The sequence below is a fragment of the Dendropsophus ebraccatus genome, chromosome 3 (genome assembly GCF_027789765.1).
Source record: "Dendropsophus ebraccatus isolate aDenEbr1 chromosome 3, aDenEbr1.pat, whole genome shotgun sequence".
NCBI lineage: Eukaryota > Metazoa > Chordata > Amphibia > Anura > Hylidae > Dendropsophus > Dendropsophus ebraccatus.
Window position 1 is genome coordinate 68,974,460 of NC_091456.1, and position 288,358 is coordinate 69,262,817.

A 288,358-nucleotide genomic window follows, 5' to 3' on the forward strand; every position below is an offset into this window, starting at 1 on the left:
GTCGCTCTTAAAGGGACCCAGTTCGCTCTTAAATGGACCCAGGTCGCTCTTAAAGGGACCCAGGTCGCTCTTAAATGGACCCAGGTCGCTCTTAAAGGGACCCAGGTCGCACCTTTAAGAGCGACCCGGGTCCCTTTAAGAGTGACCCAGGTCTCTTTAAGAGCGAAATGGGTCCCTTTAAGAGCGACTTAGGTCCCGTGCCTTTAAGAGTGACTTGGGTCCCTTTAAGAGCGTCATGGGTCCCTTTAAGAGCGACTTGGGTCCCTTTAAGAGCGACCTGGGTCCCGTCCCTTTAAGAGCAGCCTGGGTCCCTTTAAGAGCGACATGGGTCATTTTAAGAGCGACTTGGGTACTTAATGGTAAAGATCATTGCTCAGTTACCATGATGATCTTACTCATGTCAGTGAGACAAAATCGTTAAGGACCTTCCATCTTCTACATCTTCTATTGGCCAATAGTGGACATGTGACTGTGAAGATGTTGTGAGACATTGCCTGACAAGACCTTAGAGTTCCTATTGGCTGCTATATTTCAGCTATTTGCATATGTGCTGTGATTGGCTGTTAGCGTTTAGAGTGTGGCCATTATTTCCAATATGCCATTATTTTCTATGGGAAATTAGGTTTTTTTAAACGTAAATTTCTTTAAAACAACAATTCCAATCGAAAAAAAAAATAGATAGCACACCACACACCACCGAGGGCTTTGAAACGCAGTTTGAACAGAGTCTGTGCGCAAAGTGGTTCGGGCTGTATTACGCGCAGAATAATGGCTGGAAGAAGAAGAAGAAACGGAGGAAACGGAAGAAGAATGCGGATTACAATATAGTTCTTTTTCAAGCACTATAAAAACCCCTACACATTTATTTTAATGATTGTGCTGATATGGTTCTCAGCAGCACAGTATAGATCCACTGGGCAGCTTATGGAGCATACCAGCTGTGACTGCAGCAGTAGCTTTAGTAAGGAGAAAGAGTACTTTTTTTCTGCCGTGCGCGGAAGGGAGAAGGGTGGCAATTAGTCATCTGGGCGGGGACTCGACACTATGCAAAAAGGTCTGCAAAACATGGGACTAGCCAGATATGCCTCTAAGGATGGTACCTGTACGGAGACCACAAAAACCGCCATATTAAGTGACCCCTTCAGTCAATGTCCAACCCAGTTATAAGTCTGATGATATGACCAGGGAAATACAAAAGTCTGGTATCCATCCACAGACAGCTGTTTTGGGGTGTTGCCCCTCATTACTGTGGAGCAGGATTCTGGCTAGGTGGGAGCAATGTCTAGTAGACATCAGCAGCCGACAATGTCTTCTTTGCCTGGTCTCTATGAGATCAGTGATCTGTTTGCCGTGACTAGTCATGGGCGGCTCCCCGCCCAGTTGCACCCCATCCCGGTTTCGTGGGGCATAAAAAAACATCTTTTTACCCTTTGTAAAGCTACTGCTGCAGCTGCTGCTGGTATGCGCCACATGCTGCACAGTGGATATGTAACTGTGCTGCTGGGAACCACATCAGCACACTAGTGGTTCCCTTTAAAATAGAACTTTATTTAAGCAATGTATTTATTTATTTATTTTTTGTCTTCAGAGTACCCTTTAATTTCACTTTGGCTTAGCAGTCACATGTACAGGAAGTTTGTTCCAAGCATCTTCTACTCTTTCAGTAAAATAATTTTCTGACGTTGCTCCAGATTTCCCCCCCAACTAACTTGTGCCCCTTAATTCTTGTCTTTAATTTCTAAATTAAAACACTCGTCTCCAAAGCCTTGCTTGAACAGGGCTTAACAGGTCTTGAAAATTCCACAAAAAGTAACAGCAGGTCACGTTATAGGAGTTTCTTCAAATATACATCACTATAAAACCCAATGAGTTCTCTAAATGTTAAAGATAAATAGTTTGCACTCACATCGAAATCTGGAGAGATTCTAATTTTTCGGAGATACCAACTGTAAGGGGGAGTAGCTGGCAGAGTCTGTAAAGTATATGAATGGCAAAGTGGAGCCTTGTGATCATCTGCCAGGATATTAGGTGCACAAATAATAGGAAACTGCAAATTAGGAAACTTTCCCATTGGACTCTCTCCTTGGAAGCAGAAAGTCTCCCACAGTAACCAGAATACAGAGACTTCACTGCTGTACATTAAAGAGCCAACTTCGGTTTAACCTTCTTAAATGGCCTTTTCTTACCACATTATAGAGGAAATGTTTTAAGGTTTTATGTTTTGGTATCCTAGTACTTCATGGGTTGTTCCAGGTGGCAATAGGTCCTTTTTAAACCTTTAACATTTTTAGAGGTTTCACATCCCTTTGTCTTCTGTTGTTTTCGATCTATACAGATGTATTCTTTCCTAACTTTTCTCCAAGCATTCTGTCCTGAGCTATAGATGCTCTGTTTGTCTATGTTTGGACAATGATTGCTATATAAATGAAGCCTTTTGAGTTTTGTTATAGCATGTCTATTGTGTTTAATTAATTCATGAAAAATTACAATGCTTAGAGGAGTTTTCTACCTACAATGATACTCTTTAAAAGTACTAAGACAGGTGAGGAGGAGTGTGTAGAAACCATACCTTCCTTTTTCTCTTCCATGCCGCGTCTCTGTACTCCCCATTGCGCTGCACATCCGGGTTGGTGATTGTCATGAGACATAACCTGTTGTAGTAGTTTGCATTGTTATGACCACTTAACTTAGTAAAGCTAAATTATTTTTTGTCACATACATCTCCAGAATTATCAACACTATTGTTCTTATTTGTGTCACTGGCAAACAGGCAAACCTTACCTACCAAACCTATATCACAAACATGTTAAAAAAAAAAAAAAAAAAGTAGAAGCCAGAACAGACCCCTTTGGCACACTAAGTGTACCTAGTTATACACAATTAACAATGACACGTTAATGTATATCCTGCAGCCAATTGCAAATCCACTGAACTATCCATGGATTAAGTCCAATAACTTATTTATCAGCTCTTTATGTACTTTAATCCCACACCTTTGTGACACTGTAAAAGAGAGCAAGTGAATTATCATGAATTAGCATATTTTTATTGGATAGCCATTGTTTAACGGCAAATAACAGGCATTGTTGTTGTAAAAAAAAAAAAAAAAGGCGTTATTTGCTTTTAAATGACTTCTGCCCAATAAAAACTGTTATATTGAGGCTGAAGCTATGTTCACATACCGTCTTTTTCTGGCCATTTGACAATTGCTTTTTTAGAACGCCCGCCACTTTAAGTCCAAACAATGGCCATCATTGCACAAATCACGGCCATCCTAAAAGACAGGCATCAAACTGCCAAAAAAAGACAGTGTGTGAACATAGCCTAAAGCTGTCTTGTGCATTCAACAACTTGTTTTAAGCTTGTTTTTTCAACTATGCTTTTTCAGGAAATTTTTTATTGTTTTCTCTATTACAGAAGTCACTATAACTGGCCTAGAAGAGACTTCTCTGCTACTTTTCTTATGGATAAATATATTATTGACCATTTCCAATGATCAAAAAAATCACCTGTTATAAGATTTCTTAAAGTATAGTACTGCAGTATGCATTTATGTCATAATAGAGTCACAAGAAGTAAAAGTACTGGACCTATTAAAGGGGTACTCCAGCGTGGGGGCTATTTTTTGATCTGTCCGGGGAGGAGGTGGCTGAGAGAAAAGACGTCCACTCACCTCCCAGGTTCCAGCGGCGGCTCCCATATCGCGGCGCTCCGGTCCCTGGTTCCTGGCCGCTTCCTGGTGTCTGACGCGGGTCCAAGACGTGACGTCTCAAGCCCGCTCAGCCTGTGAGTAACAGAGGCGGGATCCGTTTCTAGTCCGCTCAGATCCCCCCTCTGTCACTGACTGGCTGAGCGGGCTTGAGACGTCTCGAGCCCACGTCAGACACCAGGAAGCGGCCGGGAACCGGGGACCGTAGCTCCACGATACGGGACCCGTCGCTGGAACCGGGGAGGTGAGTGGACGTCTTTTCTCTCAGCCACCTCCTCCCCGGCCAGATCAAAAAATAGCCCTCATGCTGGAGTACCCCTTTAAAATCAATCACTAATAGCAGCATAATTGGGAGGTCTAGGATAGTAATAAGATGTTCTGTGACAGTGTAGAGGTTAACGTCCTATACCTGGAAGTCTAGGGCAATGATGGGCTTAATGTCAAAATCCCTGGTGGTCTAGGCAGTAAAGGGGTTAAATTCAACACACCTGGTGGTCTAAGGCAACAAGGGGGTTAATTACAGTAAGGGCCCTATTAAAGAGAATGATTATTGTGCAAATTATTGTTACACCATTCAAATTTAAACAACGCGGACACCAAAGTCATAGTTAATCATTCACTAATCAGTAGTTCAGAGTAATTCCACATTGTTCCTTCATTTGCTGGGATCAAATGGAGTAAACGATCATAGTAACAATCAAAACTGAGGATTATCATTCTGTGTAATATGGTGAACGATTTCAGGCTAAAGATAAAAGATCTCGTTTGCAATCGTTCATCATAAAAAGGTAAATGAAGGAGCCGAAGCAATGATCTCTGCTGTAAGGCAGTCAAACGATTAATTTTAAGATCCCTGGTGACAAGGGATGGGTTAAAAGGAATCTGTCAGCACCTGGGCCATACCGAGGTACTGACAGTGTGCTATAGTTGGCATTCCCCTAGTGAGCATGTTACCTTTTGCTAATTTGTCTGTGGAGTGGACCCAAGTGCAATCTTGGGTCTTCTACTGTAATGAAGAGTCAAAGATAAGTTGTGGCTCAGCGTTTGTGCCACGCTCTGGCACATCTCACCAGTGCTTTATCCTTCCTCTTTTTCATGAATATTCTCTGCTGCTGAGCTGCAATCAGATATAGATCTCCCAGAATAACAGTGTAGGAGCTGTGGTCTAGGGGTAAATCACCTGTCTAGAGACCAAGAACAGTTTTTTTTGTTGGGTTTCCCCTGATTGAAATGAAATATAGATATTTATTTCTTTTTTTCTCATTATTGTATATTTAAAAAAAAAGGAAAGAATTCCCAATGAAGTCAAAAGTAGTTTTAAAATCCATTTTTTATACAATGATGAGAAAATACATTTTATTAATTTCCATCAGGGAAATTGAATGCAGGAAATCAAACCTGCTCTTGGTCTCTAGACAGGTTATTTACCCTAGACTCCAACACAGGCAAGCTCGATTACAGATCAGGCCACTGTAGGCAGTGTGGGCAGGAGTCCGGGCAGAGATTGTTCATGAAGAAGGGGCAGAAGGAATTACTGGTGAGGCTTGCCAGAGAGTAGCACAAATGCTGAGCCACAACTTCTCTTTGACTCTTTATTACAGTAGGAGACCCGAGATTGTGCATAATCCACTCCACGGACAGATTACCAAAAGGTAACATGCTCACTAGGGGCCTGAAAACTACAGCATACTGTCAGCACCTTGGGTGTAGCCCAGGTGCTGACAGATTATCTTTCATGCTGCATACTAGTGGTTGCTCACCTCTTCCAGCTCCAGTATTTCCCTGTGTTCAATATCCTGGTTCCTCTTTCCCTATGATTCAGAAGGAGTACTCTGGTGATTTTTTTTCTTTCACCTGGTTTCAGGAAGTTACTTAGATTTATAATTTACAAATCCAGTACTTCCAGTACTTATCAGCTATTGTATGTCCTACAGCAGTGTTGTTAAACTTAAATATACAGTGGGCCAAAATAAAAAAAATTGGACAAAATCACAGGCCACCCTGGATATTAATTGAAGCGTGCAAACAGCATTCCTGGCACTGTCAGAGCAGTGTGAGGCATTCCTGTCAGAGTACTATGCGTCTCCCTATGCTGTGAACTATATAATAAATTATATCATAAATTGATATGGCAGCATAGGACAGGAAGGTAGAGGACAGGGTAAAGGAAAGTTTAGGGAGGGAAGTGTCCACATGAATGCTGCATGTACATACTTACCACCGTCCTATGGGGATTGCTGGGCTGCAGCTTAATGTGCTGGTCCCTCAATAGTAGGAAACACCCAGTGTCCATGTACGGCAGTGACATGGAAGACAGTGGGGGATTAACTGTACCATAGATCCCTGGCTTTCTCCCTCCATGACATATCTATAGTTCATCGTAGGCACTGCACTTTTATAGCAACTTCTACCCACCTATATATTCCTCATCCATAGTGCTCAAAATGGTAATAATGTCCCCCTCTGCAGCCCATGTGGTATTAGTTCCCTTAATAGAATCCCCAAATACTGCCCCATAAAATGCTTACCCCGATGCAGAAGTTAGTCCATTGCCCCTTGCAGTAGGTAATCCCATAATGCTGCACCATATAGTAGTTAATTCCCCCAATAGTGCCCTATATAGTAGTTATTTTCCCCATAGTGCCCCCCAAATAGTTAATTCAACCAATAGTGCCCCATAAATAGTTAAATCCCCCAACAGTGCCCCATATAGTAGTTATTTTCCCCATAGTGCCCCACAAATAGTTAATTGCCCCAACAGTGCCCCATATAGTAGTTATTTTCCCCATAGTGCCGCCCAGTTGCACCCCATCCCGGTTTCGTGGGGCATAAAAAAACATCTTTTTACCCTTTGTAAAGCTACTGCTGCAGCTGCTGCTGGTATGCGCCACATGCTGCACAGTGGATATGTAACTGTGCTGCTGGGAACCACATCAGCACACTAGTGGTTCCCTTTAAAATAGAACTTTATTTAAGCAATGTATTTATTTATTTATTTTTTGTCTTCAGAGTACCCTTTAATTTCACTTTGGCTTAGCAGTCACATGTACAGGAAGTTTGTTCCAAGCATCTTCTACTCTTTCAGTAAAATAATTTTCTGACGTTGCTCCAGATTTCCCCCCCAACTAACTTGTGCCCCTTAATTCTTGTCTTTAATTTCTAAATTAAAACACTCGTCTCCAAAGCCTTGCTTGAACAGGGCTTAACAGGTCTTGAAAATTCCACAAAAAGTAACAGCAGGTCACGTTATAGGAGTTTCTTCAAATATACATCACTATAAAACCCAATGAGTTCTCTAAATGTTAAAGATAAATAGTTTGCACTCACATCGAAATCTGGAGAGATTCTAATTTTTCGGAGATACCAACTGTAAGGGGGAGTAGCTGGCAGAGTCTGTAAAGTATATGAATGGCAAAGTGGAGCCTTGTGATCATCTGCCAGGATATTAGGTGCACAAATAATAGGAAACTGCAAATTAGGAAACTTTCCCATTGGACTCTCTCCTTGGAAGCAGAAAGTCTCCCACAGTAACCAGAATACAGAGACTTCACTGCTGTACATTAAAGAGCCAACTTCGGTTTAACCTTCTTAAATGGCCTTTTCTTACCACATTATAGAGGAAATGTTTTAAGGTTTTATGTTTTGGTATCCTAGTACTTCATGGGTTGTTCCAGGTGGCAATAGGTCCTTTTTAAACCTTTAACATTTTTAGAGGTTTCACATCCCTTTGTCTTCTGTTGTTTTCGATCTATACAGATGTATTCTTTCCTAACTTTTCTCCAAGCATTCTGTCCTGAGCTATAGATGCTCTGTTTGTCTATGTTTGGACAATGATTGCTATATAAATGAAGCCTTTTGAGTTTTGTTATAGCATGTCTATTGTGTTTAATTAATTCATGAAAAATTACAATGCTTAGAGGAGTTTTCTACCTACAATGATACTCTTTAAAAGTACTAAGACAGGTGAGGAGGAGTGTGTAGAAACCATACCTTCCTTTTTCTCTTCCATGCCGCGTCTCTGTACTCCCCATTGCGCTGCACATCCGGGTTGGTGATTGTCATGAGACATAACCTGTTGTAGTAGTTTGCATTGTTATGACCACTTAACTTAGTAAAGCTAAATTATTTTTTGTCACATACATCTCCAGAATTATCAACACTATTGTTCTTATTTGTGTCACTGGCAAACAGGCAAACCTTACCTACCAAACCTATATCACAAACATGTTAAAAAAAAAAAAAAAAAAGTAGAAGCCAGAACAGACCCCTTTGGCACACTAAGTGTACCTAGTTATACACAATTAACAATGACACGTTAATGTATATCCTGCAGCCAATTGCAAATCCACTGAACTATCCATGGATTAAGTCCAATAACTTATTTATCAGCTCTTTATGTACTTTAATCCCACACCTTTGTGACACTGTAAAAGAGAGCAAGTGAATTATCATGAATTAGCATATTTTTATTGGATAGCCATTGTTTAACGGCAAATAACAGGCATTGTTGTTGTAAAAAAAAAAAAAAAAGGCGTTATTTGCTTTTAAATGACTTCTGCCCAATAAAAACTGTTATATTGAGGCTGAAGCTATGTTCACATACCGTCTTTTTCTGGCCATTTGACAATTGCTTTTTTAGAACGCCCGCCACTTTAAGTCCAAACAATGGCCATCATTGCACAAATCACGGCCATCCTAAAAGACAGGCATCAAACTGCCAAAAAAAGACAGTGTGTGAACATAGCCTAAAGCTGTCTTGTGCATTCAACAACTTGTTTTAAGCTTGTTTTTTCAACTATGCTTTTTCAGGAAATTTTTTATTGTTTTCTCTATTACAGAAGTCACTATAACTGGCCTAGAAGAGACTTCTCTGCTACTTTTCTTATGGATAAATATATTATTGACCATTTCCAATGATCAAAAAAATCACCTGTTATAAGATTTCTTAAAGTATAGTACTGCAGTATGCATTTATGTCATAATAGAGTCACAAGAAGTAAAAGTACTGGACCTATTAAAGGGGTACTCCAGCGTGGGGGCTATTTTTTGATCTGTCCGGGGAGGAGGTGGCTGAGAGAAAAGACGTCCACTCACCTCCCAGGTTCCAGCGGCGGCTCCCATATCGCGGCGCTCCGGTCCCTGGTTCCTGGCCGCTTCCTGGTGTCTGACGCGGGTCCAAGACGTGACGTCTCAAGCCCGCTCAGCCTGTGAGTAACAGAGGCGGGATCCGTTTCTAGTCCGCTCAGATCCCCCCTCTGTCACTGACTGGCTGAGCGGGCTTGAGACGTCTCGAGCCCACGTCAGACACCAGGAAGCGGCCGGGAACCGGGGACCGTAGCTCCACGATACGGGACCCGTCGCTGGAACCGGGGAGGTGAGTGGACGTCTTTTCTCTCAGCCACCTCCTCCCCGGCCAGATCAAAAAATAGCCCTCATGCTGGAGTACCCCTTTAAAATCAATCACTAATAGCAGCATAATTGGGAGGTCTAGGATAGTAATAAGATGTTCTGTGACAGTGTAGAGGTTAACGTCCTATACCTGGAAGTCTAGGGCAATGATGGGCTTAATGTCAAAATCCCTGGTGGTCTAGGCAGTAAAGGGGTTAAATTCAACACACCTGGTGGTCTAAGGCAACAAGGGGGTTAATTACAGTAAGGGCCCTATTAAAGAGAATGATTATTGTGCAAATTATTGTTACACCATTCAAATTTAAACAACGCGGACACCAAAGTCATAGTTAATCATTCACTAATCAGTAGTTCAGAGTAATTCCACATTGTTCCTTCATTTGCTGGGATCAAATGGAGTAAACGATCATAGTAACAATCAAAACTGAGGATTATCATTCTGTGTAATATGGTGAACGATTTCAGGCTAAAGATAAAAGATCTCGTTTGCAATCGTTCATCATAAAAAGGTAAATGAAGGAGCCGAAGCAATGATCTCTGCTGTAAGGCAGTCAAACGATTAATTTTAAGATCCCTGGTGACAAGGGATGGGTTAAAAGGAATCTGTCAGCACCTGGGCCATACCGAGGTACTGACAGTGTGCTATAGTTGGCATTCCCCTAGTGAGCATGTTACCTTTTGCTAATTTGTCTGTGGAGTGGACCCAAGTGCAATCTTGGGTCTTCTACTGTAATGAAGAGTCAAAGATAAGTTGTGGCTCAGCGTTTGTGCCACGCTCTGGCACATCTCACCAGTGCTTTATCCTTCCTCTTTTTCATGAATATTCTCTGCTGCTGAGCTGCAATCAGATATAGATCTCCCAGAATAACAGTGTAGGAGCTGTGGTCTAGGGGTAAATCACCTGTCTAGAGACCAAGAACAGTTTTTTTTGTTGGGTTTCCCCTGATTGAAATGAAATATAGATATTTATTTCTTTTTTTCTCATTATTGTATATTTAAAAAAAAAGGAAAGAATTCCCAATGAAGTCAAAAGTAGTTTTAAAATCCATTTTTTATACAATGATGAGAAAATACATTTTATTAATTTCCATCAGGGAAATTGAATGCAGGAAATCAAACCTGCTCTTGGTCTCTAGACAGGTTATTTACCCTAGACTCCAACACAGGCAAGCTCGATTACAGATCAGGCCACTGTAGGCAGTGTGGGCAGGAGTCCGGGCAGAGATTGTTCATGAAGAAGGGGCAGAAGGAATTACTGGTGAGGCTTGCCAGAGAGTAGCACAAATGCTGAGCCACAACTTCTCTTTGACTCTTTATTACAGTAGGAGACCCGAGATTGTGCATAATCCACTCCACGGACAGATTACCAAAAGGTAACATGCTCACTAGGGGCCTGAAAACTACAGCATACTGTCAGCACCTTGGGTGTAGCCCAGGTGCTGACAGATTATCTTTCATGCTGCATACTAGTGGTTGCTCACCTCTTCCAGCTCCAGTATTTCCCTGTGTTCAATATCCTGGTTCCTCTTTCCCTATGATTCAGAAGGAGTACTCTGGTGATTTTTTTTCTTTCACCTGGTTTCAGGAAGTTACTTAGATTTATAATTTACAAATCCAGTACTTCCAGTACTTATCAGCTATTGTATGTCCTACAGCAGTGTTGTTAAACTTAAATATACAGTGGGCCAAAATAAAAAAAATTGGACAAAATCACAGGCCACCCTGGATATTAATTGAAGCGTGCAAACAGCATTCCTGGCACTGTCAGAGCAGTGTGAGGCATTCCTGTCAGAGTACTATGCGTCTCCCTATGCTGTGAACTATATAATAAATTATATCATAAATTGATATGGCAGCATAGGACAGGAAGGTAGAGGACAGGGTAAAGGAAAGTTTAGGGAGGGAAGTGTCCACATGAATGCTGCATGTACATACTTACCACCGTCCTATGGGGATTGCTGGGCTGCAGCTTAATGTGCTGGTCCCTCAATAGTAGGAAACACCCAGTGTCCATGTACGGCAGTGACATGGAAGACAGTGGGGGATTAACTGTACCATAGATCCCTGGCTTTCTCCCTCCATGACATATCTATAGTTCATCGTAGGCACTGCACTTTTATAGCAACTTCTACCCACCTATATATTCCTCATCCATAGTGCTCAAAATGGTAATAATGTCCCCCTCTGCAGCCCATGTGGTATTAGTTCCCTTAATAGAATCCCCAAATACTGCCCCATAAAATGCTTACCCCGATGCAGAAGTTAGTCCATTGCCCCTTGCAGTAGGTAATCCCATAATGCTGCACCATATAGTAGTTAATTCCCCAATAGTGCCCTATATAGTAGTTATTTTCCCCATAGTGCCCCCCAAATAGTTAATTCAACCAATAGTGCCCCATAAATAGTTAAATCCCCCAACAGTGCCCCATATAGTAGTTATTTTCCCCATAGTGCCCCACAAATAGTTAATTGCCCCAACAGTGCCCCATATAGTAGTTATTTTCCCCATAGTGCCCCACAAATAGTTAATTCCCCCAATATCCTTTGGGCCAGCTTAAGGAAGTCAAATGATTTCCTCGGTGGGCCAAAAATCTTGGCATTGCAGGTCAGATTTGGCCTATGGACTAGAGTTTGGCATGCGTGTTCTGCAGGAAGTGGGGTATTCTTTTCAGTCTGACACAGTGCTCTCTCCTACCACCTTGTTTACAGGAACTGTCAAAAGCAGTAGCAAATCCTCATAGAAAACCTTTGCCACTTTGCAAAGTTCCTGTCATGGACAGAGATGGCAGCAGAGAGCACTGTGTCAGACTAAAAAGAAAACCACTTCCTGTAGGGTAAAGAGCAGCTGGAAGTCCTGTAAGACTTGAGATTTTTAAATAGAAGTAAATTACAAATCTATATTACTTTCTGACACCATTTAATTGGAAAGAAAAAAAAAATCACCAGAGTACCCTCTTAAGGGAAGAGTCAGAATTAGAGTTGTAGGAGAGACCTAGGGGCCTACTTTAAGAGCCTAGGTCCTACTGTTACTGACTCATACAGCTATGCCACTGCATCAATATATCTACACCTACAGGTGACAGCAGGGTACAAGTAAAGGGCTGCAGTAATTGAAGCCTCTTCCTCTCCTAAAACATTCAATAAATGGAAGTTTTTAGGTAAATGAAGGTAATAAACAGCATACAGGACTTTCAGTTTTAGAATTTAACAGCCACTGGAACCATAGCATAACTAAATACCATGTAAGGCTATGTTCACACAATAAAATAAAGGTAAAATACACCTGCATTTTTCATATAATAGCGCATTCAATTGAAACTGGCTGGCAATGCACAGCGTATAGAATAACAGCTGAAATTGACTACAACCATTCAAATAATGAACATGCCTATTATTCACGACCTGCTTTTGCAAAATATGGCTGTTTTTTCTTTGCTTTATTTTCACTCAAAATTACTCTTTATACAAAATTACTCATTATACAAAATTACTCAAAATCGTATTCAGTTTTTATTTTATTGTATGTGAACCTAGCCTAAGAGTATGTGTGAAAAATCTCAGGCATTATCAATACAAACCTTCAGACAGTTGCGAATTGATCACTAAATACATATTGCCCTCATCAACGTTGTATAGGAAAGAAGCAGAGAAGTTAAATGAAGTAAAAACACAGAAAAGTGCGTCTGTAGCATAGCTCATTTTATTGTTTAAACAGTTTTTTGCATAGGAAATATATCCGCTTCCAGTAATTGACTGCAGTATGAGCAGCTGCTAGCAGTATAGGCTGGATATAACAGTAACAATCACATTAAGTCAAGCTTGATTTACACCAGTTTAAAACTTATGGCAAATTGGAGCTCATTTGTTGCTTGCAATGAAATTACCACCAGAAAAAAAGCTTAATTATTCAAACTCATGACATGTTAAACTCATATTGTTTGCATGCTCAGCCTTGTCCTAGAGACCCGAATGTTCAGTACATCTAACCCAGTGATATTCATCCTTTGTTGGAAACACACAAGGGTCAAATTGTTATTCTCAGGGTAGTACTAACATACTGGTCAAGCTAGAGGCCAACAAAACGTGGGATAGATTTACTAATAACAACTAGTTAAAACTGAATGTAGTAGTATGAATTTAGCAGCTAGGAACTTAAAAACAATGAGGATTGTAAAGTTAGAAAAGAGTCTGTCAACAGAGGAAAATCATGATAATAGACTCTACTGAAATCATGCAAAACACCCTTGATGGTTTTACAGGAAAGATGGCAGCTTCTGTTTTTCGAATGTGCTTTTGCTTGAAGAAATGAACATAAAAAAGTAGTGACTAGGCATTCTATTGATTTGCATGCTGTATATATAAACTGTGGTGTGCTTATATATCAGTAAATCTATCCCAAAGATATGCAATAGTGGTAAAAAAAAACAAAAAAAAAAAAACGATACAACTGTGGAGACAATTTAGAAGATCATGTAAGGTTGGTGGTTAATGTGAACAAAAGTTGAGTACCAATGAAAACGACAAATACATCATGACTATGCCAGTAATTTGAAAATGTAATACAATTTGGAAAACATGCATACATGTTCTATGGAGAGGAGTAAGATGGTACAAGATGTGCCAAAAGTTTTAAAATGGATCAACCCTGGTGTGTAGCTAGCAAGCAATAAACTGACTACTAGTCACCTACAGTTGTACTAAATGTATCTAAAGAAACACACAGTCCTACAAAAAAGGTTGTTCTCAGAGAAATATCGATATGGGGGTAACCTTTTCCCAGGCTTCTAAGAAGTCCTATAAGACGAGCACAAAGAAACAGTTCGATAAAGAACATCTCATAAGATGTCAGTTTTTTCAGAAGCCCAGGCCTGGGACTGAGTTACCCCCTCACATTCTACATGGTGTATTTTTTAATTATTATTATTTATCTGTGAAGAAGAGATTCTGAAACATATTTACAACTAAACTCAACAGTGAGACTGTGAAATTGAACAGGCACTGCTAACTTATTTTGAGTTTTTGGTAAACATTTTGCTGGTTTTTTTCTTTCTCATTTTGCATCAACATTTTATCAGTCCGTGCAACTTCAATGCCCTCAATGAAAAATGCATAATAAGCCATACTTCTTAAAAAAAAAAAAAAAAACACGAAAACATCCTTCTGCATAAAGATACATTTGCCACATCAGTCCCTGTAGCACAGTTTCAAAACCATTCTGTCAAAAATAAAGTACTACAAACACTAGATACAGCATACCCAGGTGACTCTGCTTTCAAAGGTGTCAGCCTTTTAAGAGGATAAGAACCAAGAAAGCATGGCCAGCAGGTAGCACTGAACCTCAATATTTCACAAATTCAACATACATTTGAACTGCAACACACAGATATTTCTAAAGAGTAATAACTATTGAACCCTTTATATCATAGAAAAAAAACTACTTACAACCATTGAAGGAAATCAATTGCAACATAATATGTAAAAATTGACCGGCTCCAGCTAGTTCTTTTGCCCCCCCTTTAAATATCAAACATGTGACTGACAGAGTTGTGGCGGGAAACAATACAGATAATTGTCATGGCAATTTATTTCATGCAAGGGTCTTTGTGAAGGGTGAAAGGGCAAAGACAGTTGTTCATTTTATGTTCCAACTAAACTGTTTACACATGCCTACACAATGAGGTTGTGGAATTTGGAAAAATACAGGGAAACTAGCAGAAAGTGCAATTCTGAAGGACAAAGCTTGAAGATCCTTCAATTAAAATGGAGTATTAATGTGTTCAACCAAACCTGGTGAAATTGCTTAGTCTGCATGTTTAAATATCTTTACTATAAAAAAATAAAATAATGTCCATGAATCATGCAGCTGGTTAATGTCAACAAAAGACCTTGACAGGAACATGTAAACTATGCTTGGGGCCTAACTCCCAACATCACAGAGCTTTCATTAACCAAAAATACTGTACAAAGCACATGGGATCATTTCTACAGTCTTTTTCATTTCAGAAAACTTTAAATGTATGCAAGTTACTCCTGGATTGCTAAACGTGGAAGGCCATATATCTCATCCCATATCCACCAACATAATAGGGGGTCCCATCTGCCTTTTGTCTTCACCAACCATGGTTTCATACAATGTAAAAAAAAATGGATAGTATAACTGATGAATACATCCTATGCAATCTCTTTCCATTAAGTCCTTGTGAAGCTACAAGTTGAAAATCCGAAAATTATGCTCCCTGAGGACATGGTCATGTGTGACTTAAAAGGTACTGCTCTAAATTCTAGTTTTTTTTTTTTTTTTCAGGAGTGCTGTGTGCACCCAGTTCTTAAATACCAACATGTATTCACAATCACATAATGTCTTTTGCTAGAGGACAGTCACAAATGTACTAAAACAGTGATGCTTCCAACATTCTGAAATGCTCCAAAAACCAACTTTTCAAATACTAAATACAACAAAATAACCTTCATAAAATATAACTTTTCTCCATTTACATTTTTTTCTTAAATGATTAGCAACCTACACTTTTTAAGTGTAGGTGACTCTGAAACAAACCCTAACATGGACAGCACTTTTAAACTTTTTTTTAATTATTTTTCAAATACATAAATTAAGGATCCGGAGAGTTTTAACCCAAGTCCAGTTCCTATACAAGCAATATTCTTGTTTACTTTTAAAAAATGGAAACAAAATATATTCCCATTGCAAATGCTAAAAAGGTAGCTTTACAAATGAGGGCACGTGTAATTCAACAAAAATCATAACAAAACTATACAGTGTACAAATAACTGTCGGCAAGGTTCATTACAAAGACCCTCACTTCTCGCTACTTACAGCTTCACAGATTCATTCACATATTTTTTTTTTCAAGCTGCCCATCTGAACATTACCCCATAACTATATTGCTATAATTTAGGATTTCCTTTTTTGCCATGTCTATGTACAGTTTCCTTCACTGTTTTTATTCCCTTTCAGAAACTAAGCCTTAAAATGTTCATGTCACTCTAGGGGAAACACACTTCAGGGGCAACACCAAGAGGCCAAGACTGCAAAGCAATTAAATAAGAAACAGAACAGTGCACAAAGGATGATTAAATGTGTGGTAATGGTAAACGGAATCTTATCAATGGGGAAGGAAGGACCGCTGCCTGACTTTTTAGTTTTTTTTTTGTTTTTTTTTGTTATTTTAATTTTTATTATTATTATAGACCAAATTTAAATCCACTTTTTTTTATATAGAGCAGGATTTCTCAACAAGCATTATATAGTGTACCTCCAGAGACATATTACAGAGTTAGAGAACACTGAGCGTTCTGTTGTAGAGAGACACAAAGTAAATAAGGGCATGATAACAAATGTCTTTCATCTCTTAAATTAAAAGGATTTAATAATACAACAAATATATACAAAACTTGTAATGGTTGTAAATGCAATTGAATGGGAATGACATTAAATGAAATAAAAACACTTGTTGAGAAACACTGCTAAAAAAAAGAGAGACTGGTTACGGAATCCAACAAGAGAGCTGTAAGATCATTTGTAAAGGATATTTTCCTTTTATATTTGTAAAAGGATATTGTCTGCGATTTGCAGGGCCTCATTAGAAGAGAATAATTATACCTAAGACGCCCTTTAAGATTGGTAAAAGTGCAAATATACAAATACAGCCTTTTTCCCTTGTAGTATTGATTGTCCTTGACAACTAGCCCTAATAGAGAGGAGATTAATGAGCATGTTGTTGATATAAGGATAATTATCATTGTAGTGGTTTGCACAAGTTCATGTTTGCATTGGTTTTCCTGCTGTGCTATTGAGCATTTTAGTGATCTGCCTGAGTGGGTGAATCAAATGGAGTTGCCACATAATCCCAGTTATATCTATTCATTAGGTGATTGGCAGTGAGAACAATAATAAATGTAATTGTATGAGGATGTGGTCACCAGGGTTCCACAATTCTGCTGCCATGTTTCACTTATGAGTACTTAACTGATGAGTGCATTCACACTGGGTGGTGGGTAAAATCATATTAAATAGAGAACAATCACTGGGCAGTTGTCCTTTGCCTTGCGAAGTGATCAATGACTGCCATCATTAAAATTAACTGCTGTCTGTGTCGGGTCACTGCTCAAAAAACCCTGATGAATCCTCCAGAAAGGGATAGTCGGGAAATGCTTGACAAAATAATGCGAGAAAGAACTGTGCAGAGTAATGTTCATGGAGGTTACTTTAGTGTGCTGATATCATCAACAGTAAACAGAGCTACCAAAGAAGGCAATGCAGCATCACGTCGTTCTAGTGGTCATGAGAGGAAGGTATACTTCTGAACACTTGTAACCGTATTCATATTATAGCATGTTTTATACAGGTACTGATACTCCTAAGTATTAAGGCTTTGTAGTCAATAGAAAAAAAATAAGTGGAATAAATAACTGCAATTTAAGTGCAATGCCATATTACGTGTTTAAGCGTTTTCTGTATTCATTGAGACTAGTCTCATTGTGAAACCCTGTGGTCCATGCCACTTGAGGCTACAGTGAAATAGTTCAAGTCTAATGACATATTCCAGTATTTTGAGGGCATATAATAATTCAGGTTTAGTTAGGTAAAATTACTTCTTTTTGAGACATCAAATGTATGTAATGTTAAATTTCAGTAGATAAAACGGGTCACTTTGCAGTCATGGCCACTCTATATGGGCATTCTGCTGTTCAGCAGTCTTCTAAAGAGCTCAAAATTTCACTTTTTCTAGTGCCCACCCATAATATAGATTTATATATATATTTATACGCATATATATAAAACAAAATTCCCTCTCCATGTCAGTACACAAAAGGACCTCATCACACTGCAAAAATAGCAGTACCCACTTTGGTCAATTGAAAAAAAAAAGCATACATTAAATTCTTTTTTTTCTTCTTTTTTTATGTTTTTTCTTTATCTGCGAAATTACCTAAAATAACCAAATACTGCTAAAAGCACTACCTACATAGGCAAAACGTGGTATTGCATAATTTGTAAAAATTTTAACCCCTTTCCTGCCCACCCCTCCCTCCTTCCCCACATTAACTGGAAGATGAAAAACATGAAAGGTTAATAGAAAAACACCAAAATACTGAAAATATTGCTGGTTGATTACTATTTTTAAGCGGCAATTATACACAGCCATGATATGCTTTATAAATGTGAGAAGGTATAACTGTTTAAAAAATCCAGGATGTCACATAATTGATCTTTTCCTTGTGGAGTACAAAATATTTTTTGTCATAAAAATGGTAAATATTTAAAATTATAATAAATGCAGCAAAACAAGTTTTGTGATGTCAATTTTTTTTTTTTTAAATTCAAGGCAAGGCACGTAATGTGGACGTTATATCTTCGTGCAAATTAGAATTACTGGAAACTGTACTTTACTATTTTTTACCTTGTGAGAATAGAGGCATAATTCTGTAGGCTATGCAAAATTACATTTAAACTTCAGAATTTGTGGATTGAGAGTGATTTACTGACAGCACCATGCACATTTTAGCTGAATGGCATGGGATCAGCCCTTTCTGTTTAGGATGAAAACCGGCAGCTTGAACTGTGTTTTTATCTATTTGCTCTGCCTTTCTAGTGCTGAAGACTATCCCATTTACCCAATTCAACCGATATTTATAAATAAATAAAATATTCAGCCCCCTAGTGGCAGCCTTACCAATATAAGTGCTATGAAAGGTTTACTCTTAATAGTTCAGAATTATGATTCCTCTGGATTTTCCACGTTTTATGTTATTTATTTTCTTTACAACACCCCTCATACATTGAGGGAATTAAATAATTTTCATCTATTTTTTCCTGCCAGTACCAAAGATGACCACATGGAAAATCATAGGCATTGTCTGGCACTGGGCAGGTTGTAGCTTTACAAGCCCTACAGTTTAGAGTCAGAGGGCAAGAGGACTAACTGTAATTATGCCCCATTAAATAACTATTATATAGCACTTGCCTCTCATTTAATTTTTTGGGCATTACATCCCATTGTTCCATTGATTATTGAGGGATCTCTGTAAATGTACAAAGGCAATTGATTTCAGCAATAATCTGATGGACACAACTCTGCTGACAAAGTTAGGTAGCACGCCAAAAACAAGCATGGAGTATAGCAGGGATTCTTGTAGTTACGTCTCTTCCTGATATTAATGATTGAAGGTCATATAATGTTTGCTTTTCACATGCTGTATGACAACTGTTCTATGTAAGGAGATCCGCGGTAGGGGTGGCCTTGGGGCCCATTTTTTTATGCAGCTCTTTTGCTGCCTCACAGCCTTTCTTTTGTGACAAAAATGGGAGTAGTGTTCCCATGCGTAAACAACAAGAAGACTAAAACCAAACAGGACTAGCTTATCATGCAATTATTAAGGCATCTAGAAAAGTCATATAAAATATATTGTCGTGGAGAAAGAGTGCCTATTTCCCAGCGGACATCAGATAACAAAGGCTAGTTGCATTCTACCATCCGTGAAATATATTAGCCACCCTTTCAGTGTCACGACTGTTTCCGCCTTAACCCCTTATGTGCTCTGAAGTCCTGAAAAGTAATATCTTGCATTGCTTCACAGGTCCTGTAAGTACTAAAAAGGTTAAAGGAATCAGTGATTGTAAGTGCTGCAAATGCTGGTCAGTATATCTTCTCTCTCGTGTTTTTTTTTTCTTTTCCACTTGTCCATTCTTCCTACTTTCCATTTTACTTATTTCAATTGCTTGTCTCTGCTTGAAGAAATGGTTCTCCAATTATGTTTAGTCCATAGTTTTGGACATTGCTTGGCAGGATTGATGTCCTGTTTGATACTTGGAAAGGAACCAAACTAGCCCAGGTACCAGGACTGCAAAAAAAAAAAAAGCCAAACAAAAAAAACATAAATATTGACTTTACTGCTCACCAGGATTATTAGTCACAAAACAGTACAATCAATAAAACAAAGGGTTTTCAAAGACAGGTACATCATAGTTGGAAGCAATATTACAGAAATAACATTGGTCTACTGATGTTCCATTGAACTGATCTTAGAGCTCCCTATTAGAGTTGATCAAACCTCGGGAAATCCTAGATTCGCTCGAACATTCACGAACCTGCCGCATTTGATTGCTGAAGCCTTCCCGGTCCGTGGGGAAGGAGGAGAATGCCCAGGTACCGCCTGGAATTCCGGGATTCAGCCTAAGTAATAGGCTGAATCCCAGAATTCCAGGCGGTATCCGGGCACTTTTCTCCTTCCCCACGGACCAGGCGGGCTTCAGCAATCAAATGCGGCAGGTTCGTGAATGTTCGAGTTTGAACGAACCTAGGATTTCCCTAGGTTCCATCAATTCTACTCTCTATAGTTCTTGAGTAAACTTGTAGAACTGACCTGAAACAGTGAGTTGCACACATGCGATATCTGCTTGATATTGGATATTACTATGCAATCACAATAGTTCTTCTGCATTTTTTCACTCCAGTTTTTAGGATAAAAACAAAGGAAAAAAAAAACATATTTTCTACCTAAACTGTTACATCATTGCCTCGTCTACCAACCTCAGCCTGTAAAGTTTATTTCATTCACTCCAGCGACAACTATTCTACAATCTTGCTCCTGCTACACCTTCCCATTGTACTTTGTGCTTTGTGGACCAGGTTCACATGGTGCAATTTTGTTTTGTTTTTTTTTGCTGACAGATATATAAAAAGAGTAAATGTATAAAAAGAAAATATATAATTATCCTCTTTTTCTAGAAAAATATATAACAATTTTGGTCAGTCGCTTTTTTTATGACCTCTTATTTGCTCAAAACATCACTATATCTATACTATAACTTAATATCAAAGGGGGGAAAAAAGGAAAAGGGATATTGGATAGATATTTTGTTACTTAGATAAACTGCCTGAATCATTAATCCAATTTCATTTGCAATCTAATATTGTGCACAAATTGTCTTCTATATGTCTTGGATGCTTTGTAAATTGTTCAAAAATGATTAAAAGCAACTAGCTGTTAATACATTTATGGAATATTCAGTTGACAGCTTAGCATGAAAAGGATAGGGGAAGTTCAACTAAGTGGTTACACTGGTATAATACAGTGGGTTTAGATTTGGACATTCGACGGTGCAGGTAAATAAGTATAAGGGCAAAGTTTAATTTGGAAATGCTGACATGAATTTTGTGACACAGAGTTAAATGACAATGTAACTGACTGGTTGGCTGCCAATTACTACGTATGTCAGCTTTTTTTTTTTAATATAAAAATACAATATCATCTATTAAGACTTTGCCACGATTTAAAGTAAAAAAATTATTTGACTTTTTAGATCTTTATTTTCATATTTTGCACTAAGCAAACAACTGATGCAATGCACCTTTTGGCCACAACCACACATCTTTTTTATATATAAATATAGTTCAGCAATTTATTGTTTTAAAGTATTTGTCTAATTGTATATTTTGAATGACATTGTCTATGGTATTTGTGTATATAAATAAACTGCATATACTACTAAGAAAAAAAGCCAACTATTCACATTCCAGCATGGGGAAGATATACCTTAACTCCATTTCATTTAAGACAGGGACACACGGATGGCAATGCCCCTTGTCCACTACAAACACATTTTACACATGTGGGAGTTGCTACACAATATTATTTCCTTTCTTTCAGTCCTTCCAAAAATCACTTGACAGGAAACGTAAGATTAACTTTGTTATACCTAATTGAACAAAGAGTGCTTAGTGCAGGCAACTGGTTTACCGCAGAGAGAGGTTTACTTTTTTTATTTTAATCCTGCAGGAATCTGCAGAGGCCGCTCACAGACTAAAAGAGACAGAAGAAAACATTTGCTAGAACAAAAAAGTTGTTTTCTTTTACTTCCAACATCTTGTATCTGGACCATCTCATTCTGGTCACACAGCAGATCCTGCTGTTTCTCTCCCATAAATGTTAACACCGAGTTCCCAACATGGTCGTCTGTTAAATGGACATTATTGATTCCTATGGTCCATTGTTCCCACTGCCCCACATTCTAAGTCCCTGAAGTTCAAGTTCAATCTGGAATTACATCATGTCTCGTTTCTCCTGGTTACCAGACAGCCTGAGACGTGATCACAGCTACACAAAAAAGGGGGGAAAAGAAAACAAACATCTTTCTCTACTTTACAGCTACTCCTATCGATTTGAATACAAACTTATTCCACCCCTTTCTTTTTCCTTCAAGTGTGAGGCCAAGCTAATTTAGAGATCTGTTTCCAAATTAGATAATCTAATGGCATCCTAATGGATTGCTGATCTTTTTCCTGTGGAATGGCATCAGCAAGGTTTGGCCGGAGTACACAAGATCTCTTGACAAAATCTGGAGACCTTTGCTGTGTCCAATATGTACCATTTTTATATGGCCTTGAAAGCTGCGCTGGAAAGAAAGCATAGGTGATTGCGGAGTTCCCCATCTTAACTTGTAACTGCATAATTGCTAATTTAACTGATAAAGTACAAAAAAAGAAACAGCTGGATAACATTGTACATCTCAGCTTAAAAATTTAATAGTAGCTATTTTAATAAAGTTTTTTTTTATCCACAATGGGCAATTTATCACCTATCCACAGGAGAAGTAATAGATAACTCAGTTTTCTTTACTGCACTCATGCAGTCATGAACTCTTATTTTAGTGCTCGGACATCTATCAATCATTCTTTCTTTAGAAAGGTGTTAAACGACCATTGTGTGACTTTATTGTGTGACTGTTAAAAGGAGATAAAGACACATTCTCTTAAAAGGGTATTCTTTAAAAAGCTAAGAAATGAAATGCTCCCAAACATAGATAATCTTACTCAGCAAGTTCTCCTGAGTATTTTGAGCTATATCTCGTCTTTCTAGCTGCCGCCGTTGCTGAGCTGCAAGTTTTTCTAAAAGCTGATCTATATCAAAGATGGTGGCGGCCAAAAAACTACATTTCCCAGCATGCATTGCACCTCAGAGCAAACTGCTAAGTACCTGCCCATCACTGGCTCAATCTGTTTCTGTTGTACTCTGTAAACAAAATATCTATCTATTATCTGCAGTCACTCTTTAGGTATGGAAGTGAGGGATATTGTTAGTTCCTTGAGATTCTGATTCTGTGTGCAACATCTTCAAATGTGTATATAGTGATATTTAATGACTATGTTAATCATATATGTGATCACAGTGTTGTTGGTGGGCTCATCATGCCACCGGCCTTTCAGCGCTGCTCGGCTCCCTGCCGCTAGACCCAGGGTGTCGAGGAAAGGCTGGACCTAATCCTGGGTAACTGGGAGAAGTTTCCCAGGACTAGAAACAGCTTTTACCAGCATCCTGGGAGGAATGGCAGGGAGCAGAGCAGCGTTAAAAGGCCGGAAGTCCGGAGCGCTGATCAAACCAAGTGCTTTGTATCATTTAGATGAGCGATTTGCTCATCTCTAGTGACAGTGATGACATGATTCCTATCACCCACACAGCTTCTGCTTCTTACTGGGGCGATATGTTACAGGTACCTGAGTTTCACCAGTCCTATCCTGTAATCCATCTGATTCCCACTGGGCTGAATTCTCTCCACTTGTGGCCAATTCAGCTCCTGTGCTGTGATCGCTGGCAGCTGTATTCACCTAAATCTGTCACTGTTTCTACCTCACACACACAACTAAAAATTTTACCTCACAACAGTGGCTAGACTCCACACAAGATCCTTCTATGCCCCTTCTCTCACAGCCCAGCTCTAACTGTTAACTCCCTCACTGCTGGACAACTAGCAATGTTGTTTGCTGGCACTACCAGCATTCTCTAACTGCCAGACAAAGGAAATTAATTAACCCTTGACAGTGGCAGTCAAGCTTACCCTGGACCACACATCCATCTACAATAGGTTACAAAGAGAGAGGTGAAAAACTGTTTCATTTTCCCCTATACTGTTCTGGAGGCTGTCACTGTTTTTGGGGTTGGCCAGGTGCTCACTGTGGGTGGGGTTAGAGATGAGGTGTTACAACATGTGGACCAGGAAGTGAGGATTTTCAGCAGCTTCAGGGTGTAAGTAAGGATGTGCTACAGACAAATGGGCCCAATTAATGTAATAGAAACCTATTACAAACAAGCTTAGATTATGGGTGGGGACTGAATAGGGTTAAATTTTATATATATATGTATATATAAATTATATATATATATATCCAGAGTTATTTCAACACTCTAGGGCTATCAAAAAGACATGATACCATCCATTATAACTATTTGCTTTCTTGTGGAAAATTAAACAGAGTTACATTAACTATAAAACAGCCATATTCTAGTATAAACAGGCGGAGAAGGAAACTACTCTTAAAAACATCAATATTTTTCACCCTAAAACCTATACTTTTAAATTAGCTTATAAAGTTTTCACAGCAAAGCTCTGCAACAAACATATTGTAAGTGTCTGTGCGTAGGGTAAGGTGATGTTAATTGAGTGTAGACACTGTTTCATGCTTCTCAGCTGCTTGTATGAAGGAGAACCATAGATTAATGTTCTATTCCCTTATGTGACATCAGGAACTGACATAGATGCGCTTTTACTTCTTTTCCTATCTGGGAACTAGTCCACTTATGAAGAATTGCTATCAAAAAAACTACATCATTACCAAAGACCTATGTGAAACAATGCTTTTCTAAACAATGGTTGTAATCCATACCACAGTAATCAAATCTATACCATACCTTAAAGGGATAGTTCAGCAAAAAATATATATATATATATATTTCAAATCAATTGGTGCCAGAAAGTGCCAGAGATTTGTAATTTACGTCTATCTCAAGTCTTCCAGTACCTATTAGCTGCTGTATGTCCTGCAGGAAGTGGTGTTTTTCCAGTCTGGAGACCAGGAGAGGTTTTCTATAGGGATTTACAACTGCTCTGGACAGTTCCTGTCATGGACAGAGTTGACAGCAGAGAGCACTGTGGAAAACTGAAAAGAAGACACAACTTCCTACAAGACATACAGCAGCTGATAAGTACTAGAAGTACAAATCTCTATCCCTTCCTGGCACCAGCTGATTTGAAACATTTTGCTGAACTACCTGTCACTTTCATACACACACTTACCTTAGTCCATGAATCAGCTAGATCATGGTTGCTCCAGTCTTGCCACAATAAGTGGCACATTTTTACAATGTAATGTCTAAAGACATAGCAGGTAAATAATCCACAATTAACCCCTATAGACAACCCTAGATGCCAATTCAAATTACTTTAATAGTTAAAGAGAACCTTTATAGCCATCACAGGAAATCAACTCAAAAAGTTCAGTAATAAGCAAGAGGAGAATTGCCACCTGGATGCTGGGATTTGTCCAGCCTTGGCAAACGCCAATAGAAAAACATATAGCAAGGTATAATAGGTTTTCTAAAGAAATGACTAAAACATTTATGTTTTGTGCTATATGAAAAACAAACATGAAATTCTTGATCAAATTGTAATACGTGTATGACATTAAGAGGCATGCATATTTATAAATCCCCATCACCCACATTCTAATCAGGTAGTAGGTAGCAGCATTCTACAGAGTGCTTCATTGTACTTCCAACATGCAGGGGACAGATGATTAGCAGTGTATTACGTTAGCCAGCAGTCTAGATTATCTGTGGTTTGGGAAAGGCATGCATATTTTCTTACCTCAGAATATGACAAAATGAAAGATACATGTACCATCAGCAACCAGTTAGTATGTTAGTTGATTACTTATTTAGTTAGTTCTCTGGTTATTTTCCCGATGTGTGTACAAATGTAAACTTAATGTAATGACTTGTATGGAAATACGATTATACTATAAGTGGTTCAGGTGTCGGGAATAATGATTCCGTACATCTATATCTGCCGTGTTGTTGCTGCTTAATGATAGATGTATATTGTAGCTCTAATTTCCTACAGCATCTGAAGCTTGTAGTGCCTTAAAACAATGTTGAAGTATGAAAGCCTGTATTTGACAGCAACCATACGACAATCCAGACATGGATTAACCCACTGTCTGCTGGGCAAGTCATCTGCTGTCAACGAGTCTTGTTTTGCAGATACTCAGAAAACCCACTGGTTTGTCCAAGCTGTTCACCCGTCACAGTGAAAACTACAATGGAACAAATGTTTAGAAAATTCTTCTCACAAATGTTTTGGTTAATTGTGATATGTAAATAAATGTTTCCAGGAGAGAGAGAAGGAGGGAGTAGGGGGAAGCTACAACAGAGCTATGTCTCAATGTCATTTATAGATGGAGTGTAGGGTTGGAAATAATGAAAATTTTACCTTTGCCAAGTTATTCCCAATGTATCCTCACTGGCACTGGGGTATAAATGCCTGCCGTTTTGATTCATGGTCCAGTCACAAATCCTCAGCTGTCAATTGAAACCTAGCAGTCAGATATGGATCCAGCAGAACTGCAGTTTTTAGTATTTAAACATGCATATGTACAAAATGTAGAGTAAACTTGCTCCCTGCGTTTATAGATACATTCTTAGGCCTCAGAGTTTATTAGGGAGCAATATATATATATATATATATATATATATATATTGTTCCTGTGTATATCTGTGCACTTGAGGGTTTTCATTATTTTATAAGTAATACTCGATACAACCTCATGGATAAAAGATATATGCATGAAGTTATTCCTGGAATATAAATTGTCAAAAAAGTCTACAGATATACACGTGACCAGTATACAGCGTGTGTGAAAGTTAATTTCTAGAAAAATATTACCTAGGTACTGGGAGCATACACGATATAAGGTGGTATTTCTGCACATTCCTATTAGTCATTGTTAAACTTAAAAAAATGTTAATGACCAATAAAGAAATAACTTAAAAAAGAATAGGATGGAGGGCATCACATATTTTCTGAAGTTGTTCACCTAGTCTGTGTCTGGCCTGTGGCATGCAGATGGATTAAAACAGAACTATAGAAAACATGCAATTTTTTTAGATGTAAAAACAACATAGGTAAAACAAATCTAGAAAGGAAGGATAACTATATCAAAATAATCAGTAATAAAAAGATGAGCATTTTCATATAATATGTATACATGACTATTGCTAAATAAGAAGGTATATGGTCTGTAAAGATTTGTATGCCCACAGCTAATTATCCCAAAATTTCTTTAACAATCCTTAGGCTAGGTTCACACTGCGTTTTCAGCATCCGTTTAACGCATCCGTTTTTTGCAAAAAACGCATGAAAAACGGATTGCAATAAACGGATTCATTTGTGTGCATCCGTTTTTCCATTGACTTCCATTATAAAAAAAAACGGATCCGTTTTTTTTGACGGACCAAAACGGACAAAAAAACGTTGCTGACTCTATTTTTCTGGACGTTAAAAAAAACGGACCCGTTAAACGGATGCTGAAAACGCAGTGTGAACCTAGCCTTAGTTATCTTTCAAAATTTGAAAAGAGGAACCAAAGACTTTGGAGGGAAGTGTGAGAAAGTATGAAATAATCCCCAGCACAATGCCACGTAAACAGAAATGGGGTTTTCACTATGATTAATGAAATTAGCGCAGGTGACTGCAGGAGGGTGATAAGTGGGACATAGAGGAGCAGAGTATTGGGTAGCTGAAGCCAATTAAAAGCATAGAAGCTTCGAATTGTCCACTTTTCCCTCTTTTTTCTAGACTAATTGAAATCTACATGGCTTTCACTACTTTACATCTGCTGCCTTGTGATAGCAGATTTAATATTATTGAAAACTTCATGTTTTTCTATCTTAATAAACCATATGAAAATATGTTCCTAGTGTGATAATATATTAGTATTACAGCATAACACAATCATTCAGATTTGTGATACCATTGGAATGTCTTTTATTATGTGGAACGTCATTCTGATCATAATAAAAATATGTGCATGATTGTCGTGTTAAAAGAGATTATTATGAAAATGAAAACATTCGATTATTTTCTAAACTGAGGAAGTTCTCTACACCTTGGATTTACTATACATGAAATGATACATCTACTGTTGGTATGCACACGGCCATAATAGTTTTCTAATATGACACCCAGGCAAAGTACACCTCTATATACATCTATATTTCAAGTTATATATCTATTTAAAGATACTGTACTTCTAACAGGTATCTAGAGTATTTAGGCATCCCTAAAACTGTGTGCTGCAGTACAGGCATTATGCAGACAGCTTTGGATAATGTATGAGGCCTTGAAGGAAATGGGGAGCCATTATTTCTGGTATAAATGCATTAACCCCTTCCCTACCAGGGACTTAAAGGGTACCTGCAGTGTTTTTTTCCCCAGAAATGGCATTGTGCATGATTTTTCATTTCTCTAACGCACATCAATTTAGAATTTGACGCTGAATTAGGTCTTCGAGCGATGTTGTCCCAGCTCCCTGTCACATACAGTGGAATCTTATGAGAAGGTGTGTCCCGCTCCATCTCCATAACTCCTTTCTCCAGTCTGAGACACAGCAATATAGACTTACACAGCGCTTGGTCTCTCACTGGAGATGGGTGCTATGGAAATGAATCAAGGGTGCACCATCTCATAAGGTTCCACTGTATACGACGGGGATCCTATTTGGGCATCAAATTTAAGATAGATAGCATTAACCCTTTGACGACCAAGGGTCATTGATTCCTTAATGCCCAGGTTGTTTTGGACTTCAGCTTTCCCCTTGCCGCTGTTAGAAGCTTGTAACAGCAGCAGGGGAGAGAGGGGAGTGGGAAGAGCTTGCAGCGGCACCAACCTTACCTCCCTCCCTTCCCCGCCGGCCTCCTTAGCTAGGACATCGGAAGCCTGAGGCTACCAGTGTTCATGGCTACCATTGGGGCTCTGCGATCACATTGCAGAGCCCCAATGCTTACCAGACAGAGAATTCTCCCTGTGTGGAGGGAGAATTCTCTGTCTGAAGCCCTATAGATGCTGTGGTCGTGCCGATCGCAGTATCTATAGGGTTAATTATCAGCACCGGAGCCCTCAGCTATCACTGACAGCCAAGACCCACCGTGGATGACACAGGCACAAAAGCTTGGCTGCATCATATATTAACCCTTAGGGGACACAGCCAGTTTTCATTTTTGCGTTTTCGTTTTTCCCTCCTCGTGTATATAAGGCCATAGCGCCTGCATTTTTCCACCTAGAGACCCAAATGAGCCCTTATTTTTTGCGCAACTAATTGTACTTTGCTAAGGCAGATGTAATTTTTGCCTAAAATGTGCCGGGAAACCAGAAAAAAATTATATGTGTGGTGAAATTGAAAAAAAAAAACGCATTTCTTTTATTTGGGGGAAATGTGTTTTTACGCCATTCGCCCTGGGGTAAAACTGACTTGTTATGCATGTTCCTCAAGTCGTTACGATTAAAACGATATGTAACATGTATAACTTATATTGTATCTGATGGCCTGTATAAAATTCAAACCGTTGTTAACCAATATACGTTCCTTAAAATCGCTCCATTCCCGGGCTTATAGCGCTTTTATCCTTTGGTCTATGGGTCTGTGTGAGGTGTCATTTTTTGCGCCATGATGTGATCTTTCTATCGGTACCTTGATTGCGCATATATGACTTTTTGATCGCTTTTTATTACAATTATTCTGGATTTGATGCGACCAAAAATGCGCAATTTTGCACTTTGGGATTTTTTTGCGCTGACGCCGTTTACCGTGTGAGATCAGGAATGTGATTAATTAGTAGTTCGGGCGATTACGCACGCGGCGATAGCAAACATGTTTGTTTATTAATTTATTTATTTATTTTTATTTATAAAATGGGGAAAGGGGGGTGATTCAGACTTTTATTAGGGGAGGGGGTTTTGTGTTATTAAAAATACTTTTTTCTTTTACTTTAGACATATACTAGAAGCCCCCCTGGGGGGCTTCTAGTATATGCACTCTGATCTCTCATAGAGATCCATGCAGTATAGTTATACTGCATGAATCCATGAGATCGGTGTTCTATTACTTTTGGCTGCTGCAGCCAAAAGCAATAGAATGCCGAGCCGGGATCAGCGCCATTACGGAGCAGACCCCGGCCCGGTATGGATGCAGGGATCGCCCCCCCGCAATCGCGCCGCAGGGGGGCGATCCCCCCACTAGACCACCAGGCATGTATAACCGCAAGTATTTAGAAGCAGCTGTCAACTTTGACAGCTGCTTCTAAGTACTTAATTAGCGGGCACGGCGATCGGACCGTGCCCGCTAATAGCCGCGAGCCCGGGCTACACGCGGCACCCGGGATCGCGGCAGTTCAGAGGGTGGTCGCCGCGCGACCCCCCTCTGAACTCCCATAGCGGCACGAGGACGTTAAATAACGTCCTGGTGCAGCTATGGGTTAATGTTGCTGCAGCATCGGGCATAAGCTGCAGCAACGTTTATTTGCTGTGCAGTGGTGGGAGGGGGTTAAAGAAATGACTGTCATGCTGCAAATCAGGCATTTCTGAATAAAACAACACTTGTGATACATTTTAACTTAGCACAAAAAAAGGATGTGTAAGATATATCTGTGCTATTAATTTAGCCCAGACTCAATAGCAGTTAGAGTTGCTTCTTAGCTTTAAAACAAGACTGAGACTGTGGTTCCACCCATAAAACAGCCTGAGATAAAGCAGGTTAAGGCTATGTTCCTACACAGTATTTTTGCTCAGTATTTTGCAACCAAAATCAGGAGTGGATTGAAAACACAGAAAGGCTATGTTCCCACACTGTTGTAATTAAGAGGATGCTGTAATAACCGCTGTAATTTCAAATCAACGGCTGTTGTTCTAAAAAAACAGCAATTATTTCCCATTAAATTATTCACTGCTGCAAATCCTTGTTATAGATGTCAATAGCTGCACTTAACAGGTTGTAAGCTTTAAGGAAATATATGGGGGTTAAGTGGTGCAATTCCTCTTTGCTGTATATAACCTCTGTATTTTGTAGGTTGCTATATTCTTAAATCTAGATTTAGATTTCTTCAATTGTGGTGATTTGAAGATATCTATGTAGACATAGACATACAATACATGTATGTATTAACTGTGCACATGTTGAACATTTATGTTTACGAGGTGTGATGTCTACAACTTCCTGCTTGGGTCACACTTCTAGACGCAAATAACAATTTGTATACATTTTCTAATAAAAATAAACTGTATATAAAGTGATAGGCTGCATTTTACTAATGTGTCAGGTATATAGTTTTTGGAATATATATGGTACAGGTGTTTAGTATGACTTTTTTATTTTGCAAGTTAAATCATAATTTCCTGTGTCAAATGTGTGGAAAATTATCCCAGCTACCAGATCTACAAAGTGTTCAGAAAATTCCTTCCAGCAAAAGGGTTAAATAAGGGATACTCAGAATGCCGCACTATTTAAGGTCTTCTAGAAAATTATCTTTTGACTTCAGATAGATCCAGAGATTCCAGCTCACATCTGTATCATAATATGTTTGGACATTCTGCAGTGGAGCATATTTAGCCAGAGCACTTCTTTCATGGTAGGATGCTTACAAGTTCTGACTACCCTGAGATGACCTACAGAGCCAGATGAAGCCAACTGTTCCAGGAGCCAGGAGCTGCATCATATTATTAAAAAGTTGAGGACAACATAATAGTGTAACATTTTTAATATAAACTACACAAAATTTAACTTACAGGACTTAAAAGGGTTTATGAAAAAATAACATGAGACACCCGGTGGTGGGGACCTGTAATTGTAGCTCAAGCCCTGTACAAGTAAACAGGAACTGAGCTGCAATTACAGGTAGAAATTGCTAGACAGTAAAAGGAGGGAACTACTTCCAACACCATTCACTGTGTACTGTGGGTGCCGAAAGACTGATCAGTGTGGGTGTGGGCTGTCGGCACCCTGTCGATCAGTGACTGATGAGATATCCTGTGAAAACCCTTTAAAGAAGCTGTTGCTAATGTCATAGTGAATTCTAAGTCTCAACAGGTCAGAGCTCTTTTGTTGGCATTATGGGAACCTACTAGAGATGAGCGACCCTCGAGCATGCTCGAGTCCATCCGAACCCGATCGTTCGGCATTTGATTAGCGGTGGCTGCTGAAGTTGGATAAAGCCCTAAGGCTATGTGGAAAACATGGATATAGTCATTGGCTGTATCCATGTTTTCCAGACAACCTTATCCAACCTTTTATCCAACTTCAGCAGTCACCGCTAATCAAATATCGAACGATCGGGTTCGGGTGGACTCGAGCATGCTCATCTCTAGAACCTACACAATATTAAGCAGCTAGTCTAAATGTTATGGCTGATGTATGTGTATATCTGTGTATGTCTGTTATATTGCGTGAAATGTAAAAATCCAGGACTACAGACTTAAACTTGGTGTAGCATTTGTCACAACAACATTAATGTTTTGGCTAGCAGTCAAATTCTGCTGGTCTTTAGACACATTCATCCACTGTTACATGGACCTTGAACACATGGCATATATGACTGTGCCAAATTCTTCATAGCATCACCATGAGTAGAACAAAGAATATCATGTGCCTGCCAATCTCCATTTGTACTTCAAGTCTACATATATTGACTGAAATATAATAGAACAATATCATGTATCATTAGAAAGGTAAGGAAAGTCTTGCTTTAATTATAAAATAAATTCTATTTGTCTAAACTATTATTTAGAACAAAAGGATACATAATGTAAGTGATAGTAAGGTTTGTTATTTCAGTAGTCAGCTAATCTCTTCAAAAGAAGCATTTGCATAATGTCATGAGGACTCTGACTTCCTTTAAATGTGTTTCCTCTCCATCTTACATACGTGTACGGTGACCTCTTATCCATTTTCATACCACTCTGGTAGTGATGTGTCATGGTTTTACGTCAAGCTGTCATTAATGATAAGAGACACAATAAGAGTATTCACAGTGTTGATGGGTTGTTTCCTGAGTTTGTTGGGGGCTTTTTTTGCAGGGCCCACTTGGGCTTTAGTCTGCAACATTCAGCTTCCCTTTTAAACAGATAGAAAATTTAACTTTGGTGATCAGTCTATTGAGCGTTCATCATGAAAAAAAAATATAGGTTTACTATGCACTTCATAAGTCTGTTTTTTGGGTTTTTTTTTACTTTATGGAAACTTCCCCTGTCTCTTCACAGCTAAGCCAGTAAAAAAAATACATAATAAGAACCAGAAATTGACAGTCCATCACATGGTCTGTAAGTACTGATGGTACATATGAATATGCACTACCATGTCTTGCATTTAATATAACAACATCTCCACAACAAGAACAGAGATCCTGTATTGTCACCTGTGGGCTATTTTTTATGTTGCTAATCAGCAGACGGAATAGTTTAGGTTTGCTGGTTAGTAGAAAGGACATCTGGATAGCTAGTTATTAGGGAGTATAAAGGAGACTAATGGATGATTACAAATGGAAACTCTGTTTCTCTTACCAGTAGTTCACTGATCGTGACAGGAAAAAACAACAGTCCAAAATGTCTTATGGTGGTTTTAAAAAACAAAACTATTTATGCAAACCTGCTTTCTTTAACAGCGTTTTATTTGTTTAAAACACAACGCAAAAGACGTGCATACCTCAACCAGGAGTGGATAGAAGGCTATGTTCACACAATGTTGAAATTGAGTGGCTGGCAAAAATATAATGGTAAATAACTGCCATTATTTCAATACAACAGCAAATATTTGCCATTATATGGCAGCCATCCACTCAATTTTAGCATTGTGTGAACAGAGCCTTTCTGTGTTTTCAATCCACTCCTGGTTTTGGTTGCAATATGAGGACCACAATACTGACTGAAATATACTGTGTGAACATAGCCTAAGCTGGTATAAAAGCATCTGCAGGAATTTAGGAGACTTAATGAAGGATCTCTAACATACAGGTACCACAGGTATAAATTACATAGTGCACAATCTCCATATTCTTTGGGCAGGAATGCTGTTAAGAAAAGGGCAAGTGTTGCATGTGCCTCAGGTGCTGACTGCCAGCAAGGACAGCGAAACAGGGTATTAAGATAATAGTTTGGAAAATAAACTAAACCTTTGTCCCAGGCAAATGAAAGGCAAATTTTGCCTTAAATTTTAATCCCAACAATGTAAGGGAACTGCTAAATGGCTGACCAAGGCCAACTGGAACCATGAAAGTTGAGGGGCTACTTAATTCTATTGACTGGCAGAGTTCACAGCAAATGGCCTCTACTGATCGAACACTAAGCCTTAAAGGGAGACTATCAGCAGGTCAGAAGAATCTATATGTGGGTGTCACATTTTAACCTAATATGGGTATACTTATGCCACATAGTCATATGTATTGGGAGGTCAGTAGAGATAACCAACAGGTACTGAAGTTGCACTTCCCATAAAACTGGACCTGGATTTCTGGTAAGTATAGTTTTGTTTTACAGCATGATAACAACAACAAAAATCATGAATGTATATTGCAAACTTGCTTTATTTCACATTTACTGTTGATTTAGATTTTGAAAGTTATAACGACAGTGACACTTTAAAGTCATAGGCCAAATAATTTCAAGCATTTGATTAGCGGTGGCTGCTGAAGTTGGATAAAGCCCTAAGGCTATGTGGAAATCATGGATATAGTCATTGGCTGTATCCATGTTTTCCAGACAACCTTAGAGCTTTATCCAACTTCAGCAGCCACCACTAATCAAATGCCGAACGATCGGGTTCGGATGGACTCGAGCATGCTCGAGGTTTGCTCATCTCTACCCTAAACTAAAAAAAATTTGGCTTGTAGGCAAAATATATTTATTATTTATTCAGTGTTATTATACTTGTAGCCAACCCACAAAAACTAGATTTTACTACCATTAAATAGCTTAGGACGGCTGTGTTCCTGATACCAGCTGTGGTCTAGTTTTGCTAGTTTCTGCTGATGTCAGCAAAGCCAGGACCAAAGGATTGCAGAGTGGGAGCAGCAAGGGGAGCAAGAGGGAGTAAGTATGGCTGGTTTATTGTGTTATGCCATGGGGAGGCTATAGGCAAAATTTTTTATTCTGGTTCATAAGAAATTACACATTATATATCGTGTATATATATATATATATATTATATATTTGTCATTCATGCCACTCCTCTGTCCCCTACTGGGCTCTGCAAGAGGGTCTGTACTTCATAATTGTACATTTTCTATGTTACAATATTTCCTACTGACATCACATTGTAGTCAGAATGTATGCAATTCTAACTGTAATGCTAGTATTGTCCTACTCTATTTAGTAGCTCTAGCATTTTGGTCATTTAATTTATGTTTTGGTCATTTAATTTTTATTCTTTCCTAATAAAAAAGGTTGGTTGAATATGCTTGACAATACTTCTCATTTCCCAGGGGCATAAATCTCTTTAATACTCTCCAACCCTCCCATCTGACATAACGTTTAGAATGTACCTGTGACAGTACTTCTTTCAGAAGGGTCAATGTGTATTAAAAGGGGTTGAGGGGTTGTCTAAAAGGCTTTACCACTGCTAAAATCATCCTCTGCTTAATTTAGAATTTCTCTAAGCTAATATAAAATGATTGATTGTGTGCATTTCGTGTACCTCTTGGTTCTCGCTTTCATTCATCATGGGATGTTTTAAATGAAATGCATTTAGAACCTGCCACCATCAGAGAGGAATCTCTTAAATCTTTGGAAAGCAGAACGAGGACACAGTAAATCAATCTCACTTTAGTTGTGCCGCACAGGGCAAGCTTTACACTGACAAAGTAATTAAAGCAGGTTTTGTTTGCTCTCCTTCTAGTCCCCTTTTTTTGGCAAGAAAAAAAATCCTGGAGTAAAATAATGTATATTTAGTTCAGCATGGAGAGCCTAGAGTTTTAGGGAATTGAAACTCATGAGAGGTAAACTCATTTATTTTCATGGGTGTATTTTTTCATACTAACCTAAATGTTCTGTATTCTCTCTAGAAACAGACAAACTGGATGAAACTAATGAGGTAGTGTTAATAAATACATGGGCGATGACTCTTTTACAGTTCTTTGTAACTTTACATTACCTAATAATTTTTGTGATTTAAACAAACGACTATATAATTGTATGCTATGGCATTGGGATGGCTTCATGACCCATCATCAGGGTAATCTGCCCAAAAATTACTGTGAACTACTTTTAATAGGAAACTCTAATAGCTGACTCATAGAAATCTAATGTTTTGGACATACAATATAATTCATTTGTGTATGTGTGTTCAACATCTTCATATGTGTATATAGTGATACTTATTAACTATGTTAATCAGAAGTGTGATTGCAGTGTTGTTGGTGGATGTAGATGATAATGTGCTTGTTCAATCCAAGACATACCATTGCTGTTGCAATGCTTTATTGAAGATACTTTTAGCATAGAGTGCTGAAAAAATCCTCTGTTAAATAATGATCGCCTTAAGTGCAATTGATATTAGTGCAGCAAGATTTATGCTGAGTCCCAATAGCTGTATTGATCCTGTAAAAAAAATCTGACTTCTCGAAGGTCATGGCTGGCTATTTCTCTACATCTCAGTCTAAACCAACGTTTAGCAATACTAAGGATTATCTTAGTGTAATGGTAAAATTCTGTGATTAGATCTAGAAGAGATTATAATAAGTTATAACCAAATCATAAACATTTAGTGTTATGTTAACAAGCTGTAGAACTATGAAAATCATAGTTCACACAGTTAAATCATGTCAGATTAGCAGACATAAGTTTTAGTTAGCTACTCAATAAACCCAGGTAAATGTGGCATTGTCAGCAAGTTCTTCATGATCAAGGTGGATTCATATGTTGCAGACTTTGTTGCAGAAACTTGCCTTTATCCATGTGCTTGCAGCCAAACAAGCCCAATTAGATGAACAGAACTGATTATTCAGTTGCAAGAATGTCTGCAACAAAATTTGCTATGTATAACTATGTTTACATGACGTTTTTTCTGTTTGTCTTTTTTTCTTCTCAAAATGACGCCAGTCATTTTGAGTACTAAATGACATCAGTCATTTTGCGTTTTGGGCGCCTGTCATTACAATGACGGCTGTTCGTACTGTTGGTGTGAACAACTAAAAATAATGCCTGTTGTTTTCAAAAAAACTATGCACAAATAATTGTCATGAGCGTTATTTTAATGTCCTTGCAAACAATGTCCTTTATTTAAAACACTGTGTGTATTGGCGTCCATCATTCCATTGACTTTAATGCATTCCATTGATGTCAATTAAAATGTGACAATACCTGAGGTCATTTTGAGAAGAAAGGCGTCCGCCTTATCTCTTATGTATAAATTAGTGTGAACATAGCCTATGGGTCTATCCTAAAACCAACCTACATTTTGCATGTCTACATTAGAACTTTTGTCTGTTACAAAATGGACCATTATACTTTGGGATGTACATTCATTTTAATTAGAGGGTTTATCTTCTTGGAATCTCTTGACCACTCAAAATAATTTACACCTTCACAAACATTACATAACCCACTGTGTTGGATAATGTTGTATCCTAAGCCGCCACAATAAATTAATCTGTGTGGGTCTGGGGCATTTAGATTCCCCAACTGCTGTGAACTTCAGAACTAATGGACTGCCTATCTGCTCAGATAATCTCCACTTTCCCATTGCTTTTTTGGCACAATATATATGTTTAATGGCAGTGCAGACTTTATAAAGTTAAAGCGGCTATTTAGGGAGCAGAAAAGTTCTTACCTGTTCTGCTCCATGATCCCCCATAACTGTCACCCCTCTTTCTCTATGTGCAGTTCTCCTCACCATCAGTAAACTTAGATGATGCACATTCGATATATACCTATATAAAACTTGTCTGTGTCTTCTTTCTGCTTTGAAATCGCTTAATTTGATTGGTGAGCAGTGTCACCTAGGCGGGGCTTCATGACAGTTGGGCCCCCTATCCACAGCAGGGAGATTGAGCCTAACTGTCGTGAAGCCCCACCTAAGTGACAGTGCCTATCAATGAAATGAAGTGAGAGGGTGACAGTATCACTTTAAGCATTTGGCATTTGGCATTTGGCAAAGGATTTCTTTGTGTACTGAAGTTCACCCAACTGTAACATTTGTTACAAGTGTAAATGTTTGTTTTATATGGGGCCTGCAAAAACCTAAATACCACCTGACAATCTTTGTAAAGCACAACAGAGTATGCTAGAGGTATCAAATCAAAATAGAATAAATAAATAATACATTTCACACACTAGAACTGCCATAAAAAGCAAGGTGTTAACTGCAAAAACTGCACTTAAAGGGGTTGTCCGGCGCAAAAAAATTATTCACAGAATAACACACATTACAAAGTTATACAACTTTGTAATGTATGTTATGTCTGTGAATGGCCCCCTTCCCCGTGTCCCACCACCCCCACCCGTGTACCCGGAAGTGTGGTGCGCTATACTCACATGTCACGTGCCAACCACGGTCTCCGATCCTCAGCAGTGACGTCTTCTTCGGGCGGCCGGCGGATCTTCCCGAGTGCCGGCCGCCCTCTACAGCGTCATCCGAAGCTCACCCGCGATTGGCTGAGCATAACTGTGCTCAGCCAATCGCAGCTGAGCAGCTGATGACGTGACACAGGGAAGGGGGCCATTCACAGACATAACATACATTACAAAGTTGTATAACTTTGTAATGTGTGTTATTCTGTGAATAATTTTTATGCGCCGGACAACCCCTTTAATATCCCAATTCTGGCCATATGGTTAAAAGTATTAGCAGTAAGGGTATACAAATAGATCAGTTCAATAAATTAGGATGAAATGTAGATCGTCTATTCATTTCTCTTTGTCTTAGTACAAACTTTAAAAATTGGCTAGATGTTAACATCCCAGATTATATGGATATTATCCAAGAATTATTAAGCCTAAACTTCACCTGCTTTGCATATCCCTGAAAGAATAGAGAACAGGTTCTGATATTTTTACTTGACTGTGTGATAGTCCCCTATAAAGTGCCTTGTTTGTCACTTTTTGGTTCAGACTCCCCTCCTTCAGGCTGTGCTGTCCTGGTCTATGATGATTCTGTCCAGAAGATGGTCAGCATCGAGGAGCATGTGACCATGCCCCGCCCTCTGTGCCCTCCATAAGCATATACAGCCTCAGTGGTAGACACAGAGGGCCGGGTATGGTCACATGCTCCTCAATGTCAGCCATCTTATGGACAGACTCACCACAGAGCAGGGCAGCACAGCCTGGAGGAGGGGAGTGTGATTTTAGCTCTATGTGGGATAGAGGATGCAACTGTCAGTAAGTGCAGTGAGTACACTTACACTGTACACTTAGCAATTTTACTAGTTTACTAGTTTAAAGTGGACAAATTTAATTAAAAGGCTAGGTAGAGGAAGGGTTGTATGTAGGGGGCTCGGGAGCTGAGCCTACTTTATATACAGTGGGCGTCTGCTGCTTTCTAAGTTTCTAATAATGATGGTGTTCATTTCACCCTCTAAGTGTTGTGGTCAAAGGCGATCGTGGCACTTAGGTGGTTGTCTGAGAGGTGCCCATTCTGTCAGACCTCCGATCGGCACCTCCCATAATGCAATTCTACGCCAATCAGTAAACATTGCAGCTGGTGACCTTCTAAAGGCCCCTTTTTCTCCCAAGTTAACTCTACTAATAGATAAATGCAGAAAAATTGGCCAGTACATCTACCAGAACTATTATAACTATGCAGGTGCCATGGCTAAAATACAGATGCAAACACAAAAAATGTACAAGAGCACTCTGCAAATGCTGACATATACAGCATGCGTAATAGATATATTTTTAAATGGCAATACTGCTATAGAAAAATAGATGTTCTTAGTAAAACATTTAATAAAATAGTGTGTACCATCCCACCATGATAAGGCAGAATCTACTAGTAGAGTGCTGATTTTACAAATCAATAGCAGTGCATTGAGCTGTATAAGCAATCAAACGATTACCTAAAAATGCTCTCCAGGTGGAATAAAAAACAAAAACAGAAAAATTTTACATTTCTGGTTTTGCTTGCTGATAAATGAGTCTCCTACTTCTGGAACCTGCATTTATGTGAAGTCCTGACCTAATTGGTGAGGCATCTGCTGGCCACCACATTCATGTGGAGGGTGAATGAAGAGATGGCCTCTTGTGAGCAGCCACTTTATTAGGTAAGTCAGGGGACCCTGTTTTCCACATGTGTGTATTTATTAGATAGGATTAGTTATTAGACATTTTAAAGTTGAAGTTGGAATAAACCTTTGTGGATATAGGCACAATAGACTGAAGGGGTTCCTATTGACTTCTATGGGAGAGGTTTCTAAGCATGCTCTGTGAAAAGGCCATTTTGCAGGGAGAGGAAATCTAGGCTCTCAGCATCACTTATGAATGGATTAATCTTATCCTATCTATACATAGGTGTCACCTTTCATTAAAACCTTTACAGGTTCTCTACAGTATAGGGAATGTCTGATTATTATTATTATTATTAGGCTTTGTGGCCAGAGTGAAAATTTCATGATTTTAGTATTATTGTATATGATAAATAGTAAGATAACAAATAAAAAAACACTAAACGTTCTTAAAAATATGTTTAGCAAAAAGCTTGATTGAAACAATAGATCATCTTCTGACACATCCCTTATACTAAATGTAGAGAGAAAGCTTTTCCTTAGACTGTGGAAGAGATTTCTATCAGGAGCCCAATGAGTACTTTGCTATTTGTTTATATGTTTAAACAACCCCAAACCTATGCATATGTTGCATTATAGCAAATATAGATTTCTTTTATGTAGTTACAACTAGTAATGTCAGTTGAAAGGGAAGGCTAATAATATATAAGAAATATATTAAAACAAAAAAACGTGTAGATGCTACCTCTTGCATTATGGCAACTAAAACAGGCATATAATTTACTTTTTTAAAAATCAGCAGGTTGAAGCAGTGAGTGATATCTCCATTATGTCAAGAGGAAGAGTGCCTGGTCTGGAATGCAACCTGCCTACATTGTACATGTTATATCTAATTGTATTCTAACATATAAAGATGTATCCTAGTTTGGAATGTAGGGCACCTCAGAAACCTCTCTGAGTAAGTATTGTATTATAAAACAAATGAAATATGCAACTGGGAAAAATAAAAATATTAAAAGACTAAGACTAAGATCACTACATCCCATAATGTACGCTTGCTATGTGTCTTAAGGGACACTTTTTAGTGACACAGACACTTTCAATTAAATGTGTTGATATTTGACGTGCCCGGTCATGATCAGAGAACAGCAGGATTTTGTTTTAATCCAAGCTATTATGAGTGGTAGCATGCATGCTTTCATGACACTATCCCCAAGCATCTCAAAATCATTACACCTGATGTGAAAGTAGCCCACCTGTTGCTGGTGTAGGAAGGCTGGATCTCTAGGGCTTAGTCCCACATATCGGTTGGCTTGTGATGTGCCAGAGGCTGTGTAGGCTGGAAAAAAGAGAGAAGGGATACAGAGCCAAGATCAGAGTCACAATACTCAAAGACTAGCTGGGTGTTCCTATTCTCCTATTCAGCAACTATGAATTAGGTAACAGTGACAGATCTACACAAGTATGACTTATTGAGTCCCTGAAACAAACTGCAATCTAACATTTATGATCATTCAATGGTTAAAAGAATCACATATAGACTTTGCAAATCCTAGTGGAAACTGTGAGGGGAATTTACTAATCCATTTAATTCATCCAAGGTACTTTGACGTAAAGAAGCTCATCTTTGGCACATCTTTTTCTGATAGCAGAATTATAATGGAGTCAGCTGTTTGTACTTTACTTTCTTTGTTCATTAACACAAAATTCGCAAACAAATCATTTATTTGATAAATATGGTTCCCTGGAATGAAAATTTCCATGCAGTCAGTGCATAGTAAAACATTTTTTATAAGTAACAAAGCAGTAAGGATAGTCTCGGCACTACCACCATGGGGAAAACCGCACCATGTGAGCAATCCCTTCGATCCTTAATGTCCGCAGGTGGTGCTCAATCAACAAATAGATTGTAGAGGAATCATAAACTGTAAGAGTTTGGAAAGTTGAGGCACTCACCACCGCGTCTTCATAAAATAAATAGCTTTATTTACATAAGTGCAGGTACATAGATACAGACGAATGAATGGGCGACAGCGTGTTTCGCGTGTCTAATCATCACGCTTCCTCTCGGCCCGAGGGATTTTATGAAGACTCGGTGGTGAGTGCCTCAACTTTCCAAACTCTTACAGTTTATGATTTTTTATAAGTAAGCCTAAGCCTTATGTCAGGATCTAACTGGCAACTATCACCAGGTACTCAAAGAAAGCAACAGTATAGGTGACAGGAATACAATGTAACATTACCTGATAACAAATATTAATGGGTTTAATGATTTTGTACTGAATATATGATACCAGGTGTGTGGTCTGTAAGTTGTGAGTATTTTGGTAGTTGTTAAAGATACACGGATGTACTTGTAATATTTACTGGTATTCTGTGCTTTTGATTATGTGTTATGTACTTTCTATACATTTTCTAGGGGGCTCATTAAAGGGGTTTTCCAGGCAAAACCTATTAATTGTCTATCCACACCTGGAGCCCCTGCTGATCAGCTGTTATGCACAGCTGTGGTGCCAGAAGAAAACACAGAATACATAGCTGGAGAGTCTAGCTCTATACATTGAGTAGTGGTGGCACAAGGGTACTGCAGCACAACTTCCGCTTAAAGGGGTTATCCAGTGCTACAAAAACATGGTCACTTTCTTTCAGAGACAACACGACTCTTGTCTCCAGTTCAGGTGCGGTTTGCAATTAAAGTGACACTGTCACCCCCTTTTTGCATTCTGACATTTCTACACAGGTGTAAAGGGTAAATTTAGCAGTTTTCATACCTTATTTTATATCATACGTCATGGTGCTTGTTAAAGTAAAAAGTCATCTTTTATCAACTGCAGACTGTGTCAAGTGCGCGGGGCCTCGCGGCATTAGCGCCACTTAGCCCCGCCCACAATGCCACAGTTGACCCCGTCCCCTGACCAGCCATTGGAACAGGCTGGCTGAAAGGTCTGGACCCCACCCCCTTTACATCGGCCAACCAATGGCAGTCAAGGGGGCGGGGCCAACGGCGGGGCTAAGTGCCGCTAATGCCGCGAGGCCACGCCCACTTAATACAATCTGCAGTTGATAAAAGGACACTTTTTACTTGAACAAACACCATGACGTATGATATGAAATAAGGTATGAAAAACGCTAAATTTACCCTTTACACCTGTGTAGAGATGTCAGAATGCACAAAGGGGGTGAAGTGTCACTTTAAGCTCCATTCACTTCAATGGAACTGAGTAGAAAAACCCCACCCAAGCTGGAGACAAGAGCGGGGCTGTCTCTGGAAAAAAGTGGCCATGTTTTTGTAGCACTGGATAACCCCTTTAAGTAAATAGGGTCCAGCAATCTGCTGATCCTTTGGAGTTGCCATCAATGGATTTTCTCTGGAAAACCCCTTTAAGGGATACAATAATCTCATCTAAGACATTTATGGCAGATCCACAACATGTGCTATAAATCTCTGATAAATCCCCACCAGAACAAGGCTCTCTTTGATAAATGACCCTATAGAAGGGTTAAAATGTTGCTGTTTTTACATGTTGGACCAATAAACACTATGATGGAGTGCTGCTGTTGGATACACTGGATCTTTAAGTTCAACCTCTCGAGCTTGCCCTACAGATTTTCCCCTACTGCCATAAAAGATAAACCCGCATTGCAGCAAGTCTCTCCAAACTCCCTTTCTGGTTGGATGGCTGCTGCCAGCCTCTGCATCCAGGTCTACAATAAATGGTGAGATGCCCGTGCATGTTCCCAGCTTACTTCTATGCCTTGGGGGGATTGGGGGATACATATTTAGGATAAGTTCACACTATGTAAAAACAATGGCCTTATTTCATAACAACGGCTGTTATTTCACAAATAACTGCCGTTGTTTGCTTATGAAATACGGCCGTTGTTTTTACACAATGTGAACATAGCCTTAGGCTGTTAATAAATACATGGGGGGAAATTTATCAAACATGGTGTAAAGTAAAACTGGCTTAGTTGCCCCTAGCAACCAATCAGATTCCACCTTTCATTTTCTAAAGAGTCTGTGAGGAATAAAAGGTGGAATCTGATTTGTTGCTAGGGGCTACTGAGCCAGTTTCACTTTACACCATGTTTGATAAATCTCCCCATAAGTTTATAGTCTTACATTTTAGTTATGTCATCTATGCCGCTGTTTTTTTATCGAATTAATCTAACAAACTCAAAAGGCTTTTCACAGTCCATATATATGTTTTCCAGATCCAGGTGCTACAAAATAGTATTGTATTTCGTAAAGTAACATTTTTTAATTTAAGAAAACCTATTCCTACAGTGTTTTTTTATGTTGTTGCCTCATAACTATAAATCATATAGCTTTTTTCAAATCAATATATTGTTAATAGTCGTAAATCTGCCAATATGTTACATGTGATTTCAGCTACAATTTATACCAGCTATTTATACCAGCTTTCTGACATGAATCCGTTGAGCTGGGAAGAACATGCCCACTCCCGATCCCTACAAAAATGTAGTGTGTGGTGCAAACTGAAGCTTGTGCAAAAATTTGTGACTTTTTATGCTGAAAAACTGTCACACAGACATAATAAATTCCCCTAATATCCTAAAGAAAGTGCTTACCTTTGTATTCCACAGTTTATAAACAGACAAAACCAACATAAAATGGATTAACTTTACACACATTGCAATTTGTACAAAGGCCCTGAGTTACACACTGTTTTCACAATGCTGTAGGCTTCATTGCTAAAATATACCTGCATTCCTTGATGAACTGATGCCTACAGACACGGGAAATATGCACCCCTGGTGTATGCCACAGGGAAGGAGCAAAATCTTGTCATCTCCCTGACGTACCCCAGCCATAACCCATACTCACCTGATGGGTGGGCACAGGAGGTACGGCAAGGCAGGGAGCAATTGTGGCCTCCTCCTGCACCTAATTTATCAAGGTTTACAGGCATAAACAAGCTGCAGACTGGTGTAGACTTTTGCGCAATGCCTGTGCTCGACGCAGGGCCATCTGGCTTTACTTGGGCGTTTTATCTAATACTGGTGTATGAGTACGCCACTCTTGATAAATGTCCCCCACAGTGTTGATTTGGGGAAGTGTCCTCTTTACACCAGACACTGTATAGTCTGCTCAGCAAAGAAGACCTGGGCTATGGCACAATGTGTATTAGTATCACACTCTAGTTGCCAAGTGAAAAAGCAAAAACAACAAATAATTCAACTGAACTCTGGATAATCTCAGAGATGAAGTCATTCCATACTGAATACCCTTGCTTGAAATAATAAGAATATATAGACATCTAAGCCTGAATGGTCACAAAGCCCAGTATCTTCATTATTCACATGTCTTTTGCAAACTTTATCCCAAATACACATTTCTAGAAGAAACATTCTGGGAGTGCTGTTATCACTTTGTTCCGCACACTCACACAATTACAGGTCCTTATTAAAAAGTAATGATATGGGGATCATATTAAATCCATGTAATCAGGCATTTGTCATACTTTCATTTATTATGCCTTTCACCAAGTTTATATCCCCAAGCAATCTTCAATTAGAAGAGATTAGCTAATCTCTTGGCACTGTTATTACCAATGCATTATTTGGTCAGCCTTATATACATTGCAGAAATCTTTGATTCTACAGCACGGCTTACCCTGCTAAACTGGAGTAATCATTCTGACAATTAAGATTTTCAACCCTGACGCTAACACAAAGTGGATTCTATTGAGCTTCAATATAATGCTGGAAACTGTAATACTAGTATCTGAATCAAGTTAGTTAAACGTAGCTCACCTTCAGTGGATGTAGTGATGGGCTTTGTGTCAGTCATGGTTAGTGTCACAGGTCTCACAGCACCGTGATGAGGTGATGGCGCCAACACAGGAGTGAAGTGGCCGGGCACCTTTCCTACAACTTGCCCGCTGCTGTTAGGCTGTAAAGAAACAACCAAATTACTAATATAGCACAGATCACCATTAACCTTTATTTCAGTGCACAGGACCAAAACCAGAAGTAAATGTTGGAGAGTAAGGCAGCATTTTTACAGTCCGTTTAATGTATCCGTTCTTAAATGGTTACTATTAGAACACACAAAAACGAGGTCGACCACATTTTTGTGTACGCTTAAAAAGAATCCATTTTGATCAGTGTTTTTCATGATGGAAGTCATTGGAAAAATGGATTGCACACAACTGCATCCGTTTTTGCATCCATTTCCCTTCATAAAACATATACATTAAACTGACTTCAAAAATGTAGTATGAACCCACCCAGTATGCAAACATAAGCACATTGGTGATCATAAGTTTCCATCACCCATTGAAAGCAGTGGGAAAAAGGAACTGTTGCAAATACATTTTTTAACAGGAAAAAAAAGTTTAGTAACCTGTTTTCTAGGAGTCTCCCCCCCCCAAAAAAAAAAAACCAAAAACGTTAGACAGCAAAAGCGTGAGTAAATGTTAGTATCATTAAAGCTATTGATCCATTGGGCCATACACTTCTGTTCTTTTTTTTTTTAGCTGGCAAAATAGACACCACTAACAGATACCTTAAATATGGTCTCTTTCTATACCTTATTTTCAAATGATATGTTACACAAGGTCCCTAAATGCAAGCAATCAAAAGACTTCCTTATTCACATGAGAGTTTGAGATATGTTTATCATTGACATCTTATTCTTGACACAGGTTTGGAGAAGCCGACATTGATACGTTTTTCTATCAGGCATTGATATTTAAAGAAAGCATGAAATAAGTTAACACTTAAAAAAGAAAAAAAAAAGAACTTTTTTGTTTCACGGCATTCCCATTAACAAGAACACAGCTGTCTTCTAAAAACAACTAGTTTACAATCTCTAATCTTTTCATGTCTTTGAATTGACAAACATAGGCATAGAAAGTCTAATGAAATATGTTATATAACAAATGAATTGAAGTGGGATTGAAGAGGCAAACAGAGGAGTTAAACCTGAAAGCAACAGAGGGGAAAGTTGTATCCATACATGCTGTCAGGCAGACCTGCAGCAGTTGCTAATGTGTCTATTGAAACTGTCACACAAGACAAAACAATAGCAAAGACTCTATAACGAGCTACATAGAATTTCATCACAATAGAGTCATTGAAACACACAAAAATCACTACAAGCATTTTAAGAAAATTTTGTTTGTGAAACAGGCAAAGAGCAGTCTAAGAGACTCTTTCCTTGTGCCTACAGTCTGTATTTGGATAGCCCTTTTCTCCAATTTACAGCCAGTAACGGCTTTTTGTTGGGAGCAGTGAAGTACGTATCCCAAAGACGTCTACACCTCCAAGTAAAAGGAATTACAGTTAGATCCTTTTGCCACTAATGTGCTGACGCAGGTAACCTGGTCAGAAAAAGGTCTGTACAGATGGATCTGCTGCCTTTAAGTTTATCTTTAGGCTGTATAAATATATCATGTGATGGTAAATATTATTATTACTACTCCTTTAATATTTGAACTGGTTTTTCAATAAAACATGAGTCCAAATGAAAACAAATACATTTTCATTGGGATCAGGCATCGATATATTTGAAACAGAAAGAGGTTTGTGTGTTTTTGCTTTGTGCCCTGTTTGAGGAACTATGGAAGGCTTAGAATATATTTTTACAACTGTAAAACAACAATACGCACAGATTCTTTATCAGTTACTGACGCAGCATTCTCCAGCTATGGACTGCTGTCATGTGGCAATGGCGGTCAGACTTTTGCTCGGACTCAGGTGTTAAAATGCAGCAAAAAGCTTTCCAACAAAGGCATCTGGCAGTTTGGCAAGCTTTGAAGCCAGTTGTGATCACAGCTTTGGGGCTGCCTTGGGGTACGCCATTTGTCTTGGACGCTGATCAAGTCTGTAATCATTGTTTTGGCCATGACAACCTTTTCTTTTTCGATGCTAAAAATAATTCATGTGCTATGTGTCTATAATGTGTCTGCAAATACAGTAAAATTGCCAATGTACAAGTCAAGCAATTCAAACATTTCAAAATTGCCTGGCAAAAGTTATTAGAAACATAGAATTCAATTACTAAAAACACAGTTTTATTAGGTGCCGTGTCCTGGGCAGTGCTTCTATAATATTAAAAGCTCAAATGTAGACAAACCGCATTGATTTTTAAGTTTATTTTCAATTCTGCCCTGTGTTACACATGTCACCATCAAAATGATTTAGCCCGTTTTTCACTATTTGCATTACAAAGAACCTGATCTATGGAAAATGACTACAAAAGGCTGAGATTCCAAAATGCTTTGGTGGCATTGCTGTAAGTCTGCCATTGCATACACCTCACCCCTAACTGTCAGGATATGATGACATTATTGTACTAACTATTTTAAATACAATAAAACTATTATTCTTAAAACCAAAGATTTTCTGATATTGAAACGTGCTGTTATAGGATTTGGCAACTGTTAACTAAAGGACTTAAGTGATTGCTGAGGGTTTATCGATGATAATACAGCAACACAATGTTTAGCAGTACTTTGCATTTCTCAGGAATTACATTAACAACTAAAAAGGAATTCATAAATGAGGAATGAAGATCCTGTTCACGAGAACGTAGAATTTCTATGTACAGTAAGTGGAGAATGCTCCAGTCTGATCATTCGGCATTTGAATTCCAGTGCTGTTACTGATGTAAGATAGAGTCCTTTGCTAGACCTACAGATACGTCTGGTTGCTGCACTCAGGATAGACTGGATAGGGTGAGTTTTTTTGGGTGAGGAAAGGTCAATAAGTAATAAGGAACAGTAATTAAGATGGGAATAAATCAGAGCAACTTACTACAGTAAGCAAAGGACAGATTCCAGAAATATGAGCATGCAAATGATTAAAAATTTGTAGTGAAATTAGTAGGGAGTGTTACAGCTTAGTGACAGATGATCCGTACACAATTGTTATCTGAAATAACAGTCTCATACGATGCTAGGGTCTGTATGTCACCTGTGTAAAGAAGAACTTTTATGGTATCAGCGTATATACTGTTTAATTGTACTGTGTATTTTCATTTACTCTGGAATTTTACCCAAGCTCTTGTCCCTGATCCATAGAGCACAGAACTGGTTTATCAGACAATTTGTTTTACTTAACCTGCAGAAAGAAAATGATCCACTTTGTTTCTCGATTTAAGCCAATATGAGCTCTATAGAGCTAAACTAATTTTTTCCCTACATATTCGATTGAATGGCAAAGCTGTTTCTCTATAATCAGTGCAGCGGTAATGTAATTACACCACAAAATTGCTGTGGGGACTACAAGACAGCTCAGTTGCTTGTCCTAACAATCTAAATGAGAGCATTACGGAGCGTGGCTGGGGAAGAACAGTTCATGTTAGGTAAAAGCTGGCATGGTATCTGTTATTTCCATCTGTACTGCTGTTAAACGAGAACCCTTTCACAGATGCAGATATTTCCGTATGGGAAGGACGCACATTCGGCCCAGATGATATTATATTTCACATATTATTTTCTTTACATTTATCGTAAAAGAAGAGTTGTTAAGGAAAAGACATGGCATATGTTATATACTGATTTATTTATCTTACTGTCTTTCCATAATCATACTATGGATTAACAAAAAAAATGTAAGATAGCAATAAAAGCAAGATACCTGTCGCTGCAGGCAATACAGTAATGCTTTGCGTAATGTCTGTAATGAATTGTTCTTCTTCCATAAAAGCCTTAATTTCTTCCTTTATATAAAGCACTGGTCTGTATACTCTTGGAGTCGTTCAGGTCTGTTACATGCTATGTACACTAATCTGTTCTGCTGACACAAGCCTAGAACATTTTACTTGAAGCCAAATACACCACATTGCACAGCATGTCTCATCAAATCCTGTGAGACTTTTTACAGCTGTTGGTTCACTTTGCAGCAGATGTTTTGCTTTCTGACCTTTTTGCAGCACTGTCCTGTATATCACATTATGTACCATGCCAGGGTTGCCATACTGCCAGCACATATTGCATTCCTGCTGTTGATGCTTGCAGTTCCCCAGACGTATTGATCATTAAACTGATGAAACTATTCCCATTCAGGGAGCTTTCTAAAAATACTTACTCTTTTCTATAGGTGGTGACCTTACTGTATATGGCTGCTAAGTGTTACAAAAACATTATATTAAGCATCAGCATGTCATTGTACATGGTTTGGATAGAGAAAACTGGATTATACACCCAATCTTTTTCTGTTTTGCTGGTGAAGCCCTACTGCAGACAAATATTAGGTCATTCATTGACCACCTTACGGCTAGTTTCATGTCAGTTCACAGTGTTTTAGCAAAATCTGAATTCAACAAACAGGACCCAATGATGCGAAGCCAGACTAAGGTTTATTTTTGAAGACCATAGAATGGTAAAATGGGTTAATTCCACAAAGTGAGACATGAGAAGTAATATCTTAAGGCATACCATTCAGTTTGTTATTGCTGTACAGTTTACTTGTCTAAACATTTCCCATACAATGATGGCAGTGTTTCAGTGTTTACCTATGTATAAATATGGCACATTTAAGGTGACTGTACAGATTCTGAGACAGACACATGAACAATTTTAATGCACAAACTATGTAACCACTGGGCCTGCTGTCTACAATGAAACAAGTCAATGTAATTGGAGAGCAAATAAGGTCCCACCTGTTCTGCTCTTGGGCACTCTACTTTCTCCCTCTGGCTTTCATGGAAGGTACATCTGAGAACAGAGGGGTGCAGGTGCATGTTCGAACCCCACGCCCATAGGGGTACAGGTATTAGACGTAAACCATCTAAAACCATTCTCTATTGAGTAATTTTCTTCTATAATCACCAACTCTTTGGGGGAGATTTATCAAAGGGTGTAAAATTTAGACTGGTGAAAACTGCCCACAGCAACCAATCACAGCTCAGCTTTCCTTTCAGCACTGCCTAAAGCTGAGCTGTGATTGGTTGCTGTGGGCAGTTTGCACCAGTCTAAATTTTACACCCTTTGATAAATCTCCCCCTTTGTGTGGAACTAACTTACTTGATCCTATCAGGTTAAGGCTAGATCTGCACTGAGATTGGGCACTATATACAGTGTATGTTGGTAAATTATCACTGTGTATAATTTCCCATACTTTTACTGTACCCATAGGCCAGTAAACATTTGTATACTTTATTTGTCTTAACTATTGAATAGTATATTTAACTAAATTAAGACTGATACTTTATTGCAACCGTGGAGTGGACTTTGTACTGTGTGATGTGCCACTAAAGGGGTTATCCCATGATTTAAAGTTATTCACAAGAAAGCATCTAAAATGCTCAGATGTCCCATAGAAAAATGATTGGAGCTTCTCCATTAACTTATGGTGAAAGGGACCTCTATTTGTGTGATCGTTAGTGGATCCAGCAGTCAGCTGATTATCCCCTATCAAGGTGTATAGGTAAGGACAGTAAGTCTTAGGGCCCTAATACAAGGAGCGATAACCTGTCAAATCAGGGCAATTCGGCAGATTGTCGATCTGTGTAATAAAGACAATGATCATCCGATTACAACAATCATCTATCTTGTGGTCTTTACCTAAGATCACCGGCCACTGGCTATGTATCGCTACCTGTAATAGCAATGCATGGCTGACGGCTGATAAAAATGTGTTAAGAAATTAATAGAGTATATACACTACCTTTCAAAAGTTTCGGGTCACATTGAAATGTCCTTATTTTTTAAGGAAAAGCACGGTACTTTTCAATGAAGATAACTTTAAACTAGTCCTAACTTTAAACAAATACACTCTATACATTGCTAATGTGGTACATTACTATTTTAGCTGCAAATGTCTGGTTTTTGGTGCAATATCTACATAGGTGTATAGAGGCCCATTTCCAGCAACTATCACTCCAGTGTTCTAATGGTACAATGTGTTTGCTCTTTGGCTCAGAAGGCTAATTGATGATTAGAAAACCCTTGTGCAATCATGTTAACACATCTGAAAACAGTCTAGCTTGTTACAGAAGCTACAAAACTGACCTTCCTTTGAGCAGATTGTGTTTCTGGAGCATCACATTTGTGGGGTCAATTAAATGCTCAAAATGGCCAGAAAAAGAGAACTTTCATCTGAAACTCGACAGTCTATTCTTGTTCTTAGAAATGAAGGCTATTCCAGGCGAGACATTGCTAAGAAATTGAAGATTTCCTACAACGGTGTGTACTACTCCCTTCAGAGGACAGCACAAACAGGCTCTAACCAAAGTAGAAAAAGAAGTGGGAGGCCGCGTTGCACAACTAAGCAAGAAGATAAGCACATTAGAGTCTCTAGTTTGAGAAACAGACGCCTCACAGGTCCCCAACGTGCATCTTCATTAAATAGTACCCGCAAAACACCAGTGTCAACATCTACAGAGAAGAGGCGGCTGCGGGATTTTGGGCTTCAGGGCAGAGTGGCAAAGAAAAAGCCATATCTGAGACTGGCCAATAAAAGAAAAAGATTAAGATGGGCAAAAGAACACAGACATTGGACAGAGGAAGACTGGAAAAAGTGTTGTGGACGGATGAATCCAAGTTTGAGGTGTTTGGATCACAAAAAAGAACGTTTGTGAGACGCAGAACAAATGAAAAGATGCTGGAAGAATGCCTGACGCCATCTGTTAAGCATGGTGGAGGTAATGTGATGGTCTGGGGTTGCTTTGGTGCTGGTAAGGTGGGAGATTTGTACAGGGTAAAAGGGATTCTGAATATGGAAGGCTATCACTCAATTTTGCAACGCCATGCAATACCCAGTGGACAGCGCTTGATTGGAGCCAATATCATCATACAACAGGACAATGACCCTAAACACACCTCCAAATTGTGCAAGAACTATTTACAGCAGAAGCAGGCAGCTGGTATTCTATCGGTAATGGAGTGGCCAGCGCAGTCACCAGATCTGAACCCCACTGAACTGTTGTGGGAGCAGCTTGACCGTATGGTACGCCAGAAGTGCCCATCCAACCAATCCAACTTGTGGGAGCTGCTTCTAGAAGCGTGGGGTGCAATTTCTCCAGCTTACCTCAACAGATTAATAGCTAGAATGCCAAAGGTGTGCAATGCTGTAATTGCTGCAAAAGGTGGATTTTTTGACGAAAGCAAAGTTTGATGTAAAAACAATGTTATTTCAAATACAAATCATTATTTCTAACCTTGTCAATGTCTTGACTTTATTTTCTATTCATTTCACAACTTATGGTGGAGAATAAGTGTGACTTTTCATGGAAAACGCTACATTGTTTGGGTGACCCTAAACTTTTGAACGGTAGTGTATGTTACCTCTCCACACTCTCGGGTGTCTTCTTGAATTTTTCACACTCCCCACAGGCACCGTTGCAACTTCAGGGCCGGTCTCTGCAGTGACAAGCTGCTCAGCCAATCACTGGCTGGGACGGGACCACCACGGCCAGTGATTGGCTGAGCAGCCTGTCACTTCAGAGACCGGCTCTGAAATTGCACCTGGAGAAGCCAGGAAGACAACCAGGTGCATGTGATAGGCTCAGTAAACATTACTATTACATTGTAATATGACCCTTAGGATAAATCCTTTCATGATCCTGTAAGATCCTGTCAATAAACAAAGTTCTACTTTTTTTTTCTATTTCTACAGCACATGTAGAAGAATGCAGAATGGTGGCATGACTCTTAATTTGCATAGGGTCAGTACTCATGCTACCACTCTATTCATTGTATATGGGGCCACTGAAGACAGTCAAGAGCTGTACTCAGCTCTCCTCATCAGATCCACAGGTAGTAGTAGTGCCAAAGCCTTTCTGCAATAAATCCAAGATATTGAAATCAATTTTTTCACAGTAGGCAACTAGTCAGTAGAATAATCTTGTACCATGTTAGCCATAGAAAACAGTAATCCAGCGATACCTTTTAGAGGCTAACTGAGTATATTTGATTGTAAGCTTTCGGGAGTCAAGCCCCCTTCTTCGGACATGATGTTATACACAACTGAATTCACAGACTTATATACACACTAGACAGAGATCATCAAAGGATTTTAGAAACTTTAGAAATAACAAAATGCAATACACACAGAGCAGACTCTTCTCTGTAAGTATGACATTTTGTTATTTTTAATGTTTCTAAAATCCTTTGATGATCTATGTCTAGTGTGTATATAAGTCTGTAAATTCAGTTGTGTATAACATCATGCCGAAGAAGGGGACTTGACTCACAAAAGTTTACAATCAGATATATTCAGTTAGGACCCTGATACACAAAGCAATAATCAGCCAAGTCAGGCCGATTCTGCTGATTATCGCTCCATGTAATAGAGACAACGACCTACTGGTGACAATGATCATGACAACGATCATGTTGGCTGATCATGTCTTTTAGTCCTGACCTAAAATCGTTGGCTGGGTGCACATCGCTACGTCTAAGGGCCCTATTCCACCGGACGGTTATCGTTCAGATTATCGTTAAATCATTCGAATCTAAACGATAATCGTTCGGTTGAAATGCAGTTAACGATTAACGACCGAACGAGAAATCGTTGATCGCTTTATAAGACCCGGACCTATTTTTATCGTTGCTCATTCGTAAAACGTTCGCAAATCGTTTGCATTGAATAAGACATCGTTCGGTCGTTCGCAATAGATACGAACGCAATAGCAAATAAATAGCGAAGAAAAAACTATCGCAATTACGATCATAAGTAACGATTATCGTTCCATGGAAATGAGTGAACGTTTTCAGGTCTTTCGCAATAGCGGTCGTTTGAGATCGTTAATCGTTAACGATTATGCAAATGATAATCGTCTGGTGGAATAGGGCCCTAATAGTGAGCTTGTCTGCTGCTTTTATGTCTGACAGATTATCTGACAGATGTTTTCAGCCAAAGCCAGAAATGGTTTTGAAAAGAGGCGAAAGCTCAGTCTTTCCTTTTCGATCTGTTCTTTGTTTATTGTCCATTCCTGGCTTTGACTGAAAAATCTGTAAGATAATCAGTCAGACATCTGTTGGTGTAATATGGTGCTCTTATGTGGCCTGATATGCGGCCGTGTATGTTTGTTAGGCAATTCAAAAATATTGTTATCTGCCGATCCAGCCGACAATGATAATTTTACAAAAGATCAAATCAGTTGACGTCCACGATCGCTGGCACTGTATCGCAGGGCTGAGCGCTGCAGTGAATGCTCATTGATGATAAAAAGCCCAAATGTAAAAGGCCTTAAAAGAAGTCAAAGTAAAAAAAAATATTAGCGCCTGAATTAGGGTCTTACAAGTCTCAGTGATAAAATAAAGACAGATACCAGAGATGCTTTGGGGTTAAAGAAACTGGAATAGACTATGTTCTAAATACATGATCATACCGGGGAAAGGAATCCGTTTGGTAATATTGATGGACGCAAAAAATTATCTTGATCATAATTTGCGACTGGCAATGTGAACAATACGGATGCCTTTCCCTGCATGATCCCGCAGTGGGAACATAGCCTTAGCCCATGAAGTGAGTATGTATTATTTGCTTTAGGGTAGCTTCACGCATACCAGATCCGCAGTGGATTTCACGCTGCGAGTTTGCAGCAAAATCCGCTGAGGATCCTGTACTGTGAAGCTGAATGGGTCCTATACACGCAGCGGATCCGCGCGTGTATGGGACCCGGCCCCTTTAACTCCCCGCTGCCGCCCACCCGCCTGCAGCCCCGAGCATACATTACCTGCTCGGCACCGCGGTTTTGTGTGATGCTCCCGGCTCCCCTTGCTCCTCATTGGCCAATCAGACAGCACTGATTGGCTGATGAGGAGCGAAGGGAGCTTCACACACAGCCGCGGCGCCGAGCAGGTAGTGTATGCTCGGGGCTGGGGCTGTGGGTTAAAGGGGCCAGGTCCCATACATGCAGCGGATCGGCTGCGTGTATGGGACCCATTCAGCTTCACAGTACAGGATCCGCAGCGGATTTCGCTGCAAACTTGCACCGTAAAATCCGCTGTGGATCCGGTACGTGTGAAGCTACACTTAAGGTGTAGATGGAAATTGAATGTCATAACTCAAATGCTCTGAGTGATTATTAATAGCTGTAGAAACCTGAACAAAGTGGGGGATAGTCCAGTCAGGCCTTTTACAATTTATCAGAGCCAATAAGTTTAAGGCTTACTAAACAAATCATAAATTAAAAAATAATATGTTAACCTAGAGAATGAACATCCCATGTAACATTCTGAGATGTCTGATCCGAGTGAAAAATGTATTCTATCTGGTTTTATCTTTGTAGATCTTCAAAGTAACCTCTTAAGTGTTTTGGCTGGCTTTTTTGTTCAATGGAAATATTCCATGCGTTTTATAATGTCCTTCCTGGGCTGGAAAAAATAGCTTGCATTTTCAAAATGCAGTAATGGCCTTTTATTCATAGCTGTTGTAGGACATTAAGCAGTACTTCTGTGAGGATGGGAAATATAACTCTTATAATGATTGGCCAGATTTATTGTGACTTCTGTTTTTTTTCTTTGTTTTTTTTTTTGACAAAGCAGAACCCAAACCCTGCAATCTTTGAATATGAACTACTAAAACATTAGCAAAACAGTATTTGCATATTTATCAGCATTGTTAGCCTGTTAATCTGTGCAAAAAGTGCAACATATAAACACATAAAACCTGACCTTGGCACACTGAAAATTTGCATGAAATCTCTGTGAATTACACAACTAATGACTAAATTATCATATCCAAAAATGACTGCACATGACAAATAAAACCACATACACATCATGAATTGAATCCTTGCCCAATTACACACTTTGAATAACCAAAACATTAGAAAACAAAAAGTCTTAAGGGAAAAATTTTGCTTTCATAAGTATCTTTGTTCCAAAACAGACATCTTCAGCCATCTGTGTATTCACAGAATAGAGATATCGCGTAAATCGCAGATCAGTCCAGTGGATATAACTGAATGCGTGCAGCATATGGGCAACTGCTAACGTGAACCAAGGGCAGTTTCTTAAAGGTCAAATATTGTTCATGAATTTTACAAATAAACATTTATAAAAATAACACTATATAGTTGAAATATATATATATATATATATATATATATATATATATATATATATATATATATATATATATATATAAAATGTTCAGCAACTCTGCAAATATCTTGGTTAAAGAAACATGACCATTCTTTATCTGTATTACAGCTGGCTCTATAGTTCTACTGAATGAGACCATATTAGACAGCAAGAACCCATCTGTGCAAGGGGTTATACAGCCCTCACAAGGCTCAATGAGTTGTGCGGCTAGGCAACATGAATGATTGTTGAAGCATTTGTGTGACTTTTTCCTGCAATCAGCCATCGGTCACCCTTCCCCAATTACCTGGGGGGGGGGGGGGGGGGCTGATGATCAATGATTTTTTAGCAGGCTAATAAGCATTTGCTGATTGGTCAGCTGATTGCTAGCTCTATTACACAGGACAATATCGGCTTGTTTGGCCAATTATTGTCTTGTGTAATAAATAATAAATATGTAGAGATTAAAAGAAAAAAAAAATCATGATAGATAAGGGAAACTTGTGTTTTCCCCTTGAAGCTTTATTGTCAATATTAACATTGCTGAAAGACCAAACTTTTTACGTACAATTGTGTTGTTATGTTGAAACCACTGCATTAAAAGAACTGACTTTCCTAGTCTATTGCCCACTGACATAATTGATATAATTGGCAATTTCTGTTACCTGGCTTGTCTGCGGGCTGGACGGGTCATAAGAAGGAACATAGTTCTTCAGGGCATCCTGAGGGTTCAGGTGTGGAGGATATCGAATTGTTGGATGAGAAAAGTAGGAACTTGGGGCCGGAGGAAGAATAGCTTGGGTTGCAAACGGTAGAGGGGAAGGTGAAGTCCTGGTTGAGATGACTGTTAACACAGAAAAAGAAAAAAACAAAAGTTGATGGTATGTTAGCAAAAGATTGCCTAAAGAGTGTGAGAGAGTCTGGCCCACCTGAACTTGTGAAAACACTCCCCCAAACACTTGTAATCCATCTTCTAATACATGTACTTGATTATTTTCCCGGCTGTACTAGCAATTCAGATGAAGCCCAAATACCAGACATCCCTTGAGAACTAACAGCCCAAGTTTCCCAGATCAAGCTGCTCAAAGTCTTGTTTAGCTTTCAGGAATTACACCATTCTCTGATTTAGCATTGCTTGAAATAAAAGCATTATTCCCAGAAAGAAAACATTTTTCACTGGTTAAGTATTTTCTCCAGAGCCTTTAAAGATAACAAACCCCACATTTTTGTGTTCCTTAACATCACACTGGGAAATAAGTCATCAGCAACTTATAATGACTTTTGGCTCCAATGAACCACTACATACCTGTAAGACTTATGGGATACTATTTGCTAACAAAGGGAGCCATCACTTTTTATAAATATGCTATATTATATAGCAATAGCTCCAACCCCTAGGGTGTGTTCACACGTACACTACATACAGCAGATTTGATGGCGCAGATTTGCTTTGAACCTAATCAGCGCTGTCAAATCTGCTGCAGATCTGCCGCATATAGTGTACGAGTGAACGCACCCTAAAAGTCCAGGCTTCTCCAGACATTCCAAATCTGCATCAGTCATTCAAAAAAAAAAAAAATTACCAAAAAGAATTGAATTATCAATTTACAAAGAGCAGTCTGTCTATTTTCATCGTACAGATAGGGCAACTGTTTTTTGCGACATCAATATTTATTTATTTAATTAATTTACTTATAACATTTTTTTCAGAGAAATGAACAGGACTCGCTGGCAGATTGTGTTTTATTAAAAGAGAATCAATAGAGAGAAGAATGAAACAAATCGTATTCTAATCAAACCAAACATTTGTCCTGATCCTTTCTAAGCATATAAGTTGATTTGCTTTGCCTGATAACAATGATTTCCATATTTCAGCTTCACTGCCATTTTTAAGACAGCGCTATGTTAATAGCTTCATCTAAGAGCTTGATAACAGTGTCAAGCTGTCACTCAGCAGTAGGCTCAGCATCTGTGATACTCAGCCAAATAGCAGATCACTACAATGAAGCTTTGCCTATGCTCTGAAGTTGGAATCATCATCCTTGCCCTCATTCATGTGAACCCATATGAAGAGTCTCTTCTGCAGCAGCACCAGTACGAGGCTAAGGGGAAACTGATGGCCATCTTTCTTCAAGAACATAATTATTATTTGCAGCTGTCATTATTTTCCCTTTGTGTGAACATAGCCCTATGCAGAAGTAGCATAATGATGGTAAAATATACACTCACCAGCCACTTTATTAGGTACACCTGTCCAACTGCACGTTACCACTTAATTTCTAATCAGCCAATTACATGGCGGCAACTCAGTGCATTTAGGCATGTAGACATGGTCAAGACAATCTCCTGCAGTTCAAACCGAGCATCAGTATGGGGAAGAAAGGTGATTTGAGTGCCTTTGAACGTGGCATGGTTGTTGGTGCCAGAAGGGCTGGTCTGAGTATTTCAGAAACTGCTGATCTACTGGGATTTTCACACACAACCATCTCTAGGGTTTACAGAGAATGGTCCGAAAAAAAAAAAAACATCCAGTGAGCGGCAGTTCTGTGGGCGGAAATGCCTTGTTGATGCCAGAGATCAGAGGAGAATGGGCAGACTGGTTCGAGCTGAAAGAAAGGCAACAGTGACTCAAATAGCCAACCGTTACAACCAAGGTAGGCAGAAGAGCATCTCTGAATGCACAGTACGTCGAACTTTGAGGCAGATGGGCTACAGCAGCAGAAGACCACTCGTTACAAGCATGGTGTACCTAATAAAGTGGCCGGTGAGTGTATGTTGCGTTTTATGGCTATAAACTGCAAAGTATAATACATAATAATGGAGGCTAAAAAACAGGCTAGTAATTAGTCTTCTTAAAGGGGTACTCCGTGCTGGGGTTATTTTTAGTGTATGGCCAGGGAGGGGGTGGATATAGACGCCACCGGTCACTTACCTTCCTGATTCCAACGCCGGATGCCAGATCGCGACGCCCCGTTCTCCAGTCCTGCTGCCGCTTCCTGGTCTGAGCTGCGGCTTGAGACCAGGAAGCGACAGCAGGACATGAGAACGGGGCGGCTCGATCCAGGACCCAGCGCTGGAACTGGGGAGGTAAGTAACCGGCGGCGTCTATATCCACCCCCTCCCCGGCCATACACAAAAAAATACCCCTAGCCCGGAGTACCCCTTTAAAGTTAAGAAGCCCTATACTTTTGCTACATGCAACTGTGAAAATAAAGTAAACCAAGAACTTCTGGATAATACAGAACCCACAGATTATTCATATTTTCATCACACCTGCTCTATGTTAAAATCATCTCACATATATTGTTGGTTTTCAAGGCATACTGTAGTGGTTCTTAAGTGAACTGAGCAATGCCCTTGGCAGGTTCTAGAGATAATCACTGAACACAGGTGAACGCCCCAAGTAACAAGTGAATGTGATATCCACCAGTTAGCCAAAATTTCATTTGGCTCAGAGCCTTAAAAGGAAAATGAAGTTAACTTAATGAAGTAAACTGAGCATAGATATTCCCATACTCATTAAACAGAAACATATGTGTAACTTCACTTTACCCACTGTACCTGAAATAACTCAGTCTAGTATCCTGTTGAAATTTCCTGTTTTGGGGGTTGGGAAAATTTACCAGGATGCAACAGGGCACAAAAATTATGCAGGTGCATTTGTTTCTGTTTTGTTAAGTACAAGATAGAGATGGATACTGTTTTAGGGTGCCTTCACACCTTCCGAATCCGCAGCGGATCTCACTTCTGCGGATTCGCAGCGAGATCAGCTGCGGATCCAGTATCAATTCACCCCTATGATAGCACATACTCGCAGCGGGATTGACATCCCGATGTGAATATGTGCTTTAACCCCCCGCTGTCCGCAGCCCCGCTGCCGCATCCCCCATCCCCGGCCGCATCAGCCATCCCCGGGCCACATCCAGCAGCCCGCATCCCCCATCCCTGGCCGCCGAGAGCATACATTACCTGCTCGGCAGCGCAGGTGCAGTGAGGCTGCCGGCTCCGCTCAGGGGGATGCGCTGGGGATGGGCTGATGGCCGGGGATGGGGGATGCGACGGCGGGGCTGCGGACAGCAGGGGGTTAAAGCACATATTCACAGCGGGATGTCAATCCCGCTGCGAGTATGTGCTATCATTGGGGTGAATGGTACTGGATCCGCAGCGGTTCTCGCTACGAATCTGCAGAAGTGAGACCCGCTGCAGATCCGGTAGGTATGAAGGCACTCTTAAAGGAAACCTGTCATCCCCGTGCCGGGGTGACAGGCTCCCGACCCCCCGCTACAGCCCCCTATACTCACCTGATCCCGCCGAGTCCCGCTTCTGGATCCGGTCGGGTCACGGAGATCTCAGCAGCTGCAACAGGGCACAAAATGACGAGTCCAACGCTCATAGAGAATGACGGAGAGTCCAGCGCTCTGTCATTCTCTATAAGCGTTGGACTCATCTCTCAGCGCGCGCGCTGGGCTGCAGCGGCTGAGATCTCCGTGACCCGACCGGATCCAGAAGCGGGACCCGGCGGGATCAGGTGAGTATAGGGGGCTGTAGCGGGGGGTCGGGAGCCTGTCACCCCCGGCACTGAAGTCGAGGGTAATGGGATAGGCAACCAATTGCATAGTGTTTAAAAAGTAATTTTTTTTCTAACCTCGAAAGAATAAACTGGATGTTTCCTGGAAGTATGCAAAATGATCAGGGCTATGTTCACACAACATTTTTTGAGGCATGTTCTACATTTATGGCCGAATTTGATAAAATATGGACATATTTTCGCCTCAAAAAAATTGTGTGAACATAGCCTAATCTTAAAGGGAATGTGTCGTCAGAAAATACCTATCCTTTAAATCAAATTTTCATGTTAATCATATATTTGTAAGAACTTTTGGTGATGTTTATTCTCATTTTCTATATTACTTCCTATATTTTAAACTAATCCTGGAATCTTGCAGTTTTTATTCTGCCCCCTAAACCTAATATTAAGCTGAAAGATCAATTTCTGTAAAGAATAGAGAAAATTGCTAATAGACAGTCACTTATAGGAGATAATTTTGTGTAAGCAGAATTTAAAGATGATATTTTCATTTGTGAAGAAGAGGATGCCCTGGGAGCATTTACAACGAGTATGAAACAGCTACAGAAGCAATAACTGATGGCAATAACCAGCCTTGCATTGGGTTTTACTACCTGCAAGAAAGGGTCCAACATAATGCCCGCATATATCACTGCTTGAAACATTAGTCTCATGAAGAAAGTGTAAGTCATGAGTATAAGGCTAGGTTCACACTGTGTTTTTGCAATCCGTCTTTTTAATCAGTTTTTTGCAAAAAAAAACGGATGAAAAAAAAAACGGATGCATTTGTGTGCATCAGTTTTGATCCGTTTTTCCATTGGCTTCCATTATAAGGCTATGTTCACACTAGGTAAAAGTATGGGCGTTGCCATCGGCAACAACAGCCGCACTTTGCATGTGTATGCACATTGCCTCTCCTTCTATGGGATCCCGGCCAGAGCGTATAAACATAGTTGACACTACTTTTGTGTCAGTCAAAAAAAAACTGATCTGTTTTGATCCGTTTTTTTTTTATAATGGAAGTCAATGGAAAAACGGATAAAAACGGATGCACACAAATGCATCCATTTTTTTTATCCTTTTTTTGCAAAAAAAAAAGGATTGCAAAAACACAGTATGAACCTAGCCTAACATGGGTAGGGAGAACTAGACTACATGACAGTACTGTTGCCCTTACCACTATGTCCTACTCCTGGAATCCCCGGATGATGATGCTGGGGAAAAGTGCTGAGTCTCGAAGAATCCTGTGGAGATGTTGGACTAAACAATGGCTTTTCAGGCTTCTTCATTGTTGGGGAGGACATATCTGTTTAAAGTAATACAACAAGGTGTTTAGATCCAAGCAGGTAAAGGGAGTGTATTAGTCATCATCAGACTTATTACATTTGTATTGTTATGGCTATTATTATTATTCTTGAACAATTGCCCACATTCACTATCCTCACAATCTCTCAGTATATCAGTTCTAAGTAGTCACAGCCATGTGCCCTTCTTAGTTTAGTTATCAGACTTCAATGTGACAGGCAGACAAACAAGCACGAATGACTGAACTCTAGACTTCAATAACAGTTTGCTTGTCTTCAGCCTATTAAACCCAAATCACATTCCTTTCATACCAGACAGAAATATCACTGGAGTAATTCAAGTATCTGCTATTTCCCCGAATTGTACTACATATTCTGACAATTTTGTTTCAGCAAAAAAAAAAAAAAAAAAAAAATAGAAGTCTTCCTCAACAACTATATGACACTGTTTAAAAAGCTAATCTTTTCCCTATCTTTTCCAATAGCAGACAACAACATAGTGTGATTTTGTAAAGTCAAAATACCATTATAAAAAAATTGCATATTCTATACAAAGGATGACTGACATTTGCATGTTAAAAAAAGAAGGAGATAAAGCAAACATACAAGTCATGTAATGATATGCATAGTGACACAGAGACACAATTGGTCTTGTTGCAAGGCACTTAAATATACAAAGCCCTCATGCAAGGACTGGAGCAGTGGAGAGCCCCAGGATAATGAGGCCATTGTATTAAGCACTGTCTGAATTCCCATCAGGTCCTGAGTTCTGCCAACTGCCCATCCAAAGAGTTGGTTCTCATCAGCTGGCACGCTGCTAAGAAAAGCCTCTAATATCAATGAGAACTCTTTTTAAGCGCACCTTATGGATACTCATTTCAGTAAAAGCAAACAATGTAACTTAGTCACTATGTAATAGTACTTATAAAAGAAAAAAAAAACGAAATAAACCTGTTGATATTTGCTATATGATAATGGAGAATCTGTCAAAGACTGTGCTGTCTGATGTGCGGTTTCAGATTAGTGTGCTATAATGTCCATTCACATCATACTAGAGCATTACATGGGTGTATGTGCCTGAAAAGTTTTTAAAACCTGAATAACGCTAGTAAAATAGAAGCTAAAGGCTATGTTCACACAACATCAAAAATGGAGAAAAGGTGTCCGCTTTTGCAATGCAATGCAGTCAATGGGAAGACAGACGTCCAATGCACACGTTGTACTGAATAATGGACGTTATCGCTGCAGACGGCAAAATAATGATCATGACAATTATTTTCGGACGTCTTTAGCAAACAGCGGACGATTTTTATTAGTTGTTCACACACAGTTTTTCTTTTGTCACCGTTCTTTCTCTGTTTTTACTATTAAATTCAATGGACTTTTCAATTAAGACACACCCAAAGGCCAATCAGTAACCCCAAACTAGAATAATGTGCAAACACCCGTCATTGCACTAAGGGGAGGCCAGGCTGCTAAATGACATCCATTATTTTAGACATAAAATAACAGACATCATTTTAAACAGAGCTGGAAAAACGTTGTGTGAACATAACCAAATACTGCAAAATACCTAAATACTAAAGGCAGGTGGAAAATAATGAGCATAATGGATGGTCATAATCAATTACAGCCATTATTCTATACAGTGTGTACTAAATCTAGCCTAAATTTGAGTAAACAAAAAAAGGCGGGGGCGGTAACACACCAAACACATTAATTACCCTAAAACTGCCCCTCTCAAGAAATGTTGTGCCTTTAAGGCCACATTACCATTTCTTAAACTCCAGTTAAGAGACAAGTGATTATCCTAATCTTGATGTACTTTACAGAGTAAAACATTTAAAGGGAAATATACTCTATTTATAAGTTAGGTTTCCTTTCCTTCCATTGTTGGACATTTTGAGAAGTTTACAATGGCTTATGTTATTCATCTTAGATAACTTTGTTTCTCTATGAATTTGAGAAGGAGATATTGTTCTAGATACCCAGCCAACATAAACTGCCACTGTCATCATCAGACTTCCCCAATGACTAAAATCATTACTGGTATGTAAAAATAATCATTGTGCTTGCTTATTCTGTACCTAACTTTTTATATATATTTTTGTCCAATAGAATTGTTTTAGCTTTATGTAAGTCATATACTAAGCAAGCATACTCTAACTGTTAATAAACTTACAGTTGTATATAGCTTTAGGTGGAAATCCTCTCTTAGGGTGCCTTCACACGTACCGGATCCGCAGCGGATTTCACGATGTGAGTTTGCAGCAAAATCCGCTGTGGATCCATGTAGTGTGAAGGTCTATGGGGATATATAAGCCTGCCCCTTTAACCCCCCGCCGCCCACAGCCCCCGGCCTGGAGCATACATTACCTCCTCGGCGCTGCAGCTGTGTATGAGGCTTCTGGCTCCCGTTGGCCCCCATCAGCCAATTAGTGCTTCTGTGCATTGATTGGCTGATGGGGAGCGAGGGTAGCCGGGAGCCACACACAGCTGCGGCGCCGAGCAGGTAATGTATGCTAAGAGCCGGGAGCTGTGGGATGCGGGGGGTTAAAGGGGTCGGGTCACATCCTGGCCGTGGAATGAAAATTACACTGCGGGTATGTGACCCATTCACTTCACACAACCAAACTTGCAGCGTGAAATCTGCTGCGGATCCGGTATGTGTGAAGCTACCCTAAGATAACATTAGCAACTGCTTTATTTCCATAGTGCACATTGCCAACAATCTGATTGTTAACTGACACAAGAAATTATATCAGCTTTCATCTGTTTTTCAATAACTTTGTTGAGCCCTTTTGCTTAACAGGATACAAAGAAATAAATTTGTCTACGTCCATAATTTGAGGGTTTTTTCACATTTGTGGAAACCTTTCCCAAACAATCAACACAATATACAGGTCACCCATTAGTATTTTAATAAAGCCAATAACCCATGAAGACTTCGGCAACATGCAATAATAGTATCCAAGCTCTATACAATAAACGGCAAATGTTTTAATATAAGCACATAAACACAAAACATCTTTTAGCCTACAGTGAACTGTCTAAAAGCCAACGGGGCAAACTGAAAGTTAAAGCAAATATTTGCTCTAAGTGTTGTCAAACTTCTCTTGGTGTGCTGTCTACTGTTGTTAAAACATCCAGCCATTATTGTATGTAGAAATGGACAAGTGTACTAATGTCCTATATACATTGCTTGTGAATGCCATATTGTACTAGTCTTCGGTAGTCACAAGACTGTCAGTAACAAAATACGTTCACAAGGCACAATTGCTCCATTCTACTGTTCACAGGCTATCACAAAAGGCAAAATTTATAAAAGATTGAATTTCATTCTTAAACAAGAAGAAAGATGTCAGAGTTAACTTGCGGACAATCCAGAAGCACAGTACTAAGTGTGACCTATTTAAAGAAGTCTACCAATAAGTAATTCGGCCCTAGTTGTGTTTTAATGAAATATATTGTATCATCTATGTATTTTACGCTTATTAAAACCAATCACTGATTTATGTTCTTTATTTCTCATATGGTTGTAGAGTGTAGATTGTGTAGATTTTATTCTATTGTTTTTTCCTGATTATGGGAGCAGCCATCTTGTCTGAACCTGTAACAGCATTTACAGATATGTGTCTATTTGCTACTGTGAATAATGAAAACCTGTAATAATGGTCTACAAATGTTACCTTGTAATCCTGCCAAATTAAAAACTGCAAGATTTCTGATTTTTTTTTTATGAGATAACAAGTAAAAAATTACCAAAGATTCATTTAACATATAGCAGTTAACTTACTGTATCAAATTGAATTAAACAGTAATTTTTTGATAACTTATTCCCTTTGGGACCATGGGGGGGGGGGGCATTTATCAAGACTGGGGTACTCGTATACCAGACTTAAGCGAAGCCCTCGCCCCTATTTACCAGACTGAATTTACTAAGAGGCGCAGCATTAATATTACTCATGCACCCCTGGCGGGACGATTATCAAGCCATGTAACAGGCTCTGTACGTGAGTGCCGATCTAGCACCTGCTTCACCGCTGCTCACGATGTGTAAGCAACATTACTCTGTGAACAAAGCTTCAATTGTACATTGCCCTTTTGTGTCATCACTTGAGAAGTATTTTCTTTTTCTGTCTTGGAAAATAGTATATTATCTCTTTGTGATGTTCGGTCTAATAGCCCAGCAGACCTGTTTCTATAACATGCTACTCTTTGTTAGAGTAGATTTACTTATATGTTATGTTTATAGTTAAGTATCAACTAGCTTGGAAAATATTTATTACAGAAAAAATATATGGCTTATTCCGTCTTTCTCCGCTTTCTTATTGCCACAGACAACAGGTTCCACACCTGTATTGACAATTTTGGACATGCAGCTATGTTTCAAGTGAGACATCAGATTAAAGAAATGACATTAGGTGGTCATTAAGGAGCTCAATGGATAAGTCTTCAGCTAGCTTTAAAATAAACTTAACTCTCCAAGTTCTCACCTTCCATTTTCATCTTAAGCCAACAACAGTCAGAAGCCCCGACTTCCTCCATTTTCCACTGCTTGTTTCTGGTTGACTGTCCTGTAAACGCTGTATGTGACGTTACAAAAAATGAATGGGGCTTAATGACTTTTTCATATGACACTCTATTGTAAAAAAAATTGTCACGTCTTCAAAACTGTCCTGCCTGATATTTTGAAATATTGTTAATAATAATAGTAATAAAAGTATTCCAATAACCTTATTACACCAGAGCTCAAATAAAGTGGTCATAAGTTGGTCAGTGTTGTAAGGGTCTATTAAAGGGGTTATCCAGGGTTAGAAAAACATGGGCACTTTCTTTCAGAGACAGCACCACTCTTTTCTCCAGTTCAGGTGTGGTTGGCAATTATTCTCCATTCACTTCGATGGAACTGAGTTGCAAAACCTACACCGAAACTGGAGACAAGAGTGGTGCTGTCTCTGGAGGAAAGTGGCCATGTTTTTCTAACCCTAGACAACCCCTTTAACATGGCATTTGCAGTAAAGGTTTAGCGCATCTGAGAGGGAAACATCTCTCAAGTGTTAATTCAATGTAAATGTCAAACAAATGACTTAAATGCAACATAAATAGAGCCTTACACCATGTTTGTTAAAGTCGGTAAGTGAGTGATTCCAATCTTTTTACATCCCTGTTGAATATGTCAATGCTATAGATATATTTGGAAATCAATCAATAGATTCACAATTTCTCATTTTCTTACATACTTTGTTGTGAGATGTTAGGTCTATATCCTAAAGCACTAAAAATAGAATAGGACTATATACAGCTTCATCTGTCAGAAAGTGTTTACTACTATAATTACACTGGATTTACAGGAAAAAAATATAATGCAAAACAAATCTATACACTGCAATTTTAATATCTTTTGTAGATGACTATGAGCTACTTCCAAAAGACCATATAGTATACAACACAATATATAAAACAGTAGAATCAGAAAAAAATATATTCACAAGAGGTAAAACATTCTGTAAATTCAATAAAGTATAATAACAGAGTATGCACCTGCAACAACTCCCAACTGACTAAATACTACACCCTGTCATAGCGACATACCTTCTAAGCAAAATGTGTAGATATGCCATAGAAACATTATTTGAATTCTACCTGCTTTGCTGGACAAATTCATCTTTTTCTATACTGGTTACCAACCTGTGTGGCATTTACAAACTAACTTTAGTATGCTAAATCATGTCTTGCTATCTAATTTCATGCCATGAAAGATAATAAATCTGTGTTTTATATGGGCTGTAAAATAAATATAGCACATACATTATACCTAGTTTGCCTGCGGTTGAGATGCATTTGAAATTTTCATGAGCTCCCATTCCTAGTTTGCAATAGACATTTGTGGCCATCTTTGGGTCATGCTTATCTTAAGACCACATCAAAGTGAAGATGGCTTATGTAAATTATTTTTTTTTAGATGGATCCCTAGACATGAAGCTGTATCTGTACATGAGGCAAAAGGAAACTGGTGTGAGACCCTGCGTATGTATTGACAGCTTGCACAAATGGAATGCCAGATGCATATCTGTTTGACTCAGCCTGGGGCAACTCTGATGGACTCTGATGTGCTAAAACGCTGCAGGGGGAAAAGTGTGAGGGAACGTGTTTTTACGGGAGCTCTTAATTAAACTGTTGTTCTCTTCCAAGAGGACCTTAGGAAACACTAATGAGACATGAGTTTGGGCAATATCCTCATCAAAGCGATAAAGAAAAGCCCCTCTTCCCCTGCCCGCAGCCATCAGACATCCCCGGTAGCTCCCTCGATAAACATCACATGGTCAGCCAAGTGCCTCTAGCCACCTGTTAGGGGGACGTCATGGCAATCAACTGGTGATCTGGGGGCAAGTTCAAACATCCCCAGCAACACCTGCTCACTGTAGACACCTGCTTTGCTTCCTGCAAGCAGAGAACCATATGTTCACTCTTCTGATGTATACTGTGGATGTCGTTCTTAAAAGAATTCCAACACAACAGTTCTAGGAAAGCTAAGGAAAAAAAAAAAAAAGAAAAAAAGTACACTCCTGGAACTGGAAGTTGAGTGAGAGTGCTTGGCTCTGCCACCGCATCCAGATTAATTGGAATGTTTGTTTTACAGTTCAGACTGTCATTAGTGGCTTATCAGATTTAGACATGATATTCCAGATCCAGAGATCATCGGACCAAATGTTAGAGAATCAATGTGACAATGGTATAAATTGCTAGCATCTGTGGGCGAGAAATGAAATGTAAGGATAATAATAATAATGAAATGTGTACATACTGTAATAAGTAAACTATTGGGATGAGGTAAACACTCATTTTGATGCAAATCAAGCAGATGGTAATTAAACCAGGATTTGTTCCTTTTATTTATTGAAAAAAGTTCAAGCTTTCAGTTCTTTTCAAGGGAAAACATGTACAATATACATAGGAGAAGCATTTTCTCCTCACTTTCCGTCTACTTTCAAGCGCACCAGAGATAATGAGGTTGAATTGCTGTATCTAAAGACATGATTAAAATAGTTATTCGTCCATATGACAAGGCATATGGGTTTGATCCCGTAACAGTTGTTGAATGATGTCATTTCAACCACAAGTAATTAACCGCCAGAATGAAAAATAAGATGTGTTTGCTTAGTTCCCCCTGTCAGACAAATGGCCATTTGAAATGAATGCTACAAGGTGTGGAGTAACAACATGATACAAGTTAACTATTTACTCGAAGGAGAACTAAAACAAAAAAGTTCTATTTTCTAGAACTGGACTATTTTTCTCATTAACTATTTTTTCCTGAATTAGTTTACATGCTATGTATTGTACTCCTGCAAACTATAGAATCAGTTTGTTGCAAATTAAAGAGCAGAATTAAGGAAGACAGGTAGAACACCAACACTACGCACTTTTCCAGTACACTTGGAATTTACCTACATTCTGTATATTCTAATACCGTTACTTAAAGGGAAACTAAGGTTCTTACCTTCATCCTCAGTGCCGTTTCCGTGTAGTTTGTGGTTATTGTCTTAGGCTAGATGGGTGGTTTGGAGCACTGGTGGAGGAACTTACCCCCCAGAGCACCGATCCGCCCTGCCCCCGGCCATCCCATTTCCTTTTCATAGAAACATAGAATACTGTTGGCAGAAAAAGACCACTTGGTTGGTCTAGTCTGCCCTATTGTTATTTCTGTTCTTATTATCTTAGGATAGATATATGTTTATCCCAGGAATGTTTAAATTCAGTTACTGTAGATTTACCAACCACCTCTGCTGAAAGTTTGTTCCAAGCATTTACTATATTACTTTAGTAAAGTAATATTTTCTCACATAGCTTCTGATCTTTCTCCCATCTAACCTCAGACTGTGTCCCCTTGTTATAGAAAATCCCTTCTCCCCAAGTGCATTATTTTACATTTGGAAACATTTAACTTCAATTTCATCGATTGCTGTGTTCATCGATTGCTGTGTTTTGTTGGTCTATTTTTAATTTCCCCTGTTAGCCAGAGTCCTACTCCACACTGACGAGGGGCAACTACCCTGAAACGATCGTCTGTGGATGGATGCCTGCCTTGGTAAACCCTTGTCATGTCGCAATACTCGCCGCAGAGTTAGACTTTGATGTAAAAGGGGCCACCTTGGTATTTCCCTATTTATGTTCCAATACTTATAACAGAGTGGGACTTAATGGGTTACGTATCAGGGTGGTTTGGTGATCTCCCCATTGGGAGTCACCCTCTTGGCAATAGGCTTTCCTCCCATGGAGGGATATCTGGCTATTTCTGTGTTTTGAGACTCATAACTGAGACTCCACAGGCCCCTCTTTTGCATATTTAAATTTATAGGGGCCAATGTTTCAATGGAGACTCTTTAGTGAGTACTCCATTTGATTTTTTTGTCGCTGGTCTCCCTGAGTTCAGCGATTGCTGTGTTTTGTTCACTTATGTAGTAAAGCTAAATAATTTTCCATATTAGTGACACCTCCAGGAATTTCAACCAAACCTTACCTACCAAACCTTCTCCTATGTCACTTACAGAAAGAAAGAATAGGACCCAGAACAGACTCCTTGTATCAACAACCCTCTGATATCTATCCTTCAGCCAACCACAAATCTACTGAACTGTGCAGGAATTAAACCCAATTTTATCCAACTTCTCTATCAGCTCTTTATGGGAAGGGGCAGGCCAGCCAGGGATGGATCAGTACTTTGAAAGCTAGAAACTTATCTCAATGCTAAGTGCCCTTTTCAGAAAAAGGACATATCAGCAGGTTAGATTTGTCTAACCTGCTAAAAGTTTCCCTTTAACGGGAATGTGTAATCAAAAAACAGACAAATAGCACCAATATAAGGCAACAGCAGCACCCTGTGAAAATACCTCTTAAGGCTAGGTTCACACTACGTATATTTCAGTAGTATTGTGGTCCTCATATTGCAACCAAAACCAGGAGTGGATTAAAAACACAGAAAGGCTCTGTCCACACAATGTTGAAATTGAGTGGATGGACGCCATATAACAGTAAATAACTGCCATTATTTTAATACAACAGCTGTTATTTTAAAATAACAGCAAATATTTGCCATTAAATGTCGGCCATCCACTCAATTTCAACATTGTGTGAACAGATCCTTTCTGTGTTTTGAATCCACTCCTGGTTTTGGTTGCAATATGAGGACCACAATACTGACTGAAATATACGTAGTGTGAACCCAGCCCCAGGGTGCGTTCACACCTACAGGATCTGCAGCAGATTTGATGCTGTGTTCACTTATTTAAATGAAATCTGCTGCAGAAAATCAGCTGCAGATCCTGTAGGTGTGAACGCACCATCAAAGGTCACATCTCAATGAGTTGCTCAAATTCATATAAAGGGGACAGGTCCTGTCTATTGTCATCTAGTCCATGGGGCATGATGTAAAACATATCACTAACCACTGTTAATGAAAACAGCTTAGATAAGATGGCAGCCCCCATAAGAATGGAAACATGTATAAAAAATTATAATTAGAAAATAGAAACACATTAGGAAAAAAGAACATGTTTCAGTATGTGGTTCTAATCAGTAGAAGAAAATCTAGGCCATACATTCTCTTTAAGACTTATGTTGAAGTTTCAAAATTTCGTAAATCAGCGGAAAAATGTTGGACACAGGAGACTGATGTATGTAACAATTCAGGGAGATAAAAAAATAGCTACCATATTTTCTAGCAGATAAAACAACTGGGCGTATAAGACCACCCCCAAATTTTCCAGTTAAAAAATAGAGTTTGGGATATACTCGCTGTATAAGACCACCCCTCTTCCAACACACACCAAATAAAAATGTATAAAAAACATCAGACAGCAGCGAGATCTAAGAAGCAGAGAAGAAGGTACAGTAATACCGATAGGATACAAGGGCGGGTCAGACGGGTGAAAGAGATATTTTTTTTGGGCATAGCACCCATCTACTGTATCTTGCTCTTGCTCTGCCCTTCATACGGTTGCTGCATACAGCAGGGATGCGGCCGTTTTTGAGCTCCCCCCACCGAAGCAGCAACTGCAGATTCTCCAGTCCGGTTCTGAATTTTTTGTCCCTATAAGACAACACCCGCCGTATAAAAAGAAGTCTTATACGCAGGAAAATACTGTAATTCTAAAAGAGCAAAGTGTACACAAGAAAAAGGGAAAACTTACGAGTAACATGACAGGAAGGGTTTCCATGAGTTAGTAAAAGTAAATGATACAAAACTATAACATATGAAATGCAGCTATTGTTGTTAATAATTAGATTTCCCCCAATGACTCATGAGTTCATTTTAAGGCCAAAATTTTCTCAACAGTTGCAAAATATATATGTAATAATGATTTCCATTCTGGCAAAGTGTTCCTCTGCTCTGCACTGCAGGTGTACAAAGACCCTGAAGTAGCGAGAGGAAAGATTCTGACCTCTTGCCTCTGCACTGTGTGCCTTGGGGCAGCTTTCATGTATACTTTATTCTTTCAGCTTATTTCCGATATGCTTTAACTATCACTCATACATACCATCTAAAAACCTATATGCATAGTTTTATGCATAGCTAAATTTGTAAAGGTGCTAACTAGAGATGAGCGAACCTCGAGCATTTTCTAGTTTGTCCAAGCCCAAACTTTCGCCATTTGTTTCCCGGTGGCTGAATAAGTTTGATGCAGCCCCTGGGAGTCTTAGAAAACATTGCTGTATCCATGTTTTCCAGGCAGCCCTAGGGCTGCATCCAACTTCTTCGGACACAGGGAATTAAATGAAGAGAGTTCGGGTTCGGACGAACCTGAACATGCCCGAGGTTTGCTTAGCCCTTATACATTGGGACAGATTTGTTATGCCTCAATTCTTAAGTATGGAAAGGAATCAGAGTGGCACTCCGTGATATGCAGGTGGTGCACGAGGAAAGGAGCGTAGTCCCAGCACAAATTAAAAGTAGGAATTCCGGCAACTCACCACTTAATCATCAAGTAGTTTATTTGGTTACATAACCATAATAGTGTGAACAGCAGAACGCGTTTCGACAATGTGCCTTTGTCAACAGGCAGTTGACAAAGGCACATAGCCGAAACGCGTTCTGCTGTTCACACTATTATGGTTATGCAACCGAATAAACTACCTGATGATTAAGTGGTGAGTTGCCGGGATTCCTACTTTTGATTCACTTCTTAAGGAGACATATCGTAGTGGTAAATCTTGCCTCATAATATGCATGTTGAATAGGCTGACCAATAGGTAGTATTACACAGTATCAGTAAATCTGTCCCATTTAGCTTCCCTGTAAATACAGTAAATCTTGGATGGGCACCTTTACTATGGTGCAGAAACAAGGTGCTCAACCTTTCTCTCTGGGCTGATATGAACAGGTTAATATAAATGTGTCACTGTAACAATCCTCAGTAAAGTCCATGGATGATTTCTTTATAAATCTTATTATATACCATCATCCAAATAATGAGAGTTTTTCACACCAAATCTGGGACACGGGCAGACGGGTGGACTCTATGTGCTGAAATTTGTGGTTCAAATACAGTAAAAGGGCTTTTCTCATCTTTTGAGGCATCCACATATTTTCCAGTTGTAGTCGTTTGCCATTTAAGAGGATGTTTTTTCTTTTCTACATGTAACACTTTAACCAACGGATGAGTGGGCTGAGTTATTGAGTGCCACAAGGCCAAAGGCAGGCAATCCCTAGAGATGTACATAGTCTAAAAATGTATTGCACGAGATTAACAAGACATTTTTGGAATATTAAAAACAAACACATTTTAGGAGCTACAAAGTTCAAGTCTCAGAGAAAATGAATACAGTTTGGGATCTAACCTCTGATAATAAATAGCACAGCTTGTTGATATATTTCTTTTCCTACACAACTTTCTTTATACTGTGCTGAACTTACCTCTATTTCTAGCAGACGAGCTCTCAACATTTAACTTTTGGCTTACCCAGCATTCCATTATTTCTAATGACCTAAGTATGATATTTATTTAGTCAAATGTAAAACATAACAGCCCTCCAGCTCATGAATGCACAATTCTTGTCCATGAATGGTAAAATATAGCTGATAGACAGACCCAAGGACTCCTAAGAATAGTTCTTACTCTTCACTCTTCTTTTTTTTTTTTATTTAATGTAAACAATTTTAAAATCTGAACAGATATCAATATTACCAACTCACTGTCCCCATATTACTGGTTAGTGTCTTTATTTTGGTATGTGCATCAATAGTGACCACGCCATCTAGTGGAGAAACGGACGGAAGATGACCCCCCCCACCCCACCCATCCTGGCTGTCACTTACTGACACCCCACTGACTTGACTTGGCATTTAGGAGTCTACCAAAGGTCTCCAGGCACTGTTGGGGGAATTCTAAATGTTTGTGTCTATATTATGCCTTAGTCGTATGATCATGCATCTTTTCTCTGCGCCAAATTTTCCAAAAGGACTTATGGATCATTATAAAAGTTGCAGTTGATAAATATACAGTGACTGGCAAAAACAGAACTTTACTAAATACAGGCAGCCGTTGGAGGCCTTTGGTAGACCCTCAGAAAATGACTTAGCATTACTAAATAAGTGGTCCAAACAAGGGAAACTGCAGTTCAATGTTTCCAAATGTAAAACAGAGCACTTGGGGAGAAGGAATCCTCTCTTCAAGTACCATATTGGCAGTTCTGTGTTGGCAAAGACTATAGAATAGAAAGTATTAGGGGTAGTGATTTCTGACAGCCTTAACACCAGTCACCAGTGCAGTCAGGTGGTAGGGAAAGCTAATCCTATGCTGGGCTGTATAGCTAGAGGTATAACCAGTACCAAGAGGGAGATGTGATCCCGCTGTATAGAGCTCTAGTGCGACCACAGCTGAAATACTGTGTTCCAGTGTCCAGTCCTAGAGACCTCACTTAAAAAGGATATTGACCAAATAGAAGAGGTCCAAAGACGGGCCACAAAAATGGTGGATGGTGTCAGGCATAAAACTTATCAGGAAAGACTTAAGGATTTGAATGTGTAAAGTTTGGAGGAAAGTTCAAGGGGGAGGAGAGTGTTTTTATTTAAAAAACTGAACTCAAGAACAAGAGGACACAGTGAGAGGTTAGTTCGGGGAAACATCAGAAGCAACATGCGAAAATATTACTTTACTAAAAGAGTAGCAGATGCTTTGAACAAACTTCTGGCAGATGTGGTTGGTAAATCTACAATAACTGAATTTAAACATGCCTGGGATAAACATATATCCTAAGATAATAAGAATAGAAATACTAAAAGGGTAGACTAGATAGACCCAGTGGTCTTTGTCAACAATGTTCTATGTTTCTAGTTGAGCAGAGTAAACTTGAGAAAAGTCCATTTTTTTTTTGCACAACAAATCAATTGCACAAAAATCTGGGATTTTTCCACGTTAAAGCCCATACTTAAAATGATTATAAATTCCCCTTGTGTGCCTATAAGGCAGCTTATTACTCACAGGCGAAATCTTTTGGTTTACTGTATATACCAAAGCATTATTTTAGTAATTAGAAGACCGCATTGAGACACCTCTTAGAGGAACAAAATACTTCGTTAAAATATGTGCATGTCATTAGCAAAAACTTTTGACTTGTTGCAGAAACATGTCAAAAGTATTGATACATCTGTGATTTCCAACTTCCATAAATTAAGGTGCTAAAAAAATTATAAAAAAAGAAAGCAAACTCACTTGCCCTGATCCTAGAGTATGTCACATAGATGGCTCCCAGACCACTCACTGTTTCCTGTGACAAGTTAACCCTGCAGGTCCTGCCTTCTTAGCCTGCCAGTAGCCCTGGCAGTAATCGTCTAAGCGGGCAGCTCCTGTGTAGTCAGTGTATCACCTGGAAACAGGATGGGTAGCAGGGAGTACCAGCAGCTATCCCTTTTGTAAATACATTTGCCTTTACTTCGTACACAGTGCTGCCACCTAAATTTAATCTCATGTACCCAATTTCCCTTATTTTTCCAATTTACCTTCATTATTATCCTTTCTTGCAATGCTATTCCTGTTTTTCTTTCTGCTCACATAGCACCTTGCAAATGAATGGCTCAAACCCCCTGACGTCTCCACCTTCCCCCCCCCCATGCCATCTATAGTAGTGTACTGGGTAAATCACCACCTTGCACATCGGCCACCAGTTCAGTCAGGTGCACTTTACCCAGCAATATGTTATGGCATTGCAAAGAGTAGTAGGTGTTGTCCTTTATTGATTATACTGCTGCCAAACAAAACATCTCTGGTCTCAGCCTCCTGAAATGGCCAGAAAGCAAAATCACTGTGCATCATGGAGAGTAAGGGTGGTATTACACGGAACGATTATCGTTCGAAAAATCGTTAAGTCGTTCGGATTTGAACGATAATCATTTCGTGTAATAGCAGGCAACGATTAAACGACCAACGAGAAATCGTTGATTGTTTAATAGGATCCGGATCTATTTTTATTGTTTGATCGTTCGCTTATCGTTCGCACATCGTTCGATGGAATAAGAATTCACAGCTGAAACGTACGCAATAGCGATGACTAAACGACCGCAAGAACGATCATAAATAACGATCATCGTTTCGTGTACTTGGGCGAACGATTTCGGGTCGGGTCGTTAATCATTAGTTGGCGAAAAAATTGCTTGGTGTAATAGTACCCTAAGGGTTCAGCAGTAAGAGCTATAAATCACCTTGTAACCCCTTTTAAGGCTGGGTTCACACTACGTATATTTCAGTCAGTATTGTGGTCCTCATATAGCAACCAAAACCAGGAGTGGATTAAAAACACAGAAAGGCTCTGTTCACACAATGATGAAATTGAGTGGATGGCCGCCATATAATGGCAACTATTTGCTGTTATTTTAGAACAACGGCTGTTATATTGAAATAATGGCCGTTATTTACTGTTATATGGCGGCCATCCACTCAATTTCAACATTGTGTGAACAGATCCTTTCTGTGTTTTTAATCCACTCCTGGTTTTGGTTGCAATATGAGGACCACAATACTGACTGAAATATACGTAGTGTGAACCCAGCTTAAAGGGTAAAGGTAACAAAACTATGCAGGTTTTCTGTACAATGGAGTAAGTTACAGTTCTGTCAAAAAATTTGCACTAAACACTAATTTACTTCAAGACATCTACTTAGGATTCACCTATAATGAGGCATTTTATTGGCCCCTGTCAGAGCTATGTGGTTAAAAAAGGATCCTGTCTTGTACATATCACAAATGAAACACTCGCATTGTTGAGCTGTACTTCGATTGTCACATGGTTCTTTGAGGACTTGTATTGGATTAAAACACCACAACTGCTTTTTCCAAAAATAGGTCACCAGTTGTGTACAGGTTGTGTGGGGTACTGCAACTCAGTCCCATTCACTCCAGCAGTGCCGAACTGTAATTGCAGGCACAAGCAAGGGACAGGTACTGCTCCTGGAAGAAAGCAGGCATGTCTTCCTCACCCTGTATGCCTAGTGTTGGGAATGGCTACCATGGGCAATAACCTTTTTAAAGTTTTCATAACTCTGCCCCAAGATTGTGAGCTTTCTTTTTGTATTGTGAAGTTTACAAATTAAATTTTTCCAAGTCTGGCAGATAACAAAATGACCACCAAAGAGCTAGCTATATCTCATTGTCTATAATTTATTCCATGGGCTCCTTTCTATATTTTGTAAGGCTTTTTTCATCCATAAGCAGGTAGGGTGATCATGGTAATAGCTTAAAAAGTCAATTCCAATTGATTTGTTAATGTAATGGAGTTAAAGTACTTCTAAGCTTTAAAGACTTGGCTGCTTTTATCTAATCATGAAAAATGCAGTAAATGGGAAAATATAAGAAGGCAAAGGCTTGGAAATGCATATAGATGCAATATAACTCTCAATGTGAAACACCTATCAGACTGATATAGCTATGAAATAAAGGTTCAAACCAAGAGATTAGGGCCCAAGGTAAACCACCTCTAAACTCAACTTCCCTGCACTGAGTTTGTTTTCAGTCCAGTTTTCTGTAAATAAAGATCAACAATTGAAAATTATTTCTTACTTCTACTTTCTAGTATTAGTTGAATTTAAAGTCTTTACTATTTTCTAGATCTTTGCTTGAAGGCATTGACTGGAAGCCTCATCCAAAGACTGGAAACATGTCTGTGATACAAACATTTCTACGACCCTGTCAGCTGGCTGCCCCACTCTCCGACCACTACTGTATCTACAGGCTGTCAATCACTCTGGAGAAGACGAGGCAGCAGCCTCAAAAAAGACCGGCTATAGGAGACCGGGGTGGGAGCTGACATAGATCCGCCTCTGTGACACTGTCAGCCAGAAATACAAAACCTTTTTCCCAAAGATGCCGAACGCCACAGCATCGCTAAGGGTATGGATGCAATGCTTGTGTGCAATGCTTGAGTATCTGGAAATTGTAAGCACAGATATATGCATATCTGTTCTGTCAGTTTTTCTACCTCCATGGCCCATATAGTTGCACCTCCGTCAATAACACAAGACGGTCATATATTATGTAAACTACTACAAGGGGTCTTAAGACTTTGCCGATCTAGCAAGATACTTCATGCCACCGGCAAGGTTAAAAAAATGAAATGCTTAAAACATTTGTTATGCAAGTCGTAACCTCTAGGAAGCAGCTATGACAATACTAAATGGATAATACAATTGAATAATGTCTAGAAAAAAGAAGGAACCTATTAAAGCAGAGAGATTACATTAATGGTGTCATTAGTGCCATAAGGAGGGAGCTTCACTGAATGAAGTACAATGGATTTCTTTGCCCTGTCTTCTCTGTAATGTCTAACAAATTAAAATATGTCTATTGGTTTTAGAAAAAAAAATATGTTTGATTAAATATTAATCTGTGAACTCTGAGGAGAGAAGTGTGAAGTGTTAGTAATCCTGAGGCATCCCACAGAGGAGACGGACGGAAACAATTATGACGAGGAATATCTGCCAGCTAAAAGCTCTGATAAGGAAAAAAAACACCATAAAAAAATCATTCATTCCTGCCTCAAAGAAGCTTGAGGTTGGGGGTGGGTAAAGCACTCTCTAATTCTTGCCCAGTGCTGTAGTTTGACTCTACTGTATAAGGTCTTGCTATTGCTGCACTCTGGGGATTTTCGTGGTAACTCTCATTGGTAACCACTGACATAAACTATGATATTAAAATTGTAGAATTATTAATCAATGATAATAATAAAGACTAGAGCAGCACTGGTAGATACTAGGCTATGATTCACACCAGTTTTTCTACTTCTTTTGCAATATGTTTTTTCCCCCAATTTTGCAGCTGATCTAAAAAGGATGATTGTCATCAATCTGCATGCATTCCTTTGGGATTATGGATTGCAAATAAATTAACAATTGTCAAAAAAAAATTAAAAAAAAAAAAAAAAAAAAGAACATAATATACCAGAACAACACAAGTACTTAATTCAAGAAGCCACTGGATTTACAGCATAGATTGATCTCTAGTTATTACGAGTACAGGTGACTCCAAAGTCATGCATAACTTCCTCTAGCTCTGTTGTTGTTCACCTGGACATATTTACCATTTTAAAGAAGCCACACAGAACTTCTTACATTACAGAAATGTGTGGAAAAAAATCCTAAAAGTGTATCTTTTTACCTTGGTCTCTATCGTGCCATGTCCGACTCCCAGCTGCTGGTGAATTTGGAGAAGGGTAGAAGTCTCCAGTTGGACTTGGCTCCATATTTTCATCTATGGAGATGGTCTTGGGTCTTTTACTGTTAAAAAAGGAAAACATTTTGTTCCGTGAACTAGTGGATACCATTGTACTGAAGAAAACATGGCATGCCATAAAATAGTTAGAAATCTGTGCACATAAATCAGGAAGCTAATGTAGCCTTTTCACAGAAAGGAAGCTGAGACATGTACATGAATGTAGCACACAGTGAAAATAAGGTCCAAAGAGAGAAAATAGAAAGGTTACATTTTCTTGTGGAAGCTTTACATTCCATGTTGATAAACTTCCTTTCTATGTTTAATTTAATAGACATAACCTTGTATGCCTTTCCTTTCTGTTATACAGGTCATGACTGTTATTAGGAAAATATTAAAAGGCCTTTCTTTGAAGAGGAACTTCCTTTGTTGAAAATGAACCGTCCAGTGCATGGATGACCTTGTAAAGCCTATAGTTATACTAAAACATACATCTAAAATTACTATTATACTGACTCCGTCATTTGTAACATTTTGTACCATTTCATATGTACAAACCGTCAATTGCCCCAATATTCAGTGAACGTCAGTAAGTCCCACACACTGCCTAAATAACAGGAATACTGAAGCTTTGGTAGACACTAAACACATATTAACCAAGTGAATAATGGCGGACCATATTTTACATCTACTAAATTTCTCCTAAATGTTGCTCATTGGTACAATTCCTTTCCTAGTCTTGAATTGTATCATTTAGATTTCTGTATGTTACCCACAAATTAATCCACAGGTATCTTGACCCAACTGTTGGATTTAAGTCCTGATTAAGAAGACAACTATCTAGATCTGTCTATAGTGGCATTCTTCTCAGTCTGTAATGGTGTCCAACTTTTGCTTTGTCAATAATAGTGATTAATAGTCTATTAAAGCTATCGTTGCTATTAGGAATATGGGAATCCTGATTAAAACCTGACAGACCTCACTGTATGTCCATGAAGAATTCAGGATTTGACATATGGATCTGACAAATTTGTCACAGCTTTGCTATAACGAAAAACCCTAACAATAATGTAAACAGAGACTCAGATACTTGCCATACAGCCTTCATATCAATGTCGTAACTTCACGTGGACAACTTCCCACGTAAGAAAAGATTTTTACCATTAAGTGACCACCAAAACCACTTTTTACAGCTGTCACTAGGGGGCCTTATTCCTTTTGCCTTTAATGGCAGGGTCAGAATAAGGTGGTGCGGGGCTCTCACATTGGGATCATGGGAGCTTGGCTTTCAGTGGCTATTTTAATCTGTAGGTAACCTGATGCAATTGTCGGCTGCCAATGTGTATCTTTCCAAAGGCTCCCAAGTATCCTTCTGATGGCCCCTTAAGCCTACCATGTATATGCCTCTATACAGCTGTGCTGGAGCCACGACTGTATAGACTGCCGGTCAGCATCATGTACAGAAGTAGTAGTCTGTACCATTACTCCCAAATACCCCCAAATAATAAAATGACACTTATATCCCATACAAAATAAAACAAAATATATATACACACACATTTGGTATCGCCAAATTTAAAGCTGTAAAAAAAGGCGATCAAAAATATATGATTAAAAAATGGTATCTATAAAAAGTTAAATTTTTTTGTGCAAAAAAAAAAAAGAAGGTTGAACAAGAGAAAAATTAAAATGCTATGGGCCTTGGAATGTGGTAACAGTTTTTATTTGTATTGTGCCAAAGCAGTAAAATGTAAAAAAAAAAAAAAAAAGTTACAAATTTGATATTACTGTAATCGTAGTGGTCCAGAGAATATATTTATTATTATATTTATTATTTTTGCCGTGCAATGACTATCATAAATTTAATATGCCAGAAAACAGGAGAAACAAATGTATCTTTTTTTTTCTATTATCCCCCAATCACTAAAGCTTTAAAAAGGAAACTATAGGGAGATCCTATTTATGTAGGTACTTCTGCAGAGTTACATTTCAGCCATGCTGCGCAGTTACTATTATCAGTTACCTGCTTGGTGGAGAGGATAGTGACCTCTGTAAGCTGACCGCTGAGTTCATATCATGATAGTATGGCTGGCTTAGTGGCTCTCCCATTGGGAAACTGACGCCAGAGCCCTGTGTAATGGGTGCTAGGAAGAAATAACAGCTGGTTATTTATACACAGAATACATTTAAGTCAAGGTTTTTAAATGCGGGAACAGTTCATCTGGTTTTCTTTTCAAAAGGAGAATGAGCGAGATCGCTATTTACGGGCTGAGAATCGAATGACATTTTATAATCCATTCTCATTTCATTCAGAAGCATTTCATCCATTAGAAAGTTAATGATAAAAAGTAGGGCTTTTAACCAGTGAGTGTCATATCTGTACATAAAGCTTCCATTAAGTATATCTGGTGGTATTTGGTGCCAGCGAGGAGGAGCCTGCATTGTATACAAAGGCTTGGTGTGCTGAGTGTCACTTTGTATGATCAGAGACCTTGGGAACAAGGTCCAAATCAATTCTCCTTTTGTTTTAAGGATGACGGTGTCCCTAATTTATGCGCAGTGCAATTATTTCCTGATGAATGGTTAATTAGATGTGACTGCTGGCTCCCTTTCACTCGGGAACCATATTTCCATGCTACAGTATGTACTGCATGTGGGACATCAATCAGTGCTGCAGGGTCACATCTCTGGGCCCCACTAAACTCACTGCATGCAGATAGTCCTTTCAATTAGCCCTGCTGGAAAGAGAGATGCTGATGACAGAGGTGGATTCTTGGCATATTTGGATGAGCAGCAGAGTGCTTCTCTCTTATATCTTTTCCAGAGATGCCGATTCAAAGCTGCCCTTATACCTGAGAAAGGGAAAAACAGCTGCCAGCTCAAATGGCTTCAAATCTACAAACTATTTTAATCCCCTGTGAACCGGGGACCATGAGTAAACAAGGCCTCTAGAGGAATAAAGTGTGTCAGAGGGGGCTTCGGCTGTGATCGCACCACGTATGGACAGTACAGCTGTAGCATGGTGCAAATAAATTCAACGCAACCTTTTTCCTTTTTAGACATGTTTTTAACAGATCTGACGGAATAAGTCTGAAACATGGTATGTGCTGGGTGTGATGATTTCATTTTTGCAACTGGTAAAGCACACCACAGTCTCTTGTGGTTTGAGGTAAATGAGAGGTTAAACAAATGCCAGATGAAAGAAGCCAGCCACAACCACAATCCGAATGCTATTATTAGATAAATACAGTGTGACAACCAAAGAGCCGATAATAAAGCAGTACCCTCCAACACACCAGACCATTATGTGTGCTTTAGCTCTACAAACCTTACTTAAAGGAGAAGTCCGGCGAAAATTTTTATTAAAGTATTGTATTGCCCCCCCAAAAGTTATACAAATTACCAATATACACTTATTACAGGAAGTTTTTTATTTACTTTTTTTATTAAAGTGTTTTTTCCCCTGCACTAACTAAAGCATCAAGGCTTCACTTCCTGGATAACATGGTGATGTCACGACCCGGCTCCCAGAGCTGTGTGGGCTGTGGCTGCTGGAGAGGATGATGGCAGGGGGATGCTCACTGTCCCTCCAGTGCCCTGTGTCCCTCAGTGTCCCCCTGCCATCATCCTCTCAAGCAGCCACAGCCCGCACAGCTCTGGGAGTTGGGTCGTGACATCATCAACAATGCACTTTATGTGCATTTCTTGTAATAAGTGTATATTGGTGATTTGTATAAGTTTTGGGAGGCAATACAATACTTTAATAAAATTTTTAACCGGACTTCTAAAAGGCACTAAAGCTGCATTAGCTGTAAACATCATGTACTACTGTCATAGAATGGATTTACATTGCTCTCATATCAATTATGATGAAGAATGTCAGATACGTTTCCTTGTCATTAGAACGGGGGAGAATTAGGCTGACAAATGAGGAGGGACAAAAATTGTAAAAAGGTCTAAAGCGACCATTGACTCTCAAAATATTTTTATTTTCCTGTTAAAAAACTTTACCATATGCCACATTAGTGATCATGCATATCATACAGCAAATTGATAAGGTCGGGATATAATAGCCAATGAGACATAGTGGAACCGTGAATTACATGATCACCCATTTAGGTGAATATGTGCTTCTCTAACATCATCTGGCTTTTTGAGAAAGGCTTGCCCTGAGGGGGCAATTTATTTTTACAATTCAAATCTACCAGTGGTCATGAGTGCATGCAACTTTCATATGGCTTCCATGTGACAATTATAGGATAAATATAGAAGGAAAAGGGTTGAATATGTATTTAATATAACTGGAATTGTGGCTTACTTCTTGACACCCGCACTAGCTCTGACACATTGAAAACTCCAGACTTCACAAAACTGTCTTCAAGGTATCCTAGAAAAATAAGACAACTGTGTTAGGAACGCACGCTTTACTATCTCCAAAAGCATTAAAAAAGAAAAACTATTTTTTACACACTGTTACATAGTAACACCAAACACTCCCCTTTCATACTTTTTCTTTATACACCATATGTGTCTATGGAAGTTGCTAAACTGTTCTGTAACCCCTGTAAAGATGGCTATAAACCTGTTGGCCAAACGACTGACAGTTATTTCCCCCTTCCTCCCCATAAACAATTATGTTCGGTACCGCTGGGCACTTTTTGTGTTCTCTATCGGGAGAGGTGGGGTAAAGCGCAGCCAGACTGCTCTAGCGGTGGCTTATCTCTCCAAGGCCTAAGTGATTCAACATCTGATTCTGGAGTTTTAGGAGAGCCTCATATACTTTGTACTGAAGACCAAACCCATAGTAAGCAGCAGACAGTGTATAAAGTGTATGGGAACCTTTACACAGTTTTTTGTACCCCCCACTGGAAGCCCAGTAGAAATCATTATTTCCGACGTCTTATCAGACATATTATCAGACGTCTCATGCCTTTGCAGAAGTTGCCATCTTGAGACTGCACGTCACAGTGCTGTTAATGGATGTGGCCGGAAAGGGGTGGGGCTTCTCTAAGAAAGCCCCACCCATTTCAAACTTTGTCACTGCTGTATGGGGACTTACTCATGCTCTCTATAGTCTATAGCTTCCTCACTTTTCCTTCCTTGCTATAGCTTCCTTGCTTTTAAGCTCCACCTTTTCAAACCTCACGACTGGTTTATGAGGACTCACTCGTGCTCCACACAACTTTCCCTCCTCATGTTCTCAGCCCCCCCGGGCTGGGATATCCATCCACATCCAAAATCAAAAATCAAATAGCTAAAAATCAAATAGCTAACTAGCCAAAGAAAAAAAATCACTCTCTTAAAAAAAAAACCTGGAAACATTTAGTGTTATAATGATAAAAAATTATGGGTACAAATAACATAAAAGAAAATGACCATATAACCACAGAATGTGCATAAAGGTTTACACTGACAAACAAGAGTAATGGAGAAAGGAAAAGGAGCGATGTGGTTTTGAATGTATGTCTGTGTAAATCCTTTCCTCTGCTTCCTCCTCCCTTATTTGAAGTGGTGAGCTCTTTTATTACTAAACACCACATTCTGGCCAGATTAGTAGACAGCCCATGTTCCCAATGTCTCTTTCACTCACACCCGGACTTCTTCATCTGCTATGTAAACATATATCCAGACAGTTTTTAAACAGTGAGCCATTTAGACCTACTGCTTCTGACGGCCTGCTCAAACTTCTTGGTGTTGTTTGGAATAAAGGGGGTAAATAAATAAGGGATGAGATAAGTGATTTTACGTACAATAAACACACTGGGCCTTTTATCTGCAAAATAAACGTGAAAATGTAAAACAAGAGGGTTTCGTTTGTGTGTTCCGAGATGTATTGTTTAGCTCAACTTTTGTTAGGCTTTAAATAAAATATGGAAAGGATTCTCTACGGCTACAATTATTTTACAGTTCTACTGTATTTACATATAACATGTGCACTGTACATGCTGGTGAAATTTCTACATCAGTGATTCTTGTTTCACCAAACAACCCCTTTAAATTACTGTACCTGTACGTGGTTAGCAATGTGGTTCCACTCCAGCCAAGGACAACATCTACATGGAATATATACGCACTTACTATATTTGCGTGGGTTTCCTCAAGGTACTTAGGTTTCCTCCCACACTCCAAAACATACCGATAGGCTAATAAACTTCCAATAAAACTGTCCCCAATGTGTATGTGAATGAGGGGAAGGAAATTAGACTGTGAAACCCACTGGCGACAAAGACCAATGTGAGGGTTTACCAGGCCGGATTAGGAAATATATAACTGTTCTAATACATTTAAACTAATATGCCCCATTGTATTTAGTAACCTAGAAGTATATGGATAGCTATGTTCTCACAACTTTTTTTTTATCATGATCATTAATAACGGCTGCAAAATGGCTGTTTTTCACCTAAAAAGACATTGTGGGAACACAGTGTACTCTAAAATTATGAGCTATCACATAATATATCCGAAAGCCAGGCTACTGATTCCCTGATTAGATCATGATTTTTATTTTTTTTTTGTAGATATGCCATGTCAAATTAAACATAGTAAGGTTATGTTCACACTACGTACAAAAAAACCTGAAAAAAAACACCCACTTTTTTTATTTAAAAGACATCCGATTTTGCCGCAATTTATTTGATTTCAATGCAATGTAATGAAGTCAATGAAATGACGGATGTCCCATGCACACAGCAAACTAAATAACAGACGTTAATGACATTGACAATTATGTTTGGACGTCTGTTGCAAACACCGGACATTATTTTTTTCAGTTGGTCACACAGTTTTCCTTTTTCACTGTCCTTTCACCATTTTTTTTATTAAATTCAAAGGACTTTTCAATTTATGACACACCCAAAGGCCAATTAGTCCACCTAACCTAGAATATGCCAACAGCCATCATTGCACTGACAAGTGGCCAAACTGATGACGGACATCATTTTTTCTTTTCAAAAACGTAGAGAAAAAAAGTAGTGTAAACATAGCCTAAAGGCCCTATTACACGAAACGACTGTCAGCTGTATTCAGCCGATATAGGCCGATAATCATCTTGTAATAGAAGGCAACGATCAGCCGACGTTTGCTTCTCTCAGTCGCCCCGTGTAATAGGGGCTTAAGTGTAATAGGAAAAATCCTTTAAAAGATGCTGTTGATTAGCATGGCATACATCCTTGCAAATGAACAGTTAGAATCTACTTTGTTCAATCTAAGAAAAACTAAATGCTATTTCTTTTTGGTCCTGAAAATAGAACAAAATGACTGGAAAGAAGATCTAATGCTGACTTTTTTTTATCTGTATATTTTTATGTGTATTTGTGGTAGACAAATTTTCCTCAAATAAATGCACATCATGTCCACACTCCAAGAAAAAAAAAGATTGGACCATCAAAACTTTGTTAGTTCTAACAGAGGTTGTCCTGAGTGGAAAATCCCTTCAATTTAGGAGGTTGTGGCATTGTGCTCTCAATGCACAAAGAGTTAAAACTCAAATTCAACTTTGCTACATCTGTATATATGCTGTATCATTTCCCTAAATATCATTGACCTTTATTGATCATCAGATGTGTCAAGAATTGTCAAATATTACCTGTACCCATCATGTTAGAAATGGGGAGGTTTCCCACCCGGTTTTATTGCTTCACATCGGCCATTTACATAGTTCAGGTGAAGTCACAGCATTTTGACACTAATCCTGGTACGAAAACGTGATTTGACTGCTCTGATTCGAGTTTACCTACTTTGCCAGGACAGCTAACAGTTAAAGGGATACATAGTTACATAAAGAGTACTTAAATTTACCTCCATTTAAGACTAATGCCTGGGACCACATGGCCAACAGAAAAAGGATGTGACCTTTCCTATGTTTTGCAAAAAGTGTCTATTAGTCAAGATTCCAAATTTCCCAAGATAAAGTGAATGTTAATGAAGTTGCAGCTAAGCATCGGTAACAATGAAAGCGGTAACATAATCACTGCTTGTCCTGATTCTTCCCATTGCCTATGCAAAGCAGATTGCTGACCAATTATACACTTTTAAGCTATCACAGTACGACTTTTGTTCTCTGACATTGTTAGAATGTAAATTTTCCAGGGGTTATATTTACCTGGTGGATTCTTGGCAGGATCATTGTGGCTTGGGCTTCCTGATTGTCCAGGATCTGTAAAGAAATCACAAGAAAAAGGTGTTTTGTGTTTTTACAAGTATTACGTTTTTCAGAATGTTGAGCAGTTAAAAAAGACAAACAAACGCAATTTACCCTTTTTTATTTTTTGCCAGCCAAACATGCGGAGTAGATTTCTAGGTACAGATGAGTTGATTACATTGTATAAGAAGCTTTGCATAATTACACTTTCACATTAATTACTCTTTCACATGACACAATGCAGACCTTTAATTCAGTCTAAAATCAAGACGAGAGACACAAAGACCACAATGGCAAATGGCTGAAAACTAGAGCGCTCAATGACTCTGTACTTAGCTGTTTATTATAGCAAGACCCCAAAAGATGCTGCTAAAAGCGTATATTGTTTCTGGGCTAAAATAAGAAGAAGATGTAAGCAACCAACAATGGAGATGGCAAGAGCAATCTGCCGAGTTACTCAGGCTGCAGAAAGAGATAATAAATTGTACACACATGTAATGCATAAAGAATATTTGCATGGCAGACATTTCTACCTTCATACACGATCATAAAGACATAGGTAAAACCAACTACTGCATCAAAACTGCACGGTTTTACCTCTCCCATATCAATGGAAGACGTGGGAAACATCACTCTATTTTCCCTGCAGGTAAATAGTGGCATGTCACTTCTTTTGCAGACTAAAATCAATAGTATCTATAAAAAAAGCTGTGCAGGACAAACACGTCAAAACCAGCATGGCAGATTCCACTCAAATTCTAACATCCATAGAGTCAGGCATGGCAAGCTGATTGGTGAGCGTCTGATCCCTGGGATCCCAATAATCCCAAGATCGAGGTTAAAACTGTCCACGAAATAAATGGTGCCACTGCTCCATTCATTCTCTATGGGGCCTCCAGACATTTACAGACCTCCACCAATCAGCCTCCACCAATCAGCCTACAGCCCAATTATACCCTATACAACGGATAGAGGATACCAAATTGAGATGGTAATACATTTGTCGCAGGTCTACTGCAAGCTCTGAAGTGCAAATAAATGACATTTAACCTTCATGCAATACAATCCCAATATTTTCTTTCTTTCCTATCAGGTTTAAAGGATACCAATCTGAGTCAAAGTTAAGAAAAGATACCATTCATCACTACTAATTTCCAGCACAAGGCAACTCTCCCATTTATTTTTAGGTCAATGGATGTTACATATTAAAATATTTAAACATATGAAAAAGAATGTGTACAATCTCCAAGACATGAAATTGGTATTCTAAGTGTTTGGCAGCGAAGTTGTGTGTTTATATCAAACATCTACTTGGAAAATGTATCAAATGGCATTTGCTGATTTGTCTTGTGTAGAGCAGAGGTTGGGCATGGATGGTCCCACTTAATGTGTGGCATGAATACAGTCTAAGCCGCATTGTGGTCTGTGTATCTCCACCTGCCAGTTTATGGAATGACAGAACTGTCAGCTGTGGAAGTGAGCCTGCATGTGTGTCCGTGTACGTGCTGAGGGAAGGGCACAGAGGGAGGAAACCATCTGCCTTTGCAAGGCATCCATTCATTGCTGGATTTAACAGCTGCGAAATAGGAGTGCCCAGAAGGACAGAAATGTGCAGCCTGAGAGAGACAGAGAGACCATGGGTATAAGATTTGGCACTGCCTACCATTTTTCCCAGGGAATAAAGGCTCTCTCCAGATGTCTGGGTGGCACAAAAAGAAAGGAATGCAGTAAGATTTCCTAGAGGTAAATTAGCAGAGGATAAGGGTGCCAGTCCATATTAACCATTTCAGGGAAAAATTACAAGACACAATGCCCTCATAGGATAGTTTGATGACTGTGAAAGAAAAGAAATTTCCCAGAAAAATGCATTTGTTTCTCCGCTCCGTACAGATCTGATTTCATTTCTGGGGAAGCCAATGCAGAAGGGTTACATTGTTTGCCACAATTACAAATATAACACAGTTTGAGCTCTTCCGTGTACATTCTGTTAGAAACTTTGGGCACTTGTTTTGCCCCTTGTTTTTCTGGTAATATGTCTAACACTGATGCCAAGCAGAGAAAACCCAACAGCCTGGAGCACAGTGTAAAGTTGCCCATACACAATGAAAATTGAGGAAAATGGTGGATTTCAACCAAAATATACACAATACATGTGGTTAACTGTGGTTTCTCACCACTTGCTCTGCATTAGTTGTATCTCCGTGTATCTGTAATGTAGAAGAACCAATACTCACACTTATGCGCTTGAATACAAAAGTCCTTTTATTCCTTAGAGTGCAGGTATACAGTAACACTCACAGCTGATGTACAGATTCTTGCTCTCAGACGCCCAGACACGCCACAGCTTCTGCGGATGTTTCAGAGGATTCAGAGTTTCAAAGGAGGAGCTATCCTCTAAAACATCTGCGCATGAAGGAGGAGCTATCCTACGAAATGTCCGTGTATGAAGAAGGAGGAGCTATCCTCCAAAACGTCCCTGCATGAAGGAGGAGCTATCTTCTGAAACGTCCATGCATGAAGAAGGAGGAGCTATTCTTCAAATGTCCATGCATGAAGAAGAAGGAGCTATCCTTCAAAACGTCCATGCATGAAGAAGGAGGAGCTATCCTCCGAAACTGTGGCATGTGAGCTGCGGCGTGTCTGGGTGACCAAAAATGAGAATCTGCACATCAGCTGTGAGTGTTACTGTATTCAAGCACATTAGTGTGACTATTGGTTCTTCTAAGGAAGAGCTACATTACAGATACACAAAGATACAGCTGATGAATGAGGAACAATTGGTGAATAACCACAGCTAACCACATGTATTGTGTATATATTGCACTTGATGTGGACGTATTGGCTTCAATTTGGTGTGGAGATATGTCCTTGTGCTAAGTGTCGACCATTGTTACATTATTAAAAGATTTCAACAGAGATGAGTGAACCGGGTTCGGGTTCGAGTCCATCCGAACCTGAACATTTGGCATTTGATTAGCGGTGGCTGCTGAACTTGGATAAAGCCCTAAGGCTATGTGGAAAACATGGATATAGTCATTGGCTGTATCCATGTTTTCCAGACAACCTTAGAGCTTTATCCAAGGTCAGCAGCCACCGCTAATCAAACGCCGAATGTTCGGGTTCGAATGGACTCGAACCCGAACCCGGTTCGCTCATCTCTAGATTTTAACCAAAACAATTGTTTATTGGGTGAAATTTACCAAATGAATGACTGCTTTAGCTGGCTAATAAAAGACAGTCATCATCTGATGGTGGTTGGCTGCATTTGAAATTTTTGACCAATGGTTGGAAAAAAGATCTTTTGTCTAAAAGCAATCTTTCAGGAAAGAATGTCCTGTGAACATCCTCGTTTATACATTACAGCCAGTGTGAACTGTTCTCAAATATGGAATAAAAGACATTGTGGGAACATAGCCTTGGGCTCTATTATGTAGTATGCTTTCATATTTGTACGAAGCTTTATCTTTTTTACAAAGACATTCAATGGGGCCGATTTACTAATGTGTTCCCAGCATGAAATAGTTTTTGTCCATTTTCCCAGTCGGTTTAGTGTTCCAACATGTATACTAAAGGTGTGCGACACAATTTTTCCAAAAAACAGACAAACCCGCAGAATTCGCTGGGCCCGATGCACACCAGAAAGACAATTCTCCCTCTGTAGAGGGAGAATTGTCTCTCCGGAGCCCTATAGATACTGCGTAGGGATGGTCCGAACCTGGCGAGGTTCGGGTTCGTATGAACCCGGACTCTCGGCAATGATTCCCGCTGTCTTAAACCTCCGTGGAGAGGGTGGATAAAGCGGGAAGACCGCCTGGAAAACTGGGATAAAGCCTATGGCTGTGGCTGTATCCCGGTTTTCCAGGCGGTCCCCCCCCCTTGCTGTATCCACCCTCTGCACGGAGGTTTAAGACAGCGGGAATCATTGCCGAGAGTCCGGGTTCGTATGAACCCGAACCTAGGCAGGTTCAGACCATCCCTAATACTGCGGTCTTGCTGACCGCAGTATCTATAGGATTAATCACTGATAGCCAGTACCCGCCGCAGATGACACAGGCGTAGCTCCTACGCCTGTGTCATCCTCTGCAGTAAATTAACGTTGCGCCAGCACCAGGCATAGGCTGCAGCGACGTTAATTTACTGTGCAGCGGTGGGAGAGGGTTAAGCAAACCATGATTTCTGACAGGTTTTCTATTCTAAAAACCAGCCGATTCTAATGTGGCGAGATGGTCACGTTTTCAGTTTTGTCCTGTGAATAACCTTCCAAATTTCCATAGGGTGTGCGCCAGATTAATGAATTTGGCACGAAAAGGCAGACACAAACAACAGCATAGCGACTTAAAATTGACGCATTGTTAGTAAATGAGGTCCAATGTGTTTTTTTGTGGTTTCATAAGACCAACTATGATTTAGCAGATGTTAGGTTAGCTAGGTTTCACGCACAGCTTTTTGTGGCAGTTTTTCATTCAGTTATTTGAGCCAAAGTCAGGAGTGGCTTCAAAAGGAAGGATAATATTTTTTGTATAATGGTTAGTTATGATCTTCACCACTCTCCTGTGTAAATCCAGTCTTAAGTCCAGTAGACCAACCTAAAGAGTAAACTTCTAGTACTGGTTTAGGATGTATTCCCACATTGCAGTCGCTGCATGCAGCCAAGACCATGCCGCCATGGGGTTACCAATAATTATTGAAAATATTTTCAATAATCCCACCAAAATCATGCGGCTATTGGTGAACATATTGGGGATGCATTTGTGATTGCAAATGTGGCAACACGGTGTAAGTCCTTCCATCTTTTACACAGTTCTACCAATAAAGCAAATTCATTTACAAATGTATCAGGTGAACTAACACATCAGTATTACCAGGCTGTGTTGTGCTATTGGTTTAGGTTATGATGACCTTAAACGGCTTTTCGTTCCCTTATTTAATGACCTATTGTTCGGAACACATGTGCTTGAGACGTCTGCTTATACAAGTTTGACAGCATTTTCTTTAGCATTTATTAATTGTTTGCTAAAATAGCTTTGTAAACACAGCAGCGGGATCTCTGTGTGACTGATATTCATGTCTCTCACAATTGCCCTAATGTGTGGGAAAGGGTTCGGAGAGCTGTGCATGTGTCTTCGCATTGCTGTGTTATGGATTTTAAAAGTGCTTCTCCTACAAAATACTGCCTTTTGATGAGTTTACAATAATGTTTGCAAGACAACAGCCTTAGGGAGAGGGTGTCTGCTCATAGCTTTAACAACTAGTTCTACTCCTCTGCTGGAAATGTATAGTCAGCAGCCCACATACTGCGACTATAACCCACATATCATGTCAGGCCTTAGTCTGTAACAGCACTGAACTTACTGCTTTCTTCTCTACGTGAATTACAAACCTGACGTCTTCCATTCAGTTCAAGGTTGATACCGTATGACATAACAGGACGCATACAGATGAAGCGCCAGTAGAAAACCGCAGCCCTCTTCACTTGCAGTCTCATGCAAAGCCACAGAAAGTCCAATAAACTATGCTACCTGAGTAACACAGCTCTGCTAGAATAAAAGCCTCTAAACATAATAATACTTGAAATGGGAATGTTTAAGTCTCTTGTTGATCTCTTTAGAACAGATCCTAAGATCTGTCAAAAATTTCTTATCTTAGTATTTCTGGGATTAGACCTAGAGTGTGATCTACTGAGTGCCTCCGCTCAAAGAATTGACATGTCAATTCTTTAAGAAAAGAGTGGAGGCGTGCACACCTTTGCATAGAGACGGCATCTGAAACGGAAGCAGGCGGGATTCTGCAGCGCAACTTCACCCCAGCGGAATTCTGATCCAGTGTAACCATACCCAAAGTAGGAAAACATTTCACTTCAAAGAACTTTGCCTGGGTTGGAGTTCCTAAAAAAATCCTTAATCCTACTTTATGTTCAATTATTATTCAATCTATAGCTTAATGGGGGGGAGGGGGAGGTTCTTCTATATAAAGGTATTCATAGTTGTGCTACTGTAATGATGTGAGTGGTATGTATCACCTACACCTGATTAGAGTCAGATTCTGAAACGTTCCTTCTATTTCAAATTTGTTTCTGATTAGTATTTTTTTTTATTTATGTTTAGCATATTATTATTATTGGGAATGTCATTTAGTGTCATACTTTCTTACAAGCTTCATGGACACAATGAACATCTCCAGACCCTATTATTTGCATGGAACAAACTTGTTAGCATGCTCAGTAACCTTAGTGGCACGTGGAAAGGTCATTCCACAGAGACTGTGCTGGTGTCACCTGGTGTCACCTTGCACTGTAATGCTGTACTGATCACTTTACAGCATCTCCTGTGTCTAAAATGCACAATGAATGTGGAGAAAAGTCCCACGCAACAGATTTGTAGCCAAAATTCTGTCAGAGACACATTAGTCCGAGTCAATGTGTTTAATAGTAAGCTTTATGATAAATTCTATAGCTACTTTGTTCTAAAAGGGGGTCTCTGCCACCAAATGTATGTATGGAAGTTGCAGAATTCTTGTAAACAGCTGTGGACTTTGTTATGTACTGTATAACTTTTTACTGAGATGTTTTTTATAGTATATGTAATTGTAGGCTGTACCTTAGTACCCCTTCTTGACATTTTGCCAAAGTACAATTTAACGGAAACCCTGAAATCGTATGTGAATGGGGCCTGACAGACAGCTGTAATGTTTTATTTTTACATCAATGTTGCTGTATGAGTTTTTGTTTCTTGCAAGACATGTCATTTTTAAATTACATAAAAATTTTAATTATTATTATTCTTAAGGGACGGATAAAGGACATAATATTTTACTGATCCCCATAAATGATGTGATAGCTGTACTGTACTGGTTGTTGCGCATACAGAGATACTAAAGATGTTTTTGTTATGTATAGTTTTGTGATGCTTCTGTAATAAAGCGTGTTACCAAATGTATTAGCTGGATTTGTTTGCACTATTATTTGTAGAGATTTTAACACAACTGAAGAATAATTCACATTATTTATTAGTCCTATTAGTCCTTGTAGGTGCGATCGCTTGAGTCTTGTAAAGGCACAGCAACCGAGCTCCAATCTCGCTGTTCGCTGCTTGTTTGCAGCCCTACATGGTCCGATATCGAGCCTTGAAAAAGCGTGCCGCATCCATCTGCCTTCTGCTGTAATCCATTGTACATTTACCTGTGCACATCCATACATTTTAGACACAAAGCTCCAAATAAAATGAGAAAATAGAATTTCTTATCACAAAGACATACTACTGACACCAACTGACATCATGAGATGTCTTATCGTATCTTAAATTTTTTTAATAAAGAATAATTAAAAAAAACAAAACAAATAAAAAAAGAATAAAAAAAATGTCCTAGTACCCAGGATATAAGATGCTGGCCCACTAGAAGGACAGACAGGACCCTGCTGACTGTATTGTCATAACGTTACAGGCGCAGGGCTCAATGTGTCGGACATATCAGAAACATGTGCTATGGTGCATCCATCTCTCTTCAACTGTTAGCATAAAAAATATTTTAATTTCACAGTTCTGCCCAACATGTATACCTAGCCTGTGAACCTCCTTTCTGAGCTGCATGATAATCTTTGCAGTTTTTATTGCATATGCAGGATATATCATCAGTTACATCAGGTACAATAGATCATTTGTTGATAGGAAAGAGACTCTACTGGCACGTGGTTGGCTCCAAAGTCAGCTTCAAATGGATTTTTATCTGCTGGGCTTTTGGCGCTCATTTTTATGCTAAAATCTAAGGATGAAAACACACGATCATGCTTAGAAGCTGACTGTGAGTTTTCACCCTAAGGGCCCTTTTAAATGGGCCAGCAAGCGCTCTAAACAGGCGTCAATCTTGTAGATCAGCAATTATTTTGGGATCCTATTACAAGGCTTGACTATTGTACAGATGGGGATGCACATTCCTTGTTACATAGTGTGTGGCTGACAAACAAGGATTTTTTGACCTGTCAAAATGTCAGCCAACAAACGATCAGCCCCAGACTAAAAACTTCAACTGATCAATTCGATCCTGCTCCAGATCTTTATGGCATTGTTGTGCTTTAAACACACAGACAGCAATATATATGTACAGAAACATTTACTATTAAATTGCCAAGTGCATGCCCCTCTTAGGCTTTTTTTCAGTGTTTTTAAAATTAATGCAATTCAAGCTATTTTTACAAGCTATTTTATTTTTACAAGCTATTTTTCTTTATTTTTGTAACATTTTGAATGCAAAGAACATTTAACCTTAAAAAATCAGCAACAAAATCCAAAGACACCCCAATCCCAGTATAACTTAAACATGGCTGTATGGCAGCGTCACAACTTTCCCCCAAAGGGCATGCTAGATATCTACATGCCCAATCCTTTGGTCCTCAAGAAGCATATACTGCCATTTTCACGTTCTCCCCTTTGAGAAGACATGCAAGCTCTGGTCAGTCAAGCATACATGTATATAGGGGGGGGGGGTAGTTTAAATCCAAGAGCTATCTAAGGCATATGGCCACCTTTAGGAAAGAGAAGTGACAAACACAATTTTGAAAGAATATTATTGTATGTAAATGTTCTTTTGTGTGTGATGAAGAATATATGGAAAATAAGCAATATTTCTGGATATAGAGAGTGAGGCTCGCTATTAGTACTCAGTGTGAAATATGCAATGAGTATAATGTACTAATTGTGCAAATAATATAACTATGTAGCATTACTGTATTTTTGAGCTGGTGCTTTAAAATCCTAAAAGGTCTGAAGGATTGTGACTGTCAGCAGCACAGGTGATGTTGGCCTGCTCTGCGCTGACCAGTGCTGGAATATGTTCTTGGCAATGTGCACTTGGCACACTCCGTCCCATCCTCAGCCAGGACAATGAGGAAGACAGGAAGTGCAGAGCTGGTCCTGTCTCCTTGGCAGCTAGACTGGCAACAGGGTGAAGAGCCAGATCACTGCCAAACCTAAATCAGTGGGGAAGCCCAGCTTGCTGGCAAGCAGCGAATGACTGTTTAACACCCTGATCTCAGGATTCCCAATCACGAGAAATGCCAAGGCCAGAGTGCTCCTCTGTTGTCTGAACAGCCAGCTACTCGTACACATTACCACTCTGGCTTTCACATAACTTCTGTTTGCTAGAAAATGACAAAGAGAATTACAAGATGAGGTTGTCAGGATTTCTTATCTTTAACAGAACAATACAAGTATGCAAGATAGAGTATGCAGATACTGATATTGTTCTGTTACAATGCTTACTTCAAACTAAAAGTATAGTAGTCATACTAAATTCTCTTCAGTATAGTGCAATACAATTCAGAAAACCTTTGACCCTGTCATAGCGATATGTCCAAAGTTTTGTTTTTTGGGAATCTGGATGCCACAATCCTGATCAATCACTAAGATGAAGGGTTAGAAGTGCTCGGCCGGGTGCTGTGCCAACAAATCTGTTCTGACTTGCCTCAGAAAAGTGGGGCTAGCGGGGTAGAGGCTCCTAGAAACTGTATGAGTACATAAAGCACTCTGTCTTTGAGAAAAGTGATACAGAGATGAACACACTGATCATTTATTTGATCAGTATGGGACTCATCTCCAGATTCCCATCAATCAAAACTTCATGGAATTATGATGTGTCAGACGCTTTCTAAAGCTGGAAATAGCGCCATACATATACTGATGCTTAGGGATCCACAGCTTTCTAAACATCAGAAAATAACCACACAACTTCACACTAGCTGATCTTTTAAATGACAACACACAAAATTAGCTTTGGCGGTAAGTAAGAAGTCAGCAGTCTAATATACAGCATTATACTGTGACTATGCAAACAATCTCCCCTAAATGTAAATGAGAGAAGTGCTAGAAGACTCAATCTGCAGGGGTCATGTTCATGAGCGGCTTCTCTTAGAGGCTGCTCTGGAGCAGTAAATCTGAAACACCAAATAATATAGTGTAACTGGATATAATTCAGTCAAATAAGGACACGGCGCGCACTATCCAATGTTTATTACCCAAGAAGGGGGAGTGTGGAGAGGGGAGAGGGTGAAGAGGTTACATAAGGATATCAACTAGTTCATGTGCGTCCCAGTTATCTATCTCCTAAAGAATGTACTGTCCCAATTTGAAAGCAAAGTCTACCATTTCATTGCATGGATTAGCTTCATAGTGTTTTATTTGTAAGTTAATCATTCACATCATTCAGCTGTAAAGGCATACTAAAATACCATAACACTGGCCTCCAAGTGCCATTTTGTTCTCTGCCTTAAAAAAAACAAAACAAAAAAAAAACAACTTGTGTTGCTAGCCTTCCCCCTGGTAAAGCAGCAGGAGAGAAAAAGAAAGAATATGTGCTCTGTCCTCCAGTCTATTTGGCTTCAGGGCTCAAAGATTCTTTATGCCAGAACATTGCTCTAGCGTCTGTATATTCCTTGTGCTAAGCTCAAGGCGCTCTTTCCACAAGAAACCTCTAGTGATACACCTGTTTCTTCTATATACAATACACACACCCACCCAAAGGTCATGCCTTCAATTTGTCACAAATTGGTATGTGGGTTCATGCATCTGCAGCAAATCCGCAATATAATATGCATGATGCGGCTTTAGTATAAGCAGCATACCTCCACATCTGCAGCAGAAATATCCACTACGTGTATTAGGGCTTTGTGGATCGTTATCGGCTATATTATTTGTAAGGCCACTATTCTTTCTCTCAGGTGACAAACCAAATGTAGTCATCATTAAAGGGGTATTTCAGTCAATTATACCTTTTGATAGGTTGCTGCCCATGGTGAGACTAATAATTAATTTCATACTTTATATAATCTGTTTAGTCTCCTTCCCCCTGTTCTCAGCTGCTGCTTTCTGCTGAAAAGACAAAAACTGTATGTGAGCTGTTCTCTCCCCCTCTTCCCCCCTCTCTTCTGAGACAGCTGATGTAAACAAGCTCCTGGCAGGCTTTATCTGCAACATTGTAATTTCTTTGTAATGCTGAGAGAGTTATTCTGAGGTCAAGTTGCTGATGAACACACTGTGATTAACACTCCCAGCATTACTAAGAAGCTATAATGTAGCATATAAAGCCAGTCAGGGACTTGTTTACATCAGCCGTCTCAGAAGGGAGGGGGAAGAGGGGGGGATAGAGAGAAAAGCTTATACACGGCACAGATTTTAGTGTTTTCAGCAGAAAGCAGCAGCTGAAAACTAGGGGAAGGAGGCTGAACACATAATAACAAGTATGGAGTGAATTGTTAGTCTCACCATGGGCAGCAACATATCAAAAGTTATGTTTGTGTGGAATACCCCTTTAAAGGTTTTACAGGGTTTGTCATCAACATTCCCAGTCTTATGAATGCCATATTAGCTTGGTTATGTAACTGTACTTGCCAGGCTTCCATATTACTGAGTAACTAGGTAGATTTGCTATAAAGAAATCAGAAAAGCTGAGTGCCAGTCCCTGCTAGAGCTGGAATACAGTGAAGCTTTCTCAAAGGCATGTGTGCATTAGTGACAGTTGAATAAAAGAATGTAAAGAGTTTTTATTAGGTAACATAACACAATGCAACTGGGATGTCACTGTGTCTGTGACTTGTGTATGAGGGCTCTGTTGCCTTCATGTGTCACAAGAGTTAATGGAAGTTATCTTTATTTATGTTCAGCTACATTAGGCATATCACATTCTCTCAAAGTCATGTGCGGGAATCCACCCAGCCAGGATAATTACTGATTTAAGGCGTGTGGGTCTTGGAATGCCGCTACCCACAGGACAGCCAAGTCCTTGTTTTGAATTCTGACGTAAAAAAGTATATATATTTCACATGTATTTTGTAACACGCGAACCAAGATTTTCTACATCTTCTGAGCCACATGTAAACACTTTATAAACATACCTGACATTAACACTGATATTGCTGCGCTTACGAATATTTACTTTTAAGGTTGCATGTCATAAACATTAAGTGAAACAGATTAACTAAAGACTGCCTTACTCTAGAACCCAACTGGAATAAATATTGTTCCGTACTTCCCAGCATTATTTACAGCTATTGACACGTTGCTTGTAAGCCGGATCCTCTCTATCATGTTGGGCTATTTTTGACAGCTTCCAAATTCCAAGCTTATCAATTACACAGGACGCAGCAGCATGCTATACACTGTTCTCCAAAGGAAGGGGCCCTGAACGCTACTTTATAATGTTTACATTTAAGCAGTCAATGCAAATTTTCATTTTCCTGGCTTCATGCAAGCAAAAATAACTATACTGCAAAGTTTTAGAGTCCACTGACAGTACCTATCATGCAGCTTTCACCCAGCGATGAGTTTGGGTGTACTTACTAAAGAGTGCCTAGAGTAAATACATTTTCTTTAATACCTAATATATAAATTACCATCTCAAGCATGGTATTGCAAATCTGAGTTCCCCACTGCATGCATACACGTATCAGGCTGCAGACAGGTGAGTTTATGAAAGCTTCCTATTCCATAAATAGGTATCTGAATGCAGCATGTCCTATGTGTGATATAAAAGGTAGACCAGGGATTGCTGTAAATAGCCCTAGGACACTACTTGCTCCAACCATCCCCAAGCAGACACGTGGTGCTCGGTCGACGACATTTCAGGATAACTGTTTGGCAGCCATTTTAGATCCAGCCTGCGCTCGAGAGCATGTGTCTGACTGCCAAAATTACAGACGCTCGGTGCCAAAACACTCTTGGCAATAGAGATAAACTTTGTGGAGATCCACAGTGTAGAAATGTGTAGTAATTACAAAGCGCAGGGGGGCAGAATGTTTTTACAATACAGCTGTGCTAATGTAAACATTTAATTTGGCAGCCGTCTCCACCCACTTTTCAATTAAGCGGCTTTTATGCAGATACTTTAGCTCTGCAATAAACTTTATGGGTCCTTCTCTTTGAGTACACTTTATGAAACACAGATTGAAGGTGTTTGGAGAGAATTTCATCCACTGATAGGTTTCTGCAGGACTGCCCTTCTTTCTGCAGCATTAGCATGCAGGGCTTTGTATTCCATCGCTCCTGAGTGTGTGTGCACTGTGGCCACCGTCCAATACAAGCAGCGCTGCATTGCTAGTGTTAACCCATGCTACAAAGTCACAAGTACACACATGTATCCTATACAGTTTTACAAGCAGTGATGTGATATGGATTCAGGCAATACATGTGCTCTGTCCCTAGAGGTAGGTTTTTCTGGAAGGAAAGGGCATTTAGGGCTAACTTTTTTTTATTACAAAGATTTGTGTGACGCATGGTTATAACTACAGACTCAGTGCTACTGCTTAGAAGGTTATTACAGTCCTAGGCAAACAGTAAATCTACAAACCAGAGCTGAAAACAGGAGGAACTATTAGGCAACTTAAAGTGTACCCATCCATTACTGGTAATGTTTAGGATAAATGAGGAGCAGCACTATAGCAGGCCATTATATTGTATATTGTATGTGGCACTTTTTAGCAGATATTTGCTCCGCAGGCTTTAGGTATGATTTCCCTGGCCCCCCTCAGCCTCTATGATATCTTCCATACACTGTACTTACACAGAAGACCTTGCTCCCCATATCACTCTATAGCACAACTTATAGAGCAGCAGCATGGATGACATTATGGAAAAGTTTATGCTGTGATTTAAGCACTGGTGTAACACACAGTAAACTCTCTCTGTCTCCTTCTAACTCTCTCCATTTCCCCTTGTCCCTTCCCTCTCTATAGACTTGTATGAGTAGCAAGTAACCCGACCCCTCAGTTTGCTGCTAGTACATCTTGTAAACACAAATCAAAATTAAACAGTTTTTAGAGAGAAGGAAAGTTTGGAGGGAGGAGAAAGGCCTTAAGATAGATAGATAAATAAATAAATAAATAAATAAAATACATTTTGACATATCATATATTTTATTTAATGATAGGTACACTTACTGTGGATTAACCAACTACATCTGCTTGATGTTTGTTCCAAGCATCTACTACTCTTTCTGTAAAATAATATTTTCTAATGTTAGTCCTGATCACGTTAGACCAATGACTTCCATATCAACACAAAATTTCCTGATTTGGGGATTGAAGGTGGTGGTGGGGGAGTTTGTGGTCCTACTCTCAGGTTCTGTCCATTTCAGAAGATTTACAGTCATGATTCTGATGACCAGCTTCTGATACTACTACATACTGATGTATACCGCACTCTACTTCTAATAAACCTATAGACTTTAATGGACCAGCAATTAATGATTACATTCAGTCCATTTTACAAATACATACTGTATGTTGACTCTGCTGGTCAATTAAAGTCTATGGGCCCACTGGGAGTACCCTGCAGAAAATGCTGGCAATGGTTATGTTGGGCATATATCCTCCTCCACATGACTGTATGCTTCTATTTGTATACTGTTTGCAATTATTGATCAGAAATTACAGACAGTGTAGAACCTACTGATCAATATGGGTCAATGCACACAACAGGTTTTTTTTCATCAGGTTCCGTAGCATCTGGAAAACAAGCGGAGAGACAACCACACTGCTGCACACTCTTCTCTCCGCTCTGTGTTTGTGTGAGCAGGACGGTTCCATACACATAAGGCCCTATTACACGGAACGACTATCGGCCGTATTCGGCCTCTACAGAAGATTGTCGTCCTGTGTAATAGTGATGAAAGATAAAGGCTGATCGTTGCTGACACTATGATAGCAATGATCAGATGCCGTCGCTCCGTGGAATAGGAGTGGCGGCAGCAGACCGCTGCTATCTGCTACGGGCTGCCCAGACAATCTAGCAATGACCCGGGCAGCCCCCACCCCAGCACCTCTCCGTGGCCCCCCTGTACTGACCAGCTCGCTGCCGATCCGTGTGATAGTGACAGTGAGCTGGAAAAGAGGAACAAGCAAGCGTTGAGAGCGCAGCCACCCTGGTTACAAGACACAGAGAGCGTGCTGAGCTCAGACTTCTCCCAGATTGTTCTCCTGATCAGTCTTGGTCTGAACACTCATACCCCAACCGATCAAAACTTTTGACATATCTCTGTCACATGTCAAAAGTTTTTTTCTAATGACAGGTACGCTTTAAGCACATATCCCTTTTTTGCAGATCTACAAATATGGTTACAATATGGATTCATTAAAGATTTTTGACAGTCATGAATGAGAAACTTTTTTCTTTAATTTGCAAAGCACATACTTGGGATGGCTGATAGGATGGATACTAAATCAAAAGATATTCAACACAGAAGAAGCCATGAAGAGCATATTTTGCTGGCTATGACTTAACATAGGAAAACAAATTCTGTGCTGTGGTTACTCTGTGATGATTGTATTTCTAGAGAACTGTGTGGGTTTCTTCTTCTTCCCACTGCAGGGCACTTTCCCCTGGAAGCTTAACTTCAGACTCCCGAGAAGACATGATAATTATATGATTTGTGTGGAGTGCTAATTTGTTTTAAGTGCTCTTTGGTATTACACGTTTAATGGGAGATTTGCTGAAGCAAGATTTTATTGTGTGATGTAAAAGACGGCTTCACTAGCTAAATAACTTTAGCCCCTTTCCACTAAATCTCTTACTGGTAGCGGGGCAGTGCTGGTACACTTTACCCATTTATAGGTGTGACCTTCCAAAAACCCACAAACCTGTTAGTTTAAAAGTCAGACAGAGAAAAATCCAATGGCTGATGTTTTTAATTGTCGCCCACTGCTCCAGTCTCCCAGCACTTGCACTCGTATGATTTTACTAAGAAACACAAGCTCAGTAAAGAGGTGAAGGTATTAGGCGTGGGGCTCCGTAAGGACCCCAAGAAGTCTGGATTATGCACTCAATGCATGTAGCGGACATCACTATATTACCTCACTTATCACGCCTTTTTGCTATTAGGAAAAGTTGAATACATTGTAAGACACGACTTCCCAAAATGCTGGGTCTTTGAATGCATTAAGATGTATCAAATAGGCGCATTATTCCACTGCAATAACAACTCCACTAGGAAGCAAAGAGTCACAAGGAGTCTAGCAGCAAGTGACAGAATCAACTAAGATGTACTACACTGAAGGGTGCTTGATATGTTTACGTTTTTTTGTTAAGGAATTGAAAAAGAAAAAAAGGAAGACAATAGACACCACAGCGGACGCTAGGCATGAGATTGCCAGGGATGGGAAACTGAACACTAGTTAGGAGGCAGTGGCTTGGGGACATGGCTTTAATTGTGTATCCATATTTTTATTCATTAAGCTGAGTAACCCATAAAATCCCCACACCCTATGGTGTCCCAGCCGCATAACCCTATTAATAAAGTTTCTTAAAAGTTTTGGCAGGGGGCCAGCACAGTCCATTAACTCCTTGAAAGTTGTTAAATAAAGAAGGAAGAAAGACACTTCAGTTTGTTTTGTGGTTATGAATGAAACAGCAGGAGACCTGTATAGAAACGTCACATTGGATCCAGCACTGATCATGGATGCCTCTGCGCCAAGCCAGAGACATGAGAGTTGTGTCCTGCTACAAAGCATGTCATATAGACTGCAATCTCAGGAGGAAGAGGAAATCAGCAGCAGAACACTGTGTGCACACTACCGTTCTTGGGCCATTATTTCAGACGGAAAACTGCCAAAAACGGCCAATTTATACCTCAAAGAATTCCCAAAAAGGCAAGAAAAAATGCCCTTAGTTCTCAGTCCCTTAGTTCTTTATTTTGCATCCGTAATTGTTATAAATATAGAATTAGATGCCATGGATTGCTATTGACCCATATATATCAAATACATCTGAAAAGTTGTTAAAAAGAGTTTCAATGAAAGGCTTACAAAAGGCCCTAAAGCTTTTTTTCTCATCCTGAAAAGGATCCCATAAAAAGTTTGTGGGAACACTGCCATAATCAAAGGAATACAGTTCTGTGTGCATCTTCTTGTAGATTTATGAGGAAACTGCTTAAAGAGTCACTGTCATATTTATTTTTTTTTTTTTGCAGAAATCAATAGTCCAGGCGATTTTAAGAAACTTTGTAATTGGATTTAATTGCCAAATATGCCATTATCTGCATTTAAAAAGCCTTTTCAAAAGCCCCCCCCCCTTCCTCTTTTCCATTCACTGCAAAAAATCTGGAAATTCTGATTTGTTGCATCAGACGTACCCAGTCTGTTCTAGGGAGAGGGGAGGGGGGAGGAGGAAGGAGGGAGTTAGCCGACAGCGGAAAGAAGATAACAGAGGATTACAGGCACAGAGCTGGGTGACAGCTGTAATCGGAGCTCAGAGAGGTCAGTGCTGACTGTCAGAGGAGATAACGGGTGAGGTATTTGTAGATTAACTCTTTGTTGTCCTGTTCTGGTCTTCTATTTAGCTCTCTCTATGGGAGAACAATGAAGACAGGGGGGAGGGTTTCAAACTGCTTTTTCATGATAAAAATGCATTTTTCGGCTAATAAACCCAATTACAAAGTTTCTTAAAATCGCCTGGACTATTGATTTCTGCAAAAAAAATTCACGACAGTGACACTTTAACCCCTTAAGGACAGAGCCTGAAATGGCCTTAAGGACAGAGACAATTGTCACTTTTGCGTTTTCGTTTTTTTCTCCTCTCCTTCTAAGACCTATAACGCTTTCATTTTTCCACCTACCGGGCCATGTAAGGTCTTGTTTTTTTCAGGAGCACGTGTACTTTGTAATTGCATCTTTCAATCTGCCATGAAATAAATGACGGAACCCCCAAAATATCATTTATGGGGTGAACTTGGGTAAAAAAAATGTGATTCACCAAATTTTGGGGGGCTTCCACGTTTACGTAATCCACTTTGCGGTACAACTGGCATTTTTCCTTTATTCTATAGGTCGGTCTGAACACGTTGATATGCAGGTTTACTAGGTTTTCTTACATTTTACTATTTCTATTAGCAGTAAACCTTTTTTATTTGCAAATAGGCATATTTAAAATGGCCGTATTGTGACTCCTATAGCGCATTTAGTTTTTCACCTACGAGGTCGTATGGGGTGTCATTTTTTGCGTCATAATCTCTAGTTTTTATTAGTTAAATTTTTTTCTAGATCAAATGTATTGATCGCTTTTTATTAAATTTTTTATACATAAAATGTCATTAAAAAGAAGCAATCTCTGCGTATTTTTACCGCTTTTTTTTCACACCGTTCACCGATCCAAGGACTGCACGGAGGTAAGGAGAAGACCTCCGGCAGTTAGGAAATGCGATCAGGACCCCCGCATGTCTACGGGGGTCCCAATCGTTAAGTGACCGGAGATGCTCCTGTCACTTATACTTAAACGCTGCCGGCCCGCCATTGAGGGTGAGGGCCTGGCTGCAGATAGCAACCGGTCCTCACCCGGTACGGGGTGGGCTCAGCTCGTGAGCCCGTTCCATAGCCCGGGACCACGCCAGGGCGTACATTTACGTCCTCCTGCGTTAAGTCCCAGGCAGTGAGGGTGTAAATGTACGCCCGTTGTGGTTAAGGGGTTAAGGAGTGATTGTCAGATGATACCACTGGAGAATCAATGAAGAAGAAAGCTAGCAATGCTGTAGTGGGGTAACCTTTGTTATAGGGGACACGTCAGCTGGTCCCCTACAAAACCAGGGCTGGATGGTTTGCCTGACATAATCCCTGGAACATACTTCTCACACCTAGTCAAGCAGGAACCCCTGGAAGGAAGGTCTATTCTGTAACTTTTTTAAATTTGCTTGGTTCGTTGCTTTTACACTGTATATCTAGTTTTGGGCAGCTGAATACCTTTGAAGCAGAAAGCATGACTAGGAAAATGCAATATGCTCAAGACATACCGCCCTCTCCCGGGATAACATAGTAAGAAGCACTATATACAAACCTAATTTAATACAGTATATAGTTCTGTTAAAGGTTATGACCGCCAAGCTTGACTACTCCTGTACTCCAGCCATTATAGCAGTATATACATGGGAATACATGGGAATATGCCATTTCTGCCTGCCACAATGATATCAACACTGTAGTACAATATAATAAGCCAACTTTCAATGCATGGTTTCAGGTACAATAAAAAAAAATCCATGAACTTTAGACACCACTAAGCATAAATGTAAATGTCCGCATCATACTGTTATTACAGAAAAGAGCTGCCTGCTATAAACGCAGAATATTATTTTATTATTTCTGCAGTCCTCTATGGAGCAGCGCTTGAAGTATCTAGGGTGTCTAGCTGTGTGGTTGTCCTTTATGTTGCCTTACAAATTTGCATTAATCTGCTATATTTTCCCATTCTCTTTTATATGGCCATCTGTTCACAGGCATTCTTTATTCACAATATTACGCATGTATCTGTGGCTTGGTGTTTTCTTTTTGTCTTCTGAGCTCACACATGAACATTCTCAGCTAAACACATATGCAGACCCTCATAACAATCCCCTGGTGATATCTTCCTCATATCTGCCGGGACTGTTCAGCCAACAATATGAGTGCCGTCACATAAGCTACAAACTTCTTCCTGCAATGTTGGCATTGTGTTAATTGCCTATATGTCCCCTGTCTGGGGCACTCGTGGCCACCACTTTATCTTTAGGCTCCTAGTAGGTGCCTAGACTAAGCAACAACAGCTACTATATGGCCCAGTATAGTAATTATAATGACATGCATTGGGTGGTCATCTTCACGACTCTAAGGGCCCTATTTCATGTGACGATTATCGTTTGGATAATCATTAAATCGTTCGGAACAAAGTGATAATCGTTCGGTTGAGTAGCAGTTAACGATTAAACGTCGAACGAGAAATCGTTGATCGTTTAATGAGACCTGGACCTATTTTTATCGTTGCTCGTTCGCAAATCGTTCACATGGAATATAATGTAATTCGGTCGTTCGCAGGAGCGCCGAACGCAATAGCGACGACAAGACGACTGCAAGAACGATCATAAGTAACGATCATCGTTCGGTGTAATTAAGTGAATGATTTCAGGTTGTTCGCAATAGCTGTCATTTCAGATCGTTTATCATTAACGATTATCCGAACGATAATCGTCCCGTGGAATAGGGACCTAAGACACCATTACAGAAATGTGTTTCCATAAAGCGTATGATGCAAGGAGGAGGGAGGGCATCTTGTAGGTGCTGAGCACCTGCTAGCTAAGTGTTATTACTGCAGTGGGAGGCAAGCTATCACATACCGCCACCCAGCACACTTTTGCTTGAATTTTCCTAGTTGCAGACAATAAGATCAGAGCAGGGAATGTGTAATTGAGTTGCCGTCCTGTAGTGTAATTGATTATCATACTGTTTGGCTTTGTGAAAAGGTTTTAAGGGATATCGATAATTCTAGAAAGGGTTGCAAGCCTCGGACAAACGCCTAATATTTCAGCAAGCTTTACTAAGCACCTCAAACAATATTACTTTTGCTGAAATGAATACATCAAACAATATTTTACTTGTTGAATGTATCAGCAGACATTTTTCCAACTATAAGAGCATTATGCGACAATCCCATTAAATACCAGGAACAAGGAATCTCTTTACCGCTGCCTCGTGATTTAATCCTTATTCTGCCCCTACATCTCATTGTCAGCAATAGTCAAAGCGATATCATGCTCTACAAGATTGTAAAGACACTTCAGGAAAAATAAAAGGTCACAGGAATGAGCCACTAGGTTCTGACTATCCTGCCTCAGAAGATGACCTGGCCACTAGGTGGCACTGTGCTGTATTACTCACTTGCTTACATTGCATTTCACAGACTGGGTTCACACTGAGTTTGCATTCGAAGCATACATTTTATATTATTGAAAAGGATAAAAACATGACACACATTATAAAAAAAAAATTACAACTATAGAGTAGTCTGTTATACTTTTGTGTACTTGATTATGTGTTTTGTGTATGTTAAACATAACATAGTATTGTACATTTTACCAAAATAACTAGAAATTATTGGTTGGCACAAGCTGTGTTCGGTACCCACCACCTAATGGCAGGGGGGTCCCAAAGCCGCTATTATGGTTGCTATGGCTAAAATTAAAGGTGTTATCTAGGCTTAGAAATACATGCCTCCTTTCCTTCAAGATCAGCACTACTCTTGGCCTCAGTTTGGGTGCAGTTTTGAAGTTTAGTATCGTTGACGTGAATGGAGCTAAATTGTAATACCACTCACAACCATAGGACAGGGTGGCACTGTTTATGACGGCTGATCACCTCTTTTAAGCTGATTTTTAAAAGAACACTGCTTGGCCACATATTCCCCCCATGTAAGAGGGTATATAGAGCTAACAATGATGGAAGTAATGGGCTGCACAAACAATCCAGCAATCATTCCCAGTCCCACCCAAAGTCATAAAAATTTGTAAAATACTAATTTCACAAATGGATGATAAAGAAATCTACCTATAATATCCTCTGGTCAGCCCCCCCCCTGTGAATATACTATTCAGCCTGTGCACTTAGCAGAGTATTCAGTGGTGGTGATTGGGGGGGGGGTGTCGTGCTTTCATGAGCTGCATTCAATGTGAACAGAAGTCCTATTATAAGAAGATAATGCTTCACTATTGGTAACATCCCTGAGCTTCACAATTTACACTTCTGGTTACTAAGCAGTGACTGGATAGCTCAGACAAAATAAACCAAATCTTTCAGTCTGGTAACTTTCATTATGGGCTCTTGGAGAAGACCCAGCTTCATTATTAAGGCAGACTTAAGTTCAAAGCCAGCAGCATAAGTGATCTATTGTTAGTGAGGGGCAGGGGAGCAGGATCATGTCTCCCCTGAACTAATGAAGGCAGCCATTAGAACTGCAGCGCAGTCTACCACCACTTAGCCATATGGCATTAGGCTGGTTCCAGTTGGAGAAATAAATGTTCTGTGTCTTAATGTGTAATCTGTGCCGAGAATATGGCACTTCCAGATAGGCCACAACCTCCTCCCATTCTGTCTTTCTTTAACCTAGATGCATGGTCCATTGAGAAGGATTCCATGTACACGTACGAAAAAAAAATCTAATAAATACATTGTGTATAAAATGGGCATTTTTTTCTTCTATTTCACTAGAAAACTGAGTATAAACTGAGCCTAGTGAATAAATGACTGACGTGACAAAGAGAGAACAGAGTGCTTGGGTTTATGGACACAGGAGAAGGAACGAGAACGGTAATACGCTGTGCATTCACATGCCCGGCAGCCTATGTTCACTGCGTCTCTTCTTCTCACTCCAAAAGAAATCCCCACATCTTGCAGGAAATTTTTAATTACACATCATGGACCGCATAGCTTGTGTGTTCCTTACTACAGCCAAATAATAATAATAAAAAAAAAAACCCACAGGCATAAAGGGAAAGCATTCTGTAGAGCATGCGGAGGAATGTCATAGTTGGAGTGACACACACTTTCACTGTCAAGAAACAGGCTTGTGGTTTGGCCGTTGTGGAGTGTGTGAGTGGATGTGTGCTGGAAGAGGCAGCTCGTCTGGCATCGCTCATCATGACTAGGCAGTAAATTATTGAGAGCAGTCTTTTATCGCTACTTTGGCCTTGCTTCTTTAGTATTGCCTGTGGACAAGTTGTGCCTTCTACGTCACAGCAGAAATCAGGCAGAATTCATTATTTCTCTTCATTTGCAACTATACATTTGAAACCAGCAATGGGAGACTTGCTTCATACAGTTATGTTACTGTTATTAATGTTCTTTACTTATATACAGGGACGAATATATTACACTATATAAGAAAATGTGTAAAATCCCAACTTTATCATATCCTCTGGTCAGCCACCCCATCAATATAATGTCTGTCTAGCCTGGGAGGTCTTTTGAACTGCATTCAAACAGAAGTTCTATTATGAAACAATTATGCTTCACTATTATGCCTCAAAAATTACAACAATATTCTTCAGGATCTTCCATATTTAGGTTTAGCATTAAGTTATTCTGTAATCTTACTGGCTAGGTTCACACTATGTAAAAATGATAGCCGTCCTTCATAACAACGGCCATCATTGTGCAAACAACCTCTGTTACTTTAAAGATAAAAGAACGCAATGACCGGCGTTGTTATGAAAGAAAGGCGTCATTTTAACATAGTGTAAACCTAGCGATACACTGTTATTCTTGAACACTTACTAAGCTAAACTCGCACGTCATATATCAGGTGCAATTCACATTTAGGACTACATCGAAAATTCTGCACACTGTAACATGTCTTTAATAACTCTGCTGAAATAATTTAAAGAAAAAACAGTGGCACATTGCCTCCTGGAGCATGTAGTGTTTTCTGCATTGGACTACATTTCACATTACATGGGCAGACACTGAACCAGCAAGAAACTTCTGGAAAAATGAAAGCCCATGCAGCCTGAGAGCTTAGGCTGGGTTCTCACTGCGTTTTTGTGCATATGCTTTACTGTTTCTGTTTGAGTATCTCTAACTTTGTTGTATACAAAAGTGTAGGCTATTGTATACAGCAAACTAAAACCACTATGACACTAAACTAACATGCACTAGTTCTGCAGTATATTGGTTTAATAGCCCTCAACATACAAGGACGCTAAAGTCAACCGTGTAACAAAAGGGGCCTGAATAAAGACAAGTATTACATGCACAGCATAGTCTATTCTTGCTATGTTACAGGAAAACCAAGCATTTGTCTTTGCAGACCATGAAAAAAACCCAAAGGGGAAATTGTAATCTCCACAATATTGAATGAAAGAAGACAGGATTAAGTTGTGATTCTTTTGTTCTTTTTTTGTCCCTGTAGACTTCTCTATGTATTTATTGAGTGAAGTGCAGGGCAAACAGTGCGCGGAAGAGGTTAAACAGGAGATATGCAAGTTTTTAAGAAGGAGGGAGGGTGGGGTTGTAATTTTATATCTCACTAGTAGACACGTGAATGGTTCATGCAAGGGCAACAAATGCATGCCAGAGTAATCCTCTAGCATAAAATAGCACATCCTTCTCTAACTCACATATGTGGAGCTGCTATAACAATGGCTTCATTGTTTCTGCTCTACATACAGACAGCTCATTGAGAAGGAACGTATCTCCGTACTGTACATAGGTACACCAGGCTCAGCTACTATTTGCACTTTACTGACAGATGTATATACATTTTGTACTTGTTTTAGTTAGCTTAGTCATCATTTTTACGCGGGTGGTTTGTGGTCTGGTGTTCATGGATGTTGCTATATGCATAGAGAACAAAAATTATGCATCCTGTCATATACATTTGACATCTAACAGGGCTCCCTTTAAGGCCAAAGCTGTGTAATAGATTTTCTAGTAGCTTTGGGGAATAAACTCTATTACTTCACTGTTGTAGAAGGAGCTGCTAATGCCCCCTATACCGCACAATGAGAAGGGATAATGTCAGTAAGAACAAGAAGAGGGAACTCTTCACGTAGAATCACTTCTATGCCAACATGGAATACATTTTACATGTGTTTTAACCCAAATCGCATAAAACCAACAAAGCTATGTTCATATCACATTTGTGAACACGTTTAAGAAAAATGCTATTATAAACACTCAACCTAGAAAAGTAAACCACAACACAGTAAAAAAAAGGGTATACAACATGGCATACATCCTTACTGCCAACTCACTCTACTGTGCATATATACATATAAATCCTCCCAACATATACCTCCAATGGAGGGCTCTAGCTCAATACTGGCAATAGTGTAATAATACAGAGCTAGGGGGCTGTGGGGGCACCTTCTCTGAATACTGGCTACCAGGGGATACCCACAGTGCCAACAAGTCATTCTGCTTTGGCCAGGGCATTTGCCACGGAAGAAGGAAAGCCTAAGAAAACTAGGAGTATGCTTTAATTTGATGAATATAGCAATTAATGATAGCATAAAAGGTGTACAGAACACATTTTGGGTGTGGTATTAAACTAATAAAGCATCATGTTCAAAGAAAACGAAGTGACAATAGCCAAGTCAATCGTGTTTGTGCCGTTTCTGCATGACTGCATTTTCTCATACAAGAGCCACTTCTGGACAATAATGAGACTCTGGTAAAGCATCTGCTTAGGGATTAGGGACCCTGCAATACTGAATGTTCAATTTAACACAGATCAGTCTCTTAACTCTGTGCTCCCCGATCTGGGAAAAGTCTCGGGAGGAAATTAGCAGAAATGTTTCTTCCAAACAACAATAGCTTTATAAAACTAGACAGGACTGTGTCCTGCCCACAATTGTTAAACTCTAAACTCTTGTATGCTATGCTTGTGGTGAGGAGCCGAGACTGTGGCACAGCTTGGTGCAGCGCTACCCTTAACTAGTTAACTGTTCTGAAGACGGTGGGAGTGTTCCAGTCTCAGATCTTTGGTACTCCAGACGTACAGTATCTGCTGGCATTTTTAGTCTTACAAGAGGGCAACATGTACATGTGAAACATTCTCTCCTTTTCACCAACCCTACTCCCACTGTTCTTTCTTGTCAACAAGTTCCCAATGTGATTTGGTGCAATTAATCCCTTGTTAATAAAAGAAACCTTAGTCAGGAGTTTGTTCCTTTCATCCGATAACCGAGATTAATCAGAAATGGGCAGGTTTGGACTGAGATTGAAAAGCTGTGCACTTTGAGCCAACTCCCTCATCAGCCCTGCACATAGTAGTATAAGACTTGCCAGCCTGCAAACCACAAGTAGAGGGAACGTGAAACAAAGTTACATAAGGCCATGCAGCCCTTACTGTGTAACAATTCACACTTAGACACTCACTGTATGTCCTAGAAAATAAGACACTGAAATACTAACTGAAATACTAATCCCCTTGTATCAGACCAATTATTGGGGGATGTATTACAATATACTATATTATTTATTGCTTGAATCCAACTATATACTGTGTAGGTAAAAATGTGATGTGAACATAGCCTCCTTATCTATACTAGATAACCCTTATAATATAGAAAAAGTCAAATATTTACAGTGCTAGATATCTTTGTGGAGGAAGCCAGGTGGAATATAATCAGGCCCTAAACATTTGCCATATTTGTAGGCCCTTCCAGTTTTATTAGCTGTAAAACACAACTAAAGCCGAGGTGCTGAGAATGGGGTGGCTTCCTGAGTGAGAAAGGTGGGGGACTAATGGCGTAGATCAGGGCACCCTCGGCCACGTGGTGTGCTCTGCAACTATGACTCCAGCCCAAATGTTCACGCTATCATAGCTTCAGAGGAAAAGTGTTCACTATTACATTTCAGTAAAAATTATTAAAATAGAAAAATTATTTTTGCCGTAAAACAGTGTTCTACTGCTGAAAATACAGACAACAATTAGCTGTTTCTTTATTTACTGAGTTCTATTGAGCTTAATAGTAAAACGGCCATTAGTGTACACAGGCATTCATTCATACAGCTGTAATTTTTATGGCTGTAAAATGAACTCACATGCCCCTTGTTGGCCATTGCAAGACAGAAAAAGAGACATTTTTAAAACTGGCAATTCCCGCCACTTAAAAAAAAGTCCATGGAAAACTGCAGGGGAAAAAAAGTTTTTGGTGGGTTTTTTTGTTTTTTGTTTTTTAAATGAAATTTGGCAATTTTTTTTTAATTGCTGAAAATAAGGTTAATAAATTAGTGTGTTACTATAGCCCAGCTGTGTCTTCAGGTACAGAATAAAGCTTTAAATAAATTTACATTGAAAGACCCTGAACATTTGACTGGGCTAGGTCTGACGGCAGTATGGCACTGCTAGATCGGCGCTCGCTTACAAAGCCTATCAGATGGTTCAATAATTATGCGATGTCTCTGCTGCCCTTGTTTTATTCCGGCGTCCCTGTATAGAAAATAATAAGGAATATGCTTACCTCTCCACACTCCCTCAGTTTCCCCCTGCCATGTTTTTGCATCCCCCACTGACCGCAGGTGCAGCATAACATCTTTATAATTTTCTTTATAACGGAGTTCCCCTCTCAACAGCTGTTGGCCGCACATCAGCTATTACAGCTATTAACAATGTGCGGCCAGCACAAACAATTACTCGCTCTTTGGCTGATCCTGGTCTTTATTACATGGGGCAATATCTGCACGGTTAGGTAGATAATCGCTCTGTATAAAAAAGGCCTTGAAGTAACTCTGTACCCACAATCTGACCCCTCAAACCACTTGTACCTTCAGATAGCTGCTTTTAATCCAATATCTGTCCTGGGGTCCGTTCGGCAATTGATACAGTTATTGTCCTAAAAAAACAACTTTTAGGGTATAAACCCACACACCGTATACACAGCGATACGCAGCAAATACGCAGCAAATACGCAGCAGATTAGATCTAAATAACTGAACACAACATCAAATCTAAACCATCAAATCTGCTGCGTATTTGTTGCGTATCTGCTGCGTATACGGTGTGTGGGTTTGTACCCTTAATCTTGCAGCTCTGTGTCAAACTGCTGTGGCCTAGAGTGTCTGTGATCTAACCTTACACCACCCCTCAGTCTCTCCTTCCCACCCTCCTCATCATTAGGAATGCCACTGGCAGGATTTTTCCTATTCCTCTGCAGTGAACACTGCACAGGTGCCTTAAAGCGACTCTGTACCCACAATCTGTCCCCCCCAAAACCACTTGTACCTTCAGATAGCTGCTTTTAATCCAAGATCTGTCCTGGGGTCCGTTCGGCAGGGGATGCAGTTATTATCATAAAAACAACTTTTAATCCTGCAGCGCTGTGTCTAAAGGCCGGGGCTTACATTTGTATATGCATTAGGCTGGCACCACCTCTCCGTCTTTTCTCACCACCCTCCTCATCATTAGGAATGATCCAGGAACATTTACTGCTGTTTAAGCTTTGCACAGGTGTATTAACGATCCAGCCCATGTTCATTATACACACAGGTGGGGAATAGGAGACAATCTGCCTGGAGCATTCCTAATGATGAGGAGGGTGGGGAGGAAGGACAGAGAGGGTGTGCCAGCCTAATGCATATACAAATGTAAGCCCCGGCCGTTAGACACGGCGCTGCAGGATTAAATGTTGTTTTTATGACAATAACTGCATCCCCTGCCGAACGGATCGCAGGACAGATCTTGGATTAAAGGCAGCTATCCGAAGGTACGAGTGGTTTGGGGGGTCAGATGGTGGGTACAGAGTCGCTTTAACAATCCAGCCCATGTGCCGTGTTGACACAGATGATGAATAGGAGAATACCTGCCTGGGGTATTCCTAATGATGAGGAGGGCGGGGAGGAGGGACAGATAGGTTGTGCCAGCCTAATGCACACACACTCTAGGCCACTCTAGGCCTACTGCATCACCCACCAAACGGACCCCAGGAAAGATCTTGGATTAAAAGCAGCTATCTGAAGGTACAAGCAGTTTGGGGTGGGCAGATTGTGGGTACAGAGTCACTTTAACCTCTGGTATTCCCACCAATAACCAGAGCCAGAGGGACATTGCTAGCCCTGTAGCCTCTTCACTAAGACCCAGAACCAGAATCAGCATCAACACACATGATTTCAACTAGTACAGCGGCTCATACAAGAGGTGCTGGAGTGTTAGGCCCAGTAACATTAATGTAAAAGCTGCAGTAAGGTTGCATTCACATGTTCAATAAAGTTGTCTGTGCACACGGACAAATTTATAGCCCATTACTTTGTATTGGACTATTCACATGTACAGTGTTTTCACGGACCTCCAATTTGTTCCGTTTAAAAATAGGACATGTCATAACTGGGAACTAAAGCACTGCATGGATTCCCCATGGAGATCAATGAGATCTGAGTTTTCAAAAACACGGATGTGGGTAAGCAAACAATCTTGTTAAGGAAAATAATCTCTGGCTTCATAGCTTCCAAAAATGTTTCCTTCAGTTTCATTGTATTTTGGAGGGATATTTGGTAATGTCCAAACAAGGGTTAACAAGAATTTGCAGAGGAATTCTTCCATCTGAGTAATTGTGATTAGCGGCCAAGGTCAAGGAGAGCTCCAGTCAGGGATCCCTCCAACACAGGAAGGGCTGTGCAGGCAGCTGCTGTGTCCATCACAGTATAAACAGGACTTCCTCCTACACGTCAGGAAGGATGAGGGACTCTGCCACTGACTTACTGGGATGTTTCCAGACTGACCCAGGATCAGGACCTTCACTGAGTGACAAGCTGCAAGCTGGCAGATTTTTTAGAGGGAGATAATAATGGCACATAACAGCAAGCCTCATCCTATACAGTGTGCATGAGTACAGCAGACATTCTACTACCTGGCACATAACAGCAAGCCTCGTCCTATACAGTGTGCATGAGTACAGCAGACATTCTACTATCTGGCACATAACAGCAAGCCTTGTCCTATACAGTGTGCATGAGTACAGCAGACATTCTACTATCTGGCACGTAACAGCAAGCCTTGTCCTATACAGTGTGCATGAGTACAGCAGACATTCTACTATCTGGCACATAACAGCAAGCCTTGTCCTATACAGTGTGCATGAGTACAGCAGACATTCTACTATCTGGCACATAACAGCAAGCCTTGTCCTATACAGTGTGCATGAGTACAGCAAACATTCTACTATCTGGCACGTAACAGCAAGCCTCGTCCTATACAGTGTGCATGAGTACAGCAGACATTCTACTATCTGGCACATAACAGCAAGCCTTGTCCTATACAGTGTGCATGAGTACAGCAGACATTCTACTAACTGGCACGTAACAGCAAGCCTCGTCCTATACAGTGTGCATGAGTACAGCAGACATTCTACTATCTGGCACGTAACAGCAAGCCTTGTCCTATACAGTGTGCATGAGTACAGCAGACATTCTACTATCTGGCACATAACAGCAAGCCTCGTCCTATACAGTGTGCATGAGTACAGCAGACATTCTACTATCTGGCACATAACAGCAAGCCTTGTCCTATACAGTGGGCATGAGTACAGCAGACATTCTACTATCTGGCACAGGACACCTGAGCTCCCTTCTATTTAGGCTTGTATGCTGCATACATTGGCTGACCATTGCCATATAAACAAACATATATCATAAAAAATATTTTATAAACTCTGTAAAAAATATGCAAATTAGCTGACCTCTATGACAGCAGTTTCAGCGTTCTTGCACCTCTTTAGTAGTGATAAGGATGGGGTGCAGGCAGGGGGAACTAACTTGCATAAAAATGAAAAATCTGACTACACCATAGATCTATTCAATATGAGCCCTACCTGAGCTGCATCTAAAAGCCCTCATTCACATTAGACATGTGTAAGCCGAACATGTCGACTTTCTACGAGTACAGACAAATCTTCCCCAACATATCATGAGAGAAGAATCCGACATAATGGATTTCAACTATCCTGCTCCATTCATTTGGGGACCACCATTGTTATAATCTATGGGGTTCCCAGAAGCTGAACTCCAAAACAGCTGTCTATAGATGGCTAGAATGACAGTTTTCTTCCTTCTGCAGGAGAACTTTTTCCCATGGGGAATTGCCTGTAAAATAGGTCTCCATATACAACTGATCTTAGGAAGAATAGGAATATAAAGTTACAAATGGTAGAAGATTTACCTAGTAACATTGAGTCCTTTGATACTGTTCTAAACAGTACACAGGTTTGTACACTGGCGCACCTGCATGTTCCAGACACAACAGCTTGAGATCCCGGGAGCAATTCTACATTAACATAACAAGATCATCACTGCGTCTTAATTCACCTAACTTGGCACTTTATCACAGCATGAAGTTTATATGTACAAAGTTTTACTAATGCATTCACCTGTATGATAAGTGACCAGGCTTTGCCTAGAGTCTTTGTGTGGTGCTGGTGTGGCCTGGTACTTTACATGTATAATACAGCCCCAGCTGCGTGATACACTGTGACAAAGATATAGAAAAAACAGCACAGAGAAAAAGTGGATCAGTTGCCTATAACAACTGATCAGGTTACAGCTCGGTCAAACAATGTTATATATCACCCATAGCTACATACATTAGTAAACTGTATGCTGCACAGTATGGGGGGGTTTATTATTGTTCTGCATCTTAAGTCATGAGTATATTTGACACAAATTTTTGTCATTTTTACATTTACGAAACACACAACACAGGCAGCTGAAAACTTTAACACTGTTCAAAATTCATGCCTGATGTATGATTGGCAACTTTGATGAAAAAGTTTCCTTTTTTTGGTACTCCTAGACCGCACGTAGATACAGTCAAAACAAATCAAGTTACTAGCATGAAGACTCGCACTTTAGTTATGAAGACACATGAGAATCCTTGATAATTAAGAAAAGGTGCAATGCAAATAAAATAGAACACGTATGAGAAATGTTGCCGATAATAAATCCCCCCACCCCCCATATATGATTTTGTAATTGTATTGAAAAATGCAGTTAAAGCGAATGTACCAACAGTACATTCACTTAAAGTTTTGCCCATGGATGGAACAGCACCAACGCGGGGAAGTCGGTGCCGCAAACCTTTTTTTGAACCTGTGAACAACGCCGTCCCATTACCGGGCACCGGCCAGGGGTTAAGCACTGGAGGCGGGCAAGCCCACCTCCAATGGGAGAACCTCCCCCCCCCATGATACGGCTCAATTGATTCTAATGGAGTTGCGTCATAGAGGAGTGGGGATTTCCTCCCACTGGGGGCAAGCCGGCCCGCTTCCAGTGCTTCACCCTGGCCGGTGCCCGGGAACAGTATGGCGCCGTACAAGGGAATCGGCCCACAGCTCAAAAGAAGGACCACGGCACCAGCTTTCCCACGCTGGTGCAGTTCTATCCATGTGCAAAACTTAAAGCGAATGTACTGATGGTACATTCGCTTTAACCTAGTGCATCTGCTGATTGTAAATGGAAACAACATGTAAACAAAGCTATAATTTCACCCTAAACACCTTATATATAACATAGGGATCCTGTGGATGAATTAAGGTAACAAATAAAAGTGTCACAGATTTCACATCCAATAGGGTCCTATAGGATGTATGATTCAATTCATGGTCTTGAGAGAGGCAGTAAATATAACCGTACCACTATATCTGCCTAGCCTCACAGATGTAGGTTCTGCAGGAATCTTTGGGAAGCCAGTTCGTGAATGAGGATGTACAGTGTAGAGTGGTGTCATTGTTCTATCATTTCCCTTGTTTATTTGGATGGATTCAGAGCACTGACTAGGAAATATGCTGGTTGGCAGCCTTACCCTTAAATACTGGATAAACACACCAGCAAACAACACATCGACAGTACTTCACGGCTCCCAGCATTCACACAACTGTTTCCTGAACTCCTTTAAAGTACCTTTTTTTCCTCCCACCATACAAATCACATCATGATGTAGCATCATTACATGCACTGCTGAATAGTTATACACGAAAATACATGTAGTGTTTTTATGTACAAATACATATACTGTACATAGGGATTTGTAATGGTACTCGCACATTCTTCCATGAACTGCCATTCCTAACTTTACTTAAAGGTTTTGTCTGGAATAAAAAAAAATTTTGGGAACAGATTTGGTTTCGGAAAAAAAAAAAAAAAAAAAAAAAAAAAAGAAAATTATACTCACTTTCCTGATCCCCCTCCAATGGTATACTGATGGTGCCCTGTCCCAGCTGAGCAGCACTCTCTACTTTTAATCTCAACATCCTAGGAACTGCTCTGGCCAGTGATTCGTTGAGCAGGCATATTCTGGCTGTCTAGCCTAAAGCAGGGAACACTGCTGAGATAATGTACTATGGAAGCAGAGTGGGATCAGGTAAGTATAATTTATTTCTATTGGTAAAACAATGCCTGGCTCCATGCTTAGTTATGTAATAGCAAACACCAAAGGCAGAAGGCACACCACAATCTCTATAAGCTAGACACCCACTGCAAAAAAAAACAAAAAACGCAATTACTAATGTCATTATATTGTTCATGTTTACGGTCTAGGCCCCCATAATGTGACTGTAGGTCATCCAGATTAGCTGTTTTGTTGACCGCAAACCACTATGGTCTTCTTCAGGAAGCCTAATAGGGAGCCTTGTAAGGGACACAAACATAGAATTTTATTTTATTTTTTAAATCTCCGCCTTGCAGCCAAGTCATTGTAAGTGAAAGAGCAGTTCAGGTAACAGAGGAGGGCAGCAGCAGCAGTAGCAGGAAATTATTTTTTTTCTAAATAATGTAAAGGGTTTGGGGAGATTAGTCTGGTTAGGGATGCAGTATATCTCCCCTGTCAGAGCGATCCCCTCAACCTTTTACAATAAAAATTGCCCACCACAAAACATAAAACCTGCCCTTGGCTTTAGTTGTTCCAACTATTACGCTGTACATATAAAGAGAGTAGGTATCAGCGGAGTGTGTTAGCAGCAGATTCATACTGGTCCATTCCCATAGCCCATAAAGGAGGCACATGCTTTCCTGGAAGAGCGCAGCTGCAGTCTCACGTCCGGAGACATTCACTCACTTGTTTCCAAACAAAGCTAGGAAACCGCTTAGTGTGCTTCTTTCTGCACAGCATTACATCTACCACTTTTCCAACACGCAGAAATAACACAACCTCTACAGCAACAGTTTCCAGCATTCCCAGTTGTTTATCACACCCAAAAGACTCATATAAGAGGGAAAGTATCATGGATAAGGGCAGTGCTCCTGATGGCGGTAGATGCTCGGATGAATAGACTACTAGTCATCATAATAAACTAAATGGCAAAAAAGGATCTTATGATATATCCATAGTTTACTGCCCATCATGAGTATGAAGGTTCCTGGTGTTTCCCAGCACATAAATAGGTAGTGTTGGCAGGTCTATAGGGGGCTATAGGTGACTGCCTGGATGTGCTACATTTATATATGCAGTGTACCTGTATGAGGGCACGTTTGGTTGAACAAGAGAAGGCAAACGGTAGCCAATGTGCCTAGAAATGTTGTGTTGGCTCTCAGAGTAGAGAGACTGGAGACTGGCCTGGACAGTCTCCAGTAATTTGTCCTTCCCAGTGTTAACATATTATTTTATTAGCCTCTTTATCAATTGCAATGAGTTTACAAATGTGGAATGTAAAAATGTAGATGGAACATATCTTTAATAACCTTAGCTAATGCCCCATTCTCTGACTGCAGGTGATAAGCTGTTACTGTACAATGACTCACATTCTTCCAGGCCTAGCAGCCAACTTCCAGAGAACAAAATGAGTTGCTGAAGTGATGGAATAAACATGTTTGCACTGCGTTCTCTCTCGGTATAACATCTCACACAAGCATTTATCATGCCGACATCCGAGAATTATGCAGATATCCTTCAATAAGTCTTTTGGTCTGCCCATAAACATTATGGCTGGCATCTCTTTAAAAAAGGCCTTCTTTACTGTGGAATATTGGAATATAAGCTTATGATAGTGAGCAAAGCAGACTAAGAAGTAAACATGTGAAAAAGATGAGAAAGATTTGACATTCTCTGGTTACTAACACTTGGCAAGAAGTCCAATAGAAAAGCATGTTCTAGTCTGTCACGTGTGTCTACCAGGAGGATAACTCCCAGGCTGTAAGCACCGTAATACGGCCACCACTCCGGATCTGGGGCAGACATTTATAGTTGTGTAATGGACTACAATGAGCCAGTGCAGATATGCTCCCAGTAATGCTCAATGCATATAAATACACATATATATCTTATTCTTCTCTCTCTGATGCAGCACAAAGGAGTTCAGGACTTACTCCCCTCCTATTTCACATGTGCCAACATGTAAGACTTCTTAGGGCACAAACTAAACTGTTGGCACAAGATTGGGTAAGTAAACGATCAATATAAAGTTACTCACACAACTAACACCAGGGCACCCAAGCGTGTAAAATAAGTTACAGATGACTCAAGAATATCCATGTAAAAAGTGACTGACAGCACTGCCTGATATGGACAAACCAAACCTGGAGAGTCAGGTGACGTGTTTTCTGGTTTTATTTATAATTAATATGATGGATCATGTGAGTAATGGATCCTACTGGATTCTGATAAATCACTTGATCTTGTTTCTGTAACATCTCCTTTTTAAATAAAAAAAAGTAGAATAACTCAGCAGGGAATGTTGGATACCTTAAAGAATGGGCGTCATGCTAGTGTCAGCATAGCCTAAAATCTATCTTTATCTAAGCAGGTTTAAACTATGACAAATGCTGAAGATCCCCATTTTTATTGCAGTTACTGGTAATAGTATTGGTGTGGCCAGGGTTCGATAGCTCCAGATGTTCCAGGCTACTGACACTGTATGAGTTCCCTGGCTGGGAGATTGGAGCTGGGTACCAAAATGAGCCCTGACAGTGTGATGCCGAATCTCCCAACATCTGTGCTCCTTCTTCTCCATCTTACAGGCTCCGTTGTTTATTTACATAGGCAGCAACCGAATCATTAATGCAAAAAGCACACCATGTAGAGCTGGGAAACACCACTGACTTCTGTTAACCTCCGCCCTGCCAGAAGATAATGCCTTGCCAATGTTACCCCTTTGGAATTACAACAGAATGTTAAAACACAATCTGCAGCTGAAGTATAAGAAAATGAAAGCACTTTCTGTTCACGATTGCCGTCAATGTTCCAGTGCCTGAAGGAGTTTGTGTAAATGGCTTTGGAGAGTGTTGCTAAGAGCACAGGGGTTAACACGACTGGCAGACAATAATAAAAGAATTCCAAGTAAAACTGCCTAAATATCCATAGCAGCCTAGTCAGAAGGACGCTGATGGCACACTGCCCATCATTCTTTGAGGCTGCTCTTGTCACATAAACTACGGCAGGCTGTCCAGCTAGGCAGCCGTCTGATTTCTAGGGAAGTCAATGGGGCTCCCGGCCAACCCCTGAGATGGCTGCCAGCCCCCTGGGTATTTCAAGGCCAAGTTGTTCAAATGCAATTCACTTTGCCAGAATTCTGTGATGTCAAAACTAGTCAACCCCCAACCAGAATAACCAGTCATTCAGGTTACACTAAGCGAGAGTGTCCAAGTATTGCTGACCTATGCCCAAAAGCTGCCTGTGTTTCTTTTTACAGCTCTGTACAAATCCATACAGCGTACGCAGTGGTAGCACACACTACACTTCACAGGCAGGGCCATTCGGAAACATTTTGTACTACTTCATACATTGAAAATCCATGCCATACCCAGGGGCATATGCAGGGCTTTGTCAGGGGGGGTGCCCGGACTTGAATATGTGGGAGGAACTTGGATAAGAAACACTGATTAACAATTCACATTGATGGACACATAGACTCAGTGCCTTTACATAAAAGCACATCGAAACAATGGCGCTCTATTGTACAGCTTAACAATTGTGCCCTACTGTATGCATACAGAATGTTTCCATATGGTAACCTGCAAAGTACTAATGTCATGTACTAGAAAAACAACACATATTTCTGAAATAAAAAAGCAGAATAGTAGCAAAAAGATAGATTTTTATTTTTTTAAATGTTTTACCTATTTATAGCTGTATGTATATTAACCCCCAAAAGCACAGCTGCCAGACTCCAGAGAAGACCCCAACCTTAACCAGACACCAGACCAGCCTACTTCAGTCTTTAGAACAGAGAAAAAAATATTCAGGCAAAACACAAGGGAATCTCTCAGCGGCTTCAGCTGCCCAAATAGCTGACAGACCCACAAAGTCAAGTGGAATGACTTGGTACTTCTGGTCTTGGTAATTTTGCCTACATGAAGATAAATGTTGTTCTGTGCCGCGACTGCTGCAAGCATTAAAGGGGTAGTGCGGCGCAAAAAAATTATTTACAGAATAACACACATTACAAAGTTATACAACTTTGTAATGTATGTTATGTCTTTGAATCGCCCCCTTCCCGTGTCCCCCCACCCCCGCCCGTGTACCCGGAAGTGTGTGGTGCATTATACATTAGCCAATCGCGGCTGAGCACAGTTATGACGCGGCTGAGGGGGGACGGCGGCAGCGATTTGGCCGGCCGGCCGAAGATGACGTTTGGCACAAGATGGCGAACGGGCTCGACACGGAGCAGGTAATGTATAATGCACCACACACTTCCGGGTACACGTGCGGGGGTGGGGGGACACGGGAAGGGGGCGATTCACAGACATAACATACATTACAAAGTTGTATAACTTTGTAATGTGTGTTATTCTGTGAATAATGTTTTAGCGCCGCACTACCCCTTTAAAGACATAGGCTTTTCTTCTTCTATGCCCAAGCTCAGTGCATTGGTAGCTTCTCTGGCTCTGCCTTATATGTATGATTGACAGCACAGTGCCCAATCAGGAGACCACTAGAGCTGTCAATCATATGCTAGGGGCAGGGCCAGAAAAGACCATTGTATGCTGGAATAACTGTAAACTGAGGTCATTGTGGTTTGACGGTTCACAGGCATACCTACGGAGAAGCATGTCATTCTGTTTACTCCTCAGCTTTTGAAATGTTATGCCGCAGTTATATCGGGAGGGTACAGAAAATCAGATTGTAGTGTAAAGGGAAAAAATTATCTGAAACTCTATTTAGACCATTAGCAGAGGGGCAGTAAAATGTTACTAACCTCACATCCACACTTCTCATGACATTTGTGGGTAAACAATGGTTGGAAAGCTATGGGGCTATTAATGGGAATACAAAGGATTTCATTTTCTAGGATGCATGTGAATAATATCTTTTTGGGCTGTCCGTGTGACTGATAATAAAACAGTTCCATGAGGACCCAAAGCTACAATAAGGCGGATTCTTCTAGATGCATGTTTGCACTGAACTGTTTATCTAGGCTCAATAAAGCTGGATACTGAGTAGGCGGCATACTGTTGGCAGTTTGGAATGCAGAGAGGATGGTGTGCTGCAATTGTGAGTAAAAACATACATACAAGCAGTAAATTACCATAGTTGACTATTTTTCTGCCATTAAAGCTAATGGGACCCATGCCTGCATGGATATGTTGGCATCCTGATTTGCACATATGAAGATAACCATATGAAAAGCCCTTATATGGGGAAAAGTTGTAAATTAGTGTTGTGGAGAAAGGATCTAACTCCACAGTATGCAATATACGCTACAGCAATGCCATACATTACCCACTATACCCTATGGAAGGTTGCATTCACAACAAATACATAAATGCATTAATGTGAGCACAACCTAACACAACTAGTGCTATCATCCTATACACTGTACTAGTTCCGCCATATGCTCCTTCGGAGAGATACACAGAGTCAATGAATTGTGGCTTCTTTGAGCAGCACCATGTGTAAGCCTGTGGTAGACTTTCCCTAAGGGATCAGCTCGGATTGTTGCAGCTAGACAGAGATACAACAATCACAGCTTTAATAAAAGGTTGACTTGTCATAAAAGGTTGATTTCCTCATCCACAGAACATTCACTTTCTTCCTCCTGGATTGCTCCCAGAGATACCATTGCATTGCAACCTACGCAATTAGTTTTCACAGGTGGCTGTTTCGCCTCCAGTTAAACTGCTTTCTTTCTTCTCCAGCAAGTCATAGCAGAGCAAATGTATATAAAAACATTTCAGATATGAAATAAACAATTTTATAAAAGCAGCTGGGATCCAAAGCGTAGTGTCAGACTGACCGAGAGCTGAGACCCAGACGTTAGATGTAAAACATCTCGGTTCATCTGAGGGGGCAAGGCACAGGGGGAGGGCAGTCTGAGAATATTAATAGGGAGATGAGAACAGTAAACAGTATAGAAATATCTCCAAGCATGCACACTTCCTCATAGTCGGAGCGCCGGAGAAAAACAACACTCGTCATGTATAGGATGAAATGCATATTCAAAGGGGATCAAACCTAAACAGTTTTATGGATAAAGTGCTATGTTTGTTTTGTGATTTAAGACCGAACATCTGGAAAGATTTTCACAGACTCTCTCTCATTCCAGAAACAATAGGTGGTCCATGTAAGCCTTAAATTAGTAATCATAAAAGTTTCTTATAATAGCGTATGAGGGTCCGGAGTTACCCTTATGAATCTGAACATAACAGAAAACAAAGCAACGTTCACCCAAACTGCTTTTCACATATGGTACACTACTATGCACGCTTCCTTTAGGACCATCCACCATGGTACCATGCTATTGCTAACTCAGCAATTTTAACTCATCAATCTTAAAGTGTGATGGGGCCAGTACAGCTGGAATGCCTGCCTTGTCACTTCTCTATTACAACTGGTATGACATGCAGTACAAGCATCTTTCATGGCCTGGTAAAGAGCTGTGACACAAAAACTTTTCTAAATAATACAATAGCACATTCCAAAGAAAAGGGAAATTAGAGAGGTGACTTGCCAAGCTTTCTTGCCAAAAATCAGGCAGAAAATAAGATTTACAATATAACAAACATGAATTCCAGTGTTACCCTTGGAGAGGGAAGAGGAGGCACAGGAAGCAGTCATCAGAGAATCAGCAACATGACAAGCAGGTACAGTTTGCCGTCTAACATGATAGTTCTTTAACCAACATCTACTGGTAAACTAGACACATCTTAGACACTCAGCATCAGCAGCAGCTGTCTAATACTGCATAATATTTATAACTTTTATAGCAATGAACTGAGGCCCAATATTTCCAGGAATGCTACCTGGTAAGGGCCACCAAAGTGCCATATATAGAGACTTTGACACTGTCTAAAAACATACTGGCAGAATTCTCACATCCCGCTCGCGGCAAACATAACCCCATAATGGCTATACACTTAGAATGGTTGTAAGTGTAACAACTTCAGTTTATAAACTATTTAATATAGAAGAAGCGATAGCCATAGGTAGAAGATGTCTGCATGGTCCTGGCATTACTGTAGTAACATGTGCTCGATATGGCAGTACACTTCCTAGCTCTGCATACCTCGGTGAGTGGAATGCACTATTTACACAGGTGGAGGAGAATGACCTCTCGTCAGGTAAAATGGATTGTTTCTTCTCGCTTCTATCTAGTAGGCTACATAGATGCATCAAGTCTACAGCTAATGTACCAGCTGTGACCTGTGGAAAGTAATAAAACAGAACAAAACAAAAAAAATTACTTGTGAAGGAGACCTAACCCATATCCAATTAGGAGAGATAACTATCAGACAGCTACTGAAGGTGTATGATCACCTTAAGGCCATATTCACATGGCTTAAGACACCGGCCGTTCCGTGACCTGGCCCGGTGTCTGAGAAAATCATCCCGGCCTGTCCTGTTTGTCAGATACAGAATTAGACCACATTCACACATCCGCCGACTCACCTATAGTGGTGGACCCACAGCTACGGGCATGGATGTGCATCTGCAACTGTCCAGAGCGTGTCCAAAAGGTCACAGACCATTTAAATTAAGATAGAGGATAACACATACAGAAGAATAGGGCCATAGAAATGAATTGGTCCACAAATGCTAACAGATATGTGAAAGGGGCCTTAGGCTACATTCACACATCCGTAGTGCAGCCCGCGACCGCGGAGCTGCGGTCCGCACTACGAATGTGCATCTGTGGGGCTCCGTGCTTCATGGAGCACTACATTGCCACTACATTAGTATAGTGATCGCGGATCGCGGCCCCATACACACGTACGTACGCGTGAATGGGGCCACTGAATGCGTGACCGCAATTGCAGACAGAACAACAGAAGTGTGAATGTAGCCTTGCTTCGCTTGGGTAATGTGTTGCCCTTTGTTATGACCGCTCTATGGCATCCACTTAGGTGTTCAACTGTAATCTAATGCTCTGTCCTATTAGTTCAGGCAGTTGGTCTCCACTGCACATGCAAGCAAGGGGGATTTGGGGAAAGTAATTGCACAGTTGCATGGTGACAGTATAGTTACCGGGTCTATGCGGAAGAAGAACTGTAGAGAGATGTAAGGTATTTTACCTAAAAACTGCATATTTGTCCTCCTGTAGCCCCTTTAACTGTTAATGTCTATGTGGTAACTGTTGTTGAGCTGCTTGTCACTGAAGTCAATGTGAATACTGTACTGACTGCCTGTACATGTCGGTGCAGTGTCTGCAGGAACGTGTGAGCTCAGCCTGATAAAACATGATAATGCTCTGAAGGCATTACCATACAAAATACGTTTTTGTACTGAGCAATGTTGTAACACAACTGAGCACATTGCCGAGAAACATGAGAACATGCATATGCATTTCCCTATTCATTACTATTGTACTTATTATAATGTCTATTGATCTAAATTAAAAGCATCAGCAACAAATAACTAGGTGTGTACATTGCCTGTAATGTAGGTCTATAGTTTCTCAGAAAAAAAAAAAAAAAAACTAAATAGAATACAGGAAACTAAGTGTATTCTGTGGAAACTTTGCCTAGCCTAGCCTGCAGTTATAAAGCAGATCCAGCAAGTTCTGGTGTATCTCAGAACAGTAACGTTCATTACATAAGTTGATAGGTATGAAGCGGGGTCTCTGAAGGCCTTTGGAAAATTGCACACAGACTATTTAATACAAACCAGAAGCCAGTGACTGCTGGATGAACATCGGATTCGTTCCCACATGGGTAATTTAGCGGGCCGGCCTACCTCTCCCACCCCTCTCTGCTCTCTATTTGCAGATTTGCAATTATAGGGTGGGACTGGGGAAGAAGGCATAAAGACGGAGAACTGAGTGTATTTGGATTATGGGAAGAGTTTCTTCTCGCTGCTCTGATTCCCTCCTCCCTTCTCCTCAGCATGCCTCTACCCCTCCTACGGCATTCTCCAACCACTGCAGGGGAAAGCATGGATGTAAAGCACAGCTTCCCCCCATTCTAGCATCTGCCTTACCCAATCTTGCCTGGGCCAGCTCCAATAACAACATCTGCTTGGCAGCTTTTCAAACCCAGGGATAGTTATCTAACTGGGGCTTTTGTGCTACACTGTTTATTCTATGTGAAGAAATGCCTCCTTAGTTGAAAGCGTACTTCAGAAAAAGGCTATGCACAGCTATTAGCAAGTGAGGCACAAGGCTAATAACCCCCACCTGCTCGTCACATTAATGATGACATCTCAACCATTAGAGGAAACATGGCTGCAGCTTCTCCCCATCATACAGGACTAGCCATGTGTGGATCTAATGCTGGTAAATCCTTCCCACGTACAACACATCCTTTTCGCAACAGGTCAATGTCATCAATTAAGGAGGGCACGTCTTTTAGATCAGTTTATATGGATTGCAAAAGTAACTAAATATTAAAATAGATCTGTGTTGTGTAAGCAGCGGCGGACTAATAATAGAGGCCCTGAAGCCAAGGCTATGGCTCTATTTGCACGTGTGCATATAATGTAAGATCATGTAGACTACACATGTGGGACCAGTCATACAGCGTATACATGGTCATATGTTTCATGGGGTTCTTTAGCATTTTATTTTTATTTGTTGTTTAAAACTTTTAAAAACATTAAGTTGTGCTCATCTACTGCTGTTTGGACAGTGCTCCAGTCTACCCGTTCCTGGTCTTCTGTCATCACACAGGAAATGCCAGTGTGGCCAATCCCAGGTGGCAGTGCTGAGATCACAACCAGGAAGTACAGATCAACAGGCATCTTGACGCCAGCAGAACAGTGGCAGCATGGGCTCAGGCAGGTGAGCACAGCCTTTTCTTCAGCCCAGCCTGTACACCTTTAAAAATCTGCAGAAAAAGACACTGGACAACCGGTAAAATAAGGTATATTGTGCTAAAGTGCTGCTTTTTTCAAATGGTTTCAGCAAGAACAGGTAAAGCAAGAGATCCTTTGAAGAAGGGTAGTCCCATTTGTTTTGGAATTGTTCAATAAATCTCCAAATGGCTAGTGACCATAGTATACAATACACCACAAAATCAACTTTAGTTCAAAAACCTAAATGGAGCTGCTGCCCTGAGAATGAATTATTATCTGATTATGGATGCAGAAGGATTAACATTCCAGCTCTGAGGCAGATGACAGCACCTCTCAGTTAATACCAAATATGTAGTCCTCTATGGAACTCATATGAATCTGCAACTCACTTCATCCTCGTGCTAGAGTTTACCAACAGGCGAAGACTATGACCACACATCTTTTTTGGCCTTTTGATGCCCATTTTTTGGCTATCATTTTGCGCCCAAATCAATCAAAATACCAGCCGTTATTCCACACATAATGGTCGTTGTTTTGAAAAAAATAGCCGTTATTTGAACGCAAAATGGCGGCCATCCCCCCCAAAAGAGCCAAAAATTGGCCCAATACTGTATATTAGTGTGCACATTGTTTTTGTAATGAATCCTCTATTTAGCTAAAAGTTTAAGGCTACATTCACACGATGCAAATCTTCTGCGGATCTTTGGCGATTTTTTGTGATCTGTAACAGCTTTTCAATACATTAATGTTCTTTTTCTTGTTCAGTATTTGAACCTTTTTTCTGCTGCAGAGTTTCTGTAACGGATCTGTAGCAGCTTCACATTGTGTGAACATATAGAAACTACTTCTTACGCCATAGGCCATTTATATTCTATCAACATTCAAACATAACTTGGCTCATTCTTTGTTCATTTTTTGCCCTTCCCTTTATAACGTTGCTGTTTTTCTGTAGGATTATTGGCAGTCCTAGTTTTAGAGAATGGCTATAGCCCTTAAATACTTCTGCTGACTTAGGGTGGGTTCAAACTGCGAAATCGGTGCAGAGAAGTTCCGGCGGATTCCGTTACTTATACCCGCTTGCAGCGGCACACATCTCCGCCCGATAGCAAATAACGGAATCGGACCAGTCATACAATGGTGTTAATGGCAAGGGCTGAGTTGCGCGCCACCGCAAGCGGGTATGAGTAACGGAACGGGTAGTCGGCCGGAACTTCTCCGCGCGGATTCCAACCCTTTAGAGGTTGTGACTATGTTACTAATGCCAAACTAGGGCTCTCCAAGCAGAATGGGTGCAATATGGATTGATCCACCCATTTCACCATAGCTTTGTTGCTACTGATTACTGGCAATGGTTACAGTCTGCAGGCTTTAAATGAAATGTCATAATGTTTTCCAGAATCAATACATCTTCTCATGCACAGCATTATAAATGCATCTATGTGTTTTCTGTAGCCTCCCTGTACCGTACACGAGTCACACTAGTACAAGTTTACCAATTTTGTAGCGCTCTCTTTCTCCCATCTCATTTCTGATATGAGTTGGAACAACAAACACAAGCCTGAACAAATATTAAAAAAAAAAATCTCCATTGCAACACAGATATCCTGTACGTTAGTACGTCTCCTAGAGGTCCTTTAAGGACACGCTGAGGGCATCAAACAATGTGTAGGTTTGTTTTACTCTGAGCCTTGAAAATAAATAAATAAATAATTTAAATGTGGTTACAAAATAAAAAAAGAGGAACCTATCTTATAAACAAACGGTTCACTGTAAGGAAGAGAACATTGTGTTTCCCATTGATAATATTACCTGAGGTCATGCACATACCTCAGTGTAGACGTAGAGATTGCAAACAGAGCACTGAACAAATCTGCTCCATGCGCTTTGGCACTGGAATACCTGACATGGCCCGGCCACATAATATGAACCATATACATAGACTTCTACCATGCAGAAATGTGTGTAAATCACACCACTCAAACAGGTGCAAGATCTTAAAGACAAACTTATATTGGCTCATGTTCTACATTAACGAAAGAATATTAACCGTAATATGGATAGCACAATCTGCAGCAAACATCTCAGCAGCTGCCTGCAAGAATGGCTTACCCCTCTTCTTCCCCATCTAAAACTCTGGGGATTCTGCATGGTGGTCTTTAGGTCATTTGCACTGTGGATAGACGGTACAAGTATATTAAGAGGTGCACCTCTTAATATTTGTGCACCATAAAGTAAAATCTATGACACCCCACATGAGTATTCTTCCTTCTTTAATCAAACAAAAACTACACACAAGCTTTTAATATACCAAAATAAACCTTTAATGTACTTCCCCAATACTATCATGACAAACCTGCTTTTACGCATGGTAGGCTATGGCTACATTTTGGTGGCCCGTGTGTCCAGTCTGTCTCCCAGCTACCCAATTCTCTTTCCTTCTCTTCTTCCTTTCTTATTGTATGCAACAATAAGTATACGAATAAAAAGCCAAACGCCCAAATAAGCCAGAAATTTCTCTTAGAACCAAAACATTTAGGCCATTAGACCAATCTAAATAGTTGTTGAAAGCTCCTCTACACATCTTAAGTCCGTGGTCACCATTTTCTCACACCAATAAATCTCTGTTGAACTTGTTATGTCCCAGTGTGTTTTTCGTCTAACTCCCAGATTAGCTATGTTTGCCTAGGACATACATTTGGATACATTTGCAATTAATAATAAATAAATAATAAGATTTAAGGTTTTTTATTTTTTTAAAAAAGGTATATCGTAAAGTGCCATTAGAGGGCATAACTTCTAATAAGCTCTATGGATACATTTGTAATATTTTCCAAGATCTCTGGTTGCTGTCAATGAATAGAAACACTCAGGCCAACCACATAAGCTGTATTTACTATAATAGAGCCTATTTAAGACTATCACGTCATTGAGTACTTACTTGCAGATATGCATTCTTAATTCAGTTTTTTGGCATCTCATGTAATGATAACTTGAATATGCTATGTAATGAATGCAGCATGACTTCAGTTAGGTAATTTTGTGTAAGTATCAACGCAAGGTGAAAATGCATAGCTGGTCGTCTGAGGTAAAGCAGCCAGAAAAAGGGTGGGACAAAGAATAAGTAAGAAGAATGTGTGCAAGACTTGAAAAGAGTTATGAAATTTACATCATAAATCTCTGCAGTTCATAGCCGTCAGCTAGTACAGTGATTTTCATATTCATTTAATCTAGACATGCATCTCCACCCTAACTTCCTTTCCAATGGTATGCGGTCTTGAGCACACAAATGCTTACGTTTCCTGAAGCCGAGCTACAGAGGAAAAGTCCCAATCCCTGGGGGAAGAGTTGCAGGCTGTTTTGGCTCCCATCTTTACTTTGCTGCATAGTAACATGACATTTTGCCTCAATGAAAAAGATAGCCGTGATAGAAGTTATTCCTTATACTAGACTAAATAACACAGCCTTTTCTGCCCAAAGTGAAACATGCAGGCCGTCTTACCATAAGAACACGCATGCAAAAAAATATACTGAATATTCCAAGCATGAAAAGAAGAGTCTGCCAGTCCACAGCACTCACCATGCATCTGTGTTCTTTATTAAAAGGTCAAGAGACACACAGGTAGGACAGGTATGACTGCATGGTGAGTGCTGTGGACTGTCAGCCTATTCCCTCCATATTCCATAAGAACCATCTGCCAATCCTGATAATTGTGCCACGTATGGTGAATGGTATATACTTAGCAGTACCAGCTGACCTACTTGTGTCAGTTCTGTTCATACTTGTCCTTACATGTTACATCAAGAGTTCTGGTAAGGCATTACTGTCATTTAAAAAACTTTTGCCTTGCCACACAGACATCCAACTTGTTGCAGTACGAGGACTCCATTGTAACTATGTGTCAAGCTTTTTTTGTCAGTAACACTTTAAGCTTTCTGGTATTATTAAAGCCACTAATTGGTCATTATGCAGCATTATTCATGGAGTCAGAAATACTTTAATATTTTAAGACATCTTTATTCCATAAGGGTGGGTTCACACTACGGAATGCGCTCGTATAAGTTTAGGCCGTTTCCATCGCTCATACCCGCTCACGGCAGCGCGCATCTCCGTCCGTCCCATAGACTCAATTCTATGGATTAACAAATTCCGGCGTCCGCCGAAAGAAATGACAGGTCAGAATTGAGTCTATGGGACGGGCGGAGATGCGTGCCACCGTAAGTGGGTACGAGCGACAGAATCCGCAGGAAATACTCCGTGGTTTTCATAGTGTAAACCCACCCTTAAAGTCAACAAGGTCCATCATGTGCATAAGGGGACCGCTGGCTTATCTCTTGGAACACCAAAAGGTTTCAGTCCCGAAATTCAATATGTCTGATCTCTTCTCTCAACATCATCATTGCAGAAGAGTTAGAAGGCCCCCAAACACATGAGCCAGCTGGCTGGTTTCACAGTAACTGTGGGTTCAACAGTTTTTTTTTTTTAGTGTGTCTTGGGACCTAAACTCGGTTAAAAACTCAATTATAACCAAACATACAAACACTGCAAAACATACAAAAACTGCAGTACAATATTCCATGCACCACTTGTGCCTCTGAAGCAAAAGTAAGGTCCAGCTCCTAGGAATGCAGTTAAAGCTTATTTATTGCGATGCCAATAAAAACACGCTCACGGGTGGGTTACAGCCAACCAACCATGGTCCCCAATGGTCTTAATCCCAATGTGAGTTTTTTGTTATATTATTAGTATGCATAAAGCAAAGGCTATACTTCCAACTTATTATTAATACATATTATGTATATCTTTAATGAGCCCTGCATTTCATTATTATAGGTTTGTCCTTTTTGCTTTCTTAGAACACAATATATGATGGTATTTAGCTTGTGAATCCTAATGGAATATGCTGCAGCTTTTTTATGTCCGTATTAGCACTACCTAATGCAAGTATTAGTATACCATTTAATACTAGCCTTATAGTCACACATACTTACTCCATGTAGGATTTGCTGTTTTTACTCTTTTGTATATAACATAATATCTATGTATCTGTGCAGTAGGCTGTAGCCCACCTGACTATGCTTTTACTGACATCATAAAAAAGAACCTTTAACTGCATTCTATGAAGCTGGACCTTTCTCTCACTTCTTCAGTTTGCCTTCAGTTTGGTCTATGTAACAAGTGGAGGCAAGAGGTCAGACAGGGTGAGCTGGATTTCGTTTTATCTATTATGTACCACTTGTTCCTCTCCTTGGTAGCTGCACCATGTCCTCTGAACCATGACTGACCTAGTGCACATTTACCCTCTGTGCACAGCTGCATCATGTTTTCTGTTTATAATACAAACCACTGGTTAATATTGGATCTGTTGCACGGCAGATATCACCTGAGCCTGATGGATCTCACTGATTTATTATTGGTCTGTTGGTTTCCATTCCCACAGAAGAATATCGCATTATACAGTTCGAACCCTCCAGTCAAATATGTCAAAATTTGCAAATGCACATGTGAATACCTTAAAGTGGTAGTGCGAAGGTAAGCAATTATTCACTAAATAACACACATTACAAAGTTATACAACTTTGTAATGTATGTTATGTTAGTGAATGGCCCCCTTCCCCGTGCCATCTTGTGACAATGATGTCATCTTCAGGCAGCCGGCCGAACCGCTCTGACTATCTCTCGTGCCAGCCCCCCTCTGCCGCGTCTGCCGCCCGCCCGAAGATGACATCATTGTCACAAGATGGCGGACGGGGGTCGACACAAATCAGGTGAGTATAGAGCACTACACTTCTGGGTCTAGCGTGGGTGGGGGGGAACACGGGGAAGGGGGCCACTCACCAACATAACATACATTACATAGTTGTATAACTTTGTAATGTGTGTTATTTAGTGAATAATTGTTTAGCTCCGCACTACCCCTTTAAGGTGTCCATAATGCTTCAATAGCTACCTCTCCCGTTCAGACCATACACACGCTTGGCTCGGCTAGAATTATCTGGCAGCTTCCTATCTCTGATAGAACAAAGAGCAGGTAGGAAGGCTCTCAAATGCTACATATACTGGGTTCAGCCAGATTTTCTCTAATGAGTATGTAAACCTTTACTATACTGTTATACAGCAAAAACCTGTATGTAGATATTACTAAATATTGTACAGCATATTAAAGCATATTGTACAGCAGCTGTAACAAAAAAAGGTTTAGATTTCAAGTTGAATAAATCAATCAAGTAAACTTCAATGTCAGTGGGGGATCCAAGGATCCTTTCTAATAAGTACATCCAAGCCAGTGAAACACTGCCCTAAATCTCACAATGTGTACTTAGACTCAAACAGGTGACCTGAATGTCTTTTAGACTGGTATATAGATGCCAACTACAGACTGCAGTCAATGTCGGGTACAAAGTGATAGAGCTGCTATATGACTTGGTTTTGACGGGTGTTTTAAAGGGAATTCCTTTATCTATGCAATAGTGAACATGCATGAAACAACGTTTCTAACAATTTCACATAAAGTTAATGTGCCTCTGCTCTGGCTAATAAAAAGTCTCAATCTGGAGACCTAAGAGGACATATATGAAAAGGTTTTAATGAAAACACCCCATTACCATCAATTACTTACCACGTTCCCCGGTGTCCTCCGGCCTTCCCTGGTCTCTGCAGCTGCAGCTCTGCCTTCTGTTCCGGTGTCTGCACTGACAGGCCGCTCAGCCAATCACTGGCTGAGGTCATGTCTCCGTCAGTGATTGGCTGTGTGGCCTATCAGAGCAGAGCAGAGCAGACTTGACCAGAAGGCAGGGCTGCAACTGCAGAGACCAGGGAAGGCCGGAGGACATCGGGGAGCGTGGACAGGTAAGTAAATACATTATGATTTTATACTACAATCATCAGCCGTTGTCCACTCATGTCTATTACAAGTAGCGATGCGCGCCAGACGATTTTAGGTCCTGAGATAAAGAAACGATCAGCCTTGCAAAACCACATCCCATCATGCCCAGACAGCTAAAGCTTTGGATTTGGCTGTCCAGGCATGATGGGAAATGTAGTATTGCAATAGCTGGAGGGCCGCAGTTTGGAGACCCATGGCCTATGACCACTGACTGATCACTCACTCTCCTGTCTAAGCTTGTCACCACAGTGTAGAAAATTCACAATGAACTCCAGCAAAAGTGTTGAACAAATGGGGCTCTTATCCATTAATGGTTTTTTAGCCTTTCAAAGCAATTAATACAAGTTTATATGGGCAGAGTGAATATTTAATGCACTCTGGAAAACAATTACGGATTAGATTGGATCACAGAGTTTGAAGACTATGCCAAATATAAGAGAACAGCCAACCTCTGGAACCAAAGGATCACATTGCATTGTGCCAGTAAATATCTAATATGGTGCTCCCAAACTGCACAGAGTTTTTATTGTTAGAGGCTCTCGCAGCAAAGAAAAGAAGGGAACATTAGGAATGTTCTTCGGGTGCTTTCTACTAAGGAAACAAGCAGATCATATTTTCAGCAATCATTCAGCCTTTATGAGTGCTCTGTCATTAGACCATTACTGCTCAGCAGCCATATCCTGTTGCAGCCTGCATTGCGCACTCATTAGGAAACTCGCTTTGAAAATCCTTTGTTAAACTTTCATCCAAACTTTTTATTTCCTTAATGTAATCTGTGCAGTTATAAGAATGTGCAAAGGTCTACTAAACACTGAAGCAGATGCAAGTTGAACTCTAGCGAACAAGGAAGTATGGCTAAAGAATATCTTGATTTTTTTTTGTTTTTTTTAACCTAGCATACCCATATTTTCTTAAGCTTGGCACCTAGATAATCTCTATAAATTTCTGTGACTCATGAAACAGCTATTAAAAATATTGGTAGATCGTGTAGCTTTTTATTATGCCTTTCAAGCTTTTCCCAAAAATATACACAACAAATTTCACGCCCCTTGCATACACCTTGGTAATACATGAATAATAATAATTTTTGTATTTGAGCAAAAGCATCAGCAATGGAATAATAATTTAAAAAAAAACACTGGAATTGTATACCTGTTTGCACTCTGCATTGCTGCCATGCTGAGATATGTTTCATTGGCAGTTGTGGAAATTTGTCTCTGTGGAATTCCTGATAAATAGGTTGTTTGGATTAACAGAAAGGGTATACTTTGTTAGTTATAGGAATAGGGGCATTGAGTTTGGTATTGCAGCTCAGCCTTGTTTCATTGAAGAAGAATGAGCTACAAAACCAGACACAGGCAAAAACAGCCAATCAGGGCGGTGTTTGGCCGCAGCCACTGTTTGGCGGGACGTCAGGATGGCGGGAGCCACAGGAGGAGGCCGGAGCGTGGACCAGGTAATGTATGCAGGGGAGGGGCAGCATTTACATACTCGCAGAATAGATTTCTGCAAAATATTTTAAATGACAGTAACACTTTAAATGGAAGAGCTTTACCATATTTTCAGGGGAACACATCACTTTTTGATAACTTATTTTGTACATTTTTTGATGGCTGACTAGTGAACAGACAACAGCAAAAAAAAATGTTTGTCTTTTTTATGGCTTCTCACTGTGTGGGATAAATGAGGTGATAATTTTATAGTTTACAGGCACAGTGATACCAACTACATGTTTTTCTTTTTTCATTTCTTTCCAAAAGTAAAAGACTAAGAGAAACATATGTTTTTGTTTGTCTTGTTTTGGGAAACTGACAGGATCTTATGTCATAGAGACATGTCAAAAGTTTTTATCAGTCATGGTCCGAGTGTTCAGACCTGTACTGATCAGGAGATAGAGCCAGGAGAAGACGCTCTCCTGCCTCTGTGTCACATGATCTGTCAGACTGATCAGTCAGGCTCCATAGAGCTCCATTATAAGGGAAAGGGGGCACTGCAGTGTGTCTTCTCCAGGCTCTATCTCCCAATCGGTACTGGTCTAAAAACTCAGACCCGTACCGATCAAAACTTTTGACATGTCTCTGTGACATGTCAAAAGTTTTGTGAAGTGACAGTGACACTTCAAGTATCCAGATTTGGAGTTATTTCCGATTCCAAACACTGCAGCAGAGTTTGGCTGTAATATACAGGTGTTACCCACTGTGGATGGGGCAGACTCTGCTCCTGAAACCCCTCGATCACTGCATCATAAGTGTATGGCACATAGTGCTAACTACATGGCCTCAGCGATGTAAATGTACTGAAGATCATTTTAAAGAGGTTAAAATCTGTAAAATAGTGGTTGGCTGGTAAAACTGAAAGGAACTCTTGACAAGGATTGCCTGGAGTGATCATGAGCTTCCTGAGCATAGAAGCTGTCCTATTTATGTATGGTGTTTAACACGCTGCAGAGCCACTTGGTAATAGTGGTAAATCTGGAGCCTTACTTCATACAAGTACGCTTAGTGAAAAGTATTTTTCCCTCTCTATTTAAACCAGATCTGCTGTTCCCCCTCCATAATGCATACCATGTGGTGAACAGTAAGATTTGAATGTCTTTAATTTTATATAGAGCCATATTATATGAGAAAAACTGTTGTACCTTTCTGTATTTACACAAAGATATAAAGCAGCGGGCTGCACTAATTGCTATTTCTCTCATCTTTCCTCCTTTACAGCGTACATTCAATTTTCAATATAAGCCAACCGATATAGACATTGCTGTATTTCACCGATAATGTCAAAACTGCTGCGTGATGTAAAACATCTAGACTGAACAAAGCAAACATAAAAGTGTCATTGGAGAGGCCCCACCAGGACACCTGTTACTCTCTTAAAGGGGTATTCCCATCTCAACTAATTAAATACATTTGCTAATTTATTCATTTAACAAACTTGCCTCTTTCTTTTGATATTCTTCATATTCCCTCCCATAGATGACAGCTCGTTGTCTTGGATACTGGCCACCACTCTGCTCTAAAAGCAGTGGTCATACTGATATATATAGATATAGGGGGTTATTTATCAAACTGGTGTAAAGTAAAATTTTCTTAGTTGCCCCTAGCAACCAATCAGATTCCACCATTCATTCCTCACAGAGTCTTTAAAAAATTAAAGGTGGAATCTGATTGGTTGCTAGGGGCAACTGAGCCAGTTATACCTTATACCATATTTGATAAATCTCCCCCATAGTGTATACGTATAGAAACATAGGGGGATATTTATGAAAAGGTGCAAAATATACACTGGTGCAAAATAAACTGCCCAATGCAACCAATCACAGCTCAGCTTTCAGCTCTGGTAAAAGGAAAGCTGAGCTGTGATTGGTTTCTATGGGCAGTTTACACCAGTGTATTTTACACCCTTGGCTATGTTCACACAACGTCCAAAAAAGGAAAAAAGCGTCTGCTTTTCGTGTTTAAAAAGACGTCCATTATTGCATCATTTTAAAAGACAAATAAAATGCATCGAAGTCTATGGGAAAACAGACGTCTTTTTCACACATTGTATTGAATGAGTGACATCTTTTGAGGCGGACGCATTCAATACAATATGTGAAAAAGACATCCGTTATTCAATAGACTTCAATGCATTTTAGTCAACCCACTTAAAATAATGCAATAACAGATGTCTTTTTAAACACAAAAAACAGACTTTTTTTTTCTTTTGGACGTTGTGTGAACATAGCCTTTGGTGAATCTCCCCTACAGTGAATATGTATTATATAATTATATATATATATATATATATATATATATATATATATATATATATGGTGGTTGGTAACCTTGACAATGAGCAGTCAACAAGGGAACGAAAAGAGAAATATCAGAAAAAGGAAAGTCTGCTAAATAAATATATATGCAAAAATATTTCACTTGAGATACAAATACCCTTTGAATATATGTAATGAGCATGGCACTACTTTTAATAAATAGTTGAAACACCTACACACTGGAAACCATAACGCCCTGTAGCCAAGTCCGAAAGCTCTTAGCTACAAATCTCATCCCAAACCTGATAACAAGTGTAAGGAAAGGCTGCACACTAAAAGAGGGGACTGCTGAACCAGGCTAGTGTGATTGCCATTACTGGATACGTAAGAATTCATCAAGACCACCAGCAGAGCAACCAGAGCTCTGTGTTAGATTAAGGATGTGCGAAACGTCTGGCTTCTTTGTGAGGCGGTGATTTGTACTGCGCAGCAATGCTGAGTCAAGAGAAAGTGAAATCAGATCTGGTGAAACACACAAAAAAGGGATGAAAGTCAGAAAATTTCATGTGACTCATAACTCCAGCACTATTCATGTGGGTAGTATCTTTTCACAACAGTAACACCAAAGGAGACCAAACCAGAAACAACCGACAATCTTTGTAAAACCAAAAGAATGTAAAGCAGTGCCACTGTCATATCTGACAGATGAATGACATTATCCCATGCAGATTTTGGCTTCCTACTTCTTCCCCTCAGCTTAGAGCATGGATGTAATTACTGTTGTGATTCTCAAAAACTGTGACGTTTTCTGAAAATTTACACTGAATGCAAGCAATATTCTTCTATTCTGTAAAACACACAGGAAAAAAAATTGATGACAAAAAAATACTTAGTCATAAAAAGCAGCACTGGTTATTAAAATAGCAGTCTTCTGTTTGGAAACTGTCCCAAAATGTCAATAGTAAAATAGTAAAAAAATAAACAAAGTCATAAGCAGCCGGAAAGTGCAATAGGGTATCGGTGGCGATCACCTCCTCACTATGGCATATTGACATATTTAACTCAGAGTGACTTCCTCATCACAAAGGAACATCCCCTCAACAAGAAATCACAAAGATAAAAGATTAAAGGGGCACTCCGGAGAAAAAATGTTTTCAAATCAATTGTTTTCAGAAGGTTATACAGATATGTTAATTACTTTAAAAATCTCAAACATTCCAGTACTTATCAGCTGTTGTATGTCCTGCAGGAAGTGGTGTATTCTTTTCAGTCGGACACAGTGCCCTCTGCTGCCACCTCTTTCCGAGACAGGAACTGTCCAGAGCAGCAGCAGCAAATCCCCATAGAAAACCTTATTACTCTGGACATTACCTGTCACGGACAGAGGTGGCTGCAGAGAGCACTGTGTCAAACTGAAAAGAAAACACCACATCCTGCAGGACATACAGCAGCTGACAAGTATAGAAAGGCTTAAGGTTTGTAAATAGAAGTAATTACAAATCTGTATAACCTTTTGGCACCTGTTGATTTAAAAACTATTTGCTCTTTAAGCAATCTCCCTTCCTATAAAGACATGACCTTTTCATCTAAGCCTTTACCTTACGACCTGTAAAAAAAAAAACTAATACAAATAATAAATTTGTCTAAAATGAGATGTGCTGAATTGTGACAAAAAGTTAAAAAGAATTGATGCATTTTATGCCAAAACGCAGGTTCACATGTGTAACCGTGTCATAAAGATGCACAGGTGCCCTAGCTGATGCGCTGCTGTTGTTATTAGGCTGGCCTACTGGAACACATTGAAAAAATGTTCTCCACACAGAAAGGACTAGATGTGACATTGCACAGTATCACACAGGGGAATCCAGGTCATGTGTGACAGTCACTCAGCTGTGACAGTAGTTGGTGGTGCAACAATCAAGCGCACACTCCTCTGATTGATGCTGAAGCCCTGACATGAGCAATAATAAAGTAATTATTTACTCAGGTCATTCATCAAAGTATACCAAGCAAAAGACCAGCTTGGACTTTGCTATAATGTTACTGATAGGTACAATCAAATCAGCAGATATAAAATTTGTTAGACTGCAAACAAAGTACAAGGTTCAATAGTGAACCTAGGAGGTTTCCAAATAAACAAAGCAGCTTCATGCTTAAGGCGAATGTACCATCAGATCAGCACCAGCGCGGGGAAGCCGGTGCTGCAGTCCATTTTTGGAACCGCCACCCGGTTCCCGTGTACGGTGCCGTTCTATCCACAGGTATCGGGCCGGGCTGAAGCACTGAATGAAGGCCGGCCCGCCCCCAGTGGGAGGAATCCCCCGCCCCTCCATGATCCAGCTCCATTGATTCTAACGGTAAACATGAATACAGTGGCTCCGTACGCGCGAAACGGGCCGCGGTTCAAAAAAAGGACTGCAGCACCGGCTTTCTTGTGCCGGCGCCGTCCGATTCATGTGTCATTTTAAAGAGAGTGTACCTGATGGTACATCCTCTTTAACTTAAAAAAAAATATTGAATGTGAAATACAAACTTGCTTTATATCACATCTAATGTTGGTTTACATTTTGAAAGTTATAACAACAGTGACACTTTAATAAAGGCTGGAGAACGGCTTCAGTGGCTACAACAGGCTTATGCTTGGTAATATCTTTATGATAATACCTGGTATATGCCACTATATGCCACTTAGTACCGCTACACTGTGGCTTTCATGTGTATGTTGTGCTTGTTTTTGGAAACACTGTCACTGTTATGTTTATGTTTGTGCTTTTGTAAAGTTAAAAAAAGTTGAATGATAAAATTCCCACCTGTAGCTGCTTTTAATGCCACAGTATGGCACCTTAATATGGCATCATATTCTTTATCAAAAACAGTGCTACCTTGGGCAAATACCTATCTTACATTTCATACAAGTAGGACACTGCTTTTGTACCCCGTATTCTCACAGACTAGCCCATGTCCAGGATCCATGTGCATGGGGCTAAAATACTTGCAGTGTTTATTGGTTACAACCAATGTAAAAATGTAGACCTATTTCAATTGGCATTAGAGGAGAAAATGTCCTATGGTTCCTGATTGTATTGATGAGGTTTATCGGTATAGTAAACTGCATGTTCTCTATTCACAATAGCTGCTAGAATGTTATTCAGAAGGAAAACAGGAAGTTTCAGGTCAGTGGCACTTCTGGAATACTGACTATGGGTTCTAGGATGTGATTTACAGTATTGTGCTAGTGTCTATTTAATCATGAGCCTTCTCTGCAAAGAATATCAGTCATAACACAAAGGCCACAAGCCCCAGGCAACCAACACCCTTTTCTGGAATTATTACTTGTGTAACGCATAAAGTACATAGATTGAAATTCCACTCAACATTATTTTGTTATTGCCGTTTGCGGATCTCATAATGTAAACATTCGTACATGTCAGGTGCTTCAGTAACTATCTACCATGGGGATCCAATGAACAGGTCCCTACTGGAGATGAGCGCAGGTCAAGCATGCTGCAGTCCCGTCATCTGGCATTTAAATACTGGTGACTGAAGAAGTTGCATGTAGCACTAGGGCTGCAAGGAAAAGATGGATACAGCCATTGGCTGTTCTTACATTGTGTTGGTACTCTGCAATTCCGCCAAGATGACAACTTGGTGAACTGAGACCCTGCACACCTGATATGGGCAATGTGTAGTAATAAGTATAGGTCACATGCACACATGACATGTCTTCTTTTTCATATTGAAGGAGTCGTCTCATAAATATTACCTCTGCTCATATAGATGTCATAGAGTATGGTTCTCCAATGTGGGACTTCCCTCTATAAGCCAGGAAAGACAGACAATCTGACCATGTGGTTCCCATTCTGGCACAGTCCGCTCATCTAGCAATGTCAGTTGTTGCAGGGGGCACAAGGGCTGGCACTGCATATGAAATCTCCCCTTTAATGTCTTTTGTTAGAAATTACAAATTATACAAAGTTCTAAACATTTGTTTCCTTAAGGAGAAAACAGCATGGACAGAAGAAGCCTTCAATGTGCTAATATAGTTTGCCCCTATTTAAACCCTTTCTTTCTTCTGGTGGGTGAGGGTAGCAAGGGCTCAGACTTTAACCAATCACACACCTATCATATGGGTCAGCCATTAATTTGAAAAAAAAACTATTTTAATCCATGTTAAAACTGATGATATACCATATAGTTTAATAATGCTGTCCCAAGCTGTCCCATTGATTTCCATAACAGGGATATTGTGCACCAAACCTACTTCCTAGGATTATACAGTGTACAGAAAGCAGGAGAAGTTACAAAGATGTCATTACAGTGACAGCAAGTGTGTGCCAAAGAGCATGCTCAGCCCATGGGTGTTAGGTTTTCTATATATCATACAGTGACAGTTCAGCTGTTTTTAAAGTCAGATGGATTCAGATTAGTTTATTATTATTATTTATTCAGTTTATTAAACATACATGTTAATTGTATGAACTGTATTATTACTCTAAGACTATGTGCCAATAGTGCACAAGACGTTCCAAGCACAATATCTTGTCAGCTCACTTTGGGTTAACATCCTCATCTTCTTGGGGGAGATTTATCAAAGGGTGTAAAATTTAGACTGGTGCAAACTACCCACAGCAACCAATCACAGCTCAGCTTTAGGCAGTGCTGAAAGGAAAGCTGAGCTGGGATTGGTTGCTGCGGGCAGTTTGCACCAGTCTAAATTTTATACCCTTTGATAAATCTCCCCCCTTATGTACATGTCATGTTGTGTGCAATGTTTGTAATGTTCTTATTATTATCATGTTGTTTGGAGCTGAAGTGTGTGGGGACTTACTATAGTTTTTAAACCTTCACTTTTATACAAAGGCATGCTCATTCTGATGCCACATTACTTAGGCATTCTTTCCTTGAAATTCTTTTTTTTTTTTTTTTTTTTTAACAGATGGCACCTACTTTATGATAGAACTATATGTAGCAAAGAGAGTTCCTATTAGATTTTATGTGCCAACACATAGCCTCCAACCTAATATTCTGCGGTGACTATGATGTCGAAACTAACACTCTGTGGGATATATACGCACACAGCAGATATACTGCATGGTGGATTTGTGTGTAGAAAATCTGCAGCACAGTCTAAGCAAGTGGATGCGGTGTAAAATAAATCAGCAAAACTGTCATGTGTTCTGGATTCCAAATCTGCAGCGTGTCAATGTTGGTGTCCGTAAACCTGCAGATTCTCCAGTTACTTCAATGGGAAAGTCAAAATATGCAATAAAATTACAGTTGACGCAGATCTGCCAAAAAAAAGCTGCAGAAAAATCCTGCAGATTTCAAATACATTGGGTGGAATAAATAATTAACAAACCTGATATACGGCCGGGAAAAGTCTTTTTTGTGCCTTTTCCCCGTCGTACATCCTGCTAGCTTGATGGGCAGGCAGGGGGTGAGAAGGAGGCATGGCCGACTCCCATAAGTGATTTATCAGGATTTACGCCTGCTAGCATCCAGCCACAGATTTGCAGGATTTACTGAGAGGCATGCGCCTCTTAGTAGATCGAATGAAGTACATGGAGGCAAGGCTTTATTTAGGACCAGCATATGGGTATGCCATTCTTGATAACTTTCTTCCATTGTTTTTATTCCTACAACAATAACAATCAAAATCTGCACAATTTGGTGCAGGCTAGGTTCACATACAGTAAAATAAAAGCTTAAAGTGTCACTGTCGTTTAATTTTTTTTTTTTTTCTTCAGAAATCAATAGATTTTAAGAAACTTTGTAATTGGGTTTATTAGGCAAATATACCATTATCTGCATTCAAAAAGACTTTCCCCAGGTCCACCCCTTCCTCCTCTCTCTCATTCACTGCTCATTCTCAGTAAATCTCGATTAGTCGCCAGCAGAGAGCAGAGAACAAAGGATTACACAGTAGGAGCTGTGTGAAAGTCAGTATTCAGAGGTCAGAGAGGTCAGTGCTGACTTCAGAGGAGATAGCCGGTGATGTGGCTGTAAATTAACTCTTTGTTTTCCTGTTTTGGTGCCTCATCTCCCTCCACCCCTCCCCTCTCCATAAGAGAACCATGAAGACAGGGGGAAGAGCTTCAAATGGCTTTTACACGATAAAAATGCATTTTTCAGCTAATAAACCCAATTACAAAGTTTCTTAAAAACCCTGTACTATTGATTTCTGCAAAAAATGAAACAGTGACACTTTAATATGACTGTGGTTTTGAGTGAAAATGAAACAATGTATGGACAGATAAAAAATAATGGCCATATTCTGAAGGAGCAGGTTATGAATAATGAGCATGAGCAGTATGATAACACAGGACAATGTTTTACCTATAACTTGCAATAATGACAAGGTTTCTATTCTAACAAGTAAATTCCTAGCCCAGCTAGTATTTGAATGTTACTAAATGTTGCTATCCCTTGGTACCTGATTTAAGCAAACAGTCACCAGATGTGTTACGACATGCTCTCTGGTGCTCTCTACCATTGGCTGAGCTTCTCTCCTGTTTTTATGATTATTCCTTTGCTTATAATGCCTTGAAATCCAATTGACCATTTTACTTTGCATCTCCCACTGCGATCTTGATCTCGAACCTGTGGTATGATTTTCCCATTGCCACATGTGTTGTATTAGAGACATGTCTGAGGGTAAAAAGTAGATTAATTCTAGGACCTAATGATGTGTTTGTTAGCACTAAGAAGTCATTTCAAATGTACCAAAAAAGGATTAATGCAGCATAACAAGTCTATTTAATCCCTAAAAGACCAGTGATCCTCATATTAATGTAAGCAGCTTTCTCTCCCTATTTGGTCTCTGTAAATAGAACAGAAAATGTTGTGCGATATTCATAAATCATTGAGCAAAATATTTTGGTTGGGCTACAAATACAGCACTTGAAGCAATGTAAGAGCAGCCAAGTTAGACAGTCAGATTTACAGCACTTATACAAATATTGAACACAAACATATGTGTACCGTTTTAAGATTATGCAAATTTTTTTTTTAAGATAACAATTTAGACGCTAGCGTTTCTGCTGAGGTTTGGAGTGCGGAAATCTGCCTTCAAAGCCTGTGTAACAATGTGGCCTCTATACAGATTATTTGCTTTATTCCCCTCCTCATATGGAGGATTTTAGTAACAATTTACCTTCTCCGCAGTAATTACACCAAATTCTTTCTTGCTGCTCTAAACGCTTGCAAATGTGTGGAAGCCAATGAAGCTTGAGGTTTGCTCTTGCATACAGTAAGCGTGTCTTATCCCGACTTACCGAGTATGATGACCTCTGATCAATGAACAGGTTTACTGCTTCCCCGGAGTGATGGACGAGAGCTGGGGCACTGGATGCCATCAAAGCATTTCAAGGGCTCAACAAAAGTTTTTTTTTTTTACGTCAACTAACTTTAGCTTTTGTAAATGTGAACTACAATGTTATTTTCTCCTTTCCTTATCCCAAATACCCCTAGTATTATATGCCTCCATCACACACACTTTTTGTAACATGTTTTTTTCTGGCATTTTTACGTTGTATTGAGAAGCTTACGGGAACTACACCATACCTGAAGCATTGTTTGTAGTACATATCATATTTCCCTACAGACTTTAATAAAACATCTGGTAACAAAAATTTGGAAGAAAAAAAAAAGCTACAACATGTGGAGTTTTCAAAACAGAAAACAAAGAAAGCTATATATGACGCCACCCTAAGAGACAGCTTCAGGAATATGCATGGTGTATCCAATCGTACATGCAACCAAAAACTATATAAAACTATAGCTTGAAAACATTTCACCAAAAAGTCCCAAACACACTATGGTATTTGCTCCTGAATTATATGATTACGATGTTTAAAGGGGTTTTCTGAGCCAAACAGATTGATAACTTATCCACAGGACAGGTCATTCATCACTGATCAGCAGGGGTGCTGGGTGTTCAGCACCCACACTACACAGTGAACAGAACCTTAAAGGGGTTATCCAGCGCTACAAAAACATGGCCACTTTCCCCCTACTGTTGTCTCCAGTTTGGGTGGGGTTTTGAAACTCAGTTCCATTGAAGTAAATGGAGCTTAATTGCAAACTGCACCTGAACTGGAGACAACAGTAGGGGGAAAAGTGGCTATGTTTTTGTAGCGCTGGATAACCCCTTTAAGCAGGTGTCTTTTTTCATTGTTCTGTGGCCAGACCTGAATGCTACAGTTCAGCCACTCCACTATTCGTCTGAACAGGAGCTGAGCTGCAATTACATTGGGGGTGGTACTATACCGGGTACCCCCCTGTGGGCTTTATATTTTAATTGTTTTTAGTTTTGGGATCAGTAATATTTAATATTGTACCTGTTATAATAAAGTACTTTTATTTATTACATTACTTGGTGTGCTATGGTTTATGTGTTTGGCATAGCTGTTTCTTTGATATAGTTATATTGGTTTATATGCTTACCATTTAGCACCCATCATTTACACTGGGTTGTGCATGTCCAAAACTTTTGCTTGCTGCAATTACAAGTCGCCACCGCTACACAGTGAATAGAGACAACTGCCTCATTCACTGGGTAGTTCAGGCGCTGAACAGCTGATCAAAGGGGGTTCCGGGTGTTGGTAGCCCGATAATCACTGACTGATGACTTATCCTGTAGATGAAGTATCAATCCGTTTTTCTGAAAAATCCCCACATACAGGATCTGCAGCAGATTTCATGGCCCAGAATTAATTTGCTTTAAATCTGCAACTTCAAATCTGCTGCAGATCCTGTACGTGTGAACACACCCTTAAGAACTACATTTATCATGCATGTATGTATACCTCATATTTTGACAGCTCCTATTACTTTTTACTAAAATCAGCTTACCTTAGTAACAGCAGCTACACAATTAAATAGACAGTAGAAGCCGGTCTACTTCATGCATCCTATATTCTGGGAATATTCAGCACTTTTCTACTTTAGCAAGTGTCAGCATTGTTCCATACCATTTCACTTGTTGTTACTGTGATATGCATTTCATCCACTAAGAGTAAAACGTCTCAGGTTTGCAGCATAATATTTAAGGCTTTGTGAAGCTGAAGAGATTTATGAATGGGTCACAAAAAAGGCAGAGAGCCAGAGAGGTAAAATGAAGTCTCCTCCTAAAAAGCTGGAAATCCTCTTGACACCTCTTGTGCCAATTTGTCCCTATTACTGTCAGCAAACAAAAGTAACAAGTACAGCCAGACCACATCAAACAGAAGACTGGGCCCCTCCCGAGGGATTGCTTGAGAGCCACTGGTGTGTAAAGCCATGGCTGAGGCCTACTTGTCAGCTGTAACCACAAAAGATTCAGAGGGAAAACAGTGACACCAGCAAACAAAGGGAGAGTTCAAATGGCTGCCAGGCGTCCCCTGACCCAGACGACTCTAGGGGTCAAGGGATTCAGGTAGCAAACTTGGCCTGGGCTGTCCGGTTACTGCCCTCGTAAATGAATTGTTTTAACAAATCAGCTCTGGTCAATTAAACCTAACACTAGTGTTGCATCACTCAGCAGGGGTGCTTGACATTACAGCCAGAAGCCCAGACAAAACACATAAAACAAGTGGTTTCCTTTTTTTTTTTTTAAACAATGGCAGGACAAATTTATAGTAGCCTGCACGGCATCTGCAGAAACGTGGGGATCAAAAATCACACGGTCGTCCTCAAAGTTAAACAATTTGTTTTGCTTTTTCACTTGGAATACTTTTAAAGCTGGCTGATCGGCACCTAAGAACAACAGTAGGTTGAAAATTACTGCTGGAAACAATTAATTTGGGTGTTTTTAAGGCTCAACCACAAACCAAAGTTGAAAATGAATTCAGAATTTCAATAGGCCTAGTTGTTTATTCTGGAGCGCTGCTGCTGTCTTCAAATGACTCGACTGTGCAAACCGAAAAACTTTTAACCCATTCAGCAGCTCGCCACAACACAGAAAACAACCAACATGTTGTAATGTGAGGAAGCAGATCCACAAAATTCACCTTACTAGCTGAAAAAAGTACAAGTGGTCATGAAAACCCAATGCATCCTTCATGTTCCCTCAGATCACCTCTGACAGTCCATGTATAAGCAATGATTTTTATGGGACCCTAATGGAGATCCTTTCATTGGTCGTAACAGGTCTGTTATTTACTGAAATTCTTACTTTATTGCAACTTGGTCAAAAAATTGCGACAAACAACATGTACAAAGGTCGCAATGCAGGGAATGACTGTCTAGATTTCATTTATTGCAAACATCATTGAATAGCTTCCATTTAACTAACCTTATAATTCTAACATCCCTATTGTTGTCAGGTTCACATATGTCTGGCGATCTACGCTTTTTTCCTTCTGGCGGTACTTGATGCTAAGTTGATCCCAATGTTTCGGCATCTTAGTTAAAAAAAATGCATAAATAAATAAATTCTACAACTAACAGGCTGTGTTCTCTATGTTTTTAGTCTGTATTTTCAGATGTAAAATGAAAAAAAAAAAAGCTTTCCCACTAAATGCCATTGAATTCAATTAAAAACAACTTGTACATTCACTTAGATTTATATCTGTGATTGTTATGGATGTAGAAATGAGTGCTGTGAACTTCTTCTGAGCCATTTACATGCCACAATATGACTAGGTTCACACTATGTACAAATGACGTCCGTCTTTCATAAAAATGGCTGTCAATGTGCAAATAATAAAAAGTAAGGGCCCTTTTACACAGAAAGATTATCTGACAGATTAGCTGCCAAAGATTTGAAGCCAAAGCCAGGACTGGATTTGAAAAGAGGAGAAATCTAAGGCTTTCATGTATGACCTGATCTGTTTATAGTCTGTTCCTGGTATTGGCTTCAAATCTTTGGCAGATAATCTGTCAGATAATCTTTCTGTGTAAAAGGGCCCTAACAGACTTTATTTGAATAATGACGACCATTGTTAAGAAAGATGGCCGTCATTTTTACATACTGTGAACCTAGCCTATGTCTGTATGTTGGCATGCGTTTTGCACATATTTGGGGATTTAAAACATTCCCAAAAAATATGAGACAAATATGAGACTCCTTTAAAAAAAAAAAAAAAAGTTTGTTTGTCCCAAAAAAGTATGACAAAGTTAAAAAAAATCTAAAAAACGCCCCAAAAAAAACACATTAAATAAAAGCAAAATACGACAGTAAAGGTATAAGACATGGACATAATTTGAATCTAATAATGTGCTACATTAAAGCCTTTTGGAAAAAAATTGTTTCTTTACAATGTGTGCACATACTGGCATTTTTCCATAGTAATTTGTTTTTATTTTACTGTGTGTGAACATAGTCTCAAAATACAGCCAACAAACTGTGTGGGGACATAGCCTAACAGTATAAGGCTATGTTCACACTACGTAAAATAACGTCTGCTGTCCGCGCCGCAAAACTACGCCCATTGTTTTGAGGTTCCCTATAATGACTGCAGTGCAATTTAACTACGGTCGTTGAATTCACACTACGTATCAGATAACGGCCATTGTTTATATGGCCCCGTGAAAAATGAACATGTCAATTATTTATGGCCGGTAATACTGCAACATTGGCCGTGGATTTCAATGCGGCCATGAACGTAAAACTTATATCTGCCGAATTAAACTTGATTTTGATGTAAAATATCGTCGTTTCTAGGACTGGGCGCAGTATTTAAAGTAAATGACCTGTTTCATCCCATTTATAAACATGCTAGGAATCAAAATTAAACAACGTCCGTAGTTTAACGACTAGCCCGTACGATTGTAATTCTACGGCCGTAGTTTTGGTAGCAAAAGTCCGGCCGGTGAAAACAACGGCCGTTATTTTATGTAGTGTGAACATAGCCTAATACTACAACATGTGCCATCCCTCTTGAGTCAGCCAATGTAACACCATGTGCAAGCAACAGTCTTTAGCTTTCTCTATGATATTTCTGTTTACATTGCTTTAGGTCTAAAAGAATCAAGAGTTTCAAGAGCTCAAGTGTCGGCAAAATGTTTCTTATAAAAGTAGATAGAAATTTGTAGTGATATTTGGAAGAATCACCTGAGGGCTTTGCTTTGTATTATAACACTACTAAGAGCGCAAACAGCAATAAAAATAATCAATGACAGTAGCTTAGTTCCATTAGATTTCTCTAGTTCTCTACACCCCAGGTGTCCAAGGCACGCTGTGAAATTTAAGCACACAAAAAGACGTAGAATGGCTTTATACTGATATGCTCAATAGTTTGCTGCTCCCTTGTTTAAACAGCAGCACAAAACTGCTGACTATCTAAACCAAAAGGAGAAAACCCTCTAAAACAGACCGTGAACTGTTTAAAACAAGACACGTGATAATAAAATAAAGCTGTAACACGCAATAAGGACTTAATAGCACTCTGCACTCCACTGCAGCGGACAGTTACGTGCCCATTGTGTCAAGCAAATGAAATGGAAAAATAATTGCAGCGTTGTGAGGTCACAAAAGTAGCAAAAATAGCATTGCTGAACTTTTTATACAGCCGACACATCCGCTATTGTTTCATGTGTACATATCGGAATAACGACACATACATGTACCTAAAAATCTATGAAAACAGAAGATGAAAGTTGCTTTCCTAGTAATGTAGCCATTAAAACAGGAGAAGCAAGTCACAGGCGTTTATTCCAACTACCCATTGTGTAACCTTAATGATGAAAGTCCACTGATCACCTACATTTACATTCTAGTAATGCAATGAATTACACTGATAGACAAATGACACCTTCTCAGAGAAGTGTATGTATGCTTTAGTGCTCTTCAAGCCTTGACTGCATTATTTCTACCCAAAACAGGCTGCCAAAGAGTGAACCTAAAAAAAGAATGCAAAAGTACAGAAGGGAGGATGCTACAATAAGCATATACTTCAGTACCTACATATATAAAGGGATTCTCATAAACATCATATTAACCCTATGTAAGAGCAACCTCTGCCTAGCTTTTTAACTTATAGAAAGGATAATCTTTTTTTTTTTTTTTTGTTAGAATGGTATGTAGGATTGGTAGAAACCCACACATCGATCCATTCTACGTCCCCAATGTGCTGGAAAAAAAACACCAGACACAAAATGGAGTAGTGTATTATTCTTTCATTCATTACGGTGTATTTCAAGCTGATTTCTTTTAGCAAATGATGGGAACTGGAAGCCATAATATGCAGGCAGCTAACAGCTTTCTATTCCCTAGTAAGAAGCGGGTGCCAGGCTACCCTTAATGACAGCTGGGCCCTGTGTGTCTCACAGTTGCCACTCAGTCTGCCACATGGCCCTGAGAGCATAGGGGACGTAAAGAGTCTTTGCAAGCCTCTAGAAAAAAAAATTCCCAAATACTCCAACCTCACCTCCCATTTAGTGACAGCATTTCAATATTTAAGACCTGGCTTTTGGCTTCATCTTCTGATTTATTGATCTTTTGCCAATTTGTATGTACAAATTCCCTGCCGTGCATTGTGTAATTTATACAGGAAATCACGCTATAGCAGATTGATAGTTTCAGGCTAAATGATACTATTGTTATTATGTGCTTTCTTGTGTAGGAGTCCCTGCTCTACCTAAAAATAGTCCCATGATAACCCATTTAATAAATATCAGAAATGATAGAAAATCTGCAAGCAAAGCATTCACAGCATATCAAGGTTTTGTGGTGTGTCTCCGTCTGTCCCTTCTCACAAATCCCTCCTGAGAACCAAGATCCTCACCTACTGTCACCATCTGGACCCGGCACAGTATTGTGCAACCATACATAATGCTACCTCCAATTGTAACATGCTAAAAGGCACACAAGATGTACGCCTGACAAGCAGAAGAGGGAGATGAGGAATGAATTGGCTGCAAATGTTCTTTTCTCAGAGAATAAACCATTCTGGAGTGATAAAATATCATTTTCCTTACTAATTATGGAGCGCCTGTCATTTCATAGGGATGCAGGCAATTTTTAATCTAATTGAAAAACAAGGTAAATTTTACATTCTCACATGACGTACATTCTTTTCAGGATTATGTACATGTGGTGCTGTTTACCTAGGCCTCTACATAACAGCCCTACAAAAGTACATTGAAGCACTCATGTATCAATAGTGTAGGACATCTTTGAATTTGTATCATAAATGGTTAAAATATTTAACCAAATGACCTACAAAACGTCTCCCATTTGTTACAACATGAACCGTACCACATCTACCTATCTACTATATTCTGCCCATTATAGTTGCCTATGTTTATTCTTATATATGAGAACTTGCAATTGTTTGCAATGTGTCAAAGCTGTCTGGATCTGGGATGAAATACAGAATAGATTTGTAAAAATGGCGTACGCTCGTCATATTCCTTGATTATTCCTACATGATATGACATATAAGGAGTCATCATAGGCAGAGGTCCTCCTCTTTATATGGATGCCCCTTAGGATAGGTTTACACTGCATTTAGTGTTGCATTTCACTTTTTTTGTTTTATTACATTTTATTTTGTTGTATACAAAGGCGTAGTCGGCTAAGCTACTGAATATAGGAACAAAAAAGTATATGTTGCAGTGTGTTACTTTTATGCTGTAAGCCAATGGGAATTTGATTCTGCTGTATGGCAGCCTCTGATTATAGCACCCAATAAATAAACACTTTTATCCTTTTTAAGAGTATAAAACATATATGTTAAATGTAAACTGGTACCTATAATATGCAACTTATATGCAATGACTGATAGAAGCAATGCAAAGACTGAAAGTTACAAATCAACTGCACAAATCATCCCTGTGATGGGTTATGTAGGCGAAAACTAAAGCTTGTATAAAATACGTACGACAGATGTACATTTCTATATAAGCAATACACAAAATGCTTTTTTCTTTAAAAACTCTTTTTATTCAAAAGTACTACCAAGAACAGCAAAATGCTAGATCCTAAGGATGCTGTATGATCTCCATGTGTATACAGTACAGTACAGTGAGCACCAACCTATTATTTCCTATAAACCTGCTCCGCTTGGCCCAGCTTTCTTAGTTGGAAGAACTTCAGCACATTGCAGCTCATTTTCTAATTTTATTTTTTCTACCTCTGCTATAAATGTTGCAGTGTAATAAACCTTTATTTATGCTCTATGTGTACTTGTCATTTACACTGCAATATATATATATATATATATATATATATACCCACGCTAGACATATACATTAGACACATGTACGTTCACACAGACAAAGAGGCATTCAAAGCTGTGGTTTTCCCTGAAACAAACACGTAAAGCAGCTTTCATTCTGTGATTGTCAAAAACTTTACAATTTGCCCACTGCATTGCGGATGCCAACCAACGAATCAAAGGCATTCAGAATCTAGACAAAGAGGAACTGATGCCAACCTCGGTGCCAGTGGCAACCATTATTGGCATCATGCAGATTCTCTGCCTTTTTTTTTCTAATCTTGGCACTTGACAACCAAAATGGCGGATCTCAAAGCAGCAGTCCACAGCAGAGGGAGAGGAAAAAGAATTATAAAATATATGAAAGGAAAGTCTTCCCGAAACGACAATGAGAATTCCATATACAGATGTCCCCCCAGATTTCTGCAGCGCTCTGTACAGCGATTGATACTACTACGCTATGACTACATATTATTGATTATTTCCCTCACCTCAGTCGTCCTGGACATACGGATGTTTTCTGCTTTATGGTACTTTTTTTTATTTGAAGATTTTCCTCTGAATACACAAACCTTCTAAGCACATACATCCAACAATACCAGAGACATTTAGGAAATTTCTTCTGCAGAATCTTCCAGCACAGAAATAGTTAAAAGTGCAAGACTCTTCAGCTAAATGCATTCAGCACAAGGAAAAAGGAGACAACTGCAAAAGCTGCATGGACTATGAGGAAAATATAAAAAACTAAATCTTCTAATATTTGGGGGGCGAAAAAAACTGAAAATGCAGTTTATTGACTTTTCTATTTCTGGAAATTGTCAATATATTGAAGCATCGCTCGACACTGCAATGCGGATGCCAACCAGCGAATCACAGGCCTTCTGAACAAAACAAAGAGGGGCTCATGCCAATCCTAATGCCACTGCCAACCAACACTGGCATTCGAGCTACCCATCCTCTTTTCGTGCATGGCATCTAAAGAAAAAAACACCCATTCTCCTTGCCATTTAGAGTGCATGTAATGGTTTGCACGTCCTTTATCGTCAGTAACATACAAGATATAATATTGAATTTGTGCGCAAGATGTAGAAATGGGTGGATAGACAGATAGATAGATAGATAGATAGATAGATAGATAGATAGATAGATAGATAGATACCAAGTGTAAAACCAGACACTACTATATTTTGCGCATATACTGAACATCATGCAACTAAAAAATATAATTAACACTCCCACAAGAGAAAACTTTTGACAAACGTAAGCAACATTTAATTTTTACTCTGCTGCCAGTTTATTCAGTTCAGGAACTTGTCAGGTCATTTCCTTGCAAACAGCATATCCAAAAAGTCCAGAAAGGGTTAAAGCCTGACAGTTTATCCCTTTATGAATCAAACCACAGTCACAAGGGTCCGTAACACAGCTACCTCTCATCATAGTGGAAGAATGCTCAATTTCACATATACATTGATAGGACCTGGGTAATATTAAAGTATGGCGTCTAATAAATGAAGACAATAAATAGACGTGGCCGAGGAGATAATGTCTGTGAGACATTTGTACTCTCCAGTATGGAGAAGGTTTTAGGACCTTCTGTAAGAAATGAGAATACGGATGTAATAAATAGTCTGTGAGAAGATATCTGCACGGTGAAATACAACCAAATAAAAAGCAAGAGGAGATTGGGGAAATTGGTTTAAATGAACCATATTCAAATTCCTCCACTGTGCTAAAAAAGCTCCCGGCGGTGATCTTAAGGCGAAGTGAATAAAGTTCCCCAGTTTCTCCATAAGGCTGTCCTTTTATGAAATGTTTTTTCTTGTTATTCCTATGCATCGGGAAGAACATTTTTATCTCCATATTCTCTACCTGATTTCAGGTGTATGTACCTTCCATCATCCATCTAATGGATATCTGTATTTCTCTATGATATTCTCCGTCCCAGGCACACCTTCTATATAACTCTAATCACTAAAAAAGTGAACTCCGAGCTGAGCGTCTAATGGGTTCTGCCTCTCATGGTTTTAGGATGTTAGAGGCCTACTTAGAATGATGGGGCTGCAAGACGCAACTTGTCTCCTGTACCCACTGAAAGATCTTTTTCACTTACTATATAAAAAAGAACAGCTCTTTTACAAGGGGAATATTACTGCTTCCTGCATTTAAGGACAAGGAGCAGTAAACCAAGTCAGTGAATCACTCAGGTTATCTAAGGACCCTTCCACCTCAAAATTTTGTGCCTGCATCACAAGTAACAAAACCTGGAAGCAAAACTGGACACAAAGTTATAAAAATCTGGCAGCTATGACTCTTTCAGGGGAAGGGTTGCTGAAACGCTGTGGATCTGGGCTGCTCCACCGAACACAAGTCACTTGCTTCAGAAGACTCATTAACACGCTAATAGGAACAGTCACTTAGGTGTGAAAAATCACTGTGGGGCATGTTATCTGAATCTACTATGTGCAAACTATCTAGGCTATCACAGTCAGAGCCCTGTGTCAACAGTCCACACAGACTACAATGGGACGACTACTGACACCAATCAGACCACTTGGGTGAAGGAGAAGACGTCTCACACTGACAGACAGAGTAACAGAATGATGTGTCCTAAAAGTGAAGGCAGAGGTACAAACATGCTCCCTTTCTCATTATCTATCACCTCCTTATGCATCTTGTTATTTACTTACATGTATTTAGCTCTGCTATAGCAGACTTTCAACCACATGAATTATAATACACAGTATCGGAAAGTGATGTCAAGTGAAAAGCTGCAGCAAGCACGTTGTCTGCGCTAAATGGGAGGAGTAACAATGCTGTTTCATAGCTTTACAATATGCATTGTAACAAAAAATGTGTAAAAGGCCTTGCTGGAATAGATCTTATAGTAAAAGATATAAAGAACTAGCGGACATGTGACAAGTATTACAACTGAGTGAGCTAAAGACTGTCCCGCTCCAGCTTGGCCTTCTAATCATACATCTTGGCGGTTCTCAATAGAAAGCACAGAAAGTGCACATGCGCCACTAAACCAGGCCCTATCTACAACATATATGTACAGCCTTCTTTTTATACCACAGATTTTAAATCAATTGAGTGAACACAATTATCAAGTTAAATCTGTGAAAGCTTGTACAAGGAGAACTCCTAAAATATATGTGGCAACACATTTGATAATTCTACCTTTCCATCCTTACCTACGGCTTAGAGCTTACTTATATATGTGATCTACATGTTATCTATGGCAGTCATACAATAAAGTTATGATCAGCAGTGCTATATGCACCTTTACTATGAGGGCAATTGTAACTGGAATGTGGGAGCACTGCCACTACATAAGAAAATCATACATATAAATATACACTGTGACCTTTGACATTGTCATAAGGATCAGCTAGTTGGAAAAAAAAGAGCTTACCTTGGTCCTGTACGTAGTACGCCAAGAACAAGTCAAGCTCCTTGACCGATACAGTTATATGGTGTGGCTGGACGCAAAGTGCTGGGTTGGTGCAGTGTGGTGATTTGACTAGCCTTTCTCCATCCGTACTTTCCAGGGGGATGCCTTTGAAGAGGATGACCATGACCAGATCCAGACGCCAGACTTTGTCAGCCTGCCGTAGGCAATCAATCCTCCGGATCTTGCCCTTCTGGTCTGGGTTTGATAGCACACAGCAGGGGTGCTTCTTCCCTGTCACGGTAAGCACAAAATCCTCCCGGTACTCCTGGCGGATATCTTTGCGCAGCTTGGCTAGAAGCCTGGACGCCCATTTTTGCTTGATTTCTGGCTTCTCGCTCAACAACTCATCCTTGACTGCTCTCTCCTCATCTTTCGACATTCGCTTTTCGTGTTTTTTGAAGTACTTGCGCTTACGGGCTTGAAGATTGAACCATGTATAGGCAATTGCACGGACATGTGGAAGAAGAGCCTCAATGAATGGATGGAACTCATCCTGAAAAAAAAGTAATGGAAAATTAGATCAAACAATTGTAATGGAAATATGACAACATGACAGAACATAAAGAAAAATAATGTTAGCCAAAAAGTATACACATGCGAATGTACGAACCTATCGACATTATCAATAGGGCTGTAAATACAGAGTTCATATAAAGCAGACCCTCGGTACACTACATTACTTTACTTTAAACAGAACCATTAATGCTTTGCACAACATGTACACGTTATAAGAGACGAAGCAACACAGTCAACCTAACATTTAAGGCTTTCTTTCCGTTATTATGCTGACATCAAACAGTACCATTTTCTATGCCTGTATCTTTTTTTCCCCCAAAAAGAACACTATACAGTTAAAAAGGGAAGCTAAATGTTCAGGAGGCAACAGCAGATGCCACAGTTCATTTCTCCTCTCGATGGCACAAGGAAACAAAGCAAATCTACAAGCTCTGTGCAATACCACTCAATTCCCGCTTTCAGAGCATGCTCTCAGCAAGAGACAGCTATTGGCATAGCGAGCATGCGCTATTAAAGTTGATCCATTTTCTTATCTGGGGAGACAGGCATTCCTGCACAACTATCACACCATTGCAATGGCAAAGCCACCAAGGGATGGGACTTGTGGCACTACCTGAAGCTAAGCAGCCATGTCTCAATTTGGGTACACTTGTTTTTTCATTAATATATAATTATTATTATTATCATCATATATTGCTCCCATTTATAACTTTTTGACTACTTTTTATTACAGAAACTACAGTTACATACAGGTAAAAAAAAAAAAAAAGATGATTGTTCAATAATAGTGAATTAACAAAAGTGATCTCTCAATGAGCACCTGAGGTAATTGGTAATTTAATAGCACTCCTTGTACCCTATGGGATAGAATTATAGAGATGTATTCATCATAAGTAGCAAAGCGTACTGTGTGTAGGGAATACATTCACAAATACTATTTCAATTGAACACTACTGCATGCAAAAAGCTTTGGCGTCAGTAAAGTTAGTAAGAAGAAATTGATCCGAACATTGGCATTGAATGGATCTGTGGCACAGCTAACATATACGCTCATATTATAACCTACTCTCATAGCAGGGAACTGTTAGTGTTAAAGTAAATACACATTTTTTTATACTCTGTTCCTTATATCTATACGTAGTGATATGCCAGTGTGGCATTGTATAAGAAAGGGTTTCTGTCTCCCCCCACAACCGAATTAGTTCTAAATCCATCACAAGTAGACAATGAAAAACCGGCAACTTGGCATGCAGCTGGCATTCACCGTGCCTCTGCGTGCTGTGACATTATGAGGGCACCACTGGACAAACAGGGAATTTGTGCAAACCATGCTTTTCACTTTTTTTAACAAAACTCCTTCATCCTAATGTATGAAACTCACAGCTTACAGTCAACCAATGGCAAACAAAGTTTGAAACTTTTTAATAGATGCTAATAAATGAAACTATAAAACATGTAAAATGCCTTTACTATGATATTAGAATAGATGGTACACTTACAGTACCCTAACCAGTAATAAAGAACTATCTCTGACCGCAGAGCAACATATATAGTCATTATATACATTCCTAAATATCAGTCTCAAATGTGAGGAGATTCTATAGGTGACAGAGTACTAATCCACAGATACAGCAATGTGTTTCTACATTTATTACTGTCATTGTGTAAACTTATTCATGGAACTATATTAATATAATATATCCTGGGATGCAGTTTCCAACCATTTTTTAGCCATACCTATATATGTATTTTTTACCAGAAGTCTGAACAGACACAGAGAAAAACTATAATGGAAAGACTTAAACCTTTTTCTGTGTTTTGGACCCACTCCTGATTTTGGTAAAAATAATAATCAAACAAGACCTTAAAAAACTGATTGGGAACATAGTCTTATTGATGACTGCAACTGCAAACTGTGGCCTAACTGCACACACACACATATATATATATATATATATATATATATATATATATATATATATATATATATATATCTCAAAGGGCATAGGAGAAGATCCCAACCTATCAGCTCTTCACAGAACAGCTCTAGTGATATCATTATTATGTTTTATTCCTGGCTAGGCCAGAGAAGGAGTTAAAATACAATCTGTTCTTTGTGTGGGAAGGCAGCAGTTTTAGCGAGCAGCCTGCTGCCCACGGTAAGGCTGCCCTACCTCCCAACTCAGTCTTTTCTGGCTTAGCTTTTTTATCAAAAATACCTATAGCAAATTCCAGAAAAAGCTTTTTGTACCTGATAAAAAGAAAGGAAACCCTGTACCAACCGAATCGTCAAAATTATACATACACCTAAAACATTTACAAAGGTTTAAAGGGCCTGCAGGTTGTATCCAAAAAATTCTATGAAAGGGTGCTTGAGCACAAATACATACATATATATATATATATATATATATATATATATACACACACACACATTTTTTTTACATGTAAAGTACACAACGAAGTACCACATCAAAAGTCAATTACTCTCTTTCACAACCTGTTTAATGTGAGTATCAAAGCTTCTAAAATACAGGTAATAAAAGTGAATGCAGTCAATACTTAAGAAAGTACACCCAAATATTTGTACGTGCTAAAGACATCGCCACAAGAATATAGCAGAGGCCTGTACTGCGCTACTTTCCTAAATAGTTTAAGTAACCTTGACGTAAGAAATTCTCTCTCTCTCTCTCTCTCTCTCTCTCTCTCTCTATATATATATATATATATCATGAATGAAGAAATATAGCTGTGGCCACTCACCATTAAGTGTGGTTTATTTAGTGTCCAAACTACTTTGTTCTCCCGCTTCCTAAGAATATATATATATATATATATATATATATATATATATATATATTTATTTATTTATTTATTTATTTATGTATGGCTATAATAAAACATCATATAGGTATATGCCTAAAGCATATTGTAATAATCTTGCAAATCTTGCACAGGGAGAAATAATATGAATATACCAAGCATTATATAGCTGCCTGATCTCAATACTTGTATTCTTGAACAATCCTATTCCTTCTGCATGTGGACAGTTTACAGAAGTACAGCTCACCAACAAAATGGACCTCATAAGACTTACCCTAAATAGACCAATGAAATAAAAGTTTGCAGGGCCTTCTGCAAAAAGTAGAAAGGCAACAAATTAGGTGTTCCTGCAAATAGAACTACAACTCTCTATTAAAAACTTAAATAACTCATCGATTTCCTTAAATTCAGAGTTTTTTAAGCATATACATCAGGGTGACTTACATTTGCCTTTCTTGTAAATATATTAACGATAACTGTCACCATTATGATTTGCATTGTTTTGCAATGACAGATTCTGATGTACTTACTGTGAAAAGTAAGGATGTAACACTATGCAAAGTGCTGACAAAAATCAAAAGCAAACTCCAATAGTCCGGCTCAGACGGATTTCAATAATGTCACGCTGGCACAGCAATCATTAGACAAAAATCTCCAAAGTTGGCACACTTCTGTCACATATTGCTTTTCTCTGTCCTGTTTATACATATTTGTGAATCAACTAAAAATTGTGAAGGATGGCAAGATACTTGAGACTGGCACAACCATGTAATATAGCTTATTATATTATGCCAGGTGGAATTCAATTGCTAAAATAATTCATGTAAAAAAAATTGCATACAATAATCTAAAACCTGGTTGAGTTTAAGGGCCAGTGAGAAGATCAAGAATAAAAAGAGAAATACATATATGAAATATAAATATGAATACGAATAACTATGCAATCTATAATCAATAAATAAATTAAAAAAAACACACAAACTGAACGTTTAAAATGTATATGTTATATAATTGTTAGTTTAAATTCTAATTTAAAAATTTAAAAACTACTTCCAGGAAATTACAATGTAAAATGATATGAATAAATCCTGAATATATACGAATGTCTTTCTTTTTATCTATATGAATTGCGGAATAAGAAATGAAAAAAAATCGTAGAAAAGTAGTCGTAAGTAGGCTCAGGTGCAAATGTCCCCAGATAACTTTCGCCTATGACCGTAACCTACACTCTTCCTTAATAAAATTCATCTAGTCACTCCGACTTACATGCCAAACAAAATATAAACAGTAAAAAAAAGTGTCAGCCAAAAAAACTACAGGACAGCATCCAATAATCGAAACCAAAAACCTTATCGTCGTCTTCATCTTCACTTCCAGCGTCTTAGCACGCTGCACTCATCCCATTTACTGACAACTTTCACAAAATGATAGGATTCTGAGAACGTTTTTACCTATACTTGGATCTTCCCTAGCTGCTTTTGGGGCCTAAGCCCCTTATTTTCTAAAATGGGCTACGCAACTCATAGGATTGTATTCTTTCCATGTATTATTATAGGAACAAAAATTACCTCCTAATCTTTTAGCTTTATCTTACAAATAGTACCTGGGTATAGCTCTTGTACCAATTCTATGTGAAATACACATAATAATTAATTATATTATTTCTATTACTATACTATATACAGAATATTATAATAAATTATCCTTATATAAAATGTTCCTCCATAGATACAAAAGAGAAAGCTATAGATACTATATACAGATTATCACTGAATATATATATATATTATATCTATCCATACACACAGCCAGTTGTGCAGGTATATGCCACTATAAGTGTAGTCCTCCTAGCAGGTGACACATGACACTGCCATCACCTGCCGGGGATACACGGGACAGGGCTCCCCTCAGATGACAGGAGAGGCTGCACTGTGCGGGCAGGTGCCGGCCGCCTTACCTCCCAGACCGCAGGCATTGCCCATCAGTACTGGCATGTATAGACCGCAGCATTGCCCATCAGTACTGGCATGTATAGACCGCAGCATTGCCCATCAGTACTGGCATGTATAGACCGCAGCATTGCCCATCAGTACTGGCATGTATAGACCGCAGCATTGCCCATCAGTACTGGCATGTATAGACCGCAGCATTGCCCATCACTACCGGCACATGGCACGGAAAAGTTTCCAGTCAGCGCTGCGCCTCCACTTTGTACAGCACGCTGGATAGCCGGAGCGATCACCCCATAAAGTAAATGGGCCATCCCCCCCAGAGCACAGGGACTACGGGAGGACCTCTACCATGTGAAGGGCGAACAGGGGACGCCAACTTATATCTTATAGGTAAAACTTGAGCAAGTAGAAGAGAATTGGTAGTAAGGAATAATTCCCAGGATATGCCAGCTACAGCAGGAGGAGCAGAAGTAGTAGCGCAGTGCCGCTACAAGTGACGGGACGGGGCACTGCCATATGGGAGCTCAGTGCCCGCTCCCTCACCTGCTGCAGCCCCGGACATGGCGCCCCCCGGCCGGCCGGGACAGGGAGCACAGGATGCAGGGTACCTGAGTCAGGCAGATAGGAGAATACATCATGGCTTGGCGCGTCCGGTCCCCAGAGCAGTATCCGCGGGGAGAGCCTTCACCTATTCATGGCACGGACCGGAGCCGGCAGCAGAATGGCAGAGCGGGGAGGTGTCCGGCGGGCGGGCGGCGGCTGCTGCTGGCACAAGGCGCGGTGCCCGGATACTATGGCATGTCCCGCACACACCGCGCTCCCTCCGCGCTCCTCTCCTTCCTTCCCTCTCTCTCTCTCTCTCTCTCTCTCTCTCTCTCTCTCTCTCTCTCTTCCGCTCCCGCACCGGCTACACCCTCTGCACCGCTTCAGCTTTCCAGAGGAGACTTAAGGATTTGGCATTTTTTTATTATTATTATTATTTAATGACACCATCATGAAGGAGACACACTCCTCCCCCTGAGCCGTGTGCCGCGTCCCCCCCGCCCCCTCACATGCCCACTACTCGCAGGGTACCGGCGCCCTGTCGGGAGAGGAGGGGTTAACCCGTGCAGGGGGAGGAAGGCTGCCCGGCTGCTCTTCCTCTCATTGCTTGCCTGGTCCTGAGGTGGCACACACACGAGTATATATATGTATATATAGGTATAAATATATGTGTATATATGACTTATACTATAGTGCATTACACAGTAGTGGCGGCGGCTGCAGGGGGCACACATGCCTCCTCACAGCCGCTGCCAGGCGCTCTCCGGGCACAGCTCACACACGGAGCCGACTTTCTCCGTACACAGTGAGCGGCGGTGGCAGCAGCGGGAGGAGGCCGCCTTCTATCCGCCCTGCGCCTCACCTCTGCTCCCCCGCCCCCGTGTCCTCCCTCTCTGCGGTTATCTGGGGTGAGGGGAGCCGGGTGTGGCTGCAGCTGCCTTATTAACTCTTTGGGTACTTCCCAAAACTATGAGGGGAGACAGGTAGGACGGCAGGGAGCCTCACCTGCCCCCTCCTCCTGGGTCACACAGCAGGGAGCCTCACCTGCCCCCTCCTCCTGGGTCACACAGCAGGGAGCCTCACCTGCCCCCTCCTCCTGGGTCACACAGCAGGGAGCCTCACCTGCCCCCTCCTCCTGGGGTCACACAGCAAGGAGCCTCACCTGCACCCTCCTCCTGGGGTCACACAGCAGGGAACCTCACCTGCACCCTCCTCCTGGGGTCACACAGCAGGGAGCCTCACCTGCACCCTCCTCCTGGGTCACACAGCAGGGAGCCTCACCTGCACCCTCCTCCTGGGTCACACAGCAGGGAGCCTCACCTGCCCCCTCCTCCTCGGTCACACAGCAGGGAGCCTCACCTGCACCCTCCTCCTGGGTCACACAGCAGGGAGCCTCACCTGCCCCCTCCTCCTGGGTCACACAGCAGGGAGCCTCACCTGCCCCCTCCTCCTGGGGTCACACAGCAGGGAGCCTCACCTGCACCCTCCTCCTGGGTCACACAGCAGGGAGCCTCACCTGCCCCCTCCTCCTGGGTCACACAGCAGGGAGCCTCACCTGCCCCCTCCTCCTGGGTCACACAGCAGGGAGCCTCACCTGCCCCCTCCTCCTGGGTCACACAGCAGGGAGCCTCACCTGCACCCTCCTCCTGGGTCACACAGCAGGGAGCCTCACCTGCCCCCTCCTCCTGGGGTCACACAGCAGGGAGCCTCACCTGCCCCCTCCTCCTGGGTCACACAGCAGGGAGCCTCACCTGCCCCCTCCTCCTGGGGTCACACAGCAGGGAGCCTCACCTGCCCCCTCCTCCTGGGGTCACACAGCAGGGAGCCTCACCTGCCCCCTCCTCCTGGGGTCACACAGCAGGGAGCCTCACCTGCCCCCTCCTCCTGGGGTCACACAGCAGGGAGCCTCACCTGCACCCCCTTCCTGGGGTCACACAGCAGGGAGCCTCACCTGCCTCCTCCTCCTCCTGGCGTCACACAGCAGGGAGCCTCACCTGCCTCCTCCTCCTCCTTGGGTCACACAGCAGGGAGCCTCACCTGCCTCCTCCTCCTCCTCCTGGGGTCACACAGCAGGGAGCCTCACCTGCACCTTCCTCCTAGGGTCACACAGCACAGCAGGGATCCTCACTTGCCCCCTCCTCCTGGGTCACACAGCAGGGAGCCTCACCTGCCCCCTCCTCCTGAGGTCACACAGCAGGGAGCCTCACCTGCCCCCTCCTCCTGGGGTCACACAGCAGGGAGCCTCACCTGCCCCCTCCTCCTGGGTCACACAGCAGGGAGCCTCACCTGCCCCCTCCTCCTGGGTCACACAGCAGGGAGCCTCACCTGCGCCCTCCTCCTGGGTCACACAGCAGGGAGCCTCACCTGCCCCCTCCTCCTGGGTCACACAGCAGGGAGCCTCACCTGCCCCCTCCTCCTGGGGTGACACCGCAGGAAGCCTCACCCAGCACAGCAGATGGAGCAAAGCCTGGCTCCCAAAGGGTTTAAGTGGGGAGGCTATGCATCCTTTACCCTCTGGCAGCCAAACTGTAAGCAGCTATGTGTGCAAATGCTGCATACTGTAAAAGCAGGACACCTGTCAAAATGATTGGTGTTCTGCTTCTGCCTTTTATTTATTTTGTCTTTCCTTTTTGTTTTTCACATTTGGGTATTCTAATGTTAAATCGGATTCATTAGAGTATGTCAATGAACAGCAGATTTTTAATAAAATTTTCAATGAGGGGTGTGGGGGTGTTTTTATTTTAAAAAATTCTATTTTTTTATGCACTTTACAGGCTTAGCTGTGGAAGCTGTCTTATAAAGATAGATAGATAGATAGATAGATAGATAGATAGATAGATAGATAAAAGGGCAAAAATACCATAGCACACCTAAATGGTCCCTCAGAGACTCAAAATAATGAAAAAATTGCATTAAAAATAGATGAAACAAAGTTACCGTTCCTGTAGTCCATCAGGACAAAATCCATAGAAAAAATGCAAAGGTAACAGCATCAAGGCGTAGATAAAGTGCAAAAAAAGAAGTGTTTATTCCCTCATGGCAATAACATAGCAGCAACGTTTCGACCACAAGGTCTTTCTCAAGCTGATACAATATACACATGAACAGGGTATATATACAACATACAACCAATCACATGTTTAAGCTAGCAAGTAGTTGCCAAGTACATAATTAACTTTATTAACCCTCATCACCAAAAACAGTGTGTCAGTGAACATGATTACTTACATACTAAAAGCAGAAAATACCCCAGGACTTGTACAATGATACAAGTCCTGGGGTATTTTCTGCTTTTAATATGTAAGTAATCAAGTTCACTGACACACTGTTTTTGGTGATGAGGGTTAATAAAGTTAATTATGTACTTGGCAACTACTTGCTAGCTTAAACATGTGATTGGTTGTATGTTGTATATATACCCTGTTCATTTGTATATTGTATCAGCTTGAGAAAGACCTTGTGGTCGAAACGTTGCTGCTATGTTATTGCCATGAGGGAATAAACACTTCTTTTTTTGCACTTTATCTACGCCTTGATGCTGTTACCTTTGCATTTTTTCTATAGATAGATAGAAAGATTACTGTAAGCTGTTAAATGGCTAACAATAACCCCACATTAATATCCTAGTTCACACTGCCGCATGGGTACTGGGAAGAGCCAGGTACTAGTAGTCCCAGAGTTGGGCCCCTGGGCTAAGCAGTAGCAGGCTGGTATTATTAGGCTTTGGAGGGCCAAAATAAATGGCCCTTCCAACCCTGGTATTACTAGGCTGCTGCTGTTTGCCTTTGTACCGAGCTGGTTATGGAAAAGAGGGGGGAAGGGGGGTCTTACATATTAATTATGTTTTATAATTAAAAATTTATTTAAAAAAGCATGTAGGTTTCCCTACTTTTCCATAACTAGCCAGGTAAAGAAACAGCAGCAGCCTAGTAGTACCAGGGTGGGACTGACAATTCATTTTAGGTTTCCCCAGCCCAATAATACTATCCTACAGCTCAGTGACACTTTGGGACTACTGGCACCTGGCTCTACACAGTACCTCTGTGGGGTGAGTACTGGGGTAATAATGCGGGGGTTAGTGTTAGCTATTTTATGGGCTAACACTAAGCCTTGGCTTAGTAATGGATGCTGTCTATGGCTTCCACTACTAAGCCTGTAAAGTGCATTAAAAGGCAATATACACTAGAATTCTTTTTTTATTAAATTAAAAACACCCCTCAACCATTTTATTAAAAATCTGCTTGTCATTGACATAGTCCACTGAATTTGATGTGGTCCTCAGGATACCCAAATCCGAAAAGCAAAAAGGAGACACACAAAAAATAAATAAGAGGCAGGAGCAGAACACCCATCATTTTGACAGGTAGTCTGCACATATAGCTGCTTACAGTTTGTCCCCCTGGGGCCAAACTGTGCTCCATCTCCTGTGCTAAGCACACTGCTCCCGCCCCAGCAAGACAGGAGTTAAATCACCTAACCTCTTTCCAGCATAGCATCCTCATTTAACTCCCTGGGGGCTATACTGTTCTCTGCTTGCTGTGCTAAGTGCTCCAACCCCAGCAAGAAAGAGGTTAAGTGACTTAATTCCTTCCTTGCAGTTGGGAGAGGGGTATACTAAGCCCGATTTATGCCGGGCCCCAGCTCTTGCAGTGTCTGCTGAGACAATCAGTGGCTGAGATAGAACACCGCTGCAGCTGCTTATTGGCTCAGCAGAAACTGTAGCAGTCAATCCAGCTCACAGCAATCTCAAAGTGCTGGAAGAAAGGAGACTTGAGCCAAGCCCAGGATGGTAAGTATGATACTCCTCCAATAGAAAGCGCATCCCAGCAGGGAAGGGGTCACTTAACCACCTTCCTTGCTGGTGCAGATTCAAAGCGAGATTAGTCTGACCGACAGGGGGTTAAGTGCGGATCACTAGATCAGATTGTAACTTCGTTCCGGGTAACCAAACTGAACTATTTTGGTTTAACCTGTCAAACCCAAACCTTAACGAGTCCACTCATCCCTACTAGTTAGGGTGAGTGAAAACACTGAAATATCCTTTCACAGAACTGTGTTCCAGCTGGTGTACACTGAACAGGGACTGGGACTGACAGCCAAAAAGCAAAATCTTAGTAAGTGTCTGTTTGAGGCCATTGGCTGCTTGTGTCCGCTGTTCCCCCTTCTGATTAGTGTGTGATTGTTACTCCGAAGAAATCTGAATCAGAAGAAGGTAAGCCACGCCAAGTCGACCGTGAAACGGTGACTTTTAACCTTAGTGCTGTCCTCATTAAGGAGCGTTCAGACTAGGCCCACTGGATTAAGTGGAGTGGGCTGGGACTGAGAACAAAATCAGCCAGCTGCTGTAATTCTCTTGTGCCTTTCAGACACAGTTTATATAGGGACAAGGCAGCTTGGATTTTTCTGCATTCCTCCATTAACCCAGTCACTGCACTCCAATTTGCACTCGAAATATAAATGGCCTTGCAAAGTTCAATGCAAAGGTAGGCTCTCATCTGTAGGATATGCTTTATATGCCAAGATTATTAATATAATAAGTAGAATTACATGTTTATACAGCATTTACAGCTTGAGTAAAGACAATAGTTTGTCCAGTAAAATCTCAAATTAGTAAGGCACCAAAGCATAAATGCAAACCTAGGCAAGCAAGAGAAGTGAAAAGCTAAAAGGGCATAAAGACATATAGTTTGTGGCTTAACGTAATAATGTGCACTGGAATGTGGCCTTAGTGAACTCCTAGGAACCAGTATGTCAGAAATATATAAAAACAATCAACCAATAGAATATAATAATCAACGGATAGAATATCCACAAAATTCAGTTTTTGCCCATACTTTGGTTGATCTGCAAAATCTTATAATTCCAGAGCCTAACGGTTTCTCCAGGGGGTGGGGTGCAGTTATGTACATGACACCTTTGGAGCCTTCAAAAAGAAATCCCACTAAAAAGTATACCATCATAAGGAAACAGAAATGCACAATCCTATGTCCTGCTTATGTATACTTACCTCTCTCCCCTAAATCTATAATTCTCATTCCAGCTCACCACCACCTCAGTCTGCAGAACCACTGCGGTGACCACATCCACAGCTCAAGGTAAGTGTGGTGACCTCACTATGACTGATGATATACTGGAGACCAGGAAAAGGTAAGTAGGATATAGGTTATGTGTTTAATCGATATTCCTTATGCTAGGGGTGCATATGTACAGCTGTGGTCTAGCAGTCTGCAATGTGTAATTACGTTAGGGACATACATGAGTCCTGGGACTATGGCAGCGAGGCAGTTAATAAACTGATTGCAGGACTGCCTGAAAAAATCAGCTAAGCATTTAGTGACTGAGCTGAAACACAGCTCTCATATCTGAGAGGGGGTGGGGAGGGGAAAGTACAGTTCAATCCAAGAGAGTAACTCTGACTTTGGAGGTAGGGCTTGTCTCTATGCCAAAAATAAAAACAGAGAGAAAGAGAGGCGAGTAGCAGGGAGGGGGGCTAGCACAGTGTTGGAGTAGCTGCAGACTTTCAATTTTTTGTCAGCTTCTCTTTATTCCCCATTGATATTGCATTTCATCGCACACATTTCTTAACTCATAGCTGCCATTCATTGCCAAACCACTAACTTAAAAACACAGAAACTGCAGACCTCTACCATACTGCCAGAATACAACACAGCCCAAATAATTGTGCAGAGGAAGTATACATTACCAGATAACAAAGCATAGTCAAGAAGATATAGTAATCCCAGGAAAATGTCACATAGTAAACAATCCCAAAAAAGTAAAATTTTGCATAGGTGATTTTCACCCTCTGGGCTTGGAGGATGAACCCATCAATAAAGATGTGCAATGCTGCACATATATTCTCCCCGCAGCATCATACATCAGACTATTGGAATACTCTAATAATAAACACTTTAAAAGCCCAGATTTATCATACTGTGTAAAATAGAAACTAGTTGAAACTTCCCATAGCAACCAATCACAGCTCTGCTAGAATAAAAGCTGATCTGTATTTGGTTGCTGTGGGCGGTTTACAGCAGTTTCTGTTTGGCAAACTTTTATAAGTCTGGGCCTTTGACCTCTCAGAATAATACTGCATCTTTGGACTTGAATTATCATATCATTAATATCTAGGCCTTGTGCTTTAGTAAGGTAAAAGTGCACAAATCTGTTCCTGACTAGTTCAAGCAAAGTGCTAAGATCCATGGTTTAAAGTCACAATACCTTAGTGCCAAGGATAGCAATAATAGTGGCTATGCAAAACTGGATATTTGGCCAGAAACACAACCTTAAAGATGGCACTGCTAGGGGTTTTAGACCCAAACTTTTATTATGAGGCACACAACACGTTTCAAAGTCTGAATGACTTCCTAAGGATAATGCTGAGGATTCATTATCCTTAGTAAGAAGTTGTTCCTATTTCGATGCGTTTTGATATGTGTAATAAAAGTTTTTTCTCTTAAATCATCTTCTAGCAGTGCCATCTTTGACATTGTGTTTCCAGATAAAGATCCAATTTTGTGTGTCTACAACACCATCAGGTGAATGATATCACTGTTTTAGTTTATCCCCCACTCTTGTTTTTTCAGGGAGAATTTTCAGCAATAATAGTAGCTACCAATCCATCCCTGTACAAGACACTGTACAATCTTCCTATGCAATAGTAAAAACTCTCTTCTTGTAGAGAAAAAAGGTTATAAACACCTTGCATGAAGAAACCTAAGCTAAGCAGAATATCTGTGTAAGGGCATCAGCTCATTGACTACCATGAAGGCCCTGTTGACAGAGTAGGGTTAAAGTAAAAGCTTCTCTACAAAGGGACAAAGAATGGGCTACATTTAACTGATACAAAAAGCCACAAGAAAATGATGTCTCACCAGTTTTGCACACTACAATCTGTATAGACAGCTTAGCAACCACTCCCATTACATTCATGCACAAGGGCAAAAGAACATCTTTAAACAACGTTTTGACATTCTGAGTTAACATTGTATAGTACATTATGCAGTCATTTCCTAAAGCGGACTGATGAAGATCTGTTACTTCATAGGCCATGCAGAGGCGGCTCCCCACAACCTGGAATCACTACACTTATTAATACCAACCTAAACAACTTTCCCTGAGTAAATAGTTGTTGGCTGGGCACAATGCAAACAATGCAGAAACTGATACATATTTAACTCCACCAAAAGGCTGCGCTTGAATGAATCATTCACAGAGAAGCAGCATGCAGGAGCACATCTCCCAAAATAAATATCAGGGTTTCCTGCGGTGTCATTCACGTCACACAATAGCAAAGACAGCCATGTATACCAGACATGAATGTGGGGTGACATTGATTCAAAAGGAGCATACATAACAATTCTCATAGACAGCTCGTTCCTGTCCCATTCAAGCCTCAGTCTCCTGCATAATAAGCACTTACCTTGATTGAAACATTTAGTTATCCATCTGCATTTCTGGATTAAAGAAACGTCTTCTATACAGCATGACCTAATATGACATTCATTCAGTAGGAGGAAGGGACTGGAGAGACTAGGTGCCATATCCATATTTACCTCTAAGTCCACATTGCTAAGCTCTTGCCATAGAACAACCTTTACAGAGATAAAATAACTTACAACGGCACTTGGTGTTAACAAACCAACACTTTACATTGAAATGTGGAAAAACAGGTACTATATGAAATGTCCTTTATAGACTGTAACAAGTGAGCTGACAGCTAATTTCTGTATTGAGCTATCAGTGTGTGATAGTAAAGGCTCAAAGCCATAGGCTGCACTACTGCTAGGTTCTTGTGATCTCTTCCTTTGCTCTGCCCTTGTTTAGACTCCAGCATACATAACATTGACATTTCAGTCATTTTAGGATGTGGGCATGACTATAGAATGGGATTTCAGTTCTCACCTTTTCACAGGTAGTAGACGTTACACTATGAACGAGCAGTAGTGCAGCTTTGGGTGCAGAGGTATTAATAACAGTTTTCACCCTCATATTACTTTGTTTTAAACATAAGGGGATTGTCTTAATGACTAGGCAGTTCACAAGTATATTTTTATATTACAGTGGTGATGGTGACCAGCAGTATAAGCTAGAGTTGTGTATGTAGGTGATACGCACAGACCACATGTGTACACATGGGAGTATTAAGCATGTCATATCTATAATAGTTATTATGTTCCTGTGATGACCCCATTTATATTATAAGACTCTAGGGTCGGACAATCTTCAATATTAACACTACCCCAACCTGATTCATCCAGAGAAGCTATACATCTCTTTATTTCCCACCATAATAGACTTTATCCCTCAATGATCCTGTACCCAGGGACAGGCCTGTTTACAGGAAGATAGAAAGTTTGGCTTTCTCCTTATGAACTAAATGCAAAAAAGCCATAAAGTTACTGTCATTGCTGAGCACTCTGCTTGTGTTATAAATTTCTTGGCTATTTAGAAATCTGAAGCTCAGTACATTCCCTAAGGTTGAGCCTGTCCCACAGATGAATGGGGTAATTGACTGAAGCAGGGAATAAGTGGGAGGTTTTCTATAACCACAGGATATTCACAACAAGCACTCTGCTCTGGAATACAAACCATACTCATTTTTTACCTTGTCCTTAATGTTGATGCCACTAATCTATAAAAAGAGCCTTCATTTATACTGGGCTCCAGGCCTGGAGTATTTCTTTTCTTTTTAGAACATCTGCTTTGCAATGTTTTTTTTTTTTTTTGTGTGTGATTATGGACTGTGTGGGAGTTTTTCTGGATAGAAAAGAACGTATAAATTGAGTACATATTTGGAATATTACATATATGAGCAGGCTCTGTAGCTTTTGACCCCAAGCTGTTAACTCAGTAAAGCAACCTAATGCAATACATGTTCTGAGATGTGATACAGCCCCCGTAGAAATGTGTGGGACCCAACTGTACCTCTGTTTCCGTCCACTTTCACACACATACATGCAGATGCTTTTTGTAAACAGTCTGTAAATTTCATAAAGCCACAGACCTAATGCATACTTGCTCCTGTTTTATTAACTATATAAAAAAACTGCCTAGATTCTAGGAGAGACTACCTCTGTATGGCACCACATGGAGCCCCAGCACTTCTGTATCACAGTATAATAGTCACACTCTGTGCCGCCATAAGGCCCTGTGCATGCAGCTCTGCATGAGGTCTTGGAATAAAAATTGGGCTAATATTGTAAATGCAAAAAGATTGTAATAATGCCACTATAAAAGACAATTTATAAATTAGTTTGGAAATTGTTCAACAATTTCTATCTTTCTATCCCTCCTTCTAGCCCAACTCAATTGTTCTTCTGGTTTAGCTACATTATGGAATATGCCATATAACAGTGGTTGTTCTCTAGGCCTTCTTCCTGCTACATTGGTTTATTTAACTGACACATGTAGCATTTATGCCACCACAAAGGTGTAGTCCCCTGAGAAGGACTCTGTGGTTTTGTGGTTTTCATTGTGCACGTTGCATTTTTACAGGACGTCAGTCTGCAGACACAGCCACTGGTTTACAAATCTATCATTTACAAGCTGGAACATACAGTTTACCATTATGGCGGTTATTTTGGAGCACAGAAGTTCATTCATTCAAACAAACATTATTTGTCATTTTTCTATGACCCCAGCTACAATTTAGGGGAGTTATACATATGAACATAGTCTTATTGAAAAACCAGATGCAGCGTCATTCTAGTGCTCTGGCTCACAACTCTCTCACTCTGCCGATAAATGCCGAACAAGGCAGATCAATTTGGGGCAGTTAGAGTTAATCTTGTATATCTTGGCGCCTTTTCCTTGCCTGCTACTGTACTTAAAAAGTGCAGATCTTGCCTGTCCTGTCTCAAGTTCAATGGCAGCCTCCTCTACAAGCAGCAGGAGAGGGGGAGGGGGGAGACAGGCATGTTCAGTGCACTAATAATAATTCACATCACGCCACTTCAACTCCTTGTGTCAAAGTAAAGAGGTGGCCCACCCCCTCCAACCTGAAAGTTGCAACTCCTCACAACTCCGGACTGGGTCAAGCACACATGTAGCCAAACACAATGTCCATTAGCTGGGACTGGGGAATACTATGAAGACATTACAGACAATCCAAGGCTTCAAAGCAGTTATTATGTATACAAACTGTGATGACTCCTTTATCTATATACACAATTCTGAAAATATATTTTCTATTGTATCCTTATATTACCAATACATTTGTAAAGTAAATAAAAAATTACTGCAGTTAGGGGAGAGTTCTGTAACCATCCCATCCTGACCACATATCATGCTACAACACTCAAATCACATCCTTTTGAGCACGCTGTGGCAGCAGAGAAGAATACAATATTGACAGTCCCATCACTTGGATAGTTGGTCATAGACATGAGAAATACACCAGCCAACAGGTCCGTCATCCAAGTGTCCACTGGCGATACAAACTATGATTACCAGTAACTAAAAATAAAGTACCATAACTAAACTGGTCATTTGCATATAATGTGACAATGGTAGTAATATATTTTGTCAGTCTACACCTGGTTATAGCAAACGTTATAGAAGACATACTATTTTTAATCATATGCTTATTTATGTGTTGATTTTTCCCCCCTCCTTAATCTCAACCTTATCTTTTCTAATAGGATACAACATACATACCCTACTGCCAAAACTTGCTTACCTGTGCCCCATCATCAAATATAGTACAAAGTGACATACTGAGAATTGCTCATATATGAAATGCATACTGTCAGTAAGAACATAAATTGTCCAGCTCTGGGGTCACCCAGGGACCGAATATTGACACATCACAGTAAAGTATTCCATTTACATACATTACAATGACAGTTTATAAAATATAAGAAAGCATTGTTGTGCAGCTGAAACCCCATGATCAGGATCTACACACATATGACAGTAAAGCATAACAATCCCTAGATTTATATACAAGACTTGCAGCAGCAGCAGCAGCACAGTAACCTACAGAATGCCTAACAGGTGTACAGCAGCAGAAGGGATCATGTTCACCAGGATTTACAGACATGACAAAATCTGCAAACATAAGCCACCAGCAGCACATACACATAGCACATATGGATGGGGATAAAAGTGTGCAAATTTGTCTGAACCATCACTGAGTCATGGTCTGACACTGGCCTTAGGGGGATAGTCCTACTAGGAGGAGAAAAGCATGCCTTCTAGCTAGGAAGCCATAGGCTGGGGAAGCAATGGTTAATCCCTTAGCATAGGTTATCATCCACACTATGTATTTATGGCAGGTATTACCCAGAGATAAGCCACACCTTCACACTCATAGTAAGGGAACTCCAAAGCATAGTACATAGTAAACAATGACATCAAACAAGGGGTTAAACAAGGATAGAGCCACTCCACTCTTCCAGTTCTAGCCTAAACACATGGAGAACACTGCATGCAAACAACAACAGACACAGGTTTAATAGCTGCTACCTAATAATAATAGTAATAATAATAACAACAATCCAAATATGAATAATAAGGTGATGCAGGAAGAGTAGCAGCAGGGTACAGCTCCATGTGTCCTCTGGCAGGGTGAGGTGGGAAGCCTTGCAGCAGGATGGGGGCCAAGTTCAGCACTCTTGGACACCATCTCCATCCTCTGATTGCTGGCACAGACGTGTGACCCACATCCACAGGCTGCCAGGAAGCACAAGGCAAACAAGACACGCCACTTCTAGCTCATCCCACAACAAGTCCCTGCAATCTTATAGCTGCTGTCCCAGCACTCACACACTCCACAGACCTACTATGCATAGGCTTGTCAGAGGGCAGACACGTGTATGGAGGACGTCCACATACCATTGCACTGTACTGCATTAACTTATAGGGCTCCAGCACAGGCACCGCGGTGGCTTCACATGTCTTAGGTGACAGGGAGGGAGTCTCTGGCAGGGGCTGGGGCTTTATTATAAGAGCTGAAAGTCTTATGTAGTAGGCTGCGGCTGCTGTGTGTTCATAGGAGGATGCGTTTTATATCATAGAAATACGTGTGAGAAGAGCAGAGCCGGAAGAAAGAATAAGGTCTTGGCAGAGGGCAGGGTGATGAAGTCAGAGTACAGGCAGAGAGGCAGCCTGAGTGCCAGTGCTGCCAGTGCTGCCAATGCTGCTGTGCCTATAGAGCTGGACTTGCAGTGCTGCACTCCTGGAGGTGGCTTGAACGCGGTCCAGGAGAGGCAGATCCCGTTTTTTTGGAGCTGGGCTGGTCTGTGAGGGCTGTTGGCAGGGTTTTCCTCTCTTTCCCCTGTGTGTCTCCCTGGCCCCCCTGTCAGTCTGGCTCTGCACATCAGGCAGCTCATAGCACACTCAGCTCGGCACTTGGACGACTTCCACTTCTTGCTGATTGGATGGGAAGGCGGCGGCTCCCTGCTCACCCTTCCCACCTTCTCCTCTCCTCCCTGTTCTGCCGGCTCCCCCCTCTCCACTCCAGCTGTCACTGCCCTCCCACCTTCTCCCACAGCTTCCCCTCCATCCTCCCTACTTCACTCCCCTCCTGCAAGATTGCATTCCTGCTCTCTCCTCTCAGATCATTGCCTTTCTCTCACTTTTTTCTAACATTTTCTAGTTTTCTTTCTTTCTTTCTTTCTTTCCTTCTTTCTTCTCTCTTATTTTATAGCTCTAATATAGTATGTATCAATGTACACAAAACATAATAACTCACATCTCTGCCCCACATTTCTAGACCACAACATACTCCAGTCCATGAATTATTTCTATGCTTAGCAGTAGCACTTTAGGATGTATTTCCCAGGCACAGTCATCCAGCTATACATATACATATACAGCTATACATAAACTCCATGCTAGGAGTAAATGGGAGTGATGTGAAGCCTGTAAGATAACTCTTCTGATTAATGGATGGAATTTCCATGTGTTTTCCTACTAAGATTATGGTTAGCACTGGTTATTCTTGCTTGGTTCAATTACAATAATCATTATTATATGGCTTCAGGAAGATAGATAACCACAGCATGTCTTTGCAGTAAGAGCATTTACTTTGCTGGTAAACTTGTTATGTTATTTAACCCTCCCATGCTAGAACTAAATGAAATATTCACTTACTGTACAGAAATCAACAGTTGAACTGATAAATAAAGATGTGTATGTTAAATATTGAATCTGTCCCCTATTCTCCAGACAATTCTTACTAACAATTACAGATAATAACCGCGTATTAAAAGAGGGTTTAAAAAAAAAAAGTCCTGGGTGGTTGCATGTTTCTGCTTGGTAACAATATATGCCTTCCTGTGTAATGTAATCCATCTCTGCCTCCGGCTTAACTTTCCCTTACTGCACCCCTGTCCACTTCTAATTCCCCAAAGTTGGGAAGCTCAGCTCTTGGCTTCCTCCTTGTGGCTATGAAGAATAGGAAGGGGAGGGGAGATTTTTCTAGGGACATAGTTATAGTCTGGAGTAGCCTGCCTGGGAAAAGGAGGGGGAGGGAGGGAGAGAAGCTGTTCTCCATATTTATGAGCAGGCAACCAATAGACAAGAGAAGTGTACAGCTAAAAGTCTAGTCTGCTGAGAGACCCAGACAGGTCAAAGGACCCTGAAATCAGCACATGATGCCAATTGAATCAATCCCTTTTTCTAGCAGAATGTGTCTGGCACGTCAGTGTCTGTAGCTCTGAGAGCACAGCTCAGTGTTTTAGGCTTTCTCTGGGAGAGGCTGGGAGAGGCCCTGAAGATAGCTGTTCTTGCAACAAATTACAAATTCAGTGCTGAAAGATCAAATACTTACAGTATCAATCCAAGATAGTTTTCCCAATTTTAGTATCATACGGTATCTATTTGCTACATTTGCATGCATTGTACTCTCTTATAATAGTTGTCATAATAACACACTTTTTAACATAACACCAACATATAACAAATCAGAAAACATAAAAACGATAAATAAAAAGTGGAATGTAAATATTTCTGCTTGAACCTATTACCCAACCAGTATCTGTATCAACAAATAGACTTTTATAGAGAAATGCAAGGTTCGCTGTAATGAGGTAAAAGACAATGTTCAGTTGTCCCTGATATTTGTAGGTTCAGTTTATTTCTTATTTTTTCACAATGCTAGGGGTATGTGTGAGAAGTTCCTCACATATGCCCTGAATCTATCCATAGGGCCCTATTTACCCACAGATGGCAAAAGACAGTATGGCAGCTGTATGTTAGCAGACCTTATTCATTGTATCGGAAGGTGCAATCTGTTGCATCTTCCTATACAGAAAAATATATACCATACATATACTATTTTTTGCAATGAAATATACCTGACATACAATGTAAGGCTCAAATATTATGTAAATAGAACTTTATAACAAGCAGATCGTGGCAGCATTGAGGGAGTAATAATCTGAGACACTGCCCTGCACTGTACTGAAAAATAGGCCTAAGCAGTCTACTCAATATCACGGGCAAAAAGACAGTGTGCCAGCTCACTCTATTCTGAAGTAACAGGCCGGAAGAAGAACCAAGGTTTGATGAATTATTCTTTTTTTTTATTTTTTATTTTAAACCACGCCACATCAATGCAACATGGCACAGCACAAAGAGAACAGCCTCACTACTATAGCAAAGCTACCAGCCATGAGTGAAACAACACAGATGCTCCTGTCTTGGCAGTGTGCAGCTGGTGTCATTTAGCTCTAGCCTTTTTTTTTTTATTGCAGATTTAAAGGAGACGTCCCATAAAATAAAATAAAAAGCATGAAGGCAGGGGGTGCGGGAACATAATAAAGCAAGTATACTTGCCTATCCCTGTGCCCCATTGGGCTACCCCCAGGTCTAGCTAATAGCCGCCAGCCTCCTAAAGCACTTCCAGCTGTAATGTCACATACCAGGCTGATCAATTGCCTGCTCAGCCAATCAGTGACTGGGACGCTACACTGGGCCGTGACATTGCAGCAAGAGAAATCAGGTACGTGATGGTACCTCGATTTCAGCTGAAAATGACAGGCGGTGGCTGTCAGCAAGACCTGGGAGTGACGCTATGGAAGCTCAAAGACTGGTAAGTATAGGTTGTTTATTAAATTCCCGCACCCCCCTGCCTGTCTACCTTTTTCATTTTCATGGGACTTCTCTTTTAATGCCTTGAAGGGCCATTCCAGAGAAACAAATATCTTCAAATGAGCTACTGCCAGAAGTTATTTATACAAATTTGAGAATGACCTCTTTTCAGGCCTTTCTTCTATTATCAGCTGCTATATTCACTGGATGAAGTCATATAGCTCTATTCAAATCTGACAGTGCTCCCTGCTGCCACCTCTGTCCACGTTTGAAACTGTCCAGAGCAGGAGAATGAACAGGTTTGCTCTGAACAGCTCCTAACGTGGACAGAAGAGGCAGCAGGGGCACTGTGTCACATTGGAAAGAACAACATTACCTCCTCCAGGGCATACAGCGGCTGATAAGTAATTTTTTAAACAGAGTAAAATTGATGAAAATGCATTAATTTCAACCACAATGATCATTCGTCAAATAAAATTGTAGCCTATAAATGGCCCGGTTATGATCTCCTGCAAAGAAATTGGCTGTTTTTGAAACTTTGGTCATGCTCCGTCAGATCAAACTGGCAAACAGAATTGGTCCATTGCACTCACCAATGCCTTTCTTGTCCTTCATTAATGGTTCATAGTGGGTATTAACAGTTGTGGGAAAAACACAGAGTAATATTAGCTTACAGCTGTTTTATGTCCCTGGCCTAGAGAAAGCGTCTGAGAATGCAAAATGGTCCTAGACTGATATTACTCCAACAACTCTATTGCTTGTCTTACTCCAACAACTCTATTGCTTGTGTTACTCCAATAACTCTATTGCTTGTGTTACTCCAACATCTCTATTGCTTGTGTTACTCCAATAACTCTATTGCTTGTGTTACTCCAACAACTCTATTGCTTGTGTTACTCCAATAACTCTATTGCTTGTGTTACTCCAACAAATCTATTGCTTGTGTTACTCCAATGACTCTATTGCTTGTGTTACTCCAATGACTCTATTGCTTGTGTTACTCCAATAACTCTATTGCTTGTGTTACTCCAACATCTCTATTGCTTGTGTTACTCCAACAAATCTATTGCTTGTGTTACTCCAACAACTCTATTGCTTGTGTTACTCCAACAACTCTATTGCTTGTGTTACTCCAACAACTCTATTGCTTGTGTTACTCCAATGACTCTATTGCTTGTGTTACTCCAATAACTCTATTACTTGTGTTACTCCAACATCTCTATTGCTTGTGTTACTCCAACAAATCTATTGCTTGTGTTACTCCAACAACTCTATTGCTTGTGTTACTCCAACAACTCTATTGCTTGTGTTACTCCAATAACTCTATTGCTTGTGTTACTCCAACAAATCTATTGCTTGTGTTACTCCAATAACTCTATTGCTTGTGTTACTCCAACAACTCTATTGCTTGTGCTACTCCAACAACTCTATTGCTTGTGTTACTCCAATAACTCTATTGCTTGTGTTACTCCAACAACTCTATTGCTTGTGTTACTCCAATAACTCTATTGCTTGTGTTACTCCAACAAATCTATTGCTTGTGTTACTCCAATAATGCTATTGCTTGTGTTACTCCAATAACTCTATTGCTTGTGTTACTCCAACATCTCTATTGCTTGTGTTACTCCAACAAATCTATTGCTTGTGTTACTCCAATAACTCTATTGCTTGTGTTACTCCAACATCTCTATTGCTTGTGTTACTCCAACATCTCTATTGCTTGTGTTACTCCAACAAATCTATTGCTTGTGTTACTCCAACAACTCTATTGCTTGTGTTACTCCAACAACTCTATTGCTTGTGTTACTCCAATAACTCTATTGCTTGTATTACTCCAACAAATCTATTGCTTGTGTTACTCCAATAATGCTATTGCTTGTGTTACTCCAACAAATCTATTGCTTGTGTTACTCCAACAACTCTATTGCTTGTGTTACTACAGTAACTCTATTGCTTGTGTTACTCCAACAACTGTTAAAGCAATACAATGATTGATGAGTGCCAGCTATGGCAGCCAGTTGTGTTTACCAGTCTGATTTTTGTTTATACCTCTATAAGGGTACAAACACACTGGGTGTACACTCTATGGGCAGACAAACTCGCAGCAGGATTGACATCCCGCTGCGAGTTTTTCAACAGCCCTCCCCGTTAACCCTCCCGGCCGCCGGAGCATAAACATCACCTGGTCCCAGCTGTGGCTTGCTTCGGGGGTTCCCATCAGGTCCTGCTCGGCCAATCAGTGCGCTGCCCCGCCGCAGCGCACTGATTGGCTGAGTGGGACGTGAAGATGCCGGGACCCCCAAAGCAAGCTGGACCGCGGAGCAGGTGAAGTGTACGCTCCGGCAGCGGGGGGTTAACGGGGCGGGCTTCTGACAAACTCCTAGCGGGATGTCCATCCTGTTGCGAGTTTGTTTGCCCATAAAGTGTACAGGGTAGGGATCCGCAGCGGGTCTCGCTGCAAATTTGCAGCGAGAAATCCACTGCGGATACACCTAGTGTGTTTATACCCTAAGTCTAATAACAACTATCTTAGAGCCAATTATTAAAAACATTACTATTATTTATTCTAGCAGTTGAATTATACCAGCATATATAGTAGCCTTTAACAGGTGACGACATAACTATCTGATTGATAACCAGTACAGCCTCTTGACTACCTGTCCTACCTGCTGACGCCACTGCAAGCTGCTGCATCCCGCTGCCTCCAGGTGAGTGGGGAGATTACTGCACGTGTGTGTGTGGCCGTCTCTATTCATCTCTTTGGGAGTCTTAGGAAACAGCCAGACTTGCAGAGATTGGGCACATATATATCACACATTTATGAGATATCCCAGAGGATATGTTTATGCATGCAATGCATTTACAGTTCTCGACATATTGTTTATAGAGTTATCCAGAATATAATAAAGAAGATGTCCAACCATTAACACTTATAACCTAACCACAGCATTGGGAATAAGTCTATAATAGCGTGGGTCTTATTGCTGGAAGAGCTCAGCTAACTTTGGCAGCTCCCATGGACAATGAATAGAATGGCAGTGAGAACATGCAGCCATGCAACCACAGCACCGTTTTGGCAGAAGGCACTGAACCCTCTTCTCAACCCTCTTGTAGGGGGTTGTACTAGTCAAACTTCTTCCTTGTTCCTGGTCCTTTTTGCTTTCAGAGACACAATGTCATGTGATCATTACAATTTATGTTTTGTTCATAGTTAAGTCAGGGTGCACAGACATCACGCCAACCTAACATAGAGAACCATAAACTGGCAGGAAGCTGAGGCACATGAACAGAGCAAAACCAATAAGGTAAATAGACTACAAAGTTTTGAAACTTTCAGTTTTCACACTATATTTCTGGGCAGGCCCATACATTACCTTTGAATGGTTTTCATCATAATTACCTTTCATAGCATTTTAGCAAACTTACTTGGCTTTACCTACAGTATATACCCCTTTCATTTCAGACGAGGATAACCACATATACATAATTATACGTCTACTGAAAACACGACCGGTGTCCCCTCCTATTTCAGGCTTATTTATTATATTATAATTTTCTCACTTTTATGGCATGTCTAACTGATGCCATTAAATGACCTAATGTGACGGCATTTTGAATGTTGCTAAAGGAAATGTAGAAACAAAGCTAAGTTGGGACAATTCATCTAAATATATTATGTGAATAGAATTTGCTGAATGATTTCAAAACTGTTCTGCAGCATCAAAAATGGATGTTTAAAAACACGTATAGCCACCATGCAGAACATAATATATGTACATCTTACCTCAGCTTAAACATTACTACTTCTTTTTTCTGATACTTTCTTAAAAGACTGTTGATTGTGATTGTAGTAACCCACAGTGAAAATCCTCACTTTGGAACATTGGTCAAAGGTTCTTAGTGGGCTCTAAGAATTGGAAATTAAACCTCTGCCATCTACATGGATTACTTCTTACCTGTTCCAAGCACTTATAGAAATATACCCATTACAAAATAGAGTTCATGTGATTACTTTTGTGAACAGGCAGCAGGATATTATTTTGTACAATGTGCAAATGCACATAAAATATTCACTTTACAGCACATGACAATAGAATTGTTATTTGAATGAGGAGGTATAACAGTGGTGTCCAGGCCCATATTTGTTCACCATGGCCAGCACAATGAGTAGTGGTTTAGATGCCAGCTTAAATAATACCAAGAGGAATTAATCAACACCAACATTTTATATACTGGTCTTACAGAAAAGTGCACTGGAGCAAGATGTGACACAAGCTTCCTAATTGGAGATGAGTGAATCTCAAGCACGTTCTGTTATGTTAGAAAACTGTCATATATAGCCTGATAGTCCTCCATATGACTGCTGTATATTCTTAGGAGCTTTCTGGAGGGTGCACTCCACATTTATTCAACCAGGAAAGATTTTAGTGCCAGAAACTCAAACCTCAGCTATGTGACAACAAATTTACCTATCATAGTAGGAAGTATAGACTAGATTTTAATAGAGTGGCTATCTACTTGGTAGGGAGTCTTTTTTTTCAGGGAGTCTTCTGACAAAAAATATTTACCAAGTAGTATAGCCCCTTTATTTGATCCTTACATTCAATGAAGTAATCCTAACAATATTTAATTTTCATAAGATTATCTTAAGGCTATATTCACACTACGTAAAACTACGGCCGTAGTTCTCGTCGCAAAACTACGGCCGTAGTTTTGCGGGGTGGAACATAACCTTACTTTCAATGGGATCCCGGCCGGAGCGTACACACATCGTATACGGTCCGGCCGGGATCTATGCGGCGCCGCAAATAACTGACAGGTCAGTTTTCTGCGCCCGGAATTCAGTGAATTCCGGCAGCAGAAAGACCTGTCAGTTCACACAGTGAAGCGAGCGGCTCTAGCCGCTTGCTTCACTGTGGGCTATGGGAAGCTCTAATGCAGGCACACACTAATGCGCCCGCATCAGAGCTCCGCGGATGGAAGATAATTCGGCCGGTACCAAAGTACCGGCCGAGATGATTCGGCCAGAGACCGGCCGTTCCGTCACCCGGCCGGGGTCATGGAACGGCCGGTCTCTTACGTAGTGTGAACATAGCCTAAGGTTGTATTACATGGCACAATTAAGAGGAAGAAGCAAGCGCCAACCTTTAAGGTCAGAGCTCGCTTCCTCCTCTTCTTTACTCTCTGCCTGCCAGCTAGCGCAGGGGGAGCTGTGGGAGGGGCTGTCCAGACAATTTTTAAATCATCCGGGCTGCCTATTGTAGTCAGCGGAGCAAACATCGCTGTCATTATCAGGATTTAACCTGTTGAAAGACCACGATCAGCCGACATCATGCATGTCAGCTGATCGTTGTCTTTTACCAGGCACTATTACACCAAATGATTATCGGCCGGAACGGCAAGGTACAGCCAATAATCGTTTGGTGTAATAGGGCCCTTACACTTAAGATAAAAGCTGAAACTGCTGACTATGTCTGACAATGACCTTGTGTATATGGGCTTATTGGCAATCTTGAAACAATAGATGCTGGGGAGAACAATACGCAAAATTCTCGTGCATTCTTAGGCCCCGTTCCCACTGAGCAAACTAGCGGAATTCATGTTCATTCTTCAGCGCGGACAGGGCAGGAGCGCGCGCCTCCCATAGACTCCCATTATGAGCAGGAGGCTAACGGCATTCCACTAGTTTTGCTCAGTGGGAACGGGGCTTTAGTGTATGGACTAGTTGGGAGAAGTAGCTCTCAGACCAACAAATATATTTAATCTCTTACCTGCCTTAGCTGCAGTGTACTTTAGATACAGTTCCTTGATGACCCTACAACGTGGACTGTATGTATTTGATTATACAGTCCACACAGTGATTTTGCATTTGCAGTGGGGCTCTTGGTGTGGAGACATTAAAAATGACTGTTTTATGGAACACATGAAGTATTGATAGTTATGGTTAACTATGATAAGTTATAAATAAAGGAGATCCAGAAAATGAGCAGATGTGCGGTGTTATACCTGTCATTAAACTCCAGACTCCTATCTCTATTACAGAATTTAGATTTGTATTCAACTTTTTGTCTCATTTCACAGTGAAAACTGTTAATAATGAAATGATTGGCATGATTGACTCTAATAAAAGCTCCATCAAGTCGGGAAGTATCTAAATAACAGGATTTTCAAAACATCATCATGTAGTTTAGACACTGGTATTTTATGGAGACATTATTATAATCTAGTTGTCTATTAAAATGCATGCATAGCAAAAAAAGAAAATGAAATGAAAAGCCAATGTAAAAATTGATATCACCATTAGGCCATGTTCATGTTGTTGCAACGGCCGTGATTGGTACAGAACTTATGTTGTGCTGCAGGCCGAGGGAATCCCGGCCGGAGTGTACTGTATACACATGGTATACACTCCGTCCGGGATCCCTAGCGGCGCCGTAGAAAACTGACATGTCAGTTTTCTGCGGCCGCTATTCATTGAATAGCGCCCGAGGAAAGCCCTGTCAGTGCACACTATGGAGCGTGCGGCTCCGACCGCATGCTCCATAGTGTGCAGTGGGGAGTTCTGATGCGGGGGCGCTCTGATGCGCCCACATCAGAACTTAGCGGCTCAAAAGATCTTTTCTGAGACCAGCCGTTCCGTGACCCGGCCGGGTCACACAACGACCGGTCTCATACCATATGTGAACATAGCCTTATCCCATAGAGTTTTCTAATGCCACAAATATGCAACAAAAAGCTAAACTTGTACAAGAAAGAATGTTTCACTACACAGTATCTTTAGAAAAATGTTGGAGATTGGAAATAACTTTGTAACATTGATACTTCCCTGGGTCTTACAAAATATGGGAATAAATAGTTCCACTCATTCTCTTAAACTGGGGTTATGACCTGTCTGCTGGAAAATACCCATAAAAAGCTGACATTTAAAGATATAAAAAAATACTTTCTTTTTCATATGCAGCTCTTTGTGTTATGACATATTGCTATAAACTGTTAGCGAACAAAACCAAAATAAAAATCTTTGAAGTGGATTTTAGTATGTTGCTAGCAGTGACAAGTCTATAACAGGAATTGAAGGGAATCTGCCCTCAGTTTAATGCTGCCAGACCAACAAGTAGCATAAAAAAAGGACTGGATCCTTTATCAATATGAAACACTGCTGCTTAAAGGAGGAGTCCCACCAAATTAAAAAAAGTCAGGAAGTCAGGGAAGTGTGGGAAAATAATAAACAAAGTAAACTTACCCGTCTTCGCGCCTCGGTGCGCAGCTCTTGGGTCCCATTGACTCAGCGGACAATCACTCAGCCAAGCCGTGATGCTGCAGCTGGAAGGGCCAGGTACGGACGCACGGGGAGGGTAAGTGTGAACATAGCCTTATATAGGACACCATAGCTCTGTTTAGTGTAGCCATTGAACGCCAGCAGCCAGGGAGCATCCACATCTAGAAGGCATAATTTTTTCGCTTTTACGGGTTTTATTTGGTGTTTAACCAAACAGACTACTTCTTTACAGTAGAAACCAAGGACAGAGTTGTCACTTAAAGGATTATTAGGATAATTCATGCAGCATTGCACCATATCATTTTTGCAACTTTTGGCTCATATTATCAATACGCTATTACCCATGTTAATTTCTTTTTGTATTTTGTCATATGCTATGTGTATGTATTTGCACGCTTAATGTTAATGAAGACTTACCGTGAGATGTGATAGAGACGTATATTGGAGCGAAGGTGGTTGTATTATGGTTTGAAAAAAAATTGGCTCAAAAACAAGAAAGTATTTAACCATTTCAAAATGACAGTCATTCAACTGCAATTACTACCATGTATTGTATCTATCCTAATGAGGTGCTAATTATACAGGTTGTTGAGTCTAGTCGACTCTTGTTTTATAAGTCTGACTTGTAATTGTTATGTAAATTAGTATTTAGTAGTACTTTGTCACCCATGCCCAAATCTGTACATGTACAAGGGTAAAAAGATTTATTCCCACATAGCTAATAGGACAACATACTGGGACTCTGGGATGGGAGTATTCATTACCATTCCTTTCATGAATGTGGAATGTAAGAAAGTTAGTAATTGCGTATCTCATATACTGTATATCTGACCATTTATTCACAATCAGTGACATACGTTAGATGCTTTCTCCAAATAAAAAAAACTGCATTATTTCAATGGGTGAATAACTGAACAGCAAAATATATAATATTAAATAAATAAGGTATTTGGGTAAATGTGACTTATCTTGAAAAGAAATACAATTTAACCGCATTAAGATATTTTAAATTCTAGGTTGTTTCTGTTTCTGTTCCCTACTCTGTTTTTCCTCCTTCTCTAAAAGTCATATTAGGACTAGTTTGTGTGGGACTGGTTACATTTATATCTTTGATTTTACCACAAAATATACGGTGAAGCTGATAAAAATTATTTGTGGGGTAAAATAAAAAATGGAAAATTTGGAATTTGGAATTTTTGGAATTTGGAATTTGGAAAATTTGGAATAGGTAGGACCTTTTTCTATCACTATATATCTACACATGGTGATACCAAACAAGTTACCTTTTGTAGAATTTTGACATTTTTATTTGCAAAATGGGAAAAGGGGGTGATTTACAATTTTATTGAGAACTCTTTTAATTTATTTTTTTCATTTATTATTATTTTTTTTTTTGCATTATAGGGGACTTTTATAAGCAATCATTTGATTGATTTTCCAACTCAATGTAGTGTTTTTTACACTGCATTGATCTGTAAAATTGGCCTCCATCTATCATGTTAACTCATCATCGGCACCCCAACTGGAGGTCTGAGGAGGTGAGCACTTGCCAGACAACCACCTCAATGCTGTTATCACTGTTAATCACAGAATTTAGGGGCTAAATGACAGCAATGGGAACACTGTTGGTCATTAGCAATGGTTGTAAGCTGCACCCTTCCCCTGTATGTCATGTTAATTTATGTTAAGCAGTCGGGAAGGGGTTAAAAAGCTAGAAAGGGAATAAACTAACAAATGTTGAAAGTGTGATCAGTACAGTCAGCATAGCTTCAAATTGGGAGTGAATGGTTACAATGAAGCTAAGGATGTTTTATTTTATCTAGTTTGTTAAAATTCTAAATTTCAGTCTTGAGAAAGGCCCTAGTTGTTTTCCCCATATATCATCTACATAATATCTAGTATGGTGTATAGATGCTCGCTAGTTTAGGGTGTATGTAAAATAACCAGTATGATGCTAATTTGGGGTTGTGTTTACACCTGGCCCTTCTACTCTAACACAAAAGCACCATTATGTAAGTGCCCAAGTGCTTTAGCTTTGGCTGTCCAGGCATGATGGGAATTGTAGTTTTGCAACAGCTGGAGGGCCGAAGGGTCCCCATCCCTGTGCTAGACTGTATGCTGTCTATGCTAAGCACCCATTTCCGGTTGAGTGGCACATCAACAGATGTTGTGGAAGCACTGACAGTGGCAGTTAGCTGGTGGCCCGGAATGTGGTAGCTATGTCGAAGTGGGACAGGTACGTATACTACACTGTCATGTCCCCTGCAGCCCCAGAATCATAGCAGATTATGTGTTGATCTTGGTCTACCCCTTTAAACGTAGGCAACATTTATGTACTAAGGTTGTCAGAATTTATAATCAGTAAGATAAAGGGCAAGGTTAATTTGATCCAAGGAATTGTTGGCCACACATTCCCTAATGACACATGACAATTAGAGATGAACAAACCGGCCGAGGTTCGGGTTCGTATGAACCTGAACTATCGGCTTCTGATTCCCGCTGTCTGCCTGCTCCGTGGAGAGGGTGGATACAGCCTGAGGACCGCCTGGAAAACTGGGATACAGCCATAGCCATAGGTTGTATTCCAGTTTTCCAGGCGGTCCTCGGGCTGTATCCACCCTCTTCACGGAGCGGGCAGACAGCGGGAATCAGAAGCCGAGAGTTCATGTTCATACGAACCTGAACCTCGGCCGGTTCGCTCATCTCTAATGACAATGTGCGACCAATAATTTTTTGGCTTTCTGAAACAAGGCAATCAGATGGCCTAGAGCATTTACCTATTCTTCATCTGACCACTGGGTCTATTACACAGGACAATATCAGCCTGTTCGGCCAATAATAGTCCCATGTATTACATTCATTAGAGTCTGATCACACTGCTGTTCATGATTCTGTACAGAACCTTTATTGGAAATTTGATTTCATTTGGGGGCAAAAGTACATTCTGGGCTGGCCTTAGGAGTGTACAAGCGCATCTATCAAAAACCTTTTTAGATCATACTGGGCCACCGGAGGACCTGAAAATCCTCCGGTGGGCAACAACAGCTGCAGGTCTATTCCGGCAATCTGGGGCATATGTCCCAGTATTTCAGGTGAGAGAATAATTGACACACATGTATGTACTATAGGGGACTACACAGAGGGGGAATCTATTATAAGGGGTTACATGGGGGGCATCTACTATAGGGAAATGCATGGGGGACATATACTATATGACTGGACACAGAGGGGGTCTCTACTTTGGGGGACTGCACAGAGGAAGGAGCATCTAACTTTAAGGGACTGTAAGGGGGGGGGTCGCAACTATGGAGACTACACAGAGGGTGCCATTACCATAAGGGACTGCACAGAAGGGGTGAACAAGTATAGGGAACAGCATGGGGGGCATTATTATTGGGGAATGGCACACCTACTATATGCAGACTGCACAGAGGGGGCAACCTACTGTATAGGAGCTTCACAGAGGGGCAAAACTTCTATATAGGGGCACAGGTATTTAGGTATTATGTGGTGGTATCATTGGTAATGTATTTGTGTTTTGTCCAGTAGCACTATAGATCACTGTATGGTGGTAGTAATGTTATAAGATAACTATGTATATATTTGGGGCACTTGATGGGGGCTTTATGTGTGTGGAGCATTGTATTGCATATTGTCCTCATAAACCCTTAATGGGGTTTATCTGGACAATAAAAATGAATAGTATTGCACTCTCTACACAGTATATAATTTCTGGCCTCATATCCTGTTGATTCTGAGATTTAGTTTGCGCTGTGTCCAGGGGTGGTCTAAAAGCAAATTCTGCACAGGGCACCTTCTACCTTAAGGCTAGTCCTAAGTACAACAGTACCCTGATAGACCCTATTGTAAATGGAGTTTGTAGGGCACCCTTAGGATCTGTTGTGTGGCAGATAGCAATGCATTGTGGCTGCCTTTATGAACAGAACCTAAGCACTTCTGGACTAAACAATCACATCTATGATAAAATGCATAGCAAATTTGTGATTTATGTTTAGAATTATCAACAGCAAACAATGTATTCATAGCTATACCTGCATAAATAATGTTGAAAAGATGTATTGTTATTTCAATTGACACGTTTAAGTTATGTAAATCACATATAGCAAGTTCAACAGTTATAGAAAAAGCGAAAAAATAAATAGCCCATTTCTTCCTACTGCTCTCAAAATGAATGTGTATCTCACAATACAATGGTATAATTATTTTGCCAAGCTGTTATGTCATCTGTATTTTACACAAATTAATGCAGGATTTTAAATAATTATTAACCATATTGTACACTAAGATAAATATGGGTACAAGCATTTACATTTGTTTACAATACCTAAACTAAGTTAAATCCAAATACTCCAAATCTTCAAAAAGTTAAAGAGGTTGTCCACCTTAAACTAACTTGTCCCCTATCCACAGGATAGGGCATAAGTAAGAGATCATGTGATGTGGAGTCCGACCTCCGTACCCCCACTGATCTCCAGACCACACCCCACACACCCCTGACTCCTTTGCTATGAGTACAGCCAAGAATAAGTCTCTTGCCCTGCGCCTCTATTCATTCCTATGGAGTTGCCGGAAGAGCCGAGTGCTGTACTCAGCTCTACCCTGTGGCTCCATAGAGAATGAATAGAGGTGCCAGAGAGAGCCGGATACAGCACTAGAGCCGCGGGTCACATGCCGTATGTGCAGCTGTATTCATAACAAAGGAGCCAGGGGGCTGTTCTGGAGATAACAGGGTTCGGACCTTCTCATGATCTCTTATCCTGTGGATAGGGGACAAGTTAGGGTGGTATTACACGGGCCGATGGGGGCCCGATAATACCTGTAAACGAACAGCGATCTGCTAGATCGTCGCTCGTTTACTGGACCTATTAGACGGCCCGATAATCGTTAAACAAGGGCTGCAGGGACATTGTTACCGATGTCCTTGCAGCCCTTGCTTAACTATATACAATACCTATCCACGTTCCAGGGCTGCTGCTGCGGTCTTCTTCTCCACGGGTCTCGCGCGCTCTAACTTCAGAGTGGCCTGTGATTGGCCGGGCGGCCTGTCAGCTGACAGGCCACTCTAAAGTTAGAACGCGCAGGACCCGGGGAGAAGAAGACAGCAGCAGCAGCCCTGGAACGTGGATAGGTAATGTATATCGTCAGTTGCAGGCCGCGCTCCGCTATTACACGTAGCGTTGCGTGGTCGGCGCCGACGAAAATAGGTCCAAACCTATATCAACGATCAGCTGATGATCAACTTTAATGATAATACATATAACAGTGGTCTATTACTGAAATGCTAAACTAACTTAAAAAGATTTTCCAAGACCAAAATAAACATTTTAAAATTCTTACTTTTACTTCATGTCTCTTCCTACTTTTCCTTTTTTTTTTTTTAAGCATGTTTGTTACATAGAAAACATCTTGCTTACCCCTGGGAGTCAGTGTAGATTCTCCCCCAAGCACTGCTCACTCTACCTTCCTGCCAGATCCTGGTGTGTATATATATATATATATATATATATATATATATATATATAGTGTCACCCCGCCAATCAGTGACTGATCTAGCCTGTAAATGTTTATATTCATTAGGAAGGGCGGGCTGGCCAGGGTGCCCCGGGTGTTCCAACTGCCTCATTAGCATAGGAAATAAACTACAAATTACACAAAAATGACATTGAGGCTCCACTTGAAATTCCGCAAGAATTAAAAGAGGATAAAAGTGGCTCTGTTTCAGGAAGAAAGCGGCTATGTTTTTTTTAATCTTGAATAACTTAATTTATTTAATCTCTTTCTTCTCTACATCTTCCCTGTATGGATACTACTGTATGCAACTGTTTGTCTTTCATATATACTGGGGGGGGGGGGGGTTATTGTTGTCTGATAGCTGAAATTGTTCGATCTAGTTTTAGCCTTTGTATTTTTCCTTGTCCTTGGTGAATTTATCAAAAATTGTGCACATCTTTAAAAATAAAAGTGCGTGGCTTAAAAATTTTGCACAGCATTTTTTATCTCATAGACAGGTGAAATGTATCCAGAGGAAAGCCTGTGCCAATAGGTGCAATTTTTTAGTTTTTGCAAATCCCAAATATGCAAATATTTAGGTTGATACACAAAACAGACGAATTATAAAGAAAATTGCATCTAATAATTATTCACATATTCAATACTGATTCATAAATACCACTTAGACCAAAACACAACACAACCAACACTTATTTACCATAAATTGGCGCAAAGCCCCTGATTAATGTCCCCCTATGTATATGGACTTACTGTATGTGTTCTACAAGAGTGTAGTTTTCTTTGTCTTTACTTCTTTATTTGGAATATTATATACAGTATAAAGATTTTTTTTTATCATTCAGCTATTGCAGAGTCATACATAATTTATAGTTTACAGTCATCCACCATTCTTTTTAAAGAGACCATGAACTATAGGATAATACTTAACTGTTCTTCTGTCCTTGAAGGACTGACCTTGGATAGAAATATTGTATGTAGATAAAATTTATACCCAATTAATCTTAAGGATGCAAGGCACATTAACAGACATTTTGTGACCTTGATGCTGGTCTAAACCAAGACTTGGTGTAACAATATCTAATGAAGGCGCTATCTTATGTGAAATGTTTTCTGCTTTGATATACAGCCATTTGTATTTTAAGAAAAAAACACTGTTTGCAAAGTTTACTTAAAGGGGTTGTTTTCATGCATTCAGTTTATATTTAGGCTATGTTCACACGCTGTAAAATAAAGACAAAATACGGTTGTAATTTTACAGTAAAAAATATGGCCATATTTTCAACATAATAATGTACTCCACTGAAGCTCATTGAATTGTGTGTGTTTTATATAGAATAAAAAAAAAAAAACCTTCCCTCTCCCACCCACCACGAACTTCATGGCAAAAACAGCCCAGGCAATGGGGGTGGGGTCGAAGGTTAACTAGTTTGTAAAAATAGCGCCTGCTCTAGGGCACCACTTTCACTGATCAGATACTTTTGAGTTAGTCGCAGTCACTGAAGGCCTCATCAGTGGAGCAGGCAATTTGCTCCACCAAAGAGGAAAGGGAACTACTTTGCATACCAAAAGAGGGTGAAGGAATCTAGGAAAGGGTGTCTGGGAGGGGGTTACATAAGTTACATCATATGCCTCCCGACAAGTTTAGGGGAAGGAAGGGGTTTAGTAAGGATACAGCGCATCCCCACTTAACTCTTTTGGAGACAGACAGTCCCCCTTCTGCTGTTCTGTGTGCACTGCCCTACCAAACTGGGCTGGGCACAGTGCATTCAGAACAGCATATGGGCAGTACTGCACCTAAAACAGAGCGGAGGGGCTCAAATCACTTGAACCCTTTCTGGCTAGGCTGAGCGCAGTGCACTCAGCCCAGCAAGTGAGGGACAGAAAGAATTTATTACTTATAGTCTGGTCCCAGACAGTAAGCAGTGATCTATACAGATGTGGCATACTGTAGAAGAACAGAACACCTGTCAAAATGATAGGTATTCTGCTTTTTAGTGAGTATGGAGCCCTTACTTCTCCTGGATCCTGGCCCAGCTTTCAGCTGCATTGCAACCTCGAGGGAAAATCACGATTACTAGAGGTTGCAGTAGCATAGCAATCGACGGTGTCATACTTCTAGACTCCAGACGGCGTTCAGGACGTTCCTGCAGCCGATACTGCTGTATAAACTGCAATAACATTATTTTTCTACAATTTAATTGATTTAGTTAATCAATTAACCATTTACTATAATAAAAAGTACAGCCTCCGGCCATACTTCGCATTGTGTGAACAGCTATTGTTGGAAAGGATAGGCATGTTCATTATTTCTAAAGAACCTGCGTTAAAATAACAATGTCGGAACACAGCGGACAGCATTGCATTGAATTCAATGCAGTTCTGCCCCTGCAGAAACGGATGCTGACTTCATTACAATCACTGTCCATTCTTTTCTTGAAAAGAAAGCAATGGGAACACAGTCTAAGACTTACCCCTCCTTCTTCCTTGGGGCGTCTGTTTGGGGCATCAGCACTTAAAGTGTCTAGGGTAGCATAAACTCCAAATACAGGCCTGGATACAGATTGGGATTTATGATGTGTTACTGTTTGTTGCCAATGCCTTTTCTTTACAAGTGAAGAATGTTTATTATATGTTCTGTGCATTTATTCTGTTGTTTACTGTTAAATTGTTTGCTGCTGGTACTGTTTGGTTTGGCAAAATGATGAATGGGAGGTCTGCCCAGTATGCCATGTGGTTCCTAGGTCAGAGGGTTGGAGCTAGCATGGAAAATCCATGTGTTTGACTGTAATTGGTGTATGAGTTGGAAAGTGACTATTTTATGGCAAGGTTCTCATGACCACATAAAACCAGTTCTTCCCTCCAGCTACATGGTTAGGGTGGGCACTACGGACTAAGGGCTGTATTACACAATATAAAATCTATTTTATATTAAATGGTTATTTTTTCCCATTTTTATATGAATTATATTGTTTAATACCATAATAATACTATATATTATATAGTTGAGATAGAATTTTTAAGTTTGGGATTACCATATCACAACTTTATCTTAAAATGATTACATATTACCATCTTCCCACATGCTATACTTGCTCTTAGCTACACCATCTTTGTATATCTTTTTCCTATGTTTGTCTTTCAATGTTTTTCTTTCCAATTCAGTAGGCTACACCAAAAAGAACTACCATATTTTCCGGCGTATAAGACGACCCCCAACTTTTCCAGTTAAAATATAGAGTTTGGCATATACTCGCCGTATAAGACTACCCCTCTTCCAACACACACCAATTAAGAAAAACATCAGAAAGCAGTGAGATCTGAGAGGCCGAGAAGGAGGTACCGTGGTACCGGTAGGATAAAAGGGCGCACCAGACAGAAGGAAAGAGATGTGTTTTTCTGGGCACAGTGTCACTCTACCGTATCTCTTTTTTTGGTACTCTTGGTGCCTTCAACTTGCTCTGCCCTTTATACAGTCGCAGCATACAGTGAGGATGCAGCCGTTTTTGAGCTTTCCCCATGTATGCGGGGACCGTAGAGTCTCCAGTCCAGTTCCAAAGTTTTTCAGCAGCCACCCTAATAAACGACAACCGGCGTATAAGACGACCCTTGATTTTTGAGTAGATTTTCCTGGGTTAAAAAGTAGTCTTATACGCAGGAAAATACTGTACTTATAAAGCAGTAAATGACAATGTATTGTCTTAAGGCTAATGTAGCTGAATATGTTCCATTGTACTTGTGATATATGTAAGTAGATTTTGTTCCCTTGTTTTTTGGGTTCCTAATGCTAGTATTTTTCCATCCTGAAAATATCACTTCTAATTTCACTCGGAGATTCGCCATAGTCCATTGCCAGCTGCAGCACTGTGGTCACTTACACAATGCATGGGATGTTTTGGTTGTCAAGTTCTTTGGATGCTTTGTATGTGATACAATGTTGTTGTGTTGTAATCCGGTGGCGGTGGATTCAGGTGCAGGCTGCACAGGTGCATCATTAGTATTCTAGCGGTCATCTCGAGGTTGTAACAGAAGTATAAGATATTTGAAATGCTAATGGCCCATTGTAATATGACATACTGAGCAGAAGGAAGGAAATCAGGGAGGGGGGGACTGCAATTCAGCCATGTGGTTTCGTTGGACAATGTCCCCTGAAGCAACGGATTAGTGCAAATGTGCCCCACCTGATGCCATGTACATTATTCAGATGGGATTCCTATTACTCATTTGCATGCTGGAGTATGTGATAAGTGAAGAAATGCATTGCATGTCCCCAGCACCCAAGTGTAAATATTAATGGTGTTGAAAATATCTGATGTCTAATTGCTGAAATAGATTACAGAGGCTCCTAACAGGCATGTGCCTCCTCTGTGCTCGCCTTGTCTTCCAGAAAAACCTATCCATGTGAAGTCTTAAAAACAGATCTCGTTTTAAATATGACCGAAATCATTGCAATGCTTGTAACAACTCCCTTAAAAGAATTTGCTTTTGTCCATAGATACGATATATTTGATTTATAGCTTCTGCATCACTAATTGTAATTCTCTCACAGAAGTTAGTGGCAGCTGCATGCCCTTTCTCAGGATCCAGTATAAAAGAAAACATAGGCTTCTTTCTCTGTGGTTAAGAAGGCATGGATTTGGCAACTGCTTCCTCTGTAATACCATGATGCCCAGGGCAAATACTGCCATTGCTCAGTCTGAAGCGACCGCAGTTCTGAAAATATTGCCCAGCTTAACCATTTTCTTAGACCTAAAACATTATTTAAATTAAATTCAATGTGTGGTCATCTACCTATGGCATTTAAGGCCTCAAATATTGACAATAAATGGCTTTTTTGAGGCAATTGGAATAATTTCTAAATTGAAACAATTTTACTACATTCAAAAAAATTTAATCTACAATAAGGGCAAATTTTAAACTTGTTCATACTATTAAATAATGGCCTTTCTAGGGTCTCATGTAATCCAGCAATGCAGACTCCTGTCATATCTATCCATTATATGGTGCCCATAGACTGCTATAAGCCTGTACTGTATGGATTTCATTTAAATCTCTGAGAAAACAAATCATGACATGTTTATGATATGTTGTATTATGGAAGTGTTCTCACATCACGTGGCATACACTAAATTCCATAATTTAAGATCCATGTAAAGTAATAAGACATAGTAGTCTAAAGACTGCCTAAACTGCTCTTCACTTTGCTAATTGTAACACTCAATTCAACATTCTATTAATGAATTCAAACTAAACTATTTTATATATTTATTATGTATAATATTATATAGGAGACAAAAGTCAAGAGACTGTCTTATGTATAAACCATATATTAGCAAAAATAATATAATCAATTACATTCATTTTCCATATATGGTTACTAAGAAACATAGATTATTAATATTATTATTGTCAGCAAAAAAAGAACACCTAGTCAACCATTATATTATCTATTATCTTAGGATAGATATATGTTTTTCCTAGGCATGTTTACATTCAGTTATTCTCATGTTGCCTCATGTCCCCTTGTTCTTGTGTCTGGTTTCTTATTAACAACACTCCCCTCCCTTTCCCTTCTATCCTCCAGAGTATACAGATTTGGATACTTAAAGTGGTTATCCAGTGTTTAATAGTTTTTATATATTATATACACTCTTGGTAAACATAATAAGGCTATGTTCACACACCATCATAATGATGGGCGTTTTTAGTGGAAGGCCACCATTTAACAGCAAATAATGGCTGTTGTTTCAAAAACCATGACCGTTATTTTTAAATAAAGGCCATTATTTGAAGGCAACCCTCTAAAAACGCCTGTCATTATGAAGGTGTGTGAACATAGCCTAAACATGTTATACTTACATCTCTGTCCCAATGTAGCCTCTCCGGTGTTCCCCACTGACTGCAGCACCGTTAATTTAGAGATAAGCTTGTAGCAGGAGTTACAGCCAATCACTGGCTAGGACGGGTCAGTGCCATGGCAAGTGATTGGCTGAGCAGACTGTCACTCCCAAGACAAGTTTGTCTTGGAAGTAACAGAGTTGCACCCAACAGGGAACACCTAATGGTACATTCGTTTTAAGAAAAAATCACTGCTCTTAAGTGCTTCTCTTCTGAAGTCTTTGCTAACACAGAACTGACAATAAGATACTCAGAGGATTTATTTTCCCCAAGTGCATTATTTTACATTTGAAAACATTGAACTGCAGTTTAACTATTTTTGTAGTAAAACAAAATCATTTTCTATATTACAGACACCTTCAGGAAAATTTTGTTTACTACTCATATAGCTGTAAATTAACCCCTAGCCGCACCATGCAGTTATAATACGTCATGGTAGGAGGTTAGTTTCAGCACGACGACGTACTATAACTGCACTGCTTCAGATGCTCACTGTTTACACAAACAGTGACCGGGAGCCGCAACTAAACTGTCGGCTGATAGCTGACAGTTTAGTGTAGCTGCCACTGTATAAGCAGTTAAAAAAAAGGGCCAAAAAACTAAAAAAAAATTATATAAAAATAACCATATTTGTTATTGTAACATGTGGAAATGTTTAAAATATGAAGTTAAACATTGTAAATGTAAATATATATATATATATATATATATATATATATATATATAGATATATATATATATATACTAAATTCTAATACTTACCTCTGTGTGCCCTCAGGCAGGATCGCCAATAATACTGATCAGTGGCATAGCATTGATGAGTAAAAGCAATCTAAGGATTGCATATATAAATCCCCTAAGGGGGCTATAAAATGTTTAAAAATAATAATTTAAAAAAACATGCATCGCTCCCCCATAAAAGTTTGAATCAAACCCTTTCCCATTTTACAAATAAAAATATGTAAAAAAAATAAACATAAAAAAGATCTGTTAAAATAAAACAATATTGTTTCCGCACAGTGAACGGAAAAAAAAAACCCCACCAGGATTGCAGACTTTTTTTTTTAATCTTATATCAGGAAAAAAATAATAATCAAAAACTCCCATTTGCACCAATATGTTAGTAATAAAAACTAAAGATCATGGTGCAAAGCCTCAAGCACCCCTGTAAGTGAAAAAATAAAGGCCTTATAGCTCTTAGAAGTCAAGCAGAACACTGCTTCATTGTGACCTGTACATCCGTGCATCGCTGGCCTTTGGTCATGAAGGGGTTCATATTCAAACTCCATTGGTATTACAAAAAAAGGACCTATAATATAATTAAGTAATCTATTTACTGTACCACTGCGGCTTCACTTGATCTAGATGCCAAGGATTTATATGACTAGTGCCCTACTAATTCTGCCAGGATTTTTCATTTATGGCAATTTTAACTGGAAAAATCCAAACCATGTATATGAAGAAAAAAAAAGAAAAAAAAAAAACAATAAAAGAAAATCAATATAACATTGGCACATGAACTAATAAAAAGCATACAAAAGTTTTTGTTTTTTTTTAAGTTTGCAAACTTTCCAAACAAATAACATATTGATAGTAATAGGAAATGTGCAAGAGAATATATTCACAACAGGATACCTTTGTTGCCAAGAAGCATGCATGTTTACCAGCATAAACAGAAAAGTCTAATTTTATTCGTAAAATATATTTTCACCTCTCTCCTTTTTCCCTGCACAAAGCTTTATTCTGAAACTGTTACAACATGGTGACTAGGGAGAAGAGATATTTGTGTACATACATAGTGGAACATGCTGCTAGTTTAAACAGGAACAGAGTCTGAGTGCAGCAATAATAAGAATAAAGATATTAATAATTATAAGGATGATAATAAGAATATGATAACACAGATCTCTAGCAGCAGCCAGAGAAAAAGGTCGCTGCCAAGAAAGTATTGGCAAACATGTTTTAAGTCTGCTGCATGATACTTTTAATAGAACCTAGTGTTGATCTGAGCCATGTACTCAGCAATGTTTCCAAGCTGCTGTACTTTTTGGATGACCCTATCAAGCTGTGTATCAGAGACAGATCAACAACTGGACCCCCTCTTTCTATCTATAATCCATCTGTCCCTGCAATGCTCACAGACACTGCACTAACATGACATCTCTATACGCTGAATAAATAGCAATGCCAGCTTTTTCTGTAATCAGGGCTCGGGTTAAAACTTGCCGAAATGGCATGCACAACAAGTAGGAAAATGCAGACAAAGGGGTCTCTTTGAATAACAATAAGAGGACCATTGTTGTGGTTGCTGTCATAGTATGTGTGGACGCTTAGGGTAAATGTCAACGGTACCACATTTACCAAGAGTGAAAATGCGCATAGAATGTGTCTGACCAGAGCAAACCTATGCAAAAAGACCTCTTTACACTGGACACTTCTCCTTATGATTCACTAACTTATCATAATGATAATTTTACAAATAAATGATACAAATATTTTTATAATATAATAGTATAATTAATTTTACTAATAGTAGTGAATATTGGGTGATGGGCGTGATTATACAGTCGGGTGAGTGCTAGGCAGACATGCTTAACATTTACACCCTGACTGTATAATCACTTGATATTTATTCCCATTATAAAAATTAAAGGAGTAGTTCAGCAGAAAAAAATTTCTTTCAAATCAACAGGTCCCTGAAAGCGCCTGAAATTTGTAATTTACTTCTATTAAAAAATCTCAAGTTTTCCAGTACTTTTCAGCTGCTGTATGTTGTACAGGAAGTGGTGTACTCTTTACAGTCTGAGGCTATGTTCACACTACGTAAAAGTACGGCCGTTGTTGCCCATGTTACTTTATTACAATGCCTTACTTTCAATGGGATCCCGGCCTGAGAGTATACACATCGTATACACTCCGGTCAGGATCCCATACGGGGCCGCAAATAACTGACATGTCAGTTTTCTGCGGCCGGAATTCAGTGAATTCTGGCCGCAGAAAGCCCTGTCAGTTCACACAGTGAAGTGAGCGGCTCCGGCCGCTCACTCTATAGTGTGCAGGGGGAAGCCCTGATGTGGGCGCGCGCGCTAATGCGCCCGCATCAGAGCTCTGCGGCCGTAAAGATCATCCGGCCAGAGACTGGCCGTTCCGTGACCCGGTCGGGGTCACAGAACGGCCCGGTCTCTTACATAGTGTGAACATAGCCTGACACCGTGCCTTCTGCTGTCACCTCTGTCAAATGTCATGATCCGTCCAAACCAGTAGCAAATCCCCATAGAAAACCTCTCCTGCTCTCCAGAATAAAAAGAATACACCAGCAAATCACAAATCTCTAGCACCAGTTGATTTGAAAGAAAAAAATCTTTTGCTAAACTACCAATTTAAACCATACCTGTCATTACAAATACCGTTTGACAAATCATTAACTATGATAATATAGAAGGTCGAACAGCATCCACAGGGTAATTTAAGGCTTTATTACATATGCAGAGTGCATGCGATATTTCACCCTAACCGTTTTTTAGCATGTCTTTATCAAACATATCATTAAACGTGTCAAAAGTTATTCATCACAGCGAGTCTGGCTGCATCAACCTACTCTGACCAGAAGATTTAGCTATGGAGACATCGTGGCACCGCGATCCACTCCCAAGCTAGTTGTGCATTCCGTCAATATTTTTCAGTGTTAAATCCATGATAAAATATTGATGGAATGAATGGCCGGCCAGAGAGTGGATCGCACAGCCGCAAATCTCTCCACGGCTATATCTCCTGATCAGAGCAGGCCTCAGCAGTGAGACCCGCTGTGATCAATAACTTTTGACATGTCTGATGACATGTCAGAAGTTGTTTATAGTGACAGTACCCATTTAAGTTTACGACTGTTGACTGAACTGTCTCACAAACTATACACCCACATATCTGGGGAACGAGAAGGCATATTAAGAAACTGTAAAAAGGTGTGTAATTAGGGTACACTTACCTATAAAGAGTAAGGCTGCATTCACGCGTTCCATTAAGCAAGGATGGGAATTCCCTGTACTGAAGTGTTTCCCCCCATGGCACAATGTATTAATATTATGCCGGGAGCAGGGAAACTGTTTGTATAAATGCACAGTTTCCCCTTTCCCTGCATGATATTAATACATTATGCCATGCAGGGAAACACTTGAGTACAGGGATTCCCCGTCCATTCCATCCCATCCGTGCTATATGGAAATGGACTTACATAAGCAGCTGAAGTTTATCAAATTGGCTGACTTTTTTTTTCTTCATACAAATGTAAAAAAATTGTAGCATATACTGTAAAACATAGTCATAATTTTCCTAAAGTTTTCCCGTTGTTATAGTCTGTGTATTTTACCAATGTAACCTATAAATCTCTTTGGCTACAACTTTATTTTTTAGAAAAGGACGGACGTTGATTGCAATGAAATCAGTGTCCATTCTTTTCTGCAGCAGCGGCATTGCATTGAAGTCAATGCAATGCCGCCCACTGTGTGCCGACATTGTTATTTTAACGGCCGTTCATTAGAACGAGTGTTAAAATAATGAACGTGCCTATTATTTCCAGACGCTGTTCACCGAAACAATAGCTGTGCACACAATATAAAGTACGTCCGGCGGCCGTACTTTACATTGTAGTCAATGGTTAATTGAATTGCACACCGGCTGCCTGCTGCCAAGGAAAAGTATGCCAACAAAATTTTTGTTCTTTATATTAAAGTTAAGCTAAGGTTGGCACAAATATATGATAAAACAACACTATGAAGATAGAAATTAAGAAGATAGTCAGCAGACCAGTGCCCACCTGGTCTGATAAGAATGCCTTTGTATTATTATTTCCTTTTTAGCTTAGGATAGATATATGTTTATCCCAGGCCTCTTTAAAGGGGTTATCCAGTGTGGGGGCACTTTTTGGGGGAGCGGGGAGGAGGTGGCTGAAATAAAAGACGACCACTCACCTCCCCGCTTCCAGCGGCGGGTCACTCATCGCGGCGCTCTGGTCCCCGTTTCCCGGCCGCTTCCTGGTGTCTGACGCCGCCCGAGACGCTATGCCTCAGGGCCGCTCAGCCACTCAGTGAAGGAGGCGGGATCCGAGCGGATTTCAAACGGATCCCGCCTCCTTCACTGAGTGGCTGAGCGGCCCTGAGACATAGCGTCTCGGGCGGCGTCAGACACCAGGAAGCGGCCGGGAAACGGGGACCAGAGCACCGCGATGAGTGACCCGCCGCTGGAACTGGGGAGGTGAGTGGATGTCTTTTATTTCAGCCACCTCCTCCCCGATCCCCCCCAGAAAGTGCCCCCATGCTGGAGCACCCCTTTAAATGTATTTACTGTGGATCAAACCAACCACATCTGTTGCCAGTTTCTCCAAGGCATCTACTAGTCTTTTAAGTAAAATAATGTTTTCTGACATTGTTTCCAATCTTCCTAAAGGTCACGACTAAATGTTGAAGGTTTCTTTTCTATAGACACCTCATTACATGCAACCAGCAAACATACTAAGCAACAAATACTTTACACAATTGTGGAAAAATGCACGAAGAATAATTATTAACTCAATGCCAACTCTTTCACATGCCTTAAGTTCAGCTATCATTGAATCTAAAGATCAAAGGTGATTGTATATTACTGTATTTTGTGGATATTTATGTCCTTTATTCGGGTCCTTTGTGCTGGGGCAGAACTCTGTAGTGTGGTTGAGTGTCTCTAGTGAAACTAATAATGCAGGTTTTATTACTGTAACCTGAGTCTTCCTAAAAAAGGAAATCATACTTTCCCATTGAATACAATAGCTCATTGTGTGCGCTGGAACGGATCGTACAGTACAGAGCAGGCCGGCCCGGCTTTATTAGGCAGAGAAATGAGCTGGGAGCTTTATGTGAGTACAGATTTAAGACCGGCACAAACAGAAGAATATAAAGCAGTTTAATAATGCTGCATAGCTCCAGACGTGACATAAGTTATACATTAGCCCGATACAAGTTATTTTAACGCCCTGTATTTGACAATAAAAGAATAGTGAGATTCATTTCATCACTAATGTTATTAAAGGCTGAACAAATTATTTGCCAGTTGGGCACCTTGTAAACTTCTATGTGCCAATATCATAACCTATGTACAGAAATCATTAGGATGCATTTATTACAGCCATAAATTGGTTTATCTGCCCTTAATATGTAATATTAACTTAACATTTAAGGCTGGGTTCACACTGCGTTTTTGCAGTCCGTTTAACGGATCCATTTTTAACGTACACAAAGACGTGGTCAACCACATTTTTGTGTATGCTAAAAAAGAAAAAAAAAAGAACCGTTTTAAACCCTTTTTTTTATAATGGAAGTCAATGGAAAAAAAACGGATCCAAATGGATGCACACAAAGGCATCTGTTTTTGAATCCATTGTTGCATTTGTTTTTCCCATTAAATGGATACCTTAAATGGATTGCAAAAACGCAGAACCCAGCCTAACAAAAAAAGGGAGAAAAGCTATTAAATAAATGCATTTACATTGCCTTGTATTAGGCAACACAAAGAGCAATGCAAAAAGCTCTGGCTGCCGCAGCTTGTTGTGTGTCAAACTGACACTTATTGACTTCAGATGGCGCTGTCCAGTACTTACGCCAATCAAATGAATAGGAAATTGCTAGAAATGCCTGACTCCCACTTATGTTTACCTTATTGGAAAGTAATGTCTACTTCTTCATTCATTCATACATATAATACTGTTAACTGTTTCAAGGATCAGCGGGAAAAAGAAGCAATTCCTCAGCAGTTTTTTTCTCATTAGTTTACCTTTTGGTTAGTATCTGTTTAGGGTACATGCAAAGTTTGAGAAGCAGGATGAACAAAAAACTGCATTTTGGCACATTTTTTTTTTAAAGGCATTATGGGTTAAACAACATGATAACATAATAATTTTATAGTTATTACAGAAGTCATTACAGAAGCAACAAAACCAATTGTGATTACTTTATTTTTTAAATAAATAATTTTAATAGGAAAAGGTTTTTGAAGTGTATTATACCTGTCAGTATAATGTTGATGTTGTAAGCATCCCATTGGTGTCCTGTGATCAATATATGGGAGGCTCATAGGACTACGGAAGAAATGTCCTCTGTCTGTCAAACCATTTACAGTAGATCCTGAGATCGGCACTGACTATGGTAGAAGTGAAGGAAAGCCTGTTAGCTATGTTCTGCTGCCCTTCCTATGAACACCACACATTGCCATAAGGGACAGCCCACTGGCAAAGCGTTGGGACACAGGGACTTCCTCCCGTGCCTGATTTTAATAATTTACACCTGCTGTAGATTTCCGGAACTGCCGCACAGCAGCCTCAGATTTGCTAGATTCTCTAAGATGTGTATGTCTCTCAGTAAATCCAGTGTGGGGCATGGAGGTCAGGATTTATGTAAGAACAGTGTACCAATATGGCCGGTGTAATAAATCCCTCCACTGTTTGAGGTTTGTCCCTTATGGCAATATGTGGTATATATAGTAAGGGCTGCATAACATAAATGATAAGCTTTCTTTAAAGTGACTCTGTATCCACCAACCCACCCCACCAAACCACTAGTGCCATCTGTTTGATGAGAGTAAATGCTTACCGGTCGTGTCTTTTAAAATGCACCTGCTACCTTGGTAAGAGTAAATAATTATCTTTTAATCTGCAGCGCTGTGTCACTCTGATGTGGCCTAGAGTGTCTGTGCCCCAGGTCTCCAACGCCTCTCCTTCCTTCCTCCCCACCCTCCTCATCATTAGGAATGCCCCCAGGCAGGATTTCTATTCATCGCTCGTCTAAACTGCACCTGTGTCGCTATGGCACAGGTGCACTGGTTAGACAAGTGATAAATAGGAGAAATCCTGCCGGGGGCATTACTAATGATGAGGAGGGTGGGGAGGAAGGAAGGAGAGGCGTTGGAGACCTGGGGCACAGACACTCTAGGCAATCCATCAGATTGAAAGATCATTTTTTGCTCCAACCAAGGCACCAGGAGCATTTTAAAAGACACGACCGGTAAGGATTTACTCTCATCAAACGGAGGGCACTAGCCGTTTGTTGGGGTGGGTTGGTGGATACAAAGTCACTTTACCCTCTACCATTGTCAATGCTGATATATATATATGAATTTATTAGTTATACAGAACAGGCCATCTGCCCAGGATGTAAGCCACAGGGGGAAGAGAGATATGCAGACTGCAGTCTGACTGGAGGACATCGCTGGTTAACAGAAGACGGGGAGGCTATACTGGGAACACAGCACCACGCACTGTAACTATGACCCTGCAGAATTGTCCACATCCTGGCCACTGCCGCTCTGGGACAAAATGCATATGGGTCCAAACACGTGGGTACAGTGAGTAACACACTTCCACCATCTCCCCATCATTTTTCAGATGCCATTATTCTGTGTACCTTATCACGACTGGAATACATAAAGGGCTCTGATGACCATTATCTTGTTGAGTTATGTACCTTTTTCTTGTGCACCTCTTGACCCCTGATGACGTCACCGACAAGAGTGACAGAAACGCGTAGGGTAAAGGTGACTGTACTGACGGTGACAGGACACACTGTGACACATTAGGATTGATATTCCTGAATAGACAGTGACCTGCACTTATTTTGTATGGACAATACCGATATTATACAGGACTGAGAAGTTGGTTGTGCTGACTGCCATACCTACCCGCTCCTTGGCTAAGGATACTTGGGGATTATATGACAGTTTATACAACTTCTGCTACTGGCTCTGTGGCATTGTCATTCTAACTCTGGGAGATATAGTGCTATATGCACATTGTACATACTGTATCGTGCTACGTGCACATTGTATATAAATTTTGTGTGAATTGTACTGTATACACAGTATACTTTTTATTTTGCATACCAATAAAGGTTATATTTTAGCTTATTCCCTCTGGGTTTGTTTTAGTAAGACTGTATCATTGCCTGTATTTACATCTGAAAACTGTATATATCATTCAATGTGTATATAGTGTCTTGTCTAGTGCGCCCTTGAGGCAGTTAAATATTCCATTTATTCTTGTGCTGTTCTTATGTCTTCATTCACAAATCCACACACCTGTGTTCTCAGGCTAACGCTACAGGGCTGGCTTCTGGCCTGATATAATATTTTTATATCCAATGAGAGCTGGTGGTAGTACTATCAGCCTTCCTGTGCCCGTGCGGACAGTTGGTGTTGGTGTAAATCTATACCCAGTTGACCTCCCGTGCAGGTGCTTCAGAAGACGATATATATATACTATATACGTTAACTTTGTGTGTAAACAGAAAAGTGGGCAGGGCTTAGCAAGAGGAAGCAGGGCCACCCATGGCCCAGCTGGTGTAACTTACACCAGAAATTGCCATGAGTTATACCAAAAATCTCCAACCGGTTACTCGAGTACATATTAAGGCTATGTTCTCACACAGTATTTTTACTCAGTATTTTGGTCAGTATTTTGCAACCAAAACCAGTAGTGGATTGAAAACACAAAAAGGCTCTGTTCACACACTGTTGAAACTGAGTGGATGGCCGCCATTTGTTGTCAAATAATTGCCGTTATTTTAACCCTTTCCCGCACGAGGATGTAACTGTACGTCCTCGCGCGAGTGCGGGCGTTCAGAACGGGGCCGCGCGGCGACCCCGCTCTGAACCGCGGCGGTCCCGGGTGACGCTTGTAGCCCGGGACCGCCGGTATACAGTAATCAGATGCAGCTGTCAAACATGACAGCTGCATCCAATTACCAGCTGCAGCACTTCCCTGGTGTCTAGTGGCGGAGATCGCTCCTCCGGGATGTTGTCCCGGAGGAGCAATCTCCCTGTCTGATGCCGACCGGGGACTCGTCCAAGATGGCGCCGTCCCCGGCTCGGCACTCGTTTGTTTCCGGCTGCAGCAGCCGAAAGCAAACGAGTGCCGATCTCATTGATCTTTGCTGTATATCTATACAGCAAAGATCTCAATGAGAGATCAAAGTATATATACTAGAAGTCCCCCTGGGAATGGAGCGATTTTAAGGAACGTTAACAATGGTTTGAATTTTTTACAGGCCATCAGATAAAAGAAAAGTTATACATGTTATATATCGTTGTAATTGTAACGACTTGAGGAACATGAATAACAAGTCAGTTTTACCCCAGGGCGAATGGCGTAAAAACACATTCCCCCCAAATAAAAGAAATGCGTTTTTTTTTTTTCAATTTCACCACACTTTGAATTTTTTCCTGCTTTTGCAGTGTACTTTATGCAAAAATTCAGCCTGTCATTGCAAAGTACAAGTAGTGACGCAAAAAATAAGGGCTCATGTGGGTCTGTAGGTTTAAAAAGGCAAGTGCTATGGCCTTTTAAGCACAAGGAGGAAAAAAACGAAAACGCAAAAACGAAAATTAGCCTGGTCCCGAAGGGGTTAAAACAACGGTCGAAGACTCTAACCTGCAGTTATTTTTCCATAGAGCACTGGCTGCCGAGACTGAAGGTAATTTTCTTACCTTTGTCCTCAGCTCTCAGCTTAATTAGGTTGTTTGGTGTGCTAGGTGCGGCACTACCCCCCTCATTGCACCGATTCACCTGCCTGCAAAGTGCTGGATGAGTATAAGGTGCATGTGTGAGGGACGGATCAGTGCACTGAGGGGGCTAGTCCTGCCCCCAGTGCACAAAACTGCCTAATTTACATGTTAATAAAACTGAAGATGGCGCTGAGAATGAAGATTAGGAAATTCACTTTATTCCCAGCATCCACTCAAGCATAATAAAGAATGTATACTTACTAGAGACGAGCGAACCGGGTTCGGGTTCGAGTCGATCCGAACCCGAACGTTCGGTATTTGATTAGCTGGGGCTGCTGAACTTGGATAAAGCTCTAAGGTTGTCTGGAAAACATGGATACAGCCAATGACTATATCCATGATTTCCACATAGCCTTAGGGCTTTATCCAAGTTCAGCAGCCACTCCTAATCAAATGCCGAAAGTTCGGGTTCGGATCGACTCGAGCATGCTCCAGGTTCGCTCATCTCTAATACTTACCCATCCCCGTGCTCCCACAGTGCGGCGTCACAAGCTCCCAGACCACAACCTGGCTCCAGTTTTTCCTGAATTTTAATGTTGTCATAACCCAACGGTAGGTCCCACTCAGCCAGTCAGTGACTGCATGTATATATGCATATGTATACTTGATGTCCCCTACAAGTTTAACTATATTAGTTGAAATGGAAATACCAATGTAAAGTCTGGCACATGAAGAGGTGGACATGTGGCAAATATATCTAAAGGTTTGTGCCTCTGAATATATATAATGCATCCTATTCCTACAAACGTTAAAAATAAGACTGGTATGTGACACGTCAGTCCTAATAAATTCCACTTTTTGCGTCTTTGTGCCTCCCCCCCCCACCCCCCCTTTTTACTTCAATGCATAGTCTTTGGGGTATGGTGAATATTTCATATTACTGTCACATTGGTAGTCTGGTCTTATTGGTAACCTGGCATTAAGGCATCTATGCAACTCTACTGATTTTGACTTGAATATGTTTGATAGATCTCCCCTGCACATAAGTGCACCTGCAAGTGATATATCATTTTTATGTCAAACTTAAGAGGTTATTCATGATCTCATTTCTTTGTGCACTGCAGGAATGAGAATATCAGGACTTTAAGAGGCAGCTCATTTGTTTTCTGTAAATCATTTCTAAGATGATAAAATCCATTTACCAAACTTTTTCTTTTGACAGTGCAAAGACACTAAGGCTGACAGATCTTGCTAAAATGTCCGGGACAAACATTGTATAAAATGTCTGATTTATTAAAAGTGAATGTTAATGTTATTCGTACATCTATTAATAATCCATACATGTTTATGTATCTAACATTTATTTATATTATGGGAACAGTAGAGTTTTTAGTGCCATGTGAAAGGGAGAACATTTGAGAACAGAGGATTTGTGTTGATTTGCATAAAATTTACATCTAATTAAGTTTTAGTCTGAATTTAGATGCCTCTAGTTAGGACATAAAAGTATCCGCACGTCCAGGCTTAGATTGTATTCACACAATGCAGACTTGTTGCAGAACTTCTGTGAAGCTAACCTTAGAGCTGGGAACACTTTTTAGTAACATAGGCCTCTGATTCTCCTGGGGAGGGGGGGGGGGGGGGGGGGGGAATCGAATGGAAGGAATGTAGGAAAATGTGAGTCCAGCTCCTAGTGACAGAATATGTGAATAACTGTGTATATGACCTGTACAGATCAGTGGCTGTTGTATGACTTGTATGTTATATACGGGCATACAGGTCATTAGAAAAGGACAGTGGTCACTACAAGGTACAAAGGGATCATTCTTGTAATGTATTGCTATTCATCGGCAGTAGGGATTGCTACAAGGTATTAGGCCTTTACATGGGCTACATATATTTCTAAAATGTTGTCCTTTTAGATTGCAGAGGTCATAATACAAGTTATATAAGTAGTGAACCATTCAATACATTGGTATAGAGTCCCATTATATATACTGCAGCCACAAGGCCTAGTGTTCACTGCTCCTATAGCAACTATGAGGTGGATTTTGAGAAACTGAAGGGAAAAAAAAAGATCCAGACGGCCAGACGGCACGTTGAGCTCTTTTCAGAGGGTGAAAGCTGTGGGGGAAGCTCTCCTCCCTGCCCACCCTTTGCTGCCAGGGGAAGGGGAGGCAGAGTCTGGAGCCTTGGCCAGCAATGCTCTCCTGAGCTCTTGGCACGGGGGATGTAGCAGCAGAGTTGGGGGGAGCGGAGGGTTGAAGTTTGCTATCCACAAGAAGAGTTGTAGGGGGAGGGAAGCCCACTTGTTCGTGTCCCCCAGTCAGAACGGGCACTTCTAGGGAGAAGAGGCTGGGTAATGTAACTTATATTTCTCATATCCCCTTCCTTCCCCTCTATGAGCTCCAGGCAGGCTTTATCTGTGTTTGGGGGGTATACGCTTCTATTGTAAAGGGAGAAAGGGGACAGAAAAGTTAGATTCAGTCTAATCATATTAACCACAACAGTGCCAGGCTGGACATTGCTGCATTCAGAGAGGGGCACAGGCTATACAGGGTATTACCACTTCAGCCTGTTATATAAGTTTGGGGTGATTGAAGAGATTTGGGTTATTTTGACTGCTGGCCTTTTGTATGTTCCTTGTGTTGTGAGAGATGAGGGTTGATGTGTAAACCTTCATTGATATGACATATTACATTGGATATAGTGTTCTGGTGTATCAGCAATGGAAGCTGCTTGTAGGTATACAACAGGTGGAGAATATGTGGCTGATCTATCCCAGTTATTAGTGTCATTCAGTATTATTCTCACCAGTCTCTAAGAGAAGGTCCCAAGCATTCATAGAGAATACTGAGGTGCTTTGTACCCTTGGCAGAAAACTCCCAGTAAAATGGTAATGGTGGTAACATAAGCTAGAAATAGAAGGGCATTGTAGCAAGAAAGGAAGTGGCAGAGAAAGCAATGGATCTCCCCATCAGTATATGATGTAGTGCCAGACTAGTGCTGCCCATACTGGGCTATGACTGGCATACATGTTCCCCACTACATTAGTGATAATTATTCACCCAATAGGTCACCTCTATAAATAGGGAAAGAACCACTGATAGGGGATGAGGAGCAATGAGATGATTGCTGCTGCTTGTAGTGCACCAGACCGATATTACTAACTACCATACAATGACATAGAGGTTAATAATCCTCCTTACCAGATAAAGAGGCTGCAATGTCCATGTAACCTGCAGAGCTATGCTATATAGGATTGGATAGATTGTTCCTTTAAGGGTTCTGCTACACTTTGGGCTGAACTTGTGAACAGGTGGCATAGGGCAAAACACATCAAACAGTAAAAAGCATATATAGTATAGTATAGAGCTTGCCATAAAATGTGGCCATGTTTTATAGAACACAAGTAAGTACAGGAATAAAAATCCAAATACTGTTGCTACATGAAGGTAAGCTTTATTCTATGTTTTGTTACATATGAATTATACAAGAAGCAGCACACATGATAAATACTATGTGGTGTTATAAATAAGCATAACTGATTCCCAAACAACACAATCTGTCCCTGGGTGCTGAGAGATCCCAGCAGAAGGATTTACATGTTGTCTTACAAGTGACATGCCTCCACACAGCCACTATATATATGTGTACAGTGACCAGCTGCTTACAGCACTGCAGACCCCTATAGAGACATAGCCGAGATATATGGAGCCCACCCGAGGAGCACTGTGTAATGTACCTGGGAGCCGGCTGCATTATCCTGATGATGATGATGATGGTGCAGGAGATATGTATTGTAGGGATGCGGCTTACAGCAGGATATATACAGGGACACTGCAGCGATCCGGCAAATCAGTACAGCATAGGGATTGTGTGCACATTATCTCTTCTCCTGCCATGTTTTCCTTTATGATCCCCGCTATTATATCCTGCAGTGTACACAGATCCCCTCCAATATCTACAGCATTACAGAACTCCTTTACTAGTCTTTCTTTCTTTCTTTCTTTCTTTCTTTCTTTCTTTCTTTCTTTCTTTCTTTCTTTCTTTCTTTCTTTCTTTCTTTCTTTCTTTCTTTCATCAATGAATCGTTCTATTTATCTATCTGTCTTATCCATACACTCCCAAATTACTGTATATTTCGTTGTGGTTTCCTAATTGCCATGTATATGTATATGTGGTACCTGCACTCTAGCTGTGACTGTACTAGTAGCATCCAACCAATCTCTTCTCCTAGTTACCCCTATCCCGAATTACCGGATACTGATTTATAACCCAATAGGAGCTATTATATCTGCAGGTACATGCTACTACATAAAGATATATCACAATAAAAAAAATAAATGTAGAACAGTTTATATTGTATGTGTAGATAATATTACCATTTAGTAATGGTAATAATAAGTAAAGTAAATGGCAGACTGGTAGATAAGTACAGAGGTTTTAAATATATATATATATATATATATATATATATATATATATATATATATATATATAGTATATATATATATATATATATATTTAAATATATGTGTGTATAATATATATATATATATGATATATATATATATATATTTAAATATATGTGTGTATAATATATGTGTGTGTGTGTATATATATATATATATATATATATATATATATATATATATGTCCCTATCTGCCAGTCTGTCATTTATCTTACTTATCATTACCATTACTAAATGGTAATATTATCTACACATACAATATATACTGTTCTGTAATATTTGTATATCTATATCTATATGTATATCTATGTTGAGGATACAGCAGTAAACCAATGAGTAGAGATGCATGAGCTGTGCAGGTTCTCCCAGCCTGGAATAGCTGCAGATGGCTGCCAGTGACAGGAGCTGCCCGGGTGTGCGCTGCTCTCTGCGAGGCTCATTCATTGCTTTATCTTGGAATGAATGGGAAAAGCTGCAATCGATTTCCTTGTGTATACATTGCCTTTGATCAATTTACTACAAGGGAACGTTTTATCTGAAGAAGAGGTAACGAAATGTTAAAAGATGTAGCGTTTATAGTGAGAGATGCTGGTGAGAAGACGCATAGATCTGCTGTATAAACAGCTACATATTCACATATATTAGCCACTCCACAGCTATATACTCACAGAGGAGGACCCGTATATTAGCCACTCCACAGCTATATACTCACAGAGGAGGACCCGTATATTAGCCACTCCACAGCTATATACTCACAGAGGAGGACCCGTATATTAGCCACTCCACAGCTATATACTCACAGAGGAGGACCACAGAGGAGGACCCGTATATTAGCCACTCCATATTTATCTATATCTGACTATGGATAATATGTGACTATAGAAAATATGTGACTATAGAAAATATGTGACTAGAGATAATATGTGACTAGAGATAATATGTCACTATAGATAATGTGTTTCATTGCTATCAATTTATACATAGACTGAAACATTTCCTACATAATCATAGCTAACAGCTCTAGCATAGATAAAGCACACAATGCCTAATAGTGTGTGTGTGTTGTGTGTGTGTGTGTGTGTGTGTGTGTGTGACACCTGCCGTATCTGGAATGTGTACTGTGTGCCCCAATTGACAAGTTTCCACGTTCAGTCCGATGTATGGATGCATTGATCATTAATGCATATACAATACATCTATTTATCTATCTATCTATCTATCTATCTATCTATCTATCTATCTATCAATCAACCGATCTGTTTCTCTCCAACTTGATCTGTTCGCAAGTTCGTTTCAATATACGGATGTATTCATTATTAATGTATTTAGAAATATCTCTATCTATATCCTATCTATCTATCTATCTATCTATCTATCTATCTATCTATCTATCTATCTCCTATCTATCTATCTATTTATCTATCTATCTCCTATCTATCTATCTATCTATCTATCTCATATCTATCTATCTATCTATCTATCTATCTATCTATCTATCTATCTTCTATCTATCTATCTATCTCCTATCTATCTATCTATCTATCTATCTATCTATCTATCTATCTATCTATCTATCTATCTCCTATCTATCTCCTATCTCCTATCTATCTATCTATCTCCTATCTATCTATCTATCTATCTATCTATCTATCTATATATCTATCTCCTATCTATCTATCTATCTATCTATCTATCTATCTATCTATCTATCTATCTCCTATCTATCTCCTATCTCCTATCTATCTATCTCCTATCTATCTATCTATCTATCTATCTATCTATCTATCTATCTCCTATCTATCTATCTATCTATCTATCTATCTATCTATCTATCTCCTATCTATCTATCTATCTATCTATCTATCTCCTATCTATCTATCTATCTATCTCCTATCTCCTATCTATCTCCTATCTCCTATCTATCTATCTCCTATCTATCTATCTATCTATCTATCTATCTATCTATCTATCTATCTATCTATCTCCTATCTATCTATCTATCTATCTATCTATCTATCTATCTATCTATCTCCTATCTATCTATCTATCTATCTCCTATCTATCTATTTCCTATCTATCTATCTATCTATCTATCTATCTATCTATCTATCTATCTCCTATCTATCTATCTATCTATCTATCTATCTATCTATCTATCTATCTATTACCCCTGTCTCTATGACTGCCTTTCTATTTCCCTGGACACTAAAACTTGTGAAAGCATTTACCTGAGTATGCAGTGTTACAGCACAGTAATGTTTGGTCACAATGAGCAACGACCACGCAGGTGAGTCAGTATATATAGTCAGGACATAGGATATATTTCAGGTGAGTCACTATATATAGTCAGGACATATTTCAGGTGAGTCAGTATATAGCTCAGTGAATGGGCAGGCAGTGACATCTGGCCCTCCTTGCTGCATCGCTATTAGCCCTAATTAGCGCTAATCTGCGCAGTCCTGTACATGGAAGGGGCTGATTTGGAGATATATATATATATATATATATATATATATATATATATATATATATATAATTACATTTTTTTCAATAGAAAAACTAGCTGAACATTAAGAGCTATAAATGAATCTAATACGTGGGATATATATACACATATGTGTGTGTATATATATATATATATATATAATATATATATAATGTGTCATGGTGAAGGGTTAATTTGAGATGTGGGCAGTTTTTGCTGCATACATACTGTATATACCTGGATACAGTCATGTAAGTACAGTGCCGGGGTGAAGGATTACTGTGAGATGTTGCACCATAGCTATATACCTGAGTACAGTCATGTACATCTACTGCATAGTCATGTATGGAGACGGGCTGACAGGTGAAGGTTACCCTTAGAGCATAGCTATATACCTGTATACAGTCATGTAAGCCTGCAGCATAGTCATGTACATAGGCTGACAGGTGGAGGCTACCCTTAGAGCATAGCTATATACCTGCATACACAGTCATGTACATAGGCTGACAGGTGGAGGCTACCCTTAGAGCATAGCTATATACCTGAGTACACAGTCATGTACATAGGCTGACAGGTGAAGGTTACCCTTAGAGCATAGCTATATACCTGTATACAGTCATGTAAGCCGGCAGCATAGTCGAGTACATAGACTGACAGGTGGAGGCTACCCTTAGAGCATATCTATATACCTGCATACACAATCATGTACATAGACAGGCTGACAGGTGGAGGCCACCCTTAGAGCATAGCTATATACCTGCATACACAATCATGTACATAGGCTGACAAATGAGGGCTACCTTTAGAGCATAGCTATATACCTGAATACACAGTTATGTACATAGGCTGACAGGTGAAGGTTCCCCTTAGAGCATAGCTATATACCTGCATACACAGTCATGTACATAGGCTGACAGGTGAGGGCTACCCTTAGAGCATAGCTATATGCCTGCATACACAATCATGTACATAGACAGGCTGACAGGTGGAGGCTACCCTTAGAGCATAGCTATATACCTGCATACACAGTCATGTACATAGGCTGACAGGTGGAGGCTACCCTTAGAGCATAGCTATATACCTGCATACACAGTCATGTACATAGGCTGACAGGTGGAGGCTACCCTTAGAGCATAGCTATATACCTGCATACACAGTCATGTACATAGGCTGACAGGTGAAGGCTACCCTTAGAGCATAGCTATATACCTGTATACACAGTCATGTACATAGGCTGACAGGGGAGGGCCACCCTTAGAGCATAGCTATATACCTGCATACACAGTCATGTACATAGGCTGACAGGTGGAGGCTACCCTTAGAGCATAGCTATATACCTGCATACACAGTCATGTACATAGGCTGACAGGTGAAGGCTACCCTTAGAGCATAGCTATATACCTGTATACACAGTCATGTACATAGGCTGACAGGGGAGGGCTACCCTTAGAGCATAGCTATATACCTGCATACACAGTCATGTACATAGGCTGACAGGTGAGGGCTACCCTTAGAGCATAGCTATATACCTGCATACACAGTCATGTACATAGGCTGACAGGTGGAGGCTACCCTTAGAGCATAGCTATATACCTGTATACACAGTCATATACATAGGCTGACAGGGGAGGGCCACCCTTAGAGCATAGCTATATACCTGCATACACAGTCATGTACATAGGCTGACAGGTGAGGGATACCCTTAGAGCATATCTATATACCTGAGTACACAGTCATGTAAGCCGGCAGCATAGTCATGTACATAGGCTACCCTTAGAGCATATCTATATACCTGAGTATACAGTCATGTACATAGGCTGACAGGTGAGGGCTACCCTTAGAGCATAGCTATATACCTGCATACACAGTCATGTTAGCCGGCAGCATAGTCATGTACATAGGCTACCCTTGGAGCATAGCTATATACCTGCATACACAGTCATGTAAGCCTGCAGCTTAGTCATGTACATAGGCTACCCTTAGAGCATAGCTATATACCTAAGTACACAGCCAGGCATGTGCACTGCCTAGAAGTACAAGGTCAGAGGGCAGGGTCACTGTGAGGTCAGCACGGTCACTCCTGGGGCACACAGGCTGCCAGCACCAGTGCAGTGAGTGTGTGACACACTCCTATTATACACACATTCAGCCACTTCTGTAGAAATAAAAGCCAGATCGCATATTTGTGAGAAAGCAATGAATGTAGTGTAAAATGCTGGGGGCTTATTGCAGTGTGCCGGCAGAGGAAGGGTTACCAGCAGCAGCAGGGCCTCCTGGGAATGTGGGGGAAGAGGCTGCACCCACATTGTGTTCCTGGGAGACAGCCCCCCACACTGATGGCAGCAGAGAGGGCTTTAGGAGCAGAGCCAGCTATGGGACAGCTGCATCCCCACTCTCTAATTCCTTTCTCAGGACAAAAAAAGCCATGCCACCTGCTGTCAGCTAGTGAGAGCTGCCAGTGCATGCCCTGCCTCATTCACAGCACCCAGCACAGGCTCAATATTGGGGCAAACAATCGCAAATGATCCAAAGGTTTTCCAGAAAATGTCCCACAAAACCCAGGAATGTATGCGGCAATGTGATGTCAGGCAGCACAGATTATAATGGGGCATATTAATCTCTGTCTAGCAGATCAGCAGTCAATGGGATTGGGGGGGGGGGGGGGGCTGTTTACCAATTAATGTTAGAGGTGTCTCTCAGAGTGCCATTTGTTGGCCTGTAGATGCTAATGAACATACTCTCTGGGAGACCATGGGAAACATGTTCTCTGCTCTTACACACAGCATACGCCACTTCTTCAATGATTAGCTCCGAGTGGGCATAGTTCATATTTCCACAACATATTATTAATAGCATTCAATAGTCGGAGGCTACACCTGCATTATTCATGGCATGCTCATGGGAAGATCTGTCAATATACAGACTTGGAGAGAATCTTGTTTCTATCCTGCTGACCCATACATAAGGAATGGCATGGAATACAATAAAGGTTCTCATCTACATAGAAATATTTATGCATATACTGTGCACAGGGTAAGATCAGGTTTTAGCAATCTGTACGCCATATTTACTCTTTTTACCTGAAATATAAATGGCCCCAGTATGACCAGCATTAGAATCCTTTTTTTTTTTCTAACTCATCTCAGGAAGGGGGTTATTCATTGAAAATAGTTTGTATTGTGTGAAATATTGTGCATTTGCATTGCCCTGCATGCATTTTCCTCAGACAATAGCTAAATGCCCTTGCTAATGGGCGAGAAAAATTTTAAAGCAGGAATAATAAGTATTCCGACCAAAAGAGCAGATTTCCAATTGTTTTCATTATCATACAAGTGGCAATTATCATTAACAGTCGGAACATTGGTCTGATCTTTAATGATAATTGTTACATCTTTTAAGCTATCTAAGGCTGCATTCACATCGCACTGTGTGAAAACATTCAGCATATGCACTGGGAACGCTTCCAGCATATATGCCGGACATAGTTCTAGGCTCCAATTGACCTGCCCTATTGACTGTAGCAAAGTACAGCATGAGGATGTTTTGTCTCCAGGTAGGTCAGGCTGTAACAGTTTCTGTGTCCTATAACATATATATGTAGTGTACTCAAGGGCATCACAATCAAAATAAATCTGTCATGTACAAAGCTCTGATACATGGCCCTCAATGTCATTATGAGCAAGGAGGGAAGTATTTATCAGTTATTGATATAGCCATCACCATTTTCCATGACGATCAGAATGTTTGATATAAAAATGCTATGCATAAATCAGGAGTATTTCTGCAGACATAAGCAAGCGTCACGAGAACCCCATGCATATTCCTTTCCTACTCTGTGGCTGTGTTTACACACGGTATTTTGGTCAGTTTTTCTGTCAGTATTTTGGTCAGTATTTGTAGCCAAAATCAAGAGTGGAACTGACAGGACTGGCACGGCTTCTGTGTTTTCAACCCTCTCCTGGTTTTGGTTGACAAAATACAGAGTAAGGTTAGGTTCATATTGTGTAAAAATGACAGACATATTTCATAACAATGGTGGTCATTCTGCAAATATCATCCGCTATTTGCACAATGACAGCCTTTGTTATGAAAGACTTTTGTCATTTTTACATAGTGTGAACCTAGGCTAAAATACTGACAGAAATACCACGTGGGAACATAGCCTATGACAGATATAATTTTCTGCCTTCATTTTAACCACAATACCGTATGTGATTATTTTTGGCACACACAGTGTTTTGCGCCATTGTTTGAGCTATAAACATCTAAAAAAATATATCAAAGGCACAAAACCTGCTAACTGCTCAAAAAAAGTCCCAAAAATGTCAGTGTTTCAGTTATTGAGTTCTACTGAACTAGATAGAAAAAGCAGCTGGTGATTCCCATTCAAAAAAATTTTACGACTGTAATTTTAAAGCCGTAAATTTAAGTGCATGGCTGAAACTTTGTGTAATTTTATTTTTGCATCATAAATGGCTATTTTGTTTTAGGCCAAAAATATGGGACAAAAGTGTGCACATAGCCTTATACACCAGATACAACAGATATCACCACATTCTAATGTTTTCTCCAAGAACAATAGAGTGTATGGCTGGTTCTAAGAGAGTTTCCATGTGATATATAAATGTGTTGTCTTCTTCACGTAAAGATTTTCAGAAGCGAGACCTGGAAATAATCATCACTTAGATTTTCTGGAAACCCATAGTATATGCAACTGTATGTGCACAGGCTGCCATAAATTATTTAGGTAAAAACATAAACATTGGGGGGGGGGGGGAATAGCATTTTTATAATAGCCATTTCAAATAACATGCAACTTTTTTGCATTGATGTGAAACATTTTCAAATACTTTAGTTCGGACATTTTATTAAAATTGACGACCCCTTGATGACATATAACATACAGTTAGGGCACTGCCCCAGGGCCTTGACACACCCCTCCCTTACTGTACTTCATACAGTTACAGGCATTCTATAAATCGATCTCAGGAGCTGAGCTTGCATCATAGATGGTGAATGGTGGCTGCTATCAGCTGTCATTAACCTATTAGATGCCACAATCAATTGCGATAGTTTACATTTGCTTAAAAACCTCTTTGTGTCCTTAAGAGGTTATTATTTTGTGAATGTCTCTTTGCACATTTTCAAGGATTTAATTTGTTCAGGCATAGAATGAATGAGTTTCTTGCATTATTTAGTCATACAGGCATTATGTGCTGGAACTATGTCAGTCATCTTTGACTTTAGAATAGACCATTAATTTTCTGTTGCATTACTATCCTGGCTGTTGCATTACAATCCAGGCTGTTGTATTACTATCCAGGCTGTTGCATTACTATCCAGGCTGTTGCATTACTATCCGGGCTGTTGCATTACTATCCGGGCTGTTGAATTACTATCCGGGCTGTTGCATTACTATCCGGGCTGTTGCATTACTATCCAGGCTGTTGCATTACTATCCGGGTTGTTGAATTACTATCTGGGCTGTTGCATTACTATCAGGGCTGTTGCATTACTGTCCGAGCTGTTTCGTTACTATACGGGCTGTTGCGTTACTATCCAGGCTATTGTATTACTATCCAGGCTGTTGTATTACTATTCGGGCTGTTGTATTACTATCCAAGCTGTTGAATTACTATCCAGGCTGTCGTATTACTATCCAGGCTGTTGTATTACTATCCGGGCTGTTGTACTACTATTCAGGCTGTTGCATTACTATCCGGGCTGTTGTACTACTATTCAGGCTGTTGCATTACTATCCGGGCTGTTGCATTACTATCCGGGCTGTTGCATTACTATCCGGGCTTTGTATTACTATTCAGGCTGTTGCATTACTATCTAGGCTGTTGCATTACTATCCGGGCTGTTGCGTTACTATCCAGCTGTTGCGTTACTCTCCAGGCTATTGCATTACTATCCAGGCTGGTGCATTACTGTCCGGGCTGTTGATTACTATCCAGGCTGTTGTATTATTATGCATGCCCAGAGCATAGGCATATTTCATGCCATGGAGAGGCCATAGTACAGTGACTGTCCCGAGCATGAGGCCACCGTAACGTGGTGGGGCAGTTTATACCATTTTCAAGTGGTAACCAAGAGCCTTATTATTTTTATGGAAGTTTTTTTTGGCAGTTAGGGGGGCTGCTTTTAACTATTTTCATGTCTGTAGTGGGTCTGTATCTTGCCATTGCAGTGAGCTGTTGCATTTTTCTGTGTTTTTGTGTGTTGTATTACTATCCAGGCTGTTGCATTACTATCCGGGCTGTTGTACTACTATTCAGGCTGTTGCATTACTATCCAGGCTGTTGAATTACTATCCGGGCTGTTGCATTACTATCCGGGCTGTTGTATTACTATCCGGGCTGTTGCATTACTATCCAGGCTGTTGCATTACTATCCGGGCTGTTGCATTACTATCCGGGCTGTTGCATTACTATCCAGGCTGTTGCATTACTATCCAGGCTGTTACCTGAGCATTTCAGTGCCTCAACTAAATGTGTCACTTCTTCACTCTTTTAATATGGGGCATTATTATACTTGAAGATGAAGTCTGCCCCAGTAAAGTCCTTCTTCTAGTCATGGTCATGCAGCTGAGGGATCAGACATTGCTCTAGTAGGGATTTGTACTGCTGTTGTAAAATATTACCCCGAACAATGTAAAGCTTGGCTGTCCCCTAGATGCTCATGTTGCTCCATACCATAACATGGGTGGGGTATTTGACATGCCGAACGGTGCAATCTTCCATCTGTTCTCTAAGCAGTCTTCTGATGTATTGACCTGCTCCTCAGAACACTGGATGATACTCTCTTCACTGGATAAGACCTGAACATCGAGCATAATCTTGACCCATTGTAAAACTGGTTGTACGTGGTATTGGTCAGGTCTTGTATGGCGGTGTTATCCAGTCACAGTATGGTGGTATCGGTCAGGTCTGGTGTGGCGGTGTTACCCAGTCACAGTATGGTGGTATTGGTCAGGTCTGGTGTGGCGGTGTTACCCAGTCACAGTATAGTGGTATTGGTCAGGTCCAGTGTGGCGGTGTTATATGTGACGCCTGGAGCTATTACCTACCAATCTACCAATCCTGTTTTAAGCATTTAAAAACCAGGAAAAACGTGATTCAGACAATGTTTCTACATGTAGAGAAATGCATGTGGCTGAAACCACACTCTGTCAAAATTTAGTTATTACAATTAGCTTCTGCCCTGTGAATCACCATTTACTATAATGCCTTGGTTATAATGGTCCACTAACCATCAGTTTCTTCCAATTCAGTTCATAGATGGTGGACTAACACCAACCTTGTTGGAGATGTCCCATCCACTAACACCTCCTTTCGGCAAAATATTACTTTTAGCATACTTAAGGGCATTAGGTCAGGCAATTTACCCTTTTTTTACAACCATGGCCTGGGCTTACCATTCCTGTTAAGAATCTATACAGTATAAATTAAATGTAGACAGTCTAAACTTGTGGCAAATTTATCAAAGTGGCCAACGCAATTTGTTAAATGTATCCCAACCGAAGGCTACATTCACATGTTTAGTAGTTTTTCAGGTCAGAACATTATGTCCACAATTGTCTTTCTCAGCCTGTGGACGTTACGGACATTTCTTTAGTAAAAATTACCAAGCCAAATTTACTATGCCCAGTCTCAGGAATTTTGTTTTTTTTTAAGGTTAACAACCAAAAATAATAAAAAAATAAATAAAAATAAAAATTTGTAATAAGTAGCTTTTTTTATTTGAGTTGCACTGGAGTTTATATTTAGTGTTTACTATTTGTAACTATATATTTTTTTTAGCACATTTGTAAAAATGCTCAACTTAGAACCACTAAAAGATTGATAGTTCTGTTATTAACTTTGATAACACTTCTATGTCTATGTAGAATGATTAGCTGTGTGTAATGTTAGGAGAACGTATAGACAAGTGATAGACGTCAACACTGTAATACTTCTAATTGAGAGCCCCACAAGAGTACATGATAACAATATCCATTCCATCAATCCAGTGTATATAGTGCAAGGGAACAGCTGGGAGCTGGCATTGTTCAAAGCTCTTAGGATGCTACAACACTAGAATTACATGGAGAACAATAAAGTAAGTCTTTATTCTGATTTCTTTTATTCTGCAGAAGTAAACAGGATAGAGAGCTTCCGTCATTATTAAATGATTGCTAAGTACTGCTTCTTTACTTAGCCATATATGTGGTTATCCACTTTTTAATTTTTCTGTCTGATATGTTAGAGGTGATTTTTTTGCAGGAGAAGTTGTATTTTTGATGTCTATTTACTTTAATAAATATGATTTTGTCATTTAGTTTAATTTCATTTTTAGTTTTACATTTATGCCATTCACCATGAAGAAAATATAACAGCATAACTGTTATTTAAATTACCTTTTGAGACGTCACACAGATAAGTCACGGTATCAGTGCTGAGACCCCCTCCGATTGTTAGTTATAGCTAGGTTATACCCAGGTGTACAGGTGTAGCCAGTTATAGCCAAGTACACTGCAACGTGCTTCACTCAACAGCTGGGTTCTCAGTCTAAGGGCCCTTTTACACAGAAAGATTATCTGACAGATTATCTGCCAAAGATTTGAAGCCAAAGCCAGGACTGGATTTGAAAAGAGGAGAAATCTCAGGCTTTCATGTATGACCTGATCTCTGTTTATAGTCTGTTCCTGGTTTTGGCTTCAAATCTTTGGCAGATAATCTGTCAGATAATCTTTCTGTGTAAAAGGGCCCTAACTCGTTGCAGGAGATGTTCCATGAACTATAATAGACCAATCCTAAAGGGGTATTCCCATCTCAATGAACACAATCAAACTTCTATGGCGTGTCAGGTTTTGCAAATACATTCATTTCCCAACCACCACTCTGCTCTAAAAGCTGTGGTTTGGCTGGTAAAATACAGATATAGGGGAACATTTCTTATCTGCTGGAGATGTAATTTTATGCTGCAGATTGGCCTGATGCATGTAAATATATTTGCAATAATATTATAATATTTGTTTTAAAAAATATTTTATTTGCATCGGCCCCTCTGCAAGCAGAGGGGGTGCAACATTTTCTACTGGAAAAATGTCAGTGAAACCTACACCAGCTCTGAGCTGATATAGGTTTCACTGCGTGCGAGCGGAGAGGCTCTGCTGCGCACAGGAGTTATGTAAAGGCATTGTGCAGAGGCACCACAAGGACATTTTTAAGCCAAGCAAAAAAAAAAAAACAGACTTAATAAATGTGCCCCATAGTGTAGCAGACCACTGCTTTTAGAGTAGATTGATGGTTGGTAAACTGGACAAAGAGCTGTGAACTAGGGGATGAAAGGAGCAAACATATTTGGAGAAGGCAAGTTTGCTAAATAAATGTATTAGCCAAAATCTTTACCTTAATTAGCCCCACAATTTTAGCGATGTTATTTAGATATATACCCCTGAATATTTCTCTAACTTTAGGCATGTCTGAGCAACATGTCAAAAGTTAATTTTCTTTAACGTACAAAAAAGTTAATTTTGTTTTACCAATTTGGTACAAAATAAACACAATACTAAAACTGAAATAAGAAAAAGTGACCACCACATAACCTTACTCTTGTACTCTTGACAGAGCTGTTAGAGGGTTTGTTTTCTGCAGGAAACGTTTTAAATTAATTGGTATTGTTTTGCATTTTAGATACAAAATACAGCAATATCGGTGGTATTTTACCGCGTAGGATAAATAGTGATATTTATAATTTTATAGCTTGAGTCAGTACAGACAAGGTAATACTAAGGGGAAAATATGTGTTTTTTTATTTTTTGGGAGGGTGTGAAGGATTTTTTTTTTTAAATATCTTATTAACCTTTTTTTTTTTTTAACTAGTCTCATAAAAGGACTTTCGCCTGTGGTCTTTCACATGTGATTTTTTATATTAATATGCATTATATTGACAGGAGGCAATCTGTATGGCCATGCTTCTGGGACAGCTTCCTGGTCTCGAAACAGGACTTGGGGTGTGATGTGGTAGGCCTGCTTAGCCATTCAGTGGCAGGGGTGGGACAATGCTACAGCCTCTGAATGGGTGAGCGGGCCTGCCACATCGCGTCCCAAGTTCTGTCTCAAAACCACAAAGCGGATAGGTGGTATACGGCTGGGAGCCAGAGAGGTAAGTGGATGTTATTTTTTTCACACAAAAAATGCAATCAAAAGCCAGCACATCACACTAACACTGGTTCCCACTATGCAGTGTACATGCAGCCGTGGCTAACAAGCAGACAAAAACATAAAATTGCTGCAGAAAACTGCAAAAGCCATATAGATTTTTATTTTTAACTTTTGAAAAAAATGAGGTTCTTAGCAAACCATTTGATCAAATAAAATGTACCAACTCACCACGTTAAGGTGACCTCAGAGAATTGGACCTACACTAGCAATCGCCTCGCTCAGACTATAAGTCTACTTTTCTGGGCATATAGGATCAACTGAACTTTATGTTAAACACCTACAGCAGCGTGGTGAAGTGCACAGCTATAAAGGAGCCACCACGCCCCCCCCCCCCCCGACGTGTTAGTGTGATGTGCTGCCTTTTGATAGCTTTTTCTGTGTGTCACATGTGGGGGGGTGGCTACCGCCTTTATAGCTGTGCACTCCGCCCAGCTCCTGTAGGTGTTTAACATAGAGTTCAGTTGATCCTATATGCCCAGATACGTAGATTTATAAACCAAGAGAGGCCATTGCTAGTGTAGGTCCAACTCTCTGAGGTCACCTTAACGCGGTCAGAATGAGTTTATTTCACTTCCTGGTGGGGGATTTAGGGGGGGGGAGATAGGGAAGGGGGGCAGATAGGTGATTGAAGCATATTACAAAGTTATAAAACTTTGTATTGTGTTTCAATTACTGGGAAAAAGCTTTTTGCTGGAGTACCCCTTTAACATTGCCTCTTCGTTGTCATGAATAGCATCAAATATGTCTAGAAACTCATATGATAATAATAATAATATAAATCCAGGTTTGGCCAGTTATAGCATACATGTATACAGAGAAAATGTATCAGGAAAATGACCGCATGATGGTCACTATTTCATATGAAGGCTGATAACCTTGTATTTAGCTCTGAACTCCTTCTTTGTTTGGAATTTAGGTGGTAGCCATTCTACATGCTGCTATTTTTTTTTTAATTAACTGTATGCAATTGCATTGATTAGCTGTAAGAATAAAACCACTTGCCCAGTATTGTGACCCATTACAGGAATTGCTCCACAAGACCTCCTAAGGTTCCCTGTAATATTTAGTATCATAACAGGGTCAGACGATCCTTTAAGTTGATATTGCTTAGTGCTACCATACTACAGTAGATCTTCTGTGGGATTGTACCAGAGGGGCTAGCCTGTGTGTGTATGTGTGTGTGCAACATTAGTCTGAAGTGCCTACGACCCTGTTCCTGGTTCACTGAACGTGTAGACGTGTTTTTGACAGGTGTTACTGTATATTGTGAACACGTCACAAGCCTTGCCATTTTGGAGATACTCTCACTCCATTGAGTAGCCACAACAACTAGGCCCTTGTCAAAATTTCCCAGATCCTTATGCTTGCCTATTAATCCTTCTTCCAACATATTTACTTAATGAAAAACTGAACCCATTATCCGTTACTGTATATCCCATCCCTTAAACAATGCCATTGTAACAAAAAAAAAAATCAGCTTTATTCACTTTACTGGTTTAAATGCAATGGGTGATCAGTGCATATCTTTCAACCTCTTAGTACTTTTGAATAAGCCCAGTTTATTAGAAGCTAATGTACATCATGTGCACTGCTGATATATTTCTCTTCCAAGTTGGCTGAAACGGATATGTGGTACACTCTCTCTTTCTTTGTCCCTATATACTGTATATATAACTATTTCTAACTATTGCATGATTCCAAAGGAATATTGCACTTCATTTAGACCATCTTTAAATTAGAAGTTTCCTACAGTTTATTTTCTTTAACCTTAATATGCCCATACTGGCTATAATGTATCTAAGCTTGTCTTCTTCAATTTCCTCTAACTGCTTTTTAAAGCCTTCAGGAATTGTAAAACTTTTGTGTGACTCTGAGTTCTCTTTATATCCCTGGGCCTTTGAAAAGGAGACATAGAATATTAGGTGCCGGTAATAAGAGTTAGAAAGTATTTGATGGTCCATTTCCTATGCCATTAAAAGCAATAGTAGATGTAGCTGTTAGTGGATTGACTATGTGTGAATTTAGAAAGGACACACGCAAGCAAAAGATCACATACCTTCCATCAGTGCACACATTCTATCAAGTCTTTATCTGACTAATAACATATCAGAACCCAGAACCTTGAAGTATTATTACCGCTATTTATGGAGAGAAAAGTTTCAGTCTTTAGGCTATCCAAGTGGTTTTGCAGATAAGCAGCGCCTCCAAGCCTTGCCCAGCTTCCCAATGCTAAAGGCAATAGTTAGAGTCTATACATTGTAGGCACACATTGTTCAAATGCATTCACAATTAATTATTGTCAAAGTGATTATTCGGGAATTCACAGGACAGACCTTTACCATGCCCATTTTGTAGAATCGGATGCATTAACAAGTATTGTGTTTAGGCTAGGGGGAGAGATTTTCCATGTTTGCTTTCTTATACGTATCTATGAAGCTCACCTTGTGTTGCCTCCTATGGTGGTTTATGTTTTTTTTTAAATTTCTGTTAATATGTTAAATGAAATGTAGTTATAGATCAGATAAAAATAAAATGGCAAAAATTTTAATTTTTTTTTGGCTACATTGTATAATGGAACCAAGGAAACATTTATTTATATCCATGAAATAGGGGCTAGAATAGTATAAAATGAATTTGATAAGAAAAAAAAAACATTCTGATAGCTGCTTGTAACCAAAAACAAAAGAGGAATCGACAGATCCATTGCCTAGACCTCTGCCTGTATTACTATGGACATTCTGCGGCTGCCCTCCAGATTGAAATCCTTTTAGAATCTGGTCTCCCTCTACCACACTGTTATCGTGCAGACAGTAATAATTATTTCGGAGGGTTTTTTGGCCACTTAGCAAGGAGTAATGAAGTTTACATTGGACCTGACAAAACATAGGATGTTTCTTTATGGTAAATGCGGGGTTTGTTCCTTTATATAAAAACATTCATTTACCATGGCTTTGCTTCTATAAAACTTGTACAGTAATGAATACCAGATTCTTTCACATGGAAAAAGAAAAACCACTACCTAGTAAGCCTTCTAATGTGTGTATATATATATATATATATATATATATATATATATACAGAGAGAGAGAGAGCATGTCATAGCTATAAATGAAGCTGTCCTACTGTCCTAAGATGCATCATAGTCCATTCTTAAACTCACTCTCACCTCATGTTCTATAATAACCACTTCCACATGTTGTAGTCATGCCTGTACAGGAGCCACATAGAACTATGTATATTGTGAACTAAGTATTATGTGAATAATGATAAGTTTGTGCTGAGGTAAAAATAGTTATAGTGCATTGTCTAAAGAAAGACCAGATTTTATGGTGACATCTTAGGTCCGTTGGTTCAAATCTATTAGCATATCCTGATATTTTTCATATGTCAGTAGCATCAGGCATATTGCTGTAGGAAGAGCATCTATCTACAGTATCTATGTATCTATCTATTTAACTAACACTAAAACACTATATATATCCAAAACACTAAAATCATAGATAAGTGATTAACATCGGTTGTGATCAAACATCGAACAAATTGTGATGCTCAAACAACTGGTTTAGACAGGTCTTGTGAGATCCTACGAAGGACATCCTGCGAACCTGCAACAGGGTCATGGGAACAGAAAATGTACTAGTCTGCATAGAGAGCAATGGCTAGCCAATCCCACAGAAAAGCTGCTCTGGCACATATTGTAGGGAAAAGGCAATGCTATGATAAGCAGGTATCAGAACACACAAGACCCCTGTCCTACTGTAAAAGAGCCTACAATGGACAAATAGGCATCAGAAGTGAACAAAGTAATGAAGGAAGTTGGCCTGGTCTGATGAATAAGTTGTCTTTTATGCCATGTGGATAGGCAGGTGTGCGTTGCTTACCTGAAGGAGAGATGGCACCAGGTGGCACTGTTATGGAAGGCAAACTGGCAGAGTCACTGCAAAGCACTGGCATCTCACGATCTCACAGAAATGTAGAACTTTTTTATTAAAGTATTAAAGAAATGTAGAATTTTTCTATTAAAGTATTGTGTTGCCCCCCAAAAGTTATACAAATCCCTAATATACACTTATTTCGGGAAATGCTTATAAAGTGCTTTTTTCCCTGCACTTACTACTATATCAAGGCTTTACTACCTGGATAAAATGGTGATGTCACGACCCGACTCCCAGAGCTGTGCAGGCTGTGGCTGCTGGAGAGGATGATGGCAGGGTGACACTGAGGGACACAGGACACTGACGGACACTGAGCATCCCTCTGCCATCATCCTCTCCAACAGCCACAGCCCGCACAGCTCTGGGAGTTGGGTAGTGACATCACCATTTTATCCAGGAAGTGAAGCCTTGATGCAGTAGTAAGTGCAGGGAAAAAAGCACTTTACACGTTACACGTTACCGGATCCGCAGCGGATTTTCTGCTGCAAATCCACAGCAGATTTCATCTAAATAACTGAACACAGCATCAAATCTGCTGCGGATCTGCTGCAGATCCTGTATGTTTAAACGCACCCTTATAAGCATTTCCCGTAATAAGTGTATATTGGTGATTTCCATAACTTTTGGGGGGCAATACAATACTTTAATAAAAATTTTCACTGGACTTCTTTAATAATACTTATTAAGAAGGCCTTATATTCATTATTAGCCCATGATTTCAACCAGACATTATGCTAGCCTAATGCAAATAAAATACCACTGACTGTCCCAACACGTACGGTCAGTGATAAGTCATATTGCATTTTGACATGCCAAATTCTTTGTTCCTCCAGTAGATTATAGCGATACCTGGCAGTGGATGATGACCCTCTTTCTATTCAAAGTAACATGAACACTAGGCCAATCGGAGCATGCAGTAGTAAAAATGTGCAGCCAGCAATGGATTTAACAATGGATGTTTTAATTGTTGGATATGGTCATTTTTGCTACCTTAAGTGTAAGCAAAATGTGTTCTCTAGCTTATATTAGATACTATACTATAATATACTGTAGTTTATTCATTAACATTAGTAAGCATTGAATAAATAATTGATAAAAACACTATAGATATATTAGAAGAATAGCGATATTAGGATAGAACTATTATTGGTTATTATAATACATCTTAGATTGGCATTCAACATATCACAATTAAAGGTGGTGTTAAGAAATAACGTCACAAGAAGATGCTCCGTGATTTTGTTTGCATCAAAGTATAATAGAACCATATTCAATACAGCAAATTACATACAGTATATAGGAACAATTTATGAATAATCAGTCTAACAATATATAGTGCTACCAATAAACCATCAGTCATTGTAAACATATAATAAACTATACTATTGTATTAAAAAAAAAAAGCAAAAAACTGAAGCCAAGCTACTGAAGAGCAGCAAGCTACAACTCACACTCTAATGCTCACATCACGCTAGAAATACTGCATACTAATAATATGGCAGAGTGCCTATAATTTCCCAAATGTTCGTTAAAATTGCTATTTTTTTTCCAGTGGCCTAGAAACAATGGACACTTTCCTAGCAAATGATGCAAAGCTAATTCTTGGACAATAGCTACACTACTGCTGATATATCCCAACCCTACTATTTCACTTCTGCTTTATCTAGCAGCCCTGGGTTATAGCAGCTCGTGAACTGGTCTTCTGTATGGGAAAAAGAGCTGAGCGCTCATCAGATGCTGTTTACTCAATTCAAAAATGGTGTTTGAGGCGGCCCCGTGGATTAACTAGTATTAATCTGAGCCATCCTAACTTGTAGCCTTATCTGTATCTACTACATCTTATCAGGTGCACTACAGCCTCACAGAGAGATCATCTGTAACTGGATTAACCACATGATGAAGATTTACTATAGCAAGAATACAGCATATCATAGACGCTTAATATTCTGCCTGAAACATGTAACCTAAAGGACTGGAATGATATCAGATATTAGAACGACACATTAAAATAATTTCCATATAATTTAAGACAATGTGGATCTATCTATATAATCTATTAAGAGATTGTCATTACTATTTTATCTGTAGTAAGAATAGTGCAAAGAATGTCATAATTTCTATTAGCAGAATTGTTTTAGATAAGATATAGAACAAATATAAATCAAAAGGAATATTTTCACACAAGCACACACACACACACACACACATACATACAATTTTTTTCCCATTAAATGTACTGCTCCTGTAATAAAGCATTGTTAATAGAAATAATCTTTATTATATGTTTAAATTTACATATCTATTTTGCATTGCAATTTTGGGCATATAACATGGGACCCCCTACCACTATATATTGTTTTTAACAGTTGTCATGTGAATAGTTGCTATAATAAAGGTTATTTCTAATACCAATGGTGTATCAGCGGTTTATTTAATTGAAGGGCTATAAGTAAGATGGTTTCCTGAGGTTTTATCACATTTTAAGTAGTCACATTGTATATTTTATGACCAGAACCTTTAATTTATGCCTAGAGAAAATTCTAATGTGGTTATCTTTGGGCAGAACTTATTCCAGATGGTTGTATAAAATACATTTCTGATTTATATTGGTCAAAAACATCTGATATTTTCAACATTTTGATAATTGATAATTCATACTGCAGTCAGTGACATCAAGATATCCCAATTGCAATTTAAATTACATTACAGGGTCAGACTAATGTTAATAATATAGAGGGATGTGACTGTGTACATTAGCATGTAATATGTTGGTACCAAGTACCCAAATAAATAAGCAAAGTCCTATATTTCAAAAGCTAAGAAAAAAGAATCTTCATTGTTGAAGACTGCTGCTCACAGAACAATACTTATAGAGATTTTCAGATCTCTTTCCCTATAGTCAGACCCTGGCTATAGGCATGCTCATCCCCCTCGGTCCCATACAGCTCTCGATGTAATGTCATCTGATCCCCTGGTCGTACCAGAACTTCCTTCCCTCGCCTGTGACTGCCCGCTCAGCCAATCATTGACTTAAGTGGAATATTGTTGTGGCCAGGAATTGAATGGCCATTTATTCTCTGCTGACACAAGTTTAAAGTAAGATGTATTGGTATAAGCAGTGGATCTTAGGATGTCACACCAAAAGCTGTGGGGGACCAAGGTATGTATGACCCTTTTTTATTTTCTAATTGCCAAAAAATATAAAACATATAGGTGCTCAGAAAGTGAATTTAAGTAATTGGTAAATTTCTGATGACATTTTCCCTTTTTAGATGGATCTGTAGTCAACCCGCAAAAAATGTGACTTTTAAATAGCTTAGGGTTCTGTTATTACATATGATAGGGTGCCCTGATTACACACCTGTTTTACAGTTCCTTAATACACCTTCCCATTTTTAAAATATGTAGGTTTATAGGCGGCCTGATAATTTACTAAATAGTCAGATGGACATGAACTTTTAACAGTGAATTTTCAAACCAAAGCAAGGAGTGGAATTGACAGGGCAAAATACAATGAAAAGATTTGCACAATTCCTGTGCTTTCAACCCACTCCTGGTTTTGGTTGAAAAAAGACTGACCAAAAGACTGACAGAAATACTGGATGAACATTATATATATATATATATATATATATATATATATATATATATATATATATATAATTTTTTTTTTTTTTTTTTTTTTTTTTTTATGTAGTTTTTACGCCGGACTTATAAATGTCCCCGCATCTCCGGCGCTACGGAGATTTATGTAGAGGCGGACTGCCTCTACATAAATCCCGTGTGCGTCGGTGGGCACAGCCGAAAACCTACGCCACCTGGAAGGTGGAGTAGGTTTTCGGTGTATCTTTTGGTGTAAAAAATGATAAATTCTGCTCCCCCCAGTTCCGCCCCATCCACACCCCCTCACCCCCCCCCCCCCCCCCCCGTCGTACCCGGTGGAAAGGGGCGATCTGCGAATATTTTATTCGCAAATGGCCGTTTTGCGAATAAAATATTCGCAAATCCCCCATTTCCGCCGAAAAATAAGCATTTTTGTGATGATACATGTCGCCCTAAGTCCCTACCAGCAATCATTATCTTTATGTTACTGAATGCACAGTGTTGTGTGGGTGTCCTTCATTATCCTTCACAATTTGTTACAGCAATTCGAATGGATTTCAGAGAAAAGTCTGTGCATTTTTTTATTTCCAGTTAATAAAATTTATAAACTTTCCTTAAGTTAAATAGTAATTGATATATCTGCTATTAAATAAATAAATATATATATATATATATATATATATATATATATATATATATATAGCACTGATCATAGTTATATTAAAAATCTGAAGTGGTTTATATTGTATAAACCTACTGCATGGGGTATATAATGTGTAGCATGTGGAGTATAATGTATAGTATGTGCATAAACCTGGAAAAAAAACAGCAGCAGTTTGTAGATACAGGATGGAACTGCAGATCCCCATAATGCAGTAGTGTAGTACAACAGGCTAGAAAAGAGAAGCAGGGCTGCTGTCAGAGGTCTGTGTGGTCACATGACAGTAATGGGGAAGGGGTGTGTGTGTTAGCATGGACCAATTACCGCGCTGTGCAGGAGGACAGTGACAGAAACAGTGTGTATAGCTGACTGTGAGTGCAGGCACATTATAGCAGCAGTGTGTATAGCTTAGTGTAAGTGCAGGCAGATTATAGCATCTGAGTATGAGTGTAGGCAGAGTATAGCAGGAATGGAGAGTATAGAAAACAGAAGGGCTGACAGAGACTGCAGGGAGCATGAAGGAATGAGCAGGGCACAGTATAGCAGAACTCTCTGTCCAGGGAGAGAGGGGTTACAGCCATGAAGAGATTGCCTCCACAGTCCTGTCCCCTGTTGCAAGCCCAGCCTGAGAGAGACTTCCTGGGTCAGAGTACAGTTTTGTAGACCACGCTATGCAGACCATGCCCCTCCCCCACTCCCCCTCGCATCCAGTACAGGGAGCTCTTAAACCAAAGGAATGCTCTTAAACCAAGTTACAATTTTGAAAAACTGTGAGCTCTTCTTGCAAAGCGCTCTCAATCCAAGATACTCTTAAACAGAGGTACCAGTGTACTGGGATATATCTATGGACAACTGTTGGATTATTTCTTTAAAGTTTTTATAAGGAGCAACTTGTGCATGTAACATGAACACCCCCATTTACTAAACTGCAAAAGGTTATTATATCTATAAACCATTTTAAGTAAATTTTGTCAATGAACACACTGGAACCATAATGCATGTGACCCCCACTCTGATCCAATGGGGATCACACGCATTACAGTCTTGGTGTGTTCTGGGCGAAGAGTGGAACTCACACCCGATTCGGCAGGGGCTTTGATGACAGTTATACCTTAAATGTCACATGTCTCAGTCATATCAAGTTAGATGTAAAATCTACAGTGATGATCTCCAGCCAGTAGTATAGATAAATGATGATTAAGAGAATGTCAACTCTGAAACCCATTTTGGTTTTTTTTTTTAATTAAAGGAGAAGCACAGCCATTTTCAAAAGCAGGCAGCTGGCAGGGGCAGGGGGGAATGTAATAATCACTTCTAACTTACCTCTCCCCGTGCCCACAATGAGTGTCGGGACGGGCTTCGGGACCCCCGCCGGAAGGCATTTTCCTGTCCTGGCTGATTGACAGCCAGCTCAGCCAATCAGTGACGGGAGCGGCATCCCACCCCACTCACTGACTGGCTGTGTGGCCAATCCATTAGCCGGGTCGTGACGTGTGCAACGCCGGAGATCCCAGAGTGCAGGGTCCCAGAGAAGCAATCTGGGGCTGAAGAGGCACAGGGAGAGGTGAGTTAATATTCTTTGTTATTTTCCCCCGTGCCCCTGTTTTTTAAAAAAAAAAAAAAAAACACAGGGAGGCCGGACTTCTCCTTTAACCTTTCCTCCAGGCCATCCATTTTCTTTAAGTTGTTGAGTAAAATGATAAACAATTGGCTACCTCCAGCCATCATTGGGGCGAGCTTAGGCGCTTTCTGTTTACCATCTTAAGGCAATGTTCACACGTTGTATCAGACCGGCCGTTCCGTGACCCGGCTGGGTCACGGAGCGACCAGTCTCTGCCAAGATCATCCCGGCCGGTACTGCAGTAGCGGCTGGATGATCTTTATGGCCATAGTGTTCTGATGTGGGCGCATCAGCGCGCACCCTAATAAGAACTCCCCATAGCACACAATGAACAAAGCGGACGGAGCTGCTCGCTTCATTGTGTGAACTGACAGGGTTTCCTATGGCCGCAATTCACTGAATTGCGGCCGCAGAAAACTGACATGTCAGTTCTTTGCGTCCCGGCATGGGATCCCGGCCGGAGCATATGCGATGTGTATACGCTCCGGCCGGGATCCCATAGAACAAGAGGCAATGTTCCACACTGCCGATGGCAACAACAGCCGAACTTTTACGTAGCCTAATACTGCATACTATCAAATATTAATATAAAGACTTAGAAACTCATTTACATTGTAGATTCTTTGATTTACTATTGTTTTCATTCTTCCTGACATGTTCATCATTATGAGAAAGGCCAGCCCCATTCACCATGTCCTGTCCATGCAACTCAGATGGCTATTCCATCAATAAGATGGCTGCACATGGACGAGCATGTGACATACACATCACTATACGTTCTCCATAGGAATGCACTGCAGACCTGCACCTGCACTCTGCACCTGCATTCCTATAGAGGATGCATAGTGATGTGTATGTCACATTTTCTACCATTTAAAGCCATCTTATTAATGGAATTGCCATCTAAGCTGCACAGACAGGATGGGGGAGGAAGTAGGGTGGGGATAGGAAGAATATAAACAATATTAAATCAAATTAGCTACAGTGTAAATGAGTTTCTAAGGGTAGTATTACATGAGCCGATGGGGGCCCGATATGAACTGTAAACAAGCGCCGATCTGCTAGATCAGCGCTCGTTTACTGTGCCTATTACACGGCCCGATAATCATTTAACAAGGGCTGCATAGACATTGTTACCGATGCCCTTGCAAAACTTGCAAAACTGGCATACATTACCTATCCTGGTCCAGGGCTCCTCTTGTGGTCCGCTTCTCCCTGGGTCCTGCGCGCTGCAGCTTCAGAGCGTCCTGTCTTAACTGACAGGCCGCTCAGCCAATCACTGGCCACAGTGGCCCCCGGCAGTGATTGTCTGAGCGGCCTGTCAGCTAAGACAGGACGCTCTGAAGCTGCAGCGCGCGGGACCCGGAGAGAAGCACAGCGCAGGAGGAGCCCTGGACCATGGATAGGTAATGTATTTACTTTGCTAATCGTCAGTCCCTGGCCGCGCACCGCTATTACATGTAGCAGTGCGCAGCCAGTGACTGACAATTATAGGTCCAAACCTATATCAACGATCAGCGGATGACAACTATCATTGGCTTATTGTTTTGTTTATTACACAGAACGAGAATTGGGCAGATATGTCTGATTCGGCCGATTATCGTTCCGTGTAATAGTACCCTAAGCTTTCATATTAAAGTGAAGAATGCTTTTAAAGCCATACTGTCATTTATATAAACCTTTGATATGTTGCTTAGGCACATAAAAAATGTCGATGCCACTGGGCCTCAGTCCTGAGACCTGCTGGGATTATGAGACATAGCTGGATGAAGCACGTGGCAGTGCTTTCCACTCCCTGGCTGGCCGAACTGGCTGATTACCAGAGTCAGGGTCCATTATAGTCTATCACAGCCACCACTTGGCTGTACTCTATCTGTAAGCTATTTCCATCAGCTCCATAGACTTTGACATTACCTAAAATATTTACATGTAAAATGCTCGATAAGTAAAATAAGGGAGACTGGGCCTCTGTATAACTAATTTTGTAAACCATGTTTGAGACTATTAAGGTATTAATTGTCAATGTCTTCTTTCTTTTTTGTTTATGTAATCTTCTTGTTTGTTTCAATAAAAGTAAAATTTGTATATATATATATAAAAAAAAAGCACAGCATTGCTGGTTTAGAGCATTTTATCTTCCGGTACTTGTTACTGTATACTTATTGGTGTATTAGGAGTTAATCCTATAATAATAGTTTTATGTCTGGTGAAACTTTTTTATTTATGCCTTGGAAATGTACCATAGCTCTGAATAAAAGGATATATTTTTAGTTCCATTGTGTCCATATAAGTCCATACAGGTTTGGTATATAGTCCAGTAATTTTGAGAATTAGTGCAGAAGCCCTATCATGACATATGAGGAGCATCATATCCATGTTTATACTTTAAAGTAAATACAACTAAATGCAGGAGATATCTGACCACACATGCCTTATGATTACAGTGTTGGCCTATGTTCATACACCGTCAAAGTGATGGCCATTTTTATTAAAAGGCCGTCATTTAATGTGTCACTGTCGTTATAACTTTCACAATCTAATCCAACAGTAGATGTGATATAAAGCAAGTTTGCAATATACATTCATTATTATTTTTTTTAGTTATCATGGGAAACTTTGGCACTTTCTGTGTTTAGTCTCTTTTTTTTCAAAGAGTCTAAACACAGGAAGTCCAGTGTTTCCCAGGTCATCTGTGCGCACACAGAGAAGGCAGTCATGTGATTGATGGATACACATGGATGGATACATATGGAGCCGTGACTCTCTGTACTGGACAGGACTTCATATGTTTAGTCTCTTTTTTTTTCCAACCAGCACAAGTCTAAAAATCTGCCTTCAGGAGACTGGACCTGGATACAAGTAAGTATTGCTTTGTTTTACAGCATGATAACTAAATAAAAAATAATAAATGTAACTTGCAGACTTGCTTTATATCACATCCCGTGGTGATTTAGATTTTAATGTTTTAAAGACAGTGACACTTTAAAGGAAAACAATATATGTTATTTTATAACAATGGACATTATAAAAGGCTGTCATTTAATTGGTGTGTGAACATAGCCTTTTGTTACCTTTTATATTTGTTATTATGATTATTTGACGTGACATGTGGCAACAAAATTATCTTTTATATTTCATGTTTTAAGAATTATGGATTTCAGACATGTGAAGGGCTTTAGGCAGAGGTCACATTCATGCTTTGTTCACACAATGTTTGTTTTGCAGCTGTCTTTTTATACTGCCATCATTTTGACAGTGAAAGACGGCCATCTTTTGATAATTCTGGTCACAAATAATGATCAAGATTATTATTTGCAGCTGTAATTATCAAGATATGTCCGTCTTTTGTTGTCAAAATGACGGCTGCAAAAAGTGTGCAAGCAAAGCCTCAGGATCATCAACAGGGCATCAGTTCTTCGAATGACGATAGTGATGACATCACCGTTTTATAAACCAGTGTCCCCAAAGTTCAAGGTAGCAGTGAGATTATTTTGAGCATACCGTGACAGTTCCTTTTGATGTCTGCACCATTTGCTCACTTGCTTTCTGTATTAAAAGATTGTAAAGGGCGGGGGGGTCGCTGCATTTCGTAATTTGTTAAAAAAAAATACTTGAATATTGCAGGAAAAAGTCTAATTATTTTCTCTACATTCCTCCAAGTGTACGTTATATTCCATCTATCTGTTGTCGAAGGTTGTTAATTTGCCTGTCCAAGAGGACCAAGCCAATAATTCGAGAGAGATGTTTGAAAGAGAGTTGATAATTATGAGTCTGCCGAGCGCTGCCTACAATTTGAAGACAGTTTTCTTTTATTTCGATAATAAAAAGAGATGGGCTGGATAGACGGTTGATTAAAATTTACTCACGTTCCAAATTCTAAAGTGAAGTTTTATGCTGAGACATTTATTCTGACTAAATGCTACAGTTAAAGTCATCATGTGCATGCCAAGACTCTATATTCATTTTATTAGTCCACATTTTGAACTAAAATTTCTGCACAGTTATTTTGAGAATTTATAGCTTTTACGTGGAAACTATCGTTTTATTCTGGCCCTAAAAATAGAATGTCATGAATAGATTTAATAATGAGGGCAATGAAAATGCAAGACTGTAAATCCGAAATGTGAAATATTGTATGGTAAACAATATAAATGCAAATAAATAAAAATACCAGTTTTTTTGTTGTTTTTTTTTTAGTTTTTGCACAAATGAAATTATGTATGTTACAGTTTGTATAAATCTGTATAACTGATTCATTTGCTTTATTTTATGTATTTACTTTGTGTTTATGCAGTATATTACGTGTTTGTGTGTCATTTTTACAAAGAGAGAGGGGGATCCCTTATGAGGTGGCAGTTTAGGACTACAAAGAGGCTGTTATGATGGGTTTTCAATGAGTTTCCTATTAGCTTACACCACTTCCTGCCTATTTGTTTTCTTGGGCTAATGTCAAAATCTACTATTTAAGGTATGTAAATGTAAACAATTTGATCCATATAATGACGTTTAGAAATAAGTCATTGGAGAAAGCAGTAGAAACCTCAAAGTTCATGTTTTGCGCAAGCAGTCTTTATCCTCTTCATATTTACTGACACCTTTATTCGTTTTAAATGCGATGATTTACAATTGCCATTAAACAATCACAATCCATGAAAAGCAGGACATTTCAATGCAACTGAATAGGACAAGTGTTTATTAGCATTTATCAATGCATGTATGTGTTGGCAGAAAACGAAGCTCATGTCATTGTTTTTTCTACTCTGCAAGTATTTGCTTTGAGATGTTTACAGATCAAAAAGTTTCTTATGCAATTATGTTTTTGAATACATTCCAATTGTTTGGTGAATAAAATGAGATGAAATATCTATCTATCTATCTTCTATCTATCTATTATATATCATATCTATCTATCTATCTATCTATCTATCTATCTCCTATCTATCTATCTATCTATCTATCTATCTATCTCCTATCTCCTATCTATCTATCTATCTATCTATCTATCTATCTATCTATCTATCTATCTCCTATCTATCTATCTATCTATCTATCTATCTATCTATCTATCTATCTATCTATCTATCTTCATGTCTGTATCCATCTATATATACATATCAGCCTGCAATGTTCATGACGTTTGTGGGACCTTGAAAGATGAGGAAGTTATGCTTGAATAACAGAAGAGATGCCGCACCCTTATTATGTGATTATTACAGATTAGTTGTGACATACTATACGATATATATAACATACTATAATTAATTAAACATGGAACATTATAATTGAATGTAGTAAATATTCCCTATTATACACCTGTTCTGGGTGACGGTTACCATTTCTAAACAGATCTTACCATTGTGAATACTACAAACAATTTATTTTGAATGTTAACATTTCATATATATGTGTGAAAGCCAATAAAGACAAAAATGCACAAACCCATAGTTCATCTCACAAAAAAACTAGGCCTCAAATAGCAATGGATATGTAAAATTAAAAAAGTTTTGGTTGTCGTTATGCGGAAAACCAAATGTGAATAAACGTGCTGTGTCCTTCAGGCCAAAATGATCTTCTTCCTTAATGGGTTAATCCTGAACAATGTGGTGTCTCTTTGTTTTACGTCTCATGGCATCCACCTTTTAGGCTACTCCATTATTGCTTACCACCACAAATGTTCTCTTTAGAAAATGAGGATGAAACACATATGATCCACTACATGTAACCCTTACTTTATTTTGCCATTTTTTTAATATGCTACTAGTTGTGGTCTGTTGGTATATACTCTATTAGCAAAGTAGGTAATGGTTTTAGATGTCACATCCCCTGAAGTCATACTATCATACTAGTCTATAAATATACACTTTCGTTAACAGTCTTAACACATTTTCACACGTTGTCCATTACTATTTGGATCAGAGCTCAGATGAATTCATTATCCTTTCTATGGGCCGCAGTCCTTTTCATTTGGGAACGCTGCTGGTCATTTTGCAGCATCAGGGTTTTTGTTTTATATATTGGAGACGGCTTAGCATTTTGGTAAACTGTAAAGAATGCACTTGAATGTGCTAGAAGATAATTCTCGTCCTCTCCCCAGACGTGCAATTTTTTGTTGTTGTTGTTTCATGGTTATTGGTGAACATGCAGCTGTAAGTAACACGAAGACATTCGAGCTAAACCAGACCGCAAGAGCTTGGTGGCATATAGATACAATGCTTTGTGTTTTTCTCATGTTGATTCCATAGCGCATTAATTGCTCACCACAGCAACAAATTGCCCGTGTGAAAATGGCCTTAGTCAACATGCCTCTGTACAAGAATGACTGCACTGTGTGAATAGGCTGCAGATGCTGCTCTACAGACTCTCAGCTGTGGAGGATGGACGACTCATTTCACAGATGGTAAAGCAGCTCTGAGGACCAAAACATTCAAGTGGATATGTGAAAGTTTGTAGGCCTTCCTGACCTGTCCAACCAGATAAAGTTTAGTTTACATTTTTATCATGAAAAACTATTTGCTTCCAAAACCTCTGTAATAGGGCAGCTATATTCTAGTTATAGCTAATATTCTGTATCTTTGACAATACAGCCAATCCCATTCGTCGTGAACATTGGTTCTCTTATGTGACAATAAATATAGATTTTTTTTTTCCTGTGCACCAATACCACCTTATTATCCAAAAATTTACAACTTAAAACCATTTTATTGCTCATTTTTCATGATGAATAAAAGTGTCTGTTGGTAAAGAAAAAAGAAAAAAAAACAACCCATAACACCTGAGAAATTACTACAATGTATGGGGGAAAAGGGCACAAGATGATTTGCAATGGAGATGTCCGTATTAAATGCTATGATTGTGAAATGATTCCCTAGATCCAAAATTTCTGGGGAAAAAATAAAAAATGATTTAGAAAGATATAAACAATATCTATCTATCAGTGCTATTGATATATTTCCAGTGTTAGACTTTGTTCACACAACATTTTTTCAGCTCTGATTAAAATGACGTCCGGCATTTTGAGTCTAAAATAACGGACGTTATTTAGCAGCCTGGCCTCCCCTTAGTGCACTGACGGGTGTTTGTACATTATTCTAGTTTGGATTACTAATTGTCTTTTGGGTGTGGCTTAATTGAAAGTCCATTGCATTTAATAGTAAAAATGGAGAAAGAACCATGACAAAACAGCATGAGCATGTTCTTTATAGGGATAGTTGTAATAAATGATTGGCGTTTTACTTTATAGTTTGCGCACTGTGTCTAATTTCCTATTGGCTTCGATGGAGGGTAATATATCGAAAATACAGCTGTATTTTTACCTTTTACAGTGTGTGTGTGAACATAGCCTTAATCTAAATAAGACATTTAGAGTAATACAGACATCTCCTAGAGGGGTCTCAATACACTTATCAAATAAGGGAGTGGTAAGTCTTGTGTAGATCAGCTGTGTCCTCTCAATGAGGTCTCATAAAGGTTTCCCTGTATTATTATTATTATTATATTTTTCGGACTCTTCTAATAATAATATTTCCCATTATGGTGCCAGCTTTATATTATATCTTCAGTATGTTTATTCTAGTGCCTTGATTCAGATTGTTTGCTCCCTATGTTATCTGTTTGTAGTAGTTCTCACACCAATCTGTTGCAACATAAAATAAAATGTATTGTTACCTATGTTATTTGGCAAACATGTCTTAATTAAATTTGTACTGAAATGAAAGAAAAATTTTTTATAAAAAAAAATAAATAAAATATGAGAACACTATACAATGAGTCTAACGTATACGTGGGGCTAGTGAAAATAATGTTGTGTGTATGCTATTTAAAGTTACATTTTAAAAAATACATTGAAATATTAATTCTGCAGACACAATAGACACATATATATATATATATATATCTGTGTTCGGACACATGAAAAGTTACTGGAAAAACATTAAAAAAATCTATATAAACTTGTATGTATTGGACGGAGGTTCTCACCATTTAGATTTCTTTTATATAATATTTTGACCTTCCTTCCTGAAAATACATGGACGTTGTATAAAATCATACTTCTTGCTTTGTTATCTCTAGCAAAGATCACTGAACGCCCTGTATAATTGCATAAAGTAAGTGGCCCACTCATGCGGATAAATAGTGAAAATGCTTAGGTTATGTGTAAGTTTGTCATTATCCATCTATCATATTACTGAAGAATTGATGTGCATCGCCCAAAGCTAATACAAATGACTGATGTATATATCTTTATGGGCAAGTACCTGAAATACAGTGTAAGCTGATTTTTCATGTATAAATCTTTAGAAATATTAGTGTGCATCAGAAAATCATTTCTTTACTTTTAGCGTCGATCTCTACCCAGTATGTAGAGTATTAGTGACAGCTAGAAACGTGACAGCTGGCTAACATGATTACTCTTCCACTAGTCACTGCAACCACAACTGTACAGTTATTAATACAGTCTATTTAAACCTCTGCTGATAGCTTGCATATTCTTTTAAAGCCCTCCTGCCATATGAAGAACAAAGTAATACTGATTTATATCAGACAGTGCACATGATGTGCTTTTACTTGGCATGAGAGACATCTGCTGACTAATCTTCTGCAGCTCAAATGTAGAGCAACAGCGACATCTGATGGCCTGGCAAGACTTGTATGCAATGAGAGACTGAGGAACCGTTCACTTTATTCTGATGGATCTTATGGGTAGAAAATGCCAGAGTTTATCCTTTATTACTTTTATACTGCTGGTAAGAACCAACTACATGTAGGTTATAACTTACTACAGTAAAATTATGTTAGACTAGCGTCCAGACAATCTGTGAGTACAAGTTCGAACGAGTAACGTGACAGCATAAGATCTCATGAACAACAGTATTCTAATGCTGCGTTTACACAGACAGATTTATCTGACAGATTTTTGAAGCCAAAGCCAGGAATGGATTTGAAAAGAGGAAAAATCTCAGTCTTTCCTTTATGACCTGTTCTCTGTCTATAGTCTGTTCCTGGCTTTGGGTTCAAATATTTGTCAGATAAATCTCTTTGTGTAAACATACCATTAGAAGGATCTATCAAGAAGACTGACCTCCCTTTTTAGGTCACCTGTTAGATGGTAAATGTCTCCACCCTTATTCCCAAGATGGGTGATAAATATATGGTTGTTAGGGATTTGATAGCTAAAACCACTACTAATTATGTGTCTGAGGGTCCTGAGTCTCCTATCTGAAGAAAGCGGTGGTCACTTGTAGAGATGATCGAACAGCAGGAATTTTCAGGTTTGGTCAAACTCGAACCTTCTGCATTTGGCTCCCGCTGCCTTTCCGTTCCGTGGGGAAGGTGGAGACAGCCCGAGTACCGCCTGGAAAACAGGGATACAGCCTAGATACTCGGGCTGTCTCACCTTCCCCACGGAACGGAAAGGCAGCGGGAGCCAAATGCAGAAGGTTCGAGTTTTGATCTTCTCTAGCCACTTGTGCACGCTGCTTCTCTATTCATTGTTCATGGTACTAATAATAATAGATAAGTATGGCTCTTAGCTATCTCTGTCAGTCTCATAGACAGTGAATAAAGAGGTAGTACAAATATATAACTGTTGCTCTATTCATACGGTAGACTTGGGACCCCAATTTTTGCGATTGTTTGGGGTTTCAGCAACTGCAGCCTCAGTGGTCATTTATTTTTCAGTTATCCAACCCCTTTAAGGGATCATGTGCTCTATTCTAACCACGATTAGTGACTGGCAGGGGCTTAGCTAGGGGTTCAGCCTAGGGGGGCGAGTGAGTCTCAGTGGGCTCCCAACCGAATATGTTACCCATAAGGAACCTCAGTAGATGACAATGCTTTCCGAATAATAAAGGGTATTTTCTACTACATTATTCATAGTGAACAGGGACTGAGAACAGTGGAAAAGACTTTCTACATTTCACATATATAACCATGTAAAAATTAAAGGAGTTATGAAGCATTGCAAAAACATAGCTGACATTTTCCAGAAACAGCGCCACTCTCCTCCAAAGCTTGGATGTAGTAGTGCAGCTCAGTTCCACTAAGGGTAGCTTCACATGTACCATATTGCTGCGTATTTAACGCTGTATATATATCGCTGCGTGTTTTGTGCGATTTTTACATGCGAGTTTTGATTTTAACATGAAAATCATGTGAAAATCAAAACTCACATGTAAAAATTGCACCAAACACGCAGCGATAAAACGCAGCTATAAATACACAGCGTTAAATACGCAGCGATACGATACGTGTGAAGGCACCCTAAAAGAGAATGGAACCAAGTTGTAATACCACGAATAACATAGAGGAAGCTATGGCGCTGTTTGTGTTTGTCCATTCTTCTATCTCTCTATTATCTATTTGTCTAACATCTATTGGGCAGCATAAGGACTACACCATAGCTGATGGTCAATGACCAAATTAGCAACACCCGATGGGGATACCCGCAGTACTAATAGAGTAAATGTATAGTACAAATGCTGGGTAATAACAATAAATAGCCCCATGCAGTATAAACAAAAGAGCCAGACTACTGCAACATAACTAAATGGAATGTAGGAGAAATCAGCACCAATAATCATGGTATGCTGTGCGGTTGCAGTACTGAAGTCAACTCTCTCCCTGCTCTGTGAGCGCACGAGTGACATCACCCATGTCCCACAGCTCTAAGGGAGGGAACAGCCTCTTGTAACCCCAACAGTGATTGGCAGGGTAGAGAGCCAATGCTCTCCCCACCTTGTCAATCACCCTGCTGCATTCAACTGTATGTTCTCCTCGCATACAAGCGCATACAGCTAAATGGTCAGACACAACATTCGGTAGCCGTGTGGGCCCACCAGGAGCACTGGTTGCTGGCCAGGGGCCACCTACAGCCCATAGACATTTGTTAAGTCTGTGTGCAAAAGCAATAGCTTCTGTGGACAGCATTAACTGGCAAAATCTTCAGTGGGCCCCCTGCCTGTGTGGGCCCGAGAGTGACCGCCACCTCTGCCCCCACCAAATTACGCTACTGGTGACTGGCCCGGACATATTACTTGTGTAGCCGTTTCAGCTTCACAGGGGCTCAGGTCAACAGAGGGGCCCCTCAGCCTAGTGGGCCCCTCCACTGCCCCCCGCATAGGTGATATGTATCGCCGCAATGATGAGGCGACCTGAGTCGTCTGCCTCAGGCGGCTCCACCAGCTGTCATTCTGGGAGCGGCATATGGCGGATTATAATATGGGTGCCCAGGCCGCCCACATTCTGGGAGCGGCATATGGCGGATTATAATATGGGTGCCCGGCCGCCCACATTATAATCTGCCACTGACTCCCGGAATGCATGTTCCGGAGTCCACCCGCGCCCGGGCAGTATCTGTAATTAGATGCTGGGAGCGGGGGATAGGACGCTGCCGGGGATAGGACGGGACACCTCCGGCAGCCGCACATCAACCGGGGACACCAGAGAGGCTCGACGGGGGAACGGATGGCAGGTGAGTTGTGTGCTGTTTTTTGTTTTTGTTTTATCTGCTGTGCGGGGGGGGGGGGGGGCATCTATAAGGGAGGGGGAGAGGGAATAGGGGGACCATCTATAAGGGGGGGGGGGGGGAGGGGGACCATCTATAAGGGGGGAGAGGGAAGAGGGGGACCATCTATAAGGGGGGGGGGAGAGGGGGACCATCTATAAGGGGGGAAGAGGGGGACCATCTATAAGGGGGGGAAGAGGGGGACCATCTATAAGGGGGAGAGGGAAGAGGGGGACCATCTATAAGGGGGGTGGGAAGAGGGGGACCATCTATAAGGGGGGAGAGGGAAGAGGGGGACCATCTATAAGGGGGGGAAAGAGGGGGACCATCTATAAGGGGGGGAAAGAGGGGGTCCATCTATAAGGGGGGAGAGGGAAGAGGGGGACCATCTATAAGGGGGGAAAGAGGGGGACCATCTATAAGGGGGGAAGAGGGGGACCATCTATAAGGGGGGGAAGAGGGGGACCATCTATAAGGGGGAGAGGGAAGAGGGGGACCATCTATAAGGGGGGGGAGAGGGGGACCATCTATAAGGGGGGGGGAAGAGGGGGACCATCTATAAGGGGGGAAAGAGGGGGACCATCTATAAGGGGGGAGAGGGAAGAGGGGTACCATCTGTAAGGGGAGGGGGACCATCTATAAGGGGTGGAGAGGGGGACCATCTATAAGGGGGAGGGAGAGGGGGACCATCTATAAGGGGGAGAGGGAAGAGGGGGACCATCTATAAGGGGGGGGGGAAGAGGGGGACCATCTATAAGGGAGGGGGGAAGAGGGGGACCATCTATAAGGGGGGGGGGAAGAGGGGGACCATCTATAAGGGAAAGGGGGAAAGGGGGGGACAATCTATAAGGGTGAAGAGGGGGACCATCTATAAGGGGGGGAAGAGGGGGACCATCTATAAGGGGGGAAAAGGGGGACCATCTATAAGGGGGGGGGGAAGAGGGGGACCATCTATAAGGGGGGAAAAGGGGGACCATCTATAAGGGGGGGGAAGAGGGGGACCATCTATAAGGGAAAGGGGGAAAGGGGGGGACAATCTATAAGGGGGAAGAGGGGGACCATCTATAAGGGGGGGGAAGAGGGGGACCATCTATAAGGGGGGAAAAGGGGGACCATCTATAAGGGGGGGGAAGAGGGGGACCATCTATAAGGGGGGAGAGGGAAGAGGGGGACCATCTATAAGGGGAGGGCGGGGAGGGGGACCATCTATAAAGGGGGAAGAGGGGGACCATCTAGAAGGGAGGGGGGAGAGGGGGACCATCTATAAAGGGGGAAGAGGGGGACCATCTATAAGGGAGGGGGGAAGAGGGGGACCATCTATAAGGGGGGAAGAGGAGGACCATCTATAAGGGGGAAGAGGGGGACCATCTATAAGGGAGGGTGGAAGAGGGAGACCATCTTTAAATGAGTGGAAGAGGGGGACATCTATAAGGGAGGGGGGAAAGGGGGACCATCTATAAGGGAGGGGGGAGAGGAGGACCATCTATAAGGGAGGGGGGAGAGGGGGACCATCTATAAGGGAGGGGGGAGAGGGGGACCATCTATAAGGGAGGGGGGAGAGGGGGACCATCTATAAGGGAGAGGGGACCATCTATAAGGGGGGGAAGAGGGGGACCATCTCCTAAAAGATCAGGACCCTCCTCTCCTGACATCTTCTGTGCTGCTGGGACTTCTCCTATAGGATTAGCACCCTCCTCTCCTGACATCCTCTGTGCTGCTGGGACCTCTCCTATAGGATTAGCACCCTCCTCTCCTGACCTCCTCTGTGCTTCTGTGACCTCCCCTATAAGATCAGCACCCTCCTCTCCTGACCTCCTCTGTGCTGCTGTGACCTCCCCTATAAGATCAGCCCCCTCCTCTCCTGACATCCACTGTGCAGCAAGGGACCAAACGTTATGTTTACTGGGGACAGCATTGGGGGGGGGCAGTATTGGATTATAATGTGGGCGGATTGACGGGGGGGGCAGTATTGCATTATAATGTGGGAGGATTGACGGCGGGGGGGGGGGCGTCATCCTATAGTTCGCCTTAGGCAGCAGAAAGGCTAGAATCACCCCTGCATGTACCAGGCGCCTGATCAGATTTCCTGCCACCCGTGGCCCGCCAGCGCTAAGATGCCAGCAGCTGCGGCCCGCCCCACATACCACACTCCTCCTCGCAACGGGCAGCAAGGGGAGGGTGGGAGGTAGACTGGCACATGAGGAGAGAGGCTGGCACATTAGTGGGCATTGGGCAGCACAGGGAGGCTGGCACATGAGTGGGCAGCATGGGGAGGGTGCACAGGAGCGGACAGCATGGGGAGGAGGGGAGGCACATGAGTGGGCATCGGGCAGCACAGGGAGGGAGGGAGGCACATGAGTGGGCACCAAGCAGCATGGGGAGGGAGGGTGGGAGGCACATGATTGGGCACTACAAGGAGGGAGGCACAGATTGAGAGACAGATTGGAATGTGATAGATACTAATTAAAGAGTTTATCCGCTGCATGGAAGTGGGCTGGGGACGGGGATGATTGCACTACATACACTTCTGCATAGACTTCTACTTCTATACTTCTACATATACTGCGCCCCCTGCTGGTTTGCTTATGGGGGGCCCAGGCAATTTTTCTGCATTGGGACCCTATGCAGTCTGTGTCCGCCCCTGGATGAACTCAGTAGAGTAGAGTGAAATCCTCTCAAATAAAATCTTCTTTTAGGTTACAAACACACTTGGCGGGTCTGCAGCAAGTCTCCATGCTGCGTTTTTGCAGCGAGACTCGCTGCAGATCCCGGCCCTATACTTTTAATGGCAGACAAACACGCAGCAGGGATGTACATCCCTGCTGCGAGTTTGTCTGCAGCCCACCCCATTAACCCCCCGGCCGCCGGAGCTGATACTTCACCTGATCCTGGCTCCAGTGGTTCCCGATGTCTTCACCAAGCCGGAGCGGGGACCAGGTGAAGTATATGCTAGAGCCAGCCGCCCGCAACCCCGGCCGCCCGATCGCACGCCCCCCCCCCCGCAGCACCGATCGCACGCCCCCCCCCAATCGCCCCCCCCCCGCAGCACCGATCGCTCGCCCCCCCGCAGCACCGATCGCTCCTTATGCTGCGGGGGGGGGGGGGGGGGGGCGATCGGGCGGCCGGGGCTGCGGGCGGCTGGCTGGAGCATATACTTCACCTGGTCCCTGCTCCGGCTTGCTGAAGACATCGGGAACCGCCGGAGCCGGGATCAGGTGAAGTAGCAGCTCCCGCGGCCGGGGGGTTAATGGGGTGGGCTGCAAACAAACTCGCAGCAGGGATGTACATCTCTGCTGCGTGTTTGTCTGCCATTAAAAGCATAGGGCCGGGATCTGCAGCGAGTCTCGCTGCAAAAACGCAGCATGGAGACTCGCTGCAGACCCGCCAAGTGTGTTTGTAACCTTAGTAAGACTTACATACTCCGTAGTTGATAGGACAATCCCTGCATTATTACTTTTTGCGCATAATCCTTGTGATTGCCAGTACAACCTGGTAGATGTTTTTAAATGATTGTTACATTATAAAAATACTCCTATGAAGTTGTGTCAAGAAGATGACCTTTGTTCATATGCACATGTAGGGCATACGGATGTCATACAAGCCCTATTCTGATGGGCCTCACTGATTTATTTAGTACACAGAAAGCTATTCTTTTAAATTCCCTTCATATAATACCATATTTCTATGGGAAAATGCTTGGCTGTGGTTTCCCCTGGCGAAATAAATTTCTCTGGAAGAGAAAACACCTTAGCTGGAACTTTAGAGGGGTTTCCCATCTTCTAAAGGGCTGGTATGTTACTTGGGACCAGTAAATCACTGTGCAGAGGAAAAACAGTAAAGGTGGCACAACCCTACACTAAAGCTCTGGCTCTTTTTATTCTCGGGATTGGTCATTGCCCCAAAGGTTAGACGTTCACTACTCTTAAAGTGATTGCATTTTCTGGCATGCCATCACTTTATAAGACGGTAAAGTGCATTAAATGTAAAACAGTTCCCTGCAAACAATTGCACCAATTTTTTCACACATTTTTATTAACATTTGGCCACTTTCTACAAAACATCTCATTATAACAACATAAATAGCCCAGACTTTAATTGTAGAATACAGAATGATCAGTCACCTACTGTTCAGAGAAATATCATGACACGATAATGAGGGGAGAGAGAGCGCCAACCTGTAAGGTCAGTGCCCACTTCCACTTTGTTCCCCGCTTGTTGCCTGTGTTGTTACAGAGACTGCGAGCAGGGAGCAGAGGGAGGGGCCACAGGGAGGGGCCACAGGGGGGAGCGGGAGGGGCTGCCCGGACAATCCTTTGAATATTCCGGCTGCCCTTTGAAGTCAGTGGTGCTGCAGTCACTGCTGCTGCCGTTCCTATTACATGGAGCATCAAGCAGCAGACTGTCTCTGACATGATTGGGATTTTTCAACATTTTAAAAGACCACGATAAGCTGACATCATGCATGTCGGCTGATCGTGGTCTTTTAACATGTTCTCTTATAACAAATGACTATTAGCTGGTAATAGGCCAAGTACGGCAGATATCGTTTCGTCTTTTGTGTCTGTCAGAGATGGGCTCCATTGTAAGTCTGGAAAGCCTGTCACCTGCAGCAAGACAGAGATCGCAGTGAGACAGGGAGGGAAGAGCATGGCTGTGTGCTTTCTCCTACTCATTCTAGCGATTGGTGAGCTTCTGAAAACCTAGACCCTGGCCAATCAAAATTTTTGACTTGTCTTTGTGACATGTTTTTGCAAATAACAGATACACATTAAGGGTATGTTCACACAGGATGACTCACAGTGGAAATCTTGCTGAGAGTTTTGCAGCGAGATCTGCTACGAGGTACGGTGCTGGCAGGTCCCTGTGAATACATACTTGCAGCAGTCTGAAAGACCGCTGCAAGTATGTAATTTACCCACCCCCTTAACCCCTTAATTGGCTCTGTATACCGCTGTCTGTATACATTACCTGTCTCCTTCCTGCTCTATTGCCCAGCCAATCAGTGGCTGCGGCTGGGCAACACACTGGCTGGGTAGCAGAGCAGGGAGCAGGGAACCCGTGCAGCAAGGAGACAGGTAATGTATACAGACAGCGGTATACAGAGCCAATTAAGGGGTTAAGGGGGCAGATGGGGGCAGATGAAGGGTCTCAGCCTATTGTGAGGCTGAGTAGCCAAATTAAAAACAGTAACATTTTTGGAACTTTTGTGTACACTAAAAAGTAAAAGTATGTTTAAAATAAAATTTCTTGGAATTCTCCCTAAAGGCAGTTACTTAGCCATACGCTGTATGTTTCTACTGCTGATGTCCCGTACATATATACACACTCCTTCTGGTGTGAAGGGGCTTTAATGTATGTGGTTTGTGTATATGTAAAAAAAAAAGAATAATTAAAAAATTTTGGACCCCCCCCCCCCCTAAAGTTTAAAGCGACTCACAATCTGACCCCCCCCCCCCCCCCAACCGATTGTACTTTTAGATAGACGGTTTTAATCCAAGATCTGTCCTGGGGTCTGTTCAGTTGATGATTGTCAAATTGGGGTGGTCAAGAGTACCCATGCTCTAGGATTGCAACACCCCTCCGTCCCTCCTCCCGCCCTCTTCCTCATTAGGAATGCCCCTAGGACATTTTCTCCTATTCAGCACCTGTCTGAACACGGCACATGTGCTGGATTGTTAAGGCACCTGTGCTATATTCAGACAGGTGATGAATAGGAAAAATCCTGCCATGGGGCATTCCTAATGATGAGGAGGGTGGGGAGGAGGGATGGAGGGGTGTTGCAATCCTAGAGCATGGGTACTCTAGACCACACCAATTTGACACAGGGCTGCAAGTTTAAAAGTTATTTTTTAGGACAATAACTGCATCACCTGCCGAACGGACCCCAGGACAGATCTTGGATTAAAAGCAGCTAACTAAAGTGGTTTGGGTGGGGGGGACAGATTGTGGGTACAGAGTCGCTTTAAGTCACCCCCTTTCCCAATTTACAAATACACATATGTAAAAAAATATATGCATATTTGGTATTGTGTGAAATTGTCAGATCTATTAACCCTTTGAATACAAGGCCCAAAACGACCCAGTGGACCGCACAACTTTTGATCTTAACGCTTTTGTTTTTCCCTCCTCCCCTCTAGCACTTTCAGTTTTCTATCTACAAGGCCATGTAATAGCTTGTTTGTTACAGGAATAGTTGTACTTTGTAATGGTGTCTTTCATTTTACCATAACATGTATGATGGAATCCCAAATATATTATTTATGAAGATATAAATAGGTGAAATCGTAAAAAAGAATGCAGTATGGTAAAGTTTGGGGGGTTCCTGTGTCTACGTAATGCACTATATGGTAAAAGCTACATGATACTATTATTCTATAGGTCAGTCCGAACACAACCATATGCAGGTTACACAGATTCTCTAATGTTATATATTTTTTTTAAATGAAATCCTTTTTTTTGGCAATTAATTATTAATAAAATAGGCCTATTGTGACGCTTATAACGGTTTTATTTTTTCACCTATGGGGCTGTATGGGGTGTCATTTTTTCCGCTATGATCTCTAGTTTTTATTAATACCATATTTGTGAGGATCGGATGTTTTGATCACTTTTAATTAATTTTTTAAAATATATAATGTAACATAAAATCGGTAATCCGCGCACTTTTTTCCCTCTTTTCGTGTACGCCGTTTACTGATCACAATGACGCTTGTAATATTTTAATAGATCGGACAATTATGCACGCTACAGTATATTATATGTTTATTTATTTATTTTTATATGTTTTATTTATATAATGGGAAAGGGGGGTGATTTAGACTTTTATTGGGGGAGGGGTTTGGGGGTAGTGTGTTGGTGTTTTTAACTTTTTTTTTTTTACATTTTAAGTCCCTTGGGGGACTTGTACATACAATACTTTCATTTTCTACACTGATCATTGCTATGCCATAGGCATAGCATTGATCAGTGTTATCGGCGCTCTGCTCATTGAGTTTGCCTGTGCAGGCTCAGTGACCAGAGTGCCAATTGGACCGCACGGAGGCAGGTGAGTGACCTCCGGCGGTCCGTTTTAACGATCGGGACCCCCGCAGTCACTTACACTTAAACGCCGCTGCAGCGACATTTAAGGAGTTAATGTCACGCTGCAGCCCGATTGCTGCAGTGTGTCATTAATGGTGAGGTCCCGGCTGCTGATTGCAGCCGGCCCCCACCTGTTATGAAGCGCGCTCCGCTCCGGAGCGTGCTTCATAGCTCAGGACGTACTGGTACGTCCAGGGTCGTCTAGGGGTTTAAATATAACAATTTTGTTCCTGCATGGTGAGTGGCATAAATAAATAAAGGAAGATAAACACCGGGGAGGAGAGCGCTGCTTCATTGTGACCTGGACATCCATGCATCAATTTTTTCATCTAATCTGTAATTGCTTTCACATGTTGTATAGGTATATATACTATGCCCCTCACTCTACTGCCCACATCCCTGAGGAAGCCGCTAGACGGCGGAACGCGTGGGGTCATTTCTTATCCCATCTGACTCTCATTCTGTTGGACTGTATATGGTGATCTTTTCCAGTTTCCAATATCACTTAGAAATACAAAAAAGTTCAGGGCACTCACCCGTTTGTAGTGAAAATTCTTTATTTCTTATTTCATGGTGCGGTAAAATTGCACACTGATCGGAGCAGACGCCAACCTGTTTAAAGCGAGATCTCGCTTTAAACAGGTTGGCGTCTGCTCCGATCAGTGTGCAATTTTACCGCACCATGAAATAAGAAATAAAGAATTTTCACTACAAACGGGTGAGTGTCCTGAACTTTTTTGTATTTCTAAGTGATATTGTATTTCCGAGTCTACACACTAAGGAGCACCCCCGAAGTAGGATCACACTAGTCCACAACCCATCCAACTGCTTAGGCTAGGTTCACACTGCGTTTTCAGCATCCGTTTAACGCATCCGTTTTTTTCAAAAAACGCATGAAAAACGGATTGCAAAAAACGGATTCATTTGTGTGCATCCGTTTTTCCATTGACTTCCATTATAAAAAAAAACGGATCCGTTTTTTTTGGCGGACCAAAACGGACCAAAAAACGTTGCTGACCCTATTTTTCTGGACGTTAAAAAAAACGGATCCGTTAAACGGATGCTGAAAACGCAGTGTGAACCTAGCCTTATGTTTCTATGCCAGAAGTAGTGCCGGTGTAAGCCTCCCTATAGACTCTTTTCCAGTTTCCCCTTTTTCCCCTATGCTCCATTATTTGTGGTTATATTTTGTTTTACTGGGTCTCTGTCTAGGTAGAGATGTTGGATTTTTGTTATTGTACATACGGTCCAGAGTCAGAGTGGTAGATTAGCCCTGGCTGGAACACCAGCAGGATTTATGGTGACATTTTAGTGTTTTTAATGTAGAGCAGTATTTGGGGTGTTGTCTCCCTCATTTTACTACTCCTGTACATTCATTTATTTATGTGGTATTTTGTATTTATGTCAGTATTATAATAAAGATTTTTGTGATGTGCTGCCATTTTTGTGCATATGCTTTTTTCTTTTGAGAGGATCCATGCATCAATGACCATTGGTCATGAAGGGGTAAAAGAGACATTTACATGGAAATCTGACCACCCTTTTACAGCATGGGTTACACTGCATGGTGATGAAATTAAATTTTCCAATAATTCAGATTCATAGTGCAGCTTTAAAGAATTTACTGGTCGTTGTCACTTACATTGTATCATTGTACAGATAACTTCCTCTTAAAGGGGTTGTTCACCAATTTTTTTTTTCTTTCAAATCAACTGGTGCCATAAAGTGCCAGAGATTTGTAATTCACTTCTATTAAAAAATCTTAAGTCTTCCAGTACTTATCAGCTGCTGTGTGTCCTGCAGAAAGTGGTGTTTTCTTTCCTGTCTGAGGCTATGTGCACACTGAGCAATTCTCGAGGAATTGTAGCTGAAAGTTTTCAGGCAGAATTCAAGCAGAATTTAAGCCCCCCATTGACTTCTATAGGATTCCTCTAGCAGATCTTCAGCAGAAAATTCTGCTCGGAAATTCTGCAGTGTGAACAACAGAGCAGAAAACCCATTGAACACAATGGGACTTTGCTCTGTACATTTTTTACGGGAGGAATTTCAAGCTGAATTTCAAGCTGAATTTCAAGCTGAATTCCTCGCCTTTTCCTCAGTGTGCACATACCCTGACACAGTGCTCTCTGTTGCCTCCTCTGTCCATGTCAGGAACTGTCCCATAGAAAACCTCTCCTGCTCTCCAGACTGGAAATATTACAACGTCCTGCTGGGCATACAGCAGCTGATAAGTACTGGAAGGCTTGAGATTTTTTTAATAGAAGTAAATTACAAATCTCTGGCACTTTATGGCAGCAGTTGATTTGAAAGAAAAACATTTTTGGTGTACAACCCCTTTAAAGGCTCATGTCTGTCCAGATCTCTATTTATGAGGTCTGGTAAATAACTAGAATTTTGTTTAAACTTGACCCTATTTTGAAGCCTGTACATAGTAAATAGTAAAATAATAATATAGCAACTCATTTATAGTTCAGTCCCTAAAACTATGGCAGCAGGAATGTTAATTTGCAAATGGTGCTTATATATATATAGAGCCTATTGTTAAGCAGAATGTTATGATTTTTCATGCACGCAGCTCTGCCTTATCTAAATGTTATCTTGTTACAGAGATGAAGGACAGTAAAAGTAATTATGCAGATAATCCACAAGGTGGTGTAAGAGTCCTCTGGTTTGTGACGTCTGGTCTATCAGCTTTTGTGCTGAGCATTTATGTGAGTTCCCTGGTGGCTTGCCGTGATCGTATAGTGGTTAGTACTCTGCGTTGTGGCCGCAGCAACCTCGGTTCGAATCCGAGTCACGGCAGGAGTAAAGTCTCCTAGCACGGCAAATGGGACAGTGTTTTTATACAAAGCTTTTCCATTACACACATTTGCATTTGCATTTAGTATATGGGGAAAAAGGAGACAGAATTTAACTCTTTTGTGGCCTTTTGACTTTTTAATTTAGCATTTCTGAGTTGGCTCTGTTTAAGCTGCACAGGCTTTTTTTTTTCTTCTCTCACATAAAATAAATATATATATACACATATAATATAATAATATATAATATATATATATACACATAGTATTATTATTATTATTTTGGAAGGGTATTGTCTAGAAAATAAAAAGCACATTATATATATATATATATATATATATATATATATATATATATATATATATATATATAAAAATTTTTTAATGTTTATTGTCTGTTATTTTGGGATTCCGGAAATACAGTGGTTTATTGATGGAGCATGTAAACATATGTTCTACCTATAGAGGTCACTGTATAATGGACATTTTTAGTATTCACAGAAAAATAGAAACATTTAAAATACCTTTTGGTAAATAAAAACCACTATATAATCTTTTTATATTTAATGGTTTTTTTCTTGTATAGTTAATAAAATTACAAAATGCTAATTTAAACAAAAGCTTTCCATTTGCCGTGCTAGGAGACTTTACTCCTGCCGTGACTCGGATTCGAACCGAGGTTGCTGCGGCCACAACGCAGAGTACTAACCACTATACGATCACGGCAAGCCACCAGGAAAGTATAAGCATAGCCCCTTTAAGAGCATACTGGAGGATATTTTTACCAACCATTTACTGTAATGTTAGACACGTTATAAAAGGACAGTGTGATTAATACACATTAGTTTACGCAGATGTTAGTGACAGTAAGAGAGATTGAATTTTTATATTTTAGCAATATTATTGCTAAATTCAAGTTTACAAACTAATCAAAACAAAATCATAATATTATTAAATTTATTATTATATTATTAAAATTATATACAACTTGAGTGTAAAATAATCTGACATGAAAATGTAACAGGACCGGGCCAATTCCGATTTTTGCGTTTTCGTTTTTCCCTCCTTGTGCTTAACCCCTAGACGACCCAGGGCGTATAGTTACGCCATGGAAGTCTGTCCCCAGACGACCTAGGGTGTAACTGTACGCCCTGAGTGTTTCTCCCGCTATGAAGCGTGCTCCGGAGCGGAGTGCGCTTCATAGCAGGTGGAGGCCGGCTGCAATCAGCAGCCGGGACCTCACCGGTAATGACACGCTGCAGCGATTCCGCTGCCGCGTGTCATTAACTCCTTAAACGCCGCGACCGCGGCGTTTAAGTGTAAGTGACAGGGGGAGTCCCCTGTCACTTACCGATCGGGACCCCCGCAGTGTGACTGCGGGGGTCCCGATCGGTAAAACGGACTGCCGGAGGTCTCTCACCTGCCTCCGTGCGGTCCGATCGGCGATCTGCTACACTAAGCCTGCACAGGCAGGCTCAATGAGCAGATCGCCGATAACACTGATCAATGCTATGCCTATGGCATAGCATACATCAGTGTAGAAATCAAACTAAACTATGTAAAAGTCCCCCAAAGGGACTTCAAATGTGTAAAAAAAAAAAAGTTAAAAACACTAACACACTACCCCAAAACCCCTCCCCCAATAAAAGTCTAAATCACCCCCCTTTCCCATTATATAAATAAAACATATAAAAATAAATAAATAGATAAACATATAATATACCGTAGCGTGCGTAATTGTCCGATCTATTAAAATATAACAAGCGTCGTTGCGAACGGTAAACGGCATACACGAAAAGAGGGAAAAAAGTGCGCGGATTACCGATTTTATGTTCCATTATATATATAAAAAAATTAATAAAAAGTGATCAAAACGTCCGATCTTCACAAATATGGTATTAATAAAAACTAGAGATCATGGCGGAAAAAATGACACCCCATACAGCCCTGTAGGTGAAAAAATAAAACCGTTATAAGTGTCACAATAGGCCCATTTTATTTATAATTAATTGCCAAAAAAAAGGATTTCATTTAACCCTTAGGGGACACAGCCAGTTTTGGCATTTATGACACAGCCAAATTTTTCAAATATGACATGTGTCATTTTATGCCTCTGTAACTTTGGAATGCTTTTATCAATCCTTGTGATTCCAAGATTGTTTTTTCGTGACATATTCTACTTTATGTTAGTGGTAAATTTGGATCGATACCTTTAGCGTTTTTTTGTGAAAAACTCCAAAATGTTGTGAAAAATGTAAAAATTATTGCATTTCTCTAAATTTGAAAGTTTCTGCCAATAAGGAAGATAGTTATACCACATAAATTATTGATTAATTCATATCTATAACAAGTCTACTTTATATTGGCAGCATTTGGTGAACATGCTTTAACTTTTTTTGGGGATTTTAGAGACGTAATTGTTTAGTAGCAACTTTCAAAATTTTTGTGAAAATTTAAACTCAGATTTTTTTAGGGACTAGATCAGTTTTGAAGCATATTCTAGAGGCCTGTTTACTAGAAAACGCCCATAATTCACCCCATTTTGAAATCTTCACCCTTTCAAGTATTCAAATTGACATTCATACAGTTTTTTAACCCTTTACACATTTCACAGGAATAACTTCAAAGAAAGTGTGGAAAGTAAAAATTTCCACTTTCTTTGCAGAGATCCCAATTCAATCCTATTTTTTTCATACCAAACCAGCTATAAAAAGTAAAATGTAATAAAACATTTATTCCTCTGAATCTGCAGTTTTTATTAATACCCCATTTGTGGACATAAAGTGTTGCACAAGCACATGGCTTAGAAGAGAGGGAGCACCCTTTGGATTTTGGAGCGTGGATTTGGCTGGAATAAATGTAAGAGACCATGTTACAGTTACAGAGCCCCCCTAGTGCTGAGACAGTGGGAACCCCCCACAAGTGACCCCATTTTGAAAACTACACCCCTTAAGGAACGTAACAAGGGGTACAGTGGGCATTTTGACCCCACAAGTTTTTCACAGTTTTTTGCAAAAGGGGCCCATGAACATTAAAAATCACATTTTTCACACTTACACGTTAGTGAAACCCCAAATTTTCCAAATTCCAAAAAGCTTGGAGAAGCAAAAGCCCCCCAAAATTTGTAAAGCAATTTCTCCTGAGTAAGAAAATACCCAATTCGTGAACGTAAAAAATTGTACGGACGCACAACACGGCTCAGAAGAGAAGGAGCACCTCTGTCTGTGTGTGCACTCCTACTGTAGCAGTAAATGCAACAACGTTTACTGACACTAACGGAGGCTGATGTTTATTAACGGACGCTGAATTACACTAACAGATACTGACACTAATGGACGTTGATGCTTACTAACAGACACTGGCGGTTACTAACAGACACTGACTGGCGCTTACTAATGCATGCTGACTGACACTTACTAACAGATGCTGACTGACGCTTACTAACGGACACTGACTAATGATTACTAACGGACACTGACACTTACTAACGGACACTGACTAACGATTACTAACGGACACTGACGCTTACTAACGGACACTGACTAACGATTACTAACGGACGCTGGCTGACGCTTACTAACAGACACTGACTGGCGCTTACTAATGCACGCTGACTGACACTAACGGACGCTGACTGACGCTTACTAATGGACACTGACTGACGCTTACTAACGGACACTGACTAACGATTACTAACGGACACTGACTGACGCTTACTAACAGACACTGACTGGCGCTTACTAATGCACGCTGACTGACACTAACGGACGCTGACTGACGCTTACTAATGGACACTGACTGACGCTTACTAACGGACACTGACTAACGATTACTAACGGACACTGACTGACGCTTACTAACAGACACTGACTGGCGCTTACTAATGCACGCTGACTGACACTAACGGACACTGACTGACGCTTACTAAAGGACACTGACTGACGCTTACTAACGGACACTGACTAACGATTACTAACGGACACTGACTGGCGCTTTCTAACTGACGCTGATTAAGATCTCCCTTATCACTGGGAGATCACAGGGGAGGGGGTATTTATTATGTGTGTGTGTGTTTTGTGTATACACTATGTGGATGCAGGCTCTGATCTCCTTACATAGCATTCAGCTAGTGGGGGATCAGACCCTGCATCCAGCCTCTGGTCCTCACTGTCAGACACTGTGATTGACAGCTCTGATCACAGAGCTGTCAATCACAGAACAGAGAAGCAATGTGACCAGCGTCATTGGACAAACGCTGGTCACATGCTTCCCAGGAGGAGGCCAACCCTGGATTCCTGAGCTCAGGGTGAGTCCCGGGACCAGGGGGCGTGGCTATCGCGGGTGGGGGGCGTGGCTACCGCCGGCGGGGGTGCCGATCGCGGGTGGGCCGCGGGAATCGCGGGGGGGCCGCGGGAATCGCGGGGGGAGGGGTGCGCCGATCAAGTGCGGGGGGGGGAGGGCTCCGATCGTGGGGGGGGGGGGGGTCATCAGAGGCAGGGGAGGAGGAGAGGGAGGGATCTCTGCCCCAGCTTCCCCCGGTCCCGGACCTCAGCAGAGACCGGGACCGGGGGTTACTGATGACTGTGCACCAGCATCAGTGGATCGTTACCGATCCCCTGATGCCGGTGATTGCCTTTCCTGGACCCCTGCTGGGGGTCCAGGAACGGCTTCACTAAACTGTCAGCTATCAGCTGACAGTTTAGTTTCAGCTCCCGGTCACTGTTTACATAAACAGTGAGCACCGGGAGCCGGGAAGTTATAGTACGTCCTGGTGCGGAAACTAACCTCCTGCCAGGACGTGCTATAACGTCCTAGTGCGCCTATGGGTTAAAAAAAATATATAACATTAGAGAATCTGTGTAACCTGCATATGGTTGTGTTCAGACTGACCTATAGAATAATTGTATCATGTCGCTGTTACCATATAGTGCATTATGTAGACACAGGAACCCCCCAAACGTTACCATATTGCATTCTTATTTGCGATTTCACCAATTTATATCTTCATAAATAATATATTTGGGATTCCGTCATACATGTTATGGTAAAATGAATGACGCCATTACAAAGTACAACTATTCCTGTAACAAACAAGCACTTACATGGCCTGTAGATAGAAAACTGAGAGTGCTGGAGCTCTTAGAAGGGGAGGAGGGAAAAACGGAAACACTAAGATCAAAATTTGCGCGGTCCACTGGGTCATTTTGGGCCTGGTCCTCAAAGGGTTAAAAGGCCATAGCACTTGCATTTTTCCACCTAGAAACCCACATGAGCCCTTATTTTTTGCGCCACTAATTGTACTTCACAATGACAGGCTGAATTTTTTCATAAAGTACACTGCGAAACCAGAAAAATATGAACGAATGGTGGAATTAACAAAAAAAAAAAAGCATTTTGTTTATTTAGAGGGTATTTGTTTTTAGGACATTTGCCCTGGGGTAAAACTGACATGTTATATATGTTCCTCAAGTCGTTACAATTACAACAATATATAACATGTATAACTTTTATATTATGTGATGGCCTGTAGAAAATTCAAACCATTGTTTACAAATATTTGTTCCTTAAAATCGCTCCATTCCCAGGCTTATAGCGTTTTTATCCTTTGGTCTATGGGACTGTGTGAGATGTCATTTTTTGCGCCATGATGTGTTCTTTCTATCGGTATCTTGACTGTGCATATGCGACTTTTTGATCGCTTTTTATTACAATTTTTCTGGATTTGATGCTATCAAAAATGCGCAATTTTGCACTTTGGGATTTTTTTTGTGCTTACACCGTTTACCGCGCAAGATCAGGAATGTGATAGTTTAACAACGCACGCGGCGGTAGCAAACATGTTTATTTATTTATTTGTTTACGTTTATTTATTTCATGGGAAAAGGGGGTGATTCAGACTTTTATTAGGGGAGGGGGCTTTTGATTGAAAACATCACTTTTTTTTTTACTTTTACACTTATACTAGAAGCCCCCCTGGGGGACTTCTAGCATAAATACACTGATCTCTCATTGAGATCTATGCTGCATAGATATGCAGCATAGATCAATGAGATCGGCACTCGTTTGCTTTCGGCTGCCAGGATCGCCCGAGCCGGGATCAGCGCCATTTTGGCAGAGACCCCAGCCGGCACCAGATACGGAGATCGCTCCTCCGGGACAATGTCCCGGGGGGGGGGGGGGGGAGGCGATCTCCGCCAATAGACACCAGGGAACTGCTGCATCCGGTAATCAGATGCAGCTGTCAACTTTGACAGCTGCATCTGATTACCTGATTAGCGGGCACGACGATCGCACCGTGCCCGCTAATAGCCGCTACATGCTAACAGCCGCTACATGCAGCACCCGGGATCGCGGCAGTTCAGAGAGGGGGCGCCGCGCGGCCCCGTTCTGAGCGCCCTTACCGACAACAGGGCGTAAGTATACTCCCTTTGTCATTAAGGGGTTAAGACCTTCTGCCAAATATTGTAAAGAGGACAACATTTTTGAATGTATACTTCTGAGATGTGGGAAGTAAGTACAAAATGCCTTTAACCCCTCAGTATTGCAGACCCCACCCTTTTCCCCCGCACAAGGTGAGCTTCTTACCGAGCACCACAATGACATTAATCCTTGCTCAGTGCTTGATTGCTCTGGGCTCCAGCAGCCCATTGCAATCTCATTGATCTATGCTGTATATGTATACGGTATTGATCTATACGAGAAATCAGAAAAGTTAATGATTGTGGCCCCTAATGGGGCTATAAGTTAATATAGTTTTTTTTTTTTTTTTTAATTCTATTTAATAATTAAAAAAATCCCTTCCCATATTAAAAGTTGTATTTACTAAACATAAATAAATAAGTAAACATAATTCCTATCAACGCATGTGGAATCTCTTGAGCTATTAAGTGCAAAATTGCTGATATTTGACAACATAAAATCCAGAAAATTTATAATAAAAAGTGATCAAAAAGCTGCATATACACAAGCAAGATTCCGATAGAAAGAACAGATCATGGCACTCTCCACCCCTGTACCATTTTTGTATAGGGAACCTACCCTGTTTTTCTCTCCTCTTTGCTCTCTATTTCTTCTCCTCCTTGTTTATACCTATTTGCTTGGTGTCCATCAATACTATTCTTAAAAACCATAAAATCAGTTAGACACAGTGGTGGGAGGTAACTGCCCTGTATATATGTAAGTTTATTCCCATGAGACTTGCTTTATGTGCTTGTTATGGTTGGAGTGGATTTATGTTCTCGTCTGAATACTTTAAGATGCTGAATTTGTGTTGAGTGAGTTGCGTGAGTTGCAACACGAGAAAAAAGCAAAAGTACAAAAATTAAAATAGGCTTTGTCCTTAAGGGGTTAAAGGGGTAGTGCGGTGGCCACACAAAAAACAAACAAACTCAGACACACACATCAAATATACTTACCATCCGTCCTTGCTTCTGGGTACGTGTGCAGTGAATGGCAGAGAAAAGGTTGTTGGTGCGCAGGCGCACCTGCAGCCTTTTCATTGGCTGGAGCGCATCACATGGTTTCAAGCAAGCTCAGCCAATCAGGGCTGAACAAGCTGGAAGCCATGTGATGCGCTCCAGCCAATGAAAAGGCTGCTGGAAAAGGCCCATGTGCACCAGCAGCCTTTTCTTCTCCCATTCACTGCTGTAGAAGACAGAGAAGAGGAAGGAGACAAGGACCGCCCCCTGCTGTGACAACATCGGCGCCTGGGAGAAAAGGACGGGGTCGACAGTGTATACTTTATTCAACTTCCGGGGGGGAAAGGGGATGTCAGGGTTGGGAAAGGGAGGGGAACAGGGCCAGACCACTTAATAACATGCATTACAAAATGAAAACGCCGCACTACCCCTTTAAGGGTATATTCCCAGTACAGAATATGTGCAGAAATTCTGCCTGCTCCATAGACTCAATGATATTCTCAAACGAAATCTACCGTCTGTCCTAAAAATTTACATGGCAATTCTTTAGGAGGATGGCGGATAGAGCTTGAGAATTCTCAAGTTTCTCAAGACAGTAGGATTACAAAGATGTAACTATTATACGTTTTAAAACCTTTATATGGGATAGGCAGAACTTCAAGCAGAGACCGCTGTGCAGGCTCCGCTTATAATTTCCATGCATATTCCCTATCGGGAACATTCCCTAAGTCCTGCATATAAGCAGACTTTTTATCCAATTTCTGGGGAATTTTGAAGAAAAGTCATCATTTTTTCACTATGGAAGGGAACATTATCCTGCTATAAAGGCGTGTACTAATTTAGCAATATTGTTTAGGTAGGTAGTAGGCGTCAAAGTAACATGCACATGAATGCCAGGACTTAAGGATTTCCAACAGAACATTACCCAGAGCACCACATTGCCTCAGCCAGCTTGCCTTTTCCGTATAGTGCATCTTGGTGCCATCTCTTCCTAAGGTGATCTGGCTTCTTTCCCAAGTGCTAGCAGCCAGATCGGCTTTGAAACATGTGCAATAAATACCATTGTTTTAAGACATTCATCTGTTTTATCATCTGATATGTGTGACCTGCGCCTGCTGTATACTTGTAGAAGGAGTGGAGCTTTTAAAATGAATTTTTGAATTCTTTGGGGATGGGACAGGAGTGGCTGGCTATATACAAATGCTGCAGAGTGTTGTGCCTCTCACTGTTGCACAACTTATACAGATGAGAGTTACCTTTGCTGTTTGGTTACACACATCTGAGAGGTCTACACCATGGAGTGCTGTCTGTGTTTGTACATCTTTCTCTTCCTAAGGTAAGTGATACACATACACCCAGGCATCCACATGATGTAAAAGGAAACATGAATTTTTGGAGCTGCACAGAGGTCAAAATGTGCCCTGTGGTCAGTCAATCTGATACATAGCAAGTAGTAATGCACTGTGTGTTCTGACACCTTTCTTTCCCCATTCTTAATCCGTTTTATAGTTACTCTAATGTGAGATTGGACTATATGGGCTTGACAAGTGTTTCCAACTCCAGTCCTCAAGGCTCACCAATAGGTCATGATGTGAGGATGATTTAATGAGGTGAGGTAATATAATTATACTCGGTCCATCAGGTATTATCACAGCTGCTCTTTGTATGGGATATCCTCAAAACATGACCTGTTTGCGGGCCTTGAGGACTAGAGTTGGGGAACACTGGGCTAGACTTTGCTGCACACGTGCATCAGACAGCCTCTGGGATATCTGGAGAGCAGGAAAGGTTCTACCATTTCTGCTCTCCGGTGCTCCACTTCCTCTTTCAGCCAGTCTTTGCTGATACTTCTGCAGATGAGAGGGGGACGGGAGCATGTTGCAGGCACTGCGTGCATTTATTGCAGGTGATACCATGCCTGCAATGTCCCATTGCTGCCTGATGTCGCTGCAACATTTGTAACATCACGCAGCTATTGATCACATATTGAAAAAGTGGAGGAAGTGGAGCGCCAGAGGGCAGAAAAGGTAGGACCTTTCCTGCTTTCTGGATATCTCCTTTAATAACTCTATTGCCATCTCACTGGTTCTACTTGCTTGAAACATGTCTGGTAAGTAATAAGACTTACATACTTGTAATAAAATGTGACATTTAGGTATTGCTCTGGAACTGCCATCAAAATTTGACTGTTGTCAAAATTGCTCAGATTTGTACACTTTGCCATTTTTGGTCCTTTCACCACATCAACTTATTTGCTGTCTTCTATATCCTACCACTTGACAAATGCATTTGTAGCAAGAAATTAGTGAGCTAGCAACAGTGTCTTAAGAGCCCAAGGTTGACTGATGTGTTGGGAGCTAAAGTACCACAGCATGGCCCGCCTCCTGGCTCTCCATCTCCCGCCTACTCTGGATGATCGACACACAGGACTCTTCTTATAGGGTCAAAGGCTTATTTACAGGTCATGTGCTGTGAATACTAATAAGACGTGTGCAGTCATGCGCTGAAGCCTCTGCCCACAACAGGGCCACACATGTGCCTTATTAGTATAGACAGGTGCAGGTGTGTGATCTGTACACAGGACTCAGCACTGTAAGCTGAGACATGTATGTCAATCATTCAGAGCAGGGAGGAGCAGGGGAGCAAGGAGGCAGGTGATGCTGCAGTACTTTAGCTGCTGGGTCTGGCCTCTTTGACAGCTCAGGACAAAAACATGATTTTATGAATTATGAAGCAGCCATCAGCTTTATAAAAGACACAATTTCCTTTATTGCCCAATTATCTGTCAGCCCATGCTTATTTTTCATAGCATGCAGATGAACTGACAGATTTCCTTTAATGTAAATTGGCCTACAGTGTTATGTCACGGTATAAATCATGGTAACATAATATGTGAGGCTGAAAAACAGACAGATGTCAATCCAGTTCAGCCGATTTCCTAGTATTAACCCAGCGCATGACAAAAAACCCTGTGAGATAGAAGCCAATATTCCTCATTTTAGGGGGGGGGGGGGGGGGGGGAATCCTCCCAGACTCCAAATCTGTAAATGAGAATAAATCCTGGGATCAACTACCCATCAGTATATATCCATCTTTCCTGTATCCCAATATATATATGCATTGTACAGGCAGAATGTGGTGTGAGCCAGGCATTTGTTGTAGATATGATTGTCCATATAGAAAGCTAACTGACATGCCTAGTACTGTATACCAGTAGCGTAGCGACCGTGGTCGCAGTGGTTGCCGCTGCGACCCGGCCCCCCTCCTTGCATCCTCTGTGCCCGCTCGCCCGCCGCTCCGCTCTCCGGGACGGCCCCCGGCTGACGCTGGCTCCCTCCTTGCATCCTCTGCGCCCGCCGCTCCGCTCTCCCGGACCCCCGGCGAATGCTCTGCTCACTGGTGGTGTCCCCGGGATTCCCCTGCAGCACACGCACCAGGGAGCTGTGTGCGCTGGGGCTGTTACTTCCGGGTCAGGGAGCGCTCCCTGACCCAGAAGTAACAGCCCTGATGCACATTGACCTTCTTGGTGCGTGTGCTGCAGGGGAATCCCAGGGACACCGCCAGAGAGCGGAGCATCGGCCAGGGTTCCGGGAGAGCGGAGCGGCGGGCGCAGAGGATGCAAGGAGGGAGCCAGCGTCAGCCGGGGGCCGTCCAACACCACAGAAGAAGCGATGAGAAGGGAGCTGCGATGGGGGTGGGGTGGGGGGCGAGGTTAAAGGTGAGTTGTTTTTTGTTTGTTTTTTCCTTTGTTTTTATCTGCATGACAAGGGGGACAAGATAAGGGGACAACAAGGGGGCCATTTACAAGGGTGGGCAATGTATAAGGAGACAACACAGTGGGGGCATCTACAAGTGGGGGCAACATAAGGGAGGCATCTACATGGGGGAAAAGATAAGGGGGGCATTTATAAGGGGACAACAAGGGGGGAAACATAAGGGAGGCATCTATATGGGGGCAACATAAGGGGGATAACACAGAGGGGCCATCTATAAGGGGGGCATGTGTAAGGGGACAACACGGGGCAACATAAGGAGGACAACACAGGGGGGCCACCTACAAGGGCGGGGGGCATCTATAAGGGGAACAACACAGGGGGGCATCTGTAAGGGGGACTAAACCGAGCGGGCCATCTATAAGAGGGAATACACAGAGATGGGCAGTCTGTAAGGGACACTACACAGAAGGGCCATCTGGAAGAGGGACTACACAGAGGGGGCATATGCTATAAAGGGGTCACATAGTGTCAGGGCTACCCACTAACTGAGGGTGTAAAGGGGCCAATACAGATGTGCAGTTTGTAGAGAGATGAGGATGGTCAAAGAACAAGGAGCCTAATATGTCTGTCTGGCAGATTCTGTGGATTTGTGGCTCTGAGAAGTTCTCATAACGGCCCAGGACAGATGGAGAAGATGAAACCTGTGTAGAGCTGGATCTGCCTCTACTGGATGAGGTGATAGTGATCTGTGTACAGTGGATTATTCAGTAGCAGTGGTGGTGTTAGTCAGTATGTGGTGGTGTTAGTCAGTATGTGGTGGTAATTTTTTCTACTTGTAATGTAGTATTGTGTTTTATTGGATTTAGTATACTAGATTTGGTCAGTAACAGTATGGCGGTTATATGTATGGTGATAATATTTCCTTCCTATATACTGGTATTATTGGTTATATCGGTCTTGATCTATCTATCTATCGCACCGCTTGGTCAAGGAAGGGGGGCCCAAGTTGAACTCTTGAACCAGGGCCCAAGGGACATTAGCTACGCCCCTGCTGTATACCACTACATTTTTCATTTATTACTATGTTATTGGAACCCCTTCATTCATTTCAGATGAAAAGTAAAATGCTTCTACTGAAGCTTTTGGAAACTGTCACTTCATCTTGTAATGGCTAAAAGAAAACCTTGCATTTCATTCACCATTACAGGTAACAACATGAATGACCAACAAGAAAGTTTCCCCAAGTACAGGACTAACAAACAAATTTGAATGATGAATGTGAGTTTCAGTAATTCATTCTTCATTAAACATTGCCACACCTATGTACAGGTTGTGCATGGTATTGCAGTGAAAACCCATTCATTTTAACAGTGCTAAACTGTGCCACTAGACACAACCCACAGCGTCATGGCCCAGATGATTGGAGAATCCAAACGTTTTTTTCAATCCTGCCCATTCATGTTTGTAATAATCCAAATTTCCCCTTCCCCCATTAAATCTCAATGCCAACAATGGAGACAGTATATATGTATGTAAGTATATAAAATAGGTTCATGAGGCAGTAGATCTTTCATCTATGGATGGACAGTTTATAGTCATATTTTGTAGTCTCACTATCAGAAAGACAGTGAGATACTCACCATTACATGTGTGCGTTATCTTAGACAACAGACATGACATGAAGTCGCACCCACAGTCTCTTATCTGGTTCCACTGTTACTTGCTAAATCTAAAGAATGTTGCTGGTTTTTTTTCAGCACTATAGTAATAGGCAGTTACCAACATGTGGTAAATATTCAGCAAGTTCTAATGGTACTCATATACTTTGGATTAAAGATGGCAAAAACGGACAGTTTCAACCAAATCATTCATCTGGGGAAATTTTAGTGCACTATACGATGGCCTATATATAGCTCATGGTCACATGTTTCCATTACACAGTAGATAGGCATCCTTTGTGACCCCACAAAGTAGTTAGTCCCGCACTTACCAGCAGGGCCAATATTGGGGGAGGGGACTAAATATTGCCCCTCTATAGGGCCTGTAGTTTGGGGAGCAGGATCTATGAAAGAGTAAATCTCGCTGTAGATAATTCCTGCTGGCTGAGGTTCCCTTCATACAACACTGAACTACTGTACATTATTTGCAGCTTGGTCCACCTCCTTCCCCTCTGCATCTTCCCCTTCAGCACATGTCAGGCCCTGGCTGCCTTCTCTACATACTGTAGCTTCTTACTGATGTAATAGCTCAGCAGTTGGGAAAGAGAGGGTGGGAGGATGTTTGCAGACACATGAGGCTACCAGTCAGACCACCTGACCCCTGGCACCCACTGATTTGCCTCCTATGAGTCCAACCAGCTATTATAAAAGTAGAAATGGAAGGAGAGATGCTTACCAAAAGGTATATGGTGGGTGAATGCAGATAGGTGTAAAACCCTGTCGAATCACAAGCGGCGTGGATGGTAAGTATAGACTGCTGCTTGCGATTTGGAAACTGACAGCACCGATATATACATATCTGTGCTGTCAGTTTCCTTTTATCGTTATTAGCCACTCATTAACCTGTTTACAGGAAGATGTGTGGCCAACAATGATGAATTTTGAAGCCTGCTCTAAAGACCCGATCAGCAAAGGATTTTTCTTTTTAGATCACCTGTTTTCCTGCTTCTCGGCTGCTCAGTGTCGCTTTTACATGGAGCATTTCTAGCAACACTCCTTGTTGAAAATTGGCTGTTAAATGTGGCCTTATATTTATATATTTATATGTATAGTTGTGAAACAGTTCCATATGGATATAGAACAAGCCACTCTATATTAAAACATGACATCTACCATTAAATAATGAATAATATTGCCCTAACAAAACTGAATAAAATCGTAACAAACCAAATTCATAACAGAATTTACTCTAGCAAAAAAATTGTCATTTTTTTTTAAATGTGGAGCAAAATAAAAATAACAAGTTCAATAAACAGACCAGAAAAAAAAACTAATAAAAATTTAGCATGAAAAAAAACTTTTCCAAAGTCTTACAGAACAGTGATGCAACAGGTACAGGAATTGTGCCTGTAACATTCCTTGTGGGTGAAGCTGTATTGCACAACCAACACTCCACTCTGACAGGCTGTGTCAGATTATATTTCACTATTTACATTTACCACTAATCGTTGTAATGGCACAATCATTGAAGATGAGGTATAAACAGTTATTTTCTTATTTATCACTGATTCTTTTCTTAATTTTGGCTGCTATTACATGCAGCAGTAAGTGTCTGCGTCCATTACATGCATTAATCACTGCCGCCGCCACCTGGAGTTGCTGCTTTAGGCAACAAAAAAATCCAGGTGCCGGCCACAATTATTGGGGAATCTTAAAAGCTGGTGGCCTCCTGTTTCGAGATTTTCCTGATAATTGCAGCCAGCACCTGGCAACTCCAGGTGGTGGCTGCATTGGTTGCCTTACATGGCTCTTGGGTAAGTGGATTTATGCTACGTTTACACGGAGCGATAATTCGCCCAATCGGTCGTTTAACGATTTTGAAGCAACGATTTCGTTTTTATAACGATCAGCGTTTAGACGATTAATTGATTAGAAAAATCGTAAGAAAATTTGTAAGAAAAATTGTTAATGCGATCGTTTTTAAGATCGCTTATGGTACTTTTACACGGAGGGATAATTCGCCCGATCGCACGATTAACTATTTTGAATGAACGATGTTTTATTTATAACGATCAGCGTTTAGACGGAACGATACATCGTACGAAAAAATCGTTATGCGATCGCTTAAGCCTATCTCACACATAGGTGAAATCGTTGAAGGTCTCTTTACAGGGAACGATCTGCGAATTTTTTGCGAGCGACCAACGATAATTTGAGAACATGTTGAAAGATCAAAATGAACGATTTCTCGCTCGTCATTTGATCGTTCGCTGCGTTTACACGTACGATTATTGTTCGAATTCGATCGTTATCGTGCAAATTCGAACGATAAATCGTTCCGTGTAAAAGGACCATTTAGCCCATGTTTTAGATAGGGTAAATCTTTGAAAAACTGTTTACACGAAACAATCTGCAATTTTTTTGCGAACAATGAGCAAAGATTTGAGAACATGTTGAAACATCAAAATGAACAATTTTTCGCTCATCGCTTGATTGTTCGCTGTGTTTACATGGAACGATTATCGCTCAAATGCGACCGTTATTGCGAAAATTCGAACGATAATCGTTCCGTGTAAACGCAGCATTACACTGGTAAATAATTATGATTTCTTGCATCAGAGCAAATCATAACTATAATGACCTAGTATAACTGTTATGCAGCACCTCTCTCTTCTGCCTAATCTGACATCAAGCATTGAACGATGTTATAGTGCGTTTACACAGAAGGATTTATCTGACAGATTTTGGAAACCAGAAATGGATTTGAAAAGAAGATGGATCTCAGTCCTTCCTTTATGACCTGTTCTCTGTTTATAGTCCATTCCTAGCTTTGGCTTCAAAAATCTGTCAGATAAATCTTTCTGTGTAAATGCAACATTACTAGCCTTCCTCCAAGTTCAATCAACATGTACTGGACATGCGCACAATGCTTTAAGGGGTACTTTGAAGGGAAAAAATACGTAAATTACTTAAAAACAGCTGATTTTTTTTTCTGGAGTCCCCCTTTATGTGTCAAAGTATGGTTCCCAGTGTGACATCTGAAATGTGACATTTGCATAACTACCATATTACTAACTAATATTGACATACAATTTTAAAAATATTCTATTTTAAAATATTACGGACATATATTACATACATATTATAAACATAGTCAAATATCCTTAAAAAATCTTGTTACATTCCCACAGAGCATGGGATGTGGGGAAAAAAGGGGGGGCATGTACAGTATTATTAATGCACCCCTGGTATATACCACGGAAAAGGGGCAGATTTCCATGGGGTTCGCCAGCCATAACCCCCATGACATGAAATGGCCTCTACCGCACCTAAATTTATTATGGTTTATACCTGCACACTAGGGTAAACTATGTAAAAGTATACACCTGCTGCAGAGCGGAATAAAGAATTTTGTGCAATCCCTACGACAAATCAAGCCAGGTAATGGGAGCTAGGCTTTAGGCTTTATTTCATAAATGTGCCTCATAGTTTTCTTACCTTCATCCTCTGTTATTATCAATATGTTAATTAGGCCGTTCAGTGCACTGGGGGAGGTACTAGAGCCCTTGGTGTACCTCTTCATGAATATTCATCTGGCACTCCGCAGTGATAAGCAGTTGGAGTGCAGATCCCTGTCTCAGTATTCATGGGTTAACTGAACTGCCTAATCACCATATAAATAAAATGGGGGATTGCAGCAAAAAGGCACTGAGGATGAAGGTAAGAAAGCTACTTTCTTGCTTAGGGTCTCTGGCCCAATGGGAATGTAACAGCAGTCTAGATTTTCCTAACCTGCCTTTAGTTACCCTTTAAACGCATACTATATGTGTATAATATACTATCCACACACAGTATGCACATCACATACAAAACTCATTACAGGCAAAATGAAGCACTAAAAATGTATTAAAAAAATGACACATCCCTTTCTCAAGTGTCTCAGTTATGGTTGCCTGAGAGTGGCTGCGGTTCATATACCTGCTATGGTCAAGAGATGTGTGTTGTATTTGCACAACACAATAAGGCAGAATCTCCATTTTCTCTCTTTCCTGATGCCCTTCTGCCTGATTTCTACAGTATGGGGCACTGTTAATTTTTGTATTGCTTGAGAGAGTCATTTTGGTAGCCTCATGTGACCCCCCCCCATCCTGACTGCTTGGCTTAGCTACTACAGTAAGAAGGCAGACAGACACTCGCATATGCTGAAAGTCATAGTGAAGGAGATATTAAGAGAGCACCAAAAGGAAACCTCTTAAGGGGCACCGGCAGTAGCTACTTAATGCTGCGTGAAGGGAACCTCAGTCAGCTCAGCCTCACTTTTACATGTGGGAGTTCTGAGAGGGAGCCTCTACCCCCTGAATCACAGGCAATATAGTAGCATAGAGTGCCCCTTGGGCGGGGTGGGGGTTTACTTACCCTAGCACCCAACGCTGGCCCTGTATGTGAATTGAGAGTAAGTAGTTACAAGGGCTACATATTCACTGGCAAGCAGCATAAAGAAGCTGCCGACTGAGAAGAACAGGTATGATTATACCAGAGGGAAAGGTATTGATAAAGAAAAAGCACATGAAGGTGACGTCAGAAGTAACATAACAGTGGGAGGAACATTAAACATAAAGCATTTCATTTGAGAAAAGAATAAGAAACTAGCAATCCTCTAGCAATCGCTGATCAATAAGGAACTAAAACTTGGTATATTTTATGCTTTACCTACATATAATGGACTATCCACAATCCATTGTAGATTTGTAATCAATAGCATAGATGCAGTGTGTATCCACTATCTACTATTAGGTGTTAGAGGTCTAGTCCCCTTTTTTGAACAGATGACATGCTGGTACATGGAGCGTGCTCACCTCAGATTTTAAGTCTTCAGATCCTTTTGTTTATGTCTAGCATAAGGACGATGTACTATATACTATATGACACTACTGCTGGGCAAGGACTCCTACTCAGTTTTTTGTACAAGTGCCTTTATTTTATTATTTATAATTATTCTTTAGTTCTTTATTTATTATTAAGTTTAATTCAGGTTTGTCAACTCTGTTTGTAATTTGAACTACATTTTAATAATATAGTTAAAATAATGGGAAATTCGTTTACTTAAAAACATCCCCCCCCTCCTTAAATATTTGTAGACATCCCTTACATAGCATTGAATAACTCTAAATAATATAATAAAAATACATTTTACTAAAACTGTATTTTTCCAAGTTAAAAAAAAAAAAAAAAAGATCCTATACCAGAATTTGCAGACAAATTTGCCCTTTACTGCTTACCCACATGACTCTGTTAACGCTGAGAATGAGATAATCTCTAATGATTTTTTTCATCCATAGGAGAGAAAGTAAATAACTGTTTGCTTAGTCTTCCACAGGAGACCTCAATAAAACTTGCTGATCTGTCTCTTTATGTTTCTTTCCTCTGCAGGAAATGATTTCTAACCTTCATTACTAAATACTTAGCATTACAATTGGGATTTTTTTTATTTTATTAGAAACGTGGTATCATACATTAACAACCTAAAGGCAAGACAGTGAATCAAACCAGCAAAGCGTAGTGTGTAAAATCGCCAGACAATCCGCCTGTCTTAATAATAAATCAATAATAAATCAATATTCTGACACTCCTAGTTTGTAAGCTTCTCTTTGGAAGGATTTAGTGTGCTTTCTCTATATATACAGAGAAACCTATTTCTACCTATACTGATGTTACTAGGGATAGAGCTAATAAACTCATATATAGTCATTATACATTGTCATATAATAGGTCCATATATTATACATGAGACAGAATTACATGTTACATTGTATCAAGACTACTACTACTTCTGTGTATAAAGGAATAGATTGAGAAATGGATGGTAATATCTGTATCTATTTTATGTCAATATTAAAATCTTCTAACAACAAATTATTCCTAAAAGAGTCAAGTTACTTGAGCTTTCTGCTGAAAATCACTCAAACACATAAAATGACCCCTGGGTTTAAAGTCTATGTTATAAGCTTGTTCTTAATGATATCTGAAGATCAAGTAAGCTTTATCCAAGCAGTACTAGATGGAGGATTTATTTGCATCACACTATGATGTTCCTTTAATACCTCCCAGATACATAAGCGCTTACTGTTTAATAGGTTTTTAGCTTAAGATCCAATCATCCACTCTTGAATTAAGATGCCTGAATGAAGCCAACTCATTTGGAACTAAGCACTTTAATGTCAACAGAGACATATGGTATTGCAACTGAGTTACAAAGGATGCCTAGCAAGCCTCCTACTTCCCCGACCACATTAAGACACTTGTATCATTAGTTTACTACGTTGTTTTGTGCTGCTCCTAATTGAATATAAGATCTGCTTAAGGAGTTAAAGGAAGCTTGGAATTGAAGGAACTAAACACAAGTAATTTCTTAGAAGGAGTATCTCAGTGAACAGATAACACATGGAAAATCAATTACCAGAAGCAGCGTTTTACTAAACCTCTGCTAGATGACTACAAATATAGCTCTACATCACAAATGCCCTTTACAGACTATTAGCACATTGTCAGAATAGTGACTGGGAGGTTTTATTAGTGTTCAGCAGCTAACAATTACATCAAGAAGAAGAGATATAATAGTGCTGGTATAGGCATCCTCATTTATAGGCATATCATTTCAAAATATATAGAATGTGACTCCATGATGTTTTTTGTCAATGGGTTATTTAAAGGGAGTCCTGATTTTTTTTAGATAACTATTTAGGGCATTCTGAGTTGATATTGTCGAGTTTGCTCTTCAGGTGCTTCATCTATTTACCAAATAAAAGAAAATTTAAAGGTCTCAGAGCACTGAATTATTTCAATGGTAAGTGTGCAAAAGTTTCTTTTCTCCTGTTCTGGTGCTATACAGCAATAGAAAATTTTGTAGGATCCCTACATTTTAAAGGGGCACTCTAGAGAGGAAAAAAAAGTTTTAAATAAACAAGTGTCAGAAAATTATACAGATTTGTAAATTACTTCTATGTAAAAATCTCAAGCCTTCCAGTACTTATCAGCTGTTGTAGGTTTTCTATGCAGATTTGCTACTGCAAAACTGCTTGCAATCACAACCCCAGTTGAAAAAAAAATCGAAACAGTTACACTTTAATATATAATGTTATTTATTAGAGATGAGCGAACCTCGAGCATGCTCGAGTCGATCCAAACCCAAACTTTCGGCATTTGATTAGCGGTGGCTGCTGAAGTTGGATAAAGCCCTAAGGCTATGTGGAAAACATGGATATAGTCATTGGCTGTATCCATGTTTTCAAGACCTTAGAGCTTTATCCAAGTTCAAATCAAATACCGAACGTTCGGGCTCGGATCGACTCGAACCTGAACCCGGTTCACTCGTCTCTAGTATTTATTCAACACGGTGAAAGAAACGCAGTGCCAGAATTGTGTTTTTATGATCACCTTACATAAAAAGCTGAAATAAAAAGGAAGTCAAAAAGTCCCATCTAACATCAAATGGTAGACATAAATAATGCAGCTTACCGCACAAATAAACAAGATCACACAGCTTTATATATTACAAAACAAAAAAGTTATAGGGGTCAGAGTATGTCACAATTTTAAAAAGTGTTATTTTTATTCATTTTTAACAGAAAAACTTACTTGGTATTGTTTTTATCATACTGACTTAAATGGAAACTAGCAGCAGGTTAGAAGTATGTAACCTGCTTAGATGCCCCTATAGCCCACAGGGCGCTGAGGATGAAGGTAAGGTTCTTGCCTTCATCCTCGGTTCCTATTTTGGGAACTTTATAGTTTAATTCCTATGCATATTAGGTCTTTGGATAGTTCCAGCCAGCCTGCCCCTTCTAATGAATATTAATCTGGCTGCAGAGCGCCACCCCAGTATTCATTAGAAGGGGCAGGTCGGACAGAGCAGATTGGTGCACTAAGGGCAGTATTCCCACCCCCAGAGCAACAAGCCACCTCATTAGCATATAAAATTACCTACTAATATCCCAAAAATGGCACCGAGGATCAAGGTAACAAACTTAGCTTCTTCCTCAGCACCCCGTGGTATTACCAACATATGGCTAGGACTATACAGTAACCACTAATATATGCTGCCAAATATCTCTGTGCTGCATTTCAGGAATCATGTGGTATTACATCTATTGTAAGTGAATGGATAGCAAGTGTGACACATAGCCCGACAGCCAGGATTGTGGCCACCTGGGTTTTATTATTTTTTTCTTACTCATTTTTACTCATTCTTATGAAAATGATCCTGCATGCAATATATAAATATTACAGAGGAATCTTAGAAAGTACTGTGTTCTGCATTATGCATTATGGAATGACCTTTTAAGTTGTTCCAAATAAACTTGCCACATGTATCCCATCAGCAAATTTTATACTTGACACCACTGAACTTGTCCTGAAGTTCACTTAAGCAACATAGCAGTTTTCACCCAAGCTGCTTGCACACGTTTAATGAGATTACACTATTCTAAACCTAGCCAGATCCATTCCGGCACAGGGCATGCACTTGTCCAAGTAAACCTTCACTCCCGGTGCCAAAAGCTTTGGAAGCTGGCTCAAGACACTGAACACAATAAGTTGCTTACAATTTGCTTATTAATCAGCTCCTCTAAATAAATACATTAATGCTTAGGATGTAAGCCTTTGAAGGGGATTATTTTGTCACACTCCAACTGAGGTCTTTACTGGTTTACTAATACAATATTTATGTTCTACATGTGTATATTGAGGCCATTTGAAAACATTTACATAACACTGTAAAATACATGAATTACATTATGGGCCTGGGTGATGTCAAATTGGCAACCGAGATTGTGGAATCAAGAAAGAGGTAATGGATTGCTGAAGTGTAAAGAAAAAAAATTGTCTTGCGATGTTGCCAGTTTTGTGGAGCCAATGACAGTGGTCACAGATATGCTCAATATGATGATGTGAAGCTGGCTTGTCAACCTGTAATTACCTCAATGGACAATTTCATTGCCAAATCTCACTTAAGAGAAATGTGAAAACCATACAAACACCACTTAGAAGATCTATGGCGTTGTCTCCTTTTTGGCTTTATCTTACAAGATAGGAACTTTGTCAGTATTCCCCTTCTATGTAGTTTAATTTCACCACTCCCCTTCTTTATCTACTATCTCCTTAAAGGGGTTGTCGGGCGATAAAAAATTATTCACAGAATAACACACATTACAAAGTTATACAACTTTGTAATGTATGTTATGTCTGTGAATGGCCCCCTTCCCCGTGTTTCCCCCCACCCACACTAGACCCGGAAGTGTGGTGCATTATACTCACCGCATCTCGTGTCGTCCACGGTCTCCGATCCTCAGCAGTGACGTCTTCTTCGGGAGGCCGGCGGATCTTCCCGAGTGCCGGCCGCCCTCTGCAGCGTCATCCGAAGCTCAGCCGCGATTGGCTGAGCATAACTGTGCTCAGCCAATCGCGGCTGAGCAGCTGATGACGTGGCCGCGTCATCAGCCGCTCAGCCGCGATTGGCTGAGCACAGTTATGCTCAGCCAATCGCGGCTGAGCTTCGGATGACGCTGCAGAGGGCGGCCAGCACTCGGGAAGATCCGCCGGCCTCCCGAAGAAGACGTCACTGCTGAGGATCGGAGACCGTGGTGGGCACATGACAGGTAATGTATAGTGCACCACACTTCCGGGTACACGGGTGGGGGTGGTGGGACACGGGGAAGGGGGCCATTCACAGACATAACATACATTACAAAGTTGTATAACTTTGTAATGTGGGTTATTCTGTGAATAATTTTTTATCGCCGGACAACCCCTTTAATATGAAAACAGATTTCTTTCTGTCCATTAGCATATTAACTGACAATGTAATAATATATTATTTTTAACCCCATATATAATTAAAAACATAAAAACGCTAATAAAAGGTATACACTAAAAAAAATCCAAAGGAGCTTTGCGTGAATACATTTTTAATCCTTTCCTGCTCCTTGATCTTGATAAATACTACAATTGTGGGCCACTTTACACAACTGGTTGCATATAGTACAAAAAGGAAAGTATAAAACAAAAACAAACAACAATAGTAATTGACTGTATATGCTTGGCTAAATTATATTGCGTTGAAACATGTTTTGTGGAACAATAAAAACAGTCTCTACCAAGTGGTGTTTGCCAATAGCTCTTGGTCATATTAAGGCTATGTTCACACTACGTAAAAGTACGGTCGTTGTTGCCATCGGCAACAACGGCTGTACTTTGTACGCCTGTGAATACTGCCTGTTGTTCTATGGGATCCCGGCCGGAGCGTATACACATCGTATGCGCTCCAGGGGGGAACCCGTGCGGCGCCACAAATAACTGACATGTCAGTTTTCTGCGGCCACAATTCAGTGATTTGCGGCTGTAGGAAACCTTGTCAGTGCACACAATGAAGTGAGCGGCTTCACTGTGTGCTATGGGAAGTTATGATGCGGGCGCACGCTGATGTGCTCGCATCAGCGTCCTGCGGCCGGAAAGATCATCCGGCCGGTACTGAAGTACCTGCCGGGATGATCTGGGCTGAGACCGGCCGTTCCGTGACCCTTAACGGCCGGTCTCTTACATTGTGTGAACATAGCCTAAATATGGAACTACTTTGGGCTCTACCCCACCTTGTGATCAGATCATTAATATAGGACATTGGATAATTGTCAGTTTTAGAAATTTGATTAACTATTCTAATATAGATATAGAACCTAGTGTACCTTTTTCTTTTTGGAGAAAGGGTTAAGTGTTTCTGTTATCCTGTAGCTGTTCTTTGCATATTGGTTAATTGCATTGGTCAAATTAGAAATATGTCATCTGCAGTGTGAATCACATTGTTCTATATTAATATCCAGGTGTAGAAACAAATGTCTGTTTGTAGTTCTGAAATAAAAGGTCCAAAGCTTTATTCTGCTAGTCAGAAAGTTCCACAACTCTCTTAATTTTAGAGATTGTGAGCAACTATTAGACAGTATCCTATACGTTTTCATCTCCAGCTAAAAAACGGGTATGTCGTGTACCTAGCTTTCCTAGCTGTAACGGCCTGGCCCGGCTGAGTGACTGGCGGAGCAGGCAAACTCATCCGCGCCTGGACGTTGCAGCTATGAGAGCTGCTGGACACTGGTGGCTGTGAATGCGACCCTGAAATAGCGCTATGGGGCACAGGGAGGGATGAGTTTACTGAGTTTATTATTTTTCAGCATCCCCCTGTCTGCATTTTTACACTTTGTGGGACTTCTCCATTAAGTTTTTTTTATAATTAAAACTTTTAGGTTTATTAAGTACAACATTCCCCAAATTACTGCTAAATACAAAGATCATACCCATCATTTCCAAATGCTACCTTGCTAGTTTACCTTAAAGACTCAAGACTATTTGAGTGACATTTTAATTGACTCATAAAGGCAACTTTTTTAAAGCAGATAGCACAAAAGATTTCTATTTAGGCATGGACAGCTGGCAACCTACAGGGTTGGCTTTAACAATACAATCTTCCAATACAATACAATCACTAGGCGAAAAACATTTCTGCTTAAAGTAACACTGTCACCTCCTTTTTGCATTTTGACTGCTCTCCACAGGTGTAAAGGGTTGAGTGGCGCTAGTGGCGGAGCAATGTGGCAAAGGCTGTGAAGCCCCGCCCACATATACCATACACGGTGATAAAAATGACTTTTTACCAGAACAAGCCCCATGAGGTGTGATATAAAATAAGTAATGAAAGCTGTAACATTTACCCTTTACACCTGTGGAGAGCAGTCAGACTGCAAATAGGGGGCGACAGTGTCACTTTAAAGAAGTTCTCTGGGAAAAAATTACTGGTGAGCTATCCAAAGGATAGCCAATCAGTAACTGATCTCTGGCGCGTTACACAGTAAACTGAGTTTACATCCCTTCCTACTGCAACAGTGGCGATGTGTAACTGCAGTTCAGCTCCTTTTCAAGTGAATAGGAGCTGAGCTGTGGTTACACATTACCACCGCTACACAATGAACAGAGACTTTCACTGTGTAATGTGGGCACAGAATACCTGATTGGCATGGGCATTGGGTGACGGCACCCCGCTGATCAGTTATTGACCCTGTGGATTTTGCCAGGAATACCCCTTTAATAAATTTCCTGTGTGACTGTGTGTATGTGTGGTATTTATGTATTACCAAATCAGCCAACTCAGTCAGCTTGCCTTGAATAGAAATGACATAATTTACCAAATTCTTCTTCTTTTGGTTCAGGTTTTCCCAGTGTTCCTTTTTCATCCTATTGGTCACCTCCCATAGAACAACAAAGAAGAAGAAACCATTGGATGAGGAACATGCCTGTATGCGATAACACATTGTATAATACATTGTTTTGTCTACTGGTCCATAAACTTGCAAAGCATTATTTTCAGACTTGGTTAAAGTTTTCACCAAGCTTTAGGGTTGTCAGGTAGTGCTCCTTACACCCCAAAAAGATGATGGGTTCATTTCATTAAACTAGATATGTAAAGGACTAGCTTCTGGATAACAAGTCATTTTACACTTATATCAAGAATATACAGAATTTTCCCATTGTCTATTTCTTTATTCAAATGGACCAATATTATGGGAGTTAGATGCAGGAATATTGCCTCTGTGCTGGCATTATGGATATGATTCACAATAAGCAGCTCAATCTACACATATTATTGGCCAAAAGAACAGGTTCAGTATCCTTGACAGTGTTTTCTTTGTATTCAAGTGTGCTAATGGTGCTTTTTTTTAATAAAATGTTCTCTGTGTTCAGAAGCTACCGCACTTTGCTATCTATGGGTGATCACAAACCCAATCTAACTATTGGATTTGTAAGAAGAAATCGTGAGGTGTAGGCGTTATCTTCTTTTTTGTTTAACAGAAAGATCTTTTCTCCCAATTTTGGGAATAAAAAAAACACCTTTTTCTAAAGGCCCTTTTACACGGGCTGATTATTGCTAAAGAGCATGGCTACAGTAGCGGATTATAATAGGTCTGTTTCGGGCGGTAGCCCGGTGCCCTGAGCTCCTGGGGGGCCCATGGACACCCAAACAGACTTGTACTTTAGGAGTGTATTGTCTTTTGGCTACAGTTCTGCCATGATTTGCACAAAATTTGCTGCTTTTCTCTGTGATTTTGCACAAATGAGGGTATTATGAAATTATTTATCCTGTACTATGAACACCACTCTTGTGCCCCCATAGGTACAGTAGGGTGGGAGGCCCAGGCTTCGTGAACAGCCCAGGGCCTATAGTGAAGTTAATCCGCCCCTGCATGGCTAGGAACACTTAATTACATGGAACATGCCCATGTAAAAGTTCCAGAGATCAACCAACCAGCAAGCCCCCCTCCTCCCAGACTGACCACTAAGCCATCAAGTATAGTCAAACTGCATGTGCTTGTCAGGAGTACATTTGCAGATCCCGGGAGGCCTGCTGGGCCAGTGTATTGCAGGCGAGGGTCCTGATATGGTGGCTACAGTGGTAGTTATGCGACTGGCTCAGTATTTAAATCTGTTTCTGCTACAGACTAATACCTCCTAGGCTGTATTTGCCATTAGGCATTCATAGACCTGTGCCTAGGGAAGCAGTGTTGTTGGGGCAATGCTTCAGTAAGTAAAAAAAAAAAATTGTCAAATCATTTGGATGTTGGGGGTGCTGCTATGCTGTGGCCTAGTGAAAAATTATCTCCCTTTGACTGTACATTAAGAGTAGCACTATTTTTGATGTCTTCCATACACTGCACACATAAATAAGGGTGGATCTTCTTCCCTATAAATTTATTGCATACGTTTAGAAGCAGACGCATGAAGGACATGGTAGAGCAGTACTGAGCAGAGTTGTAAATCAAGCACTGAAGTAAAATCTAATACTGCCATTTTAAGAGTTCTGAAACACGGGACCAGCCAGATATCCCTCCAGGAAGGGCCCAGCCAAGGAGCAGCTCCTGTAACCACCAAAACCACCATATTAAGTGGCACTATAAGTCAATATAATGACAAGGGAAAAACCAAGGCCAGGTATCCATCTACAAACAGCTGTTTCAGAGTGTTGCCCCTCATCGGTGTGGAGAAGGATTCTGGCTAGGTAGGAGAAATGCCTAGTAGAGCCATATAGGAAACAAGTCACTGATCTCAGGGAGACAATCCAATGATAACACTGTTGGCTGCTGGGTAAAGCGATTAATAGGCTATGTTCACACGTTTTTTCAGCTCCATTTAAAATTACATCAGTCATTTTGAGTCTAAAATATTGGACGTCATTTAACTGTCTGGCTTCCCCTTAGTGCAATGACGACTGTTGGTCCATTATTCTAGTATGGGTTACTTATTGGCCTTTTGGTGTGATTTAATTGCAAAGTCCATTAAATTTAATAGTAAAAACGGAGAAAGAATGGTGACAATTGCATGTCTGCACTATGACATGTCCTATTTGTTTGCGCAACAGATCACAGCCTATTCACAGATCCGAAAAAATTTCAGATGTGTGAATAGGCACATAGAAACCAATAGATCCTAATTTTGTCCATAATTGGACATTGGATCCACAATTTTGCTGATGTGTCAATTAGGCCTTCATATACAGGTTTGGTATCTCCCTCCAGATCCCAAAAAAGCATCCTCTCAGCAGGAATCCTCTCCTGCTCACCTTCTAGTAATCATAGCTACTAGGGATGGTCCGAACCTGCCGGACCTGCCTATGGCTATGGCTGTATCCCAGTTTTCCAGGTGGTCTATGGCTAAGGCTGTATCCCAGTTTTCCAGGCGGTCTATGACTAAGGCGGGCAGACAGCGGAATCATTACCAAGGGTTCGGGTTCGTACGAACCCAAACCAAATTCGGTTCGGACCATCCCTAATAGCTACAATACACAACTTCTCCTGGAGCTCTGTTGTCATAAATGGTGGAGTAACCCATGAGTGCCCTGACCTGTACTTGCTACTTTGAATCATCTTCATGTAGTTTTCTGTATATAAGTGATGTTGAACATGATCTTAACATATAAAGGAATGGACTTATCGCACAAAGAACACAATGAGGAAAAAGGACACTATTTGCTGTCTGAACACAGCTTTAACACTTGGACTCACCTGTAGTATAATAGATTCAAATGTGCACAGGATTGAGTGACATGTTTTAGCACCTATTCTTGATTGTCACACATGCATATAAAGTTGTTGTATTGCTCACTTGGTTATGCCTGAGGATGGAGGCGAGAAACCTTTGAAACGTTGCACATACATGCACTTGCTGTGCTGTTTTGCAGTTTTTTTAATGGAATAAATCACCAAGTTTTGACTTTCAAATTTTTGGAGTGCTGTTGGACTTCTGTTATATATTATTGGAATCCTGGTCGGGGGTTTTCCAACTGCCACCCTAGGCTGCTCTGTGTACTGCTACATCTGCTTTAAAGGGAACCAATCAGCACAATTGGGCTGATATGGTTCCCAGGAGATCTATATAAAGCTCCTGCAGCAGCCGCAGCACATACTGGCCGCGGCCGCAGCAGGAGCTTTATACCAGAGAAAAAAGAGTTTTATTCTCCGGGCGCG

At 40.4% G+C, this 288,358-nt stretch overlaps 1 protein-coding gene and 2 non-coding genes across 7 annotated transcripts; 1 reads left to right on the top strand and 2 right to left on the bottom strand.

Annotated features, from left to right (window-relative positions):
• Window positions 1-12,796: 12,796 nt before the first annotated feature.
• NFIB (nuclear factor I B) lies at window positions 12,797-179,655 on the bottom strand. 5 transcript variants are annotated; one of them, XM_069961970.1, is made up of 13 exons: window positions 179,213-179,655; window positions 160,503-161,034; window positions 88,852-88,905; window positions 85,069-85,137; window positions 82,774-82,894; window positions 80,697-80,815; window positions 67,545-67,634; window positions 62,922-63,050; window positions 57,843-58,021; window positions 45,950-46,088; window positions 41,428-41,510; window positions 26,406-26,494; window positions 12,797-19,981 (listed from the first exon to the last, which is right to left on the bottom strand). In XM_069961970.1, the coding sequence occupies exons 1-13, from the start codon at window positions 179,228-179,230 to the stop codon at window positions 19,852-19,854; spliced, it is 1,752 nt and encodes a 583-aa protein (XP_069818071.1). In that variant the 5' UTR covers window positions 179,231-179,655; the 3' UTR covers window positions 12,797-19,851. The 5 variants fall into 5 exon arrangements, with proteins under 5 accessions (XP_069818071.1, XP_069818070.1, XP_069818072.1 ...); XM_069961969.1 differs by lacking the exon at window positions 179,213-179,655 and adding an exon at window positions 166,441-166,751; XM_069961971.1 differs by lacking the exons at window positions 67,545-67,634; window positions 179,213-179,655 and adding an exon at window positions 166,441-166,750.
• Window positions 179,656-259,941: 80,286 nt separating this feature from the next.
• On the top strand, window positions 259,942-260,013 carry TRNAH-GUG (transfer RNA histidin (anticodon GUG)). The gene has a single exon. It is a non-coding gene; the product is annotated as a tRNA-His (tRNA).
• Window positions 260,014-260,663: 650 nt separating this feature from the next.
• On the bottom strand, window positions 260,664-260,735 carry TRNAH-GUG (transfer RNA histidin (anticodon GUG)). Its single transcript has one exon. It is a non-coding gene; the product is annotated as a tRNA-His (tRNA).
• Window positions 260,736-288,358: the final 27,623 nt, after the last annotated feature.

Excerpts from the sequence above, each read along its gene's own strand:
- NFIB (XM_069961969.1), bottom strand. The coding sequence starts at position 166,470 with ATGATGTATTCTCCTATCTGCCTGACTCAG. Across the intron at positions 63,051-67,544 it reads GCTTAAGATGAAAATGGAAG|ATATGTCCTCCCCAACAATG; the intron begins GTGAGAACTTGG and ends TACTTTAAACAG. Across the intron at positions 26,495-41,427 it reads CCTTCCTACACCAGCAACAG|CTGAGGATTTGTGACTGGAC; the intron begins GTGGGCTACTTT and ends TTCAATTGACAG.